Source organism: Pempheris klunzingeri, chromosome 20, assembly GCF_042242105.1.
Source record: "Pempheris klunzingeri isolate RE-2024b chromosome 20, fPemKlu1.hap1, whole genome shotgun sequence".
Lineage (NCBI taxonomy): Eukaryota > Metazoa > Chordata > Actinopteri > Acropomatiformes > Pempheridae > Pempheris > Pempheris klunzingeri.
Genome location: NC_092031.1, coordinates 12372029 through 12660386, shown reverse-complemented (window position 1 = coordinate 12660386; position 288358 = coordinate 12372029). Strand labels below are relative to the sequence as shown.

At 43.0% G+C, this 288358-nt stretch overlaps 10 protein-coding genes across 10 annotated transcripts in view; 5 read left to right on the top strand and 5 right to left on the bottom strand.

The window, feature by feature from the left end:
- ntn2 (netrin 2) overlaps window positions 1–21789 on the bottom strand; it is a 26547-nt gene extending 4758 nt beyond the window's left edge. Inside the window, exons 1-4 of the mRNA XM_070851907.1 lie at window positions 20722–21789; window positions 8292–8480; window positions 2655–2804; window positions 258–311 (exon numbers count right to left, since the gene is read on the bottom strand). Coding sequence (XP_070708008.1) covers window positions 258–311; window positions 2655–2804; window positions 8292–8480; window positions 20722–21769 — 1441 coding nt within the window. The 5' untranslated portion in view covers window positions 21770–21789. The remainder of the gene's footprint in view (window positions 1–257; window positions 312–2654; window positions 2805–8291; window positions 8481–20721) is intronic.
- A 28323-nt stretch (window positions 21790–50112) lies between these two features.
- On the bottom strand, window positions 50113–51803 carry nog2 (noggin 2). The gene has a single exon (XM_070852035.1). It carries the CDS (start codon window positions 51117–51119, stop codon window positions 50484–50486), a length of 636 nt encoding a protein of 211 aa, XP_070708136.1. The 5' UTR covers window positions 51120–51803; the 3' UTR covers window positions 50113–50483.
- A 20519-nt stretch (window positions 51804–72322) lies between these two features.
- On the bottom strand, window positions 72323–182061 carry ankfn1b (ankyrin repeat and fibronectin type III domain containing 1b). The gene is made up of 23 exons (XM_070852412.1): window positions 181943–182061; window positions 173816–173997; window positions 170177–170415; window positions 126327–126367; window positions 111559–111681; window positions 93797–94016; window positions 93364–93571; window positions 89761–89958; window positions 88921–89034; window positions 88621–88718; window positions 87371–87461; window positions 84095–84202; window positions 81597–81696; window positions 80943–81075; window positions 80625–80744; window positions 80223–80438; window positions 78965–79131; window positions 78626–78776; window positions 77560–77728; window positions 77242–77408; window positions 73638–73845; window positions 72730–73457; window positions 72323–72631 (listed from the first exon to the last, which is right to left on the bottom strand). The coding sequence occupies exons 1-23, from the start codon at window positions 182059–182061 to the stop codon at window positions 72323–72325; spliced, it is 4209 nt and encodes a 1402-aa protein (XP_070708513.1).
- A 21869-nt stretch (window positions 182062–203930) lies between these two features.
- capn15 (calpain 15) lies at window positions 203931–241311 on the top strand. Its single transcript, XM_070851869.1, has 12 exons — window positions 203931–204157; window positions 218707–220378; window positions 226710–226918; window positions 228835–229018; window positions 230328–230551; window positions 231371–231496; window positions 232645–232797; window positions 234853–235014; window positions 235118–235353; window positions 235473–235642; window positions 236895–237073; window positions 238296–241311. The coding sequence occupies exons 2-12, from the start codon at window positions 218729–218731 to the stop codon at window positions 238471–238473; spliced, it is 3471 nt and encodes a 1156-aa protein (XP_070707970.1). The 5' UTR covers window positions 203931–204157; window positions 218707–218728; the 3' UTR covers window positions 238474–241311.
- Window positions 241312–242031: 720 nt separating this feature from the next.
- On the top strand, window positions 242032–252636 carry LOC139220308 (putative protein MSS51 homolog, mitochondrial). Its single transcript, XM_070852387.1, has 7 exons — window positions 242032–242153; window positions 244063–244240; window positions 245197–245346; window positions 246832–246956; window positions 247279–247842; window positions 251195–251288; window positions 251910–252636. The coding sequence occupies exons 2-7, from the start codon at window positions 244083–244085 to the stop codon at window positions 252115–252117; spliced, it is 1299 nt and encodes a 432-aa protein (XP_070708488.1). The 5' UTR covers window positions 242032–242153; window positions 244063–244082; the 3' UTR covers window positions 252118–252636.
- Window positions 252637–253069: 433 nt separating this feature from the next.
- On the top strand, window positions 253070–256575 carry LOC139220309 (putative protein MSS51 homolog, mitochondrial). Its single transcript, XM_070852388.1, has 6 exons — window positions 253070–253140; window positions 253659–253808; window positions 253943–254067; window positions 254490–255053; window positions 255167–255260; window positions 255988–256575. The coding sequence occupies exons 1-6, from the start codon at window positions 253124–253126 to the stop codon at window positions 256190–256192; spliced, it is 1155 nt and encodes a 384-aa protein (XP_070708489.1). The 5' UTR covers window positions 253070–253123; the 3' UTR covers window positions 256193–256575.
- Window positions 256576–256847: 272 nt separating this feature from the next.
- LOC139220198 (myeloid-associated differentiation marker-like protein 2) lies at window positions 256848–257690 on the bottom strand. Its single transcript, XM_070852265.1, has one exon. It carries the CDS (start codon window positions 257688–257690, stop codon window positions 256848–256850), a length of 843 nt encoding a protein of 280 aa, XP_070708366.1.
- Window positions 257691–259306: 1616 nt separating this feature from the next.
- On the bottom strand, window positions 259307–260203 carry LOC139219417 (myeloid-associated differentiation marker-like protein 2). The gene has a single exon (XM_070851262.1). It carries the CDS (start codon window positions 260201–260203, stop codon window positions 259307–259309), a length of 897 nt encoding a protein of 298 aa, XP_070707363.1.
- Window positions 260204–261279: 1076 nt separating this feature from the next.
- Window positions 261280–269102, top strand: cog7 (component of oligomeric golgi complex 7). Its single transcript, XM_070852361.1, has 17 exons — window positions 261280–261746; window positions 262584–262732; window positions 262943–263059; window positions 263420–263588; window positions 263709–263791; window positions 263932–264054; window positions 264275–264473; window positions 264560–264687; window positions 264912–265066; window positions 265787–265903; window positions 266014–266079; window positions 266254–266440; window positions 266582–266722; window positions 266852–266935; window positions 267158–267272; window positions 268158–268301; window positions 268426–269102. Exons 1-17 carry the CDS (start codon window positions 261581–261583, stop codon window positions 268590–268592), a joined length of 2310 nt encoding a protein of 769 aa, XP_070708462.1. The 5' UTR covers window positions 261280–261580; the 3' UTR covers window positions 268593–269102.
- A 1849-nt stretch (window positions 269103–270951) lies between these two features.
- LOC139219895 (ubiquitin carboxyl-terminal hydrolase 31-like) lies at window positions 270952–281759 on the top strand. The gene is made up of 16 exons (XM_070851902.1): window positions 270952–271539; window positions 274779–274916; window positions 275144–275232; window positions 275945–276037; window positions 276305–276440; window positions 276811–276973; window positions 277172–277352; window positions 277459–277570; window positions 277673–277767; window positions 278320–278397; window positions 278529–278658; window positions 279089–279208; window positions 279343–279568; window positions 279681–279839; window positions 279946–280098; window positions 280219–281759. The coding sequence occupies exons 1-16, from the start codon at window positions 270952–270954 to the stop codon at window positions 281757–281759; spliced, it is 4002 nt and encodes a 1333-aa protein (XP_070708003.1).
- Window positions 281760–288358: the final 6599 nt, after the last annotated feature.

The following is a 288358-nucleotide window of genomic DNA, read 5'->3' as shown; positions in this document are numbered from 1 at the left end:
GCACAGCAAGGCTCCACTAACTTGAGGTTAGTGGCTGGGGAAACTGTGCCAAGGACACAGGTTTTAAGACAATGGAAACATTCTGCAGGCCCCAGCGCACTCGTTCTGTATGCAGAACTTCAAAAGAGGGGACCCACCCTTCATTAATATTTATTCCACACCTTAAAACTCACGTCCAGAAATATTAAAAAATATGTTTTTATTCCTCTCATAAAGCAGTGGTGCTTATGGGCGAGGTGCAGAGAGCGTGTACTAACCTGCTGGTTCCTCTGTGCTGCTCACCACAGCCGTGGGGTTGACCACTGGGATTTCTGAAACACACACAAGAAATACAAAGTTATTTCACTGGTTAAATGTAAATCCATGCCTTTCAAGCATGGTCTAAGTGATTTGGCTGTGTGCCTGCTAAGAGTGCATGTGTGGTCAAAGAAATGAAGTATGTTTGAATTCATTAAAAGCAATTCCAAATAGTGTGTAAGGGAAGGTTTTGTGGATATATTAAACACACCCACAGCAGAGGGTGAGCTTAATATGGAGGAGTAAGCGTCCTTGCTTTTCAAGACCAATAAGAGAAAACACAAGGGTTGTCATACGGTAGGTTTGGAGTGTATACTATATACATGAAAACACATGGGGCACTGCAGAGAGACATGCAAGAAAAACACTGGCAGACTGACAGGGATACTTATTGGTGGTGAGAGGGAAGACAGGCTGAAATAAACCATGCATTCCTCTGACTAATGTGGTGGTTTTACTGTCATGTTTTAAGATATACAAAAGATCCTGAGACAATATAAGTGGAAGAAATAGTGGAGGTCAGAGGACCACATTTAAGTTTTAAGTCAAACTCAGTAGATGCAGCACAAATTCACTCAGTAATCCAGTTCAGAGAAGTCAGTCCATTCAAAGGCGGCACATTTGATACATCTGAGACAGAAGTTGATTCTTTGAGGCACATTGATTCAAATGAAAGGTGGCTGCACAGTGCACAACAGATGCTGGGTTAACACTGCTGTGTAATCTCCATGCAAGCATGTATAGACAGATGGACAGATGGCAAGGGGGCAATTTTGGTTGGATTGTCTTGAGACAGATGCAGCCCTCCCTTGCTCTGCCCGCTGGCTACTCTAAAAAGTGCTTGGTGGAATTCCTCCAGGACTTCTCTTTTAATCGTATGCAACTTTCCAATACAAATGCTAATGCTAACAACAGGCCCTCCGCTTTTACCGTAAACAGAGTTACTGGAACGTAGGCTTAGCATCCACCCAGAGGATCTGCTTTTGATTGGATTTGGAGGTTGAGGGTTTGAACCAAGCGAGTGGGAGTGTGTTGGCGGGAGGCAGGGGGGTTGCTGGAAAGCGGTTTTGAGGCAAAAGCAGCAGTTGTCTCTCTGAAATTATGGACACCCTGCCAACAAAAACAAACAAGGGCACGGAGCTTTGTGAAGGCAGGCGCAGCTGCTAGAAGCCACTTTGAATCCGTGTGCCCTCATGGCCACATCTTGTGAGGACAGACAGATGATGAAAGGATCATTCAGATGAGGGTTGCTGCCATCATACTAATTGGCTACTTAATGGGCTTGTCTTCTGTCTCGGGGTCCGGGAGCCTCAATAGGAGGTAAGATGTCCACCATCAGGCCATACTGACACACACAGTTATCACTGACGTTATTCGTAATGAGTCTAAATGTGCGCATGTACTTAAAGGCACATACACAATCGTTGTTCTCACTGGATGGTTCAGTGGCACTGAAGTGAGTGGGGTCTGCCATCCATGACCACAGTTGTTTTCTCCTCCTCGCCTATCCACCATCTGCTCCGGAGCCGTGAGAGAAACAACATGGCAGCATGTGGCACAGTGTGGCAGAGCTCGGTACGGCACTGGGCGGCACGGTTTGCTTCGGTGGAGGTTGTCTTGTGAGTGTACGCAATGTGTGCCTGTACCGCCTGGCACACAGTGTGGTGGAAAGTTGCCCTCTATTACACATGCCTGCATGTGTCGGACCACTGGCAAATTTCATAATCTGCACGCACACATGCACGCTTGTCACAGGAAATTAAAAACTTGATGTGGTCGACATGCATACTACAGCGAATACACACACACACACTATACACCATTGACAGCAAGTGGAAAACAATAACCAAGTCTTGAGTTCTCACACTACCATTTCTCCACTGACTTGCACTTTAACAAAGATCACATTTCAGTTTAGCCTGATGTTACAGCTGAGCCCTTGTTTGCACACATGTTTTGGGCTGCTCTCTATGAAATTATCATTGCATTTTCAGTGGCCATGCAAACCCACGGAACACATGTACTGTATATATGCAGTGGAGAGATCGGGTTGGGGTGCCTGTCAAAAAGCCAGAATGACTTTAGGCTACAGTGAAGTGTGTTTTCAATTATACTTAGTCATCTCTATGGTTTGAATATGTGCTACTTTTAGTGTACTTCACAGCTCTATAGCAGCAATGTACTCTGCCTTTTGTTATTTCATGTTTTTCCCAATGGATCGCGTCAGTGTTTTGCAGTTTTCTGCAGCGACTAACTAACAAGCTGGTAAAATTAGCAAGCTGAAGACAGTGTTATGACGCTATCAGTGTCATATACAGTGACTGGTATCTCCGTGTGTTTGTCTGTGTGACACTCACTGATGCAGGGGGCCACTGGTGAGCGGCTCTGCTGGTAGCCCTTTGCGCAGCGGTTGCAGGTGATGCCGGTGACGCCGTCTTTGCAGGGGCACTGGCCTGTGGTCTGGTTGCACGTCTTGCCTGCTGCGCCCACAGGGTGGCAGTCACAGGCTGGGGTGGGGGGGTGGGGGGGTCGAGCACAGGTGTGAAGGGGGAGGCAGGGTTGTGATACAAGAAAGAGGAGAGAGAGAGGGAGAAAATATATCAAATGTTAATTCATTGAACTCATTATTGCCAAAATGACACACACAAGACAGAGGCTTATTCCTTGTATATGACAGAGTCTCTGCAGGGTAGTGGGTTAAAGCTTGTAATCTCCTGTTTTCTGCCAGCAGACAACAGATATGCATTAGACCTGAATGTTTGGCAGCCTTTTTCAGTCTGCCTCGGTGCTTGGGATTATGTGAAAAAGAGCAAGAAAAAACATTGCTTGTGAAAGAGAGAAAATATAATTTGCTGGGTGAGAAAAGATTTGAATGAAAGTAGAAACAGCAGGTGACAAGTTAGATGACAGAAAGACTTAAAATGGTAGGTGATGATGCATGTAGTGCATCACTGTCAGGGGACCCAGAAAAGCACACTGTGCCTTCCTCTCTGCTCATTTCCGCTGTCCTATATGCTGTGTGCAGTCTGGTGCTTGCCTGGTGACACACACTCTGCTGTTTCATCACTTCCCGAAAGTTCAGCCGATGCCCTGCAAATGCCAACAGCAACAAGCAATGCTCCGGTCATCTCGCTTTGGCAAAACTTTTATGAGTTTTGCTGGTTCTCGGCAATTTTTTCAAACCCCCTCGAGCAACACAAGGGTTTTTTTGGTTTAAAGAGCTGTTAAATACAAGAGCTGGCATGTTAGTCTGACGCCTTCTGAGAGAACTTTACAAGATGCTAGAAAGGATGACAGGGAGAGGAAGGCGGAGGATTGGAGAGGAGCAGGGAGAGAGTGGGAGACACAGCGCTTCAGTGTAGTCCAAACAGAGCCTCTGGGGTGCTCAACGGCATAAACAACAGTAAATCTAACCAAAATGTGGCTACTCCGACTCTACTAAAAAAAAAAACACACATTTCTTCTTTGAGTAATAAACACATATCTAACACTTCACAGAAATCCAGCCAGACAAACACATCAGTGACAGAAAAAAACAGTACAAAACATGTACAGCTTTCCAGACTTCAGGGATGTGACTGATTGGTTTCAGATCAAATATGACATTCTTTGTCAGGAATAAAACAAGTTAAAGTATAGAAAAGTATCCTCTCCCATCTTATCTATTGTCATGCTGCCAAAAATACAACAAACCATGAAATGCAAGGTGAACATTGTGCCTTTTCTTCTTATTTTCAATGTAATTCTTTGGAAAACAGGCGCAGGCTAGTGCAAAATTACTAAAGCAAACTTACAGTGACTCAACTGTAATGCGATAGCTGTAATTGTCCAAGCTTATCAAAAAAAGACAAGAAAGGCCAAAATTACAGTTTGGGGGAAAAACCCTGTAACCTAACAGTTTGTTACAGGGCTTGCCAGAGAAAGGCAGCTGCTAACATGTCACGGTTTCTTCCCACCACTTGACGGAACTGTGAATGTGTTTATTTGCGCCGGACATTTTTTCGCTGCTACAACAGAGGGGAGCCTGAGGACCCTACCACCTGTTGACTGGGCAGAGGGAGGGTTTAAATGGCTGAAACTGACCCAAGAGCGATCGCGTGTGTCTGGCGGCGGGGTGGGGAGGGATTAACTGCAGCTCAGATCTTTAGAAACACGTTTGCCTTTTTCCGGCAAGGCCAACCGGTCCACAGGTGTCAAAGTGGCTGCGCTCTGTTTGAAGCTGTGCACAGAGACGTAAATCTGATGCTGTGGCGTCCATGCAAAATCCCCACCATTTGAGTCACGCAGGCCCAACCAGGAAACTCAAGCTTTGATGACACTTTGTAAGTTCCTGGCTGACCTGAAGGGAGTACACATCTGCATATGGCACAGGGTAAGACGCAGGGCTGAGTTGGATCTCAGAGGTCAAGTCAACAAGTGTCTCCAGAGTGTCTGTCTGTAGCTCTATGCCAACCACGTAACCTATATCCTAACCTCTATACCCACCCTCATTAATCAGCCACAGTGATCAGGCACTACCATGGTCCACAGACCACTGGAGAATCTCTGGTATTCCGGGAGTTTGTGCCCTTGAGCGTGCTGCTCAATACATTAAAACACGTATATGAAGACCTGATCTACAGAAAGTAGGCTTAGATCTTGTATAATTTGCATAGATTAACATTTTCCATCCAAAGCTGGTGATCAAGTAATTGGTTTGAGCTCAACTGAAAAAGAAACAAGCTGGTTTATCAAAGTAAAATAATCCTACGGCTATTCGATTGGACGTATATTCCTGCCTGTGAAATGATGCATCCAAAGCACATGTGGGGTAAACCCCCTGTTATGTGATCTGTCTGACACAAGTCTGGAGCTGGTCTGTCATGCCTGCCGAGACATGTGGCCATTGTTTCCCGGCTGATCAGTGACAAAGCACAAGCCATCAACTCAATCCGGTCAGTGTGAACACGGTGTAATGTTAGACATTCTCACTTCCCTTCTAAACAATCATAGGCTGTTAAGAAATCAGAGTTTACTGCCAATGTCCACATTGTTCGGTAAACAACCAGCAAATGCCAGATCTGAATGGGCTGTGAGAGGCAGGATGGGGGTGGTGGTGTCAATCTCCACCCCCAGCTCTCCTCCTTGAACTGCTTTTCTGAAGTTTTATGTGCTGGGGCTCGGGCCAGTTAAGAAGCAGTAAAAACGTCCACAGAGGTTGATGACTTTTCAAGCCTTTGCGCCTGCAGACGTGACAGGCACTCTATTTGGGATTTGTAGTCTTTTGACAGGCGTTTGCTCCATTTAACCGATTGGTGTTGCGCAGGGCAAGGACTGGTCTTTGTCTGCAGTTATTGGCAGTCACCACATTCGGAGAGGGTGGTGTTATTTGCACCCTTGGTTGAAAATTTGTTCAGTCTGTTGGCTACTTTAACGCGAAAATAAATAAAAATGTTGAAATTTCATAACTTATTGCTGAAGGCATGTCTTGTGTTTACCTTCAACGTTCATGCTAGGGATCCCTTGGGATATAATACAACTTCATTTTGATCTTTGACTGAAATATCTGGATATGCGTTTGGCTGTTTGCATAATTTGTATGCACCAATTATTTATTCGGGATATTTATTCAAATTTTTTTGAAGAGTTAAGCAATATTAAACATTTACAGTGCTATGTTGAAGGACTGGTAAACTGAAGATGTCAATAGAACAGCTCCACTATTTGGCTTTACTGTTTTAATGCTCAGAGGTGCTGGCTAAACTCTCATTTGCCCTCAATGATCGCATTTTCATGCTGCTATAGACCAGATGCTATATTACTAACCAAAGATGATTTTCCGAATTAGATTGCGTAACACTTTTTCTGTCCACAACTTCCTCTGACAGCAAATATCCTCATGGCCTGCTTCAGAAAGATATTTGAGACATACGGCCAGTGTGGTTTATGTTGGCCGACGCTGCTTCACATGGACTATGGCCCCTTTTTTAATGCCTTTTATCAATGCTTATTGTGGTCAACGGATACCAGCTGTACGGCTTGGATTCACATAGAAAACTTGTATTTTGAAGACTTCATATACCACAGCCAGGCCATGTGGTGACTGCCATCTTTCTGTCATTTTGCTGACTATTTTAATACTTGTGACACTGTAAAGGGCTCTTGGAGAGCTGTAGGCAAGACAGAGGTGGTTATTCCTCCTCATATACTGCTCAGATTGTGTACAGACACCTATCTAGAGTTTCTTATTAGAAACAGATATGGCCTGTCTGTCCTGTCAGAACCTACACTGCTCCCTGCCCTCCCCACTCCTGCCTCGCCTTTAGAAAACACCTGTATTTTATTGATGTAACTCCATTTCAGACATGACATTCAGCCATAGCACACCTCTGACCTCTATCTTGACCCTGACACATGGAGATTCAACTTTGAAGACTGCAAAAATTAGGGCAGGAAAATAAAATTTGGGATTCCACTGTAAAAGAAAAAGAGAAAGGCAAAAGGTTTTAAAGGCTCGTAGTTAGTAATGGAGAGAATTGGGGAGGAAGAGGAGATAGTGGTTATTAAAAATCATGGGAGATGGGGATGTAAAAAAGTGAGCAAGGGCAGAGGCAAGGCAGAATGACAGCTCCTGGAAAGGCTGTGGAATTGCTCTGATCAATCACAGAGAGATATGCTCAGCAGAGGGTTTTCAGACGTTAAATTTCATTTCCGTCACATCTGGGGCTTTTGTGAGGGAGGGAGATAAACTGTTTACTAGGACACGTCGCAGTGTCAGGGGGCTCACGCACGTATGAGACCATCACACTCCGAGACACTGCAGGAAATGGAGGATGAAGGAACAATTTGCACCCCGCGACACACATCTCAGGACTGATCTCTTGTCAGAACTGAGGCCGGTCTCTTTTTGTCAGTGTTTTGGTGCAGCAACAGGTCAAATGACTTAAGTTTTGAGGTATGTGAGCAAGTCACTGTGGAGTTTTTGCCATTATATGATGAATGGCTCGACATCTCAGCGCAACTAATATCATGCCATTTCTAACCTCCTGGGTGTTCAGTTACAGCTTGGGTCGGCTGCAGAAGGAAAACTGAGCGGAAGCCAGTGGGAGATTCTCGCCATGAAACTTCAACCAAAAGATCTTCACGGCTTTGAGCATTGGCAGCTCTCACCGATGCTGTTTTTTTTTAATGTTCTGGAAGTGATTCTTTACCTTCATCTGGATCAACAGAATAAAAAAAACACCCCCTCTCAGCTATTGATTTGACTATTTTCCTGAGCAACAAGTACATGAAACTGGTGTTATTTTTGCAACAAGTCCAGCAAGAGGAGAGAGAGGCTTCCAGCATAATATGAGTGTGAAAAACATTCACTGCAAATGTGAAATAATAAAGGGGTAAAATACATGTTTCCATGAGAAATCTCTTGGTGAAGTGATAATATTATGCGGTGTGTGGTATGGGGGAACATTTGGTGGCCAGACAAGCTTCAGGCATAGTGTCAATTCGTTTCATTCGTTTGATATTTTTTTATTGAAAGTTACCATGACCGTGTATGTTTCCAATCATGACGCGTTACTCCTCTTAAATTCTTTCAGTAATGACATGATTGCACAAGTATTAGATGATTACACAAGTATTAGTGGTCTTAGAACATCTCAATCAGCTTTTGTTTGAACATTTTGTAAACATTTAGCGCAGCACGTTGCCAAATGAAAAGTCAAACTGAGCTTAGAGTTATAATCCATGACATTTTCATATAAATAAATATTCATTTTGCTACTCTTTTACTGATTGATGTAGCACAAAAGTGATCCTTGTTCATGAAAACTTTCACATTACTTGTTGTAAACATGGAGCGGTTGGTAATGCCTTCCCAGAAAAATACTTGCGTTTTATGTTTCTGACAGCCAATGAAGAAATGGCTATGTAGTGCTGTAGGAACAGTGATCATCAATGAGCGCCACCTAGAGCTGCTCCACACCACAACTATTACAGATTTTTTTTTCAACTCTTACCTTTGCAGGCTCGTCGGTGAGTGATCGGTCTGGCCATGTCTCTGTAAAAGCCTTCCTTGCAGTAGTGGCAGTGGCGGCCTGCGGTGTTGTGGCGGCAGTTCATGCAGACCCCTCCGCTCTTCCTCCCTGACAGCTTATACAACTCCATGTTGAATCGACAGCGACGGGCATGGAGGTTGCAGTTACAAGCTGCAGAGAGGAGGAAAGTTAACAAGTGTAAATGTTTACATTATCTTCACAGTATTTACCCTTATAGAGTCGAAATGTAACTTAGCTTAGATGAAATGTTCACGTGGAGCGTGCATTGCAGTTAAACATATGCATACTACCATGTATATCACAAGGGAGCTGGGAGAGATTTTCCAGTATGGCAGCAGTGAGTGGTTTATAATCTACACTGCGGTGGTGTGTTTGGCTGCTATTCCAGAACTCATCAATCAAAAGTGATATTTGCAGAGCTCATTTTCTCCATTTCATAATTAATGAATTCTGCTTCTCTCAGCCCATTAGTTATTAATCACTGGAAAGAGAGACATTAATTTCATGAATCACTGACGAGTAAAGACTCCTAAGATCTATTAAAAGCAAGACCGATTCAGATAAAGGAATGGGCTCGAGCTAGCTGTCTTCTAAATGAGGCGAGACACAATATATGGGACATGTGAAGTGAGGTTATATCTCTTCACAGTCTCTCTCCCCATTCCACTTGAAATCCAGCTGATTCCTTTATGTCCCTTCTCCTCACAAGTCCTTCCACTGATTCCTCCATATTAGACCGCATTCACCGTTATGCATGACATTATGCATAAACTCCATTCACTCTCTTCATGTGGGGTTTGCATTTGAGAAATCTAATGAGAAACCTGTCCTTCTTGTTTGTGTAACAGAGTTTAATCCAGACCCTCTGCTGGTTAAATCAGAGTCAGACCTGGGACCTGAAGACTTGGCCATGGCTTCAAAAGACGACTGCTGCAGAGCTTAGTTCCAGTTCAAAGTTATCCGCAGATAAATTAGAAAAGGGTAAACAACAGCAGAACAGTTTGTCCAAAAACGTCAACAGTTGTGGCAAAGAAGGATTATTAGAGGATCACAACAGAAGGTGACATTAATTAACTATAATCTGGTGGGAGTGTGTTTGAGGAAAAATACACCAACGATGCATGTTTGGAATGGAAGAAGACACAACAACAATGGGGAATAAGTAAAGACAGACTGTGAGTCTATGTTTGGCTTTGTGTGCAACAGAGAAATACCTACAATCAAAATGTCACCATGAATTGTATATCATGTGCACGAAATATCAAGTGCTCAATATTGTAAAACATAGCTTCGATATATTTTTTTTCTCTTTATGGCCACAGTGGCACTCATTAATTTTGATACCTCTCCCATGTTTTGCTGCCTGGCTCCAGCTAAAGTTAACAAAATCCACCTACCAACACCACCAAAACTCACTAATCAACACAGAAGTTTTATTTAGCCTGTAAAAACCTGTTGTGAGGTTGCCAGAGAGTCACCAGAGAATCAAGGAAGTTAGTGCATTAGTTTTAGTCTCTGCGCTAAACTACACTAACCAGCTGCTGGCGTTCTGAGAGTGGTAGCTTATCATCAAACTCTTGGCAGAGTGTGAAAAAGCATTTTTCTCAAAATGTCAGGCATTTCCTCAACAGCAAAAACACAATATTCTGTAGATCTTGGTGACATTTATGTTGTTGTTTTTGGAAACGCATATTTTATTAACTGACTAAGCATGCTGCAGAAAAGGTCAGTCATTTCTAGTCTAGGTCAAGTCATTTCAAAAACCTTCTTTGCCCATCATCACTTTGACACATGCATTGCTGCTGCAGACAAGGTCAGTTCTGCAGTTCCATTGCGATCAATGATCTGAGCAATGCTAGATGAGCTCCCTGCAGTTGATCATAAATGACTGTTAATGACACTGGTGGCTCTTTCACAGGAGGAGACTCACTTACATATGCGTGTGAAGTCATAACTAGCCTACTATGTGAGCAGTGAACGATATGAATCTCCATCCGCACTGAGACGGACGCCTGGCACAAGGTTGGGAAAGAGGCCCAGTTTTCCCTGTTGGTTGCAGACCCTGGAAAAAAGGGGGAGCACATTCCCAGACTGTTTCCCAATTCCATCTGGTTATTATGCGTCCCAATTTGTGTGGAATTCTGCACTTAATGAAATGCTGTTTCTTGTATGGATCCATATTGAAGCAACACTGTTTATGAAATACCGATGAGGCTTTTGGCGTGCTTTCATGAACTGTTTAGCCCGAGATGAGGAGTGAGACAGAACTGTTCAAATGAGATATATAGGTTATGTTATGATGACACGACAATGTAGGATACTGAGGGAAGTTTGCATATCATCGAGTTCAAAAGCTTCTTGTCATTTGGGAAACAAACACACAGCATGTGTGTGTGTGTGTGCTGTTGCCTGTATTTAGAGAGTGAGCATGTGAACAGCTAAACAGTCTGTCCAACTTCTTCTGAGGGGAATGTGACAAAGAACACACCAGCTCCGGTGAGTGGCTGGGGCTGCTGGGGGGGAAAGCGAGTTGGGGGACTGTGATTATGATCAAGCGTCTCAAACACACACACAGCTGTGAGCACTTGTGTCCATTAACACCTTGTAGCAGAACATGAAAGCGATGGATCACAGTTTCTCCCTGGCTGAAGTACCGACAGCCCTCTTATGGCATCTTCTCGATTTACTGTTGTGCAACAAGATCAGCCAACAAAGTCTGAAGTAAGAGAGGATATGTTCGAGTGTGGAGAATGCAAAGAAAAGCTCCAGAATTCAACCGTTAAATGATTTAGCATGTGTAGCAGTGATTGCTGGAAATGGCTTTAACGACAGCCAGACTTTTTGTGACAGACAGAGGATGAGTGAATTAGTGCCTGGCAGAAATATTTGTTTAGAATCTGAGTTAGATCACATTTTCATTCATATTTTTTTTTTCTTTTTCTAAAGGTTAATGACTGAGAAAAAGAAATAATCAAAAAGCGCTCCACGTATGTGTTTGTCTGTGTACCTGTGTGTGTGTTTTCTATGGTGAACATGCTGCGTGCAGTTAACCTCAGCTTGGAGCTGCAGCTGCCAAAGGATCTTGGAATGTTTATGGGTTTGTTTTGAAGTGCTCACACACACACATACATACACTAGTACCCCACCTCCCCCCCTAACCTGCCACCCGTCCACCAACACAGCACCCCCCTCACCCAAATTAGGCTCAGCGGGGATAACTGAACACTGTTGAAGGCCATTTTTCAATTCATTAACACATCAAAGCACCACGAGTACTCTGCAAAAACACTCACTAATTCTTATCTGTTGGAAGAGAAAACAGACACTTCAGCATAGAGAAGAGTTCTGTGGGTGGTGGGAAGTCAGCAAAGCAACGGTGATCCTCCAGTGACCGTGACTACTTTATGTGTCCAATTCAAGAATGCGTAAATCTGGCTCTGTTGTCGTGGAAATAAAACAACAAACACAAGCTACAAGCTTGGCAAACAGAGGGATGCTACCACAAAAATAGAGGAGGGGATGCTGGTAGGGGAGAAAGCACCCCTCGGAAAATATAAGGGTAAAAAATAGTTGCACCACGTTGCAACAGCGCCAATGAGTAGTACACGAAAAAATAGAGAATATTTCACATAAGGCAGATTGACAGGAGAACACCACACTGCTCTATTCCAGCTTTCATAGCAGGTGCCTCAACCAGTAAATGTGCTTTGAACAAGCTCAAAGACAGGTCTGTCAAGTGTGCTATGACAAATTGGCCCGTAAAGACTGCGCTCAACAAATAAAATGCAAGTGTGTTTGTGGAGTGCACTGCCTCTCTGTTCCCCTCCATATGTCAGGGATAAATCTAACCTCATTTTTCCTTCAGCTCGACCAAAGCCAAGCCGGTAAGCACAGCCAATTGATTTTGGATGCCTGTGCAAAACCCAAATCCCATGGCTAAAATTGGTCCTTGAAAATTGGAGGGCCACTCTCCCACCACCACCTCTCCCATCTTGGCCCAGGCCACGGTCCAGACCTGCTGCAGCCCCCCTTGGGTGCCCTCCCCGCCTGGCCAAACAGGCTCTGCTATATGGGCTCCTGCCATCGTGTGTGTGCTGGTGTCCGTGGTGTGTGTCTGTGTGTTTGGGCTGAGTTCCGCCTGGCTGCTCCAGCCACCTGCTCAGGGCACTGGGGGTAACACCCGGTTAATTAGCTCCTCATTAGAGCCAAGGCCGTGTACAGTGTGGACAAACACACACATGCACACACACACACAGTTATGCGCCCCTACACACCAGATACACTGTTTTAAGAAGTAGTAACCACTCACAAAATGACAAGGATCGAATAACAAACCATACAAAGAAGTCAAACAGGAGTGAGACTTAAACACCACTGGGTCTGTAGACTCTAATGAGCTGTGGACAACAAGCTGGGACAAAGATGTAAGAACTGCGGGCTGAGGACTAACAGGACACTACAACTCTAGCCTTGCTGTGTGCATGACATGGGTTGTACTATGATATACGCAGGAGCTTCTCCCTCTTTGTAACAACGCCACTTTCGCCTCACTTGCTCTCTCCTCCTCTTCCACACAGACATATCTTTCACTTTTAGGTTTGACACCATGTCTCAGCCCACCCCTCCCTCCACTGGTTTCTGCGGTTAGCCTCACGCCGTGAGCTTAAGAGCCGGCTCTTGGGAGCCCTTTTGAACTAAGAGTCCCCTTAATTCCTCCCCCTTCCACCCCTCCCCGAAGCCTCCCTCTCTCTCTCTCTCCCTCCCTCACTACTCTTACTTTCATGAGACCCCATCTCAAATACTCTCTGGTTGCCTGTCCCTCTTCTTGCTTGTTTCCTTCCCCAACCCTTTCTCTTGTCCATCCTTTCCTCCATCTCGCGTTTCGCTCTCTGGATGGCATCAGGCAGGGAAAGATTTTAACGAGATTAGGCTGGAGGGATGCCAGGTTGGGGGGCCTGGTGTCAGTGGAGAGTTGAGTCCTTAGCTCTGTTCCCTCTTTCTGGTCCACTTCACTTCTCCACATCTAAACATTGTTATCTCTGTCCCGCTTTTTCCTTCACTCTCTGTCTGTCTCGTTTTTTTTCCAAAGGCAACATCCTGCAGCTCTGAGCACAGGGCAGACGTAGACGGCTGTTGTGCAATCAAATTATCATGGCGAATCAGTGAAAACCTAAAAAAAAAAACTACTTCTTGCAATGACTCTTGGCATTCAAGACCATGAGGTCCACTCTGGGGGATGCATATGATGCCGCGCTGGTTTGGAAATAGAAAGTGACAGATGGAACCTACTGTGTAAATTCACCATTGTGGCCAGAGATGACACTAGAAATTGTGAGGGAAAATCCAATGTTACATGTTGTCCTGTGATCATGTTGTAATGCAGACATGCACATGAATGCACAGAAAGCAAAAGAGTTCTCGGTTGATGATTGATGACTCAGAATTGAGCAGTAAAATCAAATCAAAGGTCAAAATGTTAAGTTGAAAGAAGAAAATATTGAGAGAATGAAAGTATCTGAAAAATCTTGATGAAATCCACTGCAACAACCACCATGTAGTTTTCAATATGAAACTACATTTTATTTTATCCTTACATACTTTTTTGGCTTAGTTCATTTTTAGTTGGCTTGTTTTTAACCTACTGAACTGTTTGATGAGTATGAAAATCATGTTAATTATATGCTTTGGCCATTACTAGATCTCAGTGAACGCCTGTGAGAGACTTGGACCCAACATGTTAGCCATTATCTGCCACCATCATCAAAACACCGGATGAGGGAATATGCTTTGCAAGACTGGTATTTCAGAGACTTGGAAAATATATTACAAGCAGCACTGAAGCTCTCCTGGCTTGTTATGGTCGAGCGCCTTACTAAGAGACTTTATGTTTAAAAAAAGGAATTATCAAAATTGATGTAGCAGAAGTTACATATCCTGACTTTCAGTCCCAGGTGTTAATGTAACTCAGTCGCGTTATTTTGTTTGTATAAATGCCCTCTAGCCACAGAGCTTTCTGTTAAGTCTCCAAGCCAATTTCAAGATTACCCTGATGCCATCATCATCATCATCTTTTCCTGCCTGTTGCCATCCAGAGAGAGAAAGGGGAGATGGAAGAAAGGGTCATGATGAACCTTTAAGACTACTTTGGAGCGGTAAGGGTGACATTAAACCTGTGGTTTGAAAAGCAGAACTGGGTTGGCTGTTCCCGGTAGAGCTGGTTCATAAGGATATGCTACTCACACCAGACCTCTCTAGTCACATACAGTAACAGACAAGATACATTTTCATATGTACCAATGTACATCACATACAGCACATAACATCATTTCAAATGCAGTGACAGCGACTGATCAGTCAGACAGCCTGTGTCGGCCACAATCAGATAAAATCACAGTTAAAGCAGCGGTGTGATTATCATGCACTCATTCTTAACACACATACTGTATATTTTATCTTAACAGCCTCTGAATCTTGCTGCCACCAGCAACACCGGCTGGCAGCCAAAACCCACATATTTTCTCAGGAAATAGAGCACAGAGGCCTGCAAGAGCATAAAAAGAGGCAAACTGTTACCAAAACACTAAGACTTCAACGAGAGAAGAAAAAGGGCTGATTTCAGCAAAAAATAGAAATATACTGTATATGAAATAAAAGAAGAGGCAGCAGACAGGAAAACGTCCAGGCAGGGAGTTAATTTTCGACAAGAGTCAGTAACACAAGGGTAGAGAGGAAGAGTGTGTCGACGGTGACGGGCACCTCAGGAGGTGATTGCTACCATCTGCGGGGGAGAGTCGATGGGGACTTGGGAGATCAGGGTAGGCACTCTGCAACTCCACCAGTTTGCTTTGGCACAGGGATGAAACGCTACATCGCAGTACTAGATTACATGTGGCTCTCAGACAAGCACAAATCCAAGGAGATGCATATGTATACACACACACATACACACACACACACACACACACACACATATACTGGGCCTCGGGAAGCCGCAAAGTATTTCCTAGAGATTCAGCGTTTGAACCCAGCTGACATTAACGCTGTTATTTGACACTTTGCTGTCCTCAACATTTGTTTCACCATCATTGCTGCTTGCCAGAGAGTCTTTATGGGTGGCTTCGTAGAACGAGAAATGCATCAACCCCTTGTGGGTTGGCCAAAGTTGCAATAATGATGGAGGAAATAAAAGCAAACCAGTCAAACTGCCCGGACCCTGTTGTCTCAGCCAGATAAAGGAAGTTAGTCTTACTTCAAGCCCCTAAAAAAACAAACACACACACACACCACTAAAACAAAACTTGCACACCTCCTGTTAGCTGGTCTTGCTGTGGCGTAGCCCCTGTATCTCACACTAACCACCCCAAAGGCATCATTTCATAGAGCTGTTGATTTTAGAACATTCCTTGGCTGTGTAATTATTACAAAGCACAGGAAGTTTCTTTTTCAAAATCACTTTCTTTTGCTCAGTACCCCCCTCACCCTACCCCCCTTACATACACACAAACATCTTCAGCTCATTTGTGTGTCATGCTGTAAGTAATTGAAGTGTTGGTTCCCTGTTAGCCCCCAGCGACAGGCGGCGGAGGTGGGAGGGTCTTTAAGTCAATTAGCAAAAGTAGGAACATGGCACATACATGCAGTAATAACAAGGCAGCTCTGGTTTTTTTCATCCTTACTCGTCTATATTTGGCATCTCACTGCACTTCATATCATGTTGCCCTCTAGGGACAGACAGCAAAATTTCAGCTGGCTATGGGGGACAAATTCAGGCTGCTGTGTGCTGCAAAACTGAATTCTCAGGGATAAGTGGCTGAATTTTAAGCAATCTATTGAGGTTAACTTTGTTCCACTCAAGACTAAACAACATTGCGCTGCAAGAACAAAAGGTCACAAATCTCGCTCCTCTCCATGCTACGATTGAGAAACTATAAAATGTGGTGTTGGTCGTGTTATCAAAATCATGCAGACTCACAAATTGTGCCATGGTTTTGTGTATGGTGTGTTTAAGAGTGGGGTAATTTCTCAATCACTGGGCCTAAAAATGTCTTGACGAATCTGCTCTTCGAGTGGAACATGAGCCTGACCTCTGCTTGCCCTTGCTAGGAGATGTAGAGGGGGAAAAATGGTGTGAAAGGATGGAGGCCTGGTTTGAAATTCTAATCAGCATCAACTAACCATCTGCCCCTTGTCCGTGAGGGAAACGAAGAGAGAGAAAAATAAAAAAGAGGGAGTTTGTGCTTCTGTGGTCTTCAGAGTTTCCACAGCTCTGTACAGATCTGAGGGCTTATTCTGAGCCCCGTTCCTGAGCATGTGTTCCTGGCTGGCCTCTTCCTCTGACACACACACACTCACACACATACACACCTCTGCTGGATCACACTGCTCTCCCTAAGAAACCCATCTGTCAAATTCCCCCTAATTCCAGCTAATAGTTTCCAAAAAACAGAGGCTGAGCCCACCGAAAACCACAAGCCCCTACAATATGTCTGAGTGGGTTTGTGACAGGGCTTGCAACTTCAGTATCTGTTCTGCTTCTCCTTCTTCCACTGTGAAATTCACATTTTAATGCAACTGCTCATTCATTAGCATGGCAGACATGATCTAATAACATCTATTATATAAGAAGTAATAACTTTTTTAGAGGTAATAACTAATTTGTGGGAATTTCCTTCAGGTGGTGACATGGACTCGTGTATAATGAGAGTCTATAGTGAATACTTGGCTAATTGACTTAATTTCCAGGGAAACTCCTCTTCTTGTGCAAAAACAGGATACTGTAATCAATCCCCACTGGACTCCATACATCAAAATTTACCATTAAAAATATTCAACACCCCACCCTAACGCTGCAGCAGAGCAGGAACACCCAGCTCTGCTACCAACTGCAGCTCACCTGCATTTCTGGCAAATCAGCCCCAATGGCAATTCAAACAGCCTTCATGTGACATTTGTATTTAATGCTATGAATGCATACCGGTGTGGGAACAGACCTGGCTGGCTGGTCCATTAGGGATGGATGGTGTCTGGCCCTGGGTTCATAGCATCCCAGAGCAGTACTCTGGACTTCCTGAGTCCAAATGAGGGAGGGGAAGTGCTGGAGAATAGAACAGCTTGGTGCCGCAGCCAAACAGGGCCAACATGGCTGCACAAGCGGCCAAGAGTAGAGAGCTCCTACACCACCATAAATTATCATCTACTCGGGATGTCACATTGTCGTTGACTACACAAGAGGCCTCTTTATCTTATACAGTGACTTTGGCAGACTCTATTATGGCATGATACACCGTCTCACATTTTTTAAGTCAACATCAAGTATTTACATTACAGCATTGACCATGCCAGCAGAAAAGCCAATACTCCATCACAACCCGTAACCAAATAGCTCTCATCCATCTGTTTCCTCATTCTGTCCTGTGGCTCAAACTCCCGGCAGATAAATCACAGCTTTTTCCATCATGTCTCCCTCAATACAAACAGACACGCTTCTTTACGAGGCTGCCCTCTCTGACTACTAGAGCAGGGATTTGTAAACCAATGTCTTGAGGCAGGATTCATCGTGAGGGAGGCGGCAGATGGGCGTGTGTGTGCATGGCTTGTGTCTGGAGACAGTACATGAGCTTGCCAAGAGCGCAGACAGTAATCTTGGTGCGGTGCATGTCAAACATTTAGTAAGACCAGTGCACAATCAAAGCAGCCTGTTAGAGACAATGTTCTTGTTATCCCGGGTAAAGACTCAAGTCTAGACTGCTAGAGTGAGAACAAAACCTTGCAAAAACTCTCGTGCAAAACCATCTTAATAGTAATGTTTATAGTGGTTAAATCTACCAGGCACATAATTTCTCAAGGTCTGACAGACTCAGAGGTGGGGTGTGAAACAACTATTGATTTGGCTCTACATCTGCCCACTCTAAATTCCTCATTTACCCACAAACCATCTCCTCGTCAACTTAACCTTGTCACCACCTCACAAAAGATCGTGACCTCAGCCCACCCCCCAATGACCCTACCTCCAACCAAAACACCCACAGGGCCCCATGAAGGCTCTGGTGACACCTAAGGGACTCCTTGGCTCAGCAACTTGCTACTCTCACACACTTGCCCAGTCAAAATACTTACACCTCGCTGCCACAGTGGCATGCCTCAGGGCTCACACTGCAGCCCACTATTTGTGCAAGAAAAGTGAGCAGTGAAATCAACAAGGGGTGGGTGCATTTTAAGAATTGGCTTTAACATACACTGGAGAAGCTTTTTAAAGGCTCTCCTGCTACTTTGAGGATATTTTGGAACCATGTCTACCGGAATAAGCTGTAAAGAGGCTTTTGGAACATGAAACAGGGGACATCTGGGACTAACTTTTTGGCGTGTCTGGATATGTGATCAGGTATAGCATGCAACTTGCAATAGATTTTAACTGCCCTGTATCAACATTGGGATTAGGTCATCAGAATTGGCCAGTGCAGCCAGGCTGTTTAGTCCTGAAATCATGGATAGAAGTGACATATCAATCCCGCTGAGAAGAGATCTACGGGAAGCGGGTGTAACATTTCGGAAACAGCCACGGGACATTTGAAAAAGGGTGTGTGCAAAAGTATGTGTGAGAACACACTAAGGGATTTACAGGATATTGTTGTAGAAGGGGCTAGGTGTATGTGTGTGTGAGTGTGTGCCTGTATCTGTGAGTTGAGTAAGTGAGGGTGTCAAGGATAGATGAGAAGCCAAAGTAAGGTAGTGTTGGCATGGAAGGTTTCAGAGTACAGTGTGAGGGAAGGCTGCATTCATTTGCCTGTCTAATGCTAAAATGGCCTTGCTTCTCTGGCTCTGTCACTCTGTGTCCCCTTTAAACAGATCTGGCACTGTTTAATGCAAAATATGATCTCAGGCCAGCGCACTGGGCAATTATAACATGTTAGAAAAATATACACTGTTTTTCAATGTTCTGCTCCTGATTTTTTCTCTCTGGCTGTAATTTTATTTCATTATGGGGAAAGGTTAAAATGGGGACAGTGGTTTCTAATATGGTTTTATTTTCCTACACTAACAAATTTTTATGACAAGCAAAATTGACCTGAATTAAGTTCCACCTATGTCTATTTATACTAACAGAGAAATGCTGTAAAAAATGACCACCAAAGGAACATTCACATTTTAAAGTACAAATTCCTGCTAAAAACACATGGCTAACATGTCATGTGTCTAAAACCTTTGTACAGCCATGAAATTAACATATGCTCTAAATATCACATCAAATCATATAAAAGCCTAATCCAATACAAAGGTAATCTATTTACATTAACAAACACTGAGACAGACATTGCAATGACTTTACTTTTTTTTTTTTTTTTTCTTTTTCTTTTTTTACAAGCTTTAAGAGCACGTCTGGATGACTTTTACGGAGCATGTCTTGAGGTAAAGGCAAACCCTGCCAAATAACATTCTTGGATGACTTAGCTGAAGCGGTGTGCCAATGACTCGAGCTGTTGTCATCCACTGTTTAGACTTGCTTGTGAAAAAGAGTATTTTCATAGACAAGTCCAGAAAACACGATTTTGTTGAAAGTAAGCCTGTTTCCCTGTAGAGGAACGGTAAATAGAAAAGACTGATGGGAAATGCAAGGAAAGGATGGATTTTGTGTTTTGAGAGAAGCTGCCAAAGTTGGAAGCTCAACCACTATGTGCTACCAGAATTCAAACTGTGATGACCTTTGTCAAACACAGGTCATCACCGTTAAATCTCTCCTGTGTTAACCTCCCTCTCCCTGTCTGTATGTGTAGAAGTTTAATTTGCTAGCCTGATTTAACATCCCTGTCCTCATATCCTGAAAATGGGTGGTAAGAGCGTCATGACTCCATCCAACAAAGAAATAAACAACCTGTTTTCCTTATGTTCATACTCTCCTTGAACTAAGAAGGGGTTATTTTTATTAGTCAAAATTAGACAACAAAAGTAGTATTGATGTGTGCTACAAGGTTCAAACCACTGTCTAAATCCAATTCCCTCATTAGGATATCTGGGATGTACTGAGGAGATTATTTTAGGGAAAGAATACCTCCCAGATTCATAAGAAGGGTAAAGGAACAGAGCAAGGAAGAGAGCTGAACAAGGAGTGAGTTTTAACACATTACATTTGTGAGCTCCTTTTATAATGGCCAATACATTTATGTAAGAAGTGTCAAAGGATGTGCCTCTTCTAAGTGATCTGTTCTTTTTACAACTGACATGATATAAAAATGTAGAGTTTGGTTTTCTTTCAGAAAATCTGTTGTGCTAAATGAAGGTTCTCAGAAATGGTCTGTATTGTTTGCTGGCGAAGATACATTTACAGTATTGTCCACAGCAGACTAACTGAAACATAAGAGCACAGGAAGAATGATAGATAGAGGAAGAGACTTACGCAGGCACTCATTGGCCTCGCGGGCATTGGCCCTCTGCCATGGTCGGTCATAGTGAAAGGGCTTGCAGCGGTCACATTCAGGTCCTTCTGTGTTGTGCTTGCAGTCACACACCAGTTTTCCTTCCTTGTCTTTCAAACAGCGTGAGCCATGTCCGTTGCATTTACACCTCCCGCCTACCTGGAAGTCTCCCACTGCATAGAAATAAGTTGGCAGCGTTGATGTTACAGCTGTGGGGTCATCGTCCCTCCCGCCGCTGTTGCCTCCGGCCCCCAGTCCCAGCTCCCGGGGTAGCTGGGGCCGGCTGAAGACCACACGGATATCGGTGACAGTCACCCAGTCCTGAAGGACCGGACTGTTGTCGAAGTCTTTGCCGGAGGGTCGTCCATCCAGAGTGCTGAAAGCAATGAGTCCTCCAGACAGCGGGTAGAGGTCAGTGTGGCCATCTGTGCATAGAGCCTCCTGTTCGTTCTGCTTGGTAATGGTTGCTTTGTTGGGCCGGTTGTACATACGCCGACACTGTGAGGAGTAGAACTGGTAGGGCATCCAGGTCTTGCCGTAGTCCATGCTCTTGTATATGGCCAGGGACTCAGGTCGCGGCGAGCAGAACTGCAAGCTGACATAGGTGATCTCAAACTTTTTGCCTAATGAGAGGGTGAGAGTCACATTGTGCGGCGAGGTGTTCAGATTCTCTGACTGCCAGCAGGTGAGGTTGTGGGCTGAGTTGAGGTCAGTGAGGTAGGAAGCAGGGTGGGCACGACGAGGGTCAGCTGCATCACAGATTTGGCACGTGCGTACAGAAGGCCGATCATCGCCCCGCTCTACCACACTACAGGAACGGGACGGAGGCCGGCCACATACGCTGGACACCATCACCTCCTTGCCAAAGGCAGCATTGATAAACTCAGGGATGCAGCGGCGGGCTGCGCCTGTGTCATCATAGCAAGGGTCTGGAGGGGTCTGCTGCCCTGCAAAGGGATTGGTGGCACTGTGGGTGGCTGAGCATGCCAGGAGGCACAGGCCCAGCAGGCACCTCCAGGGTTCCCTCATCCTGCTCAGAGGGCCTGTGTGTGAATGTGTGTCTGCGTTTATGCACAGATTAGTCTTTCTGTGTGCACCCAAGAGTCTGTGTGTATAAATGTATAAATGCGTCCGTTTGTGTTACTTTCCCTTAGGTGTGTATAATTGTGAGTCAATGGAAGGAGAGTGTCTGAGCTCAGTGACCCTTCACTTCAGGCTGACCAGAGCCCTTCCTGTAAGAGAGAGAAACAAACAGAAAGGTCAGTGTCACAGACATATTTTTACCATAATAGGATAGAAAAGAGAAAGTGGCGCTGATCAAATTATACTGTATAAAAAACATGTTTATGCATCTTTAAAACCAAATTATATTTGCTCTTGTAGAGGAAATTAAATTGGATCGTTTATACTTTCCAATTACAAGTGAATGTTTTCACTGACTAAGAGTCTGTCAAAGGATAAGACAGTTAGACGGGGGGCCCAAGAGAAAGGATGTGACCATTTAAAGAGAGACATTAGTGGCTGCAAGTGACTGCATCCTGAATTTCAATGCCGGCCTCTCATTCACTACTCCCATTCAGGTCAAAACTGGCCAAGCCTTCTGGTCATGCTTGAGCAGCATGGCAGAAGTTACCCTATAATCCTTGGTGATGCTACAACGCAGTGGACCGTGTGTGACCCTGGTCAAACCTCTGCTTTAACAGTGTACCCTGAAAAAAAGGAAACCGTTTTATATACAAGGACATGGCTCTATGTTTCTGCCTGATTTTTGTGGGATTTTGACAGGAAATGAAGCGTTGCGACACTATTGTTACACAGAGCTGACCCTAAAGAAGGCAGCATTATGTTCATTCACTGAACCAGAAAATTTGCCAAAAGTGATAGTTATTTGAGGATAATACTCCACATTAGAAGAAATGAGGCTATGAGACTCCATTCAAGCCGTCTCAATCTCTGGGTCAAGATAGGTACCTGGATGACATCATTTATATTCTTTCATATGCTAGACGAGGGGCCTCTCAGTCCCAAAGAGAGAAAGATTGAGGGGCACAGGGAGAGAAGGCTTTGGGGCAAAGAAAAAGGCAGAGAATGAGATGTATATAGCCTGAGGCTTTTCCTTCCCTAATCCCCTTTTTACTTCACTGGGTGTCAAATCTAGTAGAGCCCCATTTCAAAACAGACAGCTGAGGGGTTGAGAAGGCACCCCAACCCTCTTATGCAAGGTATTTATTAAATTACAATGAATCACACCCACCTCCTCTTACCCTCACTCTCCCTCTTATACTACAGCATCCCTCTTCATCTTGGTAGAACAAAAGGCCGCCTCTGTATCCACTTCAGTCAAGCGGGGAAGGCAGACAGACGGATTTAAGGGGAGTCGGAAAAACAAAAGTTTCGTTCTTTTCTTATGTGAGGGGTCCAAAGCTAGTAACCCTAAAAAAAAAAGCGCCCAGTGGCCTGGTAAATAGGCCCACTCGTGTGTGTTCAAGTGCTTAAGCCCAACTATTTGGCCTCTTCTCAAGTGTAGATTGGGTGTTAAAGGAAAATACTGTGAAGGATTCTGCAGATTTGCAGAGCAGAAAGACAGTGAGTCAACAAAGTTTAAGTGTAACTGCTTATATCAATCCTAAAAACTGGAAGACAACTATAAGTAATTTAAAATGTCTTTTTGACTTCTTTTTGAACTGAGAGTATATTTCCCAACATGCTGAGCTCTGAGGTAGCCACTCCAAGAAAAGATGAAAACATTATACAAAGAAAAATCCCTGGCTATTGCAATATTCAGCATATGAAAAATGGATTGCAGGGAATGGGCCTGCTCATAAATGATTGGAGTAAGAGTGGGCCTTGCCAGGACGAATAAGGACATTGATCAATGACATGTGTCTGAGGACGAGGAGGTTAAAGTGGGCACGCAGGCGGGAGTTCATCAGCCAAGGCACTCCATCAAAAGGCTGGCCGTGGTAAAGCTGGCGGGCCCGACACCCACTGGGAAGGGCAGGGAGAGGCGGCTGATAGAATTAGCAACTCATTAGCATCCAGGCCCAGCTTCCATCAGCAGCATGTTCATCCAAGAAAAGAGACAGTGGGGGGCTCGGAGACGGAAGAAGGGGGGTAGGAAGGAGCAGGAACAAGGGGTAGAACTTATGACAGGTGAGGGAAAAAAGAAAAAAAGAGGGAGAGTGGGAATTATGCAGACTAAGAATTTGATGGGCATGTTGTTGAGGGAGTGAGGGGAAGTTAGAAAAGTTTTACGAAATGAAAACACTTGACAGACCTAAGAAACTAGAAAAGAGGACAAACAGGCACAAGGAAAGAGGAGTTTCAGTAGGTAAGAAGGAAAAGAGGGACACACGAGGGGGAGAGAAACAGCGAGGGGCACGACAGTGATAAAGCAGAAATGACTCGAGGGAGGGAGAGCGAGGACAGATATGAATGGAAGCAGTAGGAGAGAGAGGGAAAGTGACAGGGATGGGGCGGTGAGGGAAGGACATAAAAAATGAGAGGGGGAGAGATGGAGAGAGAAAGAGAGAGGAGACAGATTAAGGTGGCGGACTGCATTGGCCTGTGTCTGGACTTTGGATGACTAAATATGGTGCGGTCCGCATGCTGCTGGGCCTGCTGGGAGATTCTTCCAGGGTCTGGTGCTGTCAGGCGCGTCTGGCAGATGAGCGTGTAGGTTAAACAGAGAGAGAACAGTGACAAGGCTGTTTAATTCCACTCTGTACACCCTCTGAAATAGATGCTAGCCTCGCAGCAAGTGTTAGCGGTTCTCTGAGATGGTTCAACAACACTATGGTCCGGCAAAACGCTGGTCTTTATTAAAAACTCAAGACTTTCTCTATATCGCTATTAACACTGCAAAATATGAGGCAGTCCGACAAAATCTCTCTGGATCCGTAAGCTTTGCCAAGATGTCAGCACAGTGGTGTAGCAGGCTGACCTTTGAAATACTAAGAATCTGTTTCAGCAAGAAAATTCTCTGCTTTCAGCATCTACAGTGTGTTTAACAAGCCACAAGTTCCCCTCAGTGGGGGCAGACATTGTCTTTCATTAAATGTGGTTGAAGTAGCAACAGCTGCAGGCCCATGTCTCTGTCTTTCTGAAGACGACAATGAATACCACACAGGAATGCTGCTGGCCGTAGCTTCATATTTAGCATGCAGACATGAAAGTTGTATCGATCTTCTCAAGTAACTCTCAGCACGAAAGCAAATAAACTCATTTCCCAGATTTAGAACTATTCCTCTAATAAATTCAACCCATGTGTTAAAAGACTTGTCAGTCAGTCTGGGAGTTATATAAACTTCCAATCCAAGTTTTGATTTCAGTATTGGCTACCCTTTTGCTTACATTTAAATCACAGATTGCTCCTTTAAAGTTGAATCTGACCTCCAGCACACAAACCCACCACAATCTGGTATGTTAAAATGATAAATTGTTCCTGTGGCAGCTAAGCCATTTCCAAGTGAATGGCTGCTTGGAGTGTAGTAACAAATACAAACTGCATAGCCAATTCATGGCTGCAACATTCCTCTGAGGATTAATGGCAAGGAAAATGTACTTGTGCCTATGTGGTACAATCCCCGGTGCTTAAGCTACTGCAGTGTTAAACAATTCACCTATTAGCTTTATGAGCATAGTGTGTGAATGGATGAAAAAATATGGGGCTTTTAGTGTGGAAGCCCCCTGCATAAAAAGTGGAGCTTCACCATAAAGACTACTTAAGCCATTTGCCTACTGGAAAGGATTCAATGGTTTTAATCAAATAATGACAGCCCAATTAGAGAAGGTAGATGATGAGGGCAAAAGGAAGGTAAATTAGATTAAAAGAGGTGGGTGAGAAATAGAAGGAGACAGAAAGAGCCAGAAAGACAGGCGGAGAGAGAGAGAGAGAGAGAGAGAGAGAAAGAAAGGAGCAGGAAGATGACAGGGTGGTCTGGTGGTTTCAGCAACGTTTTTTCAGCTTCTCCCTGTCACCGGGAGATCATCCCATGTTGAGTTGTCTCTCTTTCAAGCGTGGGCGCCTCTGTCAGAGTTCACAGATTAGGAAAACAGAAGTCGCTGAGAGGCTTTATTTGGCTTGGGTGTAGAGGAGGGTGCTGTGGGAGGTGAAGATAGGAGAGGGACAGCTGAGCCACTTTGGATCCCAAGTGAGAGCCTTTCACGCTCGAGAGTTGACGTGGTGGCCCCACTAAAACTGTGACTGAATGGAGGTCTACTGGGCTGCTTCTCTCGGATGACAGCAAGCTGGGGCCCAAACTGGTGCCCTGCTGTCTCTCCAGCCTGCTGTACAGTACTCCCTGGTGGGGTTATTAGTGGCTGTGCAGAACCATGGAGGACTTTTTAATTGGCTAACAACAGGCCCACCTCCATTCTCATTATCATTATGGAGGGATGCATTGTATGAATATAATAGAACAGTGGGAGCAGCAACAAAGTCAGAAATCCCTTAATACACAGATTGCACATGTTCTGAATGTCTTAACGTTATTCACATGAAACATTTTAAGCTAATATGTCTTATTCAGAGATCACACTCAGGATTATTCTAATTATTCATTCCACGTGTTCATCTGTTTTATCTTTTACTAAAGAGGATGTCAAAAAATGTTTTAAAAAAGTGCCCATCACAATTTCCATGAGTCAAAAGCAACATCTTTGTATTGCTTGTTAGCACAGAATAATAATGATATAAGCACAGAAATTCTCATATTTGAGAAAGTGTAACTTGAATAAATGACTTATGACGTCAAAAGTTTTGGGGAAACATTTCTGTCAAAACTAATGACTAATTAGTTCAGCACTAATCACATCCTTACCATCTGTATCCACACACACTTAATAGTTAAATAAACCTGTCCAGATGAATCAACATGACTGACAGGCCTCAGGTAACAGAGGTCAGATATTGGTGGCCTGAATTCCACTTGATGATAGCCGTCTCCACTGTGGTGACGACGATCTTGCTGTTTGTGTAAGCTTGAATGTGTGTGTGTGTGTGTGTGTGTGTGTGTGGTGGGTGTGGGGGTGCAGGGTCCTTGGAGTTCCTCCCTGGCATTCATTAGGGATTGAGGAGGAGGGGAGGAGGAGCAGGGAGGGCCGAGGGCAGGAGGGGGTCAGCTCTCACAGCTGAGAGCGTCATTAGCAGAGGGGATCACTGACAAATTTTTAAAGCCCACTTATGTCTGCTCCGAGGCTCTGTGTGGGTGTCTCTGGAGGGTGTAATCTGAAAAATGTCCATAGGTTCAAGTTTTCACTTTACTCTGATTCCAACCTTCAAAATTGTTCACCATCACCTCGCTGTTTTATCAAGAGCAAACTGCTACACCTGAACTAATTACTATCTGCGGTTAACAGTTGGGTAATACATCTCAGGCTCTCAAGTGCATGCGAGGCTAAAGACAAAGTAGGGGGATCCATAAAACATATAAATGAAATAATCTGCCTTTCCATCTCTGCATCTGGCAGAGAGAGACACTGCAGGGAGAAAGACAGAACGCCCAGCAGAGGAATGCAGCAGCTTCTGTTGCCCAGCCCACACGGCTGGCCCCAAGTCCGACAGCGGTTCTTTAAAATCAACAGAACCTGATCCAGAACCGAACAGGAGGACAGAAGACAGACAGCACGAGGTGGAATATGAGGTCAGGCTGGTTCTCACAGATTTACAGACAGGAAACTGTGCTAAGCTACTGCTCTCTGTATTTATGCATATACACACTTTGGTACAAAAGCAGGAGAAAATGCTGATAGGACACGGTGTGGTGTACTTTTCTGTTAATGAGGTGTTCTGTGAGGTCAGTGTTTTTGGTGAGAAAACGGGAGGCGTAGGGAGGAGAAAGGACATGAGCAGGCAGAAAGTTCAGGGCGACAGTGACTCACTAGACTCAGGGTTAAACAGGGTTAATTTGCGAGAGACAAGGCAGGCAAAAATACAGACACGTAGATTAAGTAGGGCTGTTTGTTTGATTTCCACACAGATTTTATGTGTTATGTGAATCAGCTCACTGCCGTTTATAGTATCTTGTTTGTTTTCAGTAATAAAAAATGAGAAAAATGGAGACAAAGTGCAAATGTGATTCCGAGTATGAGCCAAATTTTTCTCTTAAACCAATAAAAAACAATAACAAACAGTTCAAATATGAGGTGACTGAACTTCAGATGGTATTCTAAAAATCTGAATTTTTGTTAACATAAACAGAATATTTTTAGATAAAGAATATTTCATTAAATAAAAAGCAAGAATAATGTGTTTGAGACCAAATCAATAATAAAACTCGTCCAACTTAAATGACGCCATAGTATAATGGCAGGGTTTGCAATTGTAAAATAGTTTGTTTAAAAAACACAAAACAAAATGGGAACAGAAGAATATATTTGATTTGAGTCACATCTGAGGATTAATAAATGTGGTGTCACTGTAAATTGTAGCACCTTTGCTAAAAATCAAAGCGGGGATTTAAACTAAAAGACTGTTTAACTAACTCACAAATGAAATATATAGCTGGGAACTGAGAGTGAGGGAATAAAAAGTTGTACTCTGTCTCAGATTTTTAACTGACAGAGCGATGGACTTGGGAGTAAAAGGACAAGAGTTCAAAAATTTATGGCCTCCAATGTCAAACTGTGATCCGCTTTTAAATAGGAGAAATATTTCCCCTACATGTGCTGTCAAGATGCGCCTGAGAAAGGGATGACACCCACAGCCCTGCGATCATGGGCAGAGCCGCAGATTCCTTTTCAAAGTTTGTCCCTGGATGAGGAGCCATGCAGTGGGGTTACAGGGGTGATAAAGACACGCAAAAAAAAATGCTGAGAGGTTAAAGTTCCATGAGTGCACTGTTTTACTGAGTGTGAGTGGGTAGACTGAGGGCTCCTTGATTGAACATTTCCCATGGACCTGGGTATAACCCTGACCGCAGCTTTGCAGCGGTGTGGTGGGGCGGTGGTGGTCTGGGAGAGGCAGGTGAGGTGTTCCTGGATGTCAGAGGAAGTAGCTCGTTTGGAGGGATGGAAGAATTTAAGGAGAGGAGAGGTGAGTGCTCCTTCAAAGCCCTTTGAAGGCTGGCTGCGGTAGGCAGAGCCGCGGTTTTCCCAAAAAGCCCCCCTAACAGGAAAACAGCCTCTTTTTTTTCCATTGCACAAGAGCAACCTCTACCCCACAGCCAAAAGCAAGGACCCGCTTTGAAATCACAGGGGGAAAAAACCACAAATCATTTTATTAAGTTCTTGGAATACTCACACGGTTGCGTACATTACACTTAAACACACACGTTGTTGATGGACAAACACATGCTCCAGTAGTTTTTATTCCCAATATGTGCCCACACTCGCACATGGAGACAAATTACAGAGGATGCCAACGCTTGTGACTCATCAGACAACTCCCTTTCCCCTCTTCCCTTGTTCCTCTCCTATCTCCAACTCCGCTCATTCTCCTTCAGCGGCAAAGCTAGCATACACCAGGCAACCTTGGCCTAAAGGTCAGAGGTCAGCCATCTCCATGTGAAAAGAGGAAAGAGCATAAATGTTTGTCCGTTGGCTTCGGTGGCGTTAATGCAAGCAACAAATGATTTCTGATCTGACGCCTGATTTGGTTCAGGCAGAAAAATACGGAGAATGTTTTTCGGACCATCTTTTGCTTTACCAAGCAATACTTTTTGCGTTCCCTTGTAATATTGTTTGCATTACCCCTGATCCATGGGAACAGTTAGTGTGCTGGTCCAGTCCAGTTATAATATCCTGTCACTTTAGAAAAACACTACAAGATGATGGGACATTTCATTATGCAACTACTGCTCATTACTCCTTTCACAAGGCCGTGCTCTGACATTATACAGTCGCTGGCTGTAACCAAAACTGGAGCTGTTCTGTCTGGCTTTACGTTAGTGGTTGAAGCTGTGGCTGTGGATATCGTTACACAAAACCACAACATTCGTGGTTGAATCCTTGATGCTATAGTTATGGCTGTAGTAGCTCTACTGTAACTTTGCTTTATCTAGCTGCAGTGATACAGACCATAAACTGTATATAAAGATGGACCATGCGTTTTCACTTCCTCCCGCGGTACAAATATGAAGCCATGATATCCTGGATACAGGTGCTGCCATCTAGCAATGGTGACATGATTTGGAGTCCAAATCAGTCACAGTCACAACCTCTTTTTATGGCCGCAAATAAATAATTAGAACTGAGCTGAATGGGAAATTAACACTTGAATATACATCAGTGCCATAGGAACCACAGAAAATTGGGGGAATCATGATTTTGGGGATCTGTAATGTCCATCTTTACATGCAGTGTATGATACAGACATGAGCACACTTTATCATAATACAGCTCAGCCGTTTCTCTATGGATGCAAAGAAAATTCTGAAAAACAAACCCCACTATGTGACCTCTTGGGGGGTTTCTACAAACCTGCTTGGTTGGGTTAATGAGCAACAATCGTCACTTGAGTTAAAATACACATGCAGTATAACGGTCTATAACTATAACTGATGACAATAACTGAGCTAGCACGTGGTCACCACAGCACTCGGAGAGACAAACTCGCAGCCAGTCCATTGTCAGTCTGCTACCAACTCATCACAAACAGAAAGTAGGAAAATCAGCTGTCAGCCCATCACGTCTGAGAACTCAATGCTAACCATCAGTACTTTAAGACATCTACTTTGTGTATCCAAGTCTGATAAGCCTACTGATAGGTGATAAGTGGGCACAGACACACATGTGGACCTCACACACACATATCCCTCTGCATCTGGAGGAAATGTGTGGCTGACACATGCAGGCCTAGCAGGGTGCAGGGAGTGGCAGGATGAAGCATGTGAATCTTTGCCCCCGGTTCCTTTTCCCACAGTTAGAGACTTCTTGGGTGTCATGCCGACGAATGACAGGTATTTTAACAGGAAAGGTAAGCGCGCACACGCACACACACACACACACACACACACACACACACACACTTTGTCTCTCAAAGAGGAAACACACTGCCAGTAAGACAGCATTTTAACTTCTCACCTCTAAAGCGGAGACAATGATTATGTATGTGACTGTAGGTACTTCATCAAACCACATCTCCAGGTCTAAATATTCATATCAGGGATGGAAATTATCAAGCAGAGAAAAAATATAACATTGCTACATCAGAGTTTTTCCAATATCAATCTGAAACATTGCAACATTGATCTGCCATTCAAGAAAACTTTTATTTGCAGTGGAATCTGGGGCCAGAACCTGATATGGTAGCTTCTGACAAACCACTGTAACATTAAGGGTGATCGTCTTGATCTCTGAGTTCACTGAAAGCATCACCAGCAGCGCTACATTTTCACTCGGCTTGAGGTAACCAGTTCAAACTGACAAAAGACTGGCTAAAGGAGGGGATGGAGGCTCACGCCCAGCAATGACGGAAAAAGAGGGAATGACAGAAAAAGAGTTGCAGCATTGCTTCACCTCGTCAAACTGTTGAAACCATAGAAGAAAAATATATTCAATGTGTTGATTTTACTCGCTCAGGTGGACAGAGCCAAGAGTTCTGAGGAATCCTGCTTTTCAAAGCAAAAAGAAAATGATCTGCTTATGTTGCTGCAGCTTTCTCCATCTCCATCTCAATCCATCCGCTTTCTCTGGGGTTCAGAAATACCACATACAAGTGCACACACACACACACACACACACACACAGTGTCCCAGGAGTGAATAAAATCTGCACTATGTTGCTTTGGATTAGCTTCCACATCATGTGCCTTCAGTTGCCCCTGGCTCTACCTCCCTCCCTGTGTTATTGATGGAAACAGTGTGTGATGCAATTAAATAATGATGATTAATTTGCAAAAACAGGGAAGCGATGGCCACACTCCAGAAGAGCAGCACCTCCCTCCACCACACACATTCAACTCAAGCATTTCCCCCTGGTTTACACTTGACGTTTTACATTCTCTCTGACCTCAGTGAGCAGCGAGGATTCAGGGGCCTTCTCCGTGGACTGATTCCAGTCATTTGCGGTGAGAGTGAGAAGTAGGTCAAGTGGCTGACACTGTTTCAGTGTGCAATAGGGGCATACTTTAAGTCTATTGAAGGAGTTAAGATAAGCAATCTGTATGGGACTCTCGCTTTCACTTCCAGGCTTGTTGCTGCTTGTGAGAGGAGAGTAGATGAGCTTAAAGAGGGTGGAGCTCATCTTTAATGTCGAGGCTATTGTTTCCTGTCACACCTTGGCCACAGTCGGCTCCAGTGTCAAATCAAGCTTGAATCCTCATCGAACCACTGAGAGGACACCACTTAAACTTGACGTTGGTTTCGTACTTTTTCCTCTTTGCTCTAAACAATACAATGATAACGATTCTCAGTAATGAAAATTTATGTTTTTACACGCAAATGTTTTCTTTCTTCCAACACGCACGTGGTGGCGTCAAAGCGAAAGGGAAAATATTAGAAGTGACAAACGCATTGGGGGACTTGGCGAGGGCAGTGCCGAGGAAGACGGGAACGGAGAAGCGAGAAGTGCGCTGCTTGCTTTGGCATCCGCACTTGGCTCTGATTCCAAGTCGCTATTAAAGCTCACTGGCTCCGTACAGCCCACCTCTTGTACCTCGTATTAAATCCTCGGCTCGGGCTGTTTTTCTCGCTTTTTTGCTGCGACCCACGGGCCAGCTGTAAACCGAGGAGCCTGACACCTGTCTGTGGCGTCCGCCGCTCTGATCCAGCGCGCCCCGCTGATTCAGCGACCCAAACACCTACTTACAGTCACACGACCTCAGCCTATAATAAAGTAATAAAGGCAGTCATTGCCGCAATTTAAAACAAATGGCAGGTAATGGACAGCCCGTCACAGTAAGCGCTGTGAGTCACTCACTTATTTTCTAAGAGGATAAGCGGTGCGTAAAATTGAAATCTGCTGTCCACAAAAAACACGAACACGCTGGATGAGAAATAAACAGGCACAGTGCCCCGCATGGTGTGAACTTACCCCAGTGTCAAGTTGTGGATCTTTATGTCTCTGAATTTAAAAAGGACGTCCCCTGAGATCCACGCCAATTAGCCTTTAGGTTCTCTTCCGTCAGAAATTGTCCTCTCCAAACGCTCAAGTGTCTCGTGTTTCTCACACTCGTCTCGTTAGAATATTTAAAAGACGAGAGAAACGCGTGGAAAATAGTCAGAAGTGGGGGAACAACGGGAGGAGGAGGAGGACTGCTGCACCCATCCGCGCCCGAAGCTCAAACCAACTGAAAACCGGCCAGTACATCCATAGGTTGTAAAGCGAGCCCGGGGTAGGCTACTCCCCATTAAAATCAAACCCAGATTTTCCCAACCGGGTACGCGCGCGCGCAAGAGGAGGTAGAGGGAGAGAGAGAGAGAGAGAGGGAGAGAGAGGGAGAGAGATGTAAATGTGTAAATATTCACTGTGTTTCGTTAACTCTCGTTTCATGTTACTTGTAATTTGAGGATGCGTATAATTCAATTGTGCAGCCAAAATAACGCACGAATGAAAATTAACACTTGGCCAAACTACCACTGGGTTCAAGATTTTCTTTTCCTCAAACAACACAACTGGTCTCGCTTTTACAACAAATACCTCCGCCACTTTACGGACTGATTCTTACTGTGCTGCCTGCTCTAAATGCCCCATGGCTCGCTGTGTTCACAGGCAGCCATATGGAGGTCGTAATGAGAACACAAAGTTGAACCTGTTGAAACAGAGTAGGCCTAGCGGGGCTCCGGGGCCCGCAGAAACAAGAGGCAGATGCAGAGTGTTATAACTTATTAATCCTAATAATAGTCCAACACATGTTGATTTATTAGCGTACACGTCTGTGCGTCAAGGCGCAAAACATGCTGGCGTTTTGATTGTTTTATTAATATGTCGTAATAAAAGTGGCATCACATTAAATATATTAGCTCGTGGTTGCATTATGAGCACAGCCTATAGTGTGTGTGTGTGTGTGTGTGAGAGAGAGAGAGAGAGGTTCGTTTGGCACAAAAAAAAAAAAAAATGTGGCCCTGCGCCTTTGGCCATGACAGCAGCACATTAACTCATTAACTCAAGAGGGGAGTATAAAGCCATATGAATGCAGTTAGCATTCATATGGCTTTATACTCCCCTCTTAGAGTGTGTTTGTCATGATGAGTGTTTGCAGTATTGTACAGCCTACCAGAGGAGTGTGTGCGTAAAAGTGCACTGGAGAGTTCGCTGGTTTTATACAGACTTCAGAATTAAGTCAGGCAATTGTTGTCATTAGTAATGTACACCATTAATGCCGCGACATAACTGGGAAAATAACCAAAGAACATAAGTAGATACTTTTGTTTGAGGCTTTAATGACTTTTTGGTTTTGTCTGTTACAACTTTCAAATTGTCTCAGACAGTCGCATGTGAGTATTGATTTTGCAGAATAGCACGTTACACTTGGAAAACCAGCCCACCAGAACCGCGAGGAAGGCCACAGTCCGTTTAACAATCCCCCTTCATTTACAGGCGACAGCTCGCGTGTTAATGCAGGTGCAGCCTGATCAAATCCTGAGCACCTCCCGGCTCCGCTGTAAGCTGATCAACATTCCTCCTGTATTTACTGTACCATCCTCTGGGGGGAACAGCCCGGCCCGGCCCAGCCCGGCCCGGCTCGGCTCGTCTTTGGTAATTCATCTCATACAAAGACCGTCTACATATGTATTCAAACCCGTGGATAGTTTAGAATAATAGGCATTAACCCCAACCCCCTATAGTGTGTGTGTGTGTGTGTGTGTGTGTGTGTGTGTGTGTGTGTGTGTGTGTGTGTGTGTGCCGCCTACACCAGATCACACCTGCAGCCAACACTAATTAACGGTGTCAGTGAAGCAATGGGGCAGGGAAAAAAATGAATAACACGCTGCCAATTAATGGCTTTAAACACCAGAGGGGAAACTGGTGCCAGCCTCATCAAAAAATAGGCTAAAATCAATTAAATTCAGTCAAACTCGAGCCAGGATAAATGACGAGCTGTTGTGCAGCATGTAAAGAATTACAGCAATTTTTTGCTCCTTCTGGGAAACCTCCAGTCTGCCAGTCCGCACATTTATCTGCCATCAGCCTGTATTTATTGTTATTACTCCTTTTGCTCCTCTGGCCTCATGTCCAATTACTTAATTCTTGTATTTGTCCAAGTCCAGTTCTTCATTTGAAATTCTCCCCTCTCTGTTGACGCGAATTAGACCCTATAATAACTTTTTAAATCGGCTAATCAGAAATTTAAATAAATATTCTTCGATATTGTTAGTGTTCCCTGGTCTTTACTTTCACTCTCCTTTAATCTGAACTCTGAAATTCCTCTTAGTGAAGGGAATGAGGCTGTGGACACACTTTTATCATTTGATTTCCTATGTTTTCAATTAAAATGCCTGCCTTTATACGGAGATATTTCAGGAAGTAAGACAGTAAATAGAGAAATTGGAACAATCACAGCAGGCTTTCAATAAAGTGGTCCAACAGAGTTTCTTGGAATTCAGCAAAGTACTGTCTTTAATTCAGCAACAGGACAACAAACTGAAAAACTAAACTAAGACCCGTTCCTAAGACAAACATGCAGCACTGTCACGGTGAGCGTAGTCCATGTTCACAGTTTCCCCACAGAGGGCCACATTTGACGCATTTCTGAGAAATAAAGGAGCCCCGCCAGCCAGGCACTAATCTAGGTAGATTATCTCTCCAATTACAACTGGGAGAGATTGAACTGCGTTAAAGACAGAATGAAAGAAAGCAAGACCAACAACAGGCAACACACTCACTTGCTGTCAGATGGGATTCAAGCGGGGAGCTCTCCTCGGTCCTTTTAGAGTTGTTGCACTTGGATCAGTGTGCTGATGTTGTCTGCAAACAAGCCTCAGTGGTCCGTCTGTTCAAAGCCCGAGGCACTCAGCGCTGGGTTCCCTGCGGCGAACACCCTGCAGAAAATGTCAGCCTCCGGCTTTTTCCTCGCTTCATTTTTGGCACCCCTGCTGTTGGGCGCCCCTGCTGTTGGGCGCAAGGAGGGATGCTTACCTTGTCCTGAGGGGGAAACCCCCCCCCACCTGGTTTTCAACGGGGAGGGGGTGCCCTCTTGTGGCCGAGCACCTGTAAAGCTCCTTCAAGAAGCTCAAGCAACGTTATTTTGAAGTAGAGTCTCTTATCTTAAAACAAGACGGTCAGACTTGTCACAGGTAGAAAAACACACGTGTTCCTCGTGACATTAATGATGATCTGTTCCATTTAGTTGTTGCAAGTGAGGTCAAACACACAAATGGAATGCAGCCATCATCAGTGTCATTAGTCCCACCTGTGTTAGACCAGTCAAAATCTTTGCTTTGAGAAAGGTCTATAGGCCTGTATGAAATAAAACTAAATAAAATAAATCCAATTCAACTCAACTCAACTCAAATGAAGGCCAATTTGAATCTACAGTCCACAGTGCAGTATTCTGACTTAAAAGTCAAATTATTAGGCTTATTAAAAACTTCCTGTCGGCCATAATTGCTCCATAGATTCATGCTGGCCTGTGGACACACTATAGGGTTTGTATGTGTGTATATGTTGATGCGAATCAGACCCTATAATAACTTTTTAAATCGGCTAATCAGAAATTTCAATAAATATTCTTCGATATTGTTAGTGTTCCCTGGTCTTTACTTTGAACTCTGAAATTCCTCTTAGTGAATGGAATGAGGCTGTGGACACACTTTTATCATTTGATTTCCTATGTTTTCAATTAAAATGCCTGCCTTTACACGGAGATATTTGAGGAAACAGAACAGCAACTGAGTAATCATCACTTATCGTGCTGGTGAATTACACTTATTAGATCACCCTAATTCACCAGAATATCAAGGAACAGTCATCTTAAAATGTTTTCCCACGAATTACCTTTGCTCACTTCCGGATCTCAACTAGAATGTAACACAATGCTCTCTGGTTGTTTTGACAATACAGCACACCATGCTTTTGTAATGACGGACCCACATAGAGACCAAGAGATATACAATGCTGCAGTTCTCTCGGACCTCTTCAGTCTTTCTACAATCTTCAGACTCTCAGCAGAGACCGTTCAAAGCTTTAGCATGTAGCTAACATCAGTATCCTGCTGTTCAACCACCATGTAACCACACACGCCTCATAGGGCCCCTAACATACCACATGGGGTATGAGCTAATTGCCCCCAATCAGACGAATAGACAACAACTTTTAACATGCCTGTTCTGTGGACTGAAACTAATAATGTTGTCACCGAATAATGTGGAGTAAATTCTCACTTGCCATTAAAATGTTACTGATAATTACTAATAATTGATAAGACTATTGATGTCGTCACATTTCAAAACAGACTGAGAGAATGATTAGTGCTCCTTCTCAACATCTTTGCTCTGTATCTGGTGTGACATTGCTATACATTTCAAGTTATACAGGTGCATTTTTATAGCAGTTTTTGTTAAACTGAACAATTAAATCTGTGAATTTCTTTTAGATAAAAAAGATAACTTTAATACGGCACCCTTAGAAAAGGGTTTATACATCTTAATTAATGGATTTAATAATGGTTGATAAGTTAAAAAACATAAAGCCATTTATGAATGTTGTATGTTAAACCATACACAAATACTCGTGGTTTTCTCATTTTCTAATAAGCCATAAAAGTTGCCTCATTAGTAAGTTTTATCGAACAAGTACAAAAGTTAAGATCACATTTCCACGCCTCCTTCACAAACCCATACACCTGACTTTTCTCCCGCTGTGAGGCTTCTATTGCTCGAAAGGTGCCTTCACTGTTCTGCAGACTCCTGCTGTTGCCCTTCAGTTCACCACTGAAACTCTGCGTCACTGCACAGAAACAAGAAGCCCACTACATCTCCATACGCCTTTACAGTCAGTGGCACAGAAGTGGGCCAAACACGGGGGCACGGTGGAACCCAGCCGACTGATAATTAGTTAGCTGCTGGCAAGAACCCCAGAGAGGATGGGTGGGTGGTTGCAGGGGTGGAGTTAATGGGGAGGGTTATGGCAGAGTTTTAGGGAAAATGGGAAAAGGAGGTCAGAAAGAAAGGTAGAGAGAAGGAGAGAGCACTTCAAACGACACTGAGGTCCCGTGTAAAAATAAACAGCTTGAGCCCCTCTCAGCACACCCCCTGTTTATAACGCCAGCCGCTTGGGGAACCCCGCCTGTTTACTTTCCCTCTGCCGACTCATCTTAAGTCAGGACGGCATGTTGGCGTTATTGTATACATCCTCTCACACACTCACTCGCTCAGGGCTCAGCTGCCACTCCACTTCAAAGACCTGGGGCCTGAGTGGGAACGGAAGAGATATTAATGGGTATAATACCAGCTTGTCCTTGTGCAAGGCATGTGTGTCTGCATGTGTGTGTGTGTGTGTGTGTGTGTGTGTGTGTGTGTGTGTGCGCGTGCAGGCCTGGAGTCTCTCTGTGTCTCTCTCTGTGTCACACACACACTTTCATTGCTTGGAGTGTGCGGTATCAGCATGTCAACATTAAGGAAAGAGAGCTATCAATAGCTCTTCTGCCAGTATTATTGTCCCATCCATCATTTTGACATCACACCACTGAAGGTGGTCTCTGCCCAGCTCACACTGATGACTCAACCACAGAGAGTTTTTAAATGAGGATACCTTGAGGCCGCATCTAGGAATCTGCAGTAACCCAATATGCACTCCTGAAGACTCAGAGGATACGTGTTGGCCTCACTGTGTTTGAGTGTGTGCGTGTGTGTGTGCATGGGGGGGGGTTACTGTTGACTCGCTGTGGGATTATTTTGGGGTTAGCTGCTCACATTTGACAGCAGCGACTGTCCAGGATGACGGTGGGAAATTGGCTTTCCCACTTGGTGTGTAATGGGTGTGTGATTAACCCACAGAGGAAAAAGATTGCGTGGACGTATGTGTGCGCTTTTACATACATGTATGCATGTCTGTGCATTGAGGGGGGGGGTTCAGGTACCTCTCTGGTGGTATTTAGACCCTTCATTTGTGTGGAATCCAGCATCATTATCTCAAAGTGTTGCCAGCTGGAAGCGCTTGGGAGTTCCCATTTGAACTCTATGTGTGTTCTGAAGATGTAGAAAGAGCAAGAGCGCCGTAACACTCTAATGAAAGCTCACGTTCTGGTTCTCATTCTGCCTTGATATTCACGAGCGGCAGAATCTGGCACTGTCTTGTCGATTAGCTAATGAATTGTATGGCCACAACAATGCCACCCAAGGATACAGAGACTCTCTGTGAATTAGTTGTAATCCAGTGAGCTGGAAGTGGATGACGCTGGCATTTCACTTCAAGCATACTGATAGTAAATAATTGCCAAATAAATCTGTAATCAATTAGGAGAAAATTTTAAATGTTTCAATATTTCCCTCTCGTCTAAATTATTTAGCATCCAAAATGGCACTTATTACCAGTTTTGGTTGGTGGGTGATTATTCAGCTGAATTTGTGGCAATTGAAAAGAATGAACACACTAAAGTGACATATGATCATGTGCATACTATTATATGTTCTGTATTATCATAATCAACCCCAGGCCACCAAATCACCAACATCCAGTTCTTTGCCTTGGAAGTGCTCATCTTTTTAGCCATGATGGCAGCATAGCTTTTTAAGACGGCAAGGTCGCTCACTCAATTAGTACACAAGTTTGGTCCAGACTGAATTATCTCAGTGACATTCGTGATTCCCAGAGGATGAATCCTAATGACGTTTGGTGATCCCCTGACGTTTTCCTATCACCCCGGCAGTAGGTCAAAGTTTTCCTGTAAAATGTCTCAAATTCATTGGATGGATTGGTATATAATTTGGTACAGATATCCACAAACTTTGGTGATTTCCTGACTTCACCGTCAAATCAAAAATGTCAGTTTGTCCATGGCTTTGGTTTATCACAAAATGTAACCTGCAAAAATAACGACACAAGCGTCAGTCTGAGCTGTACTTAGCCTTTGGTTGCAGCTGACAAACGTTAGCATGTTAACATGTTAAACTACCATAGTGGTAAATGTAACACCTGCTTAACATCAGCATGTTAGCAATGTCATTTTGAGCATGTTAAAGCACCCCTGCACTAAGTACAACCTCACAGTGCTGCTAGAATGGCTGTAGCGTCGTACCATCGTTTTTCAGAAAGTGCGGTACAGAGTTTTCCACCAAAGCAGAATGACACAGTGTTTCATGGTTAAATAGAGGTTAGCTTAATTAAAATATTTGGAAATGATAAAGATAACAGTCAGTTTATCTGATTATAAAGCAGCATGTGATCCCAACAGACCATTTATTTGCAAGTTAACAATCCTTTAAACCTGCTCAGAAAGTCTTCAAAAGGAGCTCAAAAGGTAAACACCTTACTGCTTATCAAGGATCACATATAAAGACAGTGCAGCCACACAGTTTTACAAGCCTGCCCACACTTAATGTAAGAGATAACGCAATACTTTTACCACTAGATGGCAGTGTTGGTCTAGTTTTACAGGCTCCTCCACCTGTTTCAGGGTTTACTGAGCAGGTCGAAGTAGGCGACCATCGACCAAGGCCATATCCGGACAGTCAAAAATGGTCCGCATTGACACCGGACCTGTACGGAAAAATTGGCTGACTGATTCCATGGATAAAAAGCTTCTACGCTGTGACATCAATTCAGCACTCTGCAGGTGTAAAATCTTAAAAATACGTAGTTGTTTATTTGGATTTACCAAGAAGAAACCTATGTAAACCTGCATTTGTGTCAATGAACAGAGCAGAAGCGAGTTGTATACAGGGCTTCCCCAGGTATATTGATATTTTCTAAATCAATAACCTTTGAATGTAGGCTTCAGTTAGTGTGGCGTTGATGGTTTTTGTAGGGTTTCAGTCTCAAGTAGCTATAGAGAAAAAGTATTCTTTGTCAGACCCAGTGGTCAGCTTTCTGTAGTCATTTCCGCTCACAAAAGGGGTATTTACCTTCAATATGGTTTGCACAAGCTGTAAGGAGGTTCAGGGTGGGTCAGTAATTACAATGCAATTCAAAACCAACCCTCCTATTTCTAAAAGGATGTTTCTTCTCACCAGTTGAATAATATTAATAATGGCTGGTATGGCTAATGTTAAAATTTCTTTTGTATGTAACGCAAACTGGTTTTTAATGTGAAGACAATGTTTTTTGCTCTTTGTTTGAGGGATTGAAGTGATATTATGAATTAATTTCATTCAAGTAAAAGAGCATGACTCATGTCTTATGTGGCACGCACTTAAGTTTTGGGTAACACTATGGGAAATTCACTTGCCAATTGTCCAGCCAATTACCAGAGTATTACATTGTCTTGTTCATTGTGGTCTCTTTCAGTGTAACATGAACCATTCCAAAATGAGACTAAATGCCCTGTGATTCAAACAAGTTCATAGCAGTGTTCCCATGGGGTCAACCCTTGTGCAATCTGAGCTGAAAAGCATCCCATTTGGCTCTCCCTTTACATTCAGATCCTATTGACAAGTGCATGCAGGCAGGCATGCAACAACACACACACACACACACGCACACACACACACACACACACACACACACACACACACACACACACACACACAGAAACCTGCCCCCTTTGAGTTAAAACCTCTATAGTCGTATATGTCCATTCCCTAATTGGTGGTTCTTCTTTCAAAGGAGTGATTATGTGTGTATGTGTTTAGAGGCGTCCTCTCTGTGCAAGGCGTCTCGATTCAGTCCATCTCCAACGCCAGAGGGGACAAAAGAGGCACCCGTTCCTCCTCTCGGGGCGAGGGGCCGTTGACACCAATAAATCCCCCCTTCCACTTCCTCCCCGGTGTGTTGGGGTTATGTCAGGAATGTCCTGGGTCCTATTGTCCCTTGGTGCTCTGTTTTTGGTAACCCATCACCAAGCATTCTCTGCTGCTCACAGTGCCTCCTCCCTCCCCCTTACACACCAACACACATACATGAGCACACACACGCACGTCCACACCCCCTGGGCTGTGTGTCCCCTGGTCCCTCACTCTGAATAGACCACCTCAGCTGAATACGACAGACAGGCAGGCGTCAGGACATCAGGTTCAGCAGCCCAAGTCGTGCATGGTGGCCCAGTGGGGAAAATACAACCAGTTATTTTCACCTGTTTGGTTCCCTCGTGCTCTTTGTCTTATGGGAGAAAGAAAATAAAACAATGACCTGAGTGTTTCAGACTCCACTCTTAATGCCTATTCTGTCTTTTCAGTGGGACCAAGCACACAGCCCTCTTATGTATCAATCTGTCGTGTATATGGTGTTCCAGGAGTTATTTTGTGTTGATTTCTATTGTACGTACTCTATTTAATGTACTTCTACTTATGTTGGTGATTTCCTACATGTCCCACAATGCATGCAGACAGAGAATTGAGCTGAAGCTGTTGTATTGCTGTAGGTTACATGTAGATTATGAAGGAGAGCAAGTTTCTGAAATTTGAAGCAAAATGTCAAAGCCACAATATCTACGTATGTACAAAATGAAAATTCCCACTTTGGATGCCACAAACTGATTGTGCCTGAAGTGCCAAAAGCAACACGAGGATACCTTGAGGAACTGTCTAATTTCTACACACAGTGGCTTTAAAGAGGCACCGATTATACAACACATAGCTAACACGTCTTATTGGCTGCCACGGATCAGATTCTGACTGACTGACTGATTATATAGTGTTGGAACATCTGCCTCTTCTTCTGCGGAAATACTGTATGTGAACATGACAACAGATTGTTTTTCTATCTAGTCATCACGGAACAAGAAAAGGGGCAATTTCAGGACAGTTTTGCAGGATAGAATCCATTTGTACATAATGATAGCCAGCTTTGATGTACAATCAGTTTTCATTGTCTGTTTCCCATGTAAACGCAGAGCCGGCTCTCGGCATAGGCCATATAGGCGGTCGCCTAGAGCGCCACCTGCTGGAGGGGTGCTGCTGCAAACCCTAAAAAAAAAAAAACAATTAAAACAATAAATAAAAGAAGATAAATAACCGTCCTGTCCTGCACCGTGCACTGTGGAAGAGGGGGTGGGACGAGTTATCGCTGCACATCTCAGGTAGCGGTTCCTTTTGACAGACGTCAACAACTTATATTTGTCATCATGAAAAGGCCGCCCAAGCCCCCAGGTGCGAAAAAGAGGTCCCAGTGTAGAGGTGTGTCGTCTTTTCTAACATTAAAAAATGCTGTTTGACTTTTCATCTGTACAGCTAAAGGCTAGCTAAGTTGAAATAAAGCAAAGTTGCCTAATAGTTCTACTGTAGCTACTGCAGCTACTGTGTAACTACATAATTCTAGTGCAACCTCTCCTATTTTAGTAATGCATCATCACAACTAGATAATGATTCATGTTATGTTGAACACATCAGTAGTCTGTCTGCTGCAGCTACATGTTTTGCTTGTACTGTACATTCTAGTTTTTTCTAGTTCTAGTTCTTTCTAAATATTTGCACAAAACCTGAACAGGAACTCTGGTTTTATTTCATTATTTTGTATTATTATTTTAGTGTGTGTTTGTTTGTGTGTTGGTGTGTTAACAATTAAATCTTTAAGGTCTGTCATACGGCTGTTGTCCATTAATGACTGGGGTGGCGTGCGCGCGGAGGGGTGGGGGCGCCAAACCATAATCTCGCCTAGGGCACCAAAATGGCTAGAGCCGGCTCTGTGTAAACGTCACTTTTCGCCCAGGAGATAATAAGAGTGAAAGTACTTATACACACAAGCCAGGACTGGAAAACATTATTATAAAGCTGCACCACATACGGATGAAATGGATCACAAATCGACCTTTGATAGCAGCCATTCCAGTCACTGTTCAAGCACAGCCTTGTTCATTGTATAGACTTATTGCTCAGGATACAAAAGATCAATTGAACACACATTTTGTTCATTTTTATTTTTAATCATATGGGATCCCACCTTTTTTCTCACTGTAACTTGCTTTGAAGAGACTGAGAGGACTTTACTTAGGACTGACTGTGACTTTCTTTACACTGCTCAGCAACTGATGTTCCCCCTGCTGTCTATTACTGTCATGCATTGTAGTTTCTTTGCATGTTTGGTCATGTTTTTTGTCATTTCATTGTTAACTTGTTTAAAATCAATTATCATTTCCTTTGTTTTGCCATGAATAACATAAGGGCTTTGGTCAATAGATAGGTACCCCAGCTATATTTTCCGAATGTGACCATGAAGGAGTCATCTAGCCTCAGAAACCCCACTTAGTACTCATGCACTCATCATCTGCATAATCTGTTTAATCCAAGTGCACTTCATCTTCTCCCTCTCTCTCTCGCTCACAAACTTGCTCACACACAGTCCACACACATTCATAAATCTCTTTGGTTGCCACATTTCACACTTAACCATTCAAGACATCATGTGTCCATTCATTGCAAGTGCTCCCTGCATTCATTCAACCTCTAACAGGACACATAATCTCTTCTCTGGCCTTATTTTTAGCTTCATCTGATGCATTCACTCCAATCACAGGAGACGTAACATCACATCACTGATGTTGCTGCTTCCTCATGTCACCTGGCTGCATTAGAGCTCTCATTACTGCCAAACCCCAAATACCAGAGATTTGATTTGTTGTTTGGTGGAGGCGATGTATGTTTTCTGTGTGTGTGTGTCTCTGTAAGAGGGAATAGGTGGGCTGTACACATGTTACGAAGCGAGGCGCCATTGCGGCCTAAAAAACTATTAGGCTCTGTAAATACACACTGTGGCGAAAGTAAACATTCTCAGCATGCCATCTAGGCGCACAGAGGGGTACTGGGAGACAGCCGCCGGACAGGCTGCGAGGGGGAGGTGTATATGAGAGTGTGTGCGTATGTGTGTGTGTGTGAGTGTGTGTGTGTGTGTGTGTGTGTGTACAGCAGCAATCAGTGAGCTGAGTGGAGATGGGATGGATATGGAAAATATAGATTTTAATTGGGAGAAAACTCGAGCCAGCGCAGTCACGATTGAGTTGAGTAGTCAAGTAAAGAACTTAAAGATAGTATATCTGCATGTGTCGTTATGACGACTAGGGACCAATTACGTATCAGGAGCACTTTGGGAACACCTAGTGTTTGTGTGGGCCGGTGATGAGTGCTGTCCAACTCAAAATGTCTATCCTGAGATTCTGTGTGTGTTACAGAGAGGTTTGTGTATGTTTGCTCTGTGAGTTTGTTCCTTGTTGTGCTCACTTTGCAGGGGGTTTGGGCGGCGGGGGGGGGGGGGTCGGGTGTAGAGGGTTGTGGGGCGGCAGGGGGGTCAGTGCACCTAAAACAGTCTCAATTTTGTGTCCCATAAAATTGAGACAAGCCAAGCCAAGTTTCTGATTTTAGTTTGATGAGGTAAAGATGGAAAAGTCAGTAGTGGTTAATGGCGTATTTGTGCCCATACATTTTTAGCCCTGCGACCAGCACTTTCACAATTCACAGTCTGTGACACTTGCATGTACCGAACATGGTCCACAAACTTTAACACATGTTTCCTGATTGGTGAGGAAAAAACATGATAAAAAGTAAAATTAGGCTGTTCTTAAAAGAATAAAAACAGCAGCCATTGATGCAAAGGGACTATTTTCTGAATTCGAGACGCATGCTGGCAATGGGAGAAAGCACAAGTAACCATGGAAACAGAGCTCAGAATATGCACTATTCCCAGCCCTGCGAGTGCCACACCACCCACAGCTCTATTTTTAGGCCTTACTTTGGGCTTACAATATCTGTTACATCTAACAAGAGTTAAACTGAGTAATCAGCAAGCATGACTACAGAAATGTGACTCTGGCACTATGCGTCTGATTAAAAGGGTAGCAGCATAAGAGCATATATGGCAACTGGGCTCTTACTACAGGCTTTGGACTGTTGTGTGCATCAAAGTGCTCTTATAAAGACATTAGAGTAAAGTAACATTAATAAAAAAAATCAGTTTAAGAGCAACAATAGCAAACATGTAAAAACAAGTAATGGTGTGCATGGAGAAATAAGCCTGGATATTGAAAGCCGGGTCTACTTTGGCCGGCTGTTTGTTCACAAGCTGCTCTTCATGCTCTCCAGATTTGCAGCATGCTGAGGTTACCGACCAGACTTTTCAAAATGTGAATAATCCCTGAAACTATCTGTTGAGAATCTAAGATTTAAGTAATAGCACGGGCCTGTGAATGATGAATGCACTCGTGACTCTTTGTGGCATCGCATGCATTTCCAGTGCATTACAGCTCTGCTTAATTATCATAAGCACCGCTTCTTGGCAATGACTGGAGTTTGATTACAATCGCCTGTTATTTGACTACAGTCACCTGTTGTTTGCCGGCAAAGATGTCCGCTGTGTTGATGTAACGGCATGATATGAATTCTCTGCCCACTGCTGCTGACTCCAGGTTCATGAGCTCTTGCAGTGATGGATGGTCGACACCAGGATCGATCTCAAAGCACTGGAAGTGTGTGAAGAGGCAAACATGAATTCTTTGAGGAAGACTTCCCATCTTAAACACCCACACTCATAAAAACACAGACATGCATTTCAGGCATAACCTTGGTGAGAGAAGACTGCAATTAACCAATCAGGGCCTTGTGGTGGTTTAGAGAGTGACCAATCAGCTGGAGACCACCAGGAAGACTGCTATGGATCTGTGACAGCACACATCCATGTGCCACTCATGTGCCCTCACTGCACACAAACGTCTATGGCTTCTCTCTCTCCTACACACGCACACAAACACACACACACACAAACACACACACCCTACTTATACACATCTCTTGCTTCTTACACATGAACAAATACTTGATGGCCGTACACACACACACCTCCAGACACCACAAGCTGGGGTTGGTGGTCTGATGGAATGCCGGGTATCATCTGCGGTGACTCCATTTATGTGAGTGTGTGTGTGTGTGTGTGTGTGCCCTCCCTCCCCTCAGTGCTCCATCTAATACCCTGTCATCATCAATAACCTCAGCAGTGCTGACTCACTGGCTTTTACAACCACGGGGTTTGGGCCTTACTTACAGCCACAGACCCTTGTCTCCGTCTCTGTCTGTTTGTCTGTCAGCCCGCTGCACACACGCCGGAGATGTGTGTGCGTGCGCCTGTGGCTGATTATGTGCATGCATACAGTCAGCACACACGCTCACTCACACACTTCGGTGTGGATGTGATCCACACAGGTATGGATGTGTCTTTCACATGTTTACTTGAATGATAGTAACCGCAGACCCTTTCGCCGCCCACCCACTGACGCACCCCAATCACTCCCAATTGGACCACAATCCATCATAATAATTGAGTCTCATCAGGAGACAGTGCCTCATCATCTTCACCACAAAACTTGCCACCCTTCCCCCAACCAATCCTCCACCCCTCATCATCCCTATCCTAATTGCCTCCAGGCCTTTATTTACCTCTTCTTACAGCCAGCAGATATGTGCTTTATGTTATATTAACAAGAGGGTTTAAATATCTATGATGCCTCCAAATGTACCAAACTGTATTTGTTATTGTGGCGTCACTGTAGCCAATTTCCTCAGAGATCTATTTTGATGAATGCTGAGCCTGTGTCAGACTATGATGATGCTGAGGGTCTGACGGCGTGAAGGCCACCACTGTCTTGACATTTTTATGAACAGTATGTGAATGCAGGCTGCTCTGACATGTCAACGCTTCACATGTGGCGCTCCGACGGCGGCGATGTCGAGACATTCTCTAATTTTTCTCATTGTAACAAGTCAATCAACGGTCTGTCTGGAGCCACAGGGATTGTGAATTTACACCAAGTGATTTTTATGTTGGAATTTTGCTATTTGTTGATAAATGTGTATAGATTTTATGAATGGTGTAAAGTTGTGACATAGTCAACATTGCAGGTTTGCATAAAGTGAAGACAGGAGTCTCTGACAGTTACTCATTTGAGGATTGGTATTTTTCCCTGGGTGCAAGAAAAAAAAAACCCACACGGTCTGTATTTAACCTACAACCGTGTTAGATGCTTCTATATTAACTTACTTCAAAAGGTTTCTATTTGGAGGATAGGATTAATTTAGTGGATATACAGTGCATTTAAAGCTGGGCCTGGATTTAGAGCAAACAGCCAGCGTTGGAAGAAATGTGAGCTTATCTAATCAGACAACACTTCATCAGGACAGTGATGAGTTCTAAAATAATAACCTCAGAATACATCATTTAGCATGTGTGCTCTGATCATGTATATGTAACATCTTTATTTAATTTAAACATAAAAGGACAAACATTAGGCATCCATTTAATCAGATTTGTGTGCAGGGACATCCCAGTGAGAAGATTCCAGTTGTTTATTTCATGTGTGGCTCTGTCAGTGACGGGATGACAGTGATTTGAGTGTTACACGATCAAAGTAATAATGCATATACCGTGTGTGTGTGTTATATCTGGTGAATTAAGTACTTTGCTAACTATTCATCAGTTTGCTGAGGACCCCTGGGATCCCCTGAAGTACCACCTGGAGGTCCCCGGACCCCACTTTGAGCACCGCTGATCTGACTGGTTGGCAGGGTCTGTTTCTAAAAGGTGCGCACCTAACTGGCTGGAGCCAGGGCGGCGTATTGCCTTTCACACGCTTCTAAAATACTCTCCGGGCAGAGCCTGAAAGGGTTACTGTTTCCCAAAGTGCCTCATTCTGCGCAGTCGAGAGGGGGCGGCTGAGTGGCGCCGTCGAGTCAGAGACGCAGTTTCTAAAAACCCCGAGACATCATCAAGAAAGAAGCTGACAGTAAGGAAAGCAGCCCCCCTCCTGCTCCTTCTCCTCTTCCTCCTCCTCCTCCTCCTCCTCCTCTGCTGGCATGCTGCCGTTCTTCTCCTCTGCTTACCAAATCCCCTCAGCGGCTCTGTCACAATAACCGGGCGGCAAGTGTCAAATCCAACTCTGCCCGCAAAAACACAAATCACTTTAACGGACACAAGATGCGCTCAGTGGAAATACTACACAAGCTTCTTTTAGCTTTCAGACATGTAGTCATCGCTCTGTTTGAGCCGTTGATTATATTTAAAGAATAATATAAACACTATAAACCCCCTCCTTACTTACAGAAAATGAGTCCTCGCTTTGATTTCATAGGACTTCATTTCCCTGCGCGTCTCCAGCGCGTTTAATTGGCCATATCACTTTAACTTGCAGACAGCAGACCCCGGCTCTCCAATTAATAGTCTGCTAACGTCAAAAACAGTTGACCATTGTTTTATGGGCTTTGTGTTTTTTTTCTCTCCAGGGCGGTCAGACTTGAATAGGCGCCGGTCTGCTCCAGTCCACCTCTACACAAATACCTCAGTGGAACTTGTGTGGAGCTTCCAGAGTAAAAAGCACAGACCCCAGACGCCCCTGGCTTGCGCATACACGCTCGCCATTTCATCATCTGACACTGTTTGAAATGTCTGAATCATATTTTACACATTATGTTAACACCTCGCAGCCCTGAAACGAGCATGTGCGTAGACTGGGCGCAGATGAATGTGCGTGGCCTCTCTCTCGCTCTCTCTCTCTCTCTCTCTCTCCGGCTGAGACAAATGAATGCCAGTTCTGTGGGGGCGCTTGAAGTATGTGTTGCGCATTACGCAGCGTAGTAAATCAGCCCTTTCTGAAATCACTGTGACGGCGTGGAGCGTCAGGCAGTCCACACAGATCCACTGGAGCTCGGACTTACTGTGCAGTTAGTAACTCCACTCCACTTCGGAGCCCGACCGTCTACACTGCAAGAAATGTCAGTCTGGCATCCTCTTTAACAGTAACAGCATTTTCATAAAACGTGGCTCAATTTCACGTGATTCCACCTCGCGAGAACTTATCTGTGGAAATCAAGTGTTATGTTATGACACTTATTCACAGGAAACCATCCAAATGACACAAACGAGTGGAATAATCCCAGTATCAGCAGACCTTTTCATGCAGGGAAAGATTTTGAGACTGAATGAGGCACCATGTTCGGATGGTATGTCTTTTTTTTTTACAGTGTACACGCCCCCTGGATATAGACAGTCGTTGTAAGCAACATGGTTTGACACTAATACACGTTGAAAAGATAGACTTTATTGCTAAAACGTGTAAACATAACATGTACACTGATATGTTTTACTTTTTTATTTATTTTATTTTATTTTTTTTTATTTTTAGAAATATTCAAGTAGACATCTCCCATATTTTTTTCTGGTATACTCTGCTATTCTCTTTCCTTATGCTCTATACTCACAATCGTTAAAATAATAAATAAAACGTACAGATTTGTTTATTTCTACAATACTATGTATTCCAAAAAAGCTGAGTTCACGCCTTTATATATATCTTTAACCTCAACTTTTTTTTTTTTTTACAATTTAATTATTATTGATATTAATATTATACAAAAACTCTAGGCAGCATTGCAGTGAAATAACAGTCAGCATCAATGTTCAGTTGAAAAAAAAAAGTTCACCTCTTGGAGAAGTGTAGCATATGCATTCCATCTTCAATGTCTCATAAAAATATCAAAAAAAAGCTCTTCCTTATGAAGTGCTCGTGTTCCCCCAAAAACACGTTTCAGGGATGAGAATAAAATATGGTCCTGGTTCAATTAGAAAAAATAGCTGCATTTTTCTTAAATATGTACAATGTTGGTATTTCACTTAAAATGCTATATAAAAAAATAGATTTGCTATGGTGCCCACCTCTGTAGAGAGTTAACAGTGCAATAGAAACCGTATTTCCAGTCCACTCCCCCCTCGACCACCACTACTTCCTTAGAGAAAATCAGCACGAACATTTGCACTCTGAGATGATTGGGTATTGCACCTGTATCCACGTACAGTATTTCTGTCTTAGAAAGCCTTGACAATACCACCGGAGGAAAATCTTGTTGATTGACTTGACGGGTTTGCAAGACATCCCCTCTGGGAAGGAGCAAGAGCGCTCAGAGAAACAGTTTCCCTCCTTGATGTAACGTGGCCAGAACCTCACGCCCAAATCCTTCCAGGTGTACACCACCGGGCAGTGCGTATAGGTCCACAGCCACTGCAGAAATTTCCTACGGGCTTTCTTGCCCACTTTTACCCGTTTTCCATAGGGGGTCTCTGTGAGGTCCAGCTTTTTAATCTCGTTGGGCATGGGCCCCTGCAGCTTCACCTGGTTGTCTGGCGCGGAGAGGTTCACCAGCATGGGCGAGCTGATGGACATGAAGTTGGGGTCAAAGTTACTGCCGAGCTTTTTCCTCAGAGTCCTCTCGGCCAAGTCCTGCTCCCGGGGGTCGTACTCCGGGTCGGGGTCCTCCTTGAGGTCGGGCACGGGGAGGTGATCACTGGGCGATGGACGGAGGCGAAGGTAATGCTGGGAAACTCCAAGGTGAACGCACACCAGCACGTAAAAGAGTAGTGTTTGTGAGAGGCCCATTATTCCTCCTGTTTTACGCACCGGCTCTTCTCGCGTAAATAATGTTCAATTCTTTTCCCGGTCACTGTATTCTCTGCAAGGCCTGGCCCGGGGCTTCATAAATAGTAGAAGTTCAGTCACCAGCAAGGCGATACTTTTAATAGACCACGTCGGGTTTGAATGACATGGAGCGGAGTGCTTTGCTTTTTAGGGCTCCTTCAACTTTGCAATTTGCCCGCTGATGCAACCCTGCAGCGCGAAGCGGTGCCCCTGCTTTGCAGAAAGTGTTTAGTCTAAACAAAAAAAAGCACAAAACAAAATGGGGAAACTCTATTCACGCTCTCTCCGGCCTCACCCCGCTCCCTTGGATTCACTTTGGGTTTCTTTCGGTTGTCATGGTTACCCCGGGGACTCGAAGCCACGACGAACTGTCTACACTGGATGACAGCGGCCGAGGCGAGAGCTGCATGGAATGAAGTGTTTTCTAAAGAGACAGAATAGATCCGGAGCGTCCCGAGAGAGAAGGGTGCACAAAAGAGTACTTCACCAAGTTTTAAATGTCACGCGCCCGGCAATGAGGGCTGCCTTGGCCAATGTTATTTTTACGCACGGCTTTTATAAACGTGGCTTCTCTTAACGTCGCCTGACGCTCTCAGGTTTGACAAGGTCCCAGGGCGCACAATCCATAGACTGAGGAGACGGTCTATGCAGCGTGTCCCTCGTGGTATTCCAGCCGCCGATATGTGCACCTCAGAGAAAATGTCCAAAAACTTAGAGGAAAATGTGGGATGCACTCTCAACTTATGAAATAACAGCCATTTCTCTCTCCAGAGGATGTTCCAAATCGCAGAGCACTTCTTTACATAAAAGTCTCAGGCTGTAACATTCCCACAAAACTCTCGGCTGTGCACGTAATAAAAAACAACGCTGAAAAGCGGCGTTACAGCAAATTGCAGTGTCAGTGCATATCAAATGCAAACTGCAGATAGCCAGTAAAGGTTGTTAGTTCAGAGTTCCTTTCACTGTGGCATTGCTGAATCCTTTCAGAAAAGCTCCAGATCCCACTGCCGCTGCATGACCAGACAGTCCATAATCTGGAGCCTTTTTGCGCGGTCAATTCCTGAGGGAGCGTCTCTACTCCTTTGATAACTAGTACAGAAGCTCCTACTGAGTCGCTCCTACTTCAGGAGTCTGAGAGACTTGGCGCTGGAGCGTTTCTTTGCTTAGGCACACTGTGTGTGAGTGTGTCTGTAGCGAGTGGTGCTCAGTCCCAAGTTAAATATCCCCCTCCGACGGTACAAAGTGTCATAGAGGCCTGCCCACCCCGGCCACTTTCACTATGATTGACAGCCTCCCCCCTTCTTCCCCCCCTCCGGGCCACCCCCTCCCCTCACAACGTGGAAAATATCAGCCACAATCACAACGATCAACTGGGTCCTAAAGCACCAGTTTTAGCCCGTATCATAGTGTAATATTCCACAACATGAACAGTACTAAGAATATGACAGACTTTCCCACATCTTTCTCACACTTCAGGTTTTATTGCAGCTCTTTTCTCTCTCTTTTCTCCAGCAGAGTGTCTGTGATGCGCTAATAGGTTCAATACGCTGTCAATAATCAGCTGAAGCGTTTAATAGTTTCCTTGGCTTGAACTTTCCCATGAAATTGATGGGAAACGTTTAGTAGCTTGTCTACGGAAAAGGGGCATCACATTCCACCTTTGTTCGTCAGCATTTGGGTCCACACAGGAATTGGCCCGTTGAACTCAGGGGTCACAAAATAGGCGCGTAATTAAGGGCTATAAATGGCCAAGGATAACTTAGCGGTACCTTTCCCATGCTAAGCAGTCATTAGGACATGCTGGACTTTTCACTTTTGTTTGAACTGGGTCGGTCATCCTATAATGCCACTTAAAATGATTCAAGCAACTTTGATTTATTGACCATCAGGTTGATTTTGTTTAGCTGTAATAACCCCAAATCAGTCCATGTTAGGATGACATTCAAATATAATCATGAATGTAAAAGAAAGAAGCTGACCTCCAGTCTGATTGAACAGCAATACATTTAATACGAATATTTACGTTTTTATAATTAGAATCATACAACTATACTCATTCTCACATTAAAATCAGGTACAAACGGTGTTCAAACTTAGTTAAATGTGTCTCTTTGATGAATTTTATCATGGCTGTGGGTTGTTGCATTTCTCCTGCGCAGTTTGGATTGGCTGTCCAGGGTTATTGGGTATTTCGACTTGTCATTGTGCTTGTCTTTTGTAGTGGTCACTAGAGGGCGTCGATCCAGCACGATGTGGACCTGCAGCCAGGGGCTGCCCAGACTCTCTGCCTCACTGTTTGACTATTCATGTTTGAGTGCATGGGGAAGGAATGTGCGCTCAAAGTTGTGGTGCAGCTCAAGTGAAATTGCTCACCAGCTTTGTGATCAAAGATCTAAAAACCAATGCTGGAGCCATTATTCCAAAATGAAGCAATTAACCTGAATGATCCTTTGAGTGTGAGTATTCTATAAATGCAAAAAAGGATGGAGGACTTTTTATATCACAAGAAATGCTCTCATTTTAGTGTCTGGCACAATTAAGTCACTTCATCAACAACCAATCTTAGCTGCATTAACCACATCAAGAGTTGCCAGCGGTCATTTGCACCCTGTAAGTAAATTCCCACTGACCCCCTCCAACATGCATGCAGACACAGAAAGTCATAATCTGGTTAATGATTAGGGAGCCAGTGTAGACAGAGCTCAGTGGGCAGCGGGGACAGTAAGGCTGAGCTGGCTACTGTAGAACTGGCCATTTCCATTGTCTTCCTCCACGGGTCTTGGGGTGGTGGACTAAGAGAGAAAACCCCATGCAGGGAGAGACACTTCCCTTCCTTCTAGTCTCAAGCACTAATACTGTTGAGCAACCTAGCAATGAGTCCACCCCCATCCCCAGGCTAATTACTGGATATAAAGACAAGGAGAGGAGAGAGGAGGGGACCGGTGAGCTCAGTGGGGAGGGGTGGCGGTGGTGATGATGTTGGGTAAGTGGGGGTGAAGGCAGAGGAGGTGGTTGTGATGATGAAGATGGTGCTGGGTCCAGCAAAGAGAAGAGGATGGGGGGGGGCGGTAGTGGTGGTGCCGGATGGCAGTTTGCTGTGGAATGGCTAATTAAATAGCGCCATAAAAGACCCCGGCTTGCTTTAACGAAGCCCGTCAACCTCTGACGAGTGGGGCCGGGGTGCTCAGATGGGGGTGGGACACACCATGGAGGAGAGAGGTGGGGCTGGTGCTGAAAATTGGGCTTGTATAACAAGGGGACTTAGCTCTTTGGTTTTGCAGTGATTGTTCACGCTCCCTTAGGTCTCAATAGGGCGCATGGTGAGGGTGCGATGGGGGACAGCCCTTAGGCACAGATAGGACCCCCTTCTCCCCTTCTGCTGTGAAGGCTATACACACATACACACTAATGCGAAACACATACACAAACACATACACACACTAACACCCCCACGGCTCTATACAAAGGCCTCTAACCAAGGTCCAGGCAGGCTTATCCAGTGCAGGGGCACAGCAAGGGGCAGACCTGGCCAGACTGGCTGACTGTGCCCACTGGGGACTGGTAGAATGGCACAGGGGGGTGGAAGGAGACGGACAGCTTGGAGAGGAGAGAGGGGAGTAAACAGGAGAGACTCAGAGACCAAGACAACAAAACATCACCAAGCAGAGCTGGACCAACAGGATCAACATTGTTTTTCTGTTTCATATCTTTTTCTTGCTGTATCGAATGAGCAAATGTCAGAAGATAAGGGAAGTTTAGGAATTTGGCATCTGCTGTGGCCATTTCGAAATAGTCTTGAGTGGCAGAGATAGTGCAACTCTGAAATCCCCAAGCCCCCCTCCCTTCAAATCAACAGATATGCCTGGAGCACATTGCCTAATTAGTTTTGTGTTGTGGCGTCTCCGGCAGAACACTCTGTTGGGTCTTTGGCAGGCTGACAGATTTCAGAACCAACCAGAGCATTCACAGTTTTTGTTTTTTCTTTAATTGTCAAAACAGCAGAAATATTTTAACTAGATATTTCCAAGAACTAGAGTTTGGAACCACAGCATATTTGTTTCTTTTTTTTAATCCAGCATCATAGCCAGCTTAAATATTTTAGCCATATCAATAAGATCAACTCATTGTATCTTTGGATCAACTTGGCAGATCTCTCCTGTCTTGCCTACACATACAACTCATGCCACTACAATTCAAAACAGAAGGTTCACAATGCAAATAAATTGCTTTCCACCACTGTATGTCAATATTGCATTCCCTTTATTCCCTGCTGCCCTCGCCATCTTCTCCAGCCTTACTCCCCTTTTCTCGCTCCTCCATATTCGACTCTGTCTCCGAGCCTTAACCCAAAGCAGATGGCTTGGGAAGCATGTCAAAAATCTGTCTCCCGTTAACGCTACTTTTGAAGCCCCTCTACATTTTTTTTCTCTCCCTTAAAATCCATCATAAAGTTATTTTTATAAAAATACCCAGTAAACACCATCAAAGTGATATTTTTCTCCTTTCCTCTGATGATGAGGAGAGGAGAAGAACACAGCACTGAGTGCATCGCTTGTCCTTGTTCTAGAAAGAATGTGACACCACACTGATGTGCAATCTGAAGTCAATCTGGGCACGGCCCCGCATCCTTTGTTTCTACTACGGCATTCCAGTCGTGATGGAGCAAATGCTGCTCGATGCTTGATCACAAGCTGTGATTAATGGTGATCACCTCGTGGACGGCTCAGTGGCTTTGTGATGTGATGGCGCACTTTGAACTCAGGGGCTGATGAACTCAAGCGAAGCCAAGAAAACATCACACACACACAGACACACAGTGAATATAAATGTTTTGCTTTAGATTTTTCACATGTTAAGTCATTCAATTGTACAATGCTTGAGTTTCCCTGGAATGAAGATCCTGTACAGTAAAGCATATGCAAAGGCCAGGGTTTGAAATATTCTGAAAATATTCTCCTGAGGTAGAAATCCTGTAACCTAAATGATAATGAAGTTTTTTCACAAATACCTCTGTACTCATCAAGGTAACTGCTGAGTAAAGAAATCAGACGAGGTTTCAAACCAAACTACATGTTAGTCAAACTTAGATGAAGATAATTGAAGGCCAAACTTCTCACAGTTCACAGACTGTCTTCCTGGTTCAACTTTGACCCACACTGCTTGCCATAGGAAGGTGCAATCCTGTTATTTGCAATGAGGGATTAAGTTTTTACATGCAAACAGCTTGGTTTGTATAATCTGGCCAACATCAACAAGATAATGTTGACAATATGGCCTCACATTTAAAATTCAACATCCGGGAAAACTTGTTCATCAACTTTGTCCTTGTGTGAGCACCAAGCATCATCAATGTAATTTGTCTGACTCCCTGCATCTCTGCTCTGTGAAGGTGTGCTTGAGCAGAGCGTAAAAACGTATCATCCTGCAATGATACTAACACGCTGATGTTAAGCAGGTGTAAAGTTTACCATGCTCACCATCTCAATTTAGCTTGTTAACATGCTAACATCTCCTAATTAACACTAAACATGAAGTAAAGTTGAGGGTGGTGGGAATGTTATCAGTTTTACAGGTATTTAGTCATACTCCAAGGTATCTGGCAAATACAATTTTTAACCTAAGGTCACTAGAAGTGACTAGAAATTACAATTCATCCTGAGGGGAACATAAATGTCTGTACCAAATTTCATGGCAATCCAGCAAATAGATGTTGAGATATTTCAGTCAAAACCACAAATGTGAACCTCATAGTGGGGAAGTAAGGGGACCACTAAAATCAGTAGGATTAATTCTCGGAGACCATAAATGTCTGTTTAAGATTTCATGACAATCCACCCAGTGGTTATTGAGATGTTTCAATCTGGACCAAAGTGGTTGACTGGCCAACCAACCTACCAACTGATCAACAGACCAGCCAACATTGCCGTTTCTGGATTTACGCTGCCAACATGGCTAAAAATAAGAGCCAAGTTGGAATAAACCAGAATTATTCATTAACTACTAACAAGTAAAAGCACTATTGTTGCAAAGTACTTCAGTAGAAGCACAAAAGTACCTCTTTCAAAGATGTCTGAATGACTGCACTGCAGTTACATTTGATCTGTGTGAAGTGTGTGTCTACTTAGAATCAATGTTGTGGGCCGCTGGGGTTACTTGGAGTTAGGGGCCGTTAGTTTCCATAAGCCATTCCCCCTCTTTCTTCATGAATCACCACTGTTCTTCTTTAATGATGCCCGGCAACTTTCAATTGGGGAGGCTGGTGTGACTTCATAGCATTCCTGGGTATTCACATTTTAGAAAGTTAAAAGACTAAAAAAAAAAAAAAAACGATCTCAACATCCCGGGCTCCTCATCTTTTTGTCCTATTTAATGTATCCCATTTTGGAAGCGTAAGAGAGTGCCTCATCCTTTTTCTATTCTCTACATCTCCTCCTCCTCCTCCTCCTCCTCCTCCTGTCCTCCATCCCTCCCAGCTTCAACACCCCCCCCCCCCTCCCAGAGCAGGGAGTGATGAGGATGGAATTAAATTGATCACTGCCTTCCGGAAAACAACAGGAAAAACTAGTGCATTCCGAACGCCAGGAGGGCGTTCCCCCTGGTCTTCCCTATGGCAGGATGACATCATTGGCCCGCTGCCCAATTCCCACCGTTCACAATAGGGTCACTGTTGCCTTCTCCACGGTGGCACAACAGCCAAGAGAGGAAGAGAGACAGAGAGAGAGATAGAGAAAGAAAGGGGAAAAGAAAAAGGATGCCAGCAATGTTAAGATCTAAAGGCTTTACACGCTTTGCACACTACAACACAAATGCACAAACGTCTTCAGACAGCCACGCTGACCAGTGCTCCACATTCCTCTGGACAGACTTGGCCAGCTGAAGACATCAAGCGGTGTTTGAATGAATGCCATGGCAGAGACATGAGAGCTGTGATAGAGGAACATACAGAATATCACAGTTTATTTGAACAGTTAAGTCGTGCGTTTTTACTCGCAACTTCTCAAGATCCACTCTAATCTACTCTCTCATCAGTGAAATTATCGTTGGCATGCTGTATCAATCAGACTCGGCATGCTTGTTGTTATGAAATAACTTCCTGTGCTTTTGGTTTACACAAGATGACAAATGGAAAAGTAACTACAATGGAATAAACACTTCAGACAAAGCATAATTAGGTACGTTTCTTCAAACTGCAGACTTCCATGTGAAAAGATCAAATTTTGAAACACACTTGTGTCAAGACAATATCATTACTCGTTTTTATATCACTAACTAAACAGAGATTTGATGTAAAATGTGGCCACATGTCTTTCAGAAGCTCTGTCCAACTTAGGTAAACCCTGACCACAAGTACTGGCAATTCGGTCATTCTCCCAACCACTAAGCCATTGTATTGCCACAGGCCATCTTGTCGAAATGAAACAGTTTGCCCACAGCCACTGACCACAACAGATGTTCCTTTGCCTGACACTCTCCTCAGCATGTGTGTTCTGTTGAGTCTAGAGCCAAGATACTTTCATAGACTGGCACAGCGTAACAAAAACAAAGGGAGGGAAACTCTACGATGGTCTGTGACATGGATTCAGATTGAGGTAGCCCTTTTTAAACCTGGCAGCCTGTTAAACCGCATTAAAAACTCCTGTGTCTTGGATGGAATGCAGTCAAATAATCACCGCAGGTTGCACAGACATGATGGACCGCATCAGTGTCGCGACCTGAGCGAGTCCTGCCGCCCCTAACCCCAATCAAGCATGTCGACAAACGGGCAGCGCTGGCCCCTGCTGCCCTTTGGCCCTCTGGTATGTTTGTGGAACACGCAGGAGGGTAAGAAGGTGACAGCCTGCCGAGATGCCAGGAGGACTGGGAAGGCTTTGGGAAATGTCTCGCCGATGTGTGAGCGCGCACTGCCGCCCAGGGGGTGCCTGCCTGCTTGGGAACCGGACGGAAAGAGACGGGGGTTTGACAACAGGCTGAGTGTGCGCTTAGAGAGATAGTTTGTCCAAGGGATGTACCAGATGTTGACTCACACTGGTTTGCTAATCGGGAGCCACAAGCCCCTGGAGCCATGAGTAAACAGCAGCGTCTGCCTTTCTCTGTCACCACAGGGAAATGGAACCCCCAAGGGGGGGTCTGGGGTACATATGAAAACTGAAGGAGAGTAATGAAGTGACAAAGTCATGAGAAACTGGAATGACGATGTGGCTAAAGAACAGCAGAACAAAGTCCTAAAGCCCCCTTAGACCTCAACCTCAGTCTGCTTACGTCTCAATCAAGGCTGAAGGTGTTTTTTTTTTTTACTGGGGACGCAGTGGGAACAGTTAACAACTATTCCCCACCTGTCACTGCAAATTGCAAAGAAAGAATCTCTTCTTAATTGACCGCCTGCTGAAATAAATGCTAGTTATATGTCTGGATATACGTATATATATATATATATATATATATATATAGTATTTTATATATAACTAATCAATTCTCACATGTCAGCAGACAGTTTACTGACTGAACTGGAAACCTGGCACAGATAACTATGAAGCAGGAAGCAGACAACGGATAGCACTCTCCATACGCAGAGCAGCAGACAGAGGCTGTTAAACGCATTTACACTCCAATAACTTTCACAAGTCAGAGGGCCCAGAGAGAGAAAGAGAGAGGAAGAGAGAGACGGCAAACTGCTTGGCCAAGTAGACCAACAAGGAGCTATTGATACCAGAGATCTGTGCTGGTGTCAGTCTGGGAGCCAAACAGGATCACAATTGTGGTTTGTGTCAATAACCTTGTTGACCTTATTTAACCTTGGATTTGGCCAGTTGAGAGCTCAGACTACAAGTGTCCATTCACAAAGAAAATTGGGAAATCTATGTTTGTGTGAGGGCACTCTGAATCTGACTACTGAGATACACTATATGGCCAAAGTGTGTAGATACCAGTTTGCCATGGTTCGGGCAAGGCCTCTTTCTTTTAGTTCATTGAAATCTTAGTGCTTCGCAATTATGTTTTAGAAGATTGTGTGCGTCCAGTAGTTTGGGAAAAGCCTTTTCTTCTTTCAAGCAGAAAATGCCTCGTACAGAAAGAGTGAGTTTAGTGTAGAGAGACGTTGACTGCGCTGTACAGAGAGGATGAACTGGAACACCGACTGTGAGCCAGGCGTCATCATCCAACACCAGTGCCTGACCTCACTAATGCATGTGTGGCTGAATCAGCCCAGTATCACAAGGATAAACCTTCATATAGGAGTTTCATACTTCATGATTTACATATGGTGCCTAAGTGAAGTGTCACTACAGGCCTTTATGTAGCAAAGCAGTAACCAAAGTCATCCCCCGACCTTGAGTGTTTTAGTTGCCTTACCTTAACCATAGTTTAATATCCAATAGCCACAATCATCTCCTAACCTTAACCATACCATAGTTTCCATGCACATTCAGACATTGTTGGGCTGAAAGAGAGCAAATCCCTTCAGCCAGGATCCAAATTGTTAAAAGTAGAAACTGAAGCATTATAAGCAGCATGTTGATGCCCATGGCTGTCAAATGAAAAGTTCAACAATAACATATGGGTGTGATGTTCTTGTCCCAACATACTTTTGGCCACTTTGTACACTTTGTATTTCTGTTATTTTGGTGTTTTTCTGATGTGCAATAGGTGCATCACAGGCCTCTGTTTGTATGTAGTTGTGAGGCTGCTCAGGTGTGTGATAGAGGGTGTCATGGTGGACATAAAACGATAATGAGATAGAGAGACAGAGACAGAATTCAGGAGCCGGGCACCTTTCTCGGTCTGTCTGGTAACAGTGTGTGCATGCATGAATATGTTTGTGTGTGTGTGTGTGTGTGTGTGTGTGTATGTGGTGTGAGTGTGAGTGTGGTGTAATTACAGCCAGGTCCCCGGCGTGGAGCCCAGTAGAAGTATCGTCAGTCTGTCTGTGGCATGCGGTGGTGCTGACCTTCCCTCTCTCCTCTCCTCTCCTCTCCTCTCCTCTCCTCAGGCCTGGTGACTCTCTGACTGGCTCTGGCTCCACCAGACACCCCACCCCACAGCACCGCTCACACACAGGTGCTAGTGGGACAGCTGACTGCTCGCTTTGTGCGTACAATGTCCGGTGAAGTCTTTCCTATGCATGTATCCATCATTAATCGTATTGAATTGCTGGTGTATCGATTGTTTTTTTTATGTTTATCAGATGTTGAGGCCCCAGCCTGAATAGAGAAGCTGCTACCTTCATTGTTTTGTAAACTTGGGGCTGACATTTCGGCATGAGCTTTTACTGAACCATTATATCATTACATGAAAAATGTTCGTATGTGTGTGTGATGACAGAGAAGGACAGAGAAACTAGTGATCAAATTGGCTCCAGGTGCTATTTACCTGTCTGCACAACCACCTTTTGATCAGACAACTTTGCCATTTTTAAACATTTTAGCAAGTTTGGATCAAAATGAGTCAAATCACATGTAGTATGTGAATTAAAAATTACAGTTCCTGGCCTAACGTAAACCGTTTTCTCATATGAACTCCGGACAATTCCCAGATAATCAGGTCCGGACATCTAGAGTTGCCCTTTAACACATGTAGCACACAACAGGAGACTGTTATCACTTCCTGAAAAACTCTGTTAGCTGAGGGCTGCAGGAGGAGGTACGTGATGCAGAAGTACACTGTGGCTGCAATTCAGCTTTTTTTTAAAAGTGTTTAACAGAAACAAAACAGCTTTTATTTTACAAGAAATGGCAGGAAGCCCTCTCTCCTTTTAGCACTGGCTTCACAGCGGAGCATTCAGGCCCAGTCAGAACTACACTACTGTGGTCCAAACAAAACACCAGACAACTGTGTAAGACACAATAACTACGTTACTGCGCCCTGAATATCTGTGCAGTTTGTTTTCAGTCCGGAAGCATGACGAAGTTTACCGTCTGGGATTTCTGCTAGAAAGGCTTTAGGGAATCAGGTGACGTAGTTTAAAGTCCAACAAAGTCATTACATGAGATGAGGTCCAGACAGGTGAATGGGTCATAGGTATAACTTTTACCTGAGAGACATGAGCTCAAGTCCTGTGTTTATGTGATGTTCATCATTTATTTTTACACACACACACACACATATGGCAAGTATTGTTTAGGGTTCATTCATGATGTTGTCTCAGGTCACAAACACAACAAAAGTTTGGTTTTGAATCAAATTATGTCCCAAAGAGTTGAGGAGCTTTGCAAATTGTCTCAGCAAACTATGAAATCTATGCAAAACATACACTTTAAAGCAACATTTAATCAGCCGCTCACTGCTGAAACTAGTAAAGAACACAATGAAACACTAATGTTTTATGGTACAATATAAGTTAAGCTTTATACTGAAAGAGCAGCTTTATTATCATTATTGAAGGCTTTGTGTTGTAGACAATGGCATTTTCAGGTTAAATGAAAATTTTCCTGTTATACTTGCCAATCACTAATCAATCACCCCCACTTTTAACTATAACTAGGCGCACATGGATATAGTACGGTAATATGTAGTATTCTACTGTATTGTACGATAATGTATGGTTTCTATGGTAATCTATGATAATGTATGATATTTTACAGTATTTATGGTATTGTAAGGTATTTATGGTAATCTATGGTATGGTATGATCTTCTATGGTATTCTATGGTATGGTGGGTACACACACACACACACACACACACACATATATATATATACACGGAACATTTTAATGAGGGAGTCTGACTTTAATCCTTAAGGGTTTGGTCCTCAGCAGGGCAGGGCTCAGGGCCTTGAAGATGAAACTGAGATGGACATGTGCGATATAACACCAGTGAAGAAAAACGGGGGGAGGATGCTGGCAAGTTCACCAAACAATCTAGTCAGTATGAGCTGTGAAGATCCCCTTCATGGCTTTCAGTCAAATCCAAATTCTGCACAGTGCTGTTGTCTATGTATTTGTGTCAATGCTTATTTATTTGGATGTGTGAGTGTACTGCTAACAGTGCTGTCCAAGAGTGTGTCTGTAAAATGTTGCACGTCTTTGTTTGTGTATATAATGTGTGTGTGCAATCAGCGAGTTTTGGACATCTCAGGACTTTGTGAATCCTGATGATCAGCGCTGTGATCCTTTGTTACATGTGCTGCATGCTCAGAGTGTGTTTACCCAAAGTGGCTCAGACTGCTTCTGTGGTGGCGAGATGAGGGTCACCTTCATGTCAGACTTTTCACAAAAATGAGACGAAAATCATAATTCTTAACATTTAATGTATGCCCACGGTAGCTACACAAGTAAATTACAGTAACATCTATCTAAACAGAAGCCCTGAAAGAAGTTGAAGTGCATCTTATTCAAAGTTGTTGCTGAAGTTGAAGCACTGATACAAGATAGCTCAGGTAAACATTCTCCTTGAGTGTGTGTGTGTGTGTGTGTGTGTGTGTGTGTGTGTGTGTGTGCGCGCGCCCACATGTATGCCTGCAAACTTACCCCCTCCTCACTGCATCCAGGGGGATTTATTTGACCCCTTATTGCCAGCGGTGAGCCTGTGGTGGAGATGAAAGCATGCCTTCCCAGTGTGGCCCCAGTTTCTATAGCTATGGACACAGACTCACACTGGTCGGGGACAATAGAGGGGCCCTGCCACTCGCCCCTGCCAGAGCCCTCTCCTCTCCCCACCCCATCCGTCACCGCAATCATATTTTCAAAACAATAACACAGCCGGGGGGGTGGGCATGATTGAAGTGTGTGCGTGTTTGATCTGTTGGTATGCGAGTGTGTGTGTGTGTATGTTCTTTGTGAGTGTATGCATGTGTGTTGTTATTTTTAGGCATGCGTTTGTTTCATCTGAGTGTGAACATGCTCGATTGACTTGTGTCAGAGTGAGTGTGTCTGTTGGTCCATACATGCAGTCGGGAAGCAACTGTGTGCATGCATACTTTTGTGTGTGCAGAGTTTGTGTGTGTGTGTGTGTGTGTGTGTGTGTGCGCTCTGAGCCGGGCCTTTGATGGCGTGGCCGGAGCGTGCCTAATGTGACTGCTTGCCGGGGTGGTGTGGGGTGGGGGGTGGCAGCGTTGAGCCTCCTGCCCTCGTACTGTCTACCCTGCCGTGGCCCAAGGCTCCCCCTGCAAACTTGAAAGGACCAAAGGAATCCCCCCCTAAACCCCCCGACGCCGCCCCCCACATGTTTTCAGAAGGAATGACATCATCCTTCGCACAAAGGGGGCTGAAGCTGGGGTTAATATGGATGTATGTGTGAATGTGTGTGAGGGTACAAGCCCCATCGGCCACAGCATTTGGCTGGAATGCAAGATTTGTCCTCTCTATTTCTTTATTTCCTCTTCTTTTCTGAATCCCCCATTTGACAGAAACTTGCAGACTCCTTTTTGCATTTCCCAGCATTTCTCCTTTGATTCCAAGGCACTGGAATCCTCCAAATCCCCACTCACATGCACACACACACATAAAGCCGAGGCATCTTTCCTCTCTCTTCTCCATTTGAGAACCTTTTATGTAAATGACCAACATGGGTTTGATCTTAAATGTTTGGGGAAAGAAAATAAATTGCTTTCAGGTTGTTTGCCAGGCGCAGGATACTGAAGCTGAACACAGAATACCCTCGGCTGGTGCTTTGCTGCCCCTGCCTTTTTTCATTTTCGTCTACTTCGTAGATTTTTTTTGTCATCACTGTTGGCTCTCTTCGGACCAGCCCTCTGGCTCCTCTGCATGCATCCAACTTTCACTGCAGACCCAAGCTGTTGTTTTCCCCGGCGTTCAAACGCAGGGTGGGTGAGGGAAGTTTGGAGCCTTTTCAAACAAATCAGTGTGGTTCATAACTGTGCAGACGATGGCAAATGGTTTACATGGGAAGCACACAAGGATGCTGGAGGAACTGATTTTTTCTTTGACCTCCAACATGTCAAGTATTATGTCAAGATGTGACCCTTTCCCATTTTATCTGGCCCTGATTTTGGGTGACACAGAGGTTATTCAATGGTCCCTGCGGTGTGTGTGTGTGTGTGTGAGTGTGTGTGTGTGTGTACATAAATGTGAATACTTGGACGTTTCATTGAATTGTGATAAAGTATCACCTCGGATTTCAGGAGCTATTTTGTCCAGTTATGTTTAAAACACATTTAATTACAAAAACAGCTGGAATTAATACATAAACAAGTGGTTTAATCAGATCCCATTTACTGCTTCTCCTCAAGCAAGTAATCAAACGTTGATTACCAAATGAGGGCCAGATGACTGAGGGCATTTTCCTGTCAGTGCCTTGACTGGAAGGTGAGAATACACACGTTTGTGGCAGTGGGGGTGGCCGAGGGGCAAAGGCGCAGTCAAAGCCACCAGCATGGCTAATGTCATGGCTACTGAGATGTAACTGCCACTCCTCTCATACAAATTTCTTGATTACTTTTATCTCCTTCCCCACACACACACTCTCTCTCTCTCTCTCTCTCTCTCTCTCTCTCTCTCTCTGCCTGTGTCACACACACACACACACTCTCTCTCTCTGCTCTTACAAGTGTTGCTTAGAGGTGAGGGCTCGTCGCCCTTGCCTGTTTAATGGGCCGTCCGTTTGCCAACTGTTCCTTTGAGGGGGCCGGTGCGTCGGGCGTCGGAGCCGGGATTTGGGAGGGAGGGTCGGTGCCGCTGGATCAGACAGATGGAGGGGGGTCCGGCTCCATTCATTTAGCTCTATGAGAACAACAGAGCCCCACTTCAAACAACAAGGACGCAACCTGCTGGCCCCATCGTCTGAGAACGCATACGCAGGCATACGCAGACACACACATGCTGCAACACATGCACGCTTGTGTTCAGACACTCATGTGCTTTTATTAGAGGTTTCTTAACTTATATTTGAGTTGATGCGTCTTAAGTCTAAAAACTACCTCAAGGACACAAACTCAGCACCCTGGAGATAAAGTTGTCACTGTTGCTGTTCACACCGCATCTGCAGCTCATCTGCCATCCTGACATACACTTACATGCATGTACACATACATATGCATCACAGACTACGCACATATGCACAGGGGGGCATAAAACACAGGCTCCACAGTGCCCACCCCTATTCCCAGCCCTATTTTCCCTGGGACTCCCTCCTCTGCTACCACCCAGCCCCCCCTCCTGAATTCACTGGCACTTCCAGAAAGCTCCGAGGCGCCAGCGGAGTGGGGCTCATCTCTTGGGAACAATAAAGCCAGATCTTCATAAAAACTTCAAAAAGGCCTCGCCAAGTGTTTTATAGGTGCTTTAAAGGTTTATGGGCCCTGGGGAGGGAGGGAGAGAGAGAGAGAGAGAGAGAGAGAGAGAGAGAGAAAGAGAGAAAGAGAGGGATAGAGAATCAGAGCAGGAGAGAAAATGAGTGATGCAGTAGTGGCAGGCTTCACTTTTCCCACCCACTGCACACACACACACACGCCAGCATACGCATACAGATATGCCACCACTAATCCGCCCATCAGTGCCAGGCTGAAATCGGCCGGTGGTAGGCAGGGTGGGGCAGGGGGTAGTGGGGGTGGATGTGAGGGGCTGTGGCATCAGAGGGAAACAGGTGATCAGTCAGTGCAGAAATGGAATAGAAGAGGAGGAAAGAGGGGTGTGACTGTAGCTGTCAAAGCACCTCACATTTGAACCAACTGCTACATACTATGAACATCTAGTCAGTATGAAGCCTTCTAGAGGAGTGTTTAGTCTGTTTAGGCATCCATTTATACAGGAAGGTTGTACATGTGGGATAAGCGAGCATGTTTCTGACTGAAATGAGCGAGAAGGTTGTGCAAATGTGAGGGTTCATAAGGTAAGGCGAGGCGAGGCCCAACCCTTTGGCCCATAATCCTTAATGCCCTCAGGAAGGGTCAGGTTGAAGAGCACGGAGGTGGGGCGCTCTGAGACGGAGGAGATTAGGGCCCGAAGCCTGCTCACTTTCAAGACGCATCGGTTGCTTTTTTCGCAGGCGGATTGGTTTAGCCGCACTGGAGCACGATCTCACATTCATTTGGACTCTTCCTGTTCCAGTACGGAAGCTTAGAAGCCTCCAAATCCTCCGAATCCTCCGAATCCTCCTTTTCTGCCAGAGGAGGTGCTGATGAAATCACCTATCAAATGATTCACCCAGACACTCAGCTTTACTTTTGGTGCTGCAGATATTTTGATGAGTCACGAGTCACTGCGCCCCAGCTAAGCACTCTCCACTTTGAATCTCTTTTATGAGCATGAATAGCCACTATTCAGGGTGTTTTGGGAATGTTTTCTTTATAGGTATTCAGATATATGCCAGGGGTTATATTTAGCTCGGGTCCTCCTGGAGTCAGAAGGTTTAAAATTAGGAGGTGTCAGAATTCCAGTGCAATTCTTAAGTTACTGTCAATAAACGTTAAAGGGCTGCTCTTAAAGGCATAGTGTGTCGGCAAGGATGCATTATGGCGTGATTTGTGTGCGATAAGCTGCTTGGGAGAGTGTGTGTGAATTTGTCTTGATATAGAAGAAAAGTGTAAATCCTCTATATGCTACACATGTGCATTTACACATCTCAGTATCAAGATCCCTGAGTGCACGCGCCACTCATGCGCACCACTGTGTGTTTTTGCGTGTGTTTGTGTGTCCATCTGCACATTAGTGTTTGTAGGATCTGTTGACAGGGAAGCATGCAGCATTTTATTTGCTCAAGGGCTGAAAAAACACATGGCGCTAGCAAGGGAGCGCTGTGATATGAGCCTGCTGAAAGCAACCTGGCCAGCCAGAATTCAACCCTGGGATCATGATTCAATGAAACATTTTAACGCACAACAGAGCAGTGCAAAATAAGGTGCCATTAATGCACATGCAAAACGTTTTTAGATTCATTATGTTTAGGTTTTTGAAAATATTTCTTTGTGCCAGTAACCATATTAGCCTTCAGTAAATACTTATGTAAACAGATATGCACATAAATAGTCCGTGACATGAATCACATGACTATTTTATTTATAAACGTTTTAAACGTTTAATTTTAGAGCTGAATAGTTGAACTGGATGAAATATCAGAAATTGCTAAGAGTGGCACATGCTGAGACATCTTTACCGATATTTTTTTGAAATACTTTACTGCTCGCTTGTGAAGCGATGCACAAGTGTTCAGCAGAATAGTGTGAGATGCAATTAAGCACACCTCTGAACACACCCATAGCTGATGTGCTCAGAGGTAAAACAGGCTTTAAAGTTAATGAAAAATAATAATAAAAATAATGATAAAAATACAACTAACAAAATAAAGTGTGGATCGAGGCTGTAGAGTCACATCCTTAAGTTAATACCTGGAGATTAGTTCTGAAAACATATATATATATAACTTAACTGATAAGGAACCTGTGCAAATGTGCAGGTTCTGTTAAACAAACAGCAAAACGTCTTTTTCATTGTCTCTTTAAGCACTCAGAAAGCACTCTTTTCATCTGCTGCTCAGATCTTTGTTAATTCCACCTTATGAACACCAAGGGGATGCTTACAGATCACTGTGCTTGATGAGGGTAACAGCACAGTTATCAAAAGTACATCTCAGTATCCTGTAAAGTATTGGCATCTTTTTTTATGTCAAGTGTAGTTTTACAAACGTGCACTTCATTCTGAAAAGTGGTGGCAGAGATGTAATTATATCAACTATTTTCCTAATGCTGGGCCTAAACACCATTCAGACCTGTTACAAAATTGATGGTAAAAACACTCCCTCAGCATCAGCAGTATCAACATCACCATTTATACTGTGAGATTCTGTCTGCAGCTGCCCACCATTCAGTTTTCATCAACCGGGTGGCAAACACTGATGAGGTCATTGCAATATAGCATCTGTAGGAACAAGTGCCCTCTATTTGTCACTCACTCACATTCACATCGGACAAATGAACAGCTTTGGGGAGTGCATCGTACATGTGGATGAAACTCCAAACTAAAAGAATAAGCCCCAAAGAAAATCTGATCTGCACACACTTGAAACATAAGCTTTGTTACGCTCCTCATGGCTGATGAGGTGCGCCAAAACATATATCATGGATCCTAGAGTGGAATTTTCAGCTCTCAATCTACGAAACTTAATGCGGAAAGTACTTCTCGCGGTCTATCTCGCAAACAGGAAGTGTAAAAAGTCAATATGTGTCAATATCACATAAAAGATGTTATTGCTCAGTGGGACACACAACTTCCTACATTCGTGTGCGGCGATGCATTAAAAGAGAAGAAACCCACATAAACAGCCATGGCTTTTATTTTGTAATATTCATTTATTGTTCAATAAAAATAGATTTTAAAAAAGTGACGTGATGTCTCCTTCATGACTTCGCCTGATGGATCTGCCAACAGCTTCTTGTAAACATGGGGCTTTATTTTTTGACTGGAAAGGGAATTTAACCCCCCCCCCCCTTCCCCTTCAGCATAATCTTAAGACAGACTCCTGCCTATAACTTCAGCGACCTTTGACCTCTGCAGTGAAGCCAGCCCCACATTCACTTACTTTCACATTTAGGGCAGATACAGTACATTCGTCCCCTGGTCTTGTTCGTCTATGTACATGGTTCGGTTTCTGGCTGTGTGATTTGTTTTTGCAGTTGGCCCTTGTAAAAAAGAACACTTTTAACAATGTGAATAAAGAAGACATCTAAGCGTTAACACAAGGGTTCAAGCCATTAGTGAAACCAATTACAACTTATAACATCAGTTTGTCTTAAGACATCTTTATACAGTAGTTACACATAAACACATCTTTGAAGGTGTAAGGAAACTAAACTCTGTAAACACTTTAAGAGACACCACTGATAACTCCCCCTGTGACAGGTTCCACAACAACCTGAGAACCTGGAATGCTACAGTAACTGAGGCCAGGCCCATTGACTTCACCCATCAAACTCTCCTCTCTTGGACCTTTCTGGTGCTACATTTGGAAATGCTGCAGGTTATTAGAACGGCATGATGCTGCTGAGCCTGGTTGTTGTTTTACAGCTGGGAATGTATTTGTGAAAAGCTCAAAAACAGCTGATATAAAAAACTAAATGAAACACAACAGCCTGCGGGTGTTGTGAGTGTGACATGTGGACTTTGATGTAAACAATGCACAGACTGCTCTGTTTCAAATGGAAGGCTGTGAGGTTTCTCTGACTGTATAGTGTGAATAGAAAAAGCAATACTTGGCACAAGTTCCCAAAGTTTAGCAAAAAGGGAAGGTTTAGATTGCCACGAGGCCTTATCCATCCCAAAAGTACAATACCTGCTTCAGTGTTTTTGGTAATTGAGGTTATTGACATATTGGAGACCGATCAGGGTAAACAAGCTAGCGTATATGCTCACAAGCTAACCTGCTGATGTGTGTTACAGTGTTCTCTTACTGACTGTTATATTGTTTCATGAGATTTTAGTTAAAAAATGTTACAATAGACACATTTCAGCAGGAAATGATTATTTTTAGTTTTGCTGATTAAAAGAACCATAAGATTTACAATGAGGTATGTTTGCTTTATTCTCTAAATGTTTTAAGCTATTTTATTTTTATGTTTTGATGTTTTAATTTTGATTAAATTGCACTGAAGCTCTCACTGGTCTGCACCTTGAGTGTGTTGCATAATTGATGTAATGGCGTATTTTGGAGAGAGGTTGGTTTGCTACAAGTGTGGATTGTTTCTCACAACCGTTGGTTTTACATTTTAAAAACATTTGCGTTGTTCAAATTTGTCACAACTGAATAGAGGTGTAAGACTAAAGAATCATAGCAGGTTGATTAACAAGGTTTACTGCGATTTTTCCTTTGCAGAAGAGATTTTTCAAGAAAGGTTGTGTCATCTAAGTCGCCACTGTTTACCCTCTCCTTCAGTACAGGCAGACACAGCAGCAAGGTGACCCCAAAACTAGCCCACTGACGCCCTCACTCCTCGCCATCGGTCACATGACCCCCGCAGATCGTAGTGGTTTAAGAGCCTCTAAAATACTTAATTTGTTTTGAAAGAGTTTAGGAGACAGTCTGGAATATAAAGTTTGTTACTTTGCTAACAAACACCAGACTTGAGTCATCCCTTTCACACTAGCATCCCTTTGGGAGATCCTGCTCTAGACTGACAGGCACCATTTTCGGATGCATCTGGGAATACCACTAAACCAAACAAAGCAAAAACACTGAACTGGTTAACTTTTAGCACAAAGTGACTACAGTACTTTAGATGTACTCAGCACAATTTTGGAGGGTTTACATGCTTCTTTCCATCAATTAGAAAAAGAAAAACAATGAAGTATTGCTTGTTTTTTCTCTTGTGAAAATCCAAATTATCAGGTTTTGTTTTGCGTTACTTCACAAAATGAGATGATCGCATTTGCCAGCTACGCTACGACTACTATACAGAGGATTTGTTGCTGCAAAAGGGAGAAAAAGAGCACCAGAGAGCCGCTGCCAGGTTCTAAAAGATGCAGCCTCCACCCTCCTCGCCCTCTCTCTCGATCAAGCTCTCTCTCCCTTGCTTGGCTGCTTCGCTACCAGACAGCACAGTGGCCAAGAGCAGTTGAGTGACAGGCTGACAGGCCAAATCGTCGGGCCGATTGCATCCTCAAGCGGAGACGCCAGCCCCCCTCTGTATTTCTCCCTTCCTTCCTGCCCTCTGGGCCGGGTCCAGAGCCCACATCCTGGGAACATGGGGCCGGGCGGCTGCAGCCGACAGCTCTTCGGGAATGACACAATGAGAGAGTTCATAGGAAAAGCCGTGTCCGCGTGTGGCTGGGGAGGCGATGATGCTGCCCATGTCATTTTGGCAACGTGCACGGCCTGAAGTGCTGGCGTCAATCATGCCAGAAGTCAAAGTGATGCTCCATTAATCTTGCTCAGCATCACAATCTTTTTCCCAATGATTTCTGACAGCACAAAAAACTGCTTTCTCTTTGTTCCATTTTGTTATTGTTCATTTGGTGTCCATATGATGTTCATAAAAAAGGCCCTACGTACGAGAGAACACACTTCATGGAAACAGAAGCTTTACGGGTAACAAGAACACAGCAGAAAATATTATATAAATGTTTGTTATAGCTGCAGTTGTGGACGGTAACACCACAGTGACAGAGAGAAATAGTGAGAGTTTGGGAGTCTGTTTGTACAAATGTACCAGTTCCTTATTTTCAATACATGTCTATCGAAAAAAAGAATCTTTCCTTTATCTCATTCTCTCTGCTGCAGGTATCACACTGTGGTGGCCCGGCTGTGTTTGAGAGCTAGTGGTGAATATTCCTTAATGCGAATGCACAGTTTGCCCCTCACCCAGGGATTTTGGAGCTCCAAGGGGCAGAAATCATCCTGAAGCCACTTTTCTCTATTGTCCACAACCAGCACAAGGCCAAAGTGCTTCAACTGTTCAGGACTGTAGCACACACACTGCTCCTGCTCATCACTGCCTCCACTGCTACCGAGCATGCGCCGAGACACGGCGTTCATCTCCTGCACCACCAGCTGGATCATCTCCCGTGCTGATGTTCCTGGAGTTACACAAAGCTGGAACACAGGGGGGAAATGAATCATTCAGCTTTGGCAAGCATGTCAAAAACACAACAACAGGTGAATTGCTTCATCGTGTCAAAACGGATCTATACCTTAACACTGGTCTCCTTTGGCAGGCCTGTGCGGTATTGTGGGTACACTCTCAGCGTGGCATGACAGACTTTCCTGAGGGCGGCAGGCGATGGTGAGGAGAGTCTCTGTGTGCCGCTGTCCTCAGATAATGTGCGTGCTGGTGGAAGCAGTGGTAGGCAGCGCTCAGCCGAGCAACAGCGGTCCACAGACGAGGGCCTGTGCCATCTTCGCTGTGGCGAGGAGGAGGGCGAGGGGCAAGTAGTGTGGTAGCAGTAAGGCCGGTGATGGGCTGAGGTGGTGGAAGGGAACTCAAGGCTACTGGTTCTCACACAGAAGGCTTGTCTCTTCTCTGTGATGTGCAACAGCTCTATCTGCCTGCTGGGCAGGATGAAGTCACTGTCAAACAGCTCCGGGGCCCCCCTTCGCCTTTCCCCTCCACACCGAACTCCTCCCCCTCCGCCGCACCGCTCTCCTTCCCTCCCGCGCTGCGGCTCTGAGGCCTGGAGAACATCCGGCGTAGAATCCCTCAGCGCTCCGCGTCCACCCCCTCCGAGACACATCCCTCCTCCTGAGCTGCTCCCGTCACTACGCAGGAAACCACGGGACTCCAGCGGTGCAGAGGACGACAGGGGTGAGGGGGGCAACAGGTCCAGCTCACGTGGACTCTGGGCGCGGCTGGAGTCGTAGTCACTGTCAGTGGTGAGGAAGACTTCAGAGGAGCCCTCCTCGTCTGATAATCCAGCAAAATCTGCAGAACATGATAAAAAGTACTTGTTGATAGTGTGTACAAGGAGGTAAAAAGATACGAAATCTAAACAAAATAACGTCAAGTATGTTAGTAATTTTTGTAAGTAGCATCTGGAATCCTTAATTTTTAACCACATTGAGAATAATCAGACATGTTTCTGTTGGAAGAGGTCATTCTGACCTGAGTGCTTGTGGCAGGGTTCAGGAGAGGGCATGGGGGAGGGCATGAAGTCAGGCTGAGAGGAGGTGGAGGGAGGCTTGTCAGGCATCACTTCCTTGGAGAAGTCAATTATCCAGCTTATGGAGATGCCTCCCGTTGGCTGTTTATATCGGGCATACTGCAAGGCCTCCATGATCCACCGCGCATCACGCCACACCTCGTCCATTTGCTGTTGTGCAGCATCAATCATAACAGTTCATCAGTAACAATCAAATGTTTGACTGGATAAATACAGCTCCCACACAAATACCAGCATACCAAACAAATAAGATGCTGCAGCAGGGTTTGCGTAAATATACAGTGCTGTGAAAAAGTATTTGCCCCCTTACAGATTTCTTCTGTTTTTGCTTTTTTGTCACACTTACATGTTTCAGATCATCAAACAAATGTTAATATCACACAAAGATAACCTGAGTAAATACAAAAAGCAGTTTTTAAATGATGATTTTATTTATTAAGGGACAAAAGCTATCCAAACCAACCTGGCCCTATGTGAAAAAGTAATTGCCCCCTAAACCTAATAACGTTTTGTGCCACCCTTGGCAGCAACAACTGCAATCAAGCGTTTGCAGTAACTGGCAATGAGTCTTTCACATCGCTGTGGGGGAATTTTGGCCCACTCTTGTTTGCAGAATTGTCTTAATTCAGCCACATTGGAGGGTTTTCGAGCATGAATGGCCTGTTTAGGTTCAGTGCTTGGACCAATACTCTTTATCTTATATATGCTTCCTCTGGGTAATATTATCAGGAAGCACTCCATTAATTTCCACTGTTATGCAGATGATACACAATTATATTGATCAATAAAGCCAGATGAACCCAATCAGTTGGCTAAACTTCAAATCTGCCTTAAGGACATAAAGTCCTGGATGAGCAGCAACTTTCTGCTGCTAAATTCAGATAAAACTGAAGTTATTCTGCTTGGCCCCAGACACCTCAGAGACAGCTTTTCTACTACCATAACTGCTCTGGACAGCATTAATCTGGCCTCCAGCTCCACTGTGAGGAATCTGGGAGTCTTATTTGATCAGGATTTGTCCTTTAACTCCCACATTAAACAGATTTCTAGAACTGCCTTTTTCCATCTATGTAATATTGCCAAAATCAGGCCCATCATATCCACTGATGATGCAGAAAAAATGGTCCATGCATTTGTCACTTCTAGGTTGGACTATTGTAACTCATTATTATCAGGCTGCCCCACTAAGTCCTTAAAGACTCTCCAGCTGGTCCAGAACGCTGCTGCTCGTGTTCTGACGAGAACTAAAAGAAGAGACCACATTTCTCCTGTACTGGCTTCTCTTCATTGGCTTCCAGTAAAATCTAGAATAGAGTTTAAAATCCTTCTCCTCACCTACAAGGTTCTTAAGGGTCAGGCCCCATCATATCTTAAAGAGCTTATAGTACCGTACTACCCCACTAGAGCACTGCGCTCCCAGAATGCAGGCCTACTGGTGGTTCCCAAAGTCTCCAAAAGTAGTGCAGGAGGCAGAGCCTTCAGCTATCAGGCTCCTCTCCTGTGGAACCTCCTTCCAGTTTGGGTTCGGGGGGCAGACACCCTCTCTACATTTAAGAGTAGACTAAAAACCTTCCTTTTTGACAAGGCATATAGTTAAGGGCTGGCTCAGGCCTTAGACCAGCCCCTAGTTATGCTGCTATAGGCTCAGACTGCCGGGGGACTCCTATGGTGCACTGAGCTCCTCTATTCTCTATCCTCCTCTTCCTCTCCATCGTTATGTCTCATGTCAGTCAAATGTCTGCCTCTAACTTGCTATCTTCCCCGGAGCCTTTCTGTGCTTTCTCATCTCTCAGGTTCCTGTGGATCCTGTGGATCGTGGTCCTGGCCCTGCTGATGTGGTTCTCTGGTTCCTGTGGGTCCTGGTCCTGGCCCTGCTAATGTGGTTCTCTGGTTCCTGTGGATCCTGGTCGTGGTTCTGCTGATGTGGTTCTCTGGTTCCTATGGATCCTGGTCCCGCTGATGTGGTTCTCCATCAGCCAATGGATGTGCGTCTGTCCAAAGCTACAGCCTGTCTGTCCTTGGGAGCTGGATCTCTCCTTCACTGTGGTGCTCCTGGAGGTTTCTCTTTTCCCACTGGGTTTTTTGAGTTTTTCCTTCCCGAAGAAGGAGGGTCATAAAGGGCAGGTGATGCCTCGGACTGATCCATCGGACTGATCCATTGGCCTCATCGACTGCTGGACTCTTCATCAGATTGTTCATTCGCTTACACTTCTTGTTTATTTCAGTGAACTTTGTAAAGCACTGTGAGACACTCTGTTGTGATATTGGGCTATACAAAATAAATTGAATTGAATTGAATTGAATTTAAGGTCATGCTACAGCATCTCAATCGGATTTAAGTCCGGACTTTGACTAGGTCACTCCAAAACCTTCATTTTGTTTTTTTTGAGCTATTCAGAGGTGGACTTGCTGGTGTGCTTCGGATCATTGTCCTGCTGCATAACCCAAGTGCGCTTGAGCTTAAGGTCACGAACTGATGGCCGGACATTCTCCTTCAGGATTTTCTAGTAGAGAGCAGAATTCATGGTTCCATCAATTACGGCAAGTTGTCCAGGTCCTGAAGCAGCAAAGCAGGCCCAGACCATCACACTACCACCACCATGTCTGACTGTCGGTATGATGTTCTTTTTCCCAAATGCTGTGTTAGTTTTACGCCAGATGTAACGGGACGCACACCTTCCAAAAAGTTCCACTTTTGTCTCGTCAGTCCACAGAATATTTCCCCAAAAGTGTGGGGGATCATCAAGATGTTTTTTAGCAAGTGTGAGCTGTGCCTTTGTGTTCTTTTTGGTCAGCAGTGGTTTTCGCCTTGGAACTCTCCCATGGAGGCCATTTTTGCCCAGTCTCTTTCTTATTGTTGAATCATGGACACTGACCTTAACTGAGGCAGGTGAGGCCTGCAGTGCTTTAGATGTTGTTCTGGGTTCTTTTGTGACCTCCTGCATGAGACGTTGATGCACTCTTAGAGTAATTTTGGTAGGCCGGCCACCCCTGGGAAGGTTCACCACTGTTCCATGTTTTCTCCATTCGGGGATAATGGCTCTCATTGTTGTTCGCTGGAGTCCCAAAGCCTTAGAAATGGCTGTGTAACCCTTTCCAGGCTGATAGATGTCAATGACTTTGTTTCTTGTCTGTTCTTGAATTGCTTTAGATGATGATGTGTTGCATTTTGAGATCTTTTAGCCTACTTCATATTGTCTATTTAAGTGATTTCTTGATTGTACAGCTCTGGCAGTAATCAGGCCTGGGTGTGGCTAGTGAAATTGAACTCAGCTTTCAAACATGTGGTTAATCACAGTTAATTCATGATTTAACAAGGAGGGGCAATTACTTTTTCACATAGGGCCAGGTTGGTTTGGATAGCTTTTTTCCCTTAATAAATGAAATCATCATTTAAAAACTGCTTTTTGTATTTACTCAGGTCATCTTTGTGTGATACATGATCTGAAACATGTAAGTGTGACAATAAAGCAAAAACAGAAGAAATCTGTAAGGGGGCAAATACTTTTTCACAGCACTGTATGTGAACGCCATCTATGGTCCTACCTGCATGTGTTCCTGGACCTGCTGGTGTTTCTTCTTAGCAGCAAGAAGCTCGGCCTCGGAGAAAGCCTCCCTTAGTGCCTGCTGGGACATGAGTGACTCCAGCTCGAGCAAAGCTGATACTCTGCAGTACTGGCCGATGAAACTGGGACAGTAGGCATTAAAGTGGACTGTGGGAGAGAAGGAATCCAGCAAGAATGAGAATTATAAAACATTACAAATAAAGAATTATACATTTTAGAGACAAACATTTGTTTTATATAATGCATGCAACATGTGTGATTATGATCTTGCTCCTGCTTCCTAATCTTATATACTGACCCAGTTCAAAGATCTGCAGGGGAAGCGTGAGGAAGCCGGAGCGGGGGGAGTACGGGTTATTCTGACCAGGAGCTGTGCACACTTCATCTGAAGGTGGCAGGAGGAGCAGGAAGGACACTTTCTCCCCAAACTCCAACACTTCCTGGCTGTAGATTCGGAAGTCCTGAGCCTAGACACACAGAGAAAGATGATCTCAGTGGTATGTTTTATTCAACTAAACTTTAGTTGAATAAAAAAGCAATGACAGAATACAGACACCATGTCCACTTAAATTTTATTCTTTCAGTTTAATATGTACGCAATGGCCTTTTTGTGCAACAGATAGTACAGTGTGAGTCCCTGGTTTCACTCAATACTAGACTGGTAGGCCACCATGAAGTTTGCTTTCACTCATTTCAGTATCTTGAAAGTAGAACCAGAGGCTCCAACTCCAGTAGTGGAATGAGAAATAAGAAATGGATGGTTTGCTGTAATTAGGGGTTATTGTATATCACTAAAAGACTGTTGGGCCCTTTTGTGGAGCAGGTCAAGAATAAGAGTATCTTAGTGCTAAAGCTATATTTGTTTGCACCCACCCCCTCTAGAAACAATCTATTTAAGGTTTCAGCTGTGATGATAATCTAATGATACATATATTAATATATATATCCTCATATTCATGTACCTTTTCACAGTACATCATAGCAGTCTGTAAAGTTCTTTACTGTAGTAGTTGGAACGGTGGGTGGTAAAAAGTTACAGCTAAATGGACAATGATTGCTATTGTGCTGGAATTCAAACCGCGTTCTTTTACAGAAATCATGTGGAATTAGTGGTCTAACCAGAACTGGCTGATTATCCATTGGAATCATTTTCGTTGCTTTGCGCTTTTGCTACTGCCTGCCTCTGGAACTTGGCTGGATATCTTTTGAGTCTCTACTGGTTTCATTGTATCAGTGAAAATCAGTCATACACAAAATGCATTTTTTGGATTTGGTAAGGAAATGGTTGCACATCTCAATATGGAACCTCATGCTCACGGGCAAAATGACACACAGTTTCAGATCGACTCTGGCTTCACTCTGACCTGATTGCCTGGGACATTTATGTGTGCCATCAGGTCCTTGATGGCGCTACGCAGGTCCTGTAGGAGGCGATGAGGAGCGCTCTGTACTTCATGGTCCATTTCCAATGACTCCTCCAGAGAGCTGAGAGCCTGCAGCCACTGCCACTCCTCTCTAAAACAACACACATGTAGAACACACACTCACAGGAATGCTATAAAGGGCGCATCAATCCACGTCTCAGAAAACAAGCAGCTTTTCATCCACGTACAAAAACAAACAGACAATTTGAACCCGCTGCACCTCACGCCCATTCCAAACCCACATACACTGACCCACATTGAGTGGCATGTGATCCCCACCTGGACACGTTGCTGTTGTCCCGAATTTTGGTGTGACACAGGACGTTGGGGAGTTTCTGCGGCACCAGTGCTCTGATCTGCTCCACGGATGTACACAGCTTCAGGTAGCCCAGGTATAAGCCTGGAGACAACATCTTCCTGCTCCGTCTGTGATACGCCAGCTTCTCCTGTGAACAGCAGGTGGACAGAGAGTAAGTAAGGGGACAGTAGGGTCGTGTCGACTGGGAGTGATTATGTAGTGACACTGATTCTAATTTTGTGTCTACGAGCATCGGCACATTCATTTAATTATGCTGTTTTCATGTTTTGCTGTTGTTAGTCCTTGAGCGACTTCAGTCTAAAGTTGTTCCAACATGTTTGAAGGGGAAGTCGGCAATGCAAAGTAGTCCATCAGCACATTTTTACATGTTTCATCATACAATTTGTTCATAACTGGCCACAAAACAAATATTTCAGTGAAATGTGGTTTTGCCAAAGGGAGTCTCCACCATTGTTTTGGAACCACAAGGCCAAACCAACTTAGACTGGAGACAAAACATCATTGCAACAATGGTCTCAAGTTTACTGGGCTATATAGACAAAATCAACTTGTGGTTTAGTTCAAGATTGTGGTTGTTCTGAACAAAGCAGCCACACAGCACTAGTTACAAAACACAAAACAACAACAATTAGCTAGATTATCATTGAGCCCACAATGCTGAAATTCAAATCTAACTTTCCGAAGTCCACAGCCTGAATGAGCAGCTTTTAAATGCAAAGTGACTTTGAGATTAACATTCATGTTGGGTTGGCAGGGATTCAAGATCTGACCTGAAATCTGGCATTTTAATTAATTTGATGGCAAGTCAATTAAATATGTGTCCTTACAAAGAAGGTGACAAATGAAAGAGGAGAGCCATGATGATTAATGTTTGTCTAAATAAAGAGTGTCTGCCCAAGCAGCCCTCATAATCAGAAGCACATTTCAATTTAAAGTATTGTTCTTTCAGCCACGTAGCCTTGTGTTTACTGGTTTCAAAACATTAGAGTGAAGCAAATAAATAAATGTTTTCCAGGACTTTTGGGGGCATTTTGTTGTTGACAAAGTGCCGAGTGCAGAAAATGCGAGGAATGAGCCTTATAAAAACCACAACCGCTGCTGACAAACCCTCCTACCATTCCTACCTGCAATGTAAGCAGTCTGTCTCCAAAACAAAAGCAAAAATACCCAATTTTCCAAAACAGCCAAATGCAGCTTGCCTATTCCTGTAGGACTCACATGCAGTGTGATGAGAAGCATGTCCAAGGCAGTGGGTTCTTCAGGGGATGAGATGGACTTGCGTTGGAGCTGCAGTTTGCAAAGCTGCGTCCAGCGAACCCCATCCAGGTTGGGACAGGCATTCATGTCCTTAAGGAGCACCAGCAGGGCGTTACCATGCTTGTCTTTGATTGGCTCAAAATACACCTGACCGAGGTCCTGGGTTCCCAGCATTCCCTGAAGAAGCACATCAAACAATAATCATATTAGGATGAAGGACAAAAGCAAAAAATGGGGGTATTCATAATAATTAACAACTAATTTTCTTTCAGACCATGAAGTTACAAAGTCATAGGTACCACAAGTATAACAATTTGTCTAATGACAATACCACAGTCCTAAGTGTATTAAGCATTGTACTACCTGTAGCTGGGAAACCGCCTGCAGCATCTTGAGGCGTGTCTGCAGAGTACAGGAACAGGACGACTGGGAAGGACTGAGACACTGCTGCAGCCAGGGAATCTCCTCCCATAGATATGATACCTGGCATATGGATCAGATGCAAACATACACACACATAAGTTTTTCAAATGTATCTGATAGCAAACCATCAGCTTATGGTATATTACTATGCTTGCAGCTGAGTGTAAAAAAACATTGGATAATGGGATAATTTGTTAAAATATTGTAATGTGTCCTTCCTTCTTGTCTGTCTGTCTGTCTGTCTGTCTGTCTGTCTACCTTGGTAAACCAGAGGAAGTCTTGCATGAGAGAGCTGGAGTAGGAATCTTCAACCTCCACAATAGGAATCTGGTCCTCTGGAGTCACCAACACATTGTCATCTCTGTAGAATATGGATGTCAGATAGAGACCTCTGGAAAGTAACACAGAAACAGTACATGTGTTAGAAGAAAGAGCAGAGCACTGAAGGGTGAATATCAATATGACGTGCCGCACAACTCTTGTCCTGTGCATATTGCTGTTTACAGTAGACAAGGCTTTCTTGCCTTGTCAACATATGAAGAAATATCATCATTAAATCATTAAAATGTGATGATTAGACACAAAAATCGGACAAAAAAAACTCAACAAAGGACACAAAATCAGCAGTATATTGATTATATTTTTTATGTGTGTATGTTTTATGTATGCTCAACATGCATTTCAATTTTGCAACCCTGTGCTGCAAAATGAAAATAAATGAACCAGAAACTGTGATAATATTCAGTAATATGTTCTCTCCAAAATCAATACTCATTGAGAATGTAAACTGGCAAATTAAACACTAGATTTTCCATAAACATAGTAATTACAATTCCTGTAATATTAAACACTCTACAAGAAGATCAACTATCTACCTTTCATGTAGGAAAGCTGGACAAAAAGTGTATGTACCTTTTCAAGCTTTTAACAAATTTGCTGGTGGGTTGGAAGAGGTGGCGCAGGCTTTTGGATACTGAGTGCTTTCTCCCTTGTGTTGGAGCTTTGCACTGCTCTGTGTGGACAAGACGGGCAAAAGAGAAAGAAGTTTGTTAGTTCCACAGCAACGAATTAACTGACTCAGATTACTTCTGTTGAATGAACAGTTATTCTGATGCGCTTAATGGTTAAAGTCAGGGCACTTGTGAGAGACTGTGGCGTGACTCTGATTGGTTGTCTGATTTTCTTGCTAACACCAATGAATACCTCTGTCCTGACAAACTCGAGAAACATCTCTTTCAGTGACAGGCCGTTACCTAATTGACAACCAACCTGACACGTTCAACAACACGGTCGGAGTGGAATGTTTTTTGACATTTCATGCGCTCCAGTGGCGCGGCACCATTTGACAGCCATGCTGGCTGCCAACAGCAGACTATGGGCCTTGAGGGAACCACTAGCTCTCAGCTCCCAGAGGGACACTAACTTTGTGTATATATGTGTGTGTGTGTTTACCTGCATACACTATAGCTGCTGGAGCATGGCATGTCTTGAGCTACAGCCATGTGAGTGGAGCCAAGGAGCTGTAGTAATTTGTGTGTGTGTGTCTGTATGTGTCTTAACCCTTTGCCACTAACTGACAGGGAGGTCAGTTAAGTCTGTGGGGACATGTTTATTTTTAGTGGGCCTGGAGGGGGTTGGAGGCGAGAGAGGGAGGTGTGTGTATATATGTATGTATGTGTGTGTGTGTGTTTGTGTGGGCGCCTGTTGGTGAGATAACGCACCTCCCAACTCATTAGAAACCCTGAGTCCCAAACCCTTCACAGATTCCCTCTCCTCCCCTCCCAGGTGATCTTACTCCAGCCCCAGGCCACTTAAAGTCAATAAATCCCCCCATTCAGGACCCGAGAAGAACTAATTTTCTCTTCAGGTGGACGAGTCGAGGTGGAGTAACGAGAAAAAACAGCGCCCCTCGACCCCTCTCACCTCCCCAAATTTCTCTTTACTCGCGAGTCTGTTCAGCTCCAGTCATCCTGGCCTCGGTCCCCGTTTGACACTGAGTAAGACAGACAAGTAGGGCCGACTGCTTGGGTGCCTGTGTTAGTCAAGGCCTCTTTCACAGTTTAATTAATAGTGTTTGGACAAGAGGGAGAATGTGGCGTGCGTTATAAGCCGGGCAACGATGGGGGTGCGTACATGGACATGTTGGAGAGAGAGAACAGGAGAGCATGTACTTGAATATTTGTGCCTGTTCATGTACATGTGTATCTATGTGTGTGCCTGTCTATCTTTATGTGTGTATATGTATGGACAGCAGACAGAACGACTGGCGGGCTGTGGCGGGTGGAGGGGGAGGCAGCAGTAGTCAGTGTTAATTTATGCCTTCTCCCGACTCCAGCCCAGGACTCGTCTCTTACAGGAATAACAAACATGACCCTGGGACACGCCACCTTGGCTACCGTGCCTGAACTCTCAAGCTCAATCAGTCGCCGTCTGAAGAACCAAGAGCCACTCAATACTGACTATTATGCTGCGTCTCGCCCTATTGCAAATATGGTCTGGCCACAGTGGACAATAGTAAGTGGGTGAGTGTGTTTGGGCATGTGGGTGTGCGAGAAAAAGAGAGACAACTTGCTCAATGCTAAATGCAGTTTGCCGTCACGTAAAAGAGTCAGTGTGGACAGGTTTTGACACTTATGGGACCAACTTACAGCCGACAGTGTTTGGGGATATAAACAGTTTGAGTGTGAGAGAAGTTGATCTGCATTTTGTCACAGAGAGAGAGGTATTCAGCAAAGGAAGGGCTGAGTCATGGAAAGACGCATAAGGGGGTAGGGAGTTGTTGAGACACGGGGGGGGGTATTATTTTTGAGGTGGCATGCTGTCTTTGGGTGTAAGGCCCCCAAAGTACTTGTCATGCCTGAGATTGTAAAGTGTCTGTCAAGGTGAGATGAAACACAGCAATTGGTGAGACATGTTACACCTGCGAGTGGAACAGTCCATTGCTCATGTTTGTTTACACCAAGAATATTTCTGAAACATGAACTAGACGGTGGCTAAAAATTCAGATGTGTTTGTCTAAAATGTGACGGGTGTAGTGAAAACGACAGAAGCTCAGGTTAATGTCAAAAGCTCATACCACAGCTCAGGGTGCGTTTCACTTCAACCTCTGCACTTTACTTCAACTGATATCAATACTAAGAAGTGCTATTAAGATTTGTTCTCATTTAACTTCTATCTCAGAATTTCCTGCCCGTAGTACCACAGTTAAACCCAATACAAGTTAGGAACATTTAGTATGATGTAACAAGTGCTCATATGTGGTTCAATGAGTACGTATAATCACTATCACTACCAGGTTTGGGGCTTGGGTTTCACCAGGGGTCAACCATGTGAACTGCTAAAGCTCTCGTATTACTGTTCAGTCTTTTAGGTAAACACGCCCACCAAATCGATCAAAAAGTTGTTGATACCATGGCAGACACAGTGGCGGTGAGCATCTTTTATCTGCCCAAGTAGCTGGTCTAGTGCCTCCTTCTGGCCTCTCTGACGTGGAGCACGGCCATCGATATCCCTCCAACCTGCAGACAGAGGTAAGAAAGACAATATTAGAGATGTGACCATGCGATGTTCCCAATTTACCAAGATTGATAGTGCTGAGTTAGGATCTCGAGACAGGCCTCTGATGGGGAAGCAAAGATGATGAAATGAAGGTGCTCCAAGTCTGAAAAGCTTATTAAATATATTGCTGCTTTGCCCTAGTTTGGAAGACTAACTTTTACACTCGCTACTGCCATTACTTTATTATCTCTCATTTGGCAAGTGGGTCCACCTTTTTGGTCCAGACTGAAATATCTCAGCAACTATGGATTGCCATAAAAACTTGCAGTAAAAACTTTTAGTAAATAACTCTTGATGCACCACCGTTAGGTTGGCACTTTTGCAAAATATTTTGTCTTGGCAGCTATTTGGTAGATTGTCATGAAATTTGGTATAGACATTCATGTTACCCACATGATCAATTTTTTCCAGTTAAAAGGGTTGTTTGGGGGAATGTTTCCTTGTCTGAATCAAGGGTCTAAGAACAGAGGGTGTTATACATGGTACAGATAATAAAGCCCCTTGAGGGGCATTGTAATTTGTGATTTTGGGAAATAAGAATAAAAACTGACATGACTTCAATTGAACTGAACTGAATTGTAACATTATTGTTGAAATGTGTAATACTCCCAAAATGATAACTGGAACAAAGAGAGACATCCTTCTTTATTCTATAATTCTCTCTCCATGTTTAGTTTATTGTTCTTTATAGTTTATAGTCTGTCTGTCCTTGGTTTTTTGGTGTACAAGCCTTGTAAGATATATATCATGGACAGGTTGCTACTGAGGAGGCACTCAGATTGTACTCACAGTGGAAAGTTTGAATACGTCAACATTATTTGGTTTATTTGAAATTGGTGGAGCTATGGACTATGAAGCAATAACTTTGGTTAGATTAAAATAAACTGGACTTCTTGTTTGAACTTTTAAGGAAAACGTGTTCATTTGAAGCATGCCTAAGAATCCCACTACTTGGCAGCAGCCTCCCAGAGACTTCAGGCTATGAAATTCTCAAAATACAGATTAGTTTTTAGTGATTTTAATTGTTGTAAAAACAGCGGTCATATAGATTATACTTGGCTGATATGACACTTCACTATTGTATGACCATACAGTGCTGACATACACACATCAGTGGGTCTCTGGGTGAGGTTAGTTTGTGGACTGGGAGGGGGTTAATCAAATTCTGCATGGGACCCCAAAAATTCTTGGGCTGGCTCAGCTTCCAATAGTAGGAGTGTGAGGTGTGTGAGACGGCCCGCTTCTCAAACAGGTCTAGTGTGTGTAGTATAGGAAACAGCACCCACCCCAGTGTGAGAAAGCTGTGGTTGGCTGACAGACAGCACCACTGCTTCTGGCTGCCCTGCACATATTTGGGCTCAGAACAGTCAGTATGTGCACACACAAATGCACACACATGTACACAGACACACAAACATGGCGTGGCTGCCCCGGTGACAGAAAGTGAGGAAAGTAAGACACCACACATCCCGCTATGCCCCCAAAAGCAAAAGACTCTGAATGTACAGTTATTACAGCCTCTGTGTTTTGCTTTTCTCTAGTGTCTCCTCTGTACCAGTCATACAGACACACTTGCAAACACCCCATCATAAAAACAATGAAAACCTACTTATTGTACAATTTATTACAAACACACAAAAACACACACTTTCCCTTCCGTCTTACAGATGACCAGTTCTGCAGAAAACGATCCTTCTCCCTACTGTGTTAGTAACCCAGCATCCTTGCTTACTCACTGGAGGATGTGTCAGCGATAACTCACCCCCCTTCTACCATCAGCCACCACCCGCCCCCCATTACCCCCACCCCAACTCCCTCTCCTGGAGCCCCCCGGAGGGCGCGTGGGGCTGAAACACGGTGAGCTCTATTCCCGGAAAGGTGCCTGTCCCGACAGGACAAGCGGGCCCTTTAATGGGCGTCCACAGCCCGGTATAAGGCCCCCACTGTTGGGGCCGCGCCGCGTGCTACAGCACAGACATGCAAATATTTCCAGTGGTAGGCCCAAATGGAAAACACAAACACGCAACATCGAAATTAGCTCTGAGAGAGGGGGGGAGGGAGGTGGACAGTAGAAAAAAAGAGAGGGAAAGCCCAGTCTCCTAAAATGAAGACGCACATACACACACACTTGCTGAAAAACACGATGTGCTGATGAGGACAAACATGTTCATGTGTTCCCCAGATGTGCCCTTAGTGTGCCAACATGCACACTATCCTAGTACCTATGTTCACTCTCTTACAGTGGGTGTGTACCAAGTGTACAGACTTCACATGCTGCACACAAACATCTCATCTCATACACTGAATTCATTGCTTCATACAAATAAATTAATTTACTTATAAAACAATAAATATCTTATTTTATTTGACCAAACAGAAACTATATACAAAAGACAGTATAAAGTACTCCATCAGTCCTTTGTTACTTATTAGCAAACCTCAGAGATAGATAGATAGATAGATAGATAGATAGATAGATAGATAGATAGATAGATAGATAGATAGATAGATAGATAGATAGATAGATAGATAGATAGATAGATAGATAGATAGATAGATAGATAGATAGATAGAGTGAATGAGAAAAGGAGAAAGAGGATCAGAGCTGCTGTGGTGAGTCAACACCTCAGCTGTTGCTGCACATGATTTCACGGTTAACTTCTTGGCTGAACCCGGGCAGCTTCTTCTGCCAGCCAGCCCCAAACACCATCCTGAGGCTATGGTTACACACACTGACGTCCGCGGAGGGGGTCCCAAAACCCACCCAGCCTGCTGGCAGAGGAGGGTCCAGCTGTCACCCCACTAATGAGGTCAAAGCAACGTCGTAATGACGTTGGAATAACTAAATTGATTGAGTGGATGTGAAATGATGAAATGATGTCCAAGTCCCTTCATGTGTGGGAAAGCTATGAAAGATTGTATCAGCCACACAAGACACACACAACACACATACACATATATTACAGCTACGTTCTGTGTGAAAACTACTTCTCAGTGGTGTTAATTTAGTGAGGCCAGTAAAAACTCTTCAGGGGTCTTGTTTGTAGCTGCCGTTATGTTTTTGCTTTATGTAACATTCAGGCACAAACATGAACATACGTATATGTGTACCCACAATGGAGACTTACTGGATGGTGCAGCGCAGGTAGGGGTAGAAACTAGCGGAGGCCCCCAGCCCTTCATGTTGTAGGCTGACACCTGGACATAGTAATAAGTCCCCTGTAAAGACAGGACACATGACAGTTAAGACGAAACTTTGTCACACACACATATTACTACAACTGAAAGAAAACTGTCTGTAAGACCTGTAAGACAAAAACCGTATACATATGCATGTGTGTGGTTCAGTGCATCTGTTTGTCTCTTGCTGTCTGTCTTCATTTCAGTGTGTCTGTGTGGAGAGTGAAGGGTCTATCTAGAAGCTCTGTCTGTCTCTGCACCCAGTGTGCAGACAGCAGGCCTCTGTCTCTCCTTTCTCAGCCAGATCAATCAAACAAGCCGCCGACACTTCCTGACCTCGCCTTGACCTCTGTCATGTGACAGGGGTGAGCTTTGGCTGGCAGCAGGGGTCTTAAAGGGGGGAAGGGGGTTCTCTCACATAATAACAAACAACTACTGGAGCGTCCATTTGTCTACATGCCCATTTAAAAGTGCCAAACATAAATCAGGTGGCAGGCTACCAAGCTGCTCTTTTTTTTTTTTTTATCATTTTGGAGGCTGTTTTGCAACTGTTGCTTATGAATGGTCGGGAGCCATGACTTTCAACAAATAACAAATAAACTGTGTTTTCCCAATTGTGTTTTTAGCAGGGCCATAAGTTGGTCACCCCCACCATTTGGAATTGATGGTGACTACAACTTGTGTGTGTGGAGAGTGATGTATGTAATAAAGAAGAGTCACTTGGGAAATGCCTTCAAATGTCGCCTAAGCAAACGCCTCAAGTTCACATGTAAATAATATCAGGGGCCTTAATGTGGGAGAACAGCCTCTAAATATTTTATCGGTCAGCATCAACAGCTGGAGAAGCGAGAGCAGAGGGGGTCTTTGTGTTACTTTGTCACCCATGAACTATCAGATAATGTATAGCTGTACCATTTTTATCTTTTATTCTTTCTTATCTTTCATTTATTGGTAATTCTTAGAGACTAAGGTGAGAACTGAGGAAACTGAACTACTTTACTCAGTTTCTGTGACAAAGGTGTGATGTGCAAGCGAGGATAAATGCACACAAATAGATGTTCTGTTTGGCCAACCCTCAAAATAAGTGTCATATTTAATGTCAGTGAAGCAGCTCTACCTTTTGACAGCATCACATATAAGAGATTTCGACTGACAAATGGTCAATAATACGGTGGAGGCAGATTCTGGCAGAACTTACAGAAGTGAGTCCAGTGATGTTGCACTGTAGAAGAGTGGTGTCCTCCACCACCATCTCACCCAGCAAAGGAGTCAATGAAGGAGCATTGCTCCAGCTCACTGCAAATACACATATACACACAAATATTTTTAACTAGTCCTCAATATAAAAGTTAAGAAAAAAAATGGTATTCAATGATTACAAAATGCTTGTGTAAAAATGATTTTTTCAACACTTCAAACTGTTTAGCACCAAAGCTTTACAATTTGTGATTTGGTGGTTGGTTCTAAATGAAGCAGTGGGATGGGCACCGTGGCTGACCTTTGTACTTGGTAACCACAGCGGAGTTGACACAGACAGGCTCCTGGAAGTCCATCCTTAGACTGGTGCTGCTGCTGACAGACAGGCGAACTACACTGGGGGCGTCTGGAGGATCTGAATAGGCAGACAGACAGAGAGATGGCCAGTAAATAAGAAGAGAGACAGAGAGGTAAACAAAAGCTGCATAAGACCCTACGTTCCATATCATAACCATTACAACGCAGCGAACACATACAATTGGCAACTTACCGCACATGAAAAGATTTAGACAGGTCTGTGGGAAATGTGCGATGGGTGTCAAGTAATGGATGGAAAACATAACAACACAGCATCTGCAAATTAACACTGATGTGAGATGTCACTGATTGTGAATGAAACTACATAAACATATTTTTGACATGTGGTGTAAATTTCCATCCACGGTACTACAATTTACCCATCAATTCCATGTGCATGTGGAATTACAAAGAGAGCAGCAATCTATTTTGCATCAAAGTGCAGATTGGTTGGGGTGGAGGGGAGGAGTGTGAGTGTGTCTGCTTTCGGGGGTGGCTGTCTACCCTGCCACTAAGCGTGTCATGAAATGCCTATAAAAAATTAAAGCAGGAATACAGGCGTGTTATGTTCGCACACACACAGACACACTCAGAGTGGTGTGCTAGGCTCCCCAGTGTGGAAGCCATTAACTTTGCCCAGACAGACTGCCAGCAGAGAAAAAGGGCGCAAAAAAAATGAAAACCAAAGACGACTGCTGGACTGATCTGAGCGGCAAACTTCCCTCGACTGTTCAGCACGTGAAAAATCTCTGTAACAAACATCAAAGTCATCTTGAAGCCTTACTAGCATGTTCAAAGCCCGTCTGCATGCGGCGGAAGAGCCGGAGTCTCCACTCCCAGGCCTTTAGCTGCCTCTCACGGTCAGATCCCTCCCGCTCAGCAGGACCCTCGCTTCGAACTTGGGCCTGAAGCTCCGAGACCCGCTGCTCTGCCTCCTGCACCAAGGTGGCCAAATGCACTGCTCGGCCCTCCAGACTTACAACTAAGAAACAAATGGCAGAGACAGTGAGAGAGAGAGAAAAGTTACTGCATGCATATTGTATTAAAACAAGAGTTGCAGTCAGACACATGTTGAAGTGACTCCATTGCTTCAAAACTACTTTGACATCCATAAAAATACGATGTTTTTCCAATGAAGATTCAAAGACTAAATGCAACGTGAACCGATGAAAAGTGAAAATTCTTAATCCAAAGAAAATTCTCCTGTACAAGCATTCTGATTTTTATTTTTTTATTTTTATATCTTGTGAAACTATACCACTGTGGAAGTTTTCAGGAACAAAACACATGTTTGTCACAAAATTACTTACTAACTCAATTGAAAAAGTAAATATCGTGTTGGTTCAACTTTTATCAAGTGCTTCAACAATACACAAGGCTATACTGATGCAGCAAGAAACCCTCTGTCTGTAATGTTGCAAATTGCTTTTGCAGGCCACTCTTTTTAATGTCTTTGTTTGCCAAAATGCTGCGGCAGATTCCTCAATAAACTTAATTTAACTAAGCAGTCCCTCTTTAGGGATGACATCACCTAGAAAATGACACAGAAAATGTGGCAATGAAAGTGAGAGGGCCAAGAGAAGGAGGAGTATTCTTCACATGCGGTTATGGGAACACAAAATGGTGGGAACATGTATAGGCATCATTTTGAACTGCCATTGTAAAACTATTTTTCTGCAGAAACTGTGGAAAAATGTGTATAACTGATCTATTTATATCATGTACCACAGCCACACACAGCACAGAATGTTTCTTTTTCTGGAGGGGGGTAGGGTGTTACTTAAACAATGAACATTGATGTTTACTTAAACAAAAAACATATCACTATAGCAGATGAGATGTAACACCCAGTGAAAATATTCAGTAATGGCCATGCATTTATTGATAGTGGCATAACACAAAGATCAACGATTCAAATCCAATTGCACTTGCGATTGCCAACGTGTACACATCAGTCCAGATAAAAGTATAGAACAGGTAATGTAAAGCTGTTCAGGTCATAAAGTACAGTAGCATACTGTACTTCTTCTTTGGTGGCTGGTCATTCTTAGAGTGTTTGGGACTCGTGTGTGTCTGTGTTTAGTCTGTGTGGTCTGTGTTTGTTCATTGTAGATTCCACTGTTGAGCGTTAGATTCCACTGTTGACAGTAAGTTTAAAGCTCCGTGTCAAAATGTCCATCTGGGTGTTTAATTCTGCAGCTCTCTCTGTGTCTCTTCAGTGGCTGTGAGCTTCGCTTTGAATCTAAGTGTCTCTTCAGGGTGTCAGTTTTGTTGTTCTCTTCTGCCACTTGTGTGAAGACTTAAAGGCCGTTTGTCACTTCTAAAACAGGTAACGTGAGGACCAGGGTTGAGCTTTAAGGTTAGGGTTAGGGCTAAAGCTAGGATTATTACTGAGGATCCTTGGACTTGGACTCTTGAGTGGATGGAAATAACTGTTTAAGGTCCATTTTGATTTACATTTCCAGCCCTTCCAGGCCTTGAAACTGGTCCAGATGCTGTCACCAGTGTGTATGTGTGTCTTGATTTGTCCTCATTTCACATCAAGGCTGGGATCTTCTATAACACATTAAAGTGGCTTTGTCCTATCGAGAGCCGCAGAGAGATTTATAACGTGAATATGAAGTTGCTTTTCAGAATTTGTTTGATTGTCTTTGTCTGCCCTGTCTCTCTGGTAACCACACACTATGAAGTCAAGCACAGCAATATCAGTGTGCATCGGAATCAATTCCTTTCAAAGATCAAGGAAAAGTCTGCAGCGTCTTTGATGTCAATTCCCCTCAGATGGAGTTTGATTAGTACATGTAGAAAAAAGGCAAGCCTTAAGTTTTCTTATGTGCTCTTGTTCTCTCCCTTTCTTTCTCTATTTCAGTGTGTTGTACACATGCATGCGCACACACACACGCACACACACGCACACACACACACACCCACACACACACACTCACTCACACTCACACTCACACTCACACTCACACTCACACTCACACTCTCTCGTGAGTTATTTGAGTTCTGGAGAGAGAGCACAATCAAAGACCAAACTTCAGTAAACATCACTTTCCATTCAAGTGTTTTCAATTTAATGATACCTTTATAAGACGTCTGGCTCAGCTTTGGAGAAGTGTGTGTGTGTGAGTGCGCACAAACACAAACAGCCCAGGAGCCTTACTGGCGAGTTCTAATCATTAACAGAGGAAGGGAGCAGAGGCTCCGCAGATCACAGACAGTGAAAAGTGCTTACAAAGATGACTAATATTGCATCATTATTACCACCCCTTCATCGCCTCTAATATGTTTTCACTGCAAGCAAAAAACAGAAAGAGATGTGTGAGTTTGTCAGTGGTGTGTGGATGAGTGCATTACTGGTGTGCATGATAAGAGATTGTGTTATGAGGTATGTGTGCGTCGTTGCTTTGGGCAACACGTGTGGTTGCTTTGGTGGCAGCTGATGTTGTCGTGACAGCAGCTTTGGCTTCCACAGTGATGGTTGGTGATTCCCACAGAGTAGCTACTGTAGCCCAAACAAACCCTGTCTGCTATCAGTTCTGAGCTATGATTCAAATCTATATAGGAAAAACAAGGATTACAGATCTGTCAGTTACTGACAAATGTGGTCTTGAGCCTCACTTGCATAATAACTTGTAAAGGATACATGTTGTGATTGGCCTTAGCCTCTAACTAACTCACCCAGGATTTGACTGGCTTAAGGATCAGACAAATCTCCTTGCTTCCTGCTCAAAGCCAAGGTAGCATTTGCTATGTGTGATTCACCTGTAGGCGAGCCAAAATACTACTAACAAAAATGAGGAGCTGTCCAAATTTACAAGGGAAAGAATGATTGAATACAACAGACTGAATATATGAGAGAACATTGCTCTTATTAGCAGAAAGACATTACACTGACCCAGAGGCAATTTTGAATCATTTACAAGAAAAAACATGAATAGATCTAGGAGACTAAATTTGATGTAATGGTTATCTTTTTGTTCTTCACATGGACTGTAACCATATGGCTTAGGTTTGACTCCATTGTGCTAATCAGCCACAGAAAATCAACAGACTCCAGCAAGTGGGTGCTAATGTTATGCAGTAAAATGAATAAATTAACTTGTAACTCCTATTATAGTGAGCATAATTATACAGCGTGTGTACATACTCTGCATGATCACCATATCAGACACAACTACTCAGCAGGAGTGCTAAAAAGAGTATTCTTCACGTCACAGCAGATTGGGCAGCACTTAATGTACTGTAGGTGTTGTCCAATGAGCTCCAGGAACCGTAGTTTCAGTTTGTTCCATTAACATTCAAACCATCCCTTTAAATCACTGTGTCCTCATCCCCCTGTGACTTGGTAAGTACTCCAGGTACCTTATGTTCGTCTACTCACAGTGGGGACTCTCCTTGGCGCCAGCTCGCAGAAGCAGCTTGGCCATGGGCACGTTGTTGGTCATGATAGCAATATCGAGGGGCAGGAGGCCCTCACTGTTTGGCGTGTTGAGGTCCAGCTCCTCCAGACTGTACTGGGACAGAAGCAGCTGTACCAAGTCCAACTCCTGGTGCTCCACTGCCTCAAACAACGCTTCATTACTCTGGAACTGTGTTACAGAGAAAGTTTATATGCACACAACCATGCACACACACATAATATTTCTCACAATATATTTTCTGTCTGGCTCTACAGTAGTTAGATGGGAGGATGCGTGAAGTTAATACCGAAGCTTTTCTTATGATCCAAGTCTATATATTTTCCCTGACTATTTTTAGACTACAATGTTCCTGGGCTTATTATTTTTTCCTTCTCTTTTTTCTCTCTGACTTACTATGGTGGTTTTGCGCAGCCTGTCCTTGTCTCCTCCCCGTCCTGACACCACACTGTCCTCCAGGGCAGCGGGGTTGGTGCCAACACGGAACTTTCCAGACAAGTTGCGGTATAGGCGGCGAGCCGCACTTGGCGAGGACAGGCTGGCCGACTTGCGGGCTGGGGCCGGCTGATGGGCCTGGTCCCCCCTCATGGGCTGTGTCATCTTGGCAGTGTCGGCCCTGGAGGAGAGATGGGTGGGTAAGAGACAGAGACTGTAGGTGAAAGAAATGAGGGGAATGTAGCATTTCATTTAGTGCATGGACCCTGTGGAGCTTGATCACACTTCTAAAGATAATTATGACAATCACAGACACATGCTAAGGCGCAACAAGGCCAAACGAGGAATAGAGGAAGGCTAAGAAAAGCATTTAAAAAAGCAAATCCTCTCCTCTTCTCTTCTTTGCAGCTTCAGTTTATCTTCATGAAACAAACTTCCCTAATTTAACTTAATTTGAATAATTTATAGGTCAATTGCTTGGTGAACGGAGACCGTTGCCTATAAATTATGTTTAAAATCAATTTTGGTCTTGATTTCAATTTGAATCCACTCACGAAAGAAGTCCAAAACACAATAAGATCAAAGGATTCTACTCTACAGGTTATTCAGCAAACAAGTGTAGATTTTGGCTCTGGAAAACACCACTAGAAATTCACAAGGCTGAATGTAGCAATACTGTTTTAAGTGCCAAGGCATCAGGGCCTTACATGAATCACATTGCACTCTAGATCAACTCCACATATCCAATGTTAAAACACATTTGATGCCTAGTGCTGATATAACAGTATGTATAGCAGTACCTGTCAAGATTTCTAGATTGTGACCCCTTCAAGCAAAGAAAAGTCTGCTCATGACCCCCTGTCACAGGGTAGAAAGATGAACAGCTGATCTACGACTTGTTTTCTTAGCTTCACAGAAAAAACATGGCAATCACAGGGGTAACTCATTTACATAGTTGAAAAATAGTTTTTTTTAAATCCCATTAATACCTCAACCACAAAAAGTTATCTTCAACCCCCTGGGACGGTGGTCCAAACACCTGGCTGAGAACCACTGATCTATGGCATGGTGATAAATTACACTGATCTGCCAGATTGGCACCATGTTGGCATTACCAGTTCTTTGTCACTGGTGCCTTATGAGTCATCCCGCATTGCCTGGTAGCTAGTTTGCCAGTGCTGCTCTGTAATGTCATCTCTTTCTTTCAAAATATCGGCATCTCTTGCCACCGGTGTCTTGGCATCACTGGTATGATAACTATGCTGCCGCTCTTCTTACTGCCATGGGAACTATGTAGATGGCATTGTATTTCTGGGGTGAGTCTGGTACATGGTGTTCACACACTCAACTGCTGAAGGAAATGTCAGCAGGACAGGCGATGGTGACAGACTCCGTGTCAGGTCCCACCGAACGGAGGCGGAAAGATAAATGAATTCCTCCAGGACGCCCTTTCAACAGCTTTCCCTCCTTCTGTCCCTCCATCCTCTCCTGTAATCTTTTGAACTTGTTTTTCTTATCATCTTCTCTGCTCTTTGTTTTTCTACTCTGTTCTTTCCCATTGCTCTTGGCCTTTTGCTCTTTCCACTTGTCCCCTTATTGCCTCTCATTTATCACCCATCATCTCCCACGTTCTGTTCTTCCCCTTCTCTCACTTTTTGATGTGATTCAACTCTGAATCCCAATTTTACTGCAGTGTGATTATAATCGAAAAATCTCCCTGAAATAGATCTTACATCACAGCCCAGTAGACGCCTCCATACTCACTCTCCGATGGAAAAGAATGAGATGAGATAAAAATGATATTTGATTTGACTGGAGCAGTTATCTTTTGGCATTTACCGATCTAATCATTAAGAGACACTGCAGTTATCAAAAGGTCATCATGTGAATCCCAGCTGCAGTCAGCGTGTTTGTCCCTAGCCATGTGACCTGTACAAGTTCTTGAGAAATGCGTGCTGATTATCAGTCACTCTAGAAAACATCATCAGTTAAATATCATGAATGTAAATGTTTGAACAGGGGCAGCGAGAGGTTGAGGAAAGCAAATAAAGGTTGAGTTACGTTGGGCCATCCTGCCATATGCCAAGAAGTATCACATTGGCCAAGAACAGATTTGTCAAGGTGAGAACATCTGTAGGAAAAATGTTATTTATACTCCCGCTCCGCTATGGACGTGTGAGCCCATATGAGCATGCATACACACACACACGCGACTCACACAAACCCTCCCCCAACACATGCAGTTTGTACAACAGCTGACAGCGGCCCACATAGTAGACTTTAAAGCAGCTCCAAGCCCCCGCAACAAGCCCTTTTTCACAGGGCCGATACACCTAAAATACCCCCGATCCCCGTCCCTTCCCGCTCCGTCCCATCCATCTCCACTCCATCCCGTAATAGAGGCCTTATTTTAGACATCCTCGTGTTCCCGGCTGGGCCTAACCTATTCCAGGGTTCCAGATAAAGCGCGGCAGGTATTTGGAATAATTTTTCCATGGGCCTGGCCCGGAAGATAAAACAAGAGATATATTTGTAATGCGTGTGCCGGTATCCCATTTCAAAGAGAAAGCCCATTGGAATCCAGCCCCAGGCTTATTGTTATTTGCCTGAGATGGAACAGACAACTTTTTTCTGTCGGCAGGACGGTGCCCCATCACTCTCTGACGACATTAGGGAGTGTGTAACGTGGTGTGGGGTGTGTTTGTGTGAATGTGTGTGTGTGAGTCTTTACTTTCAAAGAGATGCTGCAGCCTACATGTGAGATTGGGATGTCATTCCCCAATGACATGACCCCTGTCCTTAGGAAAGATGAAAGACAATTGTATCACATAAAAGAGAGAAAAAAAAGCAATAAAAGATCAAGCCATTACAAAGGATTAAACAGAGTGTATGAGAACGAGAATGTGCGATCATAAGAAGTCCAAATCCAAGGATTTCAACATAGTTTTACAACAACCCAACTGTGAGCTGATGACCATTATGATGAATATACGCTTCTGACATCTCAGTGGGGCTGGTGGCCATAACTGCAACCAAAATTTGATTTAATGCTACTGAGGAATTGGTGCCCGGCCATGTCATGCAGATGCATGTTTGATGAACCATGGTTAGTGCTGACCTTAGTGACAAATATATTGTGTTTCTGTAACTGCTTCACAATAAAATGGTTTTAATGTGAACTAGCGACAGAAGGAAATGTTTGGTTTGCATTAGCAGTAATACAGCTTAGATACAGTGTTAAAGAGACTGAACGGTAAACAGTCAGGCTGACATCAATGAAATAAAATCTCAATTAAATTACATGTATGCATAAATTCCTTGTGTTAAGGTAAGCAATTTCAGTGCAGTAATGGCAGACTCATCGTAATTATAGCATGAAAAAAGCTTGACTGGGGTCTGATTCAAGGAAAAATCTTACTGATTATAAGATATGAAGTGATACGATATGAGTTATGAGATGAGTATAATAACAATTTTACCCAAACTTTTAGGAAGGCATATAATGCTGGGTTCTAACCAGTTAAATAAATTAATAAATGAATGAAAAAATGAATTTAAAAAAAGACGAAGTGACAGTGAGTGAGTTCAGACCACAAGCCCTATAAAAGCACACTTATAAAACTATGTTTTTGAGAGCGATTAAAAAGAGGATATGGAGCTTCTGAGTCTGATCTCCTCAGGGAGGTTGTTCCAGAGAGTCACCCTTGGTCCTCAGCCAAGATTATGGAATGACTAACAAAGCCTTGAACATAAGGTTGTGACTCGGCATGTATGGTGTCAGAAAATCTGAGATGGACTTGGGTGTGAGCCAGAAGGTGCCTTAAAAGTTACCAATAATATCTTAATATCAATTCTAAAATTTAGCCTACTGAGAGCTAATGCAAAGAGTAATGTGCATCTCTTTTTTGGTTTTGGTGAGGAGTCTGACTGATGCATTTTGGACAAGCTAGAATTCATGTAGACTCAGGCATGTGTAGAGAGAATTACAATGGTCCAAAGGTGAGTGAATAAAAGATGTATGACCGTCGCTAGACTTCTAGTGGATAGAAATGATCTGATCCTGATCTCTCTTGAGCTGCAAAAAGCAAGACCAGACAACAGAGTTAACATGCTTGCTCAAGCTAAGTTGGTCATCAAAGATTACACCAAGAGTTTGCAGTTTTGGGCAACATTTTGAGACAGGCAGCCCAGATGTTTTCAGGTATTAGCATCAACTGTGCATGGGCTGATAATTACCTCAGTCTTGGCAACATTATGCTTCATGAAGTTCTAGGCCATCCAGCATTTGATGTCAATGATGCAGTTGTTGAGCTCATTAATTTGATAAAAAATCATCAGTGTTAAAAGTGAAGTACAATTGAATGTCATCTGCATAGGAATAGAAACACATGTGCCTGCGGATGACATTCCCCAGGGGTAACATGTAATGAAAGAACAAGAGTGGACCAAGTGGTTTGGCTAAACTGAAAAATCTGTATTGTAAGTAAGAATAAAACCACTTTAAACCTCAAACAGCGATACCAACCCAGTGTTGGAGACATTCCAATAAAAACAACTGGTCAACAAGGCCGAATGCGGCACTTAAATTTAATAGCACTAAAACGGAAGATTTTCCAGCATTAGTGTCATTCATAACTTTAAGGAATGCGGTCTCTGGACTGGGGTTACCTCTAAATCTTGACTGAAATGTCTCAAAGAGTCAATTTCTGTTTAAAAAAGCTATTAATTGTTCAGCAACAAGTTTTTCTAAAACCTTGGAAAGAAAGGGCAGCTTGGAAATTGGTCTGAAATTATCCAAGGAGTTTGAGTTCAATCAGTAGAGTGCAGATCTCTGCCAGGCAATCTCTGCTACGTCTAGAGGGCACTGCTATGGGAAAAGACTACCTGATGAGGGAACAGACTTCGACACAGCTGTTAACACCAGCTCACTAGCAGTCAAGATTGTGGTGAAAATAACAGAATCAAGCAGCATATCGTGCATAACTTTAGTGGATCATAACATATCCGGTATGGAATTAATCTGGAGATGCTCTGGTCAGTTTTTGAACCACTACAGATGCCAAATCATGTGGCCTGCCACAGACAAGGTAAGGCTTGTTGTTAGCCTAGCCAACTGCCAGAAATGCCTTTTGCCCCGTGATTTCAAACTGGAGCAGTTTTTGATCACTTGTGGCCCCTTCCGGCCAGTTAAAAAGAGTGTGGAGTCAGCAGTCAATGATGGTATAAAAAAGTCAGTAGGTGTTTCATATTGTATGAATCACTACAATCATGAGAGGTCGTAATTGTGCACAAAAAAGATTAGGCTGATTAATCCAGTATTTGAGACAAGCCACAGAACGACAGAAAAACAGACAGATTAGCACACCTACACATGAAAACATGACTAAATGCATCATCCCCTCCAGACTTACCTATTTGAGGGAATAATAAGAAGAGACAGCCAATAGTGACATGGTAATTATGGAGAGAATATAGGGGCTGACAGAATCATATAAGTCTTTTAGAAATCTCAGAGGCAGGGTGTCAAGAGTACACAAAGAGAGCTTCACTTTATTAACAACCTCAGTGAGAGTGTAACTAGATATTCTTTCAAAGGACTCAAAGAAAGCAGTATTTTTTAAAAGAAATTGTGGTGTAAGAGGAGGAATGTGTATTCTGATGCTACAGGCTTTGCTGATGAAGAAGCTTAAAAATTCTTCAGCCTCTGTGTTGACTGCACTGAATAAAACCCTGGAGTTGTATGTGTTCTTTTTGATAATTTCTAAAAAGATAACATGCTCTAGCATTTAAAAAAAAATCTCCAATAGAAGTTGGTAATATAAGTTATAGGAGTGACACATACCTTCACCATCTTGAAAGCATTGGTTTTGGCTACAAGACTACCACTGCTACAATAATCGGAATAAATGACCGGAGATCAAAGCTCAAAGACATCACATACACACTGATATTCACACAAACACACAGTCTATGTCGCATAATTTCCTACACTTTTACCAGTTTTGGGAAACAGGAAGCAGTTGTTCTGGGAAAACAACGTCTCTACCAAAAGCCAGGCTCCATGTTTGGCCCCCAATCAATACCACATCAAATACACCGAGCCTGCTACAGTAAGACTGCATCAGCCCGCCAAACAATCAACACCCCCAAGTTGGAAACACACATACACACAGCATCTGCTTATTAGCTATATCAGCCTGTTTACACAAACAGCTTAGTCTTTTAGACAGTGAGTCACATGTAAACAAAGACTACATATAAAACACGCAGACAGAGTCTAGACATTTACTCTGTTTGACTACACATCATGATGGGAAAGACCTGTGATTTAAGAAAATGTAAGAGATAATTGTTGGTTCCAGCATTGCAGAATTTCAGAGATTTTTTTTGTAAGCTAAAAGGCAGCCACAAGTATGCACATAACAGCTCATAACAGTGGTGTGTAGAAAGACATCTTAGAAACACTTCAAAGCAAATCGTAGAACTGACAGCGGAGTGGAAAATGTTGCTTAGTCTGATGACTTCCAGTTTATGTTGCAACATAAAAATGACATGGTCAGAACTGTAGCAAAGAATAAATTCATCCAATCTGTTGTCAACAGTACAGGAGTAACCACACACACACACACACACACACACACATTCAGAAACACTCATGGAAACACACACTTCTGACTCAACTGTCAATATATTAGATTAGCCACATTCAAATCCGATCATCTTGGTGAGCTTGCAATGAAATCATCCACAGCTCATAGACACCTGTCCTGTTCTGTTCTGGCAGTTCAATCTAGTCAGAATTTGGATTGGATTCCATTTCTCTACTTGTCTCTCTCTCAACACAATTTGCTTCTCCCCGCTTCGCCTGTTATGTGGTGTTACGCATTCTGGACATTTGTCATTTGTTGGCTGAAATCAAATGTTAGAAAAATCATTATATTAAAACAATTAATTATTCAGCTCTTCTGGGTAGTGTAAGAATGGTTAAGAGACACGGGAACTTGAATCTGCACAGAGGAAAAATGTTCTTAGCCAAAGATTCCTGCTTCTATAAATATAGATAACGCTAATCTAAACTATAAACAATGGAAAATGTCTTTACTACACGTGCACAGGCACAGATAATCTAAAGCTACATGTTTTGCTCCACTTCGGTACCTACAGGCATGTGTTTACATGTGCGAGTGCATATATGCATGAGCATGTAGGTGCCGAGGAAAGATATTACATGAATTGCTGCCAAAATTAGCTACAGCGGCACAAAGAAAGATAATTTGAGGGTGAGGAATAACAATATAATTTCCAAATAGCTTCAAAGCATGGAGCTGTGTAGAAACATTTTGCAACAATGCTCTGATGCGTTCAGTAACTTTCTTTCTTTTTTCTTTTCTTCTTGTCTCCTTCTGATTTGTTTCTTTTTTCTTCGACTCTCATCGCCCTCTCCACCACTTTTCTGCTTCTGCTCTTGCTTCTTCTTCACCTCATCCCCCAAATCCATCCTATGCCACCCCATCGCAGAGTGTCACAAGGTCTCTTAGGTCAGCTGTGTGCTGAAAGAACCCCTCCACCATTTCCAAACTCCTCACAAGGCCTAGTTTACTGCCACGAGAACACATTAATCTCTGCTGGATGTTGGTGCATGTCTAATTGTGTTTATTACACACAGGCACCAATGACCATTCATATTAGTTGACACGTATTGCATTGGTTGTCTGCATAGGTCAGGTCCCATAAAATACACAAAGAACTGGAGGTCGGTAGATGGATACAGAGACAGAAAAGGCAAAGAGCTGCACCCAAAGGACAGTGCTCACTGAAAACAGGGTAGTGGGGGTCAGAGCGGCAGACAGTGAGAGGAGAAAGTTGCACAAACTCACACACACACACACACACACACAGGCACACACAGAGTACGCTGGCGGCTCTAAATGTGGCTTGTAGAAGGAAATTCTGAAATCTGAGTCTTGGCACCAGACAGGCTGGAAGCAGGCAGGCTGCTGGACGCAGAGAGGGAGAGAGGGGGAGAGCAAACGAGAGGGAGAGAGAGAGAGAGAGAGAAATGAGGGGGGGGGGGGGAAGTATTACTAGAATTCATATAGCTGGCCCCTCTGTTTGGCTCTTATCAGCTTATAGGCAACATGAGGCCACGCCAGCACTGTGACCTGCAGCCCCTCATGCACACGAAGTTGTCATGGCAACACAACAAATGCAGACATACATGCTCATGCTCACATATTAAAACATACATATGCACATGTGCAGCCCTGTGTAGAGATTTCACATGACTTTATAGACAAGAAGACAATCAGAGTGACTCTTAGGAGTCTTTGGGGTCACATTTCATGGATGTGAATTTATTGAGGGATGTATCCGATGTTTGCATCACTGTGTTAAGGTTTCAGAGGTACATATTTGCTAAAAACATCCCCTTTCACTTTATCCCCAAGGTGTCTACACAGTGAGATGCGGATGGATTATCCTACCAGATGTGTTTTTGAAAAGCGGTGGTCTAGCCTGGATGCAATGTACCTTATCAGCAAGATTATTAACATGAATTGTGGTATTCAAATGATGTTCTTTTGATAACAAGCACCCTCTTAAGTGCTGAGAAAACATTGTTGCACCACAGGCAGCAGACAGTACAGCTGATACCAGACAGGATAAAGCCATGGGTTCCTTTGTTTACCCCGGCTTTATACCCTGTAGAAAATATTTTTCCACTGTTGAGTCATCCAGTTTAGGTGATCCACTGTAGCCTCAACTTTCTCTGTTTGATAAGATGGATGCGCTGAGATGTTTTTCTCTATATCACTGGTGTTCTGAGGGGGCATTTGTTTGTCATTGTTAGCTTTTAGTGAGCGAGGCAATTTTCATCTCTGTGCAACACATGCAGCAAAATCCCAGAACATTGGCTGATTATGATAAGCTAACGTCTGTGCTAAGATCACTGGTACCCTGGCTGGTTCGTTCACATCTGCTGTTAGTCACAGTTAGTCAAAGACTAACTGAACTGGAAAACCCTGTAGGCATTCTGTTTTTACTTTTGCTTTTAACTCATATGTGACTCACTTTGAAGTGTGAGCTGTGTGCATAATTGGGGAGTCGGAACAAACTGTGGACACCAGGTATATGCTATACACCATACTGCATACTCTGCCCTTTATCACTACTATTTAGACAGCCTTTTTTTCTGTCTCTCCTTTTATCTTGTCCTCTTCTTCTCACTTTCTCTCTCTCTCCCTTGGGAGAACGGCAGAGAAAGAGTGGGCGGTCCGCTGTATGTTTAACCTTTGAAGTTGGCCTGCTGTGCCGAGCAAGGCCTGCCACCTGTTGGCTCTGTGTGTGTGCATGTGTTGTGTGTGCACGCAGAGGTAAATCTCTCTAATTTTGATGAGCAGAGACAACAGCGGAGTCACTATGGGGATGTGGTGGCGGGTTAGGGCCGACGTTCTCAGGAGGGGGGGGTGCTTCCAAGGTGGGATCACACACACACAAACATACACACAACCCCTCCTCTGTCAGAGGCTTGGTGACACCATGTCTCCCACGGCGATCGTGGGCCCAGCCTGGGTGGCTCCAGGCTTTCTGTATGTCTCTCAGTGTGTGTGTGTGTGTGTGTGTGTGTGTGTGTGTGTGTGTGTGTGTGTTACACCAAAGGGGTCCATGCCTGGGCCGCCATATGCCACCCACCCAGCCAGGGAGAGTAGAGAGGCGGGGGCGACCCCTGGCCACTGAAGCCACCAGTTGGCCCATTCTCTCAGTCACACGCCGGCCGGGCGCCATGTTTAAAGTCCCACGGCTGTTGATCTGGGATAGCGATAGAGGGAGGTAGTTGGTTGGGGGGTTATTAGTCCAGACTGTGATAGATCCAAAAAGGATGACATGCATGCTCACTCACAAATATATACTCATCTGATTGGACGAACAGATGGATAGATGCATAGAGTGTGGAAAGGGCAGTGGTGTGTCGCAGTATGATAACACTCATCGGACATCAGTGTGTGTGGACTCAGTGCTCATATGCATTATACACATGCGCACTCACACATTAATTGAAATTCATTGAAGGTCCAATGACTTCAATAAGGAATAACTGAGGTAAAGACATCGACAGTTATGAATAAAATTAATTTATTTGATATAGACTGTGACCATGTCAGTGGCGATTAGTCTCCATAGTAAAACAGCTATGATTTGTGTGAGCCACATTTCTTGATGTAGTCTTGATACTTGTAGTAGTGAACAAGATCTAGATGGATCTTCATCTGAGATTTCTGATGAGCTCACTTGATCTACACACTGTAAATCTGATAAAAACTGATAGGTGGACAGGTGAAGGTGGGTCATGTCAATCAGACACTGAGGCAACAGCTAAAAGTGGCCCAGAAAGAAACTGTTTTAAATGCTGACAGCAACAAGGTGATGGGTTAACAGGGGTTGTGGTGGGGTGAACGGGGTAAACATTGTCAAACAGAGCGAGAAAGTGCAAAGAATTCCTCTGGATTGACAAAACTCTTTACTGGCTCTCAGAGCTTCTGTTCCATTGTACACCAACGTGGGCGTGGAGGCCTCTACTACCTGAGCTTCCTATCTCAATCTGTAAACCATTTTCCAAGACTTGTTTCAAACCACAAACCTCTTGGGTCTCCAGCTGATTTTCTCTCTGCATCTGACCCTGAATCCAACCTTCGCACACCCACAGAAAGTAGGCAGAGGGGTGCAGTTTCCCCAGCCTCGGTTGTCTTTTATCAGCTTATAAGCAACACATGGAGCCACGCTAACCCTCTGACCCACGGGCTGTCTATCTCTGCACACACACACAGACACAAACACACATAGACACACCACATAAACTGTTTTTTTTTCTCCCATACTCTTCATTTTGTAACTTCTCTCTTTCCTCTCTTTCCCATTCTTCAGTCCAGTTTTCAAGGCTCTTGCTCATTCTTGCTGTCTGTCTCCATCATCTTTTCAATCTGTCTTTTCATCTACTTCAGTCCCAATCATTGTCACTCTTTCCTCCTCCACCCCTCCTCTTCTTACCTATTTCAGTCTTCTCTGACACCCCCCCCCCCCCAACTTCTCTCTTTCAGTCTACTTCTCTCCCTCCCTCCCTCCCTCCCTCCCTCCCTCTCACTGCCCTCCACCCCGACCCCCTGTCTCTCTGTGTCTGTGTGCTGAGCTGAGGGTTGGAGTGGAAACCAGAGTATCAAGTCGGAGACACAGAGGACAAGAGGGAGCCAGCCTCATAAATCTCCCTTAGTACAGCTCACAGCATCCAGAGTCAAGAACACAGTGCGTGAGAGTGTGTGTAAATATTTGAGTGCATGTATTTGTGTGTGAGTGCATGCATGTCTGAAGTTATGCATGTTCATTTTTGCAAATACAAGTGTGCACAAAGGTGTTTATATGCCTTTGTGCATTTGTACTTCATCTACTTAATCTAGTTAATTTATGTGAGTGCATGTATTTGTGAACGGGAGTGGTTTATATGTGCCTGTGTTTATTTGTGTGTGAGCATGTGTGCTTGTGCTTGTATGTATGTGTGTGTGTGTGTGTGTAAGAAAGAATAACCCAGGGCCTATCCAAAGCAGAGAGGTAAGCAGAAATTCTGCTCCCTCATGTGGACTGGAATCTACGGTCTCTCATCTCGCCAACAACTCAGACTCAACAAATTGATATCGCAGACAAAGAAACAGTTGAAGTACAAACTTGACACGAAACCTGAAACAGCGTGAATAACCAGTTTTGTTCTGAGGAAAATGTATCCCATATTTCGATGCAGTGAGGGGCAGGGTCTAAACGGGTCTCAAAACAGGTCAAAACTGAGTCTCTCCGACAATCTTTCTCAGTAAACTAGTCAATAAATGTCTAATGATAGCAGTTGTGAAGCATTCTGTTTCTACTCAACACTAACACTAATTACTAACAACTACTAATACTTTTAGCATCACAATTCATAATCAATATGGAAAGTAAACAAACAAGAGTTGTTAGGGTACACATGAATATTTTTCAATGAGCAGAACATGTACTTAGAATGTAAATATGGTGCCAGAGTGCATATAAAGTACCAAAATAGAGCTTGTTTATAAAAAAATAAAAATCCATGGGGAGGATACCTTCGGACCCCCTACAGCGGTCCAGGCTAAGTCCTTAAAGTCCTCAAATCCAATGAACGCCCTGCTTCAAACTAGCATTTGGGACCTCTGAAGCAATCACTTGCATAATTTTATCACTCTTGATATTATACACTTATGTGCTGGGATGAGAATCAGGTTTCCAGGGTCAGTCACCATAGCGTTGAATTAAATGACTTGAATCAATGAATGTTTTGTTTTCTTTCATGATTAATATTTTGCTGCGATCTATGGCAAATTCATTCAAGGGGATTTAATATGAAAAAATGCATTTTTTAATGTCTTTTCAACATAAATATACATAAAGGTGTCTCAACATACCCTCAAAATATGAGAGAAGACCACCCACTCTCTGTTTTTCCTGTGTGGGAAAACACACTGTTAAGATTTGACCCCTCTACTTCCATAAGAGGCGAGGCTGTTGAACAGTTCTTCAGCAGGCTGACTGTTCTGCCCACTGAAAACCTGAATCCACCTTGCTGTCAGCCATTGTTGTTATCTTGTTAATGCTAGCCCTGGCAAAACTAAGATGTCAAATGTATGATCAAAGCACACAAACGGTTCTGCTGTTGGCTGCACCAAACTGAAATAGAACAAAAATGTTTTTTGAATTACAGCATGTAAGAATATTCTTGTATGACTCCCAAATAAAAGTCCCAAGTATGAAAATGAGCATAACATGTCTCCTTTAAGTCCAATGCACTATGAGACGGGAAGACGTGCATGCATTTAGCTTGCATGTTACTATAGGTGCAGATAATTAGCCAGGTCCTAATAGATGTTCAATGGGTGTTTGCAGTCCACTGTTTCATTGAAGTGTAATTTGTTTAGACACAGATACGCAGAAAGGACATTTAAATTTCTTAATGCTTCCTTTGGAATCAGAATTTTAGAACCAGTTCTAAACATGAACTGGTTCTTGATGTCCAACCTGAATCTTTAGAGTTTTGTAAATAAATACTAAATGTGTTTCTATTTGTGTCATCAAACAGCACAAACATTTTTATATGACTTTTTGCTGAATGCACTAAAAATAGTTGGAAAACAATCCCACCTCATGGTCTATTTAGTAATGTAGCTGTTGTAAAGCTTTTGATCATGATTTTCATCAGCAGGTGAGACAAGAAGTTTGCCAATTAGTCACAGAAGTTTCCATTGTTTCTGAACACTTAAAAAGGTTTCTCACACATGTTGGTGAGAAAAACAAAAGCACGAATATATGTCTCCCCACTGAAAATAAGATGATATATATTTTCCACGATGCAACGCCTGCACACTAACTCTAAACCACAAAAAATAAAAATTAATTTAGGTGATCCCATTCAGATTGATACTCTTTACACTGATTCTGATTTCCAATAGCCTTGCACCTATATTTGATTTCTGTGCTATTTGTAATGCATTTTCAGTTAAACAGTGAAAAAGTAAAAAAATAACTGTATGTATTCTCTGTATTATCTTGAACTATATCTAACTCCAATGGTGTTCTACACCATTATATGTGTCAAAGCTTTTTAATATTTAATACGTCCATGACAGAATAATGTTATTTTAATGCTGCCACAAAGCAGAAGTTTAATGTAAGACATTCCAGCACATGCAGGAATCGGCCCTGTTCTGTATTGATCTTTAACACCATGTTCTGATCAGAATTTCTAAAAAGAGAAAGTATGGCAATCTATAACCTCCTCATTTGTCACTCTTGTTTGAACTGACAGCTCTCAGCCTCAAAAGAAAGGACAAAAATCTAAAGAGAGGATGAAAAACAAAGAGTGGGGAATATTAAATCAAATTAGAACCAAATGAGGCGAGTGGCACACTGTCCAAAACCTCTTTACACCCAGGCCCCTTGAGCATTGCCCTCTTTTTCCACTAAGACTTTGGTGATTTCTCTGTGTTCTTTTTTACTCCCTTTACACTCAGTTCATATGGATTAGCACTTGGTAACCCCCACCCCCCTTACACACCCAACTCAACACAATGCTAACTATTACAATGTGTGTTTGCTTATGCACGTGTGTGAGCATGAATATCAAGAAGAAAATCAGACATGCAGACGTGAGTTCCTACCACTCTGTGTGTGTGTGTGTGTGTGTGTGTGTGTGTGTGTATATGTATTTGGGTGTGTGTGTTAATATATCGACTATGGGCAGGAAAGTCTGGTTTCTCCCCTGTCAGCGAAATTAAGACGTCATCCAAAGAGTGCTGTCAGCTCTGAGTTATCCCTGAAGACCGGGTGGCACCAGGCGGAGCAGTGGGGCCTTCAGAGGATGGAGAGGATTTAAACTACATAACAACACACATCACAATCAAACACTTACTGGTGAGGTACAAACTGCACTCTTTCAAAATTCAACTTTTATTTATGAAGTGGATATGGTTTGGGTGCCGAATGCTGCATTACATGTTGATGTTTAAGTACTTATGTATAGAGTTTCCTCTCCAGGCATACTGCGGGGGAACTGCTATGGGAAATAAAAGCTGCTTGGCCGACATACATGGCTGCCTCTCCATTGTGCTCGTGGGTTTTGGCAAAGGGCTGGAACTGCCTCTCTGTCACCATGAGAGGATATGGAAATAAAGACTTATTTACTGGCCCTGTGCTGGAACACAACCAGTGTCCCTTTATAGCACCAACATTGACTCTCAGACTCAGTCTGCTGTGTCCACGTCATTGTGCAGGAAACAAGACAGCAAATATATGCGCCAGTGGGAAAAAGACCTATTAGTTTAGATATTAAAGTTATGTTCTCATAATGCAAAGAATTCCCTCAGTGATATACAGTATCAGCAGCCAGCTGAGGCAAAATCAAATTGCTTTTCAAATGGCTTTTAGTGGACCAGAAGTCAAAATGGATTTTTATTCAGGATTCTCTCAATGGAAATCTCACAAGGCCACTGTTTCTACCCTAATTATCAATACTGATGGTTTCCTGGAAACCCCCCCCCCCCAAAAAAAAAACCCTGAATATTTTTTCAGCAATCTAACAGGCAGCAAATACCCTCTTATTTCCCTTTTAACACCTCCCACTACTATTTTCTCCATCCATACCCTTGAGACCACTTACTATGATTACCAATAACAATAACACTACCATTATCTTTTATTATCGCATTTTCCTACAGTTCTGCCAGCTCTTACAGAGTTTGATAAAGCTACAAAGTGGCTCCTGTTTCAAGCTTGTATATGGGCTACCTTTGGCTCGGAATTCCCTTAATAGACACAGTTAGTTTGAGAATCTGACTTGAATCAACATAAACGGCAATGGTCCACTAAATAGATAGTAAAGTGTTAAGCCACCTGAGACTGCTTTACTGCGGAGGGCTGCTGGTAGGTTTCCAGCTATATTGGTGGATAACCATACATTTCTACATTTCACATTCATTATATGCAAACACATTCCGGTGTTTTCTTTGACTGTTTTACAGCCTCTGTTTCCAGAAACAAAAGATTCACTAAGGCAGACCCTTAACAGGTACCTATTTGGATCCATATGATCTTTGGTCTAATTTCTCAGCATGTAATATACATGCTGAGTCCTGGTTAAAATGAAGGCCAAGCTCGAAAATGGGCATAGTCCGAGGGCGCTCGAAGTAGGAAGGTAGGGAGTGCTGGGCTGGGCTGGTTGTTTGGCCTCAAGAGCCGGTGACAGGGTTGGTAATCAGGATAATTTTATGCAAACACAAATTTTGGCTATCACGTTATGTTGCGGTGAGCCTGGGCACCTGTATACCTGAAAGGCAACTTCTCAGTCACCTCATAAAATGTCCATGACACATCTAAGTTACCATAATATGTTCATAAGTGAATCATAAAAGTACTTTTTCAATGGGCAAAATTCAGGACCATGATTTTTGGAAGTTTAATCAAAAACTTTTATTGGCGTCATTGCTTGTGTGATCCTGTCCTAGTTTTGACCTTGTGTGTCCAGCTACAGGAGCTGCAGTTTTTACCTGTGGACTAAGATGGGCCTCGTGGTATTTTAAAATCACTTTCTAATACCATATATTTGATGAATACACTGCTTGGCAAATTCCTCTATGATAATAATTGGAAAAAAACACAGTGAGCAAAACAATATGGTAGACTGCTTACACAAACCACAGGAAGTGCTATAAATGTCGAACAATTTCAAAAATGCAACTGACTCATGGGAAGTTTTCAATGGATGTTACTAGCACACGTGTTTTCCTTCTGACCACGGTGATGACTGTGCATTCCAGTGGAGCCGTGCTGGTCTTGTCAGGAGCTGGACCGACCTTGTTTCACCTCCCAGTAGCATGACTCAGCCGTCAACTTTGAATCTCTCCTCCTGGGGTCCCTTGTTTATTATGTCACAAAAGGCTAGTCACACTCCTGTAACAGTGGCTCGCCCCGGAGAAAGTCAGAATCCAGCTGTAGCCGAGCCCCCCTCATCCCTCTCGTAAATGAGCATGTCCAATCTACCCACTGTGTTTCATTAAAACCAGACTACATCAATCAGGGCCTGAACTTTAAAGGCCAGGTCCCCTCTCCAGCAACATGGGAGAAAAACACGGAGCTGTTAAAGTAAAGGACCTCACACTGCTCATACACTCCAACGCTCATACACTTAACACCGCATTTCTGCTGGCGGACCACACATCGCAACATCAGTCCGAGACCACACAGTAGGTCTCATAAGGCCGACAAAAGACCTCGTAAGACCTCGTAAGACCTCACACCAGGCCCTAACATGATTTGATAGGACCTCAGAGAATCCCACACCTGTAACTCCACAAACCGCAAAGTAACTCTACTGAATAGCTACTGTAGTCCCCGCACAGCAATTAGAAACCTGGAAACTGTTTAGACCTGCGACTGTTGGGACATTTTTTTACTCAACAAAATTAAGTGCAAAGGAAGTGTAAGATCCGCTTTGACCCAGGGCTATTTTCCCAATGGTGAGAGAAATAAGAATGAAGAGCCAAGAATACATAGCAGGAAGCTCAGGGGGGATGCCAGATGGATGAACAGTGGGATGGATGGGTAGATAAACGAGTGTAGGCTAGGCAACAAGAAGGAAGACTGGGAAGGAGTCCCATGGGTGGGGACGGGAAGGCAGCCTCGTGATGGAAAGCTTTCAAACTCCTTTCATCGGCTGCCTGAGGACTGGAGCTTTACAAGAGCAAGATGAGCCGGCGCCACTGGAGCTGCTTGGCGCTCTTCAACGAAACCCAGACGCAGAAACAGAGCAGGACCCTATCACCACTCCGCCCACTCTCTTCCCCCGCCCCAAACACCAGCCCCCAATTCTCATCGAACTCAGCCTTGACTTTGTACACAGACACAATATAACAAGACTCAGCTGCAGTTGTTTCTCTTTTGTTAGGCACTACTTTTTGGATTTTAATAGTGACATGTGAAAGATTCTCTTACTCAAAGTCCTGCTTCTGATACCAATTTATGAACTCTTATTTCACCTCATAATCTTCACAGTTTGAGAATGTGAGGTACTCACACCTGAGACCCATCTACATAAGATGGATCTCAAATATGAGCATTGCAACTGTCCTTCTTGTGTATTGTGATGGAGCAGATTGAGAGATGGTCTTTGGTCTTACCAGTCCACGCTAAGAGAACGTCTCCTGTAGGATGGGGGTCTGTCCGCGGAAGTCTTCTCTGCTTTGGCCACACGCTCTTTTAGAGACAGACGATGGGTAAATTTGGAGATCCCTGACTCTGACCTTAGGGACAGAACAAGAATAAATGGATTAGAACAAGACTCTGTTGACTGCTTAAGACATGGAGCTTGGCCCAATGCTTGGAAACTCTTCAAGAAACTCTTTGTTTTGTATCATAGTCTTTTGTCATACATAATACATTCTTGAATAGAAGTTCAAGAGAAGTTAACATCCAATTAACATCCTCTGGATACCCTGGCAGTGCCTTTTTTCTCGACTCACAGTGTAAATAATTTGTAATAAGAAAAAACACAGGGAATAACATTTGTACTGTTGCTTCATCAACTACAGTGCTATAGAAATTCTCAATGCCAAAAAGTAAAAATGTTTGGCCAAGGTTCAGTAATGATGGAGAACATGGATGTTGTAGTAAAGTTGATTCTCTTATGAGTGAAACTAAACTCAGTTTTGCAGAAATGACAGTATTGAGTTGAAATGTAGTCCATGAAGTTGATAAACAGTGTAACAATGCTGCAATTCCCAGAGGAAACATTAGGTTTCAGGGAAAGCCGCATACTTCCTGTCTAATTTTCTCCAAATCTTTTTCACAGAAAAAAAAAGTGAAGTCACACACATTTTAATCTCCTCTACTGGGCTGCCAATGTCCCAGTTCAATGTTTCGCTCAAAATTAAAAGCAGGAAAAGTAATATTTCTTCCATTCCAGCCCGGGATGCATTTCATGAGATGCAGCATTGCAATATTGCTGTGGTAACAGTGGGGACTAATCAAAATGTAATAATATTCTCTAACAAAGAGCCAGGCTCACAGAGGAACACTGCTGGAGCACAGAAGTGTATGTGATGTAAAAATTCTCAAGACTTATTAAGCAAAGGTTTTTTTTATTTTTTTTATGAATGTAGCCATATGGAGTAATAATCTGTGGCTAACTTTAAGGTAAGTCAATGCACTGTAGAAAAAACAAGAAAATTATAAGCATAATTGATGGAATTTCCTTCAAATCTTTGCCATGAACACTTTTTTTTTTTTTTATACATGACAGAAGATTAGATAAAATGTTGCCCAAGCATTGTGCGGCATCACTCACCTAATCTCACACACATGCTGCTTCCATTTCATTATGAAATGATAAAGCATTCCTAATAATGACTCATACAAACTAGCACACATACATAGATCTCCTCTCAACTTGAGCCAAAAAGCGTTTTAGTCTCCATGGTGAGCTCTGTTGGAGACAAACTGCAGGGATAGTTGGATTGAGGGGAGCATGGACTACTGAGGTGCACCCTGCCACTCAAAAACGAAGCTTGCCTCTGCCATCTCTGTCTTTAGTTTATGTAAGATGCTGAAGGAATAACAGTTCACATAAGGCTTTGATAAAACAAGATTGATGAAATTGTACACAATAGTTCATGCTGTTACTTTGATTGCTGAAAAGTGACATGGATGAATGACAGTGTGGTGATTCGTCCAGTTTCACATAATTCAATTGCCAAATTGGCATCATGTCACATGCTCAGTTTTTGGCATCCTGATGCAGAAGACTGACAGGACCTTGAATGAGTAATTCAAATGTTCTTGTCCAGGAGACTGCTTTACATCAGAAAGAGGCCAGAAGGTCTGGGAGTGTCCTGTCAAGTCTAATGCTTCCATAAAACTCTAATTAGGTCTGAGAGAAAGATGGCTCAAGACCACTATTGCATCATGGACTTGCAAACGTCCCTATAGGTGTGAATAAAATACTGATGTGACTTTGGAAATTAAAGTGAAAATCTTTTATAACCTTATAAAGTTACAGATCCATGTAAGCCTTCTGCTAACTTGCCTGTCCTCCTTTTTTAACTGATATAAAAATAAATGTCTTGTAATAAGATTGCTTCATTGGCAAAATTGTATTTCACCCCCCTCTAAAAACAGGCAGAATCCACTTCCTTGACAGGCATCATAAATAAACATTCCCTTAACACCAATTCAAAAACCAATGTCAAAAAATGACAAATTCACAGAACATTTTAATATTAGATAAATCTTTTACAAAACAATAGCGGGCATGAAATCAAAGCATCTGGGTTACGGACTTCAAATAAAGCTACACAATGATGATACTTGACAACAAATATTTCTAGGAGAAGCATTTTCTTCTAATATGAAACCCTGAAAATATTCATTCATGTGATACATCAGATTCCTCTTAAGAGGAGCCGTTTCACTATAAGAACCTTGCCATAAACTGAGACGAAAATACATACTTCTCATTCAAAATGACCTCATGCTATGGCTTATCTAGAGGAACAACACCCAGCCCTACTGCCTTTGTTCCCACTCCTACACCCTCAACTACTGTTTCCTGACCCTTCGCCAACTTCTCCAAAGAGTTGGTTGACCTCGAAGACAAAGAGGCATATTTTCCTGTATGAATCACACAAATGGGGTGTGGGATTTTAGTCAGATGGCAGAGCAACCCCTAATTGATGGTATTAAGTTAGGCTGGGCTTCTTCGTTTTCAAGAGCTTTTAATTAAATTAGTAGCAGTACCCCGTGCATGCCAGCTTCTGCCAACAGTTGAAGCTGATGTCCTTCCACATAAATCATAGATTTTACTGGTCTGAGAAATTCCGATTCATAAATTGACCACAGGAGTGATTGGTTTGGATCATCATTGGTTGTTAATAATTGTCTTGATTTCTATAATATGTTTGGCCTGTGACCAATAGTTACATTAGGAGCTCCCTGTGAAACTTCAAACAAACTTTTGGATCAAACGAATGACACGATGCAACCACTGGATAATGACTTCAATGCCATGAAAACACATAGGATCATGACTTCAAAGACACGGGGGCCAGTGGACATAGAAGAGGACTCAGGGAATCCCTTTGAGGGGTTTAGAGGAAAAATGGACATGCGAAGCAGGTGGGTCTCTGTGGAGGGGATCTGCTGGCAACTGGCTGCCTCTTGGCTCCCTGAGAGCCAGAGCCCTAGCTCCGCCTCATGCAGCTGTCCCTGATAACATCATCACAGCAGGCACACTGTGATGATGCAATCCCCTTGGAGGCCCACTCAGGATATCCCGGCCGCTTATCCTCTCATCAGAATTACATATTTTCTTTCATTTTCCTGGTGTCGATTACCGTTTTGTCATTTGATTGATTTGCTTTTCATTAGAACTGTGGCTGCCGGAGGATGCATCAAGTCAAAACACTAAAAACAGATCTGATCTTGAAGCCATGTGATTCCATACACACACAACGACTGAGGCTTTTATCCTATACCACCAGGAAAGTGCATACATAGGAACCAGCTAGTAATTAGGCACCTGCCAGACAAAATCTTTGAAGAAAAATCATTTAGACCTGGAAGGCCAGCGCGGGGACACCTGTATGTGTCAGTCCCTTGTTTTTCCCCATCTCACACCTCAGCTGCTTCACCCTGCTCTCAATGAACACAGACAAAGGCTATTAAATCATTTCAGACCGCATGCAGAACCAATGCAGATCACTCGCTGTGTAAAGCTGCACAGCGTGTGTACTCAATGGACAGCAGCTCTGCATGGGCTGCTTTCTGTTCCATCTCTTTTCTCTTAAACTAGAATGTTTCCTTTTTTTATTTTGTGCCTTTTATTTACCAATAAGACGGCGAGTCGGCCTCTTGGTAGTCAAATCAGTGGTCAAATCACGATTTGATGGATTGCCATGAAATTTAGTGGCCCTGAGGTGATCAATGGTAATCCTGTGACTTTTCCTCAAGCGCCACCATGCGGTTGGACATTTTTGTTTTTTAATGCCTTGACAGCTATTACAGCTATACATGAAATTTAGCACAGATATTAATAGTGCCCTGAGAATGAACCCTAATGACTTTTGTGGTTCCCAGACGTTGTGTTCTAATTTAGTGATTCGACATAGTGAGTTGACATATGCGGTTTTGAGTGAATTTTCAAGTCCCCTTCAGAATGGATAATAACTTTTCATGTAGCACCATTATCAGGTGTACATGACTTTTTCCAGTATGTTGTTTATGACCAAATACTTGAAAAACCAATAGCATTCTTGCCTCTATGGTTCTTTAAGTTTAGTGTCATTACCAAATGTTAGAGTGCTAAAACACTAAACTAAGATGGTACACATGGTAAATACATAATAATCAGTTTATTGGCTTTGTCAGCATGTAAGCATGGAGATATTAGCATGTAGCTCATAACACAGCTGTGCCCAGTACAGCCACAACTAACAACAAACCTGGCAGCAGACTCTTGAAGTATGCCCTTCAAGTAAAAACAACTATTTTTAACCACCTGAATAAACAAAAGTGAACACTATGTTTTCACACTGGTTAATTAGACTTAAAAATCCAATCTCCACCTTTTTCATATTTTATAATTTGCATCATAAAATCCCTCGTCCTAGTACAGCCCCAGTGACTACAACATACGTTAAATGTTTCTAATATATCCTCCAATGTGAAAGCCCACCACTGCCTCACTGCAATGTGACTTAGATTATGATCTTGCCAGCATTAGTAACTTTCCCCAATCCTGCAGCACACTAGTGCTTTTGTCAGCACTAAATGGCTTGTGTGGTGATACGGAGAAAATGTTGACCTATGTTCACATACACACGTCAAGGCCTTACACACCCTTTCACACTGTCGCTGCGAAGGATCGCTTTCTTGCAAACAACTCGCCTAATGTCACTTTCCCTCTCTGTTCTGTTGCCATGGCAGCAATTAACTGTTCAGAGGTATTCATGTGCAGAACAAACTCTGCTAAAGAACTGATTGTTCTTGCTCACAGTACACAAAGCTATCAACTGTGCACTTTGACCCCGCTCATAGCCTCAGTAACCCACTGCTATTTGAGAGCCGAGTTAAGACCGCATGGAATTCTAGCAAAACCACTACAGCTCAAAGACAACAGTGAGCTACAGGGAGAAGCTTATCTACACTGTATACAATATTCATCATTTTTAGAACTACTGCCACTAAAGCACTGTTTATAAATTAGCCCCATTCCCCAAAGTGTTAATTATTCAATTTATTATTCTGTTAAAGTACTTCCAAAGTTGTTTAAGTAATTTCTTTGTAAAATGAGTAATACGAATATTATTTTAGGATCATATTATTTGCATTGTTTATCTTACCATAATTTGAATTCTAAACTATTGAAAATCCTTGTGATTTGGTACTATAAACCTAATACTATGTTTTGCATTCCTGCCCTCCTCTGTGATACCACACATTATATATATTTACATGTTTGATTAAAGGGAAATAATACGACAAGCACGCTCTGTATAGCTTCACAGATCATACACAGGGTTTTGTGTGAGACGTGTTTATAAAGGGATCCCACTGAAACCAGCAGAATGCTATGCATTACACAATCTATGTGGTCTGTCTGAGGTTGGGCTGCCCTTAACCACAGATCTTATTTCAGATTACTAAGGCAGAGACACTATAGTAAATCATAAGCAGAACAGACAAATACCTGACCCTGTTTCAGCAATTATGGGCAATGGCTTCCTACCTAAAACAACTATTTTGGAAAGGAAGGAAAACAAAGTGCTAGGATTTCTTTCATCTCTGTCTCCTGCTATGGCTTCTTATCCCAGCCAATGAAACTCTAATATGCCAAACAGAATGTGGGCACCCACCCATATAACAGATACATGCAAATGAAATGGATGCAAGCACACATGCTTGCTAGCGTGCGCACAGACACATACACAAAAACAAACACAGTTTAATTCAGGAACATACCCCTCAATGTGTTTCATTAGGCAAACAAAAAGGCTTTCAGTGGTCCAATCATAAAAGAAAGCAGCCAAGCTATGAACATTGCTAATTAAAATCTGCTCAAAGAAAGCCTTGTTTTCCACTCAACATCTCCATCCAAACCCATGTCTGTGTGTACGTCTCTGTACATGGTGGAGACTGCTTTTATTTCACTTGGACTGAAGTCTCACCAATAAAAAATACTGATATTTCTTCAAGCTAACAAGCTTTTCCTTTAGTTGTGATACCATAACATTATCTGAATTGCTCAAAGTGTAACATTTAATCCTTAGTACCAGCGGGGGTCGATAAGTGAGAAGCAATATCAAAGCAAACCTGATGCACTCAGGAGTCTAATGAATTTGACTTTCTTCTTATTACTATAAAATTGTCTGAATTAAAGCATCAACATAATACAATGCGTGGCTAAAAACAAGTCAACACAGATTAACTATGTTGATGCAAAGAATAATTCTTCTAGCACCCACGTGGGTCCATAGGAGAGGGGAACAGTCAGATCATTGCCTTGACAAATAAACCACAATAACTGCCTCAGCTCCAAGTGCTAATGATCTAATCATAACGCTACGCGCCAAAGGAGAGGACTCTGTTATCACCCTACGCAGCATCTTCTCATATGCTGCCCATCCACCCACTATGGTAAACAGAGATATTTCCATCTCGGCATCTCTTCATTTGCACGTTTCAGAGTCACGCTCATCGTTTCATCTTCTTTTTTTTTTTCTTCAAATTTCTCCCTTTTATTACTTTGCTCTCTCTCACTCCTGTTTTCCACGGAATCGGCACATACAGTACAGAATTTGTCAGGGAGACAAAAATGAGGGAAGAATCTAAAGCCTTTTTTTTAATACTTTGGTTGGCTCCCTGTGCTGTTGGGTTTGATACCATTCCCTCCGTGTCCCCCTCTGCGTTTGATGTGTGGCATAAGGCTGACTCAACACAGTGAGATATAACGATGATGGATCTGCAGTCAAATTAATCTTGAATTGAGCCAACAAGCGCATAGAAGCCAGCAAACTATTAGAGACTGTTGCTGCAGTACCATACCACTAAGAGGGGAGGGGCGAAGGAAGCTATACCACAGACAGTTTTCTCTTTCCACTTGCTTTCGGTTAGGTGGGATAATAATGTGAATGTGATTTGGAGAAAACTGATCTGGGGTAATTTAATAGCTATCACACTGGGGAGATGTGTTAACAACCAATTGAACATACAGCAGCATGTACATTATCGTTCCAGCAGACATGCAGGAGCACACTACACACCTACAGTATGCAGGAAAATGCATTATCCTGTCAGTTACTTCCTGAATCCAAAGTGAGCAGAGACATTGGTTCTGTGATTTATTAGTAGGGCACAGTCCAGGAAAGACAAACAGTGAAATAATAGTAATGTTCGAGTGTCTGAAGAGCTGGACTTATCGGATTGAACCTGAAAGTCATCACTTACAGTCACCAGTTGCCACACCACAACACTTAACATCACATGCTATTGTAACCCACTGGTATCTCAGAGAAAACTCACAGAAATCTCCATAGAAAACTCCACCTGGTCTCGTCTAGGACACAGAAAAGCTGATAAAACCTAACCCTAACCCCTGTATTGGTACACTCAGTACTGCAGCACTGCTGCTGGCCTATGAGAGTTCATGGCACAGTAGCTGACTGGCTAAATAGTGAATAAAAGGCAGAAGGAGTGAATATGAGAGTATACATAAATTCCAGTCTGAGCACATCTCTGTGCAATTTGCAGTAAATATCCTATCATTTAAGAGAATGAGTCTGAATAACTTATGTGGATCTGTGTGCCAGCCACAGTTCTACACTGGTTTTTAGAGGCCTGGCCTGATGGAGGTGGACACCCCTCTGGTATTATGTTTATGGCCTTGAAACAGCTTTAAACACACAGACATAGGGCACCCCACTTTCCCCCATCAACCCACAATTGAGCACGGCGTCGAGATTCCAATCAGGGTTGAGCCAGCAGACGGAGGGGATTATTTATGCTGGAAAGGAGAAGGGAACCTCGAGGAGGGAGAGAGACGTGTGCGTGTTTCTTACATTTCTATACTTGTGAGAACCAAAGCCCTATCTTGAGGACAGAAAGTTAAGCAAAATACCCCCAAATTCCATTTTTTCCACTTACAATTTTAAGGGCTAATTTACAGCCAAAGCTCAGGTTTCACAGTTTAAGTTACTAGAACTAAGTTTAGCTCTGGGAGAGAGTTAAGCTTAAGCAATTACCGGAGAAAGTTAGTAGTGCGAATAGGAGCGGGGAAACACACACCGATTCACATTCACATCCAGATACACACAAACAAATAACCCCTTTCAGACAGACAAAGTGACATGTGTTTAATCTGCATTGGCAGTCGATCTGAATGAGTCAATGTGCATTACCAAGCCTGGCTTCTCTGGACCTGCTGTCCACTGCTTGAAAGAAATTTCTGACTTGACATGAGGGAAACCTGAACACTGCATTCATTACGGCCTTTCTGAAGCTAAAGGCAGGAAGGTAAGATGACGCAATGGTGAATCCTCTGTTAGATTGTCTCATTTGTGGCCGGAGGAAGTGGCTCATCCCACGCGCCTGGAGTCTTACAACTTCAGGGGCTATTTCTTAAAAGGAGGACGCTCCTGTAATGGGAATTTAGAAATGTAAGAAATGCAGAATCTTCATCTGGCCATCATTATGGTTCCTGAAGTGAAAGACAATGCAATGGAGTCGCCCGGTTAGAGAAAACAGCAGACTTGAATTCAAAGTGTCTGTGAGTGACCTTAAAATGGTGAATGCGGTTGAATTGCTGAGTTGGCTTGTTTGTATGAAAAGCAGTTTAATCCTGAAATCATATTTGTACATTGTAAGCCAGCAAACTATCAGAGTCCAAAGTGTTGAGATGTTTTGGGAAGGCTGATCAAATTTTGATATGTGGTTTCAGACTGGAGCGAGAGGTTTGGTGAAGGATTCAACTTGTTGTGCAACATAATAGAATAATAGACAGAAATTTTCTCTGAGAATTCCCTTAGCGGAGTGTTTGTATGTTATGTTGTTAGATGTGTGCGTGATTGTGTGTGCATGCTTTTGTATTTGAAGCCAGAATGGAAAAGGCTATGCACTGCTGCTGTTCTAGTACTCCAAATTAAGCTCTCTTTCTGCCTTTGCATTTCTCTTTCCCTCTCTCTCTCCCTCTCTCTCTCTCTCTCTCTCGCTCTCTCTCTCTCACATGCACACACACACAGGCACACACATACACATGCATGCACATACACACAAACACACACACACACAACTATGGCCAGGATGCCTTACCATAACAATTGCTGTCTCTGCTTGCTCAGTTCTTTGGCCTGGCAGCTTGCTCTTGGGAAGTTCTCAAACAACCCAACATCATTGCAGCCAAGCCACATCAAATGAACACATGCACACGCACACACACACGCACACACACACACACACACACGCATACACACACAGATGGAGGAATAAATGCTGCTAACATTCCCACAAGTATACACACTTCATATTTGTGATACACACACTGGATCAACGGTATGGGTACAAATACACTTTGCTGTAGAGAACATGTGTCCACACATACACACTAGATCAACTGTACAAATACACACTCAAGGTAGTCAGCCAGCGGCAGTCTCCTCCGGCCCGCTGACTTAGCGGCCTCTGCTACCACCATTACCACTATTGTAAATACTCCTCAATATGTATTTACACTGGGATTTCAAAACCCTGGAAAAAAATGAGGAGAAAAGAAAAAAAGGCTGGAAAAATGAAGGAATGTGTTTCACTTCGGTCAGACAGCGGGAACCCTCAGTCCTTATTATCTTTCTGCTAGAATTTGCCTTGGATTGTCCCCTAGGGGGATGAGATAGAGTAATGCGGTGGGTCTTCTCTCTGTTTGTCACTTTCTCTTCTCTTCTCTCTGCTTATTTCCAACTGAAAGCAGAGACAGAAAGACACGAGAGCAAGGACAATCACTGAATCACATATTGAGAATCAGTGAAACTACAATTTCTTCACGGGCTATGACTGTTACTTATTGTTTTGCATTAGTTTGCAAAGGACATTTAATCCATGTTACTGTGCACGTCTTTGCTTGTGTTTGGTAGATAAGATGTAGCTCGTTGGCCAATGAGTCCTCTGATCTGAGACGTACTGTAGAAGACAGTGTATTTGCTCAGCCACATTCAGGACTTTGTGTACTGTATGCTGACTTAAATTCACATAAAACCCATGAACACCGTGCTTTAAATGCTGCAGGGGTTTTGGCTCCTGTGTCACCTGTAACCACGGCAACAAGCAGCTTCTGCTGGGAGGAAAAGTCCTTAAACTGTGGGGATGGTGGCAGTAAAACAACAGCGGGTTCTTAGAGTGAAACGAGCGAGAGGAACTGAGAGTGTCTCAGGAACAGAGAGAGAGGTCAGGAGACATCAGGGTGATCACGCAATGTTTTATGAAAGAAATCTGTTTTAGGTCAAAGACAAACAATCCTCCACTTAACAGCAACAATGTTTTCAGAACTGTTAATGTCGATTTTTGAAAATGCATCTCTTTGCAAAGACATCTTTTCCTGCATAAATATCAATATTAGAAAACTGACATTAACCTTATTCATTGATTGATGAATAACATTTGTTATCAACACGTGTGCAAATTTTTCCCTTAAGTGCTGGTAAAGTTATTATCCATTCATTTGAACTGTCTCTGCAAGTCCACTTAAGGAAACCCCTTTACATCCTTCAACACTATTGATATTAAGGTGTATACAACAATTTTCATGTGCCTACAGTCTGTGGTTTGGCAGGAGAGGATCCCCAAAGTTTCTATGGAATTGACAAATTAGATTAAACAAGAATATGGTTTTATCATCTAAGCAAAACTGGAGAACAAATATCCCTTCTGACTCACCTAAAGTTATTCCATCTTGCATACACACATGTACAGATACACACACACACACACACACACACACACACACATACCTACGTCACCCACATATGAGAACAATTACATGGCCTGCTCCTGTGAATAAATTAGTCTAATCAAGTTCTCTCTTCCCTGACATCCGTACCTAAATCCCTTGCTCCATGAAAAAGGCAAAGTATTCCCTGGCTTCCAAGACACCCCCAGTACCCCATCCTTCCATTATTCCTTCCTTCCTGTGCTGTCTGCACCAAGCATATGAAGGAAAAGGAAGGTTAGGTTAAGAAAGCAAAGTTTTCTCATATAGACTATGAGCTTTCATGAGCAAAGGCAAATTTAGATGGGGTTTGAGCTACTTTTTTAAAGGTGTCTATATCCTTACAGTTCTAAAGTCTAAAGAGAGAGAGAAGTCACAACTTCAAAAACACAATCAAAATCCTCTGAGTTTGGTGGGTATAAGGAAAAATGTTGAAATAGGTGCAATATGAGGACTTTTAGTACACCTGGTAATAAGCCTTACAGAGGCAGTCTGAACCACTTGTCAAGGATCCAGCTATTACCTGCTGAGGCACATAAAAAGAAAGTCGTAGTGGTCCAAGTGGGACAAAAGAAAGCCATGAATGATCATCTCCATCTGGAGGAACAATAAGCACGAGTTCAGCAAAAAGTAGAACAACTCATATCCTTGACATGCTGATCCAAAGTAACACAGTGAGTGAAGCAAATTTTAAGCAATTGTATTAAAATCATTTTGTTGACACTTAGAGGCCTATTGTCATTGGCATAATAGTGATGGGAAGTACCTTCATAACGACCCAATGGAAAACAGACCAGAAAGCAGAATTTGAGAATAGGACATGATTGTTTATATGGTGAAGGAAGAGATAATAGAGATAGAAGAGCAGAGACTCATACTACAAAGGCAAACAACAAACACAGACACACACACACAAATTCACATGTACAGCTTTGTGTTATGGAAGAAATGCCTGTACACTGTCACTTGCTCCTCAGAATAATGATAATTTTGAGATGAAAAACATGTATGTGTATGTTTGTGCGTACTGTTTGCCGTTTTTGCTTCTGTGCATGTCAATCTACGCTGTGCTTGAGTAAATAAATGTGCGGCAGAGTATACCAAATACTCTTCTTTTCCCCTCTTTGTCTGAGGAAGACTCCTATTCCACAATGACTCTACTGCTTCTTGAATACCACTGCTTGTCTCCTGGCAACAGATGTCCTCTGGCACACTGAATGCTCACTGTGCCAGCACACCTGGCGCATTTGACGCGTCGGATATGACAAAAAAAGTACATACATTACATCTGTGCTGGAGCACACGTCCCGCTATCAGTGACTTATGGACCAGAAAGTGTTCAGCCTACAAAATACGCAGCATACAGAGAGACAATGGCCAACCACTGTGACTTCCATCAATGAGAAACATTTTTATTCAACTGTTCTTTGATTCAGCCTGATTAAGTTTCCTTTTCAGGTTATTTTTGTTAAAGATCTGTATCAGCTGTATGTCTTTAGGACACAACACACACACACATTTCACACACATACTGTATATTCCAGGTTCCAGTGCGCATGTGTGGAAGTATATGCTGCCTGTTACGATTGCTCCTGCTCGTTTTCTTATTTTTTCTTACTTTTAACTATCATTCTAATTATATGTTTTACTTTTTTTGCTGGTAATATGTTCCCTCTCCAATACATGCTGGTGGAGAGAGCTCTTGTCATTGTTTTGCTGTGAAAGTACTACTTTAACTCTGCCGGGTGCAGTAAACATACACGAGTGATCAGCTGATCGCTCTGAAACCTGCTGGCATCTTGACCACGAGATCTTCACAAATTCCAGAAGAATTGTGGAGGAAAACACACTGAGGTTGCTGAGGAAAGAAGAACCAGTGGAGGAGAGAAACCAGAAGGAGACAACAGAGGCGTATGGAGGAAAAGAAATATAAACCCTGTCTCCCCATCGTTACTATGGGCAACGTGAGATCGCTGGTAAACAAGATGGAGGAGCTAACAGCGTTAGCCAGGAGTCAGATGGAGCACCGGGAGTGTAGTCTGGTGTGCTTTTTGGAGACATGGCTGCATCATGACATTCCCGACGACAATGTTTCCACTGGTGGCTTCCAAACTGACGTCATCCACTCTGCCATAGCCTGGGTACAGACTCTACACCTGAGTGCATTCACTGCTATCTCGGGTGTCTTCAGTAGTGGTCTTCACTGCCCAACTTCACCCAGTACGTGAACTGTTTCACCAGAGAGGAGAGGACCCTGGACTCTGGACTCACCTGATTTACTTTTGTGTTTGAAGTTTATTCTTATTCTTTTGGAGCTGTGTGTAACAAAAAGCAATTTCCCCCTGGGGATTATTAAAGGAATTCTGATTCTGATTCTGATATATCCTCCATGTTTGGATGGCAAAGGCCTGTTGCTATGAAACCATGTGAACATAGACAGTTCAAATGTACGGCCAACTGCGGAATTTTACTCAAGAAAACACATGGTTACAACAAGTTTCAAGAATACCTGGAGATCTGACGCAGCCTGAAGGCACTCTAGGAAAAAAAGGGTACACTCACTGAAGCTTTAACTAAAAACTGTCAAATGAAGACAGCTAGCATGAAATCTAAAGGGTTAATTGGCTAATTGGTCCATCCTGAAACGTCTTCTACCTCTACGACCTCAAGTATCCATTCACATATTCACAATTATCATTATTCTGTAGGTGCACAGATCATGCTGGCTGCACTGCTGGTAGGACGAAACAGACAGGAGAGGGATGTGTTGTGGAGATAAGTGTGAGTGAACCTGGCTTTGGTTGCTGGGCAACTAAAATATACAGCTAATTTAGTTTGATTTAAGTTCCCGCCTCACTTTGTGCCAACTGTCAATTGACAGTGATTTGCAGTGCACCTCAAATGTTAGCATCTATATTTTCTCACATATGCAAAAAGGCATATTTCCCATTACATTTGCTTGGTTATTGTCCTATTGTCCGCCCTAAAACAGCAGAGTAGGAAATATTAGTGACAAAACACAAATGGTTTAAATAGCAATGCCAATAGTTACATGAGCGACTGACAAAATATATTCACAGCCGTGGTTTGTTTATTGTTATAGAGTCAGTGTTAAGTTTGCGCTGACAGCAAATAGCTGCTGTTGTGTTGATTCAGCAATCTTCATCTGGTTGTTTATTTTAACACCAGTTAAGATGCAGATTCAGTGGTTAACAGTGTCGTCTCACAGCTAAAAGGTCCTACATATGAATCACCAGCCCACAGAGGATGTCATGATGTCAAGATATCGCTTGGCAGAGGACTCTCAGTTACTGAAAAACACAACACAGCTCCTCTCGATTTCCTCTCCCAGAGGAACTCGGTTTCTCTTCAGTTCACCCATTTTTGCGATGATTGACCGCAAGTATAAAATCTAGTATGAAAAATGAAAGCGCATTTCTAATCTGATCGATCCAAACAGTGTCGTACTGGAAAAAAACTGGAATGACTGAGAAGTATTACTGTTACGGCATGGATTATGGGTCAGGCTTAGACTTTTCAACACACACACACACACACACACACACACACACACACACACACACACACAAAGCAGATCAGGTTCCTTAGGAACTGGGTTACCTTGAAAAAAAAGAGCTGCCTAATATTCTTCTTAAAACCACAATGACACATTAGACATAATCAGCTATACTAATGAGGTCAGTAAGCTAATGAATGTGTTCTATTTTCATGGCAACATGTGCGTCTTACATGACTCAGATTAGGATTAGGAAAACCATGATATGTTGTTACACAGACATAATGACAAACAAGATGAACTGTTTACATTATTTGAAAATGAAGGGGGGAAATTAAATATAGACAAAGGAGAGGAATACAAGGATGGATGGGAGGATGTACATGCAAACGAATGGGACTTACTTCTTATGCTGATTCTCCTTTCGGTCAGCCGAGCCCAGACTCTGGAAATAAGAATAAGAATAAGAAAATCAGACATCACATTCACCATCTAAGACAGGCATATTGTGGTTCTCTATCCTTAAGCACTCACTTAGAGAGGGCACTCCCTTAAATGCCGTAAAACTATGAGGTGGGTCAGAGGCCATATTTGATATACATGTACATGTAGAGAAATTACCCTTGTATTTTGTTCCATTAATGTATGCTCAACTGTCCTGCAGTAACTTCATCCAGTTACCTATAAAATAGCTTAGTACTGCTCTCGATCAAAGCATGAGCAAGTTAATTAACCAAAAAAACAAACCAGTTACACAGACAGACAGAGATATCCTGCCATCTCTCTTAATTGAGTTTGATTTATTACAGTTGAGGTGACCTGTGGTCGATGTACTTCCCACTAATCAGGACATTTACCTTCTAGGCAACACCAAGCAAATGATCAATGCCACCCTGTGAAAGCCAATTACATGGGTAATGACCTTGTCTTCACTGAAAAATAATTAGCTCCCACACTTAAATTACAAACACACAACCAGTGGATCTACTTTATTTACATGCATTTATCAAAATGTGGTGTCTGTCTGCAAGCGCATGTCCATGTTTAAAAGCCATTTCTCTGATGATGAATTCAACTGAGTAAAGAAAACTGAACGTGCAAATGAAAGGCTTACTGCCAACTCTGCTCAACAGGGGGCATTTGAATACATCCCTCCAGCAGAGCCAACTTATTATTATTTTTGCAAGCACTCACACTGACACAAAGACACACCTACAGACAAAGGTGCAGACACACATGACAGGCCTTTTGCATTTTCATCTTTGGCAAAGAGGCTGATTAAGGCTCCTTATATGAACCATTCCCACCTCCTGCCACACTCCATCAACAATACCTTGTGGGGGGTCAATGTAGCTCCAATACTGGGTTGATTTTAACCAGTACCAATGGTGTGTTTTGACCCAGTGTCAGTGTTATTTTTACATTACTTTTGGGCTTGAGTGGTGCAGTACCGCGAGTGCATGTGAGGAAAAGGCATTCCCCCCCTTTGAATCTCAAACTGAACATCAGAAGCCACCGTTGTTTGGAGTGTGTGTGCTGTGCACGTGTGTGTAAGTGCCTTCATGTGAGCAGTGCAATGACATTTTGACCGGCAAGTGACTCCTCTACGCTGCCTCTTTGAGGGTGTGCGTATGTGTGTGTGTGCTTTTAAGTGTGCAGTGCAGTGACATTTTGACCAGCGATTGACTTCTCAGTGTGTATACGTCTGCAGAGTTTCATCCTCCTGGTGGGCACAGGATAAACCATACAGTGTGACTGACCTTTCACCTCCCAGCTCCCCCACAGTGCCCTCAGGTAGTGCCACTCTGGGCAAGTGGGTGTCCTTCATTTGAAAGATGGGCTTGTTGAGGCTGAAGCAGCCACCTTTCAAGCTGAATTACGGAATCAGAGCATGAATGACTGGGCTGAGAATTAATTTCTTAAAGGCAGAAACTTTGTCTAAATTGACTGCTTTACAGGTTACCATTATTACAGAAGTAGAAACAACTTTAGTATTGCAGTTCATTGTGATTTCCCTATCCCTGATAAATTTTAGCATTATTCAAAGAATTTTCTGCAAACTGGCTGCAAAGTTTACGATTAACTCAATGTCATGATTACCTTCTCCTTGTTGAGCTCTCCACATCATTACATACATTAAACATAAGAGCCAAAAACATATTTTTGAGTCTCCTATTTGAAAATCTAATTGTTTTTTTTAAGAAAACTGTATATTTCTAGTTTATATTGTGCCCTTTAATGCATCTATCCTTCTTGTAATATAAAATGCACAACTTCAAATTCACTTTATTAACAAAAATATTCTTATTACTTATGGGAATTATTTGAAAATGAAAATTTTGACTAGCAGATAAACTTAATGACCAAACAATCAAATATACAAGCATTCCCCAAGTGACAGTGGCTTAATCACATTATAGTCCGTCAAACAGAAGGTGAATGTACAGAAGCAGCTTTACTGTCATCGATCAATCAGCCTTTCTACTGTAGATGTGATCATTCATCAAACGAATGGCATCCACGGATTTTTCTGCCTGCATGTACAACCGCCTCTCACAAACCTGGCTCACAGTGTTCAGGAGACTTGTCATCTCTGCACCCACAGAAGACAATTTTAACTATCATGCAAAAATAAGAGCACAATTGATTTTCAGGACTAACAGTTCGGGGGCAATCTAAGCTTTTCACATAAACCGTTTTCAGTCTTCATGCATCTTGTGTCACTACAGTCCATAAACCTCTCTGAGCCAAAGAAAAGCATGTTTCCATAGACAGTGATAACAGGAGACATCATACTTGACTATTTTTAACACCTTAATCAATTATCTTAATGATGGTGAAGAACATATGGTAGACAATTGGCTGGCTTTACACACCACGTGTTGGATATATTTGCAAAATAATTAATGAACACGTTTTAAAAATGATGAAAAAAGAGTGACCGTGTAGAGATGATTATATGACTCTTATACATGAAAGAATCAATTAGTCAATCCTCAAGTCATTTGTAAGATTCCAGTTTTACCCACAGGCTTAAGTTTGCATCTTTCTTAGTGTCTATATTTGTGTGTATGGAAGCAGGTGTGTGAACATATATCTTGACAGCATGTACCAAAGAAACTTGGCATTCCCTCACAGCTGTGAAATTACAATGACAATATAGGCTGTATTCTTGCTAAATGCCTCAAAAGCATAATCCGCTTGACATAGATTTCTTCCAACACTGAGTCACACGAGCAAACAAAAACACACAAGCAGTTACACACACACACAAACGCGCAAAAACACCATCATATCTGCAGAATACCTTCACTTTGCATCCACTCATTACAGCACACAAACATACCTGTCGCGTCCAACCAAGTGAACCCAGTGGGAGAATGTTAACCTACTCCCCTTGTCTTCTTGTTTTCAGAGCCCAAAGTCCTCACTGTGGTGCTCCAGCGGTGGCAGTAATTGCCGTTCACCTGTCCAACTTCAACTCTTTAGCTCTGTTTCCCTTCCTACCTATCAATCTCTCACCATCTTCCTTTCTTTCTGTCTAAAGCCGTTGGTCACACGAAGGTTTGTGAAGCTTGCTCCGCTGGTGGCTGCTACCGCCACTGACTTGTTGTACTTTAATTGTGGTTGCTAGGCGATAAGCTTCTCCAATTCTGCACACAGTGAGAAGGGGAGGACAGGAGAGGAGGGGGGAGAAAGTGAGAGAATAGTTGGCGGGGAGGGGGGTGAGGTTGGAGGAAATGCTCATTATAGACACAGTAGCCTGAAGAGAATGATCAGTGGGGAGGGGAAAGGTTTACAGGAAGGTAAGTAGCAGTGCAGATGAGCGGCATGGGTGGATGGAGAGGAGGGAGCCTCACATAGCAGGTGCGCTTCCAGGTTTTTACTCTGGGATCACCTTGTAACCCGGAGCGCTGAAACCGGAGCAACAGCACACTCGGAAGATTTACTCAAAGCTCTGTCACTTTTTCTGCTTCTGCATCAAATACTTCTTTTTTGTTAGATATTTTTTGTTTGGGTTGGTTTTGGCTTTCTGCTCATTAAATGCAGAAAAAGTGAGACTACAGTATTGTCAACCAATTATGTTTGGAAAGACAACTCAGATCCAGAGTCAGCAGTAAATAAACAATTAACTGAGCTAATTAGCTATTTGAGCACTTTGCCACAACTCTCTGGGGTTATTTATTGCCTTTGATGTACACAGGTGTCTAAAGCTGCTGAACAGCTCAAATTCCCTTTTTTGTGTTCATTATTTTGTTAAGTGTGCCTGTTTACTACAACACTCACATACATCCCACGCCACTGCAGCAGTTGTCAGAATGATGAAAGCTTTATATGGCAATTATATCAAGTGAAAAACAACAAAATCTGGCACAATGTGTCATTTTCTTTGATGAGGCAAGAAAAGCAGCGAGTCATCAGCATACTGTGGTTGATGATAAAAGTGGACATTCGAACAAGATTCTAATACGCCATTGTTTGTTGATATATAGTGATGCTTCTCTTAAAGAAAAGATTTCTACAGCACAGTATTGCTAAAAAACTAAAGCAATGCCTCAAGAGTGGATGAGTTCAGTCACGTCTATGTGTCAATAATCAGACAAATTTATCTGTAGACCAATTTCTATTAGATAGAAACGTTGTTGTCTTCTCCCACAGGAAAAAAGACTAACTCCACTGATGCATGGTCTCATCATCCAGTGCGTGTCATTACAGTAACATTGTCATTATTAAATCAGTAATTAATTTATACAAATTGAATTACTGACTTACACAGTGGCCTGTGGTGCTATGGTAAAGCACAAATAATAACTATAATATATAACATATGTCACATTTAATCATGCTATCTTGTACGCTGATATGAAATACGTAAAGCACAAAAGCTGCAACTGTGTCATTGCTAAATTGTAGCAACTTCTCCCAGCTGTGCAGAGGGACTCAGAATCTGTACGAAGGCTAGTGAATCAAACACAGCTGAATCAACACTTCAAGTGATGATAAAAGAATTATAGACGCGAAAAGTTTAGTCAGTCTCATGAAGTAATAGTTTCACTTCGCTTTTTGCTGAGAGAAATTAGGTTTGCAGGTCAGCAGTGGAATATTTTGACAACTACTGCTGCAAAAAAGCGTCTGTGTCGCTGAACTCGAGGTGCATTGTCTTGGACATGTAGTCTAGCAGCCTGTGAGTTCTTGACCCACAAGGTGAGTATAGATTTAAAGGGACTATTCGACACAAATAGTACTTTTAAAAGAAATTAATGAAAACCAGCATGCAGATATAACACATGTGGAGAGCACTGGTTATGACCAGTGACAAGCTTCCTTTAACAGTAACAGCCCACCCGCTCAGACTTTTAGTTGTGGTGAAAGTCAATAGAAATCAATTTAGTAATGAAATCCACATTGTGCTTAGTGGCTGTTGACCTTTAATGTGACTGTGGGTAACTGCTGTGGGTGAGCCTTTGTGTTTATATGTGTGTGTATGAGGGACAGTATGTGTCTGTATGGTGTTGGCATGGTGCATTATGACTCACTGAGTGTTTTCAGTGTCTGCCTGTGGACACTCACAAATCTTTGCCACCTCATTGTCCAAAAGTGAGTATAGTGCAGCCTCAGCACAGAGAGGTATAGGGAACATTACTCATAGCTGGTCGAAATGTCAAACACGCTGGCATCGCTATGAAAAGATACACAGGAAACACTGTCATACTTTCTTTTTTTATCCTCAGATTCCTATTTCTGTCTATCTATGCCTCCATCCACTTTTGCTTTCTGCAACAAAAAAAACAACCAAATCCACCTGCAAATGTCTGGGGCTGAGTCTAAAGGAGATGCAAGCACCCAGCATGCAACACTAAGGGGGCACAGCAGGTTGTCCTCACACCTGTCAGTCACTGGAAGCTTTACTAATTATAACTCACATACGATTATGCACACATCCCAGTACATCCTTAAGCACACCCTAGCACACCACTCATTCTGATACATGTGCACATCCACACACATATTTAGCAACTTCCTTGAAGGGCTCTCAATGGGTTCCTGGTGGCCTTTCAGTGTATACCTCCTATTAAGGCTCTTGGGAAGAGAGTGTGACAGCTGGCTTCAGGATACAGACTATGCACTGCCAAGCCTCCCAACAGTAATAATACAATAATTGCAACTTATTAACGTGAAATTATACATATAATCACTAAACTACCATTGGACTTTAGCTGTGCTTGTTCAGAGTGAATATTCTGAAATATACAGCAAATCACTATGATAGCAAAATGTTCAACTGACTTGCTCAAAGTTTGCTGTTGATGGAAAACTAAAGCAAACTCAAAATGGACAAATCTGTCTCCAAGTATAAGTAAAGGGATATGCAAAGGTACAGAAAAACTAGAAAGAAGTTGAACAGCTTCGAGATGCAACATTGTGTCCAACTAGCAGCAATTGGCCGGTAAATTAGCCAAACTGTGAATTTTATGACATTTAGCACATTCTTGCTAGTTGGTACACCATCTGGGTCAGTGGATTTTTTCTGCTTAATCGATTGCTAGATATGTTTAGACTGAGAGTGACACTCTGCATGCCACGGTAACAAAGCAAAACCCAGTTAAAACAACAACATCAACAGGCCATTGCAATCAACTGGGGGCATCCTACACATCTGGGAGAAAGAGGAGCAAGGGTGAGAGAATGAAAAATAGGGCAAGATAAAAAGAAAATGAAACATTTACAAAGCAAATAAAGAGTTTAAATAATTTACTATGCATCTTTAACGGGACACAAACAAAGTAATATACTCAATAAATAAAGTAGAAATAAAAAAACAAATGCAAGGGTGATGTGGAGGAATAGTGTGTTCTACTAGTGTGCTAATCCATTTTCCACTGTGGTGTTCAACAGAATTAATAGGGCTCTTAAAAACTCAGACACTTCTGAGGCAAAGACAAAAGAGGGAATGAAAACAGATGACAACGGAGAGCTGAAAGACAGATACATTACATCAATAGGAAAACGAATGGACAGAAAGACCGGATGACTAACAGGATGACAGACAGCTACACAGGTACACATTTGGGCACAGGTGGACAGGTGTATGCAGGGGGAGAAAACTACAAGATGGCTGAAAGAGAAAGTTTTAGTTGGCATCACACGTGCAAGTGCTGCACCTCCTGATTTCACTGACCAATCAAAACATGTCAACAGCGCTGGGTGATGAGAGAGTGACAGGGCGGGTCTTCTCTCCCTCTGTCTCACTGTCTCTAGTTTTACAATGTCATTATTTGTACATGATTCCCCCTCCCAAGTCTTGCGGTCTGGGGACCAAAGGGACCAAAACACGGCTCATAAATCAACACAGCAGAGAGAGACTATGGATATTTACCCATAAATCACTGCGGCGGAGCCACCTACAATCAGACTAATAGGGCTGGAAGACGTGCTGTCATCCAAGCCATGATGTCACCAAGCCTGAGCCTGTGGGTGTTGATGTTGGTGGTGGGTCTCTGGTTCTGTGTGTGTGTGTGTGTGTGTGTGTGTGTGTGTATGTATGGGGGAATGCCTGCATATGTGGCTGTGGGTCTCTAGCTATGTGCGTGTGTGTGTGTGTGTGTGTGTGTAGGGGGGTGTCTGGGTATGTGGTGGTAGGTCTACGGCTCTGCTTGTGTAAGTGTCTGTGGTGAGTGTGTGTGTGGTGTATGTGGGAGGCGGGATGTCTGTTTATATGGGTTTGTGTGTACTGGGGTGGCCAATGTGTGTGCGCATATTTGTCTGTCAGTATACACTTTCATCATGTCTCTGCATTTATATACGTTACACTGGTCTACACACACACAGTGGAATAGTACATCTTAGGCTGGACTTAACGTATAAAACATACAATGACAAGATGCATACACACACACACTGGTCTTGTGGTTAGCGCTGGCTTTCAATGGGTGTGGGATTCCATAGAGAAAATCTAAACAAGTCGAGCGGTTAGCACGGGTCTGCCACGTTTCCACACAATGGCGCTCATTGACATAAATAACTGGGGACTTTGTGAAATGGGACACCCATTAAGTTCTCCTCCACAGATAATTGCCCATTAGATCTTGGAAGAGCACTGGATTGAGAAATAACTCAACTCTGACACTAAATGCAACTTGTAATAATAAAAAAGTCACATTGTGAAAGGGGCCTGGAATCTGTTAAGATGGGTTGGCTTTTCGTACTATCATCCAGCCAAGCACTTGGATTATCAACAAAGAAAACTATGGCTTGTTGTAGGAGCTCGGCACTCTGCGCCTTTGCCTTAGCTGCGCTTTGAACATGGAAAAGATGATGACAACAAGGGAAAAAGGGACAAAGAAGAAGAGAACTGCAAATTAGAGAATAAGACGAAAGGCAAGAATGAATTATTATAAGAGTTGAAAAACATAGTAGTAACTGAAACAGAAGCAGATAAATAAAATATCAGTAGATTGTTTAAGAAAGGAAGAAAAGTAATAAGGAAAAATACAAACTTCCAAGAATTTCGCTTCGCAAGATTCATTCATTCATTTGTAAAAACTAAATGAAGGCAATTATGATGACTCATACACGCCTGTATGCATCCAGTACTGATGTCGCTCATGATGTACACAATTTACTTACAGACACCAGTAAACGCACCCTTCACCTTTGATGAATCAGAACACATGGCTTAGTTGTGAGGCGCACAGATTGTCTGTATATTGATGTGCCCATGTCAGCGCTGTCGTTGGCCTCACTCAGTTCGCCTGTTCCTGTTTGTGTGTGTCATAACAGCATGAGGAAAAGACAAAGCATCCAGAGTAACATGACTCATTCATAAAATCAAATGCCTCCTGCCTACATCCTTCAGAGCGTACCACACACCATACTACAAACAGTCACTCAAAGCAACGTGGGGTCAGTTAATTTTAATGTACAATATGACGACAATAATTGTCAGCATATGACTGTACCAATCAATTCTGGGGTTGAGAAAAGATCTACAGGAAATGACACATCCGTGAGGAGGCTGACTTTGCCTGTCCACCTTTTGTGGCAAAACTGTAGATGATGCAAGTGAGGAGTCTACTGTACGTCACACAATTCACATAATTAAGAATGCTATGAAATCTCTACGGCAGAGAATTCAATAGAAATTGAAGGTTTGGTGTTCACTGACGTCTGCAGTCAGTATGACCTCCCGCAGTATTACCAGTAGCTTGCACCCACATATTGTTTGTTGCTCAAAGACAAACTGATACACACACACACACACACACACACACACACACACACACACACACACACACATATATTCACATATATATTCACTCCACCTACACATGCCAATGGCCATGGCTCTATTTATTTTCCCTCATTAGTTTTAAATGGCCCATCCAGACGTTACTGTGGCCCCTGCTTTTAATCATTGGAGAGAGCTCAGCTCAGCGCTGGCTTCGTCCTCTTTGATGTTCCCAGTCAGTCCGCCAGCCAACCAGCAAGCCAATGTCTCTCCTCCCTTCTCTTTCTGCTACTGCAAACAGCTGCCCATTCTGCTTCACTTTGCAAACCTCTTTACAGATTGAGTCATACATCTATCAAAATACTGTTATAAGTATTCTGATCTCTGTCTAATTACTCTGAGTTGCATGCATTGATGCAAATGATAGCAAGACTCACATGAAATGGTGTGTGTCTATGTACTGTACACTCTGTTTGGCAACAGAGATACACTAGAAACAAGACTGTAGCACTGCGTGTGATTACAGCACTGGTATTTAAAATGAAAGACTTCAGCATGCAGGTATAATTGATCATTTGTAAAAGCCTAGCGCAATTTATGGTGCCAGAAGTATGAATTATGACAACGATAGTCGAGCTGGAGTGCTTTTTTTCAGCACTGTCTAAATGCGTTAGCTGATCCAGAGGGACAGCCCAACAGCAAGGATCTACTGTCTGAGTTTGAGTGTAATAAGAGAAAGCTCCCATCAGCTCCTCATTTACCGGTGCTGGCCTCTCATTTGAGACGGCTGGTTTATCTGTTGCTAGATTAGTTGCCTCTCAGCAGTCTTATTTTTATGACTTCCGCTAAGCAATGATGTTATTAAACTATAAGCACTGAGACTGAGACTCAGTATCATTACACTTATCATCTAACAAACAAAGTTGACAAGTCAACTGACTATCACAGGGCTGACACACAGACACAACCATTCACGCTCACATTCACACTTACGAAAAATTTAGAGTCACCAATTAACCTAACCTGCTTGTCTTTGCTGTGCAGGTGAAAGCCGGAGTACCCAGAGAGAGCCCAAGCAAGCAAGTGGATCACAAAGGACAAATTTTGTTACTGCAGAGGACCTCTATTAGCTTCCACAAATAAATGTCTATACAATGTTCTCATGAGTATAGCAAGGAGAGAGAGAGTGTGTGTGTGTGTGTGTGTGTGCTCTATAAGATAGCAGGGTGGCGGAGGGGTGGGGGGGGTAAACCAATAAGAAATGTTAAGAAGAAAAATAAGCCTTTGATTCGAATGACATCATTGCAGCCTGACCTGGTTTGAATTTCTGACTAGGGGCTTAAACATACACTGTTAGCAAGGCTAGTACCTCATTGTGGTGGATAACTGGACTCATGCCTCTATTCATTACATGCAAAACGTCGTAATACACAGAAACAACTGGTGACTAATGGGAAATTACAGTCAAAACAGTCTGAAAATAAGTAACAATTCATTTCAATTTAGCTTTATGTCATCACCACATTTATTTTATTCCTCAAGTTCACCAAGAAAGAGAAAATATTATTTCTAAAGCACCTTAATGATGTTTGACCTGTCTTTTCAAATCAGGTGTTGAGAAATATCGGCTAGAGGGATAGGGTTAAAACAGCAGGTACACTGCTATACTCACTGTGGTACTACTGGGTGGCACAGTGCTGCACCAGAGAGTGTGTGTTCTCTCCTGATCCCAAAGTGATTTATTTCATTTTAATACAGCATGTTTGCTTTGGAGCATAATATGTATTTGGTCATGAGACATTAATAGAGTAGAAAACATGTTGAAAAATGAGCTCGCTGACGTGTGTGTTTGAGTACTGTATGTGCTTGAGTGTGTGTGCGTGTGTGTGTGTGTGTAGTGCAAGAGTCTTGAGGCCCAGGCTGTCACTCAGCCCAGCTCACAGGGTGGTCCAAACACTGAGCCCTCTTTACTCAGTCACACACACACACAAGCACATGCACACAAACAAACAAACACTCACTGGTGTACATGTAATGACATACATAACAAAGTATACATAAATATATGGCCATATATATGACCATAATGAAGCAATCAAATAACCTCAGCGCTTCCCCTCTTCCTGTCCCAAACCATACACCTAAATATACTGCCACAGACACCATCACACAGCAACAAAAATGGAGAGTGCAGAGGGAAGCAACAGCGCTACACAGCAACCCTTTCATGCTTCACATTTGGTGTAGCAGAATGTTTCACTGGAAGGATGCTGAGCTTGACAGTGTGGAGTATTAGCCAGGAAGTGACAGTGTCATTTGGCAGTTTTTTGGTAAGTCTGTATGGCAAATTAGCAGTACTGGCGTAGAGGTATAAGAGGAAGTTTGCCACTCTTTCCTGCCAGAATTTCATTATGTCAATTTAGGATCTACACCAAAACTGTTCCATAAAAGCAACATGGCCTCTTTTCTCTTAATATTGAAGGAAACGGTTAAGTCCTTCTCAGTGGAAGATATCTATCTCAGAGCCTTTTGGTACCCACTTTCCAAAAGCCACTTAACACTTAGCGTAGTCTGTTTTTGTTTTGCAGTAAATTGGACTGGACTGAAATTGATTTTGGCTTGCTTATGCTGAGCTGGGCAAGCAATAAAACCAGTCCCTCCAGCCAGATATTTAACATTTGATTATTCAGCAGTTGGATTGGTGTAATGATTTAGCAAATTTGAATATCAAAGATGACAGCATTTCTTGTGTAAATAGCACACAGCCATGTCAGCTTAAAATCTAAATATTGACCTCATTTAGCCCCACCACTCACCACTACAAAGACACACAGCCCAATGATTGCTAACAGAATCCCTGCACTAAAACAAACAGATGCAGAAGTAAAAGGGTGGAGAAAAGGGGGTTGTATCTGAGCATTTGTGTGTGATCGCAGCAAAAGAACAGAGAACGCAAGTTGTGCCAAAGGAATGTGACACAAAAGTTGATGGTGTCAAGAAGTGAACCTTCTTGTAAGCCATTACCACTGTGAACAAAAACTGAGATGTCTAATCACAGTGTCTGTTTTGTAGCAACAAAGAGATAGTTTAAAAGAAGTTCAAACGTAAGAAACTTATGCTGCTTTCATGAATACCAGACCATGGCCTGATTTTCCATATCTGTTTCTCCAAAAGACAACAAGCCACAAAATGAGATCGCAAGTGATTTATTTAGGCTATTAGCGCTGATATATCTGGATTAGCTCCACTTTTGTCTTCCAGGTGAGGGGGAAATGAGTCATTAATATTTGTGCTATGGTACAATTCTCCCGCAGCATCACAGCTCGCACAGCAGGAAGCACAGGGCTCCCTCCCCTTCCCCCTATTAGACATTCACTGAACAAATACTGCAAATGAGCCCCGCTACCCCCACAAAATGGTAATAAGCCATAATTGCCTGTAATCTGAATACATTAGTCGAAAAAGGGTCCTGTTGCTTTTGTGTGCAATCATGGTAGAGCTCAAGGACTAAAATATGATGTTAAGGAAGGCGTATGCCTCTCTACAAGCCACTAATGATCTGATTGTAGCTTGGTTCATGAATGACATATTATATGTTGTAATAAAAAATCAATTACACTGATGTCAATGTACATTTGTGTTGCTTAATTAGATCTTCACGAGCATAGGTAAGCTCCTGCCACATTTGAGAAAGCCCACAGTCAAACCAATGCAATTGCAGTGCTTTGTAAAGCCTCAAAATATCTGAGACAATCTTTACTTATTTGCAATTTTATTATTTTTGTTTTTTGCATGTTTTGGACATGCCTTCTTTCTTCTTTTCTCTTTGCCTCTCTTTTATTTTCTCATTGCACCCATTTCTTTCTCTCTGACTCTCTAGAGTTGGAGGCGCCATTGTGTGCTTGCGGCTTGTTTACGAGGAACACTGATTCACCCAGTGAGGTTTGGCTTGCTGATAGAGGGAGGGGGAGAAATATGAATGAATTTGCAACACCCCAGCCATCCACTTCCACCCTCTATTCCCAAATTCTCCCATCATCTTTCTTCCTCTCTACGAGCTCCTCAGCCACCTCCAGTCACACTTTTCCACTGGTGTGTGCGTGTGTCAGTGAGAGTGTATTTGTGTAAAGCCAGAGGGGCGGCCAACGCTGGCCAGAGGCTCATTTTTGTGGCCAGGCCAGTGTGTATCCCGACGGCTTGCAGGCGTCTCGGGGGCCAGCTCCTCCTTCCAGCTCCATTCCCTCACACTAGGGCCTCTCCAGAGAGTCTCTGCAACCAGCCATTGCTTAGTCATTTCTAGATCTTCCAGGACAAAGACCAGTGCTTAGTTTCAAGCATTTATTAAAAATGACAGGCTGTGTTTGTGAGACCTGTTGGGGAGAGGGGGATGAGGACAGGGAAAAAGACATGTATCCAAAACTGGAAAGAACATTGAGAGTGGGTTTCATGGATGGGTGGGTGATGGGAAGTCTTGGACTAACTTGCAATTGTATCCCTCCAAAAATGTCAAGGTTAAAAATGTCTGCCTTACTGGTTGCTGATGGTCATGTTCTCTATCTCTCATTTGCAAAGCCTGTAGTTGCCCTATGCTGTATTTCCAAAGCATTATACAACTTAACTCTACTCAACTCTACTTGGTCTTGGTACCGGTTGCTTTTCTTGACTTCTTCTTCCACTGAGGATAGTACCCCTTTAGCGTAGGTGGGATTCTTAGCCGATCATCACAGCAACCCCGATGTGAAATTGCTTTGACATCATCTTCAACGTGACACAAAGGACAGGAAAAATCACATTGTGCATTGGTACATTCTGGATCCTTTCATTGGGAACCATCAGAGAAACGTCTGTACTTCGTCATTTGACCATGTTATGGTCTTTTTGGCTTTCAGGGTTGAGTAAATGAAAAGATTGCATTCGCTATTGGTGTAGAATGTCCCAGGTTGCGCAAGTGATGATTCTAGTGACAATTCTCTTGGACCACATTTTCGAATTGGCTTAGCTCACTTGGAAGCTTGACAGAGATGATACCAAAACAAGTACCACAATTTCTATACTATCCACAAATTGCCAGTGGAAAAACAAAAAAGAAGGCTGTAAAATCAGGCCAATCTGTACCATGCACTGTAAAAGATAAATAAATAAAGACCTGCAATATTGTCTGTTCTGCTACACTAGTTTAGGGCACTAGGGCACACAGTGAAGTACAGAAAATATATTAGTTATTAATATCCATGTATAATTAGGAATGGCAGGCAGGAATTGGATCTTTTGTATGGTGAATGAGCTCTTGAATTGAAGAGTCGTTTGAGAGTCTCTTCAGGCATGAAGAGCTGTGCTCCAGCTTTTGGCTCACCTCAATAGTTCACATGGCAAGCAAATAAAACGGCACATGGTTTTCACAAAGTTCACGAGTTCAGGACATCAGTGAAGGAAGGGGGTGGTATTTGATTTCTCGCTGACACAAGAGGAAAAAGTTGGGGGTTGATGAGGGAGAGTGAGAGGGAGAGAGAGACGGGGCATGGAGACAGCAGCATCCTCTGCTTCACACCTCATCTTTCCCACGGTATTTGGTTTGTTTACAAGCAGGAGTCAGTGACAGGTTCATTCCTTGTACCCTGGCTCCAACCAGCGCCAGGTAGGAGGCAGCCAAGCTGGACTCTGAGGCCTTCCTGCCGCTCAAAACCCCACACAGGCCAGCATGACCAACAGGCTGGGATTTCCATGTCATAACATACCCCTCCCCAACTGCCGACTGACGCCAAGGCTTTCTCCTTCCTCTTTGCTGTCTCATTCTCCAGCCCCCCTTCCTTTCCCTTTTTGCCATGTCTTCATCTCTCCAGGGGGCTACAGTAGCCGTGAAACGGCATGACCCACACTGGAGGTCTCTCCATCTCTCCCTTTCGTCTAATCGTTTCTGCAGTTTGTGCTGTATTGGCGTCAGTGTCCGGATGCTGATACCCAAGACAGCAAACCTGACCCCTGCTGACTCCACACTGCCTCACACTCCCCAGAAACAACCCCCACCCCATAGTTAGCCTCAAATCCCATCAACCTCTCCCTCCCAACCCTGGTGTCCCCCCACTCCATTTCCCCCACGACCCTTTTTGCCACCTGTAGGCCTCTAATTTACAGTGTTTGTGCATACTGAGATATCCGCGAACGGCTGGCTATTCTGGGCATGTGGAACATGGCATCAATGCCGGATCGCATCCATGCAATTTCCCCTATCTGCACCCCACTACCATACCACACTCACCATCCCCTGCAGAAGCATTTATGCAGGCTGGCTCAGGTGTCTTTCCCAGCAGCAGCCACAGAGTCTGGACAACATTTTGCTTTGTCACAAAAGGCTAGAGAAGAGATACCAGGTGTTTTGGGAGCACTGGTGGTCAACAGGGGTGACCCAAGGGCAACCCAGATTTATGTGTTTAATAGATACAACAATATGTTATTCCAAATTAATCTCCAGCAATAACTTGGCACACCAAACTCAAAAACATGGCTCCCTCTTAATCTCAAAACAGAAACTGTTTAGTTGTGTGTTTAAATACAAAGCATATGTGTGTGTTTTTCATGATTACAAGCATGTGAGATTGGATGTGATTGGTTGTGATGTGATTGTGATCAGTGTGACAAGTCTTCTACTATTCAAAAACAGACAATGAACAAGAGAAAGAAGGAAGAGAAAGAGTCAGAGAGAGCAACAGGCCTTAGAGATTAATATTCAGTGTTCCCCATAACATGCCTTTCCATCCCAGGCATTTGAAAGAAGAAATACCACAGTCTCTTCAGCGTTACAGCTCTTGTAAATAATCCGAGTCTGGGCGCCACCTCCGAATCCCCAGCCTGGTCCCCAGCTTGGTGGGTGCCATGTCAGTTCAGGAGGAGGAGTTTAAGGGGGGGTGGGCGTGGGGGTTGTTGAGAGAGGAAAGAGTGAGGCGAGGAAAGGGAGGGGAGAAGAGGGGAGGAGGGGAAGGGGCATCCAAGCCTGCTCTTGCATCATCACATGAGTACTACTTACTGCATACTGCCTGGATGAGTGACTGGGGTATATATGTAAAGGTCATTGTAAAGAGGAATTGAATAAGAACTAATCTCAGTGTCTCTTTTTTCACTTGCTTGCCTCCTTAAGATCACTGTGTTTACAGGTTCTCTCATCTTAAGTTTTATAGCAAATGAAAGAATTGCAAGACAAAATGATTGCATGAAATGTAAGCATTTTCATTCATTCATATCTGACCCACAACTTTAAAATTGGAAATGTTTGTAGGTGAGACAAGGGTCTAGCTGAATATGAATATGGAAAAAAAAGTACTGGTTTAAATAGGCCCCGCACTGTGGAAAGAGAGAGAGAGAGAGAGAATCGAAAGCAGCTTCTGGAATGAGGCTGCAATGACAACTGTGCGTAAGTGCTCTACGAAAGGCCAGACAAATACAGTACATAATACAGGGGGACTAAATGAGCACCAGGCTGCAAAGGCCAGGGAAGCTAAACTTGACCATCCCCTTGGCCCCAACATGAACATGTCTGCCAGGCATCCCGATTTCCACCACATGAGCATGGGCAACATCTTTCTCTTACTGGGTATATAGCCCCCGCAAATTCATCATAACTGATAAACTGCACAGTGCGTAACATGTACTTGGAACAGATTCTGCTATCTCTGTATATCAGCTTTGCAAAGATGTCCCACAGTTTTCTAATCTATTGTCAGAAGATGCCATCAGTGAGGAAATTAGCATGATAAAGTTTTCTGCATGTGTTCTGGATAACATCCCAACCAAGCTGTTTAAATACAGCTTTCAAGCCTTTCACAAGTAACAAATATAATAAACTCTCTTAAGTTAGCCCAATTTGGTTTTCATTCTGGATGCTCACTAACCTTTTTTTTACGCTGACGATACACATTTGTATATCTCTGTCTCGCCAAAAGACCCCAATGCAATGCATGCTGTCATTAATATGGATGGGTGAAAATTTCCACATCTAAATGAGGAAAAAACTGAGAATCTCTTAATAATTAAGTCTTTTATTAGGACCCAAAGCAACAAGAGAAAACTGCACTCAATGCTTGGTGGTCTTAGCAAACAGCCATGTACCCTTTTTACTGGATTACCTAAATAGTCTATAAGAAAACTACAAAATGCTGCAGCTAAAGTCTTAACCAAAACAAAGAAAATGGATCACATTACCCCACTGCTTAAGACTCTGAATGGGCTATTTGCATCTTTTAGAATTGATTTTAAGTTCGTTTAGCTTTAGACGACCTTGTTCCTCCCTGAAATACTTTCTTTCATTTCATATTCCACCCAGATCACTAAAATCCTCAACCGTTTTTCCACTAGGGACCTACTAAACTATGGAACTCACTGCCTGGATATTAGAAAGAATAGAATGCATTCTTGAAAGGAAATGAAAGATTTATCTTTTCAATCTGGCTTTTAATTGTGAATAATGTTATAGCCTTATTTTTATGTTCTAATTGTTTTTTACCTGGTTTATTGGTTTTTCCTGATGTTGACCCTTATGTATTGAATTTTTTTTACATTATATTGTTTTATATTTTTGCTACGTGAAGGACATTTGTATGAAAAGTGCAATATATAAATAAAGTTGAGTTGTGTTGGTGATGTCCAGATATGCGCATTTCAACATGGACAGGAAAGCAGAACAGATGGATATAAATGCAGCAGCTCATTGACTTGCTTTCGAATAAAGTTTAAAAAAAAACATGGACAAGAAATATACTGCCAGCCTGTGAAATTTAAGGTCCAACGTCAGTTCAGCAAGCTGTTCGAGCGTGTCTCTTGGGATGCATTTAAAGTAGTACCAACTTCATTTACTGTATGATATGATCTCAGCACTTTATGAAGTGATGATCCAAAAGACATGAGAAAGAAATAAGCAGGCTAACGAAAGATTTTTAAAGTAACCTTTTACTCCATTATCCATTTAGTAGTATCAAATAGAGATTTTTGGCAGGCAGTTGCAGAGTGGCAGCAAGTAGGAAGACATTGCACACTATCTCTACTCAGCAAAAAACATATATGTTGAGATAAATGCATAAATCTCGGGTGCACAAACATATTTACTAAAAAGAATGACATTTCATACATCACAATAGAGATACAACAAGTTTCTCTCTGTTAATTTCCTTGTTTAACATCCAAGTCAAAGAGGAAACCAAAAGCAGGTTTCTTGCACCTTGGTAACTGGAAATGAGAGTGGCTAATCTGTTCCAGGCAGCTGGCTCCAGTACCTCAGGGCCCTAACAACCAGGTCTCCTCCTTGGCTCATGGGCAGGGTGGCAGGTGAAAGCCCCAGATGGTTGGCATTGCCACTGTCCCCTGCACTGCATCAAGCTTCTCAAATTCCATATTGAGCAAGAGGTAGACACAACAACAATTATCCATTCATACTGGCACTGACGCTGGCACTTTTTTGGCAGCACACACATGAATGGAAAGAGAAAATTGAACAGTGTTCAGTTCCATCTTCTGGTATCTACCAAGGATATGTAGGCTGATTTGATGAATGCAATCACCTTACATCATCCCTTTCTATGTATCCAGGAAATTCCGTTAATTGTGATGAGCAGTGTCGAGTAAAGAGTAGTAAAACAAACTGATTGATTGATTGATTAATTAATGGAATACATTCAAGATATATCAGCTATACAATTGTATCTGTATCTTGTCCTCCTAACAACTGACTAGATAATATAGGAGTCACACAAATAGACATCCAGTCAAGCCTGAAAATGTTTTAGAGAGGAAATTAAAAATCTCAGGCTCTCCTCATTACATCCTACTTGAAGCTGTTGAGTCCTTTGCTTGTATGAGAGTGGATGCCAAATATGAATGTGTGTGGATTATTTGATTGTTTGCTTTTAATTTGTGTGCAGTACAGTAGTCAGTAGCTGTGGCAAGCTGTGGCTGGTCACAGCAGTTTGTCAGCCTCTAGTGGTGACCTGTAGAAATATTAACTTTTTATAACAACAACTGACACTGTAGCAGCATGTATTAACTGCAATTTCCACTAGTGGACCTATTACTCTACTACTAACATGACTCACTTATACTGTATGCTGTAAGTGAACTTCTGTAACTATTCACCTGAACAGAACTTAATCAGAAATGGGCAGTCAATGGTAGTGAGGCAAAGCAGATATGTGACTCTGTATCCTTTACCTCAAGCTCTGCAGTCTGGATTGCCTTCTATTATGCAAGTCTTTTACTCATTTAAGTACATTTTAAGCATAAGTTGTTGCAACTAGATGACTGGAAGAGTACCAATAACACTCTGGTGCCAATCCCTGACCAGGACTGGGAACCTCAGACTTCAGTGACATTCTTTCTTGCCGGCAACTTCTGTAAGTGAAAATGTGCTATCGATTAACACAGTGCTCACGGAGGTACATGAAATCTGAGTCATGTATCGCATGATGAAAGGCTGAAATGGTGAGATGCTGTTGCCTTTCACATTGTTTCATACATCAACTTCCATTCATCAAGCCATTCATCTTTCACACTCATCCCTCCTTCTGTTTCATACTTCTGTGTCACTCTCCCCAGTGGGTTCGTGTCTCGAAGTTCCATCTGTCAGCACCATCCAGGGGGGTGACAGAGCGGATGAGGCCCAGGGGAGAGACATCAAACGTGGGATGCTGGCCTTGGTTCTCCCCCATCCCATCTCTATTTGAGTTGCTGGCCCTCTCCATCTGTCTGCGCATGATTTGGAGCTGGCTGTCGCAGGAGGGGAAAAAAAGGACCTCCACCAATGACAAATGACAATCTCAGAATAAACACACAAGAGAGGGCGGGGAGGAGAAAAAGAGCTGAATCACTCTTTCATCATCCATCAGCCTCTGTTGGTCTTCTCATTAACCTCTGGTCCCTGCACCTCGCTCTCTTCTGGTGCCTGTCACTAATTTTCTTCCTTTTCACTCATTTGCCCACTTTTGTCCTTTTGCAAAAAAGTTATATAAAATTTTATGGTATTATATCAACTCCCAGTTCACTTTTTATTTTAATCACAAATTGACGATGTCACTGATGCTTGAGCAAACATTTTGAGACTGGGTTAAAAAAAAAAAAAAGTGGCTCATGGTAAGTACAAGATGCATGCATGTTTATGCTGAAGATATGGATGCCACTAGTAGTGCAAATTGTGAGTGCATACCAAAACTACGCGCACTCATTCTCTACTCTAGCTCTCAGCACCAGCTAAAACTTGCAGCCAACATGCCGAGCCCCCCTGATCCCAGTGCCGGCTCAACCAAACACACACATGACAGATGCCTCCTCTGCTGCAGCGCAGGCATTCAGAGCATCTCCTCCGCCACCAAAGGCATATTCCTTTTATAACCAGCAGGGATTAGGGCCCATTGGAGGAAGCTAGCATGTGCGCTGGCCTTAGGCGGCTTGCAGATAAAAAAGCATCTCAAATTGAATCAATAACCACCAGCCGCCAACTAATCCTGGCTAGCCCCCATAAACACTGCTACAGCAGTCCCACACAAACCCCTGCCAATGCCCTAGTCCAGCCCCACCCGACCCAAGCTCCAGACCCCTTCATCTTTTTATAACTGCACCCCAGGGCCATGCAGGGGTGCTCAGGTGAGGGCTTTCAGGCAGGGTAGGGTGAGCTGTATATTCAGAGCAAAAAGGGATGAAGGGGTGCACTCGTTCGCCCAGGTAATCCATCAGCAGACAGGCCAGCTTTGGACTGCACGGCGACTGGCAGCCGGAGAAAAGTGGACAGCTGATGTGGGTCGAGCCCAGCCACAGCACGCCAGACGGGATAAAGAGATATAAGCCCCCTGCCCATGCTCAGTGCTCCCCCTTGTGCCCCAACCATAGACCCATGTCATCCCAAAGCTCTTTCATCTTCTAACTCAGCGGGTGCTAAAGCAAACTTTCCACTTTGGCTCTCTGGGGGCTGGGCATTGTAGAATTGCAGAGAGACCTGCACTCTTTGCTTGGTGCCTCAAAGAAGGGGTGCCACACCCCTTGAGTGATTGGTGGGTTCAGACACCAGCGATGGCTTAGCAGCATCAACAGGAGGCCAGGAGATCCATCCTATATGATGACTGTATATAACTCACCAGGATAAAAGACTGAATCAAAATAGGGTCATCGTACGGTTTAGATTTTACCATTTGAAAAACGTATTATAAAATGGAATTTTAGGAATAGTTATAACAATGAACTGCTAATACCAGTCCCTCTTATGATTCCCTGGTGTGTATATCACAATTATTTATGTGTCTTTACAGTGAAATCAAGTTGTCAACTGGTCTCACAGACTCCAAGTCCTTGACGTTGCTGCAGCTCTCACAAATTCCTCACAGCCCTCTACTGTCTCTCCTCTAAATTAATATCATTTTCAATCTTTAAATTTTGGGTTGGGACAGAAGATGCAAGCTGAGACGAGGATCAAGCCATGGAGTGGTAGGATTTTCAAGCTGTCAGGAAAACTGAGCAAATCCTATCCCCAGGCCACTGGCTCCACACAGGAATGTGGGGCGTCCACTTTAATTGTGCTTTTCTCCCGTTCCCCACCTCGCAAAATCAAATTTCCCTTTTCCCACTTGTGGATTCCCTGAAGAGCTTGGTGTAACATCTTTAAATGCAACTCAAGGCCACATATAAAAGTCACAGAAAGTAAAAGAGGAGGCTTCGATGCTTAGATAACTGAAATCTTCAAAGTCAGAAGGACTATAAGAGACAGCCGGACAGTAAATCAGGGAGACACTTCAAAGCAGGCTATGGAAACAGCCATGCAGATAGATGGATGGCAAGAAAGACAGACATTCAAACGCAAAGAAAAGGATCGTGGAGCAATTCAAGACTGCAGACAAAAACAAACAAACATCACCACACAAGGACAAAACAGACCAACAATAAGCTATATAAACAAACTATCAAAGTAGACAAAATATGACCAACGGTCTCACACACACAGCTGTTGTTAGCAGCCAGCCAGGCAGGCTGACAGAAAGGCAGACAGACAAATAGAGTGAGAGATCCCCGTGTGAAAGACAAAGGAGGGTACAGTAGTGGGTAGCAGCAGCCAAGGGAGACTTCATTAGTGAGGTCAGTGCCCCAGGGTACTTAGTGTAACACTGGAGGCCTATGCAGCTACCCCCCAGCCCTATGCCGAGGTGGATATTGCATCTTTGCGATAACATCTCTCTACATAGGAGGGGGCCCCAGCATCACAGCATAAAGACCCCTGTTTTCGGCAAGTTTGAAATAAGGCTTTGTTCCCCCAAGGCCTCGGTCCCCTCCCCCCCACCACCTCCTCCTCCTACTCTTTCCTCTTGGGTGGGCCAGAGACTTTCCAAAAAACTGAGCAACTTGTGTCTGGGGATAGACCCCCCTTCTGCGTGCGCACACACACACACACACACACACACACACACACGCAATAACACACTCACACATGCACGTATACAGGCACGTGCACACTTACACACACATGCATAGACACACATATCTTCCACCACCCTCAACCCCTGATCCCGACAGTGGCGTCCCCTGGCTTTTGGCCACGTCTGTGTGGAGCGGTTGGTAAGAGAGGTGGAGATCCAGGGCTGCTGGGGGAACAGCTCCAGGAGGGGCCTTGGTGGGCTCATCTCACCCCAGGGAGAGTGGGGGGGGGGCACAGAGAGGTGTGTGTGTGTGTGTGTGTGTGTGTGTGTGTGTGTGTGTGTGTGTGTGTGTGTGTGTGTGTGTGTGTGTGTGTGTGAAGGCCTGAGGGGGCCTAGTCCTGGTCAAAGGTGCCTGGCTGCCTGGGCACTCCAGGGAGCTCCAGAGACAGGCAACCTTTACATGGAGCCTCCCTCGGTACAGAAACTCCACAGTCAGTTACATACAGTTTACTGTAAAAGCCCTCGCCACTCATCAATAGCCACACTCACAGTCAAACATGCAGGCAATAATAGTAACATTCATGAATCAGCACCTTAATTTTGACCAACAAACATGCTTCGTATCAACTAACAAAGCACCAAGAACTTGGAACATAACTGTTGCTATGAAAGTAAGAAAAAAGCTATGTACGCTAATTTCCTTGTCCATTCCCGACATGTGAGGGGTTTGTCAAGGTCTTACGGTAGGATGGAGAGTATAAATATCCCTGTTGTGATGCTGAGATGGGTTGCCAGGTAGGAAAGACATGCGTGGCCCCATTTATACCCACATCAGCTGGTGGATTTATAGGACCCTTAAAACGGATCAATCATTTTCCACTCCCAGGTCTCTACACCTCTCATCCCCTCTCTCCACACTTTCCTTTTTGATTCTACAGTGTATATGCAGAAAAGGTTGTGGGGTTATGCATTTGCATTGCGCGCACATTGCCTACGTGTATTAGTGCACCTGTGCAGCACGAGTGTGTGTGTGCAGTGTACCTTTAACGTACCTTTGTGCGTGCACATACATGTAACACTGATTGCGTATGCGTGTATGAACACGGCTGCATGTGCTTAGCGGCTCAGTCAACTACCAGCACTGGGTGCTTTTCATGTTCATTATCACTTGTTTTATAGTGGAATATTTAAGTCGGGGGCCTTGGCACGGCTGCGGCTATAGTTAGAGAACAAAGGAGAGCGCTGGGGGTGTCAGGAGGGTGTGGCATGCCGGAGCGCAGAGCAGAGCTTTTCAGTAAGTGTTGCGCCCCACACTTCATGGAAAGCCAGGGGGGCTGGCCAGGCCAGCCGTGCAGGCAGACGAAGCTAAATTCAACTCATTCCTGTATTAATGGGAGCTTATGTGCCATTCCACCTCACTGAAGAGGGCATTAGCCAGAGCCAGACAGCCAGGATACACCTCAAAATATCTCCTCTCTCTGGCCTTCTCTGTCTCTCTTGCATTATGTATTTCTTTTTTTTTTTCAAACGTGCGTTGGCAGTACAGCTGGTTAGGCTAAGTCTGTGTCTGTGTGCGAAGGCTATCTAATAGATGTATTTCTTTCTCTAACAGATGAAACTTCTTTCCAGTTGATGTGTACTAAGTAAAGCCCTAAGTAAACCAAATAAGACATTTGTCTGTTTGGTTTGTAAGTGGTTTAGCGTGAACAGTCATACCACTGAATTTATTATACTCCATATTAAACAGGAGGGAGGGTTTCGGTTCTAAGGTGGATTGGATATATAATGCTGATAGATCTTTCCACCAGTTCACTGAATAGTATCAAGGAGGAATTCCTTTTGCTCAACTCCTAAGGAATAACTATGACCTGGATGACTGAGAATCTTCACAGACATATCAATAAGGAAGCTCTGTTTTGCTGTTCTGTTTCTGACATGAGACGACATAAGGTCCCTCTGGCAAAGGTTAAGCTGAGCTTCCCAGATTTCTGTAGGAAACTGAGGAAAACACCATAAAATTGATATTATGCTGGTATTGGGAGTGTAACCCTAACCCTAACCCCAGTGACCTCTGTGGAAGAGTTTACCCCGGACTGGGTGAGATCTGACACTGGTATGGTTACTGTTTCTGAGAACACTACAGCTGACTCACTGATCCACGTGAGGGTTGCTGTCACTTACGATGACACTGGATATTAATTAACATTTGCTAATGCACAGAGTGAATTTACAACAACATAAACAGAGACAAGAGCTGGTCTAAATTTACGGCCTTCTCATTGCTATTTCCAATGAAAGATTTACAGTCAAAGTCAGATAGCAGGTTCTTCCAGCAGATGTAACCTGTGGCTCCTCATAGGTAGGGGGCTGTTAGTAGTTGTCATGTATTAGTAAAGGTGTAAAACTTATGAGACAACAAGGAAGAAAAATGTCGGACTGAGCACATCCAAAGTTGAAGAAAAGGGCAAAGAAAAAAAAAGAAAGTAATGACAGTAAGCTATAACTGACACGGGGGAATATTTTTTTCCTTCACCTGCTGCTTAGAAGGGCCACTCGTCCTCATTGTGCCAATGTTACTATGCTGCATAACCCACATAAATAAAAATAGATATAGCAGTAGGACAGGGTGTAAGAGAAGTTCAAGATTTGATCTTTTGCTGCTAAACTCATTGGATGCCCTGGAAAACATGTAGTGGACAGTTAATATAAAACACTTCCTAACCCATAGGTGTGATTTTGTACAAGCCAAGAGGGTTGCACAGGCAAAATGTCTCCTTTATAGTGGTGATAACTGATTATTAAATGTATTAACAACAACAGCATAACAGCCATGGTTCTGTTATTGGAAGCAAATTGCACTATCCCAATGTACTGCTGTAAATTTGTTCAATTCAGTCTTCTACTCTGTACCACTTTGTAAACTGTCGAGAATTGTTCTCAAGTGTATTGTTCTGCTCCGAATTGCTCTGATGTAAATTGGTTTGTTTCTCTGGCTGCCTTTTTGCTTGGGGTTTCTTCGTGGCCTAAAGGCATACACGTTGGTGTCTGCATGTGCGTGTTAAAAGAGATACAAGTATGCGCATGGAAGGCCATTCATTGTACAACTGGGAATTTTGTGCGTGTGCGCTGTGTGATGGGACAAGCTGAGCGGTTATTAGCTGGCAGGGATAATTGGACTCTATGTAGGTGGCATGACCCAGCTGTCTGCAGCAGGAAGGCCCAGAGCTGAGTGTGACCTCAACCGCTGACCTTACAAATGCAATACAGTGACCTTTGACCCTCCCCACATTAAAGAGACAGTGTTGTCTTTCTGCAGTCAGCCAGCAAATTAGAGCACAGGGGCCAAAGAATCTTCACCTATTCTTTTTGTTCAGACGGGTGTTGCATCCTGTTGTGTTGTCATTAAATTACTATGAGAAATATCACTGGGGTGCTTCTGAATTGTGGCAGGGAGCCGTGAGGTGAAACTTAAGAATCACCTCCCTCTCTGTCTCTCTCCTGCCTCACAATTGTCACAAAGACCAGCTCCTCTATTCTGGGATTTTTCATAAACTATTTGTCCCAGGTACAGTAAAATGACCATGGCAACCAGAGTGGACGTTTTGAAATTCAATCAAAGGTACCAAAAATGCTCGGTGGACAGCAAATGAGATGACTCATCAGACTTCCAGGTGGTTTTATGTGGCTTTTGTTGTGTGATGTAGCACCACTGCTCACTTTTCCAGAAGCTTACTGAGCCCAGTATTATATTTAATATAATATTAGAGGGGCTCTTTATTTCAGGTGAGTCTCCACTACAATAACATTGCAGATTCTCACATAACCTGCTATCCTGACTCAGCAATACGCTTAATGTGTACAGAGGCAATGACTGGGATGAATGAATTTCAATAGAAAAACTAAGATGTATTAATGAAACTTTTGCACGGAGCAATTATGTAATTTTTTTGTTTCAGAGGAAAAACGCTGAAATTGCATTCCCTCTACCGTCCAGTCATCATAACCAGGTTATTTAGTATTACAGTATTTTGTGAAGGAACAATAAACTAACCATGAATGTTTCAACTGAGTGTGACTCCACTCAAAGTCATGGATACACACAGTGCTTACACATATAAGCACACACACACACACACACAAAGACAGAAGGATACACTTACAAAGTATATCAGCTTGAATTTATGGTACAATCTTACAAGAGTTCAACCCCCATGTCCCTCTTGTCTCCCTCTGTGCATCAGTCACCAAAGGGGCAGGTAGGCCTCTCTTGGGGGACATTAGAGGAGAGATATCTGTCAAGACGGAAGCAGTGCTCCCTTAGGCAGCCACTGAGCGACATGCGTGTCCCCTTGCCTGCCCTCCTGTATCACAATACTGCTGTTGAGTGACTGGAAAGCCCTAATGGATGCAGGTATCTGCTGTTAGTCTGATCTTCTACAAAAGCCCTTGGCAAAAAATAGATAAGGAGAAAACCGAGGAGAGGGAGAGAATGTGTGTATATGCAGGGGCTCCTGTGATGGGGAAGTGCATCTGATTTGGTAGCTCATGCATCGGTGTGAAGAAAATATAATGAGCACATGTGTGGGCGTGTGTTTAGAGTGAGGAGAAAGTGTGTGCGCGCATAAGTAAATACAGGTGTGTGTGCGTTGTTAAGCGAGTGTCCAGCATATGTGTGTGCTAGGTCATTAGTGCAGCTTTAAAGGCTTGGCATCCCTGCTGAAATCTGCAATAAACCAGAGGAATAACAACTCACAAAGTCATCATGGGGAAAAGAGTTTACCAGCCAATCCATCATCTAGATGAGTGTTTCTCAACCTTTTCAGCACGCAACCCCCCCAAAAAACCTTCTTGTTTCAAGGAATAACACACAGAGTGGTGAACTTTCACACCAAAGGATGGATTTTATTTCCTTTTACTAGGATATTTTCCATCTTTATTAGTGGCATTTCTCTTTTTTAGAGCGACACAAATTGCCATTGTCACGTCATTCGTCTCTGTATGTCCCTGCATAAAGACTAATATTTAGAACCAAATAAACTCTTCAACTTTTGAGCTAAAAATATTCATGTTTATTTTGTCTAAGGCTGTACTCAATGGTTTACCACCAAGTCAATCATCAGGAGATGTAAAGGGCTCAGACAATTCCACTGTTTTTCCTAGAGTTTCCATTACGTGGAGAATTTATGAGTAGTAAGAAGCGCAGATATTCTGCACATGCTGTAGCTCCCAACAAAAAACACACTGAAGAAGAGAACACACTGCTTCCCTTCAAAAAGAACCATTTTCATCCCCAGTTTGACAACGCCTCAAAATTGTTTTAAAGTGTCTCATTCTCTGGGTCTCACATGCTCGCTCACATGGACCACCCTGATTCATCCCACCCCATCTTTCATTTCACTACCGAAATCCCTCTTTCCTCTTCACTTCATCCCCTCCATATCCTCCCTCATCCTCCGTGCTCGTCTCTGTCTTGCCTGGCATTTTCTCCTAACCTCTCCTTGCTCTCTTTCACTCACCTCCTCCAGAACCTGTTGTCTTTTTCTTATTTACTCTACTCATCCATCTGGCCTCTTGACCTGCATGTTGTCTGCAGACTGAATGAGCTATTGCCTAGCAACCCTACAGAGTATTTTCCGTAAAGAAAGAAAGAAAGAAAATTTCAGTTGAAGGAGACCGATTGTTTAATGTGAAAACATAGAAAAATAACGTGTAAAAGTGCAGCACACTCCAGTCCTCTTATGATACTGTTTGGTGTCACCGTGTGTACGCTGCCTTTCACATAGTCGAAAGGAAAAGATGTTGAGGGACACAGAGAACTGACTGCAGATAGACACGGAGTGGATGGCTCGGCCCTATTGTTTCAGGCTAATTTCATGGGATCAAACCAAAGCACGGCCCCAGACACAGACGGAGCTACAGCAATCTGTTGGGAAATCTCCCCTCTAATTGGCCCCACAGAAAAGGCCACCGCCAGCGCACTGCAACTTGCTTTTGATTGCCTTACCTCCCCACATAAATGGCTGTGCAGGCAGCTAGGCCTGCCAATCAATCACCACATTGACAGCTTGCTGTGGCTAACAACAAGGCGCACAGGGTTAACAGTAAGTGATTATTTTATGGTGCTGGAACAATGTGTGTCAGTTTTAAATAAAAAAGCAATAAACGGGCCTTCCATTGTCAGTTAGTCAGTCATTCCGCTAGTTTGAAGGATGAAAACACGCCCATATTGCAGAAAAAAAAAAGAGTGAAAACTTGACAGGGATTGACTTTGTGTGTTGGTGTGTTTGTGTGTACATGTGTGTGTGAGTGGGACAAGCGGGAGAGTGAGAGGCTTTGTTTTACAATGCGTTATAATGAAAGAGTGCGGCAGCTGAAAGAGGAGAGAACAGACAACTCCATACAATGGGTTTAGAAGCATCTCCCCTGTTTGTCCAACTCCCACCTGCCGATCTATACATCAGGGGCTGTCACTGCAGTGCACTCCACCTCTCCACACCTTCAGCCCCACACACACACACACACACACACACACACAATCACAATCTCTGCCAGTATCCCATGTGATGAGGTCATAGCTGGAGTATCTCTCCTGTGGCGACGCCAAAGAACAATGCAGCTTATCCGATGATTAAACAGATCAATGTGTTTGTGTATGTACTTTGTGGAGGTTTATATACCTGCGTGCACGGTTTTCTTATGTGTGCAAGAAAAATACACTCCCACAAGCGACAGTCCTGCCATGCATCAGTCAGTTGTGTTCAACGAACCAGAGTGATGCTGTCCAAAAGGCAACAGAGGGAGGGAAAACATTGAACATTCAACCTATCACAGGGGAAAAGTTGGTGGGTAAATGACAAGCGCCGGCATAATCATCTTGCTCTACTCGGGCCCGATAGTGGCGACAGTCCCACTCTGGGGTGACTCATTGTTTCCGAGGCCTCTCATATGTGTCGCATTAGGAGGAGACAACAGACAAAAGAGAGTTCTCCCCTCGTCTCCTCCTTCACAGCTCCTCTTTTCCGTCATCCTCTGTTCCCTCTCCCTACCTCGCTCTTGTTGATGTTTCCTGCTTTCTTTCTTTAGTTTCTATGTATGACAGTCATTCCCTCACCTCTCATTCCCTAGACTTTCCTCTCCCAATGGTCATACATGAAATCAATGAGGAAACCATCCCCTTCAGATCTGTCAAACGCACCGATCACTTTGTTCGTCTATCTATCTCTCCTTTCTCACGTCCTCGTTTTCTTATCTTCTATCCCAAATATTTACTCTGCATCATTCACTCAGTGTATTGTTACTATTTTGGCAGCAAACAGATTTTTGCCTGGTATCTGCTTACCCTCGTCCTGTTAATAATAGGGCTCAGGTAGCCCTGTTATCAGATCACTAAAACTTTCCCAGTCTGTGGGACACACACTGTGTTGTCACATCTCATGTTGTCTCTTTTGGTGAAGTGTTTAAAACCTTGTCACTGGAACCACGGGCATTCCTGCTGGCAAGTGATCAAATCCTTCCATTTCCCGTGTCTTCCCTTGTCCTGTCAACACAAATACTGTTAAAATACAGGTTAAAAAAATAAAGAAAGCAGCAACGAAGAGCTGAAGTGGATGGCGGGATAGGGAAAAGTCCTGCCTGAGCTTGGGCAGCCACTGACAGGGAGCTTTCCAACAAGTCTGCCTCAGTGTGCATGTGAGTGTGTGTGTGTGTGTGTGTGTGTAATGATGCGTGTGTCCCTGGTGACAGGCACTCTTAGTGACTTACAGTATGTGTATGTGTGTGTTATGAGAGTGTATGGGAGATGGGAGGAGAAGGAGGGGTGAGTCCTTCTAAATATGCATCTTAATGGCTGCTCTGTTCCCACCATTCACACCGAGTGATGGAGAGAGCGAGGGCGAGAGAGGCAGGGGACGAGGAGAAGTGGTGCTGCATGTTTTCAAGTGGGCAGCCAAGACAGGGACGCAGACAGAGAGACAGCAAATTGAATAGACAGAATAGCGCAAGCAAACGTCAACAAGAGAAAAGCTATGTAAGGAGCCGCCATACCTGACTCCTTCAACCGTGGCCCCATTCCACAGTGAGACGCACACACACGCACACACACACGCGCACACACACACACACGCACACACACAGGCCTCTGCAGCAGTAGTATTGAGGAGCAGAGTGGAGAACTAGCCTCCTCAGGCAGTAGCTGTTTGTCGCTAAATGAAGGCCGGCATTCTTTGGTTTCCCAGGGAGCTGGGTGCCTGCCAGTCCCCCGGCCACTGAGTGCCATTTTATTAAGAACAAAATGGAGCCCCTATGAAAGGAGCCCAGCACTGAGCCTGCACAGGTCTCACTGAGCTGAGCCTCGGCATAAACAAACACCACCTTAAAGAGACAGGCTGGCAGAAAATGAGGGACGGCAGGGCCCCTCAAGAGCCCTCTAAGAGATACAAACTACTTTGGGATAGGCAGTGGCTGTTACTGATGAGCAAGAATCCCCTTGCAGAAGTGAGGTGAGGGGTGAGCTGCAGAGTGAAATAATAAACAACCTAGTTCCCCTTTAAAACCAACACAGCATTTAGTTTCACAACTGGAAGATTACCAGTAGTTGGGCATGGTAAACAAAATAATGACAAAGATGTCAGTAAATAATCAAAGTCCACCTTAAACAGGCCAGACCTGACAGAGCTAAGCTACCTTAGAAAGTGTAGCAACTATCAGCATGCAAACCTTACAGTAACTGTAGTGTATAATCAACATGTCATTACAGTAAAGAGAACTGAAAGGAGAGAGCAGAGGGACACACTGAAAAAGCCTGGACTTTTTAAAACATACCTCCATCCTTCCACTCCCTGTCCCTTTTCATGATAAACATCGTATTTCACTGGAGGCGGATTTGGACTTTGGCATGTCATTAGAGGAGATATTTATTAGAGATTACTGTAAATATACAAGTGTCGTGCCAAATGCCCAATTCACAGTGTAACCAGGAGGGGTCAGTAACACAGAGTGTCTGCTGAGGCTCACTGTCAATGTGTGTGTGTGTGTGTGTGTTAGAGAGAGAGAGAGCGCGTGTGTGTGTGTGTGCGTGTGTGTGTGTGTGTGTGTGTGTGTGTGAGAGAGTGAGAGAAAGCGAAAACCTTTCTGGTTTGTGTGCACAAGTACACAAGAGAGAGTTTTTTTTTCTCCAGTATGTGTGCATGGATATATGTCCGTGTGTGTTTGCATATGTGTGTTTGATGGTGTGTGGCTCTGCCAACTGAGTTCTGCTCATAATGTATATCATGATAAAAGTAGCATCTTTACCGATCACGGCGGTGCTAGTTGTTAGTTTAAACTTGCTACCATCAGCTCACTGGCATCTAAAATAACAGTCACAAAATGCCCCATTTTTAGTGCAATGTGCATTTGAGTAAAATTCTGGAAATGATACCTGCAATATCAAACATCCGAGCATGTCATAACCTTTGTTTGGTAACGGCTTCAACAACAGGTCTGTAATAACTTGGACTTACGTGTTTCCTAGTAAAGTATTGTTTTAACTGCATGACAAAACCTGTGAAATAATATACTGACACATAGTTCAAGGCAACTGATCTTTTGTTTACTGTGTATACCAATGATGCAAGCATTACAATAATTCATTTATTTGTCTAGTCTGCGTAAACTAAACATTTCTACATTTTATTTCTTACTGTATAACTAATTTGTCTTGAAGTTAGAAAATACCCGTTGAACAACGGGCTATAATGTGATGATAGTGCCGACTATATGGAAAAGACACCCATTGCCACAAAATGACTGCATTTTTTCTGAAACAGTTGAGCCTTGAGTTATTTGTAATTTCCATTCATTCTTTAACGCAATAAATGACTGACAATTATCGACACACATGTAATAATTTCCAAGGAAACATGTGTTCCCAAGGATCTGCATATCAGTACTGCCCTTTTTTTCTTAATCACACACACACCATAAACACACACACACAAAGTATGATGGGACCAGAGCCAACATCTGTCTTTGATATTATTTAACTAACCGCTTATTGTGGGAGCCCACCAGCACCACGGATGGCGTCTAGCGCTGTGTGTGTGTTAGTCTACGAGTGCGCTTCGGCGTCCATTCAGACACTTTGGCAAGCCGCTGTTGTGTTGTTACATCCTTCAGGGGTTGAGCTCTGTGTGTGTGTGTTTGTGTGTGTGTGTGTGTGTGTGCGTTTGTTCAGTATGTGCGCCTGCATTTCTGAGAATGTGACTGCATACCAGCGTGCAATGTGTGTTTCCACAGACATGTGAGAACAGTGTGAGTGTGTGCGGTGGCTATCCCCCTCCATAGTGAAAGCCACAGCCTCAAACCACATCAGAGAGCGTGTGGGAGACAGAATGACAAGGCCAGGAACCAGCCAGCGTCTGCCTGCAGCCACACACAGACACAGACACACGCTCGCACACTGACACACACAAAGTCATGCTTACACACACATTTATCACACTTGCCCATCTACTTATTGACACACACCGTCTCTTACGCTCTCTTGCTGTCTCTCTCTCTCTCACCCTCCACACACACACACACGCACACGAGCACACACACGTTTAACACCAACCGTCATTACACCACAAGTCCTATCCAGTGGTCACCGTTTAGGCCAAGGATGCAGTCTACAGCAGAGGGAGATGTTTGTGTTTGCATACTTTCTCACAGACAGACATTGACTGAGCAGAGGGCAAAATAGGCTTTCTACTGTGGATTTGTTTTAGCATTTTGACGTGGTGCAACTGTCACTCATTGGTGTGTGGGATAAATAAAAATGAAAATATTTGAATCATTTATTTATGTCCACCTCACTGGATGCAGAAATAAATGGCATACACGCAATAAATAGGCCAACAAAAGCTGTGAAAACAAGATAATTACAGACATGTAGACATGTGCACAGCCAGACACAGGTACACGAGGGTACACATTCACTGTTGATTAATACACAGTCAAAATATGCACACACTCACATTAACAAACATACTGGCAAAAGCATATTAGCAGCAGAGAGATGCAGTATGAGTATGATGCATGTTTGCCGTCTTACACTCACACACACAAACACGCAGCCATTGCCAGCGAAAGACCATTCTTGCAATTTCTCACGCTGACACACACATATGCACACACACACGCACACACAGACAAAGCCACAGCGCAAGTGTAGATCATCCATGGGTCAGTGAAAGCTAGAAGCGTGTTTTTCCTTGCGGTGGACACACATCAATTTCAAGGAAATTGCTTGCCCCATTATTGGAAAGTGTTACCGGAATGTCAATTAAGGGGGAAGTTTTTAACCTCGTACCACACAAATAAACAGTGCACCCCACTCCCCCTTATTAAAGGCGGTGTCAGCGCAGACAGAGAGTCTGGAGGGGGTTGAGGGGAGGGAAGGAGGCATGGAGAGAGAGAGGGTGGTAGGGATGAAGGAAGGGAGGCCCGGGGAAAGGGAGATGAGGAGACAGGAGATTTGGTGCTCTCAAAGAAATGCTTTTGGCCCTCCTTTTGTGCCCGAGGCCCTAGACCCTGAGAACCACTCAAAACCCGGGCTCTGGCCCCGACTCAGGCCCACTTAAGGTTAACCTCAACAGGCTGGGATCTGTTTGACAGCTGGTTGGATCCTGTAGGTGCAACTGCAGCAGACCAATTAAGGGCAGGTCAGCGGAGGGGAGGAAGGGGAGAAAGACCGGGCCGTGGAGATAGAGGTGGGAGATGGGAGAGGGGAGGATGGAAGGGCACATGGCAAGAGAGTGGCTGGAGCAGAGAGGTGAAGGAGTGTGGCAGAAATGATGTGTGGGGAGGTTGACGGAGGTCAGAAGAAAGATATAAAGGGGAGAAGGGATATGCAAAGGAGAGTTTGGGGGTTAGAGATGAGAAATCGATAGCGTTTGTTAAATGCTGCCTTACTTAGAAAAACACAAAAGGAGAGAGATAAATAGACAAAATTCAAGCAGACACGCACAGAGAAATAGCTGACCTTTACAAATAACGTCAAACAAAATGATAATACCATGAGAGATGGGGAAACAGACAAATCTGACTAACAGGACAACCCTGTGTTGTAGAATGACAATAAATGTACCTCATAATTTTTACCTTGTATTTCTGTGGAAACAGAAAAGGCTCTCTAATGAGCCCTCTAAGCCTGACCAATCTCTATTCACCACTGCAGTGTGCTGCTGAGCATCATGGATATGTACTGGGGTGAGGAGAATGATACATACATGCTGTAAATCACCTCTGTATCTTCAATATAGATGGGCAAAGCAGCACATAGCTTATGGACCTGCAGTGGCCTGATGTTCAACTGAGGATACACTATCACACCTAACCACCAGGGAGTACTTTCACAGCCCAATAAGTAGCAAAATATATCCTAAAGGTGTGAGAATTGAGCACTGATCTCAGAATGATCCAGAGTAGCAGCTGATCAAAGGGAAGGACAAAGACCCAGGCAACTTCAAACAGGTATGCAACTGATGCTCTACTGAACAGAACCCTCCAAAGATGGGTGGAGTGTGCTCATATGGCTCCGGGGGTCTGAGTCTGCGAGCTCATAGGCATGTGAAATGCCTTCACATAGCCAGTGTGTGAGCCTCTGTTTGGAAAAGGGCTTGCCAAGAGCCCCATCACCATAACAGACGAACAGCTGCTGAGAGGCTGCGTTTTCCATATAGCTTGCTAGAGCACACATAAGACACAAACCGTGCAATTCCCCCGATCACTCTGGACGGAAAAGATATCAGGGAAAAGCTGAAATAACAACTTACATTGTATTTCCATTTGATAAGCACACAGTGTCTTGGGTTTTAATAATTCACACAGTGTAAGCATTGAAGTTTTGGAAGAAAACTTAGGAAAAATAAAATCCTGTATGGATTAAAACAGGGCTCCTGAGAGAGCTTTGAGCTCCCACTGAGAGGCTGCTCTGTCAGCCTCTGCCCACCGCTTGAAGCATTTGAGGAGACAACGCTCAAACACTGGAAAGCGGTGAAGTGAGAGAGCGCATCATCACCTGACAACAACGACTACAGAGTGAGCTGGGGCGTTAAAGGTAAAGCACGGACTTGCACGTCATCAAGTCTGTCATCCATTGTCACACAAGTAGTCGCAGCACTGCTGTATGCCTTCAGGGAACACCCCATAGTCAGGAAAATCAGAGTACCGCTGTAGGATGACGACCATGGAAAGACTAGGCACATCCTGGACGGCCAAGTAGCCTCATGTAAATTTCAATGCATTTCTCTGCAGGGGAGAGTGGTCAAGCCTGTAGAGCCCGAATGAGGGCGAAGCCAGGGTAAACAGAACAAGAGAATTCAAAGCTAGTGAGTACAGCGTGTAATTCCAATGCCCCAAATATGTCCTGTGGTTAAGAAGATTTCTTGGTTGAAACAGTCAACGTGGAGAAGAGAGGAGAGGAGAGGAGATTATTATACATCATCATTAGTGAACTACTGACTCCACTGTAATCCTCTGCAAAGACGCAAAGAGCAGAGGAAGAGAGAGAGTGATGGAGAACTAAAAAGAGAGACAGATCAGGAGAGGAGCAATTCTGAATCTACATAGTTAATGAACACCATTTCACTGGTTACCATCGGCAACCAAAGTGGCTGCAGAAAACATTCCCATGCCATTCTTGGTCTGTTTTTGGTGAGCGTGTGTGCGTGCACGTGTGTCAAAGAGAGGTCTGACTGAACAAGCACATTCAAATGAGTGGTGTTTTTCTCCCTGTCTTTGCGTAAAATAACCAGATTGTGGTTCTCCTTTTTGGCCAAACTCACGTCTATTAAACCAGAGCCACAGTCTTTTAGAAACACAGGGAGAAAGAACAGAGAGAGAGAGAATAGATGGAAAATAGTATACAGCAAAGAGAGGGAGAGCATGGCTGAAAATGGTGATGAATTATGTGTGATGATTAGAGTTGTGTGTATGGGTATTCGAGTATGTACTAAAAAGCAAACCGTAACCAACCTAACCATAAATGCGCCTTTCCCAGCTTTAGCATTAGAGTGCGTTTTTCTGAGCCTAACTTTGAGCCTGAAAGACAATAACTTTCACCACAGCCTTTGGTGTCCTAATTTAACTTTAGCCACTGACGCAGTTGATACAAAATGATGTGTTGAAATCAAGAGACAGTGTGGTTGTCTTTGTTTGTTTATTCACATTAATCATTTTACAGCATTATTCATCCATGTTACATCTACAGGGAAGATAGACAGAGAAGATGGAGGGCAAAAGAGGCACAAAAGCTTATGAACCAGACACATAGCTGTGACTTCATTAGTTTAAGGGTCTTGGTCTGCTGAGCGAGTTCACAGCCCTGATTGTCAAACCGGTGTTCGGCACAGGAATGCTGAGCAAACAAAAACACCACTGTTTTATTTTCACAAAGTAGCCAAGTGTCTGGCTTCTCTCTGCTGTTTTTCGCCTGCTGCTGTGCATTCCAATAAAAGTCTCCATAGATAATGAATGTTAGTAGGCTGTCTGCAGCCAAAGCTTGGCTCCGATGGCAGTTATGACTGTCCACTGCGGTGTCTGTGTGTTAGTCATCTCAGGATGAATGAGTCACCAGAGAGAAACCTCAAGCACCACCCAGGTAACAGTTCAGCCACACACACACACACACATTCACAAGCACAACACACAGCACTGAGATGAGCGCGGTGGAGAATTGGAAGGCCAGACTTTGCTATTGAGTGGCATTATGCTGCCACCAAGTGGCCGAAGTAAGAATGACCAGAACTGTCACAACACGAAGCATTAAGGTAGGAAATATTATCTAGGAGTATGTCTTTAAATGACAAAAATTAAATGAGTGACAGATCTGTATGAACATATATAGAACATATAATAAAGACCCAGGTGACGGTGGGCTGCTACACTGATTTGAATGAGCAGATTATTATTAAGCCACCTACACACCCGCGGGACTCCCCTGCAGGTGCGCTCTCTCATTTTGGCAGACTAGACCCCTTCTCAAGACTGTGTGGGGGTGTGTGCCTCCTGATTTCCGTATCTTACACCCGTTTGAGCAGGAAAACTTCCACCTTTAACATTTTTACTGATATACACTACTCACAAAAAGTTAGGGATATTCGGCTTTCAGGTGAAATTTCAGGATGAACCACCACCAATACATTTCCTGGTTCAGTTAGAATTGGTATTTAAACAGTCCTCCTCATCCTGCTGTTCACACTCTGACATCATGAGACCAAGACGACACCATCAGCAGCACCTCAACACTGGAGGCTTCAAACAGGAAGTCCTCAGACGGAGGTGTTCACTGAGCTTAGAGGGTCACAGAGTGTCATCAGCAGGTTGTAACAGTGATACAGAGACTGGAAGAGTCACAGAAAGGAGAGGAGTGGACGTCCTTTGGCCACATCCCAATTTTACGTTTACCCTCGTTTACCCACCACTGTTGTTAGATTTTCTTTCAATAAATTGTTTAAGATGAAGAAACTACCATTGCATGCTGATACTTAAATGTCCTACTTTCATGATAGAATATCACTGTAGCATTAACTTTTTACATTTTCCATAAATTTCACCTGAAAGTCGAATATCCCTAACTTTTTGTGAACCCTGTATGTATTTTGGTGACCTCCCCCAACTTCAACTTGAGCAGACCAGCAAGGATGTGAGGAGACACTTTAGAGAAGTCACTTAGGACATAAAATGTGTTATTTTGATAACTCATGCACACCTAAAACATCTACTTTAATGCATATTATTTGCATTACAAGCCCATAGTATGCTATATAACACAAACTAGAGGAGAGAATGCCAAAAAAATAAACTGAATCACAAAATAACTTGCACTGGATGCGACAGATAATATACCGGCATCCAACAGTGGGATATAAAAGGCAGGTAACCACATAGAAAAGTGTGTCAGATGATACAGGGAAAGGATGCAGTGGTTAGAAAGTGGCTGCATTTTCTGACAGGCACTTTATCAGTACTAATGGAGCACACTGTTTTCAATCCTTGGTGCAGTGCTTACAGCTTTATTCTTCATATTGACAATTTGGGATTTTAGTTAAGCTTATTTGTGTGTTGTACAAATTCGTAGTTGCACTGGCTCAGAGTAAGCTTAATGTAAATTAGAAAATCCCCAGTAAAGCAGCGCTCATCTGCTCTGATTTGAGAAGTAAATCAACCTTCAACACAGTTAGAAATAAAGTAGCCAACACAGATGAATATGAGAAAAAAAATACTGTTTTGTGTTTTATAAGGAAACGTGAAGCTAAATTAGTGGTGGTTATACTGTGGTCTTTAGGATGCAAATAATACAAATGAAATCTTTTCAAAGAGGTGGGATCCATCTAAGTATGATTTGTTGTGCTGCTGTTGGTGATCAAATCAGGTCTTTAGCCAGTCGGCAGTGATACATAACACATGGTCCAGTTCATCAAGCTATATTAGGGGTCATTAGCCAAGATACCACAGGACTATTCAATGCCAAGACAGTTGTTGGTCCACTTTTCATTATCCTTATGGAGAAAGAGAAAGATTCTGTAATCACAGAGTTAATGAATGGGGCAGACATACTGTAAGAAAATGAGGATGAAAGGAGGGGGAAAGACAGTGAGGATGATACGAAAGGAAGGAAAACAATTTGGAAGAGTTCCCGTCACCATGCCCTCCCCTGACTCAACATCATCAGGCTAATTACTCCAGTATTTACTGCGCTAATGCTGCAAAGGCCTTGAGGCGTCCTGGTTTGATTGAGGCCACTGGAAGTTGAAGAAGCTCAAGGGCGTAGTGGAGCTCTTAAACTGCTTCCACTGCGCCGTTCATTACCTGCATCCCCGGCCTTTCAGTGGACGTGACCAAATGTGTACTTGTTGGTGTCTGAGAGGTTTTACACTGTACAAAAACAATGACATTTTCATGATAATGCTCAACAGGATACCCCCCCCTATCTGACTTTGCCAATGAAAACAAACGGAAAACCTCAAGATTCACTAAAAAAACAACACGTTACAGCCAAAACTGGAAACAGATGGGAAGTAAACAACTTAATTGCTGTCAAGCACAGAGCCCATTTCGAAATGTGAAGATGCTTCTCCTTCACTGTCTAATTCCCAAGACATCTAGGAAAGATCTTCTTCTCTGTCTCCACAGGGACACAACAGACTCTGTATTCTTGGATTTCAGAATCACTGAGGGTGTTTTGATGGGTAGATCCCATTTTTTTTCAAATATCTGAAGCAATTGCTTTGCGGAAACCTTAGCACTGTTGATGGAAATCTTTGAATAGCTCCCTGCAGTCTCTACCTCAGGCAAAACCTTTCTGTTAGTGAGACAAATGTGCTGATTTACACACAGATCGAGCCGTAACATAGACCGCAGAACTTGCAGTACAGTATCACTTCTCCATTTAAATCTTTATCTCATATAAATCTTTTCTTCTTATATATGTTTATGGAAGATGCGTGCGTTGTGTATATTTATGAATGATTAAGTGTGAGTACACTGCGTGTCTGTTTCCTGACAGAGTTAATGATGTTAAACAGAGTCAGAGACTTAATCTCAGAGAACAGTGACTAATCTCCAATCCAGACAACCCAGAGCCGTTTGACCAAAGCGACACACTGAATATCATTTGCGTCATTGGACAAACTGGGTACCACTGAGTTTCCCTGCCAGTACAGTATAAAGGGCCCTGCATGTGTGCGAGCGTGTATCTATGTACATGATGTGTTTGAAATGTGTCTTGTGGTGTTTCCTGTGGGTTTCAAGTGAATCGGGAAATTGGGACAAATAACTATTTGCCATTCTGGTTTGTGAATAAATTGCAGGAAAACAGACTCCCCTTGTTTCATTTAATAGAGAAACTTTGAGTCATCTTGAAAACGGAGAGTGTGTCAGACTGAAGTGCTGCGAATACGCACGAACAAAGCATTATGTAGTTACAGTTCAATCAACAGAAATGTTACGGTCTGTACTTGGATTATGTGGTTACTCAGCCCATTAGTTTGCTGTTACGCTTTGAGTGCATTTGCACACTTAGACACATTCAGAAATGAAAGTCACACGCACGCACGCACACACACACACATTTAGAGAGGTAAACAGACTTTCACTTAGTCAACTCATAGAATAAATCCAATATGATTAAGCTGCCTTATGTCAAGAGATTCAATTAGGATTGATGAAAACAATAAACTTGAATGTATTTTTAATGTTCCCTGAGATTAGTGACTTCAGTGGGTGCCAAGCTACTGTTTGTCTCTGACTACAGTTTAGACTGTTTTTTTTAAATAGACACTTCCTCTGGGAAAGTTGTCATCATTTCAAGATGTTTTCAGGTGCATGAAGGTGATTTCAGATCAATGCCCGCTGTCCAAATGTCAAACCAGCACTGCGGAACAGTATGAGAAATGAGGTGTAACTCGATTTGAAGCGAGTGACGTTATCAGGGGACATAGGCAGGCGACATTTTTTACAGTGTCACAAGAGGAGACAGAGCTGGCTAAATATACCTGATACTTCAATCATCCATAGAGATACTATCCGTACATCCAGACAGGTAAACACGAAAACAACCTCGATCCAATGCTACACAGGCTTTTTTCTATGTATGCTGCATAGTGGGAACTTTGTGAATGGACAGATGAAGGGAGAGCTGCTGTTAAAGAGGAACTGACACTTAAGCCCGCATTGTTTTGTGTTTTTACTGTAACATAGTTGAGCCATGCACTGGCAAGCTGAACTATACAGTCACCATCAAGTAAAGATTAAAGAAGCTCTTCTAAAGTCCTAAACCAGTCAGCTATTTTAACTTAAGGTGTAAAAGGAAAACAACTTAATTTGCTGTACGCCTTTGAACTAGACAGGAGTGACCTTGAAGACAGAAGATATGTGGCCCTCTGAGTGTGATAGTAAAGAGGGAAAGCTGCCAGAGACGAGATGATACTGTAACGGTAGATAATCAACTTTCGCCGTAATGCACCGTTTGGCAGCTTTACAAACATGGGGTCACATTCTCTTTCCCTCCTTTCTGATTTTACTTTACCACAACTAAATAATCACATGCACACTTTGTACCTCTTTCTGCCCTTCTTCACCAAGACTACAGTCTCTCACTCATACATGATTCCATCACACTTGATCCTCATACAATGATTTAGCATGTAAACTCACAAACTGGGACACCTTCGTGCACCCTCCGAATATTGCCTGATCTCAGGAATGCAATCATTTTCAAACATTTTTGTTGCTCTGCTGTGTCACTGTGAGCCTCTAGAGTAAAACTGCTGTTTGTGTGAGCCGGCTAAGCTGCAACCGTTTTTGTTTGCCGAAAAGTATGTAAGTGGTAAGCAACAATGAGCTGCTTTAAATGTATTCAGCTTGCATCCACAATCAACATGCCAACACTGCAGCTTTTGTATAGAGAGAAGAAAAAAGAAATGAGACAGACTGACTGAGACGGACAGAGAGGCAGAGACCAGTCAGGCAGCATGAATGAATGATCAAAAAAAAAAAAAAAAAAACCTGAAAAAATGTAGAAAATACATTCCTATGGTTTTCGCTCAAGTTCAAAAAATAACTCTTGTCGCTTGTAGGTGGAGATAAACTGAAAGAAATACGTGTTGTTAAGGGGAAGAAACCTGAATGCTGCTTCCTTACATAGCCTGTCTGATGATCTGTTAATATGTTTTACTTTGGTCTGGCTGGCCAAATTGCAGTCCCTGTGGAGCTGTACAAAAAGGGACTTCAATCAAAAGCATCCACCATATGTCCTTCGTTATGTATGCGTGTGAACTGTTAGATATGGTGCTATATTTTGATACAACAGCACAGGAATAATGCATAGGAGTAGACATCTCACCCCAAAACACACACGGCAGGTCATCAGATCCAGTGCGGTCCCCATCACACCAACAGATATGTCTGACTGATGCCGAACTGTGACGAGGGTTTGTTTAATGAGCTTCTTTCTTTTCGGTTCAGTGATGGGTCTCCGGCTCTGAATTTAGTCTTTGATCGCACCCACAAAGCGCTCCAACTCCAGCCAGCGAGGTCTGATTCATGTGCCCACGAGAAGTGTTAAGAACAACGTGACGGTAATGAAAAGTCCTTTTGTGCTCAGACGTGTGAATTCCACTTGAAATCCAGACAATTCTTGAAACTAGGTGTTCGTGTCTAAGGATCTAAAAAATGATTCCTTCATCAGTGCAACATCTCTCCAGCCACACTGCAGATAGCAACCATCCACATCCAGCACTATACTATAGAAAAAACTTCTCCCACCAGACAACCCCCCACCTATGCTGGTGTCCTCTTGCACTTGTGACACTGAAGAATCAATTACAGAGCTCAGTCTGGTAATGAGGTATCCAGTTACCTGATCCAGTGACCAAGGGACAATACAGAGGTGTTCAATCTTTAATGCATATTCACCAAGCCTGCTGTCCATGTCAATGCCCCCAAAAGATCCAATGAAAAAGACATGAAGCCTATTGAAAGTACAGCTAAATATGCAAGGAAAACCTACCAAAAATATAGATTTCAATCTAATAACATGTCACAAGTAAGACAATTATTCTTGCACAGTTAGATCATATATGGAGAACTGGGTCAGATCAGTTTTAGTCACTAGAAACTATCCAGTAGCTTTGGATTCCCAATGCTGACAGCTTGGTTGATGATAGTTTAATCGCTGAAACTTAATAAGTGGACTCATGGTAGTGCTGTGATATTATACCCTTTGTCTCTGTGATGCTAATTATATCAACTTGATGTAGCACAAATTTCTTTCTTTGTGCTCTCTTTTCTTCTTTAACAAGGGGCTTGGCTCTGCTAATGAGGGGACATTAATTGTAGAATAAACAAAAATAATAACATGTAACTGGACCAACATTAGCTAACTAAATTTAGACACACCCAGCCTCATCATTTTTAGCTGCACCCCTACTCCTCTCTTCTATTCTCTTCTCTTCAACCATGCCTTGTTTCCTATCCTCCACGACTATGGTGTGACTTATAAAAAAAATACACTAAAAGATATCACATTCTTTGTAACTTGTGCTGCGTTGTGGTGAAAATGTTTGTTGCTGTTCCTTTTTGTCTGACAAGCTGTCAAGAAAGTTCAAACTATCCCTTTAAGCATGAAGAGTGAGATTCATGTGGTAGTGTCATAGGATCAGATGAGATAAATAAGATAAAGATAAGATTTGGAGAAGAGATAGAATGGACAGACGTGTGAGGTACAGAGAGACAGCGTGAAAGAGAGTCATGCTGTCTTATAGTTCAGAGCTGCTGTGAATGTCTGCATGATGTCACATTCCCAGAAAACGTGAGCCATGTTCTGTGAAATGGCCAAATGTAACCTTAAATCTACCGAACACTTCTGTCCAGGCAAAAGCCAGGGGTCATATTGTGCCATTATGTGCTATGTGTGTTGATATACATGTGCCTGCGTGGGTGAATGTGTGAGCATGTGTCCAAATTAATGAATTCCTTTGGATATAGGATGTGTGAAAGTGGAGAAAACTGTGAACTTGCAGTTCTACCAAAGAGTTTAGCCACTCATAATTGGTTAGAAACAAATAAACGTGTTTTTTGGTTGTTTTTTTTGTAAAAAGAAAAAGAAAGAAGGGATCCAACTTACAAACTTTCTCTTCAGCTTGCCCTTGCTGCCACGGGTTGGCTTGCCCTCGGCTGCAGTCCCTGAGCTGTAGTCGGAGCCCATGTCCAAGTGGTCGTCTGCTGAGACGCTCTTGCGTAGGTAGGCAGCTCGCGCCCGAAAGTGAGAGAAGGGCGACTGGGAGCGAGGGCGGGCCTCGGTGCACTCATCGTGCGCTGGCTCGTCGTCGCCCTCCATGTCATCCTCCAAACGCCACAGCTCCCCTGGAGGAGAATGGAAGGGATAAAGATTGAGATTAGGGTACCGTACGGAAAGAAACAAGAGACGGAGAAAGAAAAAGGAAAGAGAAAGGTTGGACACATGATGAATATTTGTTTGTACAACACAATTATTGCAAACTCTCTCCATAAATTGTACACTGTCATCCACTGATTGCTTTCATGAAATATTTCCTGAATGTAATCACACTTCCTTTTAAGGTGAAATACTTTACACTCAAACATCGTTCTCGGCCTGTCTCCTTAACAACTTGATTAGAATTCCATACGCTTGATAAAAATGATGGCTCATGTAAAATGCAGAGGAAGGAACGCATTAGCTGCGACAGTGGTGTTTTTCTCCAGCACTGACATGATGGCAGAGCCTCCAAAGTCACACAACCGAGAAGGATGTGTGCTGTCAGAGCGCAGCTCAGATGCACTAATCACAGCCGACTTCCATCGCTCTGCATTTGATGTTCGTCAGACGTCCTGTCAGCGCCCGCCGCCTGACTAACAGCACTCATAAAACACTCACTGCTCTTCCAGTTAGTTACAGCGCCCGATGCATGCTGGGTAAAGCTATAGCAACAGAAACTCTGTCCATCAAGTCATTTCAAGCGAAAAAAAAAAAAGACCAAGTTAAAGGCTCAATCAGTACTTTTTTTTTAGACCATGAATAGTAATTCACGCTCAAATGTAACTCAAACACATACAATCATTAAAGGGTTTGTGTTATAGATGAAAAATCAGCATCTTGTGTATTTCCCAGCTGCTCATAAATGAAAATATGGTGTGTTTGTGTGGCGTCAGATCAAGCTCAGTGGAATGTAAATGTAGAAAACATAAAGAATGAAAAGTGTGGAAATCAGCTGTTTCAATCTTTACATTTAGGCATCTTTAAATGTTTTCCATACTTTTTTCAATATCACTCATGTAATGAAAGTATTAAGAACATCATAGCATTACAGACTTAGATTTAAGTACTTGTTATAAAAGATGTGTCAATAAATATGAGACTGATATGAGGTGACATCTTTTTTTTTACAGTTGGATCAAAGACTGTAATTAACATACAGCAACAAAAAGTTATTACCTCTTCAGACAAGGTGTCAAGCCAGCAAAACATTTTATAGGCTTCCCCACTAAATTTAAAGTTCCCATTCAGTGTTGTGTCTATCACGTATACTTCAGGACACATTCACTGTATATTAAGCCTTAGAATTGCCTTGTAATAACATCCATTATTAACAGCAGGTCTGTTGGCAGCTACTGCTTTTGTGTGTGTTTATGAATGATTTCCAGAGTGTGAAATATTACAGTATCGGTTCCACTGTCTGAGCAGCAGCCAAAATGCATCTGGCTTCCAACGCTGAGCCCAATAAGATAACAACTCCCAATGCCAGCTCTGATGCACGTGTGTCACTAATATGAGATGTTGCTTAAATCCGCCAATGAAGTGTACCTGGACTATTAAACAACTTCAGCTTTTAAAACCAAAAGTTGTCTCCGCAGTGCTGGAGAGACAAAGAGAGAGAGAGGACTGAGAGAGAGACAACGAGAGAGAGAGGACTGAGAGAGAGACAAAGAGAGAGAGAGAGACAAAGAGAGAGAGAACTGAGAGACAGACGACAGAGAGAGAGAGACAAAGAGAGAGAGAGGACTGAGAGAGAGAGAGAGAAAGAACTGGAGAGAGAGAGAGAGAGAAAGAGAGAGAAGCAGCATCATGGTCGGTGACAGAGGTTGCTAGGCAACAAGGGGCCACGTGAGACTGAAGTCTCTCTCAATTTGATATTTGCAACAGAGCAGCAGTAGGGCAAAGGGAGAACAGGCAAGGAGACCAGCACAGACAGACAATCAAACTCAGATAGGTGAAGTCAGGACATAAAATGGAAACACTCTGGCTAAATGAACCAATCACAGATGGTGCCATTAGGATCAGCAGAGGTAGTAACAGTGAAGATTCACTAGATTACAGTGGTGAGGGCTGGGGTTGGCTTAACGCTCTTCTAACAAAATGGGATCACCAATGACAAGAGATTCTTATAGTTCAAACCAGAGAGATGGTGGGACAGTGAAGGGTAAAGAGAGGAAGGGAGAGAAAGAGAAAGACCGCAGAGAGAGTGGTTTTATTCTTCTTTCCTGTTTTCTTCATTTTGATATTAAGTGTTAATCGCAAAAGGGACCTAATTAAGTGCTTTTTATTATTATATGAATCCAAAGAGGGGGGGACATTGGTCGAAAATCGAAGCAGAATCAACTGACGTTTAATTATCCACTGAGAAATTATGAATGTATGAAAACATAGTGTATGTAGGTCATTTTGGAAAACTGTTTAGAAGCAAGCTCAAGCACAGGTTTCATATTCTTAGGAAATGTTGAGATGAATATTTGACAAATTCTTGGTTCTAATGTTTAGTTTTTACTAATGATTTTGTGCCAACTTTGTGCTCGTTCATTAAGTAATTTTAGTTGCATCTATTTTATAAGTTTATAAGTTTTTATAGAAGCTCCTTTTTGATTTGTATAAATCAAAGCGTTACACCAGGATCTACTGTAGTGTTTCCTTTCACATGAAATCTTCACCACCGATAAATGTTTTCATCCTTGGGAAAAAAAAAAAAAACACATCATTCTTCCGTAAGATGAAAGCTATCTCTGTCAGCAGGTTACAGCTTCAGGATTCACCATGACAGTTTCCCCTCTCAGGTGAAGGAATGGTGTTTGATTTATAAACAAGAGAGAGGCGATATATCTTCCTCGCACACACTCCTGCTCAAACAGCCAGCTGCTGTGTGCTTGCTCTCCATCCCGTGAAGCAAATATCAAAGACGCGAGGCAGAGCCTTTGTGGATATTTGAAAGGGGAAGGAAATGGGATGTTTGACATATCTAAGAAGAGTTTAGTTCAAGCTTTAGTGGCATCATTCCTCTTATGTCAAAGACCGAGATATTCCTCTGATCAATAGTTCAAGAGGCACACGCGTTATGAACTAGAAGGTAGGGGAAACAGCACATTGTCTCCCAGAAAAACCAGAAGTGAGCCAAACAGTGTTGGTAAGAGCAAGACGTATATTTATGTCTTGCCATTTGCAGGACTTGAATGAGTTGAATGTGAGTCTTCCCATTTCCTACAACACAAGCCAGACAGAGGGATGAAAAGCAATGTTTCATGCAACAATATCATAATTGTGTACTGAAGTGCATTTGGGAGATTTTAGAAGAATTTACTCAGGCTTGGTCAAAATCGGATTAGTGATTTGTCATTGTGTGAACACACAAACAAATAAACAAAGAGAGGAGATGAAAGAATCACACAGATGCTGCTTTAGTAAACACGCATTCCCAGAGCAATGAGAGCTGCAAAATAAATTGTATTTCGTGGTTAGCTTCCGTTTTATCTTTACCTGCAGGTGGCAGAGTACACGCCTTTGGGTGGCTGGTGGCAGCGGGCGGGTTGTTCCTGTGCGGAGGACTCCCACCAATGAGATCAGAGTGATGGACCCTGGAGACTGTAGGAGACTGGGGGATGCTGGGAAGTGTACGAGACTTAGCCAGTATGGGTCTCTGCAGCTTCCTTTCCAGTGACCTGGTTGGGTGGTATAAATAGTCAATTAGATGGAGTGTTTAGTTTCCAGTGATTATCACACTCACAACAGCCTGGTATGAACAGTACCTCCATTAGAATAAACTGGAAGACAGACGTATAAAATTGTGACACTGTACAATATAAGACGTAATATGTACGTAAACACCCAACCATACACACACTTATGCACACACACTGATGCACAAACAGCTTACTGTTAATGAGCAACAAGAGAACAGCTGTAGCGATCAATAGTAAAATGACTTCCACCTCAGCATAATCAGGCTGAAGGCCATTTGAATGACAGCCAATAGAAATTGCTTCCTTTTATACAGTGGCAGTTGATACCAAGCATTCTCCAGTGGGACACCAATCAATAGCCACAATCACAAGATCAGCTTAATAGCAATTTGGGGACCAGCCACAGCAGTCAGATAATCTGCATATATAAATGAGGAGTTGTGACGCACATGTTAAACAGCTAAATGGCTTTGCTTGTTTGCCAGTGTATTTTCAATGAAGACATAGATGAGAGAAGTACAAATAGAAAAGCAAGCCTTGTTGTTTCTATTCAAGCAGAAGAAAATGTATCCTTCCAACCGTAGCTGTTATAATGACAATAATAATACTAATGAAAATAAACAACATTACAGTACAATCCATCACTACAACCATCAAACATCAGTACAATCAATAGTAAGACATTAGAGCGAGTGAGCTAGTTTTTTTATTTTTTTTTTTAAAAAGGGTTTTTAAGAGCAGTTTTGAATTCTGTAATTGAGTCCAGCATCTGGATGAATTAATGTTTACATTAAGATTTTAAAGTTAATCCGTTGTGGCACAGGTTGCAAGTGTAATTGATTGAGCAGGGGAGTGACATGTTCAGTGGACTATGAGCCTGTAATAATCCATGCTACAGAGAAGTAACCAAAGCATTGGCTAGGACCTCTGTGGAGAGTTGTGTTAAAGTAGTCTGTTGTTGTTTTGCAGATAGAAGGCGGCAATCTAGGAAATATTAGAGTGGAGCAAGACAAGGATAACACCAAGGCTCTTAAACTGTGTGGAGACAGGTATCGTGGCTTTAGCAATGGTTGAGTGAACAAATATTAGTTTTTAAAGCCAATGAGGAGTAACTCAGTGTATTACCACTGAGTTTTAGGTAGTTGTTTGTTATCCACGTGTGTAGATTGGAGGGGAGAGTAGAGGTGGTTAGCCCAGTGTACTCGTAAAGCTGTGTATCATCAGCGTAACAGTTTAAGTGACTACTCATGAATGGCTACATTACCATAGATGTGATTATTTTAACACAAAATCATCCCTAATATTTTGTGTCTCAGTATAGTGGAACAGAGATAAGACCTGAAAAAGCAACAAATCAACAGTACTGAGTCACTGCAGCGAATTACTGTCCAATGCCAGCACTGATCAGCTTGATGTGATCAAATTCAATGAAACGTGGCCAGCATTTCAGACATCAGAGTCAGTCGAGCAGGAGAGGAGGATGTCTGACCTCCAAGGTCTTGCATGACAAATTTGGGTACAGAACACATGTTCCCAGGTTGAAAATCAGATGAGGACATGCAAGCTCGAGTGCGAGTTCCCCCTAGCTGATATGTCCTACATTTTCTGATGGGTTTTGGAAGATAAATTTAGTGGGCTGATATCAAAATATGATTTATTTATTTGTTTCATTTTGATTTTGACAAACACGTCAGTGGCAGAATAGGACACTGCTTACAAACAAAGATATTACATTTAATATACTAACAAAACATTGTGTTTGATTGTACTAGTATATGTACAGGGGTGCATTTTTTTCCCCACTGGCCAGCAGGCAGCGACTCCACTGGCTCCAAAAAGAAGTCTGCTTGTATTTAAGTCTATTTAAGACCCTACTTGTCACTCGATTTATTACTTCAGTTAATATCTTCCTAATAACGTTATGGTTTCAAAGGGTAAATTCAGCATGATGTTCATTTGGAATATTATGGTCTCATTTACAGAGTAAAATAGGCAATAAAAGGATATGTTTCAAGGCGGGGCTAGCTTGTGACTAACCAATCAGAGGGGGTCTTCACAAAGTGCAGGGGGGGAAAAAAATAAAAGTCAAGCATCACTACTAGCTTCAAACAAGATGATGGCAACCAAAATGTTAATGTTTATCTAGAAAATAAGCACATTTATTTAAAGTTGACTTTTAGAAACATTACATCCAATTTTAGCTAAAATGCAGGACAAAACCATAATGGTGTCATATGTAGCCAAAGTGGCAATAATACCGGCAACTGTGGCAAATTAAATATCACTCAATGAGCATATTTCATCAAATATCATCAATACTAGCTGATGTAAGCCAGCCAATTATATAGCCTTTGATCTGCGCATGGGATCACATCAAATCCATTACAGGCTTGACTTCAAAATAGAAGATTATTAAACATTAATCAGTTAATGAGAGAATAAAATGCTGTTGCATATTGTAGTTGTATATGCATTACACGCTGAATAGCAGCCTTCTTGGTGCCAGCGTGATTTTACAAGCGACTTTTTGACATTTCCTTTAACAGACAAGTGCTCTTGAGCAAAACTCTAAATGTGCCTGTGTTTGAGGGAGATATTTAAATACTACTGAAATACTACTTCAGTTCTCTCTTAACTCCCTTGAATGGCTCGGGATGTATTTTCAGGCTTGGGGCTATTTATCACTAGGGAGCTATCAGGTAAACTGACAGCTAGCTCTAAGTCAGCACATCCACAGGCTTGAGAAATAAAGTACAGAATTACAGTATGCCTGCTGTCAGCTAGCAAACTATTCCCCTGATAGAGGAGGTGGGTGTTGCAGTTGTGAATATTTGACCTGGGATCAGAGAATCCCTGAATGAGATTCACAGCAGAGACACAGAGGACGCAGGATGGTCTGATTATGAACAATGCTATTGAATTGAGTGTTGGAGGAAGCGCTGACAGTGACTGTATACATGCTGGGATAGCGCTCGCGCACACACACACACTTTGATGGTAATAGAAACAGGCAGGTCTCTCACTCCTCAGCAATCCATACCGACTTGCATGAAAAAGCATTTGCCTGAAGCACACACACATGCATGCACACACTCATAGTTGGCATTAGATGAAATAACTCCACCGGTAAACACACGTAGAGACACACATAAACACACATGCACAAACACAGTTGGTGGCCTCCCACCAGCATGATGATAACACACTGGGCTGAACAGCCGGCCCAGGCCACTCTGACAATTTGGGCCTCACTCATCCTACAAACCTGTTGCTAAGCGACTCTGTCTACAAAAACAGGGGATGAGGAGAGAAGAGAAGAGGAGAGGAGAGGAGAGGAGAGGAGAGGAGAGCAGAGGAGAGGAGAGGAGAGGCTTGTTTTTGCTTCCCAGCAGCAATCTACATTTTCACGAAAACAATGTCTTGCCCCGAGTTGTATGCATCAAGTCCACCACATGTTTTCTGTTGCCAAATGTATTATCTCTGGTCCTGCAGTCATGGGAGATAACCCACTTTCTTTGTCAGAGTCTGTGAGAGAAAATAAAATACAACGGTAAATAAATGCGTTGTTTTGTTTTTTTTTTAAATAAGAATGAAATACAATGAGTTGCTTGAGGGTAGTGAGAGGAGGGATAGCAAAACTAATTATAAGACGATGGTGTGGCAGTGACGTGTGAAAACGCATGCCGGAAAGAGGAGGCCCACGTGCCAGCCGACCACAAACACGTTCTTCTGTAGCTGATTGACAACGACAGCTCAGAGGACTTTGTAAAAGCTTCTGTTTTCTTCTGCCCTTGCTGCAGGCTAAAATATGCTTTGCTCCCCCTCCTACAGGAACAGGTTTTAGTGCAACAGATGTATAGCAATTTGTATCAGTGACCTATTTTGATGCTAAAAGTAGCACATGCAACTCCTTGACTGTGAAGTATTTCCCCAGCTCTGACACGACAACTGAACAGTTGAGTAATGTGCGGTGAGTTTTTATATCCTCATCCTTGACTCAAGCTGCTCTGTAGGTCGTCGTATCATCATTGAGGCTTGACTAAATGGGAATCCGTTTCCAGTAGCTTGATGAATGCTGTATGATGGTGAAAGGCACTGTTGTTGAATGCAGCTGTGGTGAGAGCTATCCATGGTGCTGAACCAACTTCTAACACACACAAAGTAGTGCGTGCACATCCTCATATCCATTTTTACAGAGATATCCACAGTTTTTATTAAAATATCTTTGGTACAAAAGGAAGAATATTTCACTTCTATGGTTAAACCAATTAAAAATTTAACCCTGGCTGAAACAATTCAGAGTAATGAGTCCTATATATCTTTTTATCGTTTTCTAAATCCAATCTTAAACATTTTCCCACTGGTACATCAGCACTAATGAATGTTCCATTTATTAATGAGAGGTTCTTCTGAAGCCAGTTAAATAGCACATGGTTACTCAGCCAAACTTACTGCTTGGTACTGAGCCATTCATTAGAAGTCTTATTCAGTATTTATGCACTCTCACTGTGTTTGAATGTGGATGTGTGTTTTGGAGGTTGAATCTCTTTACTTCTCTTCTCATCTTTCTCTTTACACTTTTGTCTTCCCTCCAGATAATTTCTAGCTACTTCAATGCATTTTCTTTTTGAGAAATCACCTTCTCCTCTAAGGGATTCCTGAATATTCAAAAAGCAGCACTTTCTACAGATAAAACTCACTGATGATAGCAGCATACATAAATGTTGGTGCTGGGAAAACATGGACCATTCTGGGGAGGATGAGAGAAACAGGACTGACCCTATGGGGCAAAAGGATATAAACAGATTAACCCCTGTCCTTCTTCTCTGTCCGTCTTTCAGTGATTCAGTTGCAGAGGAGTCACTAGACTGAACAGATTGAATGAAGCAGCTTTGAGCAGCTCAAGTGACAGGCAGGAGCAAAGGCCAGCTATTGTGGATTTGCAAACGTATCCATCTAAATTACAAAATAATGGACATTAAGTTTTTCATTACAGACTGACTTGTTATCTCTCATCGTTAATTATCGACTGACTGACTTGTCACCGTTCACAATGGCTGTATCCCAGGGGGCACAATGAGAGCCTTCCCTGTGCAAAAAAATGCTGAAACTACAATATTTCTCTTTTGGAAGAAAATTTCATTTCATTTACAATCACACTGCTTCACAGCAAAAATGAAAGACCTAAAATGTGAATAAGTGAAGAAATGAGCACAGCTGAGCTGTTACAAGCAAAGTAATGGGAAAACCTACACAACATCTTAACACACGATGAAAAAATAATGGAAAATTCCAACATATTTTTTTAGCATTTTTCAGTAGCATTTAAGGTGGAATGTTGTGGTTTTATTGTAACAAAGATACGATTTTTACGGCTTAAAGGCCAAATGGAGACAGGAGTGCTGTACCCTGTGAGCTCTTGGCAAATCTAAATTTAAAGGCAGTCAGTAATTAGTCTCAGTAGAAGGTGGCAGGTGGCGTGGGTAATTTCTAGACAATACTGGAATGATGGAGAGAGGGCTCACCATGAGCCTGATTTCTATTATTTCACCGTGAATGAGCATTAAGTGATAACAATCCATGCTATCTTTCACTGCACATGAGATATAAATGCATTCATCCATCTCAATAAAACTCCCAGCTATTGACTGTAGTAATTGGGGACTTTTTTTGCACAGCATTGCACTTTTCTTCCAGCTCCAATTCAATCAGAAACATAGGAGGGGGAAGAGGTCAGCTGTCCTGGTCCAACATCTACAAACAGACTTCTTCGCAACTCTGATACCACCAAACCCCTCTGGCTCCGTCTTTGTGGATGTCAGAGTAAAGCAAGAACAGGCGTGAGAGAAATAGTGGTGATGGATATGAAAAGAAAAACAAGACTGAAGTCAGGGAGAAAGATAGAACAAGATGAAGGGACATAGGAAGGGGGTGGCATGTGAGAAGAAGACAGTGAGTGGGAGAAGCAGAGACAAAGACTGTGGGAATGAGAGAGATGCTGGATTTGTAATGGCAGCGAATCTGTGAGCTTTTTGTGTACCAGAAGTCCACCCACGTTAACACTTATGCTGTGAGTGAATGATATGAGATTTGATGGATGTTATTTCAAAGTCTAGAGTAGTGGCAGTACTTTCATCTGTGGATGAAACTAACATTTATTCTTCTTATTATTATTAATTTGTCAATTATTTCTTTACTTAATCAACGAATAGAATAAAAGACAACGAAAACAAATTGTATCTCTTGACTTCCTTTTATCCATGGCCTTGCATGTTGGGTGTTGGGTGATTTTATTGCTCCCGTGCCATACAAATCGGTTTATAGTTTGCAGCTGAAACACTTTTTGCTCTAATTCAATTTGAAGAGCTCCCATTGGTGAATTTGATTGAGCAGTTGTAGCCAGTTTCACGACACAGCGTGCCACAGAATGGACCCAACAAATCGATAATAAAATTTGTTGCCAACTATTTTCATAATCAAATTTTATTGATTTGGTGTTGCAGCCCTGCTTTTGTCCAGGTTGAATAATTTACTGTCTGCTGACAGGCAATTTAAAGGGAGTCTTGGTAAAGCTTTTACAAGGGCACCGTTACCAGTAGAAAGAACTGGGAAGCAAAAAGAGAAGCACAGAGCTGTAATCTTTCCTAGGGGCCATACTTCAGCAGCAAGCAAAGCAAATTACAACCTCTTTCTCAATTCGGGACACTAATTGCAGTGCTGTGATACAAAGCAAGAGTCTGTTAGAATTTAGTTAAGCCATGCAAATTAAGTTTGCAGGGTGTGAACAGCTTCTGTGTGACACAAAATTAAGTAGTAAAACTTCAAAACCATTCCAGGTCCTCTATATTTAGATAAAATAACAGCAAAGCCACAGAGGAATTGGACATATTTAATGTACAGTGCATCACCTTGCACAGTCCTATTCAGAGGTGGCTGTGATTTAGAAATGTAGGCTCAGGACAGAAGGAGACAGATGATGATTAAACATGTCTCACACACACACACACACACACACTCTTCAAAAGTAATTTCAAATGTAGCTACTCAAGGTGGTGGCAGAGTTCACGGTTATGGTCATGTGGCATTAAAATTGCTGCTTCAAATCCCCAGATTCTTTGGAAAACAGTGCGTGACTCTGTATTGATGAAGGACAAACATATTCCCTTCTTCAGCGGCTACTGTCAATCTGCCCTTGAGCAAGGCACTTGCAGAAACGCTGGAGCCTCTCAGTAAGACAGAGCTGTGGTTGTCACTGGGAAGCTGTGAACGTGTGGGAAAGTATGATGTGCGAAAGCAATGCTGCTGGAAGAGGGAATGTGCACGAGGTAAACTAAAGGTCTTCCTCCTTCTGTCTATCTCTCCTTATCCTCAATATGCAGTATATATATATATATCGACTTTGCCCTCTCTATTTCTATCTATAGAAAAGCCTCTGTATTCAACGGTGCATCAGTGGGAAGAATCCATAGTAGCCAGCCCCATGCCTGACAACACACATCCACTGCTTATGTAACACAGCGCTTGCATACACATGCAGACACATACTCACATGCACACACACACACACTTGTATACAAACACCTGTATGCCAGACGGACTTTTTTTAGAACAATTTTAACTTATAAACAGCCTGCATTCTTATTCAGATCACCATGGTGTGATTTCCTTTGTTTGACAGGATTAATCCTCACATATATTCATCAAATATAATTAATGAGCAAATATTAAATCATTATATTCTGACAAAAACACTGACAGACAATGTGCGAGGTACAATGAGGGCTGAGACCATAATCTTCTCAAGACAAAGCATACGTGACAATGTATGTTTACAGCCATAGACAGATGCATATTGTGCCATGCACCGTTGTGCTGGCATACCTGTGCACAGACACAGACACTCATAGACATATACACAGGTTACCTGGCCTCTGCCACAGTGCAGCAGTAACTGCCACTGCGCTGTGAGCTCCTGCCCACCCGCAGCTCCTCTTGAGACTTACGCCGATTAAAGTAGTCTGTGAGTTTCCCAAAACTCGCCATCTTCCCTCTCTCTGCCCACCTCCACCTCCCTCTCTCCTTTTGCCTGCTTTCCCTTTGATCCGTAAAAAAAAAAAGAAATGTTTCTGGTTCTGTTCTGCAAGGCTCCTCAGCACACGACCTCCTGACTTGATGTCTGCACTCCACTGCTTCTACCTGGATTGAGTGGCACTGCTCAGCGTCAGCCGCGGGTCCAAGTCTCCCTGTGCTCCCTCATCCTCTTGTGCACAGCACTTAATGTGCAGAGGAACGATCCAAACCCCGCTCTGCCTTTCTCTGCCTCTCTCCTCTTTCGATCGTTTGCTACAGCTCAGAGTGCACACACTGGCTCTCTCAAAATAGTAACGTTTGTAACTGCCTACCAATCGACACAGCAGGAGGAGTGCCCCCTCACTGGAGAGCAAAAGAGAAGGAGGAGAGAGAGAAACAGAGAGAGAGAGAAGAAGAGGGAGTGAGAGAATGAGAGGAGGAGAGAGGTGTTGGCTCAGTGTCGGTCTTCTTGTGTGCAGGCGAAAGCAGAGCTGGTGGGAGAATATGAGCTGCTATGATGCTTGTATCAAAGCCCACCCCCCTCTTTCTCTCTCTATGTCTCTGTTTTTTTTTAGCGCATATTGGCTGTGTTGCGCATTCTCTCACTCTCTCTGTCATACAAGAATTCTTTCACATGGCCATTCGACTCTTGGTGAGCTCACACGATCTTCCATCAAAGCTGGAGAGCAGGTGGCAATGGTTGAGCTTATTTTTGTGGTTATCGGGTCTTTTTTCTGTTCCTTCCCCCTCTCTCTCTCTCTTTCTCTCTCTCTGTCACACGCACGCACACACACACACACACACACACACACACAAGCACACATAGACACCGACACACTCACATTCGACCTGAGGTGCACCTGCCCCGAGACTTAACTTCCCTTGCTTGTTTTTCTGTGCGGTTGTTTGTGTCCATGTGTGTTGTGTACAAGGACAGAGCTCTCTTTAACTCTAATTCCAGCACCCATGGAAAAACAAGCAGAGGTTTGGTCAGAATGGCCCCACACATCTATCTGAAGGGAATCCACTCGAAATAAAAAAGGGAAGATGTGAAGACGGAGGCAGCGAGGGAACGAGGGAAGGACACGAGAGAGGGGTAGAAGGTATAGAGGGAGGGCTCTTTGTGAAGAGCTCATTAGTGAGTGGGAGTGTCTGTGCATGTCTGTGTGTGTGTGTGTGTGTGTGTGTGTGTGTGTGTCCCTCCCACACATCCAGACACCATACATACAGACATTCCTCCTCTGTCGGTCTCAGTTCTTGTTGTTTTTTTTATTTTTTGTTTTAGTAAAGGTGACAATGTCTTCTTTCTCTATCTCTCTCTCTCTCTCTCTCTCTCTCTGGCTTTCTGCTTTCACTGTCTAAATATCTCAGCCCCCCCCTCCCCCTTGCTGTCTGCCTCACCATCCTCTCATCTGCCCCCCCTCCACATCCTCCAGTCTCCCTCTCTTTCCCTCTTTTTCCTCCATTCAAAAAGCCAGAGGGCAGCTTCTAAACTATCTGGCACGTACATCCTGCTGACTGGAGCGGGTAAACATCAAACCCCAAATTTGAAATGTAAGTATACATCTACATTCACACATGCAACAGGCTTTCTAAAGCAGCCAGGATCCACACTCTTCCAGAAATTATATAACCTCCCACTATAGTTTTCACCTTATTCTATTAAATTTAATGACAATAACATACTGCTTTGATGAAATAAATCCAGGTTCTGTGGCATCACGTGCATTCATTTGAGGAATAATCTGGGACACTGCTGGGCTTGCGCAGGAATGATCATGTTCAATTACTGGTCAGCTAACATCCACTCTATCAACCTCACAAGAGAATATCAAGTAAATCGAGCTCAAATGATGCATTTCTGACGTATTGGTGAGCTTCGCCACTTGGGCTGCAAATAACAATAAAAGAACAGGGAAAATGCACACCGCAATTTTCCTCAGATGTCTTGTTTTGTGCAACCAACAGTCCAAATCCAAAGATATCCAATTTACTATAATGTAACACAAGGAAAAGCAGTAAAACCTCCCGAGAAGGTTTAACCATCGAATGTTTGGCATTTTTGATTAAAAATGTTTGATTAAACAGTTACCCAATCAATTGAAATAGCTGCAAATGAATTCTATGCAAATAGATTAATTGATTGTTGCAGCTCTAATCACCCCCAACAGTTTCAGAGAGCAAGAATTTTGAGGGTGGAAGAAGCTTTCACAAGAGATTGAGAGGTAGTGAATCTTGATATTACTCACTGGGAAAATAGATCCCTAAACGAGCTGCTGAAACCGATAAAGAGAGGCTGCAAAGTGTGCAAGGCAGACCACTTTGTGCGAACAGCAGCTGACCTGTGTTTGTGCACACGTTAAGAGAAAACACACGTGTGACCAAACCACAGAGGACAAGTGACACCAATGCTCTTAAATGTGCCCACTGTGATTAGTTATTGGTAGCTGCCTGTTCAGCTACACTGCAGAACAGATAGTGTCGACAGGTCAAAAAATATTGTTATCATCCCCATTAATCCCACTGCCGAGACAGAAACACATTCCAGTTTTATTAAAAGCCTCAGTGACACTGATGCACAGAACAAGATTTTAACAATTTACACGTTATGGGTCAGTGTGTGTCAGTGTGTGTGTGTTTGTCCGTATCTGTCTGTGTGTGCTGCGCTTCTGTTTGCTGTGCTGTGATTCCATGCTGTAGTTAATGTTGTGTGAAAGGTGTGGGCTGTGTGAGCCACGCAGGTTCCTGTGCTAAAAGAGTTCAGCGTATTGATCAGCCTCTCCCGTCTCCCTCCTTCTCAAGCAAAATTCTCTTCATCCGCTCCTCACCGATTTGCAGCTCCCCTCCCCCGACCGCCCATTGATCTGAGAAGGAGCGCGGTTTGACTATATTGCCCAGGAGGCATAGCAAGTAAGAGGCTGAGTCCCTGGGTAGAAAGGGCAGGAAGCTAGAGAGAGAATACCGAGGAGACAGGGATAGACAAATTAGGTGAACATAGTGCAATATTAATGACCTGGCCTGCATCCTCATCTCTGCTGACAATGCAATATTATTCTTCAATATTCTTCCGCAGTGTTAAAGCAATAGATGCATACGCATTTGCAAAACAGATTCATCAATACTGTGTTGTAGATTGTAGATTAATTTGAGAATAATTCTGAAACTATCAAAATCAGCCCATTTTACACTTTTTGGGGGAACATTATGTGAGTGCTTTAGATAATTAATGAATGGGGTTTGTTTTTATTTCTTTTTAACCACTAGGACGCGGAATAATGCCATGTTTTGTGCGCAAAACTGCTGCTAATCATCACTACAATCGAGGCAGTGAAAGACTGATAGAAAAGTGTCCATACTGTGTACTGTGTTTATGAGTAATTCTGCGTTAAAGTACTGTTTGAAAATTCCTTTAAATCCTGCTTTTATTGATTCTGAGGAAAGTCTTTGACACCTTTTTTGGCCAATAAATGCCCGTTTTAAATAGCTGAGGATATTGAGAAGCGGAGAGAGGAACAGTTAGAGTCAGGGAGACAGACAGAGCTCAGAGGATTGAAGGAGACAGAGAAAGAGAGTGAATCTTGACAACAAAAATAAAAGAATAGGGCAGCAACAGAGACCACAACAAGCGTCTGAGGGGAATTAACCCCCACAGCAAGGAACTATTGACAGTCCTTTTTGCCTTAACTGTGCATTTGGCTCTAAAAAGGTTTTGGCTGATGAATAAATCATACACCTCTATTTTTTTCTTGGACTACTTTGATTCAAACAGAAAAACATCGTCAGTTTGGGATATTTGGGAGCACAATACTTGGCTTGAGAAAGTTGTTTCCACTGAACTAAAAATGGAGAGGATGTCATCTGTTACCAGAACTTTTAATAAATCAAATGCTGAATAATTCAATCATGATTTAGATTTAAATAAATTGTACTTCATTCTGGTTTTAAGTCACAGTGACTTAAGTGGTTTTTTACATTTTCTTGTTACACAATTCAGTCATTGTGTTTTCCTGGTAAATGAAACAATCACAGTCACCAGCTGTTTTTGTTTCTGACAGACAGGATTTTCACACCAGCTAGTGCAGTCACCAGAACATAATAATAATAACAATATATAAAATAATAATATAGATTCATGATGCTTTACTAATGTTTAACACACAGAAGCTATTGAGACAGAGCTGTCAGGAACTGAACTGGGTCCTTCCGTGGTGGGCAAGTGTTTATTTTTAGACAACATGAAGACTATCTGAGTATTTTCACCTTTGTATTGGTATCGCATATATGACTGCAAATAAGCAGCAAGTAATTGCTGTGCAAAATCTTATCATATACAACTCACTTTGTGATGAAGTTTTAATAATAAAATCTGGGATCTTTATGAAAAACAAAAACAAATTCCAGTCAAAACTTGACATCTGTATTATCCTTCTGTATCTCTCATGGTATGTTGTGCACATGGAGCATGTGTGTAATCATCACTGCGAAATCAATACCAACTTGTGGCACACTGAAGACTGACAATAACCATTCACCAAGTGCTCCGTCTGCAGGCATCCTGATACATCAGTCCACTCTAGAGCTCATTTGATAAGAGAGAAACAGCCAGCCATGGAGAAAGTGAGAGACAGTTTAAGAGAGCTTCTTCGATAATTACTGTGGCAGCACTCAGCAGCCTTCCCTACTGGGATTAGTCAGACAGGACCATTCACATGCCAAGACACACACACACACACACACACAGAATCTAAGTTATTCACAGTAAAATGAACACCATCATTTTGGAGCACACCACAACATTTTATGCCCTTGTAGAATGATAAGTACCCTGTATAGAACCAGACACACACAGACACACATCACACGCTGTGGACGAACACTGCCACCGTCCTTATGAGTCATCAGTGAAGGGCCCCGCAGAGCAGCCTGGGGATAATCTCCTTCTCCCTCTGTGCGGATGTGTGAGTGTGTTGCAGCCTTGCCTGTGACCCGTTCATCATCCGTTTTAACATTCCTTTCTTTTATTTCTCGTCTTTAGTCATTTCACGTCAGCACGTCTTGGATCATAATCCTGTAAAAAAAGCTGGTGTGACAGCTCCTTTACCAGTTGCATATATTACACACAATATGGCACAACACAGCAGCTTGGTTCTACAACTAATTACAGCTACAGCTACCTGCACCTTCTACAGGAATAACCAACATTAGCCAACATTTCCTGTAATTTTATCCAGCTTTTTGGCTTCCTACACATATTCCTACATATATACAGTAGCTTGGCATTTCAGATCAACTTCACTGGGAATTTTTAAGAATTATTGACATGTGTCCATGCATGTGTGTGTGTGCCAGGCCTGGTACACTGTGTATCCAGCTCAAGGGGTGATCAGAGAGGAACAAACAACAGCTGGGTTCCACATGATTCATATCTCCTGCTGATGTATTCTGTATTAGCGAAGAGGAAACGTCAGTGATATAAAGTCTCTGTCTCAGTCAGTTCCATATTTGCATACCCTTGTATGTGCGCATACATATACATATATTTTTGTTCATTAGACAAGAGGAATCACTCTTTGAAGCTAATGTATCATTAGGCTGGCAGCAATGGTATTACACACAGAGAATACTAAAAATCATGTTTGCCCTCAAGCACTGAGTCACAATGCTTTCTGTCGACTTTCATTTAGTACTTTTAAATGATATACAAAGGTTGTAAAAGTAATTTGGCTAGCAGTGTACTTGTGTACTTTTCCTTTATGTTAATTTGTGTTCTTTGAAAGTCAGAGTTGTGCCGCTTTTTTCAAATGCTAAAAAAAACAATAATCTGCTTCAGAATAAGCATTTTACACAGCACATGAACACTGCTACTATTGGGATGTTGCCACAGAACATACCTATTGTTAAAGATATTAGTTATTAGTTATACATGCTGCAATAATGAGCCAAAACATCATCTGTAAAAAAAAAAAAAAAAAAAGGCTAAAAGTCACACCCTGAAAATGTCAGTTCAATACACTTTAAACAAGGAGACCTTTGTTTGATTCCTCATATACTTTATCTGCGTTTCATCATTTGGCAGAATCAGTTTTGGTATTTACAGATGACAGCTGACAGATATCAGTTGCATTTTATGGTGAAATATTGTGGTCAAATGATCTTTTCAAGTGTTACATAATTTTGCTAGAAACAGCAATCAACTGACAACCATCTGGAGCAGCGGCGCCAGAGTAGATACACTGATGGTGGGATAGAGGGAGCTATGACGGATGAAGGAGTGAAGTTTCTGGCCTGTGTAAATATTTGTTCTTCCCATGCTGAAGATGTTTTCACATGTTTGATTCCATTTTTAATCGCACGTTATGTTATGGAAATGTTTTCCGATGCATTACCACACACAACAGTACTGTGAATCAGTGCAACAACACTGAATAACTGCGCAGAGCGATGGACTAACTACAGTGTGTCAATTATATTTTTTTCCATTTATTAGTATTTATTTTTGTTGATTTTAATACTCTACCCTCATGCTATAACCAATGGCTGTCTGGAAGATAGGGAAATATAAAGGTAGCATGCTAGGAAATAACATATATAAAACATCAGGTTTGTTGTTATCTTTTAAAACAAATGCACGAAGGAGCTGAAATTGAGAAATAATTTACATTTGTTATGTGGGACAACAGTGATCAAAATAAATAATGCGACTTTCAAGGCAAGCTGTGGTCCAGTTTTTCCGCATAAGCTGTGAAAAGTGTGCCAACTTTCTCTGTAACAGTTTAGTTTGTGACAACTTTCTTCAGCTTACATAATTTTCAGCGTCACCAAAAGGTTCTGAATATTTTTGGGTATGATTCTCGTCCACCATCTCCTTTCTTCCAGGAAATGCCCACGGGGAGGAGATTCAGACTGCTTTGTTTTAAAAGTGAGAGGCTCAAAAGAAGAACATTCCCTTTAGGCTGTTTGACCGATGAGCAGTAAGCCTTTGGCACTTTAGGGTACATTAGTTTTTAGCTTGTTGTCTTTCTCTGTACTTATATGGTATTTTCTGTATATTCAGAAGCCTGTTTAGCTTGGTGTTCTTATATGTTCTGTTATATGTTGTCCTGTCCATCTGTTTGACTGTGAGCTCACCAAATCAAGTTCATTAAAACTTTCACTGTAAATGTAGCTCAAGCTTTGCTAAAACCTACTTTGAATAGACCAATGCTTTTTAAAAAGGACTAAATCAGCACTGTTCTATAAATACATTCACACACATACACATAAACTCGAAGGTAAGCGTGGACACACACACACATACACACCACAGTGGAATGCAATATTTCTCTAAATGAATCACCTTCAGAGAGAAAAATGGAAATGCTCTGCCTCGAGGACTTGGAACCAGATGCTATTTTACCCCTTTTTCTCTCTCTTCCTCTCTCCCTCCTTTGCTCCCTCTTTCCCTACCTGTCTATCCATCTCCTCCTCCCTCGCTCTGTAACATCACCCTGTCCCTCCCACAGTCTGCATAAGGCCAGTCAGACATACTGCAATTTAGAGAGCTTCTGGTCCTGAGGGCTGGACTGAATAAAAGATGAGGCAATGTAAGTACTGGCTGCTGACTTTGAACTTCTCTTTAACTCTGTTCACCTCCCTTACCTCTAAAATTGCTTACGTATTTTAACCATTTCATTGCTCACTGAAAACTAAATTATGTTCGAGTGAGATGGATTTCCTCCTTGTTGGGAAATAGACTCAATCATATCTTGCACCAGAGTAGAAACTTTGAGTCTCTAGCCTAAAAAGCCTAAAAGCCTAAAAAGGGTATCACTGACTTGGAACATTGCAATATGGATTGATTTTTGTATGTGCTTCCAGCAATTAAAGCAGAAATATCAACTAACTGACTAACTAATTTTTATTTGGGTTAACCTTCAGGTACAGCGGAAATTAGCCCAAAACGTCACTCAGTGAACTTCAACCAATGGTTAGAACCACCTGTAAGGTTTATGAAGCCCTGTTACTTTCAAATTGTTTTTTTTTATCATCTATTTATTTATTTATTGCCAATTTATTTTGTGAGCATTTTTGTATTGTCATTGTCTGGCTGCATGGGCTGTACACTGTTTGGAAAACCAAAATAAAGCAATCAAATTACAAATCTTAATTTGCAAGATGCAAGGCAAAACACTTGATGTTAAAGTGTCCAATTTATGTCATGTCCAATTTAAAAGCCAATCACAGAGAGGACAGGGTAAAAGGAACTGTGGGATCAGATGAAAAGAATGGAAAGAGTCCAATGCTTTAATATTTATGGCTCCATGTAAACACAAATATATAAGCAGTTTATACATATGCATGATAAACCTGACGGGTTGAGTCGTGAAAATATTCCCAAGGATCCTATTTTTGTTCCAACCTTCCCACTCCTCCTCTCCGCTCTGTAGTGGTTTTCCAGCTTAATCCCCAGTGATTAGAGAGCTAATCAATTCTTCTTGGGGGGGGATTTACTGAAGTGTTGAGGTGTAGTTAAACATACACACACAGGGTTCAGCCCACCGTGTCTGTGAGTGTCCAGTGTGTCGAAGTGTCCTTGAGCAACCAATCAGCTCTCATGTCTCTACGATCATCCACTGGAGTTCATACAATTCAGAGTCAGTATCTGGTAGAACTGCATCAGGACGACAAGCAGCGAGTGTCAGTGTTTTGACGTTTTAACCATTTACTACATATTTTATACTCTTAGCAACATCACTGTTTTTCTGACTTCCATGCAGCCACAGTATTTAATTAATTTCACAATCTAATGAAATGAACTTGGTGTTGGAATGGTGATGATTTTCATCACGTGTCATCCACCAAACATGTGTGGTTAAATAATTGCATGTGAACCAACAACACTAAGCAGGGCTGGCTATCACTTTGTCCATCAACCAACATAATCTCAAAATCAGATTAGGTTGAAATGTTGCATCCTTATTATTTTAATGTTCTCAGCATATGATTTTTATAAAACTCCCTTTTGAAAATTCATTATATTTCTGAAACAGTATCACTGGAAAGCGACTATTCCTTCCAAAAAATCTCCATGTCTCGCTTTCAATCAAGTGACTGAACTAAATACATTCACTGCTGTCTTTGTTTTTCCTCTCACTTAAACATCTCTGAGGACGATTCACTCCATATACACACACACACACACAAGCCCTGTTTTGAAAGAAGCCGACCACTGTTTCTGTTTTTGCTCATGTCTGATGTCTAGCCGACCACCCTCCATGATTCATTATGCTGCAGTTCAGTTAGATTTGAGCTAAGCAGTGTGCCATTCCTCATTGTCGTAATTATCTGGAGAGTTATTAGGCTGCTGCTGCTGTATGTATTTGTGTGTGCATGAATATGAGGAGGTGGGGTGTTGAGTGCTCCTCCAGTGACGCTTGCAACAACACAAAACAACCAGAATCTCTTTTAAATGAATGAATCGTGTTTTGAACAAAAGAGCCACTAAATCTGATGCTAGCTACGCACACACATACAAGCACCAAAAGCTATAATGACAAGAAAGAGATGACGGGAAAACACAGTGCCAATGAAAAGGATCAAGGACGTGGTAGTGGCCACGCAGTTGTGAGTGCTTGTAGAAAGTTTTGACGGTGTGCTGAGATCATGTCTATGTGCAGACACAGACATGAGACCTTCCAGCTATGCTGTTCGCACAGCCGTGGAGGATCGCACACATGCACGAGCGCACAAACACACAGCGACTACCTGTGAGGCAGCAATAATCTGCCTTCTTAACCCAAATGCATCCGGCAGCCCACCACTCAGCATGAGTCATAAACAACAGGCACCTCAATGACTGAATAGTGGCAGGGATCAAACAGGCAAAAACAAGCAAACTGGTCTTGACGTCATTGTCATCAGGCAAAACAAATCCTGCTTGAGTGGCTATAGGAGAAAGCTTTACAGGCTCCCATAGATAGCAGTTACTTTGTGAATGATGTGTTCATTTCACACCAAGCCTGTGTATTTTGAAGGACTAGAGGAGGCGTGCCTAGATGTAAAGTTTTACAGTTGTAGCTTGGTTATAATGTACCAAGAAGGCATCGTTATAAAGCTAGATGTGCCATGTACTGTGTTACTGTTGCTAAAATGGTGATTGGGATAAAAAAGTTGCGCCAAAAAGGTGCACCAGTGAATAGTCTTGTAAAAAAAGATCCACATATATTGTAACAGTGTTAAGAACAGATGTATTAACATCAACTTGTTTATGCTTCCTGTACTCTCGCAGGCTGACAGCTCAGCCCCAATTGACCAATTAGGGCTCCTCTAGTTCACTGCGACAGTATTTACTCAGCTCGTTAGAGTGAAGATTATAAAATAAACATCTTAATTCTACAACTCAAGTCGCACACATGCGTTTACTTGCACATGAGCAAAAGCAGCATAAATACACAAAGCATACAGGAGCCTTATGATATTGGTGACAAAGACTATGGGACATCTTACTCAAATGAGCTTTACGGTCAACTTTCCAATCTTTACTTAGTTTACTTTACATCATTTTCATCCTCCCGACAACAGTCAGTGAGTCTTTGTGCCCTATATGGAAGCATCTGCATTAATTTTAGGTTTTAATTTGCCTCCTGAACATTAAATCACACTGGGGTTTTGAAGAGTTTCCAGGTTTCTAACAGACTCCCCGTCTCTGGTTCCTAGAAATGCTGATATACTGCATAAAGTCTCCTAATGGACTGTGGCCACTACCTCTTCAAGTAGCTTAGACCTCAATTTCCCTACACTGACTTCTTTATAGGCTCTGTGAATAAATCTAATGTCGGAACCCCTGATCAGATTGCTGCCAGCCTAACCACAGTGCAAGTAATTCAATCCCTAGAAAAAGGGACGGGTGAATTTGCTCTCGCCAGCTGTTCCAGACAAATGATCCTCATGTGAGCGGAGACAAAGAGGGAAATTAACGAGCTATTAAAAGCTTCCAAACACTGCTACAAAACAGCCATCTCCCCTATTTGTTAACCACGATGGCCATTTATAAACCTTGGATTAAGCCCTCAAAACTAACTTGGCACTTTGTAGACAGTACGTAAGGCTCATTGAGGTGAAATGTTGACTGCTGCTGAACTGTCCACTGAAGAATGACCCTAACCGTGATCACACAACAGCTCCTTCAGTCACATGAAGCTTAAGACCCTGACAGCAGGATGATGATGACACTTTTATTGTCCCCAAGGGAACATGAATCATCTACTACAGGCTATCAGTTATACATTTCAGTATCAGAATACCACAACAGCTTCAAGACATAAAACTAAAGAAAACTTTCAACTCCTCATTTTTTTTATTTAAATTTCCATTAGATTGGGGCACACTCTTGAGCTTAAACAAATTATTGTTTTATTATGCTTCAAAATGTCAAAGTGTATCAAAATCAGAGCTCCCAAACCCCATATACAGTATGTCTGAATGGAAATGCTACAGAGTACATTTATCTTCATATCTGAAGCAATATTTGTCTAAAATGTGTCAGCCTGAACCTTTTTCAGATTTCTTTCTCCATTAATGACTCCAGTAATGACAGTTATGACACATATTTTCTCTTGATTATATGTGGTTAACATGGACATCTTGTACGCTCAGGATGTTTTCGTTATGGTTTTGCATTCTTGGAAAACATGCAGGAAAAGGAATCCCCCTGAGAAATCTAAGTGGCATATTTAACTGTGATTTAATGCCAATCTCTAAAGCCGTGGAATGGCATCCCATAGCAATAACCGATTGAATGCCTTTTCCTTCTACTGCAACATGACAATTTTGATACATGAATTTTCTGATGCCCCTTTTACATAAATGCCAGTGTGATATTTGTGATACAAGTAAAACTGTGATGCAGTGGCAAAGGATTTATTCGATTTCCAGAGGCCCACTGCTACAAAGCTGTCACCACACCTGCGTTTAACTGTCAAGCCATGACAGGTTGTGTCATGGGATATTAAACAGTACAATATTCGTCCACTCTCCCCGATTTCATATATGCAACTTCCATTTTTTGTGTGTGTTTGACTATTAGGACAAACGTTCACATTAGCAAATGAGCCTCAAAGGAGTTCAAGACTGCACAGAGACAGGAAATGTTAATGTGAAGAGATGTTATGAGGCATTAAAATGAAGTGGCATTATCGCCCACTCTCCCACACTTAGATATATGAAATACGGAATATTGTTGCAATCACTTTGTTGCTACAGCCTGAGTTAACTGTCCGACATCAATCAAGTTACCAACATCCATCCTAAAAAATATGAATTTTTATTTTATTTATTTTGAGAGTGAAACATGATGCTGTAATGCATCAAATTCACATGAAGATAATAATATAATATCATTCACTCTGTGAACCCAGTCTTACATGTTAGAAACTAATAGTTGTGTCTCCCTCTAGTGGCTGAACACCCGCCACTGTGAACCCAATTAACCACAAATATCCAACCCCTCCTCATTACTATGCTTGGCCTTATCTCATCGAGGCAATAACAGTAATTGGAATGCAAGTCAAACAATTACTGATTCTGCTTTTTGCTCTTTATTTGAAAAAGAGAAACTCTATTATAATTATCTTGAATTATTATAAATAATGGTGTGTGTGTGTGTGTGTGTGTTGTCTGTGTACAAGGACACAAAGAGAGAGGAAGGACAGACATATGACGCCTGTGGGTGTACACACACAATACACAACACACACACACACACACACACACACACAGCATGATGAGCATCAACACACTGTGACTCCAACAGAGTTTGTCTAAATGACAGAGAAGGTGTGCGTTTGTATGCACTCGTGGTGCGTTTACAGACCCTTTCACTGTTCGATGACTCATCACTGAGTCACAGGCCAGAGCGGAGAGAAGAGTTGCGTAAGTCAGGAACTCCTGTCTGTCACTCCACTACTTTGGCACGTTGCGGCGGCAGGTCGGAGGCGTAACCCCCTCATTAAGAGAAAGCTAGTCAAGTTGGCATATGAGCCAGGGGGGTGTCGGATAACAAGGAGGGTGATTCAACAATCACTGATGTGTCACAGTCAATATGAAGCATGAGGGGGGCCGGCACCGATAATACTGTAAATGAATGGTTCCACTTGACAGGTTGAGGTGAAGCGAGTGGGAGGGAAAGCACGTAGGCACGCATCCCTGCCCAGGCACCGTCACAGGTATGTGTATGTACTCCGGAGAAAGATAGATGAGATGAAGTGACAAGTGACGAGTCTGTGATTCACACATACATACTTGAATGCACAGTCTCACACACACACACACACACACACACACACAGAAATCCAGCACTTACTGTACTGTACGCGCACACACACACCCCAGAAACACAGTCCTTTTTCTGCTATCTGCAGCATGTGCTGGGAAGAAGGGAAGAGGACATGCAGCAGAGCCAAGAAGATACAACTCCCGTGGCTCTTATCACACTCTGCCCAGCCACAGCAGCACTGACAAAGAGGGGAAGGGATATATTTGCAAAGGAAGCTACTGTGTGGGGAAAGAAGAAAAGCAGGTTTTGAAGGAGAATAACAGCACATAATGAGATAGATGGATAGATAGATCGATGGATAGATAGGTAGATCGGTAGATAGGTAGATCGGTAGATAGATAGATAGATAGATAGATAGATAGATAGATAGATAGATAGATAGATAGATAGATAGATAGATAGATAGATAGATAGATAGATAGATAGATAGATAGATAGAAAAGATGTACTCATGTCTTGCAGTGTTGATCAGAAAAGTTGCCTCACAAAAGGAGGGCTGGAGGTATGTAGGGTTAGATAAATCAGCTCCCCATCCCCCAACAAAGTGAGATTGCCTTCCTACACACAGTTTGGCTGTCACTCCTCTGTGGCATCGTTCTCAGGCTGTTTTCCTCTGTCTGCTGACTCACTGCTTTAAAGGGAGACACAGACTAGGATTCTTTGTGTTTAAAGTTTAGGTTTAATTTGTGTGCCTCCATGGATTTGTGTGTGCAACTGCTACCAAAGAGTTCTTGTGGTTGTATGCGGGTTTCTTTATACTCTCTGCATTCCCTGCTTCGCTGTGACTCTGTATCCAGCCCTTATCTCCCAGAAGCTCCATTCATCAAATAAAACTGCAACCTTTTGCCAACTGGATGATGATAAATTCTGTTTTGCTAAAAATAGAAAATAACAGGCTTTTAGATTGCCCAGACATGTTGGGCTGTAAACCCTCAAGTACCTCATCAACCTGTCCTACTAAAACAGAGAGAAACAAGTCGGGGAAACACAGAGCATCTGTTTAGATGTCACCAGCTGCCAAGAGCGTTGTCCATAAAGAACAGTGTGACTTGGGCTTGTTTTCAATTTCTGTCAAGATGTTGCATTTCAAACAGACACACAGTCAGTATGATCTTCATGCACCCTTTTAAATGTCCTCACCTCAGATCACGCAAATGCTTCAATACAAACCTTGAAGCCAGTGCTGTCTTTTAGAAGGTTCTGCCTCTCAAAATGGCTTTCTGAAAACAAATGGCTTTGGATCGCGGTATATATATATATAGTTGACACGACTGGGTGAAAAAGCCTGCAGTGTTTCTGCAAGTCATATTTTATAGTATCCAAGAGACCCAGTGGGCTGAAGTAATCTGTGATCTGACTAATATATATAGCCGGAGAGGTTCTCCAGTGGGCAACAACAGTTCCAGGAAGCCCCAAAATAGAGACAGGAAGTTCATTTAGTAAACACAATAAAACATGGTAACAAACTATGTAAAACCTGTCAAACAAGACAAATAAGGACACAATCTCTCTTACTCTATGAGTTGCTCCATTCCCGCTCCCCGGGGCTCCAGTGGCTCCAGTGGCTCCCCAGGTTTGTTTGATAGTCCTCCTCTTACAGTGTGACTCCTGGATTCTACCTGAGAACACACACACACACGTTAGCCTGCCACCAGTTACCATGTGCCCAAAACTACGTGAAAAGGAGAGAAAAAATGAATAAGCAGATGGGGCATTCTATCTTTCACTCATTCATCAAAATCATTACACCGGAGGTTTCTTTGATTTTTTTTTCTGGAAAACATACTTTTGTCTGTCCTCTGTATCTGTCACCCTCTCTGTCTCTTTAAGGGCCCCTGTAGGCCTCTCAGATCTTGAGGTGTTGAGTTTCAAAGTTGTCTTCATACTGTGTGATTTATGATGGAAACAGAGCTAGCCCTGGTTTCCCGGCTGTCTCGGACTTTCCTGTATGTATTCACAATTATTACCCAGGATCCCATCCTTCTACTTAGATATCTAAAGAATCTGAAGGAGCGCTGAGGCATATAAAAGTGGTTCTCTCCACCTTCGTCAATTCACCCTGACCAAGAATCTCATTAAACCTCCACTGGTTTATGTCTGATTTTTACATTTGGCACATAACTTGAACAACCGTGACATTGATTGACCTTTTAAATGTGGTTCATGGCATAGATATACTTTATCTTCTTCTTCTCACACACAATCACACAGCTAAACTCAATTCACTGTAATGAAAGTGCATGTGTGCCTACTGCTCAAGAACACATGCAACACATGAGAAAGTCTTTCTTAATCATCACCCACAAACCTCTCTGTGCACCAATAATACTGACCTATTTCTGGTTCAAGGAAATACACCGCGAATCTAATTAATATTATTCATGTTAATGTGAAGTAATTATGCAGAGCTGCGGCACCTGGATAAACTGTGTGTGGGTGGTGACACCTCTCTCGCCCCCAAGTCTGCATGTTAATTAAGCAGAACATCTGGCGAGAACGGAAACATACTGTCTAGTGGAACCGACGGGACGCTACTTTGATCCAAAGTGCTGAATGTTTTGGAAGGTGAACTTCAGTTAAATTTGGGATGCGCATACCTCCTCGTGCCAAGATGTGCAGCAGTCAACGCTGACAAGTAGCCAATCCCACATTTCACAAATTTGATAGAAAATTCTTGGCAAAGCAGAGCAAGCGGATGTCGACCCTGCGAGCTGCATTGTGCTGCAAGGTCAACAAATGCAAACTAACTTCACTTGCCTTCAGCCTACATGCTCCTACATTTTCCTTCATGTGTTCTGCGCTCTACAAGAATACTGGCTGATATCACAGATTATGTTGATGAAACCTAGCTTTTCAAATTGATCACTTTGTTACTTAAACCCTCTGAAACTTGAAAATTTCTCACTTTTCTCATTTCATATCATTATAATTTAACTTTCTTTTGGGTTTTTAAGGCAAAACAAGCATTTTTCAATATATTAAAAATGTTACTTTTTATTATTTTTGTATAAATGATCAATATATTACTCTGTAAAGAAAAGAAGCATTTTGTTTCGGCTAATTTGACTGAATTAGAATCCAGGGTGTCTCTAAACTCTGACTGATATTCTTTGAAAAGCATGCGCAAGCCTACAGAACATAGACAAAAATCAATGGAGACAGTCATTGAGAAATTCCCTGAATGTCCTTGGACTGAGCTTAATCCTTGTCTGGGAAACTGGCTGATACAGTTTTTGTGACAGTGTCCCACAATGGCAAAGTTTGGGCAACAGACTGACAACCAGACAAAGGGGCTTATACCAGCTGCTCACAGCTCAAAAAGCCAACAATACATCAAACAGAAGGGACAAAGAACAACTACACAACAGAGTTATTAACTCACTACTGTCTCAGCTTTATGATATTCTGCAGTTTTATTCAGATTTCCATTCCATTTTAGCCCCAGTGGTGGCTACATTTTAATCCTAAAATGATTAGTGTCACAGACTATTTCTTCAATGAAAACCTGATTTTTGTGCTCCTTTTGAGCCATTTAAAACACAATTTAAAAAAAAAAACCAAATAAATATTCAATCACAGTCCTCATTTCATTTCTCTATTCACATATCTGTACAGTATCTACCATCTTTCCCTCACCAAAGTCCATAATATTCACAGCTTCGCTTCCACCTAGTCATGCATACTAATCTGTGCTGTAACTTGGAGCAGTGGCCAGCCGCTGCCTGCCTGTCCCATCAAACATGCATAAGAAACAGATGTATCTTTGATGTAGGCTTGTACATGTTGCCCCATGTGCATGAGTGTGTGAATGACTGTGCGTGTGCATGTTTATGTGTGCTCCCAGGCCCTGCGGGTGCAAGCCAGACTCGGGAGATGTGGCTGCATGCCCCGACACACAAGAGGGAGAGGGAAAGCTGACATGGATCCTTGGCAGGACAAATAATCAATGCAGCCATGCGTTGCCATACTTTATCTTTAGATAATATAGTTAATATGATTGGAAGTAATTTTGTGACTGTGATTGACAGCCATTGTTATCAAACATTAACACTTTATGCGCTGTGGATTTTACTTTAATATTTTACTATATTTCAAATTTTCCTTTGATGTGATTGGAAAGATTACTAGCACAGATCTATTCTTCCTTACATTTAAATGAAGCTGACTGTCTGAAATTTCAATTGGCACACATAACTTATATATGCTACTGTCTACGTTATGTACAACATTAATAATAATATTTAATTTCCCATAGTGTTAGGGTAAGCTCTTCAGTTACGCAGTACAGTCATGCTTACAGTAGCATCACACATTAGAGAATTTTCTGTATTTTGACACCATCCACATTGTGGAAAACATGTTAATAATACTAAACATGTCATGCAGTGATTCTCCATCTCTAAAAGACACACAATCAACCGACTATTCAAAGCTGACACGAGTAGTCGATTAGCAGAATATTTACTGATAACCACTTTCATAATTGATGAATCAAATAATTTTTCAAGCGAAAACGACAAACATTCCCTTGTCCAAGCTTCTAAATTTTGAGTATTTGTGATTTTCTTCATTCATGATAGCAAAGTGAATATATTTGGCTTATTGGACTGTTAGTCAGACATGACAGGCAATCGGAAGAGCTCACCTTGGATTTGGATGAAGTATGATCTGTATTTTTTAGTTACTACTTTGTCAACAATACAATTAATCGGTTAATAAAGCCAGTTGTTAGGCACACTGGTGACACATTTATGTTGAAAAGACATTTAAAAAAGTGCATTTTGCGTAATATGGGACCTTTCACATGAAATCCACATGGGATCCACATGAAATCAGAGATATTAGTCAGTAGCACAAAAAGAGACAATTAACTTTATCAAATATATGAATTATAATAATTAAGTAGAAGAAGCTGCCTTCCTTTGGTGTGTCCAGTGTTTTGGCCACCCAGTGTTTCATGTTTGAGCAGGAGAAGCGGATGCTGATGTTAGGATATTTTGCTGGTGTTGCACTTAATGGCAAGTATGGCACCGGTCCATGAGACTGTCATCTTTTAGCATCTGGAGTTGTGAAAACTTCCCTTGCACAAGAGTGTAAATAAGTATAATCATGAGTCATCAGAGGGGAGAGCTTATCCTGCTTGTCATTAGCCTCACTCGTGCCAGTAGCTGCCTGATTGCTGTGTGTGTGTGTGTGTGTGTGTGTGTGTGTGTGTGTGTGTGTGTGTGTGTGATGGTAACAATCTGCAGTAGGGCCATAAATAAAAGCCCCTGCCCTCCACTACCCCTGCGTCCCCTCATGTCCTCACGAGTCCATGGCCATGTAAAGTGACCCTGACCCCACCTTCCTACCATCTATTCACACACGCCATATGAAACATACAGTGACACACATTTTTTGTCTCTCATGCAAGCTTTGGCCCAGACTCGCCCACACACACACACACACACACACACAAACACAAACAGACATCTTTTTCCTTTTCCCCTAAGACAATTGTGTTACTCACTCTCTATTGTGGAAGCCTGTCATTTCCACATGTGTGCAGGCCATAAAACAGCAAAGAGCAGACTAAAAGCATCCCTTTCCTGACTAGCAGGGTCACAATTTGTCTCATATAAACACAGGACACACCTTAGCCCAACAGTTTTCACATATCCTTCTGACCCCCTTACCTCCCAAAGAGCTCCTCTTTCCACAGGATACCAATGACTGAACGCTAGTGAAGCTGCCTGTCTTGCTATGATATTTTCATTCAGAGGAGCAAAACAGAGCGAAAACACTCCCTTTGCTGTTGATTTTTTTGCTCAGACTTTTAGTGAACTTTTAAGTGAACGTTTTGTTTGGAGAGAAAGTCTAAATAAAAAGCTGCACACTGAAGCTGGTGTCTTTTGTCTCCCAACGTGCCTCGCGCTGGGTTTCCCTAGCATTGTCATGACAACAGTGTGTACGCACCGATACTAGCTACTGAAAACAATGCACACACACACACACACACACACAGAGAGAGCTGGGTGAAGTGTGCTAGCTAGCAACTTTCTGAAAAGCTAGTCCAAAAAAAAAAAAAACACACTGGGGGGAAAAGTAGCGCCTGAAATTACCTTCAAAAACAAGAGTGGCTAATGGAGACAAAACAGAAGTGTACAAAGATGCATTCATTCTCATACCTTCTTTACGAACAAAGTTCCTCTCCCTCCAGGACCGAGTCACGGTTAGCTAGCTACCGTCAACAACCCAACTTGTGTCGCTCTCCTTAAAAGTTTGTTACGGTACAAATATTTTTCCACGCATGTACCCCGTGGACGCTGAGCACCAGCACCGTGCCCGACATGTGAGTCCAGCGGTGAGTTTCTCCGCCCAGATTCATTCTCAACTCTTCTGCCTGCTGCTATCAAAGGATGCTTCGCTCCGCCTCACTCAGCCCTGGAGATAAATCACTGAAATCCAAGAGGTTTGTAGTTGTGTTTCCTAACAGATGGCAGCCTGAGTTTTTCAAGGGTTTTCAAGGATCTTACACAGAGGATTTATTAAAGGTGTCAAATTCTCTTATTGTGATCTTTCTGCATTTTATTTTCGACAGTGATTGACAGTCCAAGTGGATTTGGCTTCACACACAGTCATTCTTGACGAGACATGAGCTTCGCCCTGCTATCTCATTACTGAAGTACACCGACCCTGCTGATATTGGCCCACTCCTTTGAACTCCCCTGGTTCAAACAATCCGGGTGACACCGGCATTAACAGAGATAATCCAGACACAGTAAAAGTTTCACATGCTACTCTTTATCCTAATGACATTTTGATTTCACTCGTGGTTTTAAAGGGGACGCAGACACTTTAGTTTGGTAAACAAACCAGCGTGGTAAAATTAAATTCTCAATGAATTATATTCTGTGGAGCTTTTTATATTGTTTAGGTGTCAGCAAATATGATCTCTAAATATGGTGACATAAGGAAAGTTCTCAACTATAATGTTGTTAGAGTGAATTGGAATTAAGCCTAGTCTAGTTTGCTGAAAATGTAGGCTCACATTATTCAGGTTAACTGGAATAAATGTCCCCTTAGAGGAAAAGTACTCTAGAGCAATACTTACCTACATAAACCTAACTATAAAAATAGAATCCATACAGAAATATTCAAGTAGGCATACTGAAGCTATACCATTGAATTCCCCATGGTCTCACTGTCTAGTAAAAAAAACTTTTTTTTAAGTCCCTCGAGCATTTCTTAAGTTTTTACTTCCATTGTCATGATGTCGAAGAAATAACCAGTTATTCAAAAAGCATTTCATATGACTTACATCCATACATGGTGGATGTAAGGAGCAGACAGACAGAAAATGAATAAATCATCAGAGGATTAGTGACTACAAAGAACAGATCTATGGCAATAAAGCTGTTGGCCAGGGGAGGTAGGAAGTAGTGAAAGGAGTAGCAGTACTGTAATTGTAGCAGTTCTAGTGGCAGTGGTGGTACCCCATGATTAAAGGTTTGGTGGCAGTGGTATACGACAATATGACCATTTTTCTAAGAGGGCCAATATGTTTTAGGATGTTTAGGAAATTAAAGTACTTCAAAGCAGTCACACTTTAAAACAATAGAAAAATGTAAATGAAAAAGGCATCAATGACAGAATCCGTTACTCTTTTGGTGATAATGGTGGTTACAGCAGCAGCAGAAACAACTATTAGTAGTATGACATGTTGTAAAAACAATATGTACAGTAGGCATCACTGCTACCAATACAATACTAGCAGTAATTGAGGTAGTCGTAATATTACAAGCATTTTATAGGTAATCAGAGGCACTTATGTGTTGAGCCTACTTTTTGCTGGGTGTCAGTGCTCCTATTTAGATACAATCTCTTTGCATCTGATCCCTGTGACCAAAGTGATAAGGCACTCCTACAAAAAGCCAGCAAGGACTCTGCTTCCATCCACTGACAGCCCCATTGTTCGATATCTTAGATAAATGATCATTTTGGACATTTATTTAATGAAGCTTGTGGAGTACATTTTCGAGATGGGAAAATATCTATTTTATTGCAACCAGCCCCACAAATTGCTGATAGAAATAGTTCAAATTTAGTGCCACTAGATGACACTAGAGTGCCACTGTCGAACACTGGCCTGCAGGTAAAAGGGGGAATCTACTGATTTGAAACTCAAGATTTAAATCTCGCTAAAACAAGGATATTTGTTCAATATAGGCTAAGAAAGGGAAAGGAAAGCCGGAATCACATATTTTAATATACATCTATTTTAGTGATGTAAAATATATATAAAAAATTGGTTATTTATGTTGTGCAAAGGTGACGAAATCCGTACCCGGATATCCTAGTTGCAAATGTCCCTGCTGATTATGGGAAATTGAGTTTTCTATCCTCGCATTCTTCAATGTATTTTACGTACGTTTACGTGCGCTCGCAAGCAGCAGATTACGTGGCTACGCATTTGGCGTACGCACGCTCTCTATTTGCTCCTTGGAGATTCCCCTTCCTTCCTGGGCTGTTTGAGGTAAACCTACGCGGTCGCATCAGTCTCGTTAATACCCGACGAAGTGAAAATAAACTGTACATGTACGTGTTTGTCACAAATGTCTGAAACACGCAGCGACAGCGGTGAGCGCGAAGCTAAAGCCTGGAGAGGTTACGGAGGCTAAAGTACACCCCGGGAACAACTTATCCTCTCGATGGCTGTGAAAAGTTAACGCACAGACGTCTGAAAAACAGGAATAATTCTCCTTAAACCGACTTGAGGTAAGAATAGCCGATTTGTGAGTGGACTTCACGAAGTGCACAGCTGTGGGGAAGCGACCGTAGCGTCGACCAAATGACTGAATAAGAGTGTCTTTGTTTACAAGGTCCCCGGCGTCCTCGGCTCTCGCTGTCTCAATGGGATTGTTGAGAGTTTTCATCTGGCTGCACTGTATAGCTAATGTTAGTGTTAGTGACAGGGCTCACAGGCTTACAGTTCGTCCACAAATAGCTTGATTATGTGACAGTGCTTCGTGTTTAACTGTGGTTTTACATGTCGGCTGTGGAGTTCCCGCTGCCTCACTGCACAGAACAGGGTAATGCATAATACAAACAACATGGACATTTTTTTCTCCCTCTGCATGTCTGTTTAGGGGCTTTAGGCAGGTCAGAGGGCAAGGTGGGTTAAATACACTTGTATGATACTACAGGAACTGACTTTTAACAGACACCTCAGCAGGGTGGGTGATAAGTGAGGTGAAGCATAGTTCCCTCATCCAGCTGAAGGCTTGGCTGTAGAATCCACCTCAAAATACCTCCTAGACTGATGTGCTGACATTATTTGGTTGAGAGTGAACTTGTAGAGTGTAGTCTAATCATTTGTTCCTGCAATGAGCATGTCCACAGGGGAGGGAAAAAAAACTTGTAACATTCAGGACATTTTGGGTTGTGTAGAAATGACATCTTACAATGTACCGTGAAATCAGCTCACATCCTCCCTCTCCCTTATTCCCCCTCTATGTCCCTGGAGTATAGAAATGAAATCCAATCTCTCTCTGGCACTGACTGTGTCAGCTGCTGAATCTCGGGGTGCTGACTTGCAGAGGGACAGGTGGCTCTTGGACAGGTGCACCCCTTAACAAAGGGCTGCAGTCCTCTGAGTTCTTGTCTGGTTTATGTGCTTTTTCTTTAAACATCAGTGTTGCTTTCGCTGTCTTGTGGCTACAATCTGTGCAAGCTGCTTTAGTAATTCAGTTATTTCTGCATCATTTAAGTACTACACAGTAATTGTGAGTGGGCTGTTACATGGTGAGGCTAAATTGAAAACACCAAAATGCAATTGCGCAACCTCCACTTGATTTTGGTCACTGAATGGAGCTTTATAACTAATACAAGTAAGCTGTTTGTGCTTAGCTTTCTGTATGACGCACACTTTCTTGACAACTCCAGAAATGCACTCTGTTTACTGGGGTTGGGCTAAAATCTGCATCCGCAACTGAGCAATGACACTCTCTGGAATTGGAAGTCAAGTTTACCCGACAAACCAGTCTCAGTCTCAACGCATTTACTGCAACAAAGGAACAGGAACGGGAACACACCCTTTGCAGCCACTGTGAACCTGGTTTAGCTTAGTTCCAGACAAATGATTGGCCAAGCTAACTGCTTTCAATCCAACAAAGAATGCACAGAAAAATATGTGATGCAAGCATTTTAAGGTTAGGCCTGGTTTGCTGGTGAACACTTTGAATTCAGAGAGAGAGAGAGAGAGATCAGAAAAGAGGTCAGCAAAGGGATATGAAGTGGAAGAGAGAGGAGAGGGAAAGTTTGAAGGCTTATCTCAGTAATGTGCAGGGACAGTTGAGCAATGATGAGTGTTGGAGTCACCGTAGTCTTCTATTTAACCCTCCACTACCTCCTTTGCCGCTGACCATTAAGGCTGAGGTTCTTTCACAAGGAACCAGTTGGGGGAAAAACATGGAGCAATTGAGACTATTAGACAGTTGTGTAATTGTGGCATGTGATATGCAAACTGTGTTTACCTAGAATGAACACGCCTCATCGTGCTCAGGCTTGTTCTGACATCCATCACCAGTCATTACTCTGGGATCCTACTCACATTAATGAGTGAGATCTCCACGACTCCGACTCTATTGAGGTTTATTTAAATCTCTTGAACGCAGCCTTCCAGTTTTTCCCCCCCCTGCTCGCAGGGCCAGTGCGCCTGCGCTCTGCTGACACTCCAGTAATCCGCTGTTAGGAGGAGATTGCATCCTCGTCCGCTGCGCTCAGGCTATCAGCGAGGGAGAATTGAAGCCAGTGGGAAAATAACGGGAGAATAAGAACATGCAGTGGGACCCTAACACACCCAAATGGATCCATTAGATTCCTTCGTTCTGGGATGGAGCAGCTTTACAGTATGAGCAGGCGACAGCGGGACTGGAGCGGGGACGTCTCCTAACATAAGACAACAAGGCTCAGCACCTACAGCCCAAACGCTGGGACCATGAGATTAACGCAGGCTGGGAAGGAGCCGGCGGAAGATGGTGAAAATTGCGGCTGAGTGCTCGATGCTGGACGAGACCTCCTCGGCTATTTCAACGTTTCCCAAGCGCGCATGTCGCCGCATGCACGACACTGTGCCTGGCCTCTGTACTGAAGCTGACCACCTTTTAAGACAACTAATCCAAATACTAATGGGCTAAATTTAAAGCCCACATTTGCTGCAGCTACCGGCGATTAATTATCATGTAACATTCAGTGAATCTGGAGACCTGAACTATGCATGTGAGCCCATGTGATCTCTGCGTTGGTTCCCCAATAGTCAGCTAATACTACGTGTAAACTAAAGCTCAAACAAACCACGTAACATCGCTTTCAGAGTTTTGCCTCAGGGGTTTACAAGCTACCAATACTCATCAAATGCATGCAAATGTGGTTTCTGCTCCCTGACAACCTTCTCTGGAAAAGCACGTTTCCTTCAGCTGCTTGGCCAGCAGAGACTTGCTATGAGCTGGTCCGCACAAATCTCAGCGCAAGTTGATGGACCAGACTGACCGGCCTCGGCGGTGGGATCAGACGGAAATAAAGCTGCATCTCTGACAGCGGAAACTAGGATCATCTCCCGTCCTTGCATTGGCAGAGCACCGCAGCCTGAAACGGAACAGTCCCCCTGGCTTATTTGGTCGGATGTTGCACAGCACTTGAAGCAGACTTGTAACTGCAACTGTTGGGAGTTTAAATAGCAGCTAATTTTTAAAACTCTCAAGTTAACACTTCCCCGCATTTGAGTTTTCTTCAGGTTAACTTCTGAAGCTCATGTGAGTCTTTTTTTTTTTTTTTTTTTGTGTTTTCTCCGAAAATTCTGCAGAACCCAGAAGTGGTTGAAAGCATGAGAAAACCCTCCCAGAGGGTTTCAAACACTGGGAGAAATGCAGCTGGGGCGTAAACTTCCACAGCAGCTGTTAGTCAGACTGGATGTCTGAAAGATGAGACTTCAATATTTGCATACTTGCAGTTTTGCCAACACCCTTCCCAGGAAATGCAATGCATCGATTTCCTCCAGTGGCCGCGTTGTAAATAACTCTGTGGATATATTTTTTTGTATGACTTTTACTCCGACTACGTACATGCCACCATTGATCACTGTCAGCTTTCTTTCTGGACCATGATGCTATTGTGGTATCCTGGATGCTTTGTTTCTCCACTTATTGAACCGTGCATTTTCCAGAGGTGCACTGTCTGGCTGCTGAGATGCTGAAAGACCATGATCACATTCACCTCAGTGCACACTTTTTTCCCGTCGTTTTTGCTGACTGACTGATTTTTCTGAGCATGTGCGAAGGAAAGAGGAACCAGGCATGAGACTGCACAGACTGCGGAGATGTGTCGCAAGGAACGCGGGAGGAATTATGAGTGGCACTGTGGAGGACATGGTGCAGAGTGTTACAAGCTTAAAGTCTACAAGAGAGAATTATGAGCCTTTGCTGTGAGGAAATTGTATTTTCTCCTCTCTAAGACCAACAGCTGAACTGGAATCAGCGCTCCATGCGTTATAATACTATTTGAGTTGAGCACTTCTTCCCTTGTGCACCCTGATCTGCATACTTGGCCACCTGCAAGTTACACTCATTTTTTTGAATATACATATCCTCGATTCCCTGATGTTGGTTTGTTTTTTTTGTTTTGTTTTTACTCTGGTGCCCTCAGACTATTCAAATAAGCTGTCAACAGACAGTTAACAGTAAGTACAAACACATGATAGGGGTTGCTGTTGTGGCCCAAACAACACCTTTGGTTTCTCTAAATAGAACTGTGGATCCCTTGTCAACTCTTGTGCTCTAGGGAAAAACAAAACAAAACAAACGGATCCCCCTATCCGAGCGCATTCACTCATTAATTTCCTATCGCTGTGGTGATGGGGAGCTCAGCCTCGTCTCTCACTGCAGAGACAGAGTCAGACCATGGCTTCCGCAGCACCCCGTACCCTTCGTCACCCCCTGTGGGATGGCTCAGGAACAGCCACAGCAGCCCAGTGTGGGGCACCACCTTCATCACACGCCAGCAGCAGCACCCGTTGCCTCATCGGGAGCGCAGGTAAGAGCCAACAATGTCTACCCAGCCGGGTGCCAACACATTTCTCAGTTGAGTGCACTTGGGGCACAGAGCGACGAGCTTGGCCGGTTGTCGGGGAAGTCGCTGGAGGAATGAAACATGAGCTCGTATTACACGGGAATCCTGCCATTCAAACCTGTGAGCGTAAGCGTACAGAGTGGCATTATTTTGAGGCTCCTGTGCTGATGCTAGCTTTGGCCTCAGTGTTTGGGTGATGTCCTCTTTGTGCTTTAAACTGACACTGCTCATCAGCATTGTTCATTTGGGAAACTTACTACTCTCTCTTTCACATGCTTTTAGAAATACTTACTGAGGATTCAATAACCTCACAGCGACGGATCAAATCCCCTGTTTCATCAAAGCTTATCTAATCAAAGCCTGCATTTTGATGTTTTTCTATGATGCACCCAAAATCTGGCTAAGCCGGATTTGTAAACCAAAATCCCACCCCGTTGGTTCCTCATAGCCTGGCTGTACAGTATGTGCCACACTTTGTGCAGGGCTGAGTGGATTGCCTGGCCAGATAGATTGACCTGACCTCTGTGAGCCCAATGAAAACCAGCCCAAGGGCAATTAGAAAATGAGTTTTGCTGTCATGTTTTTTTTTTTTTTATCAGGCTTGAAGATGAGTTTTGATTCAGTTTCATCAATTTGGAATTTATTAAAATGAGTGTGGATAAAACTGGTATTTTTACACTCGGGCAACACTCACATCTATTGTCCACCCACAGAAGAAATTTCCTTTTTGATTGCCTAAAATTGTTAGGGGACTTCAGACTGTAACTCCTATTAAGAGTTTCTCTTAGAACAAACTTCTTATTGAGCTGGCAGCAGCTGTTAAGCCGAGTGAGGTTTACATCTAGCAGAGCAAACTATTTGTGGAAAGAAAGATGCTATTCATATAGATTGATATGTCAGTATTGATTGCATGAAAAAGATATGTGCAGTTGCTGCATCTACAAGAAAACACTGTGCTGCATTAATCCATTGTTCCAGTCATTGCTTTCTGAATCACTGTCAGCATAGTGAAAGGACTATCAGCGGTGTGTAAGAGGCTCAGTTTGAATGTGCAGCTCATCCAGCAGTTTTGACTGACTTTCTTCCAAAAGATGATCTTCTCCACCACCCTCACACTTCAAAACTTGTTTAGAAGTGTTTCCAGTTTTCCCTCAGCTTTTTGGGTCATATCTCCCGGAACAAGACCAGGCAGTTGATATCGACCGCCTGTAGTGTATTGAAGTTGTTGCTGAGTCACTCAGGGCATCATGGTCCGGTTGTTGGTTATTGATTTTCAGAGAGCCCGATCACATTTCCCCACAATGGATGTCATTATTTATTCAGCATTGGTCTCCAGTGGGGCTTTCATCTTTCTTGATCCCTGCCCGCCGCTGTCAGTGCTTTTCTTGCAGTTGCTCTACATTTAACAGTTAAGACTGTCATGGCGTTCATTGCTTACGCTTCCAAGATGTTTAAAATATAGACAGGGCTGGTTTTAGCCTCTGCTTCAACACGTTTCCATCAACCATGACTACATGCATGAATGGAACTCAAGTATAGGTCATACTGTCAGTGTAGCTTTGCATCATACAGTCAACTTATTTTTTTATTCAATAGATTCTTCCATTGCATCCGTGCATCTCTGTAGCAACAAGCCTCTGCCTCCATCACCAATCAGACTCCACCCTCAGTCAGCTGAGCACATACACACGCACAGATATACAGTGCACACCATCTCAGTCTGCTGCTGGGAGGCAGAGACGGTCACACACACACACACACACACACACTCTGACAATAGATGTTTTAGAAACACTATGCAGTAGCACTTGGAACATGCCCTCTAATCTACCCCCACTCTCTCTTCCTCTCTCTCTCTCACACACTCACTCACAGTCTTATGCACATATACACACTGCTGTGTGAGCCTAACAATGTTAGGCAAGCTTTGCTGAGCTGTGACAGAGCATGAAATATAGAAAAAACAGAACAGTGTGAGCCCAGCTTAACTTCAGCCGTTCTCATACAGCTTATTCTCTAATACATTGTCCTATAAAATGTTTTCTTCCCCTTGTTTTTCCTAGCTTGGAGAATGCATGAACAGCCTTGTCCTTGGGTAATTTCAATTTGTTCTCATCAAGCAGCGACCCATTGACTTTGGGAAGTGTCTGTGTGCACGGACTCTGTACTTCAGCTGTGACGGTTCACCCCAGACAACAGTCGATTCTGCAGACAAAGATGTGCGACAGAAGTGTATTTGTGTGAGATGCTATGTCTCATAACCTTTGCAGTCCCAATCTTTTCTAAATTATAATAACAGCACAACGACCTTTCATCCCAGTGCTAATATTGTTTAAGATAACAATATGCTTTATTTTGACTCGGGGCCCATAGTACTACTGTGTTGCACTTCACATGGCCTTCGGAGCCCTGAGCCCTTAAAGAAAGTGTCTGCTCTTTGCAGAGTCGATCCCAGTGTCTCTACCATCCCAGCATGATGGATGATGGTGTTTATCACAGCTCCATTCCACTGGCTCTCCATCCTTTAATTGGATTAAAACGGGTCCACTCGGATTCGACCAGCACGGTCACTGGCCGTGTTTATGTCTGAATTATTTCATCCCGTCCTCCCCTCCTACTGCCCGTCTGATGAAGACAGGGCCGCGTCAGGACAGTCCCTAAGCCACCAGAATAGATTTGACGCACAGGCTTTGTCTCACAGTGTGGCTTTCTCTGGAAAACCGCATTAATACAGCAAGGAAAAAAAACTACCCTATTGGCACTGCAACTGACATGATTCCCCATTCCCCCACTCTTGTTGCCATGGAAATCTGAAGCATATGTTCAGTAACCTAATTCTTTGGGCCCTAGATAAGACCACACATGGTAACCTGGCAGTCTTTCACAAACAGAGAAACCTGTGCTGGCAAATTGCACCTCTGGAGCAATACTGTACCACCTGCTGATTATTCATGTACATGTTTAATGATGTCAGATATTGTAGAAATCAGTGAGCCAGAGGAACTTCAAGGGTTAAATTTGTGTTTTGGTAACAGGAAGTAAAACTCTAGCACCCTTTGTACTGCCGGTCTGAGAAGTTCCCCCCCTGGCTGAAGGCAGCGGCGTGTCAGCAGTGCTCTTGCCCTCCAGGTTTGGGTGCCAGCAGGAACTTCAGTTAAGCACACCAGCAGCAGCACTGTGCCCCGGCCGTTTCTTCCCCTTCTTCCGGCCTGATTCTGGAGCTTCCTGCTTGCTCTCGCTTTGCTCTGTGCCACTGATGTCTGCTGAAACCCAGTCAGACAGTTTCCTCTGTTTAAAGATTCAGATGTCTGAAGCTGTCTCCACCGTTGACAGATTCACTCGTCAAAAATGAGCACTGGTCCTGAAATATTCACTGAGGGCACAGTTAGAGGTCAGAAGCTGCTGTTATTCTCTCTGTTTCCTTTCCCCCTCCTTGACCAGTATTTGCATTCTTAGTATCCCCAGTCTCTTATTCAGGAGAAATGATTGTTCGTTCACATTTCATTTTAGTTCAAATCTTATTCCGATAATAGATTATGAGGCCTAGATCATGAGGAGCATGGTCATCTGGGTCAGGCTTGCATAAAAACAACCACAACAATGGGCTTCCTTGAACCATATGTCAGAAAAGCAGACTGACATTGTCGAGCATGGCGTGACCCTGACACATAACATTTTACACAATGTCACCCTTATTTCTACAGCATCACGTCCTTCTTGTTGTGTTCCATTTTCATCGAAGACAAGTATTTCTTCAGTTTCTTAAATTGCTCTGTGTGTATTATTTCAGCTATGCTTATCAGACAAATGCCTCAGCCTAAGGGCACTTTTTCAAAAGACCTTTTGTCTAGGCTAATTTGCACTGTTAGGAATCTTTGTGCCACAGCCAGCAAACATTCTGTCTTCATATTTGGTCTAAAAAAGTCTCTCTTTTCAATTAAAAACTGTTCTACTCAATGCCACTTCATCAAGACTTCCCCAATTATCCTGTTGTGTTGTCCCCTGTGACTAAGGCTTTACTGTCACCAATCCCTTGTATCACGTCACCAAGTCTCAACATGTCACAGTAGAAACTCTTTATCTGCAGCTAAAGTCTGGGCCCTAGTTACTCGCCTCAGATAAGTAGCAGTGACTGGCTCAGCTCTGTGATTTTGGTCGTCAGGGTTGAGTAATGACTCATATTCATGCCACAACACATTACCTAACAGGTAGAAAGGAGGCTGTTTTAGGTAAACCTCAAGTCTTTGACCCTGACTCGTCAGCTCCTCTGAAAGACGGGGAGGAATGCTTGCTGGGGGAAAATTACTTTTAAGTGAAAAGGTTGCTCTGATCTCACAAGCAAGAAAAATCACTCAATAAAATGATAAACAAACCTCCTTGCTAGTAAAACTGCTGCAGACAGACTGCATCCATTACTGGGGGAGTAACATAAATTCTCAGTTTTGCTTTTCAAGTATGATAAAGTGTTGATCTAATCCCTGTCACTGAAGTTTTCTGGGTGTGTTCAGATGCAGCCGAATGTTTCAACATTCATTATCCTTTTTTTTTTTTTACAGTTTCTCTGATCCAAGGAAATAATAAGTCTCATTCAACAAGCTCTGCTTTGTTAAACAAGAATCACCACTCAGTTGGCATCATCATCCTGTCTGCCAGAGATGTCTACGGTGATGAAGTAAAAAGCATAAAAAGCACAAACAGTGATGCCAGCACTCTGAACACCCTGGGTAATGTGCATGCCGCTGGTCTCCTCTAGGGCTGCAGCTATTAAAAAAGTGCACACTAACAAAGAGATTTTTCTAACATAAACATTTTATAAGCTACAGTATCTACTTCTCCAACTTTCTCCCCACGCACAACTGTACCTGTAAATATTTCTCACAAGAGTGGTTCGCATTATTTGGGTTTGTGTGGGGGCTACATCTGGAGCCTCGAGTCTCACAATTTGAGTTTCACACGTTCATGCTACCTGCAGTTATCCAGCCTCAAGCAGCCTATTAGTAATCAATGGTAACTGATTGTTGCAAAGCTGGATATGAAGTTCAAATAACCTGAGTGAAGGCTTTCATTAAAGAAGGAGCTCTCAACAAGTAACAAACGCATTGTCAACATGTCAGATTTAGCATGTTTTAATATGAGATGTTGAAATTCATGATAATATAGGCCTTGATAGCTTATGCACACATCAGTCTGCTAATACATTTAGGTGCTTTATTAAACATTGTGAAGATAAATGTAACATTGATGCTAGAATGGATGACTGGATGAACCTTTGTTTTGCAGCTTTAACATGAAGGCAAGGTAGTATCTGATTATTTGCAGTATTGATGAACCTTTTCATAATTTATTATGCTTAAGTGACTCCATGTGAGTCTTAAACTTGCTTTAACCTGCAGTCCAACTATTCATGTGCTAATGACTAAAGCTAGAAATCTGTCATTTGGAAGTTTTTACTTCACTTGTTGAAATTAGATCTGATTAGTTGGTATTAAAGATGTTGTTTTTGCCAATTAGCCAGTTGTTTCATACAGTAGTAATTACCTGAGGTTTTGAATCTTTTAGTTTTGTAATTTGCTGTAGCAGTCTATTTTGCTGTTTGACACGGTTCCCAAATCTATTAGAAAGCTTATTTTCTTACAGTATTTCTGGGCTGTCAGCAGGCTAAGCAGTAGCTACAGCTCCCTGTCTGAGAGACACCAGAGGTCTACTGACCCAACACTGTATGGTATGGCTACATTATTAACCAGGAGCACCCCCCATAAAGACAGCCACATTCACCCACTGATGAGCTTCTTAGCTAAGGGGTATTTATATGGAAAAACTGTACAAATACACACATTTTGCCTTGTGGTTTAGCTTGCAGCTGTTTAATCCTTCACTGTTCTGTAATATGTACAAACTACACATAACAGCTGCGAGTCTGTTTCTTGTCTGACAAGTATGTTCTCATAGCAGGACGCTCACTTGGTATGTTACTCACAGGTACACGTAGTATGTGCATACACAAGATAAGAAGTGTGGAAGTGTAATGTAATTGTTTTTAGTTATCAGTTTAATGGGCCAATAGAGTATAGAGTGAGCAATATGTTGGGATCAAGGCATTCCGTGTGGTTACTAGTGTTTACAGTCAAGACTTTGAGAAAACTTGTGCTTTGCATAATCTTCCAAGACCAGCCTGTCACAAAATAAACTGTCAGGGAAACCCAGTGTGACACTTGCTGTATGCTGACTAATAGGCTGTGTGTTATATAATGTCTGTGAAGGTGCTGACTGACTCCGTTTTGTGTTTAGCTTAGTCTAATGTTGGGATTAACTCATTAGCAGTCAGTTAATTGAGTTGTTGATGGAGAATACTTAGACATTTCTGTCCTAAATACTTTCTGTGTTCTTTAATTAATGATAATTTTGGATTAGAATAAAACCAACAACAGGTCTACAGTAGATAATGAATCATCTGATGATAATATAACAAATGTAGAACTGACATTTTGCCAGCAAGAAAACCATCAAGGAAATATATTTCATTTTCCTTGACATTGAACATTGAAAAGTACTCATTTACAACCATGGCTATCCTACTATCTTTCAAGCAGTCAGTTTTGTGAGGATGCTTGTTTTTGTGTTGAATGTATGAAGCAGGTTCATTCTGCCTCCAATGGCCAAATAGGATACCACTCTTTCCCTCAGGCCCTGGGCTCAAGGCCAGCCTTGGAAAGACAGTGCTAATGACTGCCGCACAAAGGCCAAATGTCTCACAGTGAGGCAGGGAGAAGCTGGCGAGGCTCGACTCACTTGATCTTGCAACAGAGTCCAGTATGTGGAATGACTCCAAGTAGTCAGCCATAGGTGGCCTCCAGACGATCAGCAGTGCTTATTTAGACTTTCTCTAGCCTTAGTAGACTTTCTCTAGCCTGAGCATTTCTTAAAGCCTTTCTGACCCATCTTAGTTCCTGGGATGGGTGCTTTCTATATCTCCGAGCATCTCTCTCTTTCCCTCTCTCTCTTCCCCTCCCCCTCTCTTTCTATCCCTCTCCCTCCACTGTAAGCTATTGGCTAGCGGCCCAGGTCTGTGACACTGAGGAACTGAGGAGCTGAAGTGGGCACTTTTAGAGCAGCTCCACTGAACACAGGGCCAAGGACAAAAGGTGTGTGTGTGTGTGTGCGTGTGTGTCTGTGTCTGTGTGTATACGTATGTTTGTACACACACCGTGAGTGGAGTGTGTAGATGGAAAGCATCCTTTTATGTGGGGTCCAGGGATCAAAGGCCATAGTGGTTCTTCATCTGCTGCAGGCATGTACTGCACAGACAAAAGTGCCAACATGTGTGTGTGCACTCAATATATATTCATCCTGTTGATTAAGAGCCACAATTGAGCTTGTACTTGTTACTTACATCTGATAGGTGTGATGCTTACAGCAGATGATAACAATGAGATGATTAAGCTAGATATTAGAAATTCTTTGAGAGGCTGATCACTTCAATGAAAAGCTCCTACGTCGGCCGATGCAGACAGAAACATAATGAATTTGCAATCCCTGTGCTCGTTCGAGAACCAAATCAATTGCGTTGACAAAGTCTCCATATGGCTGACACCATGACTTTGCTCTCTCACTAGAGATGAAAGAGGCCTGACAGTTAGGAAAATGGCCACAGGGAAGAACCTGTCATCAGACATGAGGTGTTGACGCTTGTTGTTGTTGTTGTTGTCCTTCATTCCTGTTTGCGGGCGGCAGATAGGCAGGACTTTGGAGAGCTAAGCGCGGTGTGAACATGTGCCATCAATGCTAGCATGGGGCTGCCACTTAATTCAACCACATTTAACTAGACTGCTGAAGAGGGGGTGTTGTCATCTGAGGACACAACACAAGTTATTTGGGGATAGACTGAATATTTGAATAATGTTGAATCATTTTAGGCAAATGATTTTGATGCTTTTTAGATTCTTACTTTTTGACTGATACTCCATTGACTCTCCTTCTATGTTAATGTATAAGGTCAAGAACACTCAATATTTCATAGTTATCAGGATATGGCAGACAGTCACTTTGTGATAAAAGACTCAGCAATACAACGAGCTAAGTACTGATATCTCAGTGTTTGAGTGTTTTCCTTGTTATGCTTATTGTTATCATTGCAAGACTGAGTTTCTTCCTCTCTCAGTGCTTCTGGATCATGTTGGAGTGGTGACTTCGGCCCAGGAGAATGAATGCAGTGCTAATGGCTCCTGACATAAAGCATTGGGGCTCCTACTTCCATATTTTTGCTGCCCTGGGGCTCAGGACACACAATCCAAGGCACAAATGTAGTTAGACAACAAAACAAGCAGCTATGCTATATCTACAGATAAATATAGCTACACGTCTGCATACACATGAGCATGCACACCCGGCGGGAAGGCTCCACACACACAAAGACATCCAAAGAGACACATTAGGATCCCTCCCTGCTGTCATTCTCCTCCTTACCTTAGGGAGAAGAGTTGACGAGAGGAGAGGACAGTGTGCTGGGAGCAAGAGGTTGTCTGTAAGAGACTCCCCTGGGTTCTGAGGATTCGCTTGGTTTGAAAAGGTTTAATGGAGTTGAACTAAGGGCAATTAGGCAGCCAGGACACATGGTGCTGCAGTGGAGAAGAGCAGGACCTAGCCCGGCCAACTAGCAGTCATCCCTGCAAGACTCTCCTATACTTCATCAGTAGCATAAAAATATCACATGGACTGTGAAGTTGTGCTTTTCCATGTCTTGATGTAAAAGCGAAGGATCATTAGAATTTCATAGAAAAATAGTCTGTACTCTGTAAGGAGGTGGTAACATTTTGCAAATGGCCAACTAATGTTTACCATGTCATACTCAGATAGAAACAAACCTTTTATATTGTAAGCCACAACTGCAAGCACTTCTAATGGAAGGGTGGATGGAAAAAATGTTTAGTTGAGTTAAATTTAATTTACATGAGTTGATTAACAATCAACATTGCATTGAACTTTCATTGAACTAAAAACATTCCCTGTGTTGGTGTTCACACATGAGCAGCTTTAGTGACATTTATGGCCAACAACCACGTCCGTCCCTTGGGGTCGTCCCACTCCAAACCCCCCTTGGTCTTTTGGAGGTATTCAACTGGATTTCTTCCCCAGCCAAAGGCCCGAATATACTCATTGTCAATAAGCCAGATTGACTGAACTGCAGGCATACTGGATGAATTGTACATACAGGTCAATTCACAACAACAGCCTGCTTTAAGTTGTTATATGTAGGAGGTAGAAATCTACTGAGTAGCCAGACTAGGTAGATTAATTACCCCCTATGTGTTGGAATCAAAACAGAAAATTGATTTGTTTTCCTCTGCGCACTGTTTACACTGCTGAAGTCCTGTTAAAATGTGGATGAGAGTTGTTTTTAAATTGCTTTAAATCCAGGAGTATGAATGAAAAGTCATTAAATATGCAGAGGTTATAAGTGTTGCCAATATTAATGGGCTCATGCATTTGAATTCATTTGGAAATTCATTTGGGCATGGGATTGACTTGACCTTAAGTTGCCCCCATCTGCCCCGCATTAGCATTCACAGAGTGAAAGGGGAGAGAAGTGCTAATATGAAGTGGAAGAGATGCCATGTGTTTTTTTCCATTCTAATAAGTGTCTGTCAGGAGGACTTAAGGAATGTTTTTTTTTTTTAGTATTCTTGGGCTGTAGCAGCCTCCTCTCCTCTCCTGTCCTCTCCTCTAACTCCTCCTCTCTATGTGCTGTCTAATCATGTGGCCATTGTGTATGGATTTACTGCCCTCAGAGCCCCAGGAGGGAGATTTGATTTTTCCCCTGCACTGGCTAATCTTTCCCTCTCGCTCTCTATTTTTCTAATTCTGTCTGTCTCTCCTCCTCTTGTGGTCTCAGATGTTTTTGCTTTCCTCTCTTCCTTTAGATAATCACCCTTAGTTGACTGGAAGCTTGCATTCATCCTCTGGCTTTCTCATAATTTCTAATTTCTCACTCTTTTTGACCCTGTATTGCTTCTGTTCTTTCTCTTCCTCCTACTTTGCTGCACGGACACATACTCATTGCTTAGAATATTAGTTACTGAAATAGCTCAAATGATTGAACAGTTGCAAACTCAATATGCACGTATTATTGCAGTTATATGGCAGAATGTATTACTGACTCATTTTGCCGTTTCATTTGTTTTGACTCATTGTTTGCTGTTTTCCAGCCACTCTCACTCTCCTGGCTCCATGGCAGCAGCAGTGCGAGGCAGTGAATGGTCATGTGGACGCTGCACCTTCTTAAATGCCGGCGCTGCACCTCGCTGTTCAATCTGTGAGGCACCTCGCCAGAAACCTGACCTTAACCAGATCCTGCGGCTGAGCAGCACAGAGGAGCATCGCTGGGCCTGTCCCCGCTGTACGCTCAACAACCCCCAGGGATCTGGAGCCTGCTCTGTCTGCGGCTTCGGACCATCCCCTGCCACTCACACACCCCCTACAACCACCATAGCCGCCACTGCCAACGGCCTCCCGCCTGCTCCGACCGAACCCCCTACACCCACCGTCACCCCCACTGTTATACTTGAGCCCCATGGACAGCATCCAGCTAAGGAGGAAGTCCTGCGACGGTCCGAGAGCAACGGAGAAGTGGGCATCCTGGAGGGACACCACGCAGGCTGGGCTTGCCCTCGCTGCACACTTCACAACACACCTGTGGCGCTATCATGCTCAGCCTGTGGTGGGCCCAGGAAACTGTCTTTGCCTAAAATCCCCCCTGAGGCACTGGTGGTGCCTGAGGTGCGCACACCTGTGCTGGGATTTCCTGTTCACACGGCCGGGGCTGCCCCACTGCTCATAGACCTAACAGATGACTCTCCCCCTGCCCCTCCCTGTGATGCTCAAGAGCCTCCCCATGTCTCCTCACAATCTATTTCTTCCCCTTTTACTTCTTTCACCTCCTCCCTTCAAAATAACCCTGTGCCCCGCAGCAGGAGAGAGGTGCCCCCTCCAGGGCGCCCGCCAAACGCAGGCACCAACACTCCCAGCCCCACCTCTCCTTCAGCGGCCAGTGTGCCACCCCAGCCAGGTCCACAGCGGCCAGCCAAGCCCAAACATGCCCAACCCCAGGAACCTTCATACCCTAGCAAGCGCCTCAGTATCTTGGAAGAAGAAGACCCACAGCACCATCCACTAGCCCCCCACCTCCCAGTTGCTTCTTCATCCACGCCCACCTGGAAGTGCCCTAGCTGCTCGTTGCCCAACCCAGGTAGCTCATCTAAGTGCGAGGCCTGCCGATCATCACGGGCTGGTGCTGACCTCATTGACCTGGTAGGCTGTGAGACGGTACGATTCACCCCAGCCAGCCCCTCCAGCCCAGACTTTAGCACCTGGGCCTGCTCGAAGTGCACGCTGCGCAACCCTACAGGTGCACCCAAGTGCTCAGCCTGCGGTTCTTCCAAGCTCCATGGCTTTCAGGAGCAGCAGGCCCCCCTGCCCCGCTGCTGTACACAATGTGGCCTCCCATTGAGTCCTGGCACTGCATCATGCTCCTGTACACCCTCCATGTCTTCAACCTCCTCGGGTCATAAAACACGGAAACAGGCCCGGGGCTTCCCTTCCTCCTCTTCAGCGATTGCTTCATCCAGTTCCTCCTCCTCCACCACCTCATTTAGCCTTCAGGAGAAGGTAGGACAGTGGAGCTGCCCAGCATGTACGCTGCTCAACGACATCAAGGCCAAGAACTGTGCAGCATGCCACACACCTCAGCAGTACCTCACTCTTCGCAAGGTGGTTAAGCCTCTGAAGAGGAGGGAGAGCATGCATGTAGAGGCCCGTCGACGAAATGACGAGGGCGAGGCCAAGGAGCTGTGGGAGAACATAGTCAGCTTCTGCAGAGAGGTAAGGGAAAAATTTGTTGTAGCTGGGAAACACACAAAAACATCAACCCTTTAATGGCTCAGGGTTTAAAAGTTGGTACAATAACTTTGACTATTATTAATAAATTATAAGAGTGATGATTAATCAAGTTAATCATGTGTGGCCATAGTTCTGCAGAGTTACAAAGTTTTCCTTGTGTTCTCTAAGAAGTCAAAATCTAGTTATTTCAGTGTGTAATGTGTCACAGGGTGCACATTCCCTTTCAGAGCACTGTTTCCCCTATTCCCTTTTTTGTTATGGCTCTGGCATTGTTCCCACTCCCTCAATCTATCTCATTTCAGAGAAATGCTAATAGGCTTTGTCATTGCCTCTGTTTGCACTTGCTTCGTTAGCTGAGTTTTAAACGACCAGCGGGTGATTCTTGGCCACCTAAATGAGCTGCAGATACAGTGTCTCAATTTTATTTCCAGACTACAGCTTGCCCTCAGTCACAGGGAAGTTACTTCACAAAGTTCTGATTCAGAAAAGTCTGTATCAGGACTGTGACTGTCATACTGGGCGGCTCTAATGAGTCCAGTTTTATTGTTTGTTGTAGTTAGACTCTGCTGGGATGTTGTTGTTTTTTTAAATGCTGACAACCTAGTTAGAGTCAGATAATCTGTTTCCTGTCCTCAGTTGCCACCAACCACAACTTTTGGGATGATATTAGACTTACTTATACATGTATACAGACCTGCCTGTGAAAGAATTAATGTTTCATCATTCTGAATATAATTTTCTGAATATAAAATTCTAATATATATATATATATATATATATATATATATATATATATATATATATACAGTAGTCCCTCGCTATAACACGGTTCACCTTTCGCAGCCTCGCTGTTTCACGGATTTTTTTAGTGCAATTTTGCATGCTTTTTTTTTTACAGTGTATGAACGCGCATTGTGTTCTGCGTCCTGATTGGCTAAGGGACTGTTGACCAATGTCAATCAATCTCCTCCGTGCCGTGTCTCTGTACAGTACAGAATGCGTTCGGCTTGCCAAATTTACATAAATGTTCAATCGCTAGCGGTGTGACTTTTAAGTGCTGCCTGTTTGCAAGACAAACAAACAAGTCAAATAAGAGATAAATGTGAGCCTGTCTGAGAAAAGTGTATAAACTGTATGGTGAGGGGTTTTACAGCCTTAAAATATATATAATAATTGTAAAAAATAAAGCTGACTGCTTCACGGATTTCGCCTATTGCGGGTTATTTTACAACGTAACCCCCACAATAAACGAGGGACCACTGTGTGTGTGTATATATATATATATATATATATATATATATATATATATATATATATACATATTGAATATAACTTCAATGCATCACCTTTTCCGAGTTTTTAAAATCAAAAGGTCCCAAAACTGTGTTTTTGTTAAACAGACATTAAACACTTTTTTTACTTTTTATATCAATATATTCCATGAAACACAACATTTTCATTACCCTGCATCAATATAAATGATTGAGTGTTTATTTTCTTAAAGTTACGATCATGCTCTTTGGCATCACCTATGGCAATAAGCGGTAAGTAATTGCAGGTGTGCTTTTGGACCTCACTTAGTTCTCAGAGACAACAGTGTTGCCTGTATGATGTCAGTCAGTTGGCAGTAGGTTTACTTGCAGCAACAGAGACCTGGAAAAAAAAAAAAAACACACTACGCCTCTTTGCACACTAGTGATTTGAGGATATGGATGTATTATAAGAGGAAGTCTGGCAGAGCAAATACTGCTGGTTGATGGAAAATGCATGACTAACTTTGCACCACTTGTGATTTTTTTCTACAGTGTCACCACTGACACCCACTTTTAATCTTCCAGTAATACTTTCATCAGTGAGCCTTAGGCTCAATCACCATTGTCTTACCTCAGTCGGCGATTGATAGGTACTTAACACACATTCACTTAATGAAAATCCTAGTGATTATTAAACCTAATTATGCTTTTCTGTTGTCATGATGTAATGTAATAATGATACATTTTACCTGCTTCAGTACCTCTGCATTTAATGTTCTGAGATCAAGAAGACATTGAGCTTAATTGTGTCATTCATGAGCCCTGATTGGTCTGATTCAAAGTAACTATAGCTAAGATGGTTATGTTGCATCTTTGTATCAAACCACTTTATGCTCTCTGTCTCTGCAATGCTGAACCTTTGGTAGGCCTGTTGTAATGGATATGCTACTCAGGGCCGTCAGAAGGGTGACCGTTTAAGACCGCTAACACTGCTATGCTAATGAGACAACTGATTGAACTAATTAAACCACAAAAAAATGTGGCCGTTGGAGAATCCAGATATGTTCAGATTCAGGTAATTTTGGTGTTAGGCTTATATTCTCTGAATTTATTTGCGTGGCTAATGTGTGCCCACTTAGTACAGTGGCATGGCACCTATCATTCCATGTTTACAATAGCATGAAGTGAGCTTTAGAATGCATTATTAATGGCTTCTTTGAACGTCACAGGGCTCAGTGCCGCGAGCGTGGGAGGCAAGTTGGCTCAGTGGGAAGGAAGGATATCGGAGATCCCTCATCCCCACCTTCCTCTCCTCTTTTCCCAATTTAAGATCGACATTTAAGCTAGTCTTTATTTTATCATCTTTCCTTCTTTCCTACAAATATTTTAGGCCTCCCTCTCTCCAGCTCTACCCCTCTGCACTCTTCAAAGTGCTTTCCCTCCTTCATCTCCTTTTCATCCCGTCTCCCTCCATCACATCTATCCCCACACGCTCATCCTGGTTTTTTTTTCCTCCTCTGCTAATATCTCAAAATATGCTTTCCCCTTGCCACCCACTGCACCCCTCCACCCTCTCCACATGACTGCACTCAATTCTCCAGTGTAGCAGTCAATGCGTGGCTGGCTGTGTATGCATGTGTGTGTGCGTTTGTATGTGTGTGTTCGTGCGCGTGTGTGTGTGTGCTAAGGTGAACACAGGGCTGGCCTATTTTTAGTAGCAGAGCTAGAGAGAAGAGGAGCAGAAATGATCCGCTTCCCTATAGTGAATGTAATCACTAACAACATCAACTGCTGCAGCTCGGTCTTAGGGGTCAGGGAGATGATGGGGGGCAGAGTTTGTAAGCAGGAGGTGCTAGTCTTTCTAATCCATCTCTGTCAAAGCATTAACATTTGGCAAGCACCAAAATGCCAGTGGTGAAAATTTAATAATGATAAAAGCGTTTGGTTTATCCTGTTACAAGGCGTGTGTGCAGTCTGTCACAAAAATACAGTGAAAGTTTCAGACTGCATGTTTCTGTTTGCTTTAGTTCAGATTTTTCTGAACTAAGCAGATGGTGTTACTGATTAATTTTACGGTACAAATTACTTTTGAGTTTGTCCAGATTGTGGCAATCAATAAAGACCAAAACTGTGATGTGAGAAATACTCTCTCTTCACCTGAGTGCTGTTTGTTTCACTTGCCTCCTTGCTCTTCTGCTCTCCTTGATTGGTTTGGAGAGCAAAAGGTGTTGGTGCTTGGTGCCAGTGCCCCAGAGCGTGTCCGCTTTCTCACTGTGCCAAACAAGTAAATGCTACGAACAGCCATCAGCAGCGCTTGTGAACTGTAAAACCCAGCATGGCTGGAAATGGTTGGAAATGGCTACATAGCAACAGATTGACTCTCCTTTGGTTTATTTTCCCAGTCTCTACACCACTATTCATTTAATTGTTGCTTGAATTTGTCGTTGGTTTTGGATTATAAATTCTGGGCTTCTGTAGAAACAGGTTTGCACTGCCTGTGACAGTATTGTCCATACCAAGCTGTTCTCAGATGCTTTTGTTTTGGGTTCAGTAATAGTGGCACTATGAAATCCAGCTCTATAGTTCCTTGTCATCACATTTTTTGAGATCAATAGGTTGTCTGTAATGTGCAGATATCAAGCTTCAAGCTTACTGTCCTCAAAATAGTCTTTGTGTGCCTGCCAGTTCAGTGTAGTCTGGGAGATGGCGGGAAGGCAGCAGCTTTTCTTAGCTCAGTACTGAATTGTCTGAATATGGTCAGGTTTGCATGCTTGCACGAGCACAGTGATAGAATCAGAGACAGCAGCACCAGGTTGACTTGATGAGGACAGTCAGCTACACCATAGCCATAACCAATGTTACTCTGGTGCTAATGTTATATGTTATTTCATATAGGCAATGTTGTTTAAAGCCTTAGTTTGCGAAGGACTGCTTAGAAAATTAATGCATGTAGGTTGAATCAGCTCGTATATTCTAATCGCCTTTCATAAGTGGAGCTGCATGTTTCATATGCGAGTTTCATATGACTGTATGGTGTCAAAGGCTCTTGAAGAAATAAACAAACAAACAGCACTATGCTCACAGAGCACCCCGTGCATTCCGGATGTAAATGGGCAAATTGCAGCATGTGCAGCACAGATTTTTCCTTCCGGGCAGACTGCAGCGAAGCATTCTCCTGATTATCATGTCTTTCAAGTGACTCAAAACAAGCCACTCAAATGTGTTTATGATATGAGAGGTGAGTGCAATGGGATACTCTAACAGCAGTACCATCTGGAAGTGAAAGGATAGATCAAAATATGTTTCAAGCACATGGCAGAATTTCCCAGCACTTACTGGGATTTACCGTATACTAACCTCATCAGGCCCTAGATGAGAGAGTGTGAAGATTAGCTTCAAGTCATTCTTAAAAAAAAAAAAAAACAATAAATTCATTCTTAAAACACAGAATGTAAAAGTCTGAAAATGGGTATAGTATTGCATTAGTAGCGTGTTTGAACTGAAATGCTCACCTCAGGATAAATGTAGAGCACTGAATGAAATCAAATTAATGTCTGATTCATATCGTAGCCACAATTAATGGACCAGATTAAGCCAATAAAATAATGTCCTTGCATGTCAGATGCTTGGTGGGAAGCGTCCTTGCATATTAACTTATCATACCTGACATGAATCTATCCATTAGAACTAACAGGCTTTGAATTTATCCTCTTAGCTTTCCTAATGATGATGTCTGTTATTTTTTAGATCAGAATCAGTGTTTGTGTGCTTGTTAGGGATACATTATAGTAACTACATTACAGCTTAGCTCTACGAGGAGCAGTTTGGACTAAGCGAGGCTGCTTCTTCAGTTCTTGATCACTGCTTACGGTCTTTCTCATTCCTCTCTAGTTGTGTTTATATTCAGCCTGTGCTCTGTGAGTTACATTAGTTTGGAGTGCAATCTCTGTACATGTCCAGGGCAAAAGCTTTCCCCTCCGCCTCTGTGGTAAATCCACATCAGCCCCTAAGCCCATACAATAAAAGCCAGCACAAGGGTCATACGAAAGCCAGTGAACTACAGAATTGGTAAGCTACATGGAGACCTGGGATGGCTGGGGTGCTGAGGCGGTGTTGAAGTGATTCTGTCTGGTAGCTAATGCTGCGTTGAGGCTACAGAATTGGATTGTGGTGGATGGCGACTAATCAATTCGCTTCACTGTGAGCCTCCAGTGGGGTGCCCACATTACATCCCCTGCCTGCCTCGCAACAAGACTGGCCATGCCCACTTCTGACACCACAAATAGGAAACTGGATAGGCTTGCGTGTGTGGCTGTTGGCCCTCTCAGGTTTGTACAGGAGAGTTTTAGATGGGCAGATAGTGTGACAGATTGGGTGTCTTGATCTGTTAATGTATCCATGTAGTCCAGGTCCTGTGTACAGTAGACAAGCAGCCACATTTTAGAGTGTTTAAATCCAGTGTGTCATTTTAAATGCTGGGTGCTCTGCAGGGAACATGTCAAAAAGTGAAGCGTTTGAAAGGGATTTGCATATGTGTCCTCTATCCTGGCTGGTACATGGGACCACATTCGATGTCCTGCTGTGCACATGTGTGATGCCACACTGACTGTGGAAGAAATTCCTGCTGCCACATAACTAAATATGGAAGACAGCAGTTTGTCCTTGTTTCTCCCTGAATCCAGGGCTCATGCGGTGGCCTGTAATGTCCCGTATTAATAATCACCCTCCTGCAAAAATCAGGGTAGAGATTAACTGTTAGTCCTCAAAGTTTCAAGTGTCCTTCAGGCTTGCATTAGATGTTTGAAAAGCTTTTTTTTAAGTGCTCTTAACAACTCCTTTAGGCATGATTTAAAAATTGATTTTCAGGTTTTTAGATAAGATGTTTTCTTGTAGCAATCATAAGTGTCTTGCTGTTTTTGAATGTGTTTGAAAGGGAAATCTTGATGAGAATAATTGAAGAGGTTCAGTAGTCTCACCCTTTTGTCTCCCCATCACTTTTCTCCTCCACCCTCCACCCTCCACCCTCTACCCTCTACTGTCCTTCTCTCGTCCCCATTCAGAACACAGTGAACTTTGTGGATGACAGTTTCCCCCCGGGACCTCGTTCTGTGGGCTTCCCCGAGGGCGACAGCGTCCAGCAGCGAATCAAAAAGTGGCTCCGTCCCCATGAGATCAACTGCAGCAACTTCAAAGACAGAGGCGTCAAGTGGTCCGTCTTCCGCACGCCACGGCCCTCTGATATCCTCCAAGGCCTTCTAGGAAATTGCTGGTGAGCTGTCACAACCGAACACAAGGGCACACAGGACACTCATCCGTCTATGTCCATCTAGAGACAAACAATGCATTTGCAAAAATACTTGATAAAAGGCAGGAAAAACTAGAAGCAATTGCCCTGATTAACGCTAAGATCACAGAATGGCAAGAACAGACAAAGTAAAAGGAAAAATGTCATTCCATTCATTCATATATAGAACAGACAGCAGATAACATTACATGTCTGTTCTTATTTTATTTCATTTTTTTTGTCTGCTTCAGTTGAACACTGCAGCTTGAAGCTAGCAGCAAAAGATGCATACAGTGACAGAGAGGAAGTGAAACAGTATGTCATGAAAGAAAAAGGCGAGAGAACTGAAAAATTGGGGGGCTGCCTTCCAAAAGAAAGAAGGCGAGTATTAAATGAAAGAGGGAGCAGGGTGTAGTTGGGCAGATGCACAGATACACCTGACAGGGAGATTATTCAGGGGAATGTGAGTCTGGACACATGCTTTATCTCCCTGCCCTTGTTCTGTGTGTCCTTTGGGTTGTGTATATGCGTGTTGCCATCCACCATCATCCTCCACATACAAACACACACACACACACACACACACACACACACTCCCACAACAAAGAACAGTCACTCACAAAGCTGTCCCAGTGCAACTTTTTCGCTTCATCACCACCAAACACAGCTTATCAAAAATAACCCTCCTCGGAGCTGTATCCTCTCACTCGCGACAGAATGTAACCCTAATTCATCTCACTCTCTCACACACACACACACACACACACGCACACACACACTTGTCCTAATAAACCAGCAAACAACCTGGCTCCCTTCAGCCAGCCAGTGACAGTAGAAGAAAGTAGTGCCAGCCACCCTTGTCCTTGATTATGGCTGCAATACAAACTGACATTAGAGTCACATAATGACACAGCTAATTGGATTTTCACTTGTGTTTTTTTTTTGTAGCTGATTGGTTTTTCACCAGAGGCCTGAATGAGCTGATCAGCCTCGCTCAGCTGCCACTTGAACAGGTGGAATATAGCCTTAATAATACACACACCACAGGGATTCAGTCTTTCAATGGCCGCTGCTCTAACGCACATTGACGAGTGGACTGAGGGTGATATTACTTTCATCTGGATATATAGTGACAGTGCTACTGAGTCGCTGGACCATGTGGTAAATGTTTGTTATTAACAAGGGGGTCAATGAACTGTAAAATCACAAGTGAGTCAGCAGCACACGTTGTCCCAAATCCGCAAGTGTTTGTAGCTATTTCATCAGTATTATATGAGCTCTCTCTACATCTTCACATAAACTAGTGTTCACTTTAAATTATACTCCTTTTATGTTGGACCCTCGTGTCCCCAGCTGCGTTTCTCTTGTGTGAGAAATTAGCATTTTCTGATGTATCCGGACTTTTGATTAACTAATTTCTCTTGCAAGCTAATTAGGGGAGGCGAGCCAGTTTGTCTTTGCTTCGGGGTGAATTAACAGTAATAGGGAGGTAACCAGAAGGCAAAGAGGCTTGACTCATCAAATGTGATTGATTTTCATTGAGGGCAAATTATGTAGAAAAAAATCCATTTCAATAAATTTCAAAACTGCTCCAACTACTTTGGGGAAAAGGATATTTTAATTTGCCGTTTAAACTCTCATGGCTGCTTGCCAGTCTGTTTCTTTTTGTTGTCTTCTCTGATTGTGTCTGTCAGTTGACATTTTTTGTTCCTGTGTCTTTTTGACTAAAGTCATTCACCCATCCACCTGTCCGTCACAATCTGTCGATCATTTACGTCTTTGCACCTCCATTTGTTTCACTGCGCAATTCCGATTGTCTTTGCGTTTTGTGTCATTCACCCATCTGTCCATCTTGATCTAACATTTCATTTTCCAATTCATTGAGTTTTATCCCTCCGCAGGTTCCTGAGTGCGCTGGCGGTGCTTGCGGAGCGTCCGGAGCTGGTGGAGAGGGTGATGATCACACGGACCATCTGCCCAGAAGGGGCCTACCAGGTTCGGCTATGTAAGGACGGCACATGGACGACGGTACTCGTGGACGACATGCTGCCCTGTGACGACTACGGCTACCTCCTCTTCTCCCAGGTCAGGAAAGGAGGGAGGGACGTGGGATGAGAAAATGGTGAAAGCCAAACGGAGGTGGACTCATAGATATTCAGTGAACAGCATACACTAGTAATGTCGATGATGGTGCATGGACACTGCAAAGTGGATAGAGGGAGTTAAGATGGAAACATACCAAATTCTGTTCATATAATGTTTGTCCTCTTCTGGGTCAAAGAGGTAGGAGAGGATTTATAGCAATTACATACAAAGGACCAAAACAACATGCTGATACATGCAAATCAGGCAGAATATTCACCCTCTGACATCCTGTTTATATTCACTTATACCACATTGTGACCCCTCAAGTGGAACTTTCCACATCAGTGTTTGCAGGTGTTGGGGAGAATATGTGACAAAAGCAGGATAAAGCTTTTTGTGGCTCCAGAGGGAGCTGCATTAAGTCTGATGAATTTGCCTCAAGCGATGTTACCTAAGTCAGTGTTGGTTGTGACTAAGCTTAAAAAAAAAAAGAACTGGGGGAGTGGAGGTTGATGTCTGTGGTTCTACTGCATTGATTTTGATCCTTTTTTTAACTATGGGTCCAACAGCGTTAAAGAAATGCAAAGTGGTAGCATACTCTTTTAAAGGCAGCAGGAAATATTAGCAAGGGCAGACATACACAGTCTCTGATTAATCAGTAAGCAGAGCATCCATAATTTGCTTTGTGCTTGTTTGGAGTAGTTATTTTCACCCAGTTGATAGAATTGCAACCTAGTACCAAAGTTTTATTATAAGTTGAAGTTAATTCGTTATCGAGCTGTTTATCACAAGCATGTCTCAAAGGACCAGACTGAAGAGGATTGTACCTGCAGGTCTAATTAATCAACAGTCAATTACAGGACAAATGAGGTACTGCATTATGCAACAAGTGAAGCACAAATTAGGGCACACACATGTTTAACAGATATGCTGTAAAACCTATCATACCTATATAATCTTGTTGAGACTATATGGTATTGCCAACCATAGATTCTCAAAGAAGACAAGGGGAAAAACTAAATAGCAGATACATTTGGTTTGGTTCCTCACTATGATGACTAAGCTTGAAAAAAGTGTTGGGACAAAATGGTACGATAACGGTAATGTTTATGGTGATGATAAGATTAGAAAGAATAGAGAGGGCATTGCACTTTTTATTATCGTGTTCAGAAACATTTGAGTCACAGCCAGCAGGTTCAGAGCCAACACCTTAAAACAAGCCCCAAAGCAAACACAACATCCTGAGCCCTACTCATGACTGAGACATGACTAAATATTTCCTTTTCTCTCTCTCTCTCTCCCATTCCAGGCCCAGAGGAAGCAGCTGTGGGTGGCGCTGATTGAGAAGGCCCTGGCCAAACTCCATGGCTCTTACTTTGCCCTGCAGGCAGGGCGCGCCATCGAGGGCCTTGCCACGCTGACGGGGGCTCCCTGTGACTCCCTGATGCTCCAGGTCAGCTCCACCAACCCTCGGGAGGAACCCATCGACACAGACCTCATCTGGGCCAAGATGCTCAGCTCCAAGGAGGCTGGGTAAGAGAGGGAGTGGGGGGGAAATCTGTTGGAATTGTCATTGCTGGCTTTGCTTATGTATTTCTACACAAGTTCTGTTAGATAACAGAATACATACTGTATACACACATACTACAGATTATAGAATATTTATATTCTTGTACAGCACAACAGACAAATTACTAACTTGTAAATATGTCATTGAAGAAACAGTGAATCAACATTCTGTAATCTCTCTACAAACGCTAAGGTGTTACAAAGCTGCAAAGGTGCAGAGTGCCAATTTGCAGCATATGTCAGTAATAAAAGAGGTTCGTAATCAGCACTTTGATATGCAAGCTTTCAAAGCAACGAGAGACCACTAGCAGAACTCCAAAGGGGCCAAATCATCTGCGGCCAACCTGCAGGTCCATCTGTCAGAAAACCTGCAGTATTGTTAAATATATCAAAGGGGAATGGCCTGGAAAATCCTGACAACACTTGTGTACTAAACTAAACAGAGACAAGCTGCATCAGCACAGATGGAGCAGCAATCGTATTGGGACATATTAGGAGATATAAGACAAATAGCTGATATTTGATTCGTGGAACGTGGAGAAAAGGAATATTTTATTTTTTAGGCTCCCTTGGTTAAATAAAGATTAAAGAGGTAAAGAAGTAATTAACTTAAGTAGCAATTCTGAGCAGAAAGAAGGCAGGAAAGGTGAAAATAGTCCAAACCTTTGGTGCTCTTTATAACAATACCTTTGATTGGGGCATTATTTGTGATTTCAACAATATGTTTCTTAGTGATATTTCAGCGATTCCTTTCTTACACTGTGCATTGTCCTCATCTGTTAGGTTTCTGATGGGTGCGTCTTGTGGAGGAGGCAACATGAAGGTAGACGACGTCGTCTACGAGTCACTTGGTCTGCGGCCTCGACACGCCTATTCCGTCCTGGATGTACGAGATGTCCAGGGTTACAGGTACAAATAGACAGAAGTGTGTGAACACAAAATATTAACTCCATATGGAGAAATGATATTATGCTGTTGACAAAACTTCAAACAGCTGTGTTGGGATTGTGTTTTGTTCACAGCTGCCATGACAAAGGATTTTGAATAATTCAAGCTGGTGGGCATAATATAAATTTAAGGGATTGATTATGAAAGAGAGTCCTGCTTTTCTGTGTTAAATAGCATTGAGGATATCATTAAAAGAAAAGTTTGAAATGGGAATAACTCTTCTGGAAGTTATAGAATCCATTTCTAAGTCATCTCAAGGCTGAAACTGTTCCTTTAATTCCTCCTTTTCCCTCGGCTACATCTGGCATTCATGACTGTTGTAGATTTCACAGTCGCAACCAATGATTCATACGGTGGGTTTTCACTGGCATGGGCTTGGCACGTCTTAAAGATTTTGTTTACTCACTAAGAAGAACTTGCATAAACAGGTCTTGCCTCAGATTTAAAGCTTCATTTTCTGTTATAGATGTTGATGAAAATGCATCCTAATTTGATTGAAGAGGTGCTTTCTGAAGATATTTCTCGAATGATTCATATGTAAACGTGGTAGAGGGTTGATGCCAACGAAGAACAGGTGCACATCACTTCAGTTTGATCACTTTGATCATGATAGCGTTGTGAGTCAACACAATAGAGGCCTCTTCTGTCCTACCTGTGAGAGGAAGCAGAGTGTAGCCGTAAATCCCAGATGTAATTTGCTCAAGAGCATCACACAGCCACTTTAATTTACTGCCATAAAGCAATCGCAGTGGAAGATTGGGCCACAGTGCTTGATCTAAAGCGAGTTGGAGTCCGCCTGCTCGAAGCCGGAGGAGATGAAAAGCAGCTTGGAAACAGTGACTCACCTGGCCTTTTTTTGAAAAGTGGGGACTCTCCAATATAGTTTTCCATTATACAGCCTAAGTTTTTCACTGTAGGGAGAAAGCAGTAAAATGAAATGGGTTGTTAAAAAGCAGGCAATCATCCATAAGAGGAGCAATATGAGTCTGCAGAGATGGAGATACTGCGTTGACTGAAAGCTGTTGTCACCATAACTGGATCCCGTATTCGGCTGTCCCTTTCTGTTAATCCTCTTCCTCCCCACATGCCACTCTTTGCATGTGCTTCAGGTTGCTGCGTCTGCGTAACCCGTGGGGGCGCTTCTCGTGGAACGGCAGCTGGTCGGACGAGTGGACAGACTGGCCGCAGCACCTCCGTCACGAGCTGATGGCTCATGGCAGCAGTGAGGGTGTCTTCTGGATGGAGTACACCGACTTCATAAAGTAAGAGCCGAGTTCACAGAAAGATGATTTTTGCTTTTTATTGTGGTGCATGATGGATATCGCCTCATGAAGTAGCTCCATCTTTCAGACTATTCATTGACTCACTTCTAATTTCCAGTCGACCTTTCTTCCCCCTAGTGGCCTTCAGGAGGCATGGAAGAAATCTAAAGTCAACACTGAACCACAATATTTTTCTTACCATCTTTGATGATAAGTCGCCATTGTTGTGTTTTGTTTGCATTGCACTTCCAGCCAATCACTGTGTCCATATGATGAATGCACAGCTTTCACGCTGCTAATTAATTTCAGCCGTGGTGGCTGTTGGCTGCTGTCGCTACACCCCCGCACTTGTTGTGTTTATTCCAAACACACCGCTGTTAGAAATGTAAAACTCATGACTTCCTGTGAGGATTTATCCCAGGAAAGATCTATCCAACACCAGCTGTTTAGAAGAGCAAACGTCAAAGCCTTTGTTAACGGAGTTCAGGTGAAATAACTCTCAAAATGTCCTTTAATTGTGCCATGATGGGCGCACATAATGTGATAAAAGCAATGGCTGGTTTAGTAATTTCATGCCTTGGTGAATTTTGCTGACCATCTGGTATTGACACCAAATTAGTACGTTATGTTTGTTGACAAGTGCATCACACATGGTTGCCACACCATGGTGTTATTATAGAATTGGGATTTTTTTTGTGGTCGATTTGGTTGCAAGGGATTTGGCAGGCAGAGGCTTAGACTTGTCATGGCTCTCAGTTTGTTTTGTCATATTAGATTAATCCTGTCATTCAGTCACACACAACATCAAGTATTGGCTAGTGTTTTTCTAGATGCTCTTCTTTCTGTTGTCATGCATGCCTGCATATCCTTCCCTTTCATGAAATGACCGTTTCATTGGCCAGTGAGCTTGTGGAGGTCAATACGCAGGTTTGATTCACTATAAAACTAAAAGTAATCCGAAAAATAACAGGGAGCTGAGTGTCTTAAAATATAACTGACTGAAGCATGTTAGGAATGGCAAAAATAAAACTGAATGAAAACGGAACTGAATAACAGTCTTAAAATCAATCAAAAGTGAAAAATGTAGTAAAGTTGGAGGAGAACCCATGTGTCTGTAAATAACCGTAGTTCACACTAGCAAACAATGAGCTCAGAGAAAGATACACTTGCCTAGAAACAATTGTACAATCTGATCAAAGTCCACCAGGTTAGTAGGCTCACCTAAAGATGAATTATGTGTGTCTAAGTCGGTTATTCATGTGCCTCGTATCTAACAAAATAAGAGTTGCAATAAGTCCAGAGGGATCAATGTGGTTGTCCCCCTGAGCGACTCAAACCTGAAAAATGTGTTCAGCCTAGTAGGGAGTCCCATCTGTCTTCAGACTGTTTATTGTTTTCTGTGACAGACAAATAATCTCTTGTGTGCCATATGACAAACCTACAATACAGCCTGCGTCTGCCTAGACTTGTTTTAGTGAGGAAAAAGAAGAGGTGGTCAGCTAGTTTGACAAATATCAAGGCCTTTATATTGACACACGTGTCAAGTTGATAAATAGAGCTGATGTTGATTATTGATAATGTTTCAGAAAGAGTCTTTCATTTAAAACAAGGACTATTTAACTCTAGTGATCAAACCTTACTGTAAAACTTCAGCTTACCTGCCCTTTTCTTCCTCTCTTTTCATCCTGATTGTCAAGAAGACAAAAGTAGGATGTTAGACAGTTGTCAGAGCGAGGTTAGGAAGTGATGAAACAGTGAAAAACAGACTGCAGGTGAGGAAGAGAAACGTCTCTCGGGGGTCCGTGTTTGAAGAAGGAGGTCTGATATGTTAGTAAGGCAAATGCTGCTAGTATAGCAGAACCCTCAGAGGCTATTCTAATGTTAAAGACTTGCTTGTGATGCATACAAATAGGCTGTTGCTGTGAGACTGTTGCTCATGACAGGCAGAGAGCAGCCGGTCATATCGCAGGTGTCTGTGAAGAAGAGGTATGAAAACATGCGGACCTTTGTGGTAATGCCATGTGGCTCCATCCTCTCATCCACCTCCTCCCACAGGTACTTTGACTCCGTGGACATCTGTAAGATCCACTCTGACTGGCAGGAGGTGAGGCTACAGGGCTGCTTCCCCAGCAAGGCCAGCGGGCCGGTCACCGTCACAGCCCTCACTGTACTGGAGAGGACGGCATTGGAGTTTGCTCTCTTCCAAGAGGGAAGCAGGTAAGTAGAAGAAGTCCTCCCCCAACCCCTTCACTACTTCTTCTTCTCCTCCCTTTCTTACACGTTCACATTCATAACATTTATATCCCCTCTCCCTCTCCAGGCGTTCGGACACAGCCGACAGCCACCTACTGGACCTGTGCATCATGGTGTTTCGTGCCTCCTTCGGTAGCGGCAACAAGCTGACTCTGGGCCGCCTGTTGGCCCACAGCAAGCGAGCGGTGAAGAAGTTCGTCGGTTGTGATGTGATGCTGGAACCGGGGGAGTATGCGGTCGTCTGCTGCGCCTTCAACCACTGGCAGATGAACGTCAGCGGGACGGGAGGCCCACCCACACCCAGTATGTGTACAGACATTATGTGCATTATGAAAACCATTCAGTCGACTTTAAACATACAGTAGTTGTTGGTTTTTATCAGAAGACACTTATTTGGAGGCACAATACTATTTTCTTCCCAGTCTCAAGCCCCACCAGCGGAGCAGCTCGACGGCCCAGCCAGGACTTCCCGGGCTACATCCTGGCTATCTACAGCTCCAGGCAGGTGATGGTGGAGCAGGTGGAGGCGACCGCCACAACGCTGGCCGATGCCATCATCCTCCTCACGGAAAACAAAGGCGAAAGACACGAGGTGAGGCAACCAAGAGAACAAGCAAAGTTGCAATAAACCAAGCCATCTTTGTGTTATTGTTTCCTCACTCTCTAGCCGCTCCATTCTCTTTCTCTGTCCTACTCCTGTCTCAGACATACACACACAAACACACACATACACAGTTTGTTTCAACTTTGAATATAATATACATGGCTTGTGAAGCTGGAGAACACTTGCAACTCTGTAAGCCACTTTGAGATAACACTTTAGATTTCTTCAGCAGAGTCTCGAATCCCATTCTGCTTTTACACATGCAAGTATGTGCGCATTATCTCTTCCATGCACACACACACACACACACACACACACACACACACACACACACACACACACACACACACACACACACACACACACAGCCTCTCACAACCAAGGAAACGTATTATTCTGGCTCTCCTGAGCAGCGCTTTGCTGAAAGTGCTGTCACATTGGCTGATATTTTAGAGGGTGACAGAGCTTTTTAAACACTTGAGATCATCTTTGCTCAGCTCAGCTCTCCAGGAATTCGCCACTTGGGGTACGTGGGCCAAGCACCCACGAGTGCACGGCAGGCACTACAGGAAAGGTAGTGTTTGAACAATATAGTTATAGGGGCTGCTAATAAATAATTTGAGCAGTCCTGAGTTGTGAAACAAGAGTTTTGTATATACTAGCACGTGTATGTGTTGCTGAGTGATATATTTTAGGTACAGTGGACCTCTGGATGCTTTCACTGGGCAATTAGACTTGAAATGACACAGAATCTTAGGTGGTTTAGCTGCACTTGTACTCACTTTAGTACAATTACAGCCCCAGAAGAGAGATCAGCAGCGGCTGCATATGAGAGATGAAAGTCGTTTAAGCGCCAGAGAGATTTGTTATTGTGAATGAGGAATGCAGTCTTAAAAGCACTGTAGCACTATTAAGAGATACTACTGGTGATGTACCTTTTCATTGTAGCTACTTTCTAGTTCAACAGCTGAATATCTTTCAGCCATCTGAAACACTAGTGTCACTTCTTGGTGTCAGTACATCAAAAGTGCAAGGCCTCTCTTTTCTTGCACCGTCGTTTTAAGAGACATACAGGCAAACCTCCCAGTTTCTCTGCAGAGAGACGCCTCAATAGACCAGAACTCAATACAGTCGAGATACATTATACTGCCTATAGTGTGTCAGACTTGGCTGCAGGACTTGTGCGTGCCAGAATATCTTCTCTGCTTTAATACCTGTGTCCACTTGTGTGTGCTCTCAGGGCCGCGAGGGCATGACGTGCTACTACCTGACCCACGGCTGGGCGGGGCTCATCGTGGTGGTGGAGAACCGCCACCCTAAATACTACCTCCACGTCTCCTGTGACTGCACTGACAGCTTCAATGTGGTGTCCACGCGTGGCAGCCTCAAGACCATCGACAGCGTACCGCCTTTGCACAGGTACACACATAGGCCTCGTCCCCCCCTCTCCCATTCACATAGACACACCTCAGAAAGTCCTTTTTTTTTCATGAGGCTATATTTTACCTGGGAAGAACAACCTGAATAGATAACAAGTGAGGAGATTAAATGCTCTGGGAACATTTGGTACAGGTGCAGCAAACATCCACCCATTTAGACGATTATATCTGTACACACTTATATAAACACAGTGATCCCAGAGGATTAGCGCTCTATATTTCTTAATAATCTACTTTAGGCTGGTCTCAGCACAATTATAACTGCTTTTATTTTCTGTCGGTCCCCCCTTTTCCTCCACCCATTAAAGCCAATGCTTTAAAGACCTGAAAAATACTGTCCGCTCATACACACCTGTGAAATCCAGCACATTGGAGCTTTTCATACTTCATTAGGTTTTCTCTAAATTTAGGTCCTTTGGACACCTACTGTATGAATGTTTCAGTCATAGAGAGACATTACAACACACAATGATGTAAATTTACGACCTTATCCCCTCAAAGTTTTGTCCCAGATAATGGGAAACTGTAAAAAGTCACCATGCGTGAGGATCCTGTCTTTTAATGTCATTTTCTCTCATCTAACCTGAATATCACGTCAGTTGACCGGAACACTCAGGCCTGTGATATCACTGTCTAATTTTCTGATTCACTTGCTGGTACACAATCCGTTCATAGATGAAAGCATTTAGCAGGTAGATAATGATATTCACGACAAGATCTAAATCTCACTGGAGTGCACTCGGATATCCTTAAGATAATGGCAGTGGGAATAACCCAGTGAAAGGAAGCATGTTTTTATTTTTCTCATTTCCTGTTGTCATGTTCTCAAAATGGACTGAATCGGAAAAACAAGCTGCTCCAGAGCGCTGACTAATCAGCTTGTCTTCCTCCAATTCCAGCTATAACTGGGCTGACTAACTAATAAACGATTCCAAGATCAGTGCCATACCTAGAGACTGTATGGAAATTATTATGGAGGAGAAAAGGCTTTTATATGAATTAAATATTCAGCCTCCCTTCTCTACCCAAAACTTTTCATACAGCCCTTTACTTCGCTACATTACTCAACAGAAAAATACCATATTTGTGGGATTGTCATCGTGTGCTGTATCTGCCTTAACTAAAGCTGGAAAGGCTTTAAACTGACCGAGTCTCTCACCTCTCCATGTTTTCTTTTCAATGCTCTCTGTCTCCCCCTGCAGGCAGGTGTTGGTGGTGCTTTCGCAGCTGGAAGGAAACGCCGGCTTCTCCATCACTCACCGCCTGGCTCACCGCAAGGCAGCCCAGGCCTCTCTCGGAGACTGGACCCCCACCAAGGCCACCCACAGCCCCCAGCTCACTCCGGACATCGATGGCCTGCACCGGCCCAGACCACTATGACCACCGCCCACCTTCGCACATACACACAAACTGTAATCCAATAAACTGTCAGACCACTGGAAAACCAGGCAAGGGAGGGCGAGCGGAGTGTGCAGCCCTAAAACAGAGAGAGAGAGAGAGAGAGATGTGTGTCTTTTAGGGTGAACACACACCTGAATGTAAAGCATAAACGGGCAGCATTTTATGTGCTGTCCTAGTGATGCATCATAGATGCTAAAGTTTTCATCCAGCCCACATGTGCTCTCGCCCTTGCCAAGTGGATGTGCCATGCCAGGATGAAATGAGGGAAGCAGGCCACATGGAGTGACTGGGACTTAATCACAAAACAATTTTCCACCAAGGCACCTACCAGGATCCAGTTCAGACTACTTAAAATTCTGGACGTTTTTTTTTGGTACAAGCGCTGTACGCGGAACAGATGTCATCCCCGAGTTTCATATGCTTGGAGATGACCCTGCTTTCAGTGAGCCTCACAGAAGTCAGGGTGGAGTGCCGTAACTACTGAGCCATTTGCCGGCCCACAACCTATGAGCCAATGACCCGCAGTGATCAGACACTTACCCCTATGTCGTCCCTAAGGACAGCTACGGAAGCAGGAGACTTCAGAGGGCGTTCATTTCCCCCAGCCCTCAGCACGGTACTTAATGAGCCAAACCCAACGTCTAGTTTTACCCATAGTCATATATGTTTTTTATTTGACAACACACCCATCGGTCTTACTTGTTTTGTATGCGACTCTTGTTCCTGTCTTATCCGTATTTGTGTTTCTTGAGGTCATACAAAAAGCCATCATTCACACAGTACTGTCTGTCTGCGCTCTCTCATCGTCACCACAGTGCTGTCTAGCGCTCTCTCTCTAGCTCAGGACCAACCAACCCCCCCCCCCAGTGCTTTGATAGACTAACATACAGTTTTCCCTTTTCCCTACAGAGAAACAACCACTGTACCTCCTTTTTTTTTCACTTCTCTTACTTTCATTCATTTTCACCGAGCGTCAGTTTGGGGTCTAAATGCTGCAGGGGGGTCATCACATGACCGGCTTTGCAGTTTACCCCTCAGGCACGCTGGCTTCTCTCATCCAGTTCAGCAGTCAGTTTATATCTTTATACATTAATTCACACTTGGGGAGCGACTCCCTTCTCTAGGGCGAATTAATGCCACGTCTTGCACTCTTGGATCATGACACCCCAAAACGTGTGTCTGATCTTTTGGTACTGAAGGTCAGTGAGTATTTATTTGTCTGTTTCTCATACTTCAACAGTTCGACGGCGTGTCGATTTACATTTAAGCGTACTTACAGAGTACAACAGGAGCTAGTGGCCGTTTGAGCGGTCGGTTTGCCATAGGGGAGCTCTTATGACGAGCTGCCGAGTTTACTCTGGGAGGTCAGGGACCATTTTTGTCTGCTTGGGTGCAGCGCGAGCATCTGGGCCATCCTCCCACAAGAATACACCGACAGCACATTTAGCAACAGCACGGTGTCCTCGCGTAATAACAAATTATCATTTTGTCAGACTGCGTGCACACATAACAAGAGCGAGAGGGGACCCCTGAGATAGGTTGTGACACAGAAAATATTTCAGTTCCCTCGCAGTTTGGGCTGCCTTGTTTCAAAAGATGGGTTGCCTACAGCTGTTTAACGTAGGTCCTCTTTTAGGGCCCCGCCTACTTATTCTTTCCAATTTGTCCAATGTCAAAGCCATTACTCATGTTTCACTTAGGATCTTTCAGTCCTCACCATGGCAACATAGATGTTTTATCGGAGACTACGGCAGTACTATAGAAATAGGAAGGAGTGGGAGCCTTTTTTTTTTACGAGTCATAGCTGATGTCTTCTATTATGTAGTGAAATGGGGAAAAACTTGAAAACTGAAAAGTAAAATCCCTCAAGCACTCATAACATGTTGTTTGGTTTGGGGGAAAAAAAACATTTACTTTGAACCTAAACATTTGTGTTCCCACATGAGATGATGTTTCTTTGATGAAACCTGAAGCTGAAGTAACTGTAAATATGCGCTCCAAAGAAACATAATGTGTAATGACCACTTTCAGATGTCTGTGTGAGTGTGCGCGTGGTCACAGCCAAGTAGCTGTGAACTTAGTGTCTAATTTATTTGTGTAAGTGATTTGCAGGCCTGTCGTCTAATTAATATTGTCGAATACTGAACTGATGAATGACAGATAAAGGAATGTGATGATTTACGGCTTTAGTTTGAGCTCAGAGGGATTAGCTTGACAAGAAATGAACCTGCACTGAAACACCTGCAATGACAAGGCACCTCAAAATTCAGTGTCACTGCTGGATCACTTTACATTTACATGAGATTGATTTTTTTGTTTTATACTATGTTTGTGTTTTGTTTGTTTTTTTTCGTCATAATTGTCATTTTGGCTCTTGCTGTTGTCCTGTGAACCTCCTCCTCTTCTGTGAAGTCGTGGCGGTGACTCTTCTGTGCATCGTGGGCGCCCCCTGCTGCTGAAGAGGCTGCAGCCTGAGAAAAGCTGGTCCCTCACAGACCAGCCAACGCAAACGCCTTTTCTCTCCTCTCCTATGTCTGGTTCCCTCCCTGTAAATTGTACAGACTGCAAACTTTAGCCACATGAAAGATAAAAAATAAAAAATAATGACCCTTTTAAACTTGTAAAAAAAAAAAAAGAAATTATGATAGTAGAAACAAAAAAATGATACATAATGCTGAAAAACATGGAACTCTGATGAATGTGATATATTTTATTGATCTTTTCTTGGGGGGTGTATGAGTATATGTGTACAAATATGTATGTTTAATTTTCAATCTCAGGTTCCGATGGACCAAATAAATTTTTTTAAATTAAAAAGCAACATTTGTCATTATTATGAACGGGATGTTTCCTCAACAGATTTCCATTTATTATACAGTAACAAAGAGGCTTTCTTAGTCTTTGAGACAACCTGACAAGTACACAGAATTATGAACTGCTGGAGCAGAAATAAATATTTTTCTCTGTTCTTGTACATAATGAATAATAAGAGGAAGCAAAAGCTTCCAACCTGCAAATATTCAAGTAGAAAATCACTGTCTGATGAAAGGATAATGTATTTACATATCAGAAATGTTCACTTACGCACACCCTTGTTTACTGCTCTATTATTGATTCCGGAAATCCATTTTCTGATGTGTTTGTTATCATTGATTCCTCTTTGCTCTTCATCTCCTGGCCTGTGAAGTGCCTCCTCTCATCTCCGAAACTCCTCTTCCCAGCAGACTGAGTGTGTTTGTTTTTGCAGAATATATTTTTTTTTAATCTCTCTGGTATCTTCTAGCAGTGTTTGTGTCCCTGTTTTAGCCTCCACACCATCTCCCAAACCTCTTACTTCTGCCCCCTTTTCTTCAGCCTTCATCTTCCTCCAAGGCAAAGCTTTTCTCCCCAGCCTGCTCCCAGCTCCCTCTCAACCACTCCATAGTCCCCCACCCCCTCAACCTCAGATGCCAGGGGCAGTCCAACCCTCCCACCAGCCTATTTGCTTACTCTACACTAACTCTATCTCTGTGGTGGTTTCACAGACCTCAGACTGTGGAGGTTGCATGACGTGGTGATATCCAGCATAAGGAGCTGTCAATCATTTTCTTCTATCCTGCGCTGAGAACCAGGAAAACTCAAGATCATCTAGAAGGTGCTGTGCTCGTCTGGAACCAAAGGTACGACTGCTAAAATATCTGTCCGTGTCTCCATGTCATCTCCTTCTTAGTCCAGAGTCTATGGCAAGGCAGGCTGAAAATGTGATAATGCCGTGGCCAGATAGTCAGCGGAAGGACTTTGCATGTTAAAAACTTCACAGAGTCACAGTCAGATATGTGAGAAGAGAAAAGCAGAAACCTGCCCTCTCATGGGAAATCGGTTCATTCCTAACCCCATGCCTCCCTGGTGCTCTGTAGATATGACGGAACTAATTAGATATAGGCCTTTCAATTTGGTCTGCAGACATGATAAGGCTAAATCATTCCCCAGCAACACTTAGTATGAAATTGAAGAGATACAGAGTTCCTTGAAGTAGAGGAAAAGTTGTTTTCATGTGAAATGAGCAAAATTGTGAGTACAAAACAGCCTCGGTGTGATAAAGTAAAGCATTTACTGTGCATTTATCAGGCGAAGAATAGAGTTTTCATTGCTGCAAGCTACGTGGAGTTTTCAAGGCCAGATTAAGTGCTGTGTCTCAGAGCCAGGTAGATTTTTAATCATAAACAGGCGGAGGAAAAAAAAAGGTTGCAGACATACATGATCTTTAACAACTAGTGCTCCTGTAAAAGCTAAAGAAAGACTGAAGGAGGTATCTGAGCCACAGTGATGTGTGTGTGCCACCACCAGATGATCACATTTCTCTCCCTTCTTGTATTCCACCATATCATGCCAAGCAAATAAATCATGTGACATGCAAGTAGGCGGGGCTGAAGGATTTCTGTCAAGGTGTGGCATGATGCCTAGTAAAGCCTCCACTTGTCTGAGAGATGGATGATCCTCTTGTCGTGAACGTTTCTGTCATCTGGGCCATCAGGAGTCTTGTGTGTGTGTGTGTGTGTGTGTGTGTGTGTGTGTGTGTGTGTGTGTGTGTGTGTGTGTGTGTGTGTGTGTGTGTGTGTGTGTGTGTGTGTGTGTGTGTGTGAGAGAGAGAGAGGGAGTGTGTGTTTTAGAGCGCAAAGGCAATCCTGGGCTTTAGCCTGTAGTGTGTATCATACCATTTTTTTTTATCTATGTTGAGAAAAGATATCCATGTCAGCCGTGAGATTAAGACGATCCCTGTTTCACTGTTTCTTGGTGAAAAGCTCACATCCTTAAAAAAAAAAAAAGCCACACTTGGACGTCTGCAGAAGCGTAGTTTGCGTATAACTTTACAATGTTATCATTGGTTCTGAAATAGCTTTTGTGGATCCTGGCAGCAGTGATGTATTATCAAGAGCCGCATTTGAAGCCCTGCCTGGAGCGTGGAGTCATAGCGATGAAAATCTTTGCTGTGTCGCTGTAGTGTGTTACTTGGCTGTCAGGGCGGATAGTAAATCCTCAGCGTGGCTCGAGACTGTGTCCTTCCTTTAAAGTTCACATATCCAGCCCTGCTTCTTCTCATTCCTCAGTGTGGCCCTGTGTGAGTGTCCCTGTCCCTCTCATCCCACTGTACCTGCACACAGCACACACAGATGCACTAATGAATTTGATGTGTTAGAATGTCAAGGGTGGCCACGTTGATGGGTGCCTGTTGATTCAGGTAGTGTTGTTGCAATGAAATTCAATCCAGGTCCCCTTTGAGTGATATATCCTTGAGTTCAAAGGCTTAAGAGACACTAAAACACTGCACGGCATACAACTGTGACTGATTTATCTTCTGATGTGACGAGCACGAGGTAGACTATGAAAAAATGGCATTTGTGCTACAAAGTAATCAACGAGGAGTGTGTGATTGTACACAGCGTCGCCAACGTGGGTGTTTTTGGGTGTGTGCACCCAACAAGTGACGTCACAGTGTCCTGAAGTATGCCTGTACATCACTGGTGTACATAGGGTCTCATTTAAGTTTATCGTTTATTTTGTTTATCTAATGCTTTATTTCACTCCAAGGGGAAACCGAAGGCCGCAACATGGCATCCCAGATCCCAGCGCTCCCACAGTCCTACGCTCCAGGGACTGATAGCGTCTTTTCTGACCAGTCTGGCTTTTACTCTCTGGACTCCAATGTTCCTGGGCTCTCTAAGGTGATTCTCGACAAGCTCAACATGAAGGACTACGGAGAATACAGGTAAAAACTACTGATACTAACTCAGACCAGCCAGTTAAATCTGTTGTGATGTAAGCCCAGTTTGATTTTCACACCCTGCAGACTTTAATTAGTTTATGTGACATATACACACCACTCACAAAAAGTTAGGGATATTCGACTTTCAGGTGAAATTTATGGAAAATGTAAAAAGTTAATGCTACAGTGATATTATATCATGAAAGTAGGGCATTTGAGTAGAAGCATGCAATGGTAATTTTATTCATCTTAAACAATTTATTGAAAGAAAATCTAACAACAGTGGTAGGTATACCACAACAAAACATTTTCGGTGTCTCAATAAATTGGGATGTGGCCAAAGGACGTCCACTCCTCTCCTTTCTGTGACTCTTCCAGTCTCTGTATCACTGTTACAACCTGCTGATGACACTCTGTGACCCTCTGAGCTCAGTGAACACCTCCGTCTGAGGACTTCCTGTTTGAAGCCTCCAGTGTTGAGGTGCTGCTGATCAACTGTTAGGTGTCGTCTTGGTCTCATGATGTCAGAATGTGAACAGCAGGATGAGGAGGCAGGAAGCAGGAAATGTATTGGTGGATTCATGGATCAAACCTGTTGTGAATGTTGCTGTTAAGCTTCTTGTTAGAGAACAGCAACTTGTGCAAAAAGTACTGAGACACTGAACAGTTGGACATGTGCATTCAAAAGTTTAGAGAAGGTCACATTAAGTTCACCTGGAAAGGTTAGAATGCATTTTAGGTTCATCCTGAAATTTCACCTGAAAGCCAAATATCCCTAACTTTTTGTGAGTAGTGTATGTATCATCAATGATTGGTTGGCTTTTCATACAGCCACACGTCATGTCTTCATATACGTCCCATGCACAGCTTCCCCTGTATGTCACTTCAGCGTCTCACATTCCGCCAAATTCTTGAACGTGTGTCGTGCTCGGCCAAATGAAGTGTCTGATTCTAACAAGGGCTGCTGTTGGGGGAAAGTCTAAAGGAATCTCCTTCCGCAACTACAAGGAGTTGTTCCAGAAGATGGAGGAGACCTTCAAGTTCTGCACCAGCTGCAACAAACTCCCAGAGCACCTCACCGAGGGACAGACGCTGAAGCGCTGTGTGAAGTGAGTTGCAAAGCCTCAGCTGAAGGGTGATGCTGGAGAGTGACTGCAGAGATCGCTGCTGCGCTCACTTCAGTAGGTGTGATATTCTAGCATGAACTCTGATAAACATTAATAAACGATGACAATCGGAATATTTTAGGCGACTGAGACCTCCGCCGTTCTCCACTCAGCTCCATTAGCACCCGGTCAGGACATTGTGTTGACATTGCTGTTCAATAGCTGTCATGTGTGAAGCATTACCAGTTGCTGTTGTATTGGCAGCAGGATGATAGGCCACCAAGGTGTGGACACCAGCCAGTGGCAAATATAGCTAAGTACCCTGACTGTGATTCGCCTCTCTGCAACTCTGCAGCTTATTAAGAGCAGCTTAAAGCAGCTCAAAATGTCACAACATCACAGAGTGTATTTCAAGGCGTATATTGAGAGCAAGGACAAGGTGTATGCTGCATATTCGCGAGAGCCTCGTTGTTTTCCTCCTGGATCTCTGCTTTCTATCTATCCTTCTCTCTCTCTCTCTCTCTCTCTCTCTCTCTCTGATTCACACACACTAGAATGTGCTTTCCCTTGAAATTCTCAGCTGCCACAGCCTCTCTCAGGGAAGTTACCAGCAGCAAGCAGACATTTAGGCAGACACAAAACAGACCAACTGAAAAGTAAAACCCTCAAGAAATGTGACATCCGACAGTAACCACAAGTACTAAAAAAAAAAAAAACATTACCTGCTTCTGACATTCTGTCACCTTTTTCATTCTCACTCTGATTTGAGTTCATCTGTTTATTAGTCTCAAGGCTTCTGAGGTGCCCGCAGAAGTGTTGCACTTTACCTCTCAAGGGCGCTCGTGTTTTTTCACCTTGTTCTGTCTCACTTTGTCCACTTGTGAGCCTCTCTTGGAGGATTACTTGGGCTAAAGTGTGCTGTGACAGAACACGTTGGCTGATAAATGATTTTATGTAAATGCCGGCGCCTCTGAGGCTGCAAATGATTGCAAAGTAAAGTAATACAGTCTCCCAAAAGCACCAACTGGCGCTGGCTGTCAGACCTCTAATCCGACGCATTATCTCACCACCTAAACTGTGCGACAACACAAAAGCCCACATCCATACAAAGAGGTTGTATAACCGGTAATGAATTCCACCTTCTACCTACCGCGGCTGTTTTTGTCAGCTGTCGTCTAAAACAGGACAGAATTCATCTTCAGTGTCATGCTTCTGACTGAGAGGGTCCCGTATAGAGACCGGTTCTATATGACTGTAAGATGCTATTTCTGTCCTGGCACAAACAAGACACTCTAGCTGATGGTCTAATAATAAAGAGGTTTTCTAGATATTCGTTACAACTGATGCAAGGCTTTTCTGATGACCCGCAGCTGATTGGGTAATCGATAGCAGGACTTTGGTTTCCATCCAGTGCTCGAAGAGTTAAGTGGTAGTTTAATCACAAACATGGTTTCTCCCCCCCCCCCCCCCCCCATCTTTCTCCCATAGGTGCTTGAATGTGTACTACTGCACCAAGGACTGTCAGATAAAGGACTGGCCTCAGCATAAAAAGGTCTGCAAGTTGCTGCGTCTGGTTGCCATTGACAGACTAGTGGAGTGGCTGATGTTCACTGGTGAGAAATGAAAAAGTGGCACAGCTGAAATTAAAATGCCTCAGTAGCTGTTTGAGTTCACAAAACAGAGAAATCACTTTAATGAGATGGCGTATTTTAAAGCTGAGCTGCAGAAATGAAATGCCCGAGAGACAAAAACTGACTGAAGTCGCAGCGCAAAACTGGTGCATTTTTGAAATTGTGATTAAAGTTCCTCAGCTTTTGAATCTCACTGATTGATTTTCAGACATCATGTAAATGTGACGAGCAGGGTTTACACTGATCTGTGCTCAGTTTTGTCACTTAAATGCATCAATAAATAAATGTTCCGCCACACACACAGGAGACCTCCCGTTCCCCACGGAGAAGTGGTCCAAGTCAGCTGCTGAGGTGAAGAACTGGGACGACTGGCTCCCCATGCAGGGGGACCTCACGCCGTGTCTCCACGCCATCTTGTCTGGTGCCAACATGGCGACCCTATGGAAGAACACCAGCAGGCCAGTGCCGGATGATTCTGACCTGCAACAGTCTTTGTGGCGGATTCAGAGCGAGTTCCTCTCTCGGGTTCTCACAGTCGGGATGGCCATTCAACGCTATGGCTTAGACCCGTACGCTAAACCGCTCACTATTCACTTAGCAGGGGCATCCCACAATGAGACCATGACAGCCAGGCTGACTGACTATGATGAGCTGAACCACATGTACCCTGGACACCAGGGCATAGAGATAGTCATGGTGGGACCAGAGGTGGTGGACGGCCCCATCGTGAGGCCTCCTCTCCGGGCGCTTGGCCCCAAGCACAAGGTCTACATCAGCGCCCACAAGGGCCTCTACCACCAGTTCTGGGAGGACGTGGTGGAGAAAGAGGAAGCAGCCAAGCCAGATTTGGTGGTTGGATTTCATCCTGGTATGTACACACAACATCCCATCAGACATGAACAAATGAAAAGATGTTGACTGTACGACCACTAAATTCTTGAGACAAGTCTGGTTGCAGGGAGACTTTCACCTGAAAATGCTTTTAAATCAGCCAGTAAGGACCAAAATGGTTGCTGCGGCTAAAAATAGAAACTGCTCAGCTTAAGTGGTCAGCTGTCTCGGAGAACCAGTGACTCCCTTTTATGCTGATTTTACAATTACCTCTTTCAGAGAACAGGGCAAGTAGGAGATGTGTAACTCACTAGATCTGGCCTATTCATTAGCGCCAGGCTTTTATTGGGGATTTGGGTGATTAATGGGAGCAGCTGGGAAAGACTTTGGCTTCTGATTGCTGGACTCAGCATAATGTCGGTAAGCTGCCCTTTTGAAATGGGAGTCTCAGTTCCCCCCAGTTTCACTCGGACAAACATCGCAGCCCCAGTCATGTGCAGCCATCCCTGTCCGCATTCTCAGTCTGAGGAGACACAATGTTCTGACCTATTAAAACCTTTATCTCCGAATTACGGACCCAGGTTACCCTTTTGGAATGCATTTCCTCCGTTTCACGTTTCCTCCACTTCATGGCAAACATTTGATTGGCATCTCCCGTCCACTCTCACAGACAACCACCTCATTAAAGTGGCACTTTAACCCTCCACCTCCTAATCTCTTGCACTGAAGCAGCTCCCTTTAACCCGCAAAGCAGCAGCAAAGCCCCGACCCAACCGCACCCATAAACCCAGCTCAGTTATCACTGCAGGCTCCAATGGAGCTAAATATACAGGAATCAGTCATCCTGCGAGTAAACTGCCTGAGTGCTTGTCTGCATTTCATACCGCAAAGCAGGCAGAGCACTGCATTATGACACTGTGTAAGTGATAGGAGGGCAGGCAGCATGACCAAAGGAATAGAAAGGAAGGTGTGTGTGTTGTGTATGTGAGAGAGAGTGACATAAGGAAAGAGAATGAGGGAGGAAAACACTACTAGAAAGCAGTAAAAAAAACAAACAAACAGCCATTGACCTTAGAGGATAAGAGGGGGAGGGGGAGGGGGATGTCAACTGTCAGCGCTCACAAAGAAAATGGATGCAGGTTCAGTAACGTCATCCATACAAAGATAGACCAGTGAAAACAGACACCTCAGAAACACAAACACAAACATCCACATTAATGTCTGTTATCCATAAAAAATTAATTCAATTTTCATCATTCAAAAACTTATTTTTTCATACCAGGGAACAAATCAAGTCTATTAACATTAACAGCAACATATTGCCAACATTTGCACTGCAGCCAGGCAGTTATTGCCGTCATTAACCACCACACTGACTGTGCGTCCCTCTGTCACCTTATCTGCTGAAGGTCCAAACACTTAAACGCTTACTCCCTGATAAATGTTTTATCATGATGAGAGGTGTAACCTCAGGGATGTTGGTATCATGACTTGCATTATTCAAGTCAGAATCCTCCCTTTCTGCAGTTTGAGTTCCCTGGAACGACGCGGCAGGCGGTGGATAACATGATACCATCTGTGTGCCAGCATCATGCGCCTTACAATTCTCTGCCTGTGTGGCACGCTCCGAGCCCCCCAACATCCTAACAACCAGCGCGCACACCAGTATGCACAGAACAGCTGAAGCTTTAATGAATTCATAGCTTGCATTCACTTTTTTTTTTTTTTTGCACATGCACAGTTTTTCCTAGATGCTGATTAAAATCTGTGGTTCCATCCTGGACAAACTAATCATGTGAGACTTTATCGATCAGCGAAGGGAGATTCTCTGTTTGGTGCCCTCCTGGTTTCATCTCAGGACACCTAAACTGGATGGATTTACAGAATGTGCTGCCGTGGTGGCGTTCACCTAAATCATCCGGTTGAAGGTCGAGCTATTCGTCACACAGCCCTGCTGCTCAGAAAAAAAAGTGACATCTGTCAGTTAATATGCTGCAGGATTATATGCCCAACCCAGCATAGATACAGCCAGACTGCAGCACTGAATTGTCATATATTTTTAGCCGGCGTGGTGCGAGTTAAGTTAGAACAAGCTTTCTCCAGTCCTGCTCAAGTTTTTAATTGAGGGGCAAGATTAACTTTGTCACATTGACAGATAATTAGGTTGACTGCAAAACAGTGTCAGTGACGCGTCCAGGAGGAAATTCATTCTAACTAACGAGAGAAAGATGTGGCCAGCTGGAGGCTAATCAAGTGTAATCTGTTCGATCTTCACCTCTGTCACTCTGTAAAGACTGACAGAAAGCTCAATACGTGTCAGTGTCATTTAGCTGGCTTATTTAGAGAAGCACGTATGTTACAAGAGTGTCTTATTCTAAATGAAAAGCCATTAAAACATTTTTCTTTTTCTTTTTATCAGCTTCTTACTATGATTGACAGGAAGTCAGATCAGTGTTTGTTACTTCATGTTGAAGACGTGCTTTTCTCTCTGGGTTAAAGTGTGCAGGGCTCAGTTGGTTTAAAAAAAAAAAAAAAAAAGTGACGTCCTTCCATGCACCAATCAGAATTTAGCAACATTTGATTTAAAAATCTGATTACCTTTGGGTGCTGTTGGTCACTGTCCAATCAGATCTGATCAAAAAGAGTCCTGATGCAGCAGATTAGCTGAGTTTTGAGTTGGACCCTTAATAATTAATACCTAAAGATGTTTTTTTAGAAATGTTTGTCCGTCCATCATTTGGTTGGTAGATATCTATGGTGCTCAGACGTGTAACCCTGTGACTTTGGTGATGTTTTCTCTGGTGCCACCACAAGGTTTACATATGCGGTTTTGGGTGAAACTGTTGGACGGATTGCCATGGGGTTTGGGTGCAGACATTCATGCCCTTCTTGGGATGACGTCCGGCTTTTCACCATTTTCCATCATTATCACTTTGTTATTTATGGATAATAGCTGCATAACTAATGACGTTCCCATCAGCCTCGACTCTACTTCGTGTAGTCAAACATTTAATGCTAACATGTTGAACTAAAATGGCTAGTATGTTAAACATCATACCTCATGAGCATGTTGGCATTCTGACATCCGCATTCAGCTTTAAGTGCAGCCTCATAGAGCTGCTGGCATGGCTGGACTCTTATATGCAGCCTTGTTTTAGCTCAGATAAATGTGCTACAGAGAAATACTTTGAAGCCAAGTTTTCCAAATACAAAACTGATGGTTGTACCACTTCCTGAGTGGAGAATGGAGGTCTGGCTGGTGTTTTCTCAGCACATTCAGGATGACATTTGGTTTTGTTTTGGATCAAAAGGAAACAACTTCTCTGTTATTTTTCTCTCTCTCATTTGAGGGTCTCTCTTACATGTGTTTCTATGTGTTTTTAACACAGGGTTCCACGCTAACCAGGGTCTGGTAGAAGGTTGGCTGCCCACCCTCCTGCTGCTCAGAGATTATAACATCCCTTCCTTCTTCACAGTGTACAGGTAAGTCAACGTTACTGTAACATGTGGAACATACACATTTCATAAGGGGGATAATAACACCCCTCGCCCTTTACAGCACTAGTGAACGTTTCAAGTAGTTTGTGCCAGAGGGAGTCATTAATTCCTTATATATACCATCTGCCTGTTTGAAAAAGCATTGTCTTCTACTGTTGCTCACCCACATATCATGTTTGGTCTCCTGATTCCTCACCTGTCTGACCTCATCGCCGCAGTCCTCAGTCTCAATGCAGTTATCGTTGCCCACAGCCCAGATCACACCACTCCTTCCACACTTCACACTTCCCTCCCTCTGGTGGTAAATACTAGTTTCCTGTTTGTACAACTGCCAAGTTGAAGAAAAGATTTATTTCCTCTGCTGCAGGCGCTCCCAGCAAACTCCCCCCGTAGACTGCAACTTGATGATATAGCAAAGTTATTGATGTTCTCTTTCTTTTCCGTTGATGCTGCTCCTCTATAATTTCTCTCAAACTGTTTTCCTGTATGTGGGTGTTAAAATAAGTGTGTGAACAGATGTTTAATCTCTCCGCACTCTCTCATGGGGACAGTAAAACTAAACTTGCTCGATTAATTGAATCCTGAGCTATCGCTTTGTCTCCGCAGCGAAATGGAGCTCAAGTACTCGCTCCAGATCCTGTTGGAGTTGGAGATGCACATCAGGGACAGTGGACCCAATCCATTCACCTCACAGAAACCAGAGCAGGTCCAGGCCTGCCCCAACAAAACCCCAGTCTACTGCAACTCTCACTACATCTGTTTCCAGGGGCTGCAGCCCCAAGAAGACCTCGAGGAGCACAGGCAGGACGACTGAGAGGCCATCATAAGGAAAATCAGAGCCTGTTTGGGGTGCTACAGGTGCTCTCCTTTGCAGAAATGGCTTTCAAGAAAGGATTTTTGGGACTTCCTGACTTCTTAGTGGAGCAATACTGAACTAAACACTGTCCGTTCAATTATGAAATTATGAATTATTGAGATAATGGAAATCGCTCAAAACTCATTTTAAAGGATGATGGCACCTGAGGGCACCAGAGGGGCTCAGAGTTTGTGCTCCGTTGGTTCCCCCGAGGTGACATGTCTGTTGGATATAAAGGGTCATGGGTGTGCATACATAATGAGACCAAAATGAGTTTTCTGTAAATTGTTCTGCGACCAGACCTATTCCCAAATCTCACCATACCTGCATGAAATCAGACCATATGTAGTCATAAGTAGGCTGTGTGGAGATACAGTTTATTATGCATGACAGTCCTACTAAAGTGAATTGTTCTGCCTGTTGTTGGATCAGAGTGTGAAAATAATTGATAAGGCTAAATCAAGAGACTGCTGATGTATGTATTAAACACAACATTACATGTCAGTGTGCGCGTGCTGTTTTTGCTCCATCAGAAGTGTCCTGATGCTGCAGTGTGACGCTGCCCTCTAGCGGACAAAGGTGGTAAAAGCACACAGCTGTTACAGTGCAACACTCAGGGCTCAGGGCGTCATTAATGATCCAACAGGCTGTTTCTTGGTGGGTTAGCACTGAAATTAAGTAAATTAACTCGTATGTCAATTAAAAGGAAAACTAAAGTAAAACATTTTTTTTAATTTTTTTTTTTTTTTTATATATATTTTGCAATGAAAACCACGTGCAGGTGTGCATGGCCTTTACTTGTGTCTCCCGTGAGGTCAGGAATGGTCTGGAGTTGTCGGATCTTTCTGGAAAGGAAAGCACAGGTGCTATATGTGGCAGCAGCAGCAGCCCCCCCCACAGGCCGCTCACATGACAGGCCACAGCTCCAGCAGAGGAGTCGAGGCTGTGACACCCATTCATCTCAATGGCCGAAACTCCGGGGTAAGTAGGTTTTTGCCAGATTACTCTCACTTCTTTAACCCTTAAGCTTTAATTAAGGAGAAAACGTCTACATTTACATTCCCACTTCATGGCGCCATAAAATTAAATATTCCCACAGCTCGTTAATAATGACAGCTCGACATTTGAATGACATTTTGCGATACTAACTTGCCACCACAGCCTGTTTCAGACTGCAGCTCTCTGCATTTCTGTCCGGGTTGCCATTATCAAGTTGCAGGCCTCTTTTCTTCAACAGTTCTATATGTCATTTCATTATAAATGTGCCCATGCAGTCCCTCCAGCCCTTTGCTCACACTGTAGCAAATGGTCCAGTCTAAGAATAGAAGCACAGGCCTCAGTAGTATGTTAGTGACCTGTAGGTGAGCTAAATTTAATCATTTCTACTATTAGGTTCTGGTGTTTATAACTGAACCTTTAGACAAATCACTGATGAGTTACTACTCAGTAATTCTGTATTTTCTCAGGATGTTAAATTCTCCTTTTGTTGGTGTGTCCAGAGCTGGTCCGGAGACCAGGGGCAAACCCATGGCCTTCCGCTCTCAAAGAGAGATGTTTGAGAAGATGGAGGAATCCTTTAAGATCTGTGCACATTGTGAGAAGCGGCCGAATCAACTTTCAAATCCAGAGAACCTGAAGCGCTGTGGCAGGTAAAAAAAAACAACTAACAACTATATATAAATATTTAAAACCAGATCTCACCCAGCAGGCCTTTGCAGCCAAGATGTTCCTTCCTGCTAAGCACCTTATTTTACAACCACACTTGTGTCCCATGTTTTCACAGATGTCTGAATGTTTACTACTGCTGTAAAGCTTGTCAGAAGGACGACTGGCCCAAACACAAGAAGTTCTGCTCACACCTGCGCCTGGCTGCCATTGACAGAGTTGTGGAATGGCTTTTGTTCAAAGGTAAAAAAGTCCATGAAAGACAAACAGTACAACCAGGTACAGAAAGACAGCCATCGGTCTGCTTCCTCTGCTTAAGTAGTTGGGAAGTGGAATTACAGCGGTGGTTTCTTTGCTGTGTTTAAAACCGGCCTCAAGCTTTGGCTAAAGTCAGCCTTGTATTTATTGTACATTGTATATGTCAGATCGACTCTGTCTATCATCTCATACTGATGGACTATTATGTGCTGTGCAGTTTTATTTAGTGTCATTGTGTTCTCTCCCTCACTCATACGTTTAATTATGCACTGTCCCTTAAAAATGAAATGAATGGAAGTGAAACAGAGAAAGAGAATGAGGATGTGCAAGGAAGTTACCATAATTCATGAACTGTCTCTACTCCCATAAAACCACTAAACTATTTCTTTCCCCTGTCTTTCCCCCAGGAGACCTTCCATTCCCCACAGGAAACTGGTCAAAGCCCCAGTCAGAGGTTAAAGGCTGGGATGACTGGCTTGCGATGCAGGCGGATCTCACAGCTCGCCTCGACCCCATCTTGAATGGAGCAAACATGAAAGACTTGTGGACCAACGCCGGCAGGCCTCAGCCCGACGAGGAGGAACTGAGGCAGTCTGTGTGGAGGGTTTGCAGTGAGTTCTTCTCCAGGCCGCTGACCATAGCCTGGGGGATGAGGCTGTTCGGCCTTAACCCTTATTCTAAACCTCTCACCATTCACCTGGTGGGAGCAGGCAATAGTGAGACTCTGGCAGCCAGGCTGACTGACTATGATGAGCTGAACCACATGTACCCTGGACACCAGGGCATAGAGATAGTCATGGTGGGACCAGAGGTGGTGGACGGCCCCATCGTGAGGCCTGCTCTCCGGGCGTTTGGCCCCAAGCACAAGGTCTACATCAGCGCCCACAAGGGCCTCTACCACCAGTTCTGGGAGGACGTGGTGGAGAAAGAGGAAGTAGCCAAGCCAGATTTGGTGGTTGGATTTCATCCTGGTGAGGACATGTTTCCCACAACGCAAAACATAATACTCACCAAACTCACTTTTGTGTGTCAGTAAAGTGAACCAGCTACTGAACTCTTTTTGATGACATCTTTTTGTGTCAAGGATTTGATGTCAGTCAGGGCCTGGACCAGGGTTGGCTTCCAACACTGCTGCTCCTCAGGGATTATGAGATTCCTTCTCTTTTCACTGCTCTCAAGTGAGTGTTTCAGAGCGGTTAGCCGCACACATGGTGGAATAACTTACAACTGAATGGCAGTGATTATTACTAACTATGTATATTTAGCCAAGTACTGCACTTCTTTACAATACTGAGGTAATTTTTCTGAGTATTTCCATTTTATGCTACTTTATACTTCTACTTCACTACATTTCAGAGGGAAATGTATTTTTTACTCCACTACATGTATTTTTAAAGTATATGAAGTAGTTCAAATGAGCTCTGCCTTCACCAGCTGCAACATTATTATCCTGCTTAAGTATTAATTCATCAATAACATTGATCCAATAACTTAATATCACCTTGACAGCAGTCATCCTGCCTAATGAGTAGTATTATTTTTGACAAATTTAAGTACATTTTAGAGTATTTTATTAGTATGGTGTTGCTACTTTTACTTGAATGAATAATTCTTTCACTACTGTAGATGATACCTTAATTAGAAAATATCCGCCAGCCCTCCATTTAATTAAACTGTGAATAATATACACAGTGACATCTGTGTACATTATAAGCATCAAAACACAGAAGTGCATGAAAGTATATCAAACGTCTGATGAATGTGCTGCCTTAACCAGTGAACCGAACCTGCTGTTTATCCTCTCTGCTCTCTGTATCGTCCATGTGAACGTACGCCATGCCGTGTGTGTTGTGTAATGGCTGCTGACGCTCCCTGCCCCCCCCCCCCCCCCCCCCCCCCCCACAGTGAGACAGAGATGACCTACTCCCTGCAGATCCTGTTGGAGTTGGAGATGGACATGAAGGGGAGTGGAGCCAGCCCCTTTGCATCACTAAAGCCAGAAGTGGTCGGCCTGTGTCCCAACAAGCCTCCCGTCTACTGCAACTCCCACTACTTCTGTTTCCAGGGTCTGCTGGAGAATGTGGAGCTAGAGGAACCGGAGGAGGCCTGACGGAGTGCACACACACTGTTGCCTCCCACAGCTGGATTGTTTTTATATGTCTGTTTATTCTTGTTAATCATGTAACAACCTTAAAAGTAGTGTGTCAAGCATGTGCATTATTGCCAAAAGGCCATGTCACTTAATGCTAATGAGTGTTTGCTATGACATTTGCATTCACTATCTCCGTTTCGTGGCGTAACTGCCAGAGTTGTGAGATTTGAATATACCGTCTGAGAGCTATTGCTGTGTTAGCCAAGACACATTAAAAGGTCACAGAGGTGGGGGAGACTTTTCTTCATTTTACACACATAATTTCACAACCATTTTCATACATTGCACATCACGTCAACGACAGCTGTTCATCACAGCAGGTTCTTTATTATGTATTAAGAAAAGGCTGATATTGGTTGATTTTAATGTGACAAGAAATACTCCAATAAAGAAAGGCCTGCTTTTATCATGATGCTACATTTATATGTTAATAACCGTTTAGACTGAAGTATGTAGAAACAATATTACAGCCATAAAAAACCTCATATCATGGTCACCTGCTGATAAGACTAAAACACTATTTTGTTGTGGTATTTTTTTTAAATATCAATATCCAATAAATATTTTCATAATGAAAGCAATGAACTTGCAATACCAGCAAATCAGTACATTTCTAGCGAGATCTGAAGGATAAAACCAGGTCCACGATGTAAAGGACAAGATTGACTACAGCCCCAATAGTAACAGTATGCATGTCTATATAGGAGCATGTGTAGCAGATATAAGGATTGTAGTTATAGCGAATGTAACCGTAGACACACCAGAGAATGATAGCGAGCACGTACAACAGCACAGCCACAACATTGAACACAAGCTCCATCAGATTCAGGCCGAATGAGAGCAGACACTGCAGCAGCTTGAGCAGATGCAGGACAATGATGACCACAGTGACCAGGAGGCAGACAGCAAACACAATGATGCTGCATATCATCCCAAAAGGCAGAAAGAGCCATTCGGCGGTGACAAAGTGGTCGGTGGCAGCAGTGAGTATGATGCAGGCTATAAAGGCCTCTGCTCTGCGGAGGACTCCTCTCAGGCTGGTCAGGTAGCCTCTCGGACACTTCATTCTCTGCAGTACACCGTCGACCACGAAGACAACTGAGGCGGCCAGAGAGAAGATGACACACAGGATGCTGCCAATGCAGGAGAGGCAGGCAAAGACAACTGCAAAGATGATGGTGGCTGAGATGATCATGACAGCACACAGGGTGGTCAGCCCGCAGGTCAGGTCAGCCCAGTTTGGCAGGAAGGCGGCCAGGAGGACGTTCCACATTTTGGCCTCCATCACGGTCAGCACCAGGGGCACGATGATGCAGAAAAACCAGACAAACTCACACCACACACCCCACGGACTCACCATCCTGCCTCTGAAGAGGACCAGGATGAAAGTTATGGCGCTGAAGATGATTTCCAGGAGGCGCAGAATGCCATGACAGCCTTTGAATGGGCCGCACATGATGCTCAAATTAGGAACCCCAAATCCAAAAGTCCAAAAGTAGGAAATAAAAGTCTCTGCATTTACACCGGCACTGTGCAAGATGAACTGTCCCTGTTGCTACTCAATCAGTAACTGTGGACACTTAACTCCTTGTTCCACTCAGCCAAGTCTTATAGGACAGGCAGGCATCACTTACACACTTCCTTTTATTCAAATTTCCTGCTTAATGAGATTAATGAGCACTTCAGCCTGTGTGTGTCTTTCGTGAATGTCTGGAGTGGAAGGGGACTCCTTTTGCAGACTACACTCTTTCTAATATACAGCATTGTGCTACCACCAATAAATGGTGCTTTTTTTTAAAAATTATTTTTATTAATTGAGTTTTTCTGCAGTTCATGTCTATGTATTTTTCATTATTCAGTCATTTATTCAGCAAGCGAAACCATTCAGAATTCAGCGAATGACATTTTCTCCCTTATGTGATTAAAATCAGTGTGACTAAAATGAATATTAGCATCTTTTTCTTCTTAACTTTCATCACAGATACCTTCATCTTCTAAGAATTGCTTGAAATTCAGTGAATTTAACTGAACTCGTTGAATTGAGCTTGGTTTCTTTTACCTTCATCTTATCAAAATTAATTCTACTGAGATTTTGCCTTGAAAGTCTGACAATTGAATACCAAATAGTTCTTGCTTATAAATAGACACATACACACAAAAAATGAAAAAATGAGCTCACAAATGTCTTTATGAAAGCATCACTTTATTCCCATGGCACATCAATCACTTTTGGCATTCTGGCCCTCGTCTCTCTGCGGCCGACTGATCCCAGGTAACACAGGTGTGTTCGTTCATGTGTAATCTCATTTTCAAACAGACGCAATGCAGAACATCTTACAGCTACTAATATTCATTGGCACAACATATACAGCTAACATGTCATATCACAGCAGGACATTATGGGAAATATGACAATGGGCACGGAAAAGAGCAGAACTGTTTAATCAAAATGAAAATTTTAGGTTTAATCATACATCATACATTAACCTTCATGTTGCATCATTAAGGAACTGAACAATACAATATTCAATAAGGGGAGAATAAAAAAAAAAAAGTCATCATAAGATGTGCAGAATATAAAAAAAACACCTTATTTTCTTTTTTCAGGACCACTATGGCTGCTATTTGGTCATTTTTGCCACATTTATGTATTCTGTGCACAGTCTGATCTGGAGCCTGTTTGACAACATGATGTAAGCTGTAATTGTGTTAATTCTGCTCTTGTGTGCTGGTCAGTTTCTTTCCACATTACACCTGTGGCATGACAAATTAACTTCTGTTGCTTGAGTGAGTTCGATCAAAAACTGATCTTTGTTAGCCCTAGTCCGTGATAGTTGTACAGCTACGGAGCAGTCCCTGCTCCAAGAGGAGACGGTGCACTCTCTGCATGGGCCCAAATATGGAAAATGTGATCATGTGACTTCAGGGTAGAAATGGAACCGCTCACCAACTTGAGACCACGCTTTACAAGCATTATTCAAATTAGCTAGAAAACATAACTGACTCAAAGTGGACCTGAAGTGCATGTAGTTGTTTAAAGGTGCAGTTAAAGTTTGGAGGTCATCACTATGTTTATGTGCGTTTAAAGCCACAGATACCAAGCAGGGTAAAAATGAGGTCCAGTGTGAAGAGAATGAGATTCACATAAGTCATGAATGCAACCATAAACTGTATGGCCCAGATACAGAAGCTGGGTGGACAGTCACTAGGACGAGGGTTGTCTCTGAACATAAAAATAGGCCACACAATAGCAGCAAATATATACAGCACAACAGAGATCACCAGAAATATAAAGACAAACCTGTCCAGGTTAAAGGGCAAGCATTTCTTGAGTTTCTTGAGGATGTTGGTGGCTATGATTACAGGCAAGATGGGGAAAGGAATGGCATATGCAATGACACACAAGATCAGAGCTGGTTTGTCTCTGTAACCAGTCAGCGATATGAAAATCATGCAGCTCACAAAAGCCTCCATGACCTTCCAGAATCCAGGCAGAGCAGCCAGGTAGCTCCCTTTCTTCTTCTCCAGGATTTTGTCCTTCACCACTTCAAGTGCGTAGACGAAGCCGCATAAGAAAGCGAATATACTGACGATCCAGCCGTACAGGCATGTCAGGCAGGTGTAGAAGTTGGCGTAGGTGATGGCGACAGAGACGGTCATGAGTGTAGAAGACATGGCCATCCCTGTGGTGAAGTCAGACCAGTCCATGCAAAACAGATTGAGTATGATATCTAGTTTAAACATCTCAATAATGGTGATGATGAGGGTCATGATGGAGCAGAAGGCCCAGGTAAACATAGCATAGTTCCAGTATGTATGACTGCTCCCTCCTCTGAAGGCAGCCAGCACAAAGGTGACCAGACACAGGATGATCTGCGCCATGTGGAGCCCGCCTCGGCCAGATAACAGAGATGAAGGAGTAAACACGGCCTTGGACAAAGTGTCCTTCACGTCATCGATTATTCCCATACCTTTAAATGAGCTGAAGAGCAGTGGAGATACCTTTGTTACATATGTCCTCCCAGATAGCCGCTAGGACTTGTTTGATGTGTGGTTTCCGTTGCTTTACTGCCTTCAAGCTCCACTTTCCGTGCACACATTTACTGCTTCTCTGGTTTGCATAATACACATGACATACGCTGTGTGTGGCGATAAATGTCTACTGCAGCAGATAAGAATTAACTGAAATGCTTCACTTCTGAGAGCATGACAATGTCGGCAATTATTGTAACGGTTTACACGACTGTTACAGGAGGGCAATCATAGCCAATCAATTATCATCTATGGACAACATAATACCCAATACAGAGTGAAGAGTGGATTTCTGCATCAAATCAAATAAGCAGTGAAACAAAGAAACAAAGGTCTGTAATAAGTGTCAGATCCCTCTCTGCTGTCCCATCTACACTCCACTTATTCTGGTCTATGCTCTCTATTTGAGTTGTATTAGCACTTCTCTTAGATGTGACGTATTGAAAGTCCAGATTACCCTCCTCCAGATCACCTCTAGAATAATCTACAAAGTACACTCTTGTAATACAACATTTTGTTTAGTATGCATTTATCATTTTGGAGAAAAACACTATCTTGAGGCATGTATGTGCACTTGTGCCATTTGATTGATGCTACTTTGGTAATCAGTGTGTAATTTTTTAGCCTCGCTTGCTTTATATTTGGACTTCTTTCTACTATTTCGCCTCAAGAGGGAAGCAGAGTGCATCCATTCAATGCTGCAGACTTATGTTCGATTATGTTAACACTAACATTTTTACTCAAAAGTGTCCCTAGTAATCCAAAACATTTGGTGGCTAGAGCATGTTTGGAGCATTAGAAAGCCTGATAGGAGGAGCTTCCTGAAACAAAGCTATATAAAAATTCATATTTATTTATATTATTAGTATATTTATCATATTTATACTTATTTTCTCAGCTAAATGCGATATATGTTAATTAAAAAAGCTCATTTTGTTCATCCGGACTCTTTGTTGTGCTGGCGCTTGTTTCTGGGGACCGTAAATAGAGAGCACAAAGAGGAAGTTGTTGTCAAGTGTCAGGAGCACCACTAGCATGAAACATTGACAAATATGTCTCCACTTTTCTCCCTTAAAACCGTAGGCATTTAAAAAATAACTCTGGAGGAGGCCGTCGCCTTGTTGGAACTATATTTAGTCGTAATGATAATTTCATTTTCTTGGGCTATTTATTTTATATTCGTGTCAAAGCCGTTGTTTGGGAAAAATTAGCTAACGTTAGCAATGGGTCGATGACACTGACTGCTCTGCCGCAGAAGAGTTTTGGCTCAAAGCCGCCCAGCTTCTTGCACTAGTGAGGGAGTGAGGAGGCAAAATGGATTTCTCCAAATTCCTGGACGATGATTTTGATGTGAAAGAGTGGGTGAACGGCGCCTTCAAGGTGGTGCAGAAGGACGCGCCGGGGAAGGCGGATGCACACGCAGCCACACTGGTCATGAAACTGCAGCTGTTCATCCAGGAAGTCAACAATGCCATTGAGGGTAAATGGTTAAAGAAACCTATTTCTAATCCTCTGCCCACCCTATTTGTATAAGTGAAATAATACAATTCGGCAGCAACACAGACTTGAATTAAAACCTTGTTGAGGTCAGGCTTTACTGAACGGCTGCTGTATGAAAGTGTATTCGCTCACAGCAGCTCTTAGTTTGTTTATTGAGACTGAAATATTGTGCAATTAATTGTTTTCCTTCCTTGACATGAAATTAATTTTGTTGCAGAGACCCACGAGTTTTCTAATGTGTCGTAAATAGTTTGTAATGTTGCATAAATTCAAATTCCATGATAATAATGTTATTATTGTAATACCAGGTTTATCATCAGAAAATTGGTGGGTAAGATTTTAGAATTTTTCGTTTAAGATTTTGCACGTTTTCATTCTGTAACATTGTTTATGACAATCCCTTGCTAATACCCATTTGCCAGTTTATTAGGCACAGCTAAATCTAATGCACTCTGAGCTGCTCTGCAGTAACCCTCCCTTCATGAATTTGCATTACACAGTGAGGTGTTTCTGTTATTTAGCCTTCCTTTGCTGAAATAAATAGGTCAGCAAAATAATCGAAACACCAGCCAGTTGAATCAATACCTCTCAAAAACCGAACATTATACCCTTATGAAAGTGTCTTGCATAATTAGCATTGAAGATGCAGCAGGAAATTGGTGATTTTTTTTGAAACCTTTGTTGAAACTCATACCAAAGAGAACTGCATGTGACAACTGTGGGTAATTCCTTGGAGTGGCACCAACTATGATAATATGTTGTGAAGGTTATTCTTTCCTTGTTATGTCCTGAAAGACTGCTGTATTTCTGTGTGTAGAGAGCAGTAACCAGGCCCTTCAAAATATGCCCAGAGTGCTGCGAGACGTGGAGGCCTTGAAACAGGAGGCTTCCTTCCTCAAGGAGCAAATGGTTCTGGTCAAAGAGGACATCAAGAAGTTTGAGCAAGACACTGTGCAGTCTATGCAGGTTCAGTCGCTTTTCATTAGTATATGAATGACATGTAAAGCAAATCTACATTGACTCTTAATGTGTTTAATTGGTGCTATGTTGGTCAGTTGATGTTTTTGAAAATAAGCATTATAACAGTCACTGCCTTACAGGGGAATAAAATGATCAGAGTGCTCCAAGGATATTTCTCAGGTATGACTTGTATATTATGTGGTTCCTCTTCACCAGGTCCTGGTGGAGATAGACCAAGTGAAGGGCCGCATGCAGCTGGCAGCTGAAGCTCTGCAGGAGGCAGACAAGTGGAGCACACTGAGTGCAGACATTGAGGAGACCTTCAAAACACAGGTTTAAATTTGCCTCACCTTTGCTACTCATCGTGGCCCACATACATATATGTGCTCAATAAGAGGAGAATACTGTAAGCAGATTTAACCTTTTAATATAATATGACTCTCTGCATACCAAATGTTCAAGGCACAGTTCCATTTCATTGATGACAAACAGGGCATTCTGTAAACTGCCCCTCACAGGCAGTTGATGTGAACTGATTCTATTTAGGTCAGAGAAGAGCATTCAAATATTGAATCTCTGATTCGGAACAGTGTAATTAGTGTGTCTAACAAGTGTCTAACAAATGATGATAGAATATTGATAAGATATTATTTTATGGACATTGATATTGAATTTGTTCACCTCCTTTTTCAGGACTTTGCAGTCATTTCCTCCAAGCTGACCAGCATGCAGAACAGCCTGGCCATGTTGGTGGACACACCAGACTACTCTGAAAAGTGTGTCCACCTGGAGGCTCTGAAGAACAGACTTGAGGCTTTGGCCAGTCCACAGATAGTAGCAACCTTTAACTCCATGTCTATAGGTAAGAACCTGTGAGAAGTGCTTTCGTTTCTCAAATTAACTCCAACCTCAGATTCTTTGTGCACTGTAGTTCTCTTTCAGTGTACACCAAGTGTATTTAAGGTTTTTCTTTTCTCCGCAGACCAAGCCAAGCTGTTTGTTAAAGTCTTTACAGAGATAGATAGAATGCCACAGCTCCTTGCCTACTACTACAAGTGTCACAAGGTAAGCGCCACAGGCCTTTTTCTGAACTTAATAATTAATAATAATTCACCTCAAAACCATATTCTCTCATGTTTTACCTGTTTGGTGTAGGTATGCTCTAATCTCCATTTGTGAATGACTTTCTGTTTTGGCATCTCCAGGGTCAGTTGGTAAGCATGTGGCAGGATGTCTCTCAGAGCGAGCTCAGCCTGAATCAGCAGCTGTCTGAATTCTACGACACCTTGATCTCCACGTGGCACAATCAGCTACAGTGGAGCAGCCAGGTGAGACACACGACACTATCAAGACAGACACTGACCCGGCTCAGTAATGCAACACACTTCAAATGGTAGTGATCATTCAGAAAAAGCACAATGCCAAATCATGCATAGTAAGTTTGTTTTAGTTTTTCCAATATAGCAATAATGGAAGCGATTATCAAATCTTTCAGCCTGAGTGCTCTTTTAATTGTTTGCACATGTCCTGCACTGTAACGTCTGACAGGTGTTCAAGAACCCGTATGAAGTGGTGACTGTGTTGCTCATCCAAACCCTGGGGGCCATGGTCCCATCCATCCCCGTGTGCCTGAGCACGGCCGTGGAGCGGGCAGCCCAAGAGCAGCGTCTCAACACCCTGCTGGAACTCCATCACACCACGTCCACCTTCGGACACAGCCTGGAAGCTGCCATGCTGCCGCACCTGGGTGTGTGTACACACGAGACACGACTGAAGATACTGCAGATGTGGGTGGAGTTGAGTCCTCATGTTCTGTCTGTGTTTCCTCTCCAGGTGAGAATAATCTGCTCAAGGTGAACGAGTTGGTCGGCGCGCTGTATGACCCCTACAAACCTTATCAACTTCAGTATGGAGACCTGGAGGAATCTCACCTCCTCATCCAGATCAGCGCTGTACCTTTGGTTAGACACCACGCACACATACGTAACGTAACGTAACGTAACGTAACGTAACGTAACGTAACGTAACGTAACGTAACGTAACGTAACGTAACGTAACGTAACGTAACGTAACATAACAGGGTTATTAAAACCTCACCATAACTGTTATTTTGTCCTATTTTCAGTTCTCTCTTTGTTTGTGCCAACTCTTCTTTCACACTCTACATGTTCTCTTCTCTCTTTAGGAACACGGGGAGGTAATTGATTGTGTGGAAGAGTTGAGCCACTCTGTTGGCAAGCTGTTTGGCCTGACCAGCGCTGCTGTGGACCGCTGTGTCAAACTGACTGACGGGTTGGCTGTGTGCGGCCTCCTCAAAGCCCTCAAAGCCCTCTTCACCAAGTAAAAATCTTTTATTGTCACAATTTGTCATGAGCCACAGTTCAATATATCAACCCCTTTGCTGTACTGAAGTGGACACACACACACACACACATATATATATATATATATATATGTGTGTGTATATATATGTGTGTATATATGTGTGTGTGTGTGTGTGTGTGTGTGTGTGTATATATATAGATGTATGTATGTATGTATGTATATATATATACACACACACACATCTATATATACATATATATATATAGATATATACACACACACACACACACATATCTATATATACATATATCTATATATATATCTATATATATATCTATATATATATATCTATCTATATATATATATATATATATATATATATCTATCTATATATATATATATATATATATATATATATATATATATATATATATATATATATATATATATATATAGAGAGAGAGAGAGAGAGATTTTATACTTTTACATTTATAGGATATGTAAACATACATATCTTTACTGCATTTATACCTTTTACTGCTGTCATACCTCACTTTATTTGCTCTATATATAGATCTTCATATATCTTTATTTTATTTTTTATTTATATCTGTTTTCTGTAATGGAGATCTCAGCCAAAGAATTTCACACGAGTGCACTGGTACAACAATGGTGACAATAAACATCTTGAATCTTGAATTTGTGTAGCCACCTGTAACATTGCGCTCTTTCTAGGTATGTGTCAGACTTCTCCACAACACTGCAGTCAATCAGGAAGAAATGTAAACTGGAGGATACTCCAAGTTCCTCTCTTTTCCAAGAGGACTGGACGGCCTTCCAGAACTCTGTCAGGTTAATGTTGTTTTTTACATTTGAGACAACTTCCCTGTCATTTCATTAGTGCTGGTTAATTAGTTAAATATATTTAAAAATACTAAATGATTTTGTGTTGTGTTTTACAGGATTATTGCCACTTGTGGAGAATTACTTAGGCAATGTGGAGCCTTTGAGCAGCAGCTGTCAAACAAGTAAGAGAAGTGTTTATGCTTTATGTTTCATAATGTTCTAGCTGCTCCCTTTCACCCTAAACCACTCATCTCTTTGAAACTGATAGAACTCAGGGGGCACACTGTTCAGCAACGCACATTGTCACATTTTAAGGAATCGCATGCGTTCTCTGATCAAATCAAATTGTCCCATAGGATCCTGGCCACGGCAGGTAAGTACTTGTCAGAGTCGTACAGCCCACGCAGCCTGGCGGGCATCCAGGAGGCCAGCTCCACAGAGAGGAAGAGCACCACCAAGAACCCCTGGCAGGAATACAACTACCTCCAGAGGGGCAATATGGCTGAATACAACAGCCTGATGGAAGTCCTCTACTCCCTAAAGGTATGGAGCAGGCATGGAGTCGGAATGCGAATAGATTTAGCTGATGTCCTATGAAGAGGACTGACTGTTGCATGTTATCAGGTGGTTTATCAAGGATCCTCTGTAGCTGTTTTTATGCGTCTCTTTCCTGTTATCGTGCAGGAGAAGGGCACAGGTAACTCCAGCCTGTTAGCAGAGCCCAGATCTGCTCTGACCAGACTCAACCAGCAGGCCAACCAGCTGGCCTTCGACTCCGTCTTCCTGCAGATCAAACACCAGCTCTGTCTCGTCTCCAAGATGGAGGTGATTGAGTGTCAAGTTTCCAGATGATTTGATTTGAAATACTGAGAGCTGTTGGATTGTCTGGGCATTTGCGTGTTGGGTGTACTTACGTCATACCGGTTGATTCATGCTTATCATGTTTGTGTTCAGAGTCAAGAGGCGCCTGGGTTTGGAGAGAGATACACGGAGGACCTGCCTACTTTCAGCCTGTCACCACAAGAATACATTACAAATGTAAGTCAGGCTTGACTTAAGGAAACACTATAAACTAATTCCTAAATCGTAATTGATTTGATTTAAATGTGCATCGCAGATCAATAAAAAACTAACAGGACTTGTCTCTTAAGAAGTTAAACTAGTGGTCTTTTTCTACATCTCAAACAATTATGATACATATTACACTGCAGCTCCAAGTCACTGGATACATCAAACTAGATATCCGTCTTTCCCTTCCAGATAGGGCAGTACCTGATGTCTCTGCCTCTTCACTTGGAGCCATTTGTGACTCAGGAGGATCCGGCGCTCGAGATGGCCCTACATGCTGGGAAGCTTCCTTTCCCTCCAGAACAAGGTTTCTAACCGTCGACCCTGATTCTCTTCTCAATCTAATGTTCCACATGAGATGCTTTCTTTCTTTCTACCTGTGTATATCTAACGCCTGAACCCTAACCCTGTTATCCAGATATTCAGGGCGACTTATATAGAGTAGTTACCCTTTGAGGTTAATTTTGTGATAATAGCTTTTAACTGCAAGCACGAGACAAAAGAGGATTCCTGTATGTTATGTCCTGGCCGTAGCACAGGGATGCTATTTAACGAGTTATCGCCTGTTGTGGGAGTGGACACATTTGCGAATTAAAAGCAATGCCAGCGTACCATAAATGTTTGAAAACTGGCCAATTCGAAGATAAAATAAGTCGTCTTGGATTACAACCATGGCAGCGGAAAATGGAAAAGGCTGTTTTTCAATTTGATACCCAAATAAGACATCACAGACCCATGTCCCTGCTAGCTTGGTAGATGCAGTTTGTAAGATGCAGCATTAAAACGGAAAGTAAAGATAGCGCAAGTTTGATATAAATCAATTTTTGGTGTATGGAAGACAAATAATGGCTGAATCAGAAGAGTACACCCAGAGATGCAGAATAACAAGTGAGCCAACATTACTGTGTTCTCTAAGACAGCTGATCTGAAATGAAGCCAAAGAGCTGAGAGGTCAAACTGTTATTAGCATAAATGTGCCATGGGATGGGACCTTTTTTTTTTTTTTTGCTATTGTTGTTGTTTTAATGACTGCAAATTTTACCTTTATCCTCCATCACCAGCTCCCTCTTGTTCCCTGACAACACACATTAAATCCCCATCTGTCTTAAAAAAAAACTTCCTCACACCATTAACTTTTGCTCCCTTTACACCTTGTGAACTGGCACACATTTGAAACATCCCTCTGCCTCAGGCGACGACCTTCCTGAGCTGGACAACACCGCAGACTACTGGCTGGGCTCCATTGCTCGGGCAACCATGCAGACCTACTGTGATGCCATCCTGCTCATTCCCCAGCTGAGCACCCATTCCACTAAACAGCTGGCCACAGATATCGGTACTGTAATCTGTAATCTGATATGTAATCACATCGTTATTACAGGGAACAATTCAGTGAAATGACGGCTCCCAGTTAAGCTGATGTGTATCGTATCATGATGACTCCCGTTCCTGCTCCACAGACTATCTCAGCAATGTGATGGATGCTCTGGGCCTGCAGCCCTCCCGCACCCTGCAGCACATCGTCACCCTGCTGAGGGCCAAACCAGAGGACTACAGACAGACGGCCAAACTGCTGCCTCGTCGACTGGCCTCCACCATCGCTGCCCTCCGGTTCATCGACTACTAACAGCAAGAGACAGGAACACAGACTCTGTTGGTGTAGTGGCTCTCAGAATGGCATCGGGGACTCGCAGGCATGTTTGACCCGTGCTTGATGATGATATGAAGAAGAATGATGATAGCCATTGTAGTTGTAGTCCCTTAAGTCTCAAATTTGGGGCTGTGGTGTTTTAGGATGATAGTGCTGTCCACATGGGATTTATGGGAATGTTAAGAGATTGAAAATCAGGGTGGTTCAGACTATTCTATACTTTTTTATACAGATTAATGTTGAACTAAGTGTGACTCGGAATGACGTCTCACCGGTGATAATGCCTTTGAGTCAAGCCAAAAGCTGAAAGTGTCTTGACTTTACATCTTTCATTTCTGCATTTTCTGCAAGTTGCCGAGGAAATCAGGAAATGTACATCAGGGGGACGTGTGAGAGCATTTGAAATCTAAATGACCGCTATATTTGTTGTTAAGTATTTGTCATACTAAAGTAACTGATCTATGATATTAAATTATATTAAGGTAATATTTCTGATATGAGCTTTGTTTTCTGCTAGCCGACCCACACGTCCAGCTGTTGGCATAAGTAAAGGTGAAGGTTTTTACGCATTTTTTTTTTTTCATGCAGTATCGTGAAAATCCATACATAAAACATTGACATCAACACTAAAATGGAGCCTACTGTATTTTTTATTTTTCATTATTTATTGACCAGATGAAAGACAATCTAGTTTAATGAATCTATGGCCTATTTTGCTAAATCAATCTTTCATAATCCCGCCGTGTTTGGGCCTTGTTTTGTTCTTAAATGATGTTGAATGTATTTGCACCCTCTAGTCATGAAAACTGGCATGTCTGGAAAAGTCATCTGTCGGGGGAATACATGCAGAGATGACAAGATTAATGAACGTGCCGGAACGATGAGTTGATTAATCGATCAACGGAGAAGTATTTCAATTACCTACCTGATAATTAAATGATTAAATTAATTTAGTAATTTTTCAAGCAACATTACCTAGTTCCAACTTTTCAAGTGTGAAGATTTACTGCTTTTCTTTTTTCTTTGTGACATAATGTGTAATATTGCTTGTCAGACTACAACGATTAGAAGATTTCACCTTGGGCTTTAGATAATAGTGATGGGCTTTTTTTTTCTTTCTTTTTTACCACTTCTGACATGTTACAGATGAAAGATTAATCCATTCATAAAGTAATCAATTATTCCCTTGCTTATTTTACATACAGATTTAGAAAGACTGACGAGGCATTTGACAGGATTAAGATTAACCTGACGCCCTTTGTTAATATTAGGTCATTTCTATACAGTTACCGAACAATTACCGTAATTATTTTCAGCAAAATGATGTGACATGTTTCCATCGCCGCCCGATTGGCGCTCACCAGTGTCCAATCCGTCCAGAGACGAGGACGGAGCATCATCCAGCATCACATGCCGCTGTACCTGCTCTCCTCCAACATGGGCCAGTGTTTGGCCCTGACGTCAGCCGTCACCGCCCTGCCTGCCTGCAGTATCGGTGCCCACAGATGATGCTGATGATGGAGACGGAAGAAGCGGCCTCGCCGTGAGTCCCATCGAGGGGGAGGAATTAAGGCGCACGAGGAGTGAGACAAGTGTCGAAAAACTTTCGGATGGGGACACCGAAACGTGCACCTTTCACATCTGGCACGCCAAGAGATGCTCCGCAGCGGACAGAGGCGGGGGAGCGGCGCGCAGTGCCGCTCCGGCCGGGGTGTTCCTCGGTTTGGCAGAGCTCCTGTGGAGGCGATTTAGGAAAGACATCCACTGGGTAAATATCACCAACGCGTTAGCCTCCACCATCACCGTGGATCTGATGCGCGGAGGTGAATAAATACCTTTTGACTGGGTGGAGCTGCGGTTTCTTTAATAAATGATGAGGAATTCCGCTCGCCACTTCTCAGCCTAATTGTGAAAGGTTGATTTGATGTTCATGTCCGGTATCCGCTGACACTCATCCCCAGCGCCTCGTTTTTCTGTGTCTGACCGACGGCACAGGTGATGTTGTGACCGCTGGAGATGATGGCTGCTGGCCGGTGCGGGACCTCCCCGAGCGTTCACGTAAAGCGCCCTGAAAGCGGCTCTCCATGGAGGCTGTTTATGCAATCCGACGCAGTGTTGCAAGTGGGCTGGTTTCATGCTACTCTGCCGTCTCCATAATATGATGCCCAGGACTGCCAGGCCTTTGTGTTTCTGTGAAATATGCCCAGGCCTTGCGTAAAACAACATAAAGTGGAGGAGCCGTCACTGCGCGGGGATGGAGCGATGCTCTGAAAAAAAGGGGGCCCTTTCTGGATTTAAGGCATAAAAAAAGCGGGGAAAGCCATCAAGACCGAACATGTCGAAAGTTGTCAGTAACAAGGAGAAGAAATCCTTCAGCAAAAAACTCTTCCGGAGGAGCTCGGTCCGCTCCGTGGGGAGCTTTATGAACAGAGTTCTCCGGACTCTGTCCACTTTGTCTCATTTCGGCACCGACGAGCAGGCCGCCGAGGACGAGAAGGACGAAGCAAGTTTGATCCCCACCACCACCGGGGGGTCAGTCCCGTCCGACGACAGTGACTGCGGGGGGTTCCCTTTCGGGGACAAGGTGCCGGGAGTCGCCGGACTCAAGAACCACGGAAACACCTGCTTCATGAACGCCATCCTGCAGTGCCTGAGCAACACGGAGCTCTTCGCTGAGTACCTGGCTCTGGAGCAGTTCAAAGGGGGGGAGAGCAACAGCAGCGGCGACAAGGCCAAGTCCAACGGGGGGCTGGTGCCGAAGAAGGGGGGCCAGCAGCAGCAGCAGCAGCAGCAGCAGCAGCAGCAGCATCATCATCATCAGCATCAGCAGCAGGAGGCAGGAGAGGTGACCGAGCAGCTGTCCGGTCTGGTCCGGGCTCTGTGGACCTTTGAGTACACACCTCAGCACAGCAGAGACTTCAAGGTATGCAGGGATCAGACATTTACTTCATACCTTTGGTCCAAAAAAGTGTAGTTTTTTAACAATAGCAAAAAGACACAGGATGTGCATGTTGTGGGTGATAAATAAGGATTGGCTTTTTAGTGGATATTGACCCAACTCAGGTCAATTTAGCTGACTAGAATAAAGTTTCCAGATACCCTCAGTGCCCCTGGTCTATTTCAATACTCACAGAGGAACTTGAAATGACAGGTAAAGATATAATCCTCTCAAGCTAACTGCATTTTTAATCTAATTATGAGAAGAAGAGCAGGAAAAAGTCACTATTACAACTGTTACGTGTGCTCTCATTGGATGACCAGTAGCACCCCAATCCCAGTTTGTGCCTTTTGGATACATCCATTAACACATGACAAGAGGGGCCAGTAGCACCTCAGTGAACTGTGCTGCACAATCCTACCTTTAATTCATCAGTGGCAAATAAAAAACAGTCTTTTCAGTGTTCTGTCAACACTTACATGATATTTTAACACTAAATGCAGATGCCTTGGTCCCACTGCTCAGTCTTAATCATGAATTGCTTTCATTTGTCAGAATGATTGCAGAATGGGTCTGATGATTATGTACTTTGCTTGTCAACAAGCCACTGGGGCAGTATTCTTCATACTGCGTTAGTGTTTAGTCTGCTCTCTAATGAGAACATTAGGATTTTATTCCACATTTTGATTTTGGATGAAGGAAAAACAAGTTAGTTTCTGTATTTGGTCAAAAATTCCACAGTTATGATGACAGTTTATATAATATTTGCACTTACAATCAGCCCTTTTATAGGATACTAAATCCTAAAAAATCCTAAAAATGAAACAGACAAGTCAGTGAGTCAGTATCGCTCCTTTCTTCAAAAGGCTGTTTTAGCCGGTCAGATGAGTCCTACAGCTGAACTGTAAAAAAGCTCATCAGTTTTGTGATGTGTTTTATTGTCTGTCCCACACGGTTCAGCTTTTGTTCCAGCCTCGGCTGCTTTTTCATCATTTCACCTCACAAACCTTTATCCCAGAACTGAAAAGTTTGCCTGTCACCATCACAAAAGTTTGTTCTTTCGCAACAGGGATACTTCACTCTGTGCGCCTTTTTTCTGTCTGATAACCTATTTTCTCCTTTCAAAAGCTCAGAATACACAACAAAAAGGGACTAAATTGAACGGCACATATGACACAGTGCTTATTCTTGACAGTGTTACTATTTCTGTCCATTGTTTTTCCCTACCTTGGTTTCCAGCGAGGGTACAAACTGTCTGATTGGATATAGATTACTCTCTGCAGAGTTAGAGGCCTGCAATATCATTAACTCAGCAGGCCCAAACCCGGACTATCAGACACTTTGATAAGGAATATTTGTCAAATTTAACATCTAATTTGTGAAAAACTAGGAATTCTGTCAGTATATCTAAAAGCTGGTCATAGTTCTTTTTTTTTTTTAGTTTTTGCTAATACTAATGTGAATTGTTGTGGCTTGTACCACCCAAACTGTTGCTTTTTAAAAGCATCATTCCTTATATGTTTGGGAAGGCATGCAGTAGAAGTGGCACTGACTTTCTCTTCTAATATCAAAAAAAAATAATAATTTGGATGAATTCAAAGTACCCTCATACTCAGTACTCAGCCAATTGAACTTTTGCAAATCATACAGTTTCTGTGGTCAGTGTACATTACAGCTCAGCGTGCACATGTGACGGCTTTGAGCCTCCTGCCTCAGACCACAATCTGAGCCTTAACTGAGAGCACTTAAAGATCATTAGCAAGACATCCGTAATAATAACACAGGGGAATTATCCAGCGTGTCCCAGGGTCCATTTTCTCTCTGAAGCAATTGGTTTGAGGATTATGTTGTTGTACACCATCCAAACGGCCTTAGAGCACGATCCACACACACTCTAACAGATGATTACAAGAGACGCAAGAAGCGATGCTTCATTTGACAACATGATGGATGGTAAAATAAATCCAACAAATGGTGGTAGTCTGTAAGTCAGTGGCTGATAAAATGATCAGACTTTTTCATAGATGATGCACAGCCTCCGTACTATAGGGACACTGAATGATAAACTTCAAGTAATTGATTTAAGAGTATCATTCCTTATATATCTGGGAGGGCATGAAGTGGAAACGTTGGTAATTTCTTCATCATTAATTGTGGTAATGGTATATTTCCTCTGTGCCACATCTGTGATTGATTGTATTTGCCATTTGTATTTGTTTTTACTTTCATACAGGAAAGTGTACTAACTATAAAACATTTTAATTAACTATCATAAAGGGTAAACAGCACTCAGTTTGAATTTATAGCAATTTAACTGAGTGAAAGATACATGATCTATTGACAGTAGTAAATTTGTAATAACATAGAAGCTGTTGATAGAAATGAATAAATATTAATTTTGCCACAATCATTTTAAATGTGAAAAGGTTTCTTAGCTGACCTAGTTCACTCCAATACTTAGTTGCCCATTAGATTACTTACAAAAGAGTTCAAGGATACTAAATGGAGCATCATCAATGATTTATCTCTTTCATTGATTGCCTTTACACAAAGCATCAGACCCATTTTTGGAAACTTTCCTCTTTTCAGAATACAGAAGAAATAAATTCACAAGACACACTCCTGTTTGAAAGCAATGCAGATATTTAAAACTTTCACTCACTGTCCAAATCTTCCGCTACAGCTTGTTCGAGATCCGCTTTCATCAACAGATCTTTACTTAAAGACAACCCCTTTGGCCAAGCCTCTGTTTTCCCCACAGTTTGCACAGAATGCTGACGTTGCTTATGTAATGCCTTCGAAATAAGGAGGACTGTCCCGTGGGACAGGCTGGGAAGGCACGCAGTGCAGAGCCCCCTCATATCTGTGACCTTGCGTGACATTTGATAGCCAGTAGAGGTGACTTTATAGCAGCCATGCCCGGGTGCCTCTGTAGAGTACACACATCTCCAATAGCTAATCGTCTGTGAGGTTAAGCTGTCGATTTTCAGCCTGTGTCCTGGTTTTAAAAAGCTTCTCCACGCCTGCATTTCACCCGCACCTCTGCTGACCTTTAGGATTGTGCTGATCGGCATCCTGGTCAACGTACTGAATATTTTATGATGTGGCAAAACAAAACAAAAAAACAAAACAGAAATGGTACTCACTGCATTACAAAATGATTTCTGTTTTAGGAGCAGTCCGCTGAAACCATACTTTGTTTGTCCTGCTGTTGTCTGCTACAGAATGTGGTGTCGAAGAGCGCCCTACAGTTCAAGGGTAACTCCCAGCACGATGCCCAGGAATTCCTCCTCTGGTTGCTGGATAGAGTTCATGAAGACCTGAACCACATCGTCCACCCTGACATCAGGCCTCCCAGGAAGGTAAACAGCAGCTGCTATTGCAGTATAGAGTCTATATTCAGCTATAGACCAGTAGAATGTCGATATCTGAACAAAGTTAATATGTTTTGTTTTGCGTTTCCTGACTGATTAATATGTAATAAACTGATTATTACAACACCATAAACTGCAATGGACTGCTGGTGTTGTTAACATGCATTATATTGTACTTGTACTTCAAATAAATGTTCTGTATGTTATTTTTCCAGCCTCCAGTAGAGGATGAACATGCCCCTGAAGGATCTCCACTACCAGCACCTGGCTCCTTTGTACAGGAGTTGTTTCAGGCACAATACAGGTAAAACTTTCAAATGCTGATATATTATCTGTTTATATCAAATGTGAATACAGGCAAACTACCAGCTCATATTATTATCAACTATCTGAAAATCAATGAAGAACATTCATAAGTTATAAAGCATAACATTCTGTTGATGAGGATGAGGAACTTGGTCAAGTCACTTGTTGCGATCCAGTTTAAAATGATGCACCAGTGATGTTGCATCTTTATATGCAGCGACAATCTTTACTGCAAACTTAACCTGTGTTAAGTCATTACTGTGAGCACACTGCTGCTGAAAGTGGATGTTATTTTCATTTATGTGTTCCACTACATTCAAAGAAGTAGTTTGACATTTTGGGAATTTTTTTGCTGTTTTGCTGAGTTAGTTTGACTCATAAACCCTCTAAAACTGTAATATGTTGTTATTATACTATGATTTGCATACAAATTAAACAAATTGGATATAAACTGTTAATTAATGGGCTTTAAAGGTGACGCTAGAGGAGTTACTTTACTTTTGGCCAGAGTCAGGGCAGCTGCTTCCCCATTTCCAGCCTTGATGCTAAACTAAGCTAACGCGATGCTCACATTTACTGTAGCAAACAGACTTCAGAGTGGCATCAATCGTGGACAAGTATATTTTCCAAAATGCTGAACTATTCCTTTAAAATGATAAACTAACAGTGTTCCAGTTACATTTTGTTATTTTCATCGTGTCTCCTTGTAGATCCTCTCTGACCTGTCCTCACTGCCAGAAACAGAGCAACACCTTTGATCCTTTCCTCTGCATCTCACTGCCAATCCCGGTACCTCACACACGGTAAGGTGACTCTGTATCTAGTTTATGAGTAAGACAATATGTATCAGACGCAAAAAAAAAAAAAAAATTCCCTGTATCCAAAAAATGCGACGAGACAAGAGCCAGTCTGAACCCAGCATTAAAAGGATTGTCATGCCCGGCTGAGACAAACACCATGAAAGATCTGACAGGAGAAAACTAAAATTAGAAGATGCCGTCTATCTTTGAAACATCAGTCCAGCCATAGTTATGAAACAGCCAATTAATTTCAGTCTCTCTATGTTGCAGGCCCCTGTATGTGACAGTGGTGTACCAAGGAAAGTGCTCCCACTGTATGAGAGTCGGAGTGGCGGTGCCTCTGTCTGGCACCGTGTCCAGGCTGAGACAAGCTGTGGCCCAAGAGACCAAAATCCCTGCCCAACAGGTGCCGGCTTATTTAGAAAGCGTTACCTCTTTAAAGCCAATAATGTATCAGAAAAAGAGGATTTAAAAGAAGTGTGTTACTTTGAGGAAAGTGGCTGTAGGAGTGTTTACAGAGAGCCATGGGAGAATTGGGTGGTTAAATTTGTATTTGATTTATCTCGCAGTGGAAGGCAAGAATAATCTCTGTTTATTTGAGCATCATTGCTTTGTAAATGTCTATACGTACCTCCTGTATTTCCGAATATGAAGCCTCTCTTGATATTTTCAAGCGCCTCCTTTTTGTCTGTTATTTCATGTTTCAATTTAATTTCATCAAATGAATGAATCCAAATGCAAACCATGCTGTGCTTCTGTTCTCTCTCTGTGCTCAGATTGTCCTCACTGAAATGTACTATGATGGCTTTCATCGCTCCTTCTGTGACGACGACGACGACCTTGAGATCATCCAGGAGAGTGACTCCATCTTTGCCTTCGAGACACCTGAGCTATTCAGACCAGAGCAGATTCGCTCTAAGCGAGGCGGTACGACATCCTGTTTATTCCCCACAAATTAGTTTAGCTCTTTGTTTTGTTATGCCAGTAGGAGACCTGATTAGATTAGAAATGGATTAAAACTGGGGAAAGAAGTTGCTACACACACTGACCAGCTCAGTGGGTTAGCATTTTTATTAGGTGTATTATTTTTTTTCACATTTCTCATTGGCAACTTCACATTTTGTGCATTTATTACAGGGAGCCCACATGCAAATCTCAACCAGAACAACCTAAAGTATGGCACAGATAATAACAGGATACCCACACAAATACAAGAGCCCACAACCCCACCTCAGAGTCCCAATAAGAATAGTGGGCAGGCTGAGAAGATTGTCCTGCTGGTGTGTAACAGAGCCTGCGCTGGACAGCAAGGACGCAGGTACTGAATAACAATATTCAATAACTTAAAAGTGTTTAAATTGCTATCCTTTCTTTAAAGTTGATGCAAGTCGAACTATTTGTTCATGATTCTGTAATTCCTGCAGATTCGGCAATCCATTCATTCTGTACTTGGAGCGAACAGTGACTTGGGATGTACTTCAGAAAGAAATCCTGGAGAAGATGCGGCATCTTCTGCGCCCTGGAGTCTTTGTACAGGTACATCATATTCCTCAGACTCTCCCACACAGAGCCTTTGATTTTAATAATCTCTAAACTATGTTTATGTTTTGTTAATGTCTCATCCTCGGTGGTCTGTAGGTAGGGCCCTTCACTTTGCGTGTGGTAGGAGTGGTTGGAATCACATATCTCTTGCCTCAGGAGGAGCAGCCGCTCTGCCATCCCTCTGTGGAGAGGTAATGTCACTTATCACCACCAGGGGGGACTGTTAGCACTCTTGAATAGCCATTATGTAAACCCTGCAGTGTGTTCAATCCACTGGAAGTTGATTGAAGAGCTACAGTATGTAGGCTGACTCTTCGGTAGTATTGATGTTAAAGTATCTCCTGAGATGTATAATAGCTTGTCTGGTTTTATAGATTTTCTGCTAAGAAGTTGTTGACCCCTGTGGTTGTTGCATGGATTTTTTGAAATGAGGGGAACAAACAAACAGAAAGTAAAACCTCAACCTTATTTAAGTTAAAGTTTGGCATAGAGTCGTTGTTTAAAATCAAAATTGTCATTCATTGTATCGCTGTAGGCTTATCAAGAATCTATAAAGACCCACAAGGCCAGTAAAGACTATTCAGAATCCAATGAAAAAAAAAAAAACATGGTCTTCATATTAGTCCTCAACTTTTTTTCCCATGTGTGTGTATATACATTATATAATTCTGCATCAGCAGTATCAGCTTAATGACCAAAATGAAAAATATAACGTGGTGTTCTCTTTATCTGATTTTCAACAGGGCATTCAAGTCTTGCGGTCCTGGAGGGCCACCTCACGTCAAAATTGTTGTTGAATGGGACAAGGAGACGAAAGACTAGTAAGTGAGATCTGGCACAGACAGCTCGGGCCAGATGTGTGATTACACACATAACACAAATACATAGAGGAAATGTCCTTTTGAAGTTCTGCGTGATCCCTCTGTGACCTGTGCCATGTTCATGCCCACAGTCTGTTCAAAAGAACTGAGGATGAATACATCCCAGATGCTGAAAGTGTGCGACAAGCAAAGGAGCAGCACCTGCAGCCTCAGACCTGCTCGCTCGCCCAGTGCTTTCAACTCTACACCAAAGAGGAACAGGTAGGCTCACACGTGGTATCAAGTCGGCCAAAATAATGCTCAGAATGTCACTGATTCTGACTAGATATTTGGATTAAAGTTAGGTTTTTATTTTTTTTTGCTGCATGCTGACATTCATCGACAGTATCAGCCTGTTTCCCTCATACAGAGTTTTAAAAATGCTGGTTGAAGCAAATAAACTATGAGAGGTGTGTTATTGGATTATATTTCTATCCATTTTTATCTCAGAGTGAAATAAGAACATCAAACACTAGATGGCAGCACTATTACACTTTCTGACATGCTTTTTCTGCAATGAAATATTGTTTACGTTGTGCCTACATTGTACAAAAATGTACAAACATGTAGAAACCGATAGAAAACAACACAAGAGAACATGAGCTAGAGTGTAATCACTCTTTAATGATTCTTATTTTCACTTTTATTCCAGCTTGCTCCTGATGATGCATGGCGATGTCCACACTGTAAGCAGCTTCAGCAGGGCAGCATCAAGCTCAGTCTGTGGACCCTGCCTGACATCCTCATACTTCACCTGAAACGCTTCAGACAGGTACTGATGGAGACACTTGTAAATGATGGTGCTATAATGCTCCAACTTCTAAAACAATATAGCAGATACATATTAGTGCATGGGGACTGCTTATTGAAGAGCTTGCTGTCAAATTAACTGTGTCGCAACTTCAGGATGGGGATCGACGAATGAAGCTGCAGAACATGGTGAAGTTCCCGCTCACAGGCATGGACATGGCACCGCACATGGTGCAGAGGAGCCAGAGCAGCTGGAGTCTCCCCTCCCACTGGTCACCATGGAGACGGCCCTATGGGATGGGCCGTGACCCGGAGGATTACCTTTATGACCTGTACGCAGTGTGTAACCATCATGGGACCATGCAGGGAGGACATTACACAGGTGACAGAGCGGCATCAACAAACCAATGGCCAATAGTTCTGGTGTTGTATTAACTCTTTTTATAAAAGCTTCCCAAGATATTTACAATATTTTACTGCATTGTGTCTCGTAGCTCACTGTAAGAACTCCATTGACGGACAGTGGTATTGCTTTGACGATAGTGACGTTCAGCCCATATCTGAAGATGAGGTCTGCAAGCAGACTGGTTACATCTTGTTTTATCAAAGACGTGCCACAGTTCCGTCCTGGTCGGCAAACAGTTCTGTAGGAGGTACATTTTTATTGATATTAATACAATCTCTTATGTACATGTTTAATTGTTGCTGTATGAAATGTTGCTGTATACATGTTCATCCACTGTCTGTTTGGGACTTTAGGATCCACCAGTTCCTCTTTGTGTGAGCACTGGATTAGCAGGCTGATGGGTAGCCGGCCACCTAGCCAAGCCTCATCTGGCTCTTCCAGACGCACCTCACTGGCCTCGCTCTCTGAGTCAGCTGAGTTTGCTGGTGAACGGAGCGAGGACGATGGTGGGAGACACTTTCAAATACCCACAATTTCTGACTTGTTTTCAGTGCTTTGAAAGTAATGAATTTGAAGGTTTTCTTAAAGAATCTTAAGTTGTTAATGTGTATCTTTCTACCATGCAGGCTTATCGAGCAGGACAGCAGTAAGGGGCATGCAAAGGCAGACATTCTCCTCAAGATCGTCCATTGCCAGCCCACTGGTGCTCAGTGAAAATGGCACTAAACCATCCTGGCCCCACTCCGCTAAGCTCCAGCTCCGTTCCAACTCTCCCTCACGCTTCTCCCTGGAATCCCACTCCTCCTCCCCGACACTGGAGAGGATAGGAGAGGTGGTTGATAGCAAGCTGTCCACCTCCTGTTTCCCTGGGTCACCTAAGCCAGACAAGTCAGGGGGCAGGTCGGCGCCTACAGCTTTGGATGGTAATCCAGGCAGTAAGAGGCTGATAGAGCAGGTTCACTCCAAGGCTGTGGCACAGGCAGAGCAGAGGAGCTCCATCCAAGCTGGGGATAACAACAATGTTGTCGCCACTGCTGAACAGGTCAGTCCTCGACATGGAGCAGCTGCAAAGGAGCCAAAGCAAAGAAACGGGTCTGCAGAGAGTGCTGGTGTTAAACGGACCTCAGCCAAGACTGGGTTAGAGAGTGAAAGGAGTCCCAAGAAGCGTCCTGCCACCTCTTCAACGTCATCCAGCTCTGTGTCTCCCGCATCCCCAGCTGTCGACAAGCTGCCATCTCGAACACAGACCAAGAGTACAGCATCAACCTCAAACCCCAAGGAGAAAAGCGATGGACCCCCGAAAACTAGCAAGGCTGGTTCCTCGAGAACAGCAACCCCCTCGAAGAAAGGCTCATCCCAAACTCCGGAGGTATTACATCCTGACTCTGCCCAGCAGAGGAAGAATGGCTCACCGGGATTACAAAGCTCACACCCTCAGAGGAGGACTTCACCCAGAGGGGCAGGCGAGAAAAACTCAGCCTCAGGAAGGACTAGAGCAGCAGACAGGAGCACTAGCCGTGATTCCTCAAGGACCAACGTGGTCCCAGAGAGGAAGGCTAACCCTGGAGGTCCTCCCTCCAGGTCCAGTGGTGCTAGTAGGGCGGAGAGCAGGCCGGGCCGTGCTGCGGAGAACAGGGCAGTGGGCCGAAGCTCAAGCAGTAGCTCCTCCATCACTAGTCTGCGATCCTCGAGTGTGGGTGTTTCTTCTGCAAACGCAGCCCCACCGTCAAGAGGCCCCCGGAGGAACAGTAAGACAGAAGAGAAAGGTTTATCCTTCTTCAAAACTGCTCTGAGGCCCAAAGACACCCGTAAGTTAGCTGATGGTGCGAAAGCAGGGATGGGAGAAGCCAAAGGAAGTCCAGAGGATATTGGTGGTGGTGATGCAGCAAGAGAAGGAATCTCACACGGAGCAAGCAAGAAAGCCCAGAATGTGGCCACAGAGGCCCAGTCCACTACCACAGCCAAAGACAAGGAATCATCCAAGGCGTCCACTGCAGCTAAGCATTCACTGCTGCCCTCCACAAAGTCAAAGCTTTCTGGAGCAGAAACGACCACCCAATCCTCTGCCAATGCAAAAGACCCTTCGAAAAAAGAGCCTGCTAAAAAGACAATGCAGTCCAGGAAGATCCCCATCAACTCTACACAAACTAGCCAGAGGGCCAAGTGACATTATTTTAAAGGCCTGATAACAATCTCTCTAGTGCAGCTCTGGGGTGTTTTAACTATCAAACTAGACCTTGTGTCTGACAAACATCTTCAAAGCACCTGTAGCTTTTCAGTGGTTACTGAATACCAGCTGCCATACCGGACACTTACTGTCCACATTGTTAAATAGTTATTTAGGAATGGATTTTAACGAAGCACTTTGTATGGATTGCATTGATTTTGAGGAATATTATACTTTATTGTAAATAAGCATGGACTGCACATGTATTGAATTATTGCCTTGTTCTGTCTGTAGCATAGTTGAGAGTAAGTACATCAAGTACAGCTCGGAAGGAGGTGAAAATAAAAGTGACTTTGCACACAATGGAAAGCAGATATAATGGTGGGAAGAAACTTTTGAGCTACTACAAACATGGACTACACAGTCACCAAAGGAAGTTTACGGGCAACTTTTAACATGCTGATGCAGTGAAACACTGAATTATTTCCAAAAGTCTTTATGTACAGCTCTCCTTCAGTATTGAGAGCCATATGTCAACAACAAACATCAGTGCCTCAGATAATCAAAGTATTTAATCTAAATTGTATAACTGCAGGTGTTGGTAAATTTATAATTCAATTTTAATATTTATTAAGCACTGAAAATGTAATTTCAAGTAAAACACAATTAAGCCTATTTATCCTGAACTGCTGTTTACATATGCTCCTTGATGTAGTAATTGTGCAACAGCCTTTAAGAAGTATTTTTGTGCAGCCAAAATTGAGACTGTCAGCGAGAGGCCGAGGAGAAGTGCAGGAATGAAGCATGTGTCGTTGGTGTTAAATGTCTGGAGAGTTTGGTTTGTAATGGTTCTTAAATGTTTGTGTTTTACTTACCTGTAATAACCTGTTACCCCTCAGACAGCCTCCCACCCCTCACCCACCTCTGCCCTCCAGCTGCTGATGCCAACACTTAACCGCGGTGCCCATGTTCCTCATGGGGATCAGCCTCCTCAGACTGCCAGACATCTCCAAACATTCCTCTCAGATGAACACAGGGTTAATGTAAAAAGCCACTACGCACACAGACAGCATAATCCGAGACAGCTGGGATGCCTTCGCTGAACACCATACATGTACATAGAGCATTATGGTATGTTTGAGTCAGCCCATCTTCTGTCTTCACGTGTGACATCACAGCTTGTGCACATCTTTAGCTTGCATTAGAAGAGTAGATCAACACTGAACGCACTGAAAGACTGAGAAAAGAGATCACCATCCATGAAGTTTCTGAAAGTTGTTGCATGAAAAATTGCTTATGCATGCACTTAACTATGCAAGCAGACTCTTGCTAATGCCCACACTGAGTATGTAGACATGCTACTCTTGGATGTGTATATATTTCTAACTGTATATTTTTCCAAATGCCAGCATCAGAGAGCATGTTATGGCATCCTTTATTAAAGCTTTGTTTGCACATTTCTTCAAAGTAATATACATTTTGTATGAATGATAGGTATTGCTCATTCACCCTCTCAAAGTAAATCAGCTCACTTGCAAATTAATGTTTTCTGGATTGTATTAATTTTTCTCACATTTCTCCTCACAATTTCCAACATTTCACAACTTTTAACAAGAGAGTTTTTATACGGCTTTGGCAACAAAACATTGCTGCAGTTTACAAGTTGTGATGTAACTTTCATGTATCATCTTTAATAGGATTTATAGTGAACATGTTGAGGAATCCCAATAACACCGGTCCAAAAACTAGTGTTTTCTGTAAGAACTAATGACACGCTTGTTGTCTGGTTCTAGATGTATACAATTGGCCTGTCTTCTGCTTTTGTCCGAAGATCCAAAAACAAACAGTAATGTAATGGTGTGCAATTTTTAGATTCAATTCTTCTATGATCTGCTCAAAAAACTTCCGACAACACGGCTATCTTGACAAGAAAGATTTCCCTGTGACAGATTGCACTTGAAGGCATCGTAGACTCATTTTGTAACAGGAGTCCCACCAAACACACACTTAATATTGATAATTATATTTATCAGAGTTATAGATTTACTGAATGTCAGTGTCAGATTCAAGGAGGAGTGTTCACTAACAACCCAAGCAGCGGACCACAAACTACTTCATGTAGCTTTCTGGCACATGGTTCAGCATGAGAGAAATTATTATCTTCAGTGCCTGGTGGCGACAGTGTGTTGATACTGTGCTATTCCATCCAACACATGCAGTATATAAAGTGATTAACTGACATATGTTTGTCACATCAACACTGCAGTGTTGATGAATCGAAAGGGATGTACAAATATAACGAGGAACGATTTTTTTCACAGGTGCATGTAAATGATTAAATCTTCTTTATTTTTCCATTTATATTCTGCAGCATAATGTAATTTTTTGACATGTACTGTGTTTTTATTTTTTTTTTGGGGGGGGGGGTTAGCAGTGTGTGTTGACATTGATTTGGTGCAATGCAAAACAACAACAATAATAAAATGATCTCATTAAGGAAAATTTTGTTTTTATAGGTGGCTTTGAATGAATTGTTTTACATACAACTTTTATCCAGTTAACTTTTTTTTTACATTTCTCATTCTGTCCACTTGGTGGAGCTCAGTGTTTGGCTAAAAATCTCAGTAGACACAAAAATAATGAGTTAGGGAAATAAAGCAACACTCAACGTGAATTTGCCCTTCAATTTGATCTTGTGGGATTATTGAGATATATAGTACTGTCGGATCCAATGCTGCCAGTAAGGGAGATGATATGTTATTAAACTACAGCACCATCATTTATTTAGAGCTGATTCGATTGTGGTGTTATTAGTTTGGCCCAAGGCTGGGCATATTAAGAGTTAATGCTGCCTCTTTGTCTTTCTATTCTTGTAATTTTGTATAACAGTCATTAGTTTGGGGGATTACATTTTCACCCTCTCACTTCTCACCTCTTGTGCAGTCTGAGAAGTGATGAAATTTTAAATATTGCCCATGGTGTGATGGGGCTGCAACATGCATCACTTCACATAGAGCAGGAAAGCTGTGTTGCGTGTACCTTATCATAAACGAGCACTCTGCCTCGTGTTCTAAAGAAAAAAAACGTGAGGTTGCTCATTTAATATGCATGTATGAATGTAATTAGAAAACTCACAGACTGCAACCCGGCACAAGATCATTCTGTAAAGCAGCCAGCCTCCTCCAGTGCTGAAATCAATAATCATTTGCCAATTGTATCAGTTCCAAGAGAACATCATTAGCAAGACCTCGGTGAAAAATTCAGCAACTTTTATCTGGATTTAACACACAAAACCATGACATTACCCTCCTTGACTCCCGAATGTAATACATCTGACATGGTGAATTACTTGATGTTTTTCTTATATTACGTTAATGTGCTTGGTGCATTGTAGAAAGGCAATCTAATCTTATTGATTAATCCTATCTTGGTATCTCCTGTGGCCAAATTCAATCCTTGGTACTGCTGCTAAGTCTCCATTTTGAGACACTGGATAGAGGGAGATGAGTAGGGCTTTCATGATTAGCTTTCACTTTCTCACATCTTTGGATTGGTGCATTGACTCCTGGGGTGAGGGTGAGACACAGAGGGTGACCACAATATCATAAACACGATTATAACATAACACTTTCACAATGAGCAGTCATCCAATTCAATAATGCTGTTACATTGTGAACCTTACCATTTTGCAGCACACTGTTCATTTAATCCCCACTTTTTTGAGGCCCTTTTGTGGTGATGCAAGATATCAAGTCATATCATACTGTAATGCTGTATGTAAGGCACAATACCTAATAAAAATTACATGCTAGATGCAATGAATACACACCAAGTTACAGCCAAATTTACCATGGAGTTTAATTATACCTCCACTGACAGCAATATATTCTGCAGGGCTTTTTAACTGTATTGCATGACATGTAAAGATGATTATGATATTTTGTTCATGCTCTGATATTTTACATGGTGAAGTTTTACTGTTGTCTGTTAGCAGGCCTTTGTTCATCCATGAGCACTGAAGGCAGAAAACCCAAAAGGAGTCTGGGACAATAAAATGCCTGACAGAAAACACATGAAAAGGTGTGAGGCTAGCAGACAACTGGGAAACGTTAAAAAGCAGGTAGTAGCAGCTGAGATGAATACAAGTCAGATATGTTTATTTATAGACCAGAGAGCATTCTGATGTGATTTTCACAGCAGATGCCTTTTAAGTAATTTAATAGTTATTTGCTGTTCTTAGAACAAGAGCAAACAAATCTAGCAATGCCTCCCAATGTCTTGAGATGATGCTATTTAACCAGTTTCATTCAAGAAATATCCTAAAATTAGAAATCACAGGGGAGTTTCGTCGCTTTTTATGTGGATGTTCAATCAGTGTTGTTAGTAAATGTATTCAGTGCTATATTGGCTGAGAAAGATGAGTTTTCCTGCTGCATCTCTGTTGATCCTCCAGATCACCAGCGCTGTCATTTCACGCAGTGGGTGACCTCGAAGAAACTAAAAAAAGATAAAACTTCCTTGTTCTCCTCGCTTGTATTGTAAACTAGCTACGCTTCCAACAGCGAAAATGGCATCTCAAAATATGAGTGCAGAGAATATTTAAAATATTTTAAAAACAGCAGTGAGTGAGACGTGGAGATAGCAGGAACTGATGAATGTGTCTTTTAGCACGTGCAACAATAAAAATGTGAGTCAAGTGTGTCAACTGTTTTCCATCAGTTAGCATGACATGATTCAGAGCTAATGTTAGCCGCCAGCTCGTAATAATATGTGACAGTTGTGTTACAGCACTCTGCTTGCTAAAGTTTCTCAACTATTTTTGGTCATTTCTACTTTTGTGTACATAACACTTGTGAGTAGTAAGTGTTACAGTGACATTCATATGTTGTGCAGTTTGAATGCTTCTTCAGTACTTGCTCGAATATCACTTTCAGTCTGTTGCTGTAGTTAGCTTATATGCTAACTAGCTGTGGGCTACACTAGCTATGGTTGATAAAATAACCGGAACATATGAAAATACGAAAACGTGACAGATTTCTACACAATGGTACTTTTTGCAGTTAGTGAAGAGTGCTATACTGATGAATGCTATATGGTTCAGGAATGATATCTGTGTTGCAAGATAGCCATTTTAGTGTCAGTCTGCTAAGATGATATGTGGCTCATGAGTCTTGGTTTTGTTTATGAGCAGCATTCTCGGGCCACTATAGCTCACACTGAGGTATTTACTGCTTCACCTGACTACATTTAACACTGATTGGACAATTTCTTTTTAAAGCGAGACTATGTAACTTTTAACCTTTTAACCTTCTGCTCAACCATATGGTAGAGCACATTTTGACTCACCATATCTTATTGAAAACACGTTTTACTTACGACATCTCAACCGTTTGGTAGAGGCCAATATTTCAAAAAATGTGGGGTCTGTTCATAAAAAAACATAGATTTTTGTAATTAGTGCCCCAAGGAAATAAAATATATAAAGAATACATTTTTTCATTGCTTTTTTCTTGGTGAGGAGGTTAAAGGGTTAAAAGAAGAAATGACATGTTCATTCTTTTAGAACATCAAACACACATTTGCTCAATTCAACACAGAGTTTTGCTGCGACGACAGCATTTTCTCAACAGGTTTTACTGGCTAATGTTCGCAAACTACATAGAAATGGCTGAATAACCAATGTGTTTGTAGAATTTGTAACTCCTCTCATCTTGTACATTGGTACATTGTTCCACACAGTAACTTCTACGGTCAGCTCTAAGTTAGCTACACAGACTCACTTTAAATTACTTTTTTAATCAATCTTTCATAATTCATAACAAATGTTATCTCAAGACACGCTGTTCCAGCACTGTAAATAGCAAACATTTATCTAAACTAAATATTAATTTAAAGGCGACTGAATTGATGTTTCAGAAAACAGTAAGTCAATGAGTATCCTAAAACAGGATGTATAGCCTCCCTGTCCACTTAAATCTAACTGAAATGGACTAATTCTCTGTCTGTAGTCGCCGTCTGTGTGCCTGTCCTCTGTATGTCTGTCCTTTTTCTTGAAAACTGTTCTTCCGATCGACATCACACATTCTGCGGACCCAGGGGAGTGCAGTGTCGAGTGCGATGTCGATCGAATAAGTGTTTCTCGCGAACGCTGCTAGCAGCACATCCACTATCATTTACCACATGACAAGATTTCTCTTAATATTTCCAACTTATCCCTATTCAAATCATCATCTATTGAGAGTTATAGCATCATGCCAAGCAACATCCCACACCCAAATATATTCCGCTAAATGAAAAACAAATTCAATTATTCACTTGTTTCAGGAGCGAGCATGTCAATTATTTCTCTTCTCTTGAGTCCAGTGATGCAGTACTTTAGTTCCCTTTTAATTGGAGATGAAAAATCTAGCAAGCTGTGAGTGCAGTCGGAGGGGGAGCTGCTTTTTAGGCAATGCAATATACATGACATGTCATGTGGGACATTCACGGCTGAATTACATAACCTCCGAGCAGCGAGTGGTGCCTTGAAAACAACTTTAACACACATAACACCCAAGGAGACTGTGTTGTTGTTTGTGGACCAGATGCAACTGTCAGGG

Excerpts from the sequence above, each read along its gene's own strand:
- nog2 (XM_070852035.1), bottom strand. The coding sequence starts at position 51,119 with ATGGGCCTCTCACAAACACTACTCTTTTACGTGCTGGTGTGCGTTCAC.
- ankfn1b (XM_070852412.1), bottom strand. The coding sequence starts at position 182,061 with ATGGCGAGTTTTGGGAAACTCACAGACTACTTTAATCGGCGTAAGTCT. Across the intron at positions 81,697-84,094 it reads CCGCCACTGTGTCTGCCATG|AGCAGTGCAAAGCTCCAACA; the intron begins GTATCAACAACT and ends TTGTCCACACAG. Across the intron at positions 81,076-81,596 it reads TTTGTTAAAAGCTTGAAAAG|AGGTCTCTATCTGACATCCA; the intron begins GTACATACACTT and ends GTTACTTTCCAG.
- capn15 (XM_070851869.1), top strand. The coding sequence starts at position 218,729 with ATGGCAGCAGCAGTGCGAGGCAGTGAATGGTCATGTGGACGCTGCACC. Across the intron at positions 226,919-228,834 it reads GGCCTTCTAGGAAATTGCTG|GTTCCTGAGTGCGCTGGCGG; the intron begins GTGAGCTGTCAC and ends ATCCCTCCGCAG. Across the intron at positions 231,497-232,644 it reads CGAGATGTCCAGGGTTACAG|GTTGCTGCGTCTGCGTAACC; the intron begins GTACAAATAGAC and ends CATGTGCTTCAG.
- LOC139220308 (XM_070852387.1), top strand. The coding sequence starts at position 244,083 with ATGGCATCCCAGATCCCAGCGCTCCCACAGTCCTACGCTCCAGGGACT. Across the intron at positions 244,241-245,196 it reads AAGGACTACGGAGAATACAG|GGCTGCTGTTGGGGGAAAGT; the intron begins GTAAAAACTACT and ends GATTCTAACAAG. Across the intron at positions 247,843-251,194 it reads GGTGGTTGGATTTCATCCTG|GGTTCCACGCTAACCAGGGT; the intron begins GTATGTACACAC and ends TTTTTAACACAG.
- LOC139220309 (XM_070852388.1), top strand. Across the intron at positions 253,809-253,942 it reads AACCTGAAGCGCTGTGGCAG|ATGTCTGAATGTTTACTACT; the intron begins GTAAAAAAAAAC and ends ATGTTTTCACAG. Across the intron at positions 255,261-255,987 it reads TCTCTTTTCACTGCTCTCAA|TGAGACAGAGATGACCTACT; the intron begins GTGAGTGTTTCA and ends CCCCCCCCACAG.
- LOC139220198 (XM_070852265.1), bottom strand. The coding sequence starts at position 257,690 with ATGTGCGGCCCATTCAAAGGCTGTCATGGCATTCTGCGCCTCCTGGAA.
- LOC139219417 (XM_070851262.1), bottom strand. The coding sequence starts at position 260,203 with ATGGGAATAATCGATGACGTGAAGGACACTTTGTCCAAGGCCGTGTTT.
- cog7 (XM_070852361.1), top strand. The coding sequence starts at position 261,581 with ATGGATTTCTCCAAATTCCTGGACGATGATTTTGATGTGAAAGAGTGG. Across the intron at positions 264,474-264,559 it reads TGCCATGCTGCCGCACCTGG|GTGAGAATAATCTGCTCAAG; the intron begins GTGTGTGTACAC and ends TTTCCTCTCCAG. Across the intron at positions 266,936-267,157 it reads CACAAGAATACATTACAAAT|ATAGGGCAGTACCTGATGTC; the intron begins GTAAGTCAGGCT and ends TTTCCCTTCCAG.
- LOC139219895 (XM_070851902.1), top strand. The coding sequence starts at position 270,952 with ATGTCGAAAGTTGTCAGTAACAAGGAGAAGAAATCCTTCAGCAAAAAA. Across the intron at positions 271,540-274,778 it reads AGCACAGCAGAGACTTCAAG|AATGTGGTGTCGAAGAGCGC; the intron begins GTATGCAGGGAT and ends TGTCTGCTACAG. Across the intron at positions 275,233-275,944 it reads TTGTTTCAGGCACAATACAG|ATCCTCTCTGACCTGTCCTC; the intron begins GTAAAACTTTCA and ends GTCTCCTTGTAG.